The following is a 279,666-nucleotide window of genomic DNA, read 5'->3' as shown; positions in this document are numbered from 1 at the left end:
CCATCTAGGATCTCTTCTGTAGATACCTCTTTCCTGGGGCCTATTCCTTTGCTTTCCTGCTGGGTTTACCAATTTTTAGCTTGCAAATTGGTCCTGTATTTTGTCGGCAAAGAGATACTGAAGAGGCAGACCTTTCCAGATTGGTAAATGGCAAGTTTTATAAGCTAAGGAACTTACTTACAAAGCTTGTCTTAGGTGGTCTCAAGATGAGATCTATGCTCCTGCCTGCCAAATCTTAAAAGTTTATATAGAGGCCTTAACTGTGTTTAGTCACATCTATTGTGCAGATAGTCTCAACAACCCATTTCTATCTCAAGGCTGTCTCCTTGGGGCAGCTGCTGGGAATAAGGAAGGCAAGCAAAATGCATATTCCAAAGACTGCATGAGGGAGAGAGGCCCTTTAATTGTCCAGATCTACCTTGCCAGTCCAGCTGGGGGTCATGCTTTCTTGATGATCTCCTCCAACACTAAGTTGGACCCACTTCAATTCTGGCTTGTTCCTGAATCCAGTCTGGAAAAAAAAAAACTCAAATAAAGCTCCTAACACAGAAGCTGCAGAGCTAGATCAGTGAGGCACCAGACACAGGGAAAAAGCAGTGAGTTCATTGGGCTACTTGGTGTCATTGGGTTGCTCATTGATCCTGGGGATTATCAAAAGTCTCCTTTGGTTCCCTCTGCTAACACCAGGACTATTAAAAAGATAAACAGAGACATATTAACATTTAACATTAACATTAACATTTCAGAGAGTTTATTTGAACAAAAAATTTATTTGAATTGGGCAGCACCAGACTGGAAGTGGTTATGAGTGCTCTACCCATAAGAACTCTGTGAGAGGGACCCTGGGTCACTCAGTGGTTGAGCATCTGCCTTTGGCTCAGGTCGTGGTCCTGGGGTCCTGGGATCAAGTCCCACATTGGGCTCCCCTTGAGAGCCTACTTCTCCCTCTATGTTTTTGCCTCTCTCTGTGTGTCCCTCATGTCTTTCAAAATCTTGAAGAAAAAAAAAAAGAATCCCCTGATTGGTAGATAAGATACAGGATGGCCCAATAAATTTGAATTTCAGATAAATAGCAGATAAATTTTTAGCATATTTCAAATACTGCAGTATTCGCAAGAAATCTCATCTGTTTTAACTGAAATTTAGTGCACTTTTTCTCCAACCATCGATAAATACTTTCAAATTGGTTGTTTGAATCTTCCTTGTGTCAGATACATGTGATGGGTGTCTATTTTGCTTTTTTAGGAAATTTCAAAGTATATAATCACATGAGTTGATTCTCTTTATCACGGATTTTCTGTTTTTTAAGAGAGAGAGAATGAGAGAGAGAGAGAGAGCAGGGGAGGGGCAGAGGGAGAAGGAAAGGGAGAGAGAGAATCTTACCCAGGCTCTGGGCCCAGTACCAGTACGGAGGCTGATGCAGGGTTTGATCTCAAGAGGCTAAGATGATGACCTGAGCTGAAATCAAGACTCAGATGTTTAAACAAATGAGTCATTCAGGAGCCCCTCAGTGATTCTCTTTTTAACCATTTGTAATCTCTCCTACTACTAGGGTTACCTTAGTGACTTCCTGGGTAACAAAAAGCTTGAGAAACTGTTATAACTGATCTGTCATACTTTTATCTCATTTGTTTCTCTGTTTTCTTTTACACCTGCTCCATTTCTCTCTCCTCCTCCCTCTTGTCTTTCCTTCTTAAGTCTGTTTCTTTGCTTTTGTTCGAGTTGTCTTTCTTGAAATTTCTACCATGGCTTTCTCTTTCCCGCTTCCTTCTCTCTTTTCTTTCTTTTTTTCCTTCTCTTTTTCTCTCCTCCCTGCCTTCTCTGAAAGCCTTCCATGTCAAAATCAGGCTCAGTAAGAACAAGTTAGGTCAGTAGGAACTGACCTACGGTGTTGTGTTCCAGAAGGAGATTCTGTTCTGACAATCCCTTTGCCAGAGCAAGTTCTCGGCTGGGAGAACAGAGAGCTTCAAGAAATAATTCCTTTGCCTGAGGATCTGTTGGGAGGGTGATGGATGGCACTGCAGTTACTACTTCGGGAACTGCAGGAAAAGGAGGGGAGCCACTGCCAGGCAGCGGGGAGGAGGTGGCTGGGAAAAAGAGCCAGTCAGGAAGAGCTTATGAAAGGGGAGGAGAATGTACTGGCTGTGTATGCTGCATGCAAAAGACCTTTCTGCAGATATTGTGTCTTTGTGAGCTGACTGCAGAGGCCATGTGCATGCAGAATGTGTGTGAATGTATGTGTTGCTGATTTCAGATCATGGGTCTGTGCGAACTGCTGAGTACAAGAATCAGGAATGTATTGTTGAAAGGATTTTGCAGTCAGAGTGCTTGTTTGTGGTTGTATGGTATGTGTGACTGACTTTTTGCCAAATGCACTGTTCTGATTCCAGCTCTGAAAGTTTAGTGGAAGTCTGGCCGACTAAGCCAAGACACAACAAAGTCCGAAGGAAACATGGGGGCAAAGATGAGCTGGAGATAGAGAGCTGTTGTAAAAAGAGGGAGAAAAAGATTTGAAGAAAGAGGGAATGAGAAGACAGAAGATTGAACAATAGAAATTCCATTCTTAGAAATTTGAGAGGAGGAGGGAAAGAAAAGTAACATTCTTCCAGATATAGGCATTGTATTTCCCTAATTCTTCCTGCACCTTGTTGAGATTGTTCCTAATTTTCCTCTTTCTTTCTGGACAAGTCTATCTAAACATATATGCTACAGGTATATTTTGAGTATGCCAGGAGATGTTGTAAAACTTAAGTTATCCAAACAGGAGCATTGATAGTCTTAAAAGAGAAAAAAGGTTTGTTTTATTGTTGCTGTTAGATAGGAAAGCTACTGGACATAATGGAAGGACATTCATTCTTTTTAAAATTTAGTTTCTTTTTTTAAAAAAAGATTTTATGGGATCCCTGGGTGGCACAGTGGTTTGGCGCTTGCCTTTGGCCCAGGGCGCGATCCTGGAGACCCAGGATCGAATCCCACATCAGGCTCCCGGTGCATGGAGCCTGCTTCTCCCTCTGCCTATGTCTCTGCCTCTCTCTCTCTCTGTGACTATCATAAATAAATTAAAAAAAAAAAATTTTTTTTTAAAAAAAGATTTTATATATTCATTCATAAAAGACAGAGAGAGACAGAGAGAGAGAGGCAGAGACACAGGCCAAGGGAGAAGCAGGCTCCATGCAGGGAGCCGGATGTGGGACTCCTGGGTCTCCAGGTTCACGCCCTAGGCCAAAGGCAGATGTTCAACTGCTGAGCCACCCAGGCGTCCCAAGGACATTCAGTTTTGATCAGAGATTAATTGAACAGCATCAGAGAATTATCTTCGTGGTGATTAATAATGTGAGGTGCAGAAGCACGAGCATTGAAACATACTCTATCTCCACATTCCAGTGGTGGTTATTATTACTACGGTTATTAACAAAATTTAACAAGTACTACTTACACCTGGAATGAAATACTTAGTCCTAAGAACTTGTAGATCTAGACAGATAAACCTAGAGGCATCATAACCTTGCACTTGGATGTGGGCCGTGGAGGGAAGTTTCAGTTGGGAGCATCCCAGTTTTGCTTTGTTGCCAAAACACTAATTACATATTTTTTATTTCAAACCATAACCATTACAGTGTCTTTCTCATCTCTTCACTTGCATAATTTTTGAAGTATAAGAGGTTAGAAATTATTATAATTACGTTTGCAGTGCTACTTTTGCCCCATCATTAATAGGTCTTTTGTTTCATTCAGCCATCTTTTCCTCCTTTTCTTTGTTATGTCTTCCTCTTCATCATGGTTCCCTGGATTTGATTAAAATTCTCTTTAACTTCTTGCCTCACCTGTCTCTCCTTTATCAAAATAATTATTTATCAGGCTTGTCTTTCTCCTCATTCCTTTCTCTGGTGTCTTTGTCTCCAGCAGAGGGGGTCTGAGGGTGATAGGAGGTAGGGATGAGGCCTGGGAGAAGGCAGGCTGGGAGGGGGAGGAGGAAGTGGTGCTTCAGCTGTTTCTGCAATCAGCCTATGAAAGGCTGATTTAAGCTCGCCTCTGTAAATTCCTAGCCTCCCGGCCCACAGATCACCCTTCAAAGAGTCTCTCTACTTTCCCACCTTAAATTCCACCTCCCCTTCTCCCCACCACATTTCTCGGGTGACATCACTTTCTGCCAGCTGTGACTGCCAGGGACGCTGACCTACTTTTGCCCTCTCTATTAGGCACCAAACCCTGGCTTCTTGGCTAAACTCTGAATTTCTGGTAACCACTTGTTTGCCCCAGTGTGTCCGTTTGGTCCCTTTTAAACCATGAAACATTTCATGATCTCTCATAAGGCAGTAGTTTTATTTTTAGTCTTTAAATGTTGAGAAAAAGCATAATGATAAAAAGCTTTCATGACTTGAGCAAATTCATTTATTACTTAAATGGTTGTTTCATTCTTTTTAAAGATTTTATTTATTTATTCATCAAAGACACAGAGAGAGAGAGACAGAGAGAGGCAGAGAGAAGCAGTCTCTGTTCAGGGAGCCTGATGTGGGACTCAATCCCAGGACTCCAGGATCACAACCTGGACTGAAGGCAAGGGCTCAACCGCTGAGCCACCCGGCGTCCCTACTTAAATGGTAGTTAATCAAAATGGAATCTCTATAGTTGGAGAATAACAAGTACTGGTAATTTTTTAAAAGATTTTATTTATTTATTCATGAGAGACACAGAGACAAGAGAGAGGGAGAGAGAGGCAGAGACATAGGCAAAGGGAAAAGCAGGCTCCATGCAGGGAGCCCGACGTTGGACTCTATCCTGGGACTCCAGGATCACGCCCTGGGCCGAAGGCAGGCTCTAAACCACTGAGCCACCCAGGCATCCCAGGTGTTAGTAATTTTTTGTTGAGTATAGGTATGCTTGGTTAATGGACTCTTAGATCCTTTGTGACAAATTCTACCATGTATTTGCAAGTGTTTGGTATATGACATTGGAGACTTAAGCCCAAATCACAGGCATTGATACTTGAATAAAAGTTTACACACAGTTGTCCCCTCCCCCTTACTCTCCAGGGATATGTTCTTTTTTTTTTTTTTAATATTTTATTTATTTATTCATGAGAGAGAGAGAGAGGCAGAGGAAGAAGCAGGCTCCATGCAGGGAGCCTGATGTAGGACTTGATCCCGGGACTCCAGGATCACACCCTGAGCCAAAGGCAGACACTAAACTGCTGAGCCACCCAGGGATCCCCACCAGGGATATGTTCTAAGACTCCTAGTGGATGCCTGAAATCACAGGTAGTATATAGTCTGTTTTTTCCTGTACATACGCACCTATGATAAACTTTAATTTATAAATTGTGCATAGTACAAGATTAGTGATTAAGCTAATAATAGAATAATTATAACAATATACAGTAATAAAAGTTATATGAATGTGCTATTTCAAATATCTTGTGCTGTATTCCCGCTTCTTCTGGTGATAATATGGGATGACTCAATGTCTGTGTGATGAGATGAAGTGAGGTGAATGACACTGTGACATAGTGTTAAGCTATTGACAAGGATCATCTGCTTCCTGACCCTTGGTTGACTGTGAATAACTGAAATCACAGAATGCAAACCATGGACAAGTGGGGCTACAGTAATAAGAAATGGGGGATATTGGAGAGAAAACCAATTTTAAAGCCTTTGGAGGGATTAGAAGAAATAGTTAAGAACATCTAGTTTGGGGACGCCTGAGTAACTCAGTGGTTGAGCATCTGCCTTTGGCTCACAGCGTGATCCTGGAGTCCCAGTATTGAATCCCACGTTGGGCTTCTTGCATGGAGCCTGCTTCTCCCTCTGCCTGTGTCTCTGCCTCTCTCTCTCTGTGTGTGTCTCTCATGAATAAATAAATAAAATCTTAAAAAAAAAGAGAGAGAGAGAGCATCTAGTTTGATGCTTGGATTCAAGTTATGGTTGAGTCATTTGCTAGCTGTGTGAATTTGGATAAGCTACTCAGCCTCTCAGTGCCTCCATTTGCTTATTTGGAAAGAAGATACTGAGGGTTGCCTGGCTGGCTCAGTGGTTGAGCGTCTGCCTTTGGCTGTGGTCAAGGTCCTGGGATCCTGGGATCAAGTGCCGCATTGGGCTCCTCTGGGGGAGCCTGCTTCTCCTTTACCTGTGTCTCTGTCTATGTCTCAGTGTCTTTCATGAATAAATAAAATCTTTTAAAAAAATGTTTGCTATATATAATTCCATATTATAAAACATTTTAGGTGTATTATGAGCCTGGGGACAAATAACTAAATATGTTTCAAGTATTTTTTTTTAAGATTTATTTATTTATTTATTCACAAGAGACACATACACACACAGAGGCAGAGACACAGACAGAGGGAGAAGCAGGCTCCATGCAGGGAGCCCGATGTGGAACTCGATCCTGGGACTACAGGATCATGCCCTGGGTCGAAGGTAGGCTCTAAACCACTGAGCCACCCAGGGATCCTGTCAAGTATTTTTTTTTTTTTAAGATTTTATTTATTTATTCATTACAGACACACAGAGAGAGAGAGAGAGAGAGAGAGAGAGAGAGAGGCAGAGACACAGGCAGGGGGAGAAGCAGGCTCCATGCAGGGAGCCCGATGTGGGACTCTACCCCGGGTCTCCAGGATCAGACCCTGGGCTGAAGGCGGATGCTCAACCGCTGAGCCACCCAGGCATCCCTGTCAAGTATTTTTTTGATAATTCTCTCATACCTATGTTTTCATTCTTCATTTCTCTACTAGTTAAGCCAATATTACAGATCCTCTATCTAAGTCTAGGTTGCCCATGCTAGTTATCTAGAAAAGTTCTGGGAAACAAGAAGGATTGGACCTGTATATTAGAGATTTGTCTAGCAATTGCACTGTCACTCAACGTGGATTTTTCTTTCCTCTCTTTACTCTCTCTTCTGATTTTTTATCATGCCGTTGGGATAAAACTCAAGTTGCAAAACAGAGAGAAAGAAGAAAAATCAAGGAGTTGGGAATTTAGGTGGAGTTGGAAGAAATGTGATTTAACGGCAAGGAAGTTAATAAAAAACGAACTCAACAATTGATATGGGGTTTGAAAGCCAAGAAAGCAAAAGTGATGTAAAAACAAAATAAAAGGAGCCTCTGGTTAGCTCATTTGGTTAGGCTTCCATTCTACTCAGGTCCTGTTTTAGGTTTGTGGGATCTGATCAAATCCTGCATAGGGGCTCCACACCCAGCCGGGGGTGGGGCATGGGGTGGGGTGTCTAGTTGGGATGCTTTCTCTCTTTCTCTCTCTCTCTCTCTCTCTGCATGAGTACGTGCTTTCTCTCTTTAAGATCTTTATTTTTATTTTTTAAAATATTTTAATTTTTATTCATGAGAGACATAAGCAGAGGGAGAAGCAGGTTCCATGGAGGAAGCCTGATATGGGACTCTATCCCAGGACCCCGGGATCATGCCCTGAGCAAAAGGCAAATGCTCAACAGCTGAGCCACCCAGGCATCCCTAAAATAAATATTTAAAATAAATAAATAGAAAATAATGCATAGGGCAAATAAGAATTTGGACAGAATACATAAAAATTATTCTGTTTCTTTTCACTAAGGACAACTACATAAACTTAGACTCATGAACAGGGCTCCATAGTCTAATTTCTTTTTCAATGTGCAAAAGACAGCAAAGCAGACCAGGGCAATCATGGCAGTGCTAGGTCACAAGAATACTTCTAGAATTTTTATTCAATATGTAAATGTTTGTTCATAATTTGGGGCACTGATAGATGAATTCTGACTGATCCTTATAGACCTTGTGTGGTTTAAATATCAGTATTTCTGGTGCCTGGGTGGCTTAGTTAGTTAAGCCTCCAACTCTTGCTTTTGACTCAGGTCATGATCCAGGGTTGTGAGATCAAGCCCCATGCTGGGCTCTGTGCTCAGCACTGAGGTAGCTCAAGATTCTCTCTTCCTCTGCCCACCCCCTGCTTGTGCTCTCTCTCTCTCTCAAATAAATAAGATCTTTAAAAAAAAAAAAATCAACATTTCTATTGTTGAAATGTCTGCTAATTCATTTATATTTCCCTGTACTGAGGGTCTTTCTTGTTTTTTTTTCCTTTATTATTCGAGGCTTGCTCTATTCTGTAGAAGAAAACACACTGCTTTCCACATTTACTTATTCCATTCTATTTTCCTTTATTCTTCCCAGATTGATACCCTTTAAAAAAAATTGTCAAATTTTACATTTTATTTAAATTCAATGTAGTTAACATATACTATATTAGTAGTTTCAGGGGTTGAATTTAGTGATTCATCAGTTGCATATGACACCCAGTGCTTAACTACATTAAGTACCCTCCTTAATGCCCATCACCCAATTACCCCATTCCTCCACCCACCAAATTTAAACATTTTTAAATTTTATTTATCTTTTAAAGATTTTATTTATTATCCATGAGAGACACAGAGAGAGAGGCAGAGACCAGGCAGAGGGAGAAACAGGCTCCATGCAGGGAGCCCGACAGGATCACGCCCCCAGCTGAAGGCGGCGCTAAACCGCTGAGCCACCCGGACTGCCCTAAACATTTTTTAAAGTAATCTCTACCCTCAACATGGAGCTCAAAATCAATCCTGAGATCAAGAGCTGCATTCTCTACCGACTGAGCCAGCCAGGTGCCCCCAGATTGATACACTTTTAAGATACTCCAGTGAACAGGGAACAGGAGACTAGGAAATTACCACCAATGATTTAATCTCATTGCTTCAATTTTCTGTCGAAAGGGACTAGCAGTATTTGCTTAACCTTACTAAATTGCTTGAGGCTAAAATTAATTTAAATGTTGAAGGCTTTAAGGAACATTTACAAATGGTTATTTTTCTCAAACTTTAATGTGTCTAAGAATTACTTGGGGTGCAAATTAAAAATGTAGAGTCATGGCTGGTTCTGTAAGCTTTCAGTTTGGCTCAAAAAATGCAGATACACAAGCTGATTCAGAAGGTCAGAGATGAGGGCCTGCATGGAATCTGCATTTTAAACAAGCATTCTAGGTTATTTTTATGTGGTAGAGAAAAAGAAATATTCCTTGCAACCAGATACAATTACAGGAGGGGGAAACCTACATTAGTCCTCTAAGTCTTATTTTTCTTTACATTGTTTCCTCCTGATTCAGCAAATCCAGGACTTCACTGCCTCCCCTCCCATCCTCCTTTGTGTCTGGCATTGGCATTTTCTTAGCATAGTTAGAGAGACGCTCAGTTTAATGTGTAGAAATGGAGTGGCGGAAAAGGAGGAGGGATGTGGGTGGGGAAAGGCTAGATCAGTATTTAGCTATTCTAACTGTGAAGACTGTTGTTGTCGGGCTGGTTCTAGCCGGCTGGTTCAGGGAGAGGAAGCCGTGGGGAGAGTTAGATCTACTGCAGCTGCTGTTACCATTTCTTATTTGCTAGTGTAGGTTCTGATGTGACACCCACTACCTTTTCCCCACCAACATGAATTTTACAGTAATCACATTAGATATGCCATAAAGAATACTATTTTAGGTACTGATAATAATCCTGGATTCATTCCTGTTTACAATTCTCTTTACTACTTTGAGGACTTTAATTTTGATCAAATCCCAGCTTGTTTTCTTGTGTAAACCGGGAGGAAAAGATTTGCACCAGATGGTGTCTATGGGGTACTTAAATATTTTTGTTTGACATGCATCGTAGGTAATAATATGTGCATTATGTTTTTCTGCCTGATGTAGAGGATACACCACTGCAACACAAGTCAAATCAGCGGCATGGGATTGGTTGGACCCGGACAACTTTGTTAGGGGAGCTTTTATTTTCATCAACTCCTCGCATTTTATGTGCCTTCCACCTAGTATATCCATATTGTTTACCGAAGAGCTTGTATTTTTCTTAAGGATTTTATTTATTTGAGAGAGAGAGAGTAAGTGCACATAAGTGGGGGGGGGGGGAGGTAAGGGGGTGCAGAGGGAAAGGGAGAAGCAGATTCTCTGCTAAACTGGGAACCCCATGTGGGGCTCCATCCCAGGATCCTGGATCATGACCTGAGCCAAAGGTCATGACTACCCAACTTAACCAACTGAGCCACCCAGGTGCTCCTACCAAGAACTTTTAAAAGTGCTTCTTGCTGCAAATCTAGCCATCATATTCTAACCAGTTAATACAATTAACTGAAATGTGTCTAGATAATGTACACATTTCAATACAGTCATATGTAGTTAATTCTAAAATCTCTGTTGTCAAAAATAAAATAAAATAAAATCTCTGTTCTCTAAACCTGGTCCAGCTTGGATGCATAATAGAATTCCCCAGAGAGCATTAAAAAATATTGGTGCTTCCATCCAAATCACAGATATTCTGATTAAATCAGTTTTTTTTTTATTTTTTTATTTTTATTTTTTTAAAGGTTTTTCATTTTATTTTATTTTAATTTTTTATTTATTTATGATAGTCACAGAGAGAGAGAGAGAGAGAGAGAGAGAGGCAGAGACACAGGCGGAGGGAGAAGCAGGCTCCATGCACCGGGAGCCTGATGTGGGATTAGATCCCGGGTCTCCAGGATCGCGCCCTGGGCCAAAGGCAGGCACCAAACCGCTGCGCCACCCAGGGATCCCTAAATCAGTTTTTAAAAAGCTCTCCATTGATTATAATGTGTCTAGGGAGGAGAGCACAAATATGGAAGTGTTTTTGTTTAGGTAAAAGATGCATTTCAATTTAGTCTCAAATATATTACTTATACATTGGGACATGCAGTAAATGTGTATAACTATTTGTACTATTACACATATTTAAATATTGTATAACTTGGGATCCCTGGGTGGTGCAGCGGTTTAGCGCCTGCCTTTGGCCCAGGGCGCGATCCTGGAGACCTGGGATCGAATCCCACATCGGGCTCCCGGTGCATGGAGCCTGCTTCTCCCTCTGCCTGTGTCTCTGCCTCTCTCTCTCTCTCTCTGTGTGTGACTATCATAAATAAATAAAAATAAAAAAAATAAATATTGTATAACTTGTCTTAGATATTTGACTTTTTTTGGTATCTGTCTTGTATAATAATGGCCTATATCTATCTTACCTATATTTAATCAATTTTTATTTTTTTATTTTTAAAGATTTTATTTATTTATTCATGAGAGACACAGAGAGGCAGAAACATAGGCAGAAGGAGAGAAACAGTCTCCATGCAGGGAGCCTGATGTGGGACTTGATCCTGGGACTCCAGGATTAGACCCTGGGCTGAAGGCAGGTGCTAAACCTCTGAGCCACCCAGGGATCCCCTATTTAGTCAATTTTTAAAGTAGGTTCCAGGCACAGGATAGAGCCCAAAATAGGACTTGAACTCAGAGCCCTGAGATCAAGAGTTAAATGCTCAACTGACTGCCCACCCAGCTGCCGTATATACATATATATTTAAAGATTTTATTTTTAAATAATCTCTACACTCAGTGTGGGGCTCAAACAATCCCAAGATTGATCAAGAGGTACATGTTCTATGTACCGAGCCAGTCAGTTGCCCCAATAGCTAATAATTTTGGGGCACTTACTATATAGTACATTATATTTAAGTTACCTCAATCTTTATTTTGTTGATGAGGTAACTGAGGCTTACAGAGTTTAAGCAACAAATCACATGCCACTAATAAATAAAGCTGGAATTTCAAATCAAATTAATCTGATTCCAGAGATGCTAGGCTCCTTATATATTCTCAAGGGATTCACCCAGCTGAGGAATATTAATTGGCTAAAGAATATTAATTTTATGGTTAAAAATGAGTGGTGTACAAGCTACTTAAAATATTTATTTATTACAGGTTTTGTTTATTTATTTATTTATTTTTTAAAAGATTTTATTTATTTATTCACAGAGACAAAGAGAGAGGCAGAGACACAGGCAGAGGGAGAAGCAGGCACGATACAGAGAGCCAGACATGGGACTCGATCCCGGGTCTCCAGGATCACGCCCTCGGCTGCAGGCATTGCCAAACTGCTGCCCCACCGGGGCTGCCCGGTTTTATTTATTTATTCATGACGGAGAGAGAGGCAGAGACATAGGCAGAGGGAGAAGCAGGCTCCCTACAGGGAGCCCCATGTGGATGTGATCCCAGGATTCTGGGATCATGCCCCAAGTCAAAGGCAGATGCTCAACCACCCAAGTATTCCTAAAATACTTTTTTATTTTAAGGTACTCTACCCCCAATATGAAGATCAAACTCGGGACCCAAGCCTAAGTCACATGCTTTACCAATTGAGCCAGTCAGTTGCCCCAAAATACTTTTGCATATATTGCTACCCAAAGGAGATGTGAGTCCATACCTGTCTAAACATAGCAACCATAGGGCACCTGGGTGGCTCAGTTGGTTAAGCAGCTGCTTTTGGCTCAGGTCATCTCAGGGTCCTGGGATGGAATCCCACATCAGGCTCCCTGCTTAGTGGGGAGTCTGCTTCTCCCTCTCTCTCTCTCTCTCTCTCTCTCTGTCTCCCTCTGCCCCTCCCCACTGCTAATGCTCATGGTCTCTCTCTCTTTCTGGCTGTCTTAAATAAATAAAATATTTAAAAAAAAAAACCATAGCAACCATAAAGAACAAAGAATATGACTGAGTCTAAGGAACTGAACCTTTTTGGACCTTGCTTTCTATTATAGAAATGTCAAAAATACTTTCTTCTCACTTATTACTTCATACAAAAATATAAACTATGATTTTGATCATTCTTCTAAATATTATCTTATATAGTGATGCTTTAAAATGAGCCATATCCTTGGCTTTCCTTTTTTTTTTTTTTTTTTAAGATGTCATTTATTTTAGAGAGTACATGCACATGAGTGAGGAAGGGGCAGAAGGAGAGAGAGAGAGAGAGAGAGAGAGAGAGAGAGAAAATCTCAAGCTGACTCCATGCTGAGCAGGAGCCTGATGCAGCAGCCACATCCTTGACCTGGAGATCTTGATTTGAGTCAAACTAAAGAGTCAGGTGCTCTATTGACTGACCCACACAGGCACCCCTCCTTGGCTTTGTATTTGTTTGTTTGTTTATTTATGAGAGAGCAAGAATGAGCAAAAGGAGAGGAACAGAGGGAGAAGGAGAAACAGACTGCCTGCTGAGCAGGGACCCCAACGCAGGGCTTGATCCCAAAACCCCAAGATCATGACCTGAGCTAAAGGCAGATGCTCAGCCATCTGAGCCACTCAGGCACCACTTGGTTTTGCTTTTAAGAACATAGTTCTGTTTGGGGCACCTCAGTGGCTCAGTTGATTAAGTGTCAGACTCTTGGTTTTGGCTTGGGTCATGATCTCAGAGTTGTGAGGTGGACTCTGCCTTGGGCTCCGTGCTCAGAAGGGAGTCTATTTGAGGATTCTTTCTCTCTCTCTCCTGCCTCTCCCCCTCCCTGTGTGCCCATGCACATATTCTCTCTTTTCTTTAAAATAGATAAAACCAAAACAAACAAACAAAAAACATAGTTCTTTTTTTTTGTTTGTTTGTTTGTTTCTGACTACCTTAAGTGGAAAGCAACGTTGTATACATTATGAATTTCTTTGGATGTATCTGGCACATAATGACAGTACATGAATAGATAGCATTAAAATTTTTTTTTATTTTTTAATTTTTAAAAAAAGATTCTATTTATTTATTCATGAAAGACCCAGAGAGGCAGAGACAAAGGCAGGGGGAGAAGCAGGCTCCCTGCAGGGAGCCCAATGTGGGACTCAATCCCAGGTCCCTAGGGATCAGGAACCTGAGCTGAAGGCAGATGCTTAACCACTGAGCCACCCAGCTACCCCGATAGCATTTTTTTTAAAGGCAAGTGGTCAGTGAATTAATAGTCTAATACTCCCTACCCACAGTTTCATCCTTTTTCTGGGTGATACATGGTTACCCCAAATTGAGTTTCTTAAAATTAGGACTGAAAGATAGGCTACGTTTTATTGATAATCTGCGGGGCCAATCATGCAACCTTCTCTCTCTGTCAATTTTCCCATTTATCTTTGACCAGATTCTCATTGTATTAGTATCTCTGTGATCAAGGAAGCTTGATCACAAAATGCTTCTCTTTTGTCTTTAGGTTGAATATACTTTGTTTCAGGAGACTGAATATCAGGGTGGAAATAAATAGCAACATTTTAGCTCTGTAGACTTTACCCCCTTTCTTCTTAGGTAGTGTGTCATGTAGTACATTTATTTCTCTAAATGTGTCCTTTGTGAAACCTGTTCACTATCCTAGGTTACTCTTGGTGGCAAAATATAGCAGTAGTATACACTTCAAATACCGTTTGCTTTGTGCTGAGCATTAAGTCCTATACACTTACTGGGTCATTTACTCCTTATCAATTCAATGAAGTAATTAGTTCTATTTTTTTTTTTTTTAAGATCTTATTTATTTAAGAGAGGGAGCAACTACAAGCAGGGGAGAGGAACAGAGGGAGACGGAGAAGCAGACTCCTACTTGAGCAGAGAGCTGTAAGGGGGTGGGAAGTAGGGCTGGATTCTGGATCCTAGTGACCTGACTGAGCCACCCAGGGCGGTGACTACTTTTAAAGTTATCTATCAAATATTTTTATAGATAACTTGTGTAATCAAGTATATTAAGATACAGAGAAGTCAGGGTACTTTTTTTTTTTTTTTTAAAGATTTATTCATGAGAGACAGAGAGGCAGAGACATAGGCAGAGGGAGAAGCAGGCTCCCTGTGGGGAGCCTGGTGCAGCAAGACTCAATCCCAGGATCCTGGGGTCACCACCTAAGCCAAAGGCAGATGCTCAACCACGGAGCCTCCCAGGTGCCCCGAGGTCAAGGTACTTTAGAAGATCACATAAGTAAGTGAAACTACAAGTCTGGTCCAGTCCCACAAGTTACCGCTCTGGGTTATGCTCTATCTCTTAAAGGACTAAGTACTGAGTGAAATCAGAGGGGGGGGGAGAAAAAGGCAGACCAAAAAGATTGGGAAAGGAGCGCTGAAAGGAATTTGTTGGCTGAGGCTGCTCAGAATGGAATGTGACTCAAGAAGGCAAACTGGTTAGGACATTATTGTATCTCCTATCTGGGATCTGGGGCGATAATAAATGAATAAGGTTATTTGGAAATGAATTTGCCATGTAAAGTATCACGGTCATCTGTTGCTTGGTTTCATTCTTCCTGATCTAGAAAAACCAACAGTAAGTAACATAGCTGAACATACTCATTGTTAGCTTCCTTCGGACTATCAGTTTATTTTTATAGACAGCTTGGATTTTCAAAATGCTCCTAAATATATTTCGTTCTCACAGCAACCTTGGAACAGACTCTTAGCTTTTTATAACAAAGGCTCAGAGGAAGTTAAGGAACTGATTTGCCCGAGGTCAGTGCTGGACCACACTACCCTGTCTGTGCCTCTTAACCTCCTTCAAGCCCCGAACATACGATGTACTGTGGCTCCACAATCTGCCCCACATCGTACAGAGGCAAGATCTTTATTCCGCACACGGATAAACGGATCTTCCAGGTATTGATCTTTGTTCCCCGGCTTGCCTCCGGGAGCGGGGCTCGGCGCCGCAAGGGCTGCGCGGGAGGTGGGCCGGGCCGGGCCGGGCCGGGCCGGGGCCCGAGGCGGGGACCGCAGGCAGCACCCGGTCCCCGCGAGGCTTGAGGGTTCGAAGTGTGGATGGATGCGGCCCCCGGAGGGAACGTGAGGGCGAGGAGGGTGGGCAACGGAAGGGACCAATCTCGCGGTTCCAGCTGGGAACAAACCTCGCCCCCCCACCCGTTTCCTTTCGTCGGTGAGGACGGTTTGGCGGCGGGTGGGGAAAGCGCGTCCTCGAAGCGCTCTCGCGCTCCCATCGCCCTCCCGGCGCGCGCGCTCCATCGCGCCTCCACCACCCGAGAGGCCGGCGATGGCTGCGAGAGGGGACGCGGGGCCCGGGGGGCGGGTCCCGCCGCAGGTGTCGGATCCGCTAGGCCCGGCTCGGCTGGCTGGCCCGGCCCCTCGGCCCGCCGGCCGCCGCCCCCTGCCCGCCGCGCCGCCGCGCCGCCGCGCCTGGGGGGCGGGGCCGGGCGCGCGAGGGTCCTCTGCACGCGGGCGGGCGGCGCGCGGCGCCTCGGTCTGGGGAGCGCGAGGCGGTCTCCGCCGGCGTCGCGCGCGCTGTGTGAGAGCGGGGTCGCGCGCGCGCACCACAGGCGAGTGAGGGAGCGAGGAGCGAGGAGCGAGGAGCGGCCGGGTGTGAGTGTGTGTGGGGGCGGGGGCGAGTGTGTGTGGGGTGGGGGCGACGGAGAGCCAGACCGACCGCGAGGCTGTGAGAAAGTGGGCGAGTGTGCGAGGGCGCCCGGCCTGGCTGCGGGAGCCGCGGTGGCGGAGGAGAAAGGAGGCGGCTCCCGGCATCCCGGCCCCCTCCCCCTCCCCATCTCCTCGTCGGACTTCCAGCCCGCCCGGCAGCCCGCGGTTCCCTCGGAGGCCCCAGCCCGGCTCCGCCGGCCGAGAGCGAGGGAGGAGCCGCCCTCCCCAGGTGAGCGGTGCGGGTGGCTTCCCTCCCCAGGTGGAGCGGCGTGAGGCGGAGGCGCGCCCGCCCCCCGCGCCCCTCCCCCCAGCAGGCGACTGCAGCCGGAGGGACTCGGCGACGAGACGGGGCTCGGCCGGGGCCGGCGGAGGCCGGGGGTCGCCGCGCGGCGGGAGGCGGCGGGAGGCGGCGGGGAGCCCGGCCGGTGCCTGTGCGGGGCGGAGGCTGGTGAAGCCGTGGCCGTGAGACGGGAGAGCTGTGGGAGCGAGGCAGCGACCTCGGGCGTGAAGTGTGCCTCCCCGGGTCTGAGGGGGTGTGGTGGCCCTGCGAGTGCTCGGCGGAGTAGAACACGCGTGCTGCCAACCTGTCCTTGAGACTGTGGTGGTCTCTCCTACCCCTGCCTCCATCAGACATTCCTGCGGTGTGACCGAGGGAAGAGGCTGTGCTGCCGTTTGCACTGCGCTTAGTGTGGCTTAAATGCCCTGTTCTCCTCCTGACACGTAAGATTTTAGAAAGTGTGACAGTCATTCCTCTTTCTCTTTTGACAGTCCTCTGAGTGAGAATGAGCTGACAAATAATCGCCTATTTGAATCTTTTTTTTTTTTTTTTGCAAGCATTTGACCACGATGCACATCTTGCCTCTCCATCCCCTCCCTTAAACCCCAAATAGAAGATAATAACTTCAGATTTGCCTTACTAATGTATCCTTATCTCTGATTGCAGATTTGTAATCCCCAGTATTTTATCCCATTTGTGGGTTTGAAGAGAGATGGGGCCTTAATTGTATTCAGTGAGTGAGGTTATTATGCTAACCGTGTTGAATGTGACTTCGATGTAAATTCTTTCAGCTTGCTGTTATTTTCCCATTAATTACATAAATTGTTCCCACATCTTTCTTTCGGGAGTTGGGCTAAATTCTAAACCTGTATGGAAAATACATGGGGCAGCCTAATATGGGAGACACTCCTTTTTTGTGGACTTGATGTTTATTATATTTAACGAAACTCTTTTTATTTGTTAACCATTAGAATTTAAATGCTCTGTAGATCTCATTTCTTTCACATTTAAAGGTCATTTTTTTCTGTTTTTTAGAGAAAGAATTCATTGTCAAAACACTTTAAGGTATTTATTTGGAACAAAACAGTCTGAAATTCCAGTCATAAGGATTGAGCATTTATTCACTAACTTTTAGAATGACAATTTGTAATTTTAGAAAGTCATAGTTTAATTTCCTTTCTAATGCTTACCGGCTTATTTGGTTAGTGTGTTAAAGGGGAGGAGACCTATCTTGTTTAGAGGTAATTTTATTTCTATCTTTGTCAGTGCAATTAATTTCCTTCTTTTATGCAGTACATTTAGTTGTTAGTTTGGCAAGATGGCTGTTGATGTTTTCATCTTTTTCTGTCTGCTTTTTTTTCCCTCTCTTGCTTTCCTCTTACCCCCATCAGGTGTTGGAGTCTGCTTGTCGGGGAGGGGGGCATTCTGTGTTTCTGAGAACAGAGAGCCAAGAAGGGGAGCAGCAAATTCAGTCACTTAGAATCCTCCACTCAGTGAAGATCCTTTTTTCTGTTCCCGCCTTTCCCCCTGCAGGGGGTAAGGAGTTGTTTATTTCTAATCTTTACACTTTGGGCTACCAGCTAAAATTCCACTTATGTTTCTGGTGAATATCTTTAATTTTTTTTTTTCATTTTCTTTGATTGTCTGTTTCATTCTGTAGCATCTGAGGATGGAGGGGAGAGTGACAACAATAAATTTCCCTTTTTTCCTTTCCCTTCTCATTGAGTCCCCTTTTCCTCTCCAGAGGGAAATTACTAGCAATGTTTTATAAATCCTTTACCCCTTTTTAGCCATATCATGAAGAAACAAACTAAAGAGAATATATATATATTTTTAACTCAGACCAATGAATGTCAACCAGCCTTCAGTCATTAGTGTGTTGGAGCACCAGATAAAACATGGCTTAAAAAAAAAAAAAATCTCTCTCAATTCTTGATTTCCTCAGTTTGTATCCACCTGGGATTTGCTACTGGGGTAAGTCACTAGCCGGATTTCTCAACTTCTCCCTTCCCTGTGAGCTGAAAGACCGAACATCATAAACACTGGATGGGGTTGGGGGGGAGGAGAGAGATCACAGCCAGTTGTTCCACAGTTTGAGAAGTAGCTTTTATCATCTTCCTCTGGGAAGCAGGCAAAGAGTCCTAAACTGAGTGAAAATGGGTGGAGGAAGAACTTCTGTACCCAGGAACATGTGAAGAGTGAGAAAAACACACACACACACACACACACACACACACAAGAAGGGGTGAGTTTTGTGTTTGTTACTGGGGGTGTAGTTTAGTGATATGTGGATTTGTAGAGTTTATGGCATGTTAGCTTACAGAATATTCTCTGCAAGTGGGATTAAGTCATAAGCATATGGGAAAAGAGCCTTGAGAAATTAGAATCTAATGTTATTTTAAAATCTGGGAGTAGATTGTGATAAGAATAATGAAAATATTTTAATGTTAACTGTACTGGCATGTGCAGTTTCAAGAGGTTGAATAGGAGAGATTAGGTACAGATGTTGAGGAAATTGTCTTTCATTATTTGGGAATTTTCCTGCTTGTCATATTAAGAGCTGTTAAATGGTAACACACTACCTCAAAATACCTGTGCATAGTATATTTTAGATTCATGTACCATATGCATCTGTGTACATATTAGGTTTGCAGAAAAGAACTGACTTTCTGGCTTCATAACTCCTACTATGGTATTTTTACAATGTTTTCTTTTCCAATGTTTTTTTCCTTTCAAAATTGGCTTGAAGGACAAAAGCTACAGAGCTAGTCAGCTCTACTCCCTTAGAGCCTGGTCTGCATAGAACCCATCTGCTTGTATCTTTTTTATTCCTTTTACTAAAATTATAAGTTTTTTTTTTCCCTCTGACTTTGTTAGCAAAGCTAATTATTTAAGGATAAATTGTATAACAACAATGGAAAGTAGCATTAGGCTTTTTTTTTTTTTTTAAGATTTTATTTATTCATTCATGAGAGACACACCACAGAGAGAGAGAGAGAGAGAGAGAGAGAGAGAGGCAGAGACACAGGCAGAGGGAGAAGCAGGCTCCATGTAGGGAGCCTGATGTGAGACTCCATCCTGGGTCTCCAGGATCACGCCCTGGGCTGAAGGTGGCGCTAAACCACTGAGCCACCCAGGCTGCCTGGGTTTTTTTTTTTTTTATAAGAAATTGAAAAGACAAATTAGGAATTTAAAACATTTTATATATTTGAGAGAGAGAAAGTGGGGGGGAGGAGAGTAGTGGGAGAGAATTTTCAAGCAGATTCCCTCCTGAGTGCAGAGCCCAGCTCCTGTCTCTATCCTATGACCTGAGCTGAAAAGCCAAGAGTCACCAATCAAGCCACCCAGGCATCTTGATAAATTATGAATTTTTACAGCTATGTTTAGATGGTGATACACATTGGCCTGGTATTAGATATTGAAAATAGCTATGATTTTTTTGATACTGTCTTACGGTTCAGTGTAACAGACTCCTTTAAAATAATTTCTAACCCCTAACCCTAACATTTGTCTCTCAAACATGAGGTTCTATGTTACCTGCTAAGGATAATAGAGAACAAAATGGGGATTCTGTCTTCATGGAGTTCACAATCTAATTTCATTGATCGTTGTTCTTTTCATCTGGTGGTGTGTTCTCCCAGCAGTGTCTGGTGGAGTCTACTAGATTCTTCTAAAATGTGTACAATTTATCAATTGATGAAGTAAAATTTGTATAAGCATTGATACGCCTAAATAATTTTTGCAACCCTTTCAAAAGTGGTAGTAAATCATCAAGTTGTGACCAATAAAAATAAAAATTCTACAATTGTTGAATCACTCAGGTATCTTGTAACACCTGAAACTAATATAAAACTGTGTGTTAACTGGAGTTAAAATTTAAAAAAATTCCAAACATACCCCTTAAATGTTTTTACTTTATTCAGCTCCTTACTTTCCCTTTCTCTCTCCTCTTCCCTTTTTAACCTTTTTGATATTCGCTCTTGGATTCATGTTCTTAGGAATAAAGAGATAAGATCTCCAAAATGGAACATGGATTTCTTCTTCTTTTTTTTTTTTTTGAACATGGATTTCTGTGTTAGATCATAGCAGTTCTCTTTTACTGCTCTGCTGTCCCATATTTGGCAGCATTTCAGACGTTGATGTGTTTTTGTTTTAAAGATTTTATTCATGAGAGAGGGAGAGAGAGACAGGGGCAGAGAGATAGGCAGAGGGGAGACAGGAGCCCTATGCGGAACTGGATCCCAAGACCCTGAGATCAGGACCTGAGCCAAAGGCAGACAAACTCTACCACTGAGCCACCCAGGTGCTCCCAGACATTGATAGTACATCTTGGAAATTCATGCAGGTTTGTCTAAATAACAAACTTGAAATCTTCCTGAGTTCTTAGTTAGCTTATTCCTTTGACATGTGATTTAGTTAGCCATATCTATAAAGTCTTCAGCTTGAGTATATTAATCTGTTTCTCAACTCCTTCTTCTTCTTTTTTTTTTTTTTTTTTTAAGATTTCATTTATTCGGGATCCCTGGGTGGCACAGTGGTTAGCGCCTGCCTTTGGCCCAGGGCGCGATCCTGGAGACCCGGGATCGAATCCCATGGCGCGCTCCCGGTGCATGGAGCCTGCTTCTCCCTCTGCCTGTGTCTCTGCCTCTCTCTCTCTCTGTGTATCTCTGATGAATAAATAAATATCTTTAAAAAAAAAAAAAGATTTCATTTATTCATGAGAGGCACAGAGAGGCAGACATAGGCAGAGGGAGAAGCAGGCTCCCTGTTGTGCTGGGAGCCTGATGCAGGACTGGGTGCCAGGACCTTGGGATCATGACCTGAGCCAAAAGCAGATGCTAAACCACTGAGCCACCCAGGTGCCCCCCAACTCATATTTCAAAATAAGGTCCAGAAAGAAAATATGGGAAAGAAGGCCCAACATTTAGCATGTTAAGCATGATGAATTTTTTTTAAAGATTTTTTTTTTTTTTTTAAGTAATATTCCAAGTTGGAGCTCTAACCTCACAACCCTGAGCTCAAGAGTTGCATGGTCCACTGACTGAATCAGCCAGGCGTCCCTAAAACATGGTGAACTTTGAGCGAGCCACACTGCATAGTGTATCTCAGGACAGTTTTGCAAATTTTGTGCCATATTCCAGAGAGAGCTACTTTGATTTAACATTCCTGTATTAAAAAAAAATAGCATTCCTGTATTAAGTGAAATCATTAGAAGTTTTATTTGGATTCCAGAGAAAACTTTTTTTTTAAGAGAAAACATTTTTTTCCAGAGAAAACTTTTTTTTTTTTTAAGATTTTATTTGGGACACCTGGTGGCTCAGTGGTTAAGTGCCTGCCTTCAGCTCAGGGTATGATCCCGGATTCCTGGGATTGAGTCCCAGGTCAGGCTCCCTGCATGGAGCCTGCCTGTGTCTCTGCCCCCCCCCCCCCCCCCCGCCCCTCCGTCTCTCATGAATAAATAAATAAAATTTATTCATGAGAGACACAGAGAGAGGCAGAGACATAGGCAGAGTGGGGAGAAGCAGGCTCCATGCAGGAGCCCCACATGGGACTCGATCCTGGAACTCTAGGATCATGTCCTGAGCTGAAGGCAGACGCTCAACCGCTGAGCCACCCAGGCATCCTGAGACAACATTTTTTATCTTATTTTATTTTATTTTTTAATTTTTTTAAAGATTTATTTATTTATGATAAAGAGAGAGAGAGAGAGAGAGAGAGAGAGAGAGAGAGAGAGGCAGAGACACAGGAGGAGGGAGAAGCAGGCTCCATGCCGGGAACCCGACGTGGGACTCGATCCCGGGACTCCAGGATCGCGCCCTGGGCCAAAGGCAGGTGCTAAACCGCTGAGCCACCCAGGGATCCCCGAGACAACGTTTTTTAAAGATTTTTTAAGTAATCTTTACATCCAACATGGGGCTCAAACGCACAATGCAGAGATTAAGAGTGTCATGTTCCACTGACCGAACAGCCAGGTGCTCCATCCAGAGAAAACGTTTTAAAAAAGTTTAATCAGTTTTATAGAGTGCTCGCTTCGGCAGCACGTATACTAATTAGTTTTAGACCACAAACTATTTTGGGAAATTTAGTAACAGAACTACAGGTAATCCAAGGTAACAGTTTTCTGATCCTTTAGATGAATATGTGTTAAATTTGCATGTTAATTTGCTCATGACATTTGTCTTATCCAGTTTTCTTTATTTTTACTGTCGTAAAATACACATAGCATAAAATTTACCATCTTAATCATTTTTTAAGTATGCAGGTATTAACTATATACCTGTTAGTGGTATTAACTATATATTCTTATGCAACTGTCTACCATATTCATCTCTAGAACTCTTCATATTGCATAAACAAACTGTTTCCTAATAAAACTAAGTCTCGATTCCCCCAACAGCCCAACCCCTGGCAACCACCATTCTATTTTCTGTGAATTTGGCTTATATACTGATGCATAATGTCCTCCCAAGTTCATCCATGTGGTGTAGTATGTATTGGAATTTTTATTTTTTATTTTTTTAAAAGATTTTATTTATTTATGAGAGACACAGAGAGGCAGAGACACAGGTAGAGGAAGAAGCAGGCTCCATGCAGGGAGTCTGATGTGGGACTTGATCCTGGGTCCCCAGGATCAGGCCCTGGGTTGAAGGTGGCCCTAAACTGCTGAGCCACCCAGGCTGCCCTGTATTGGAATTTAATTCCTTTTTAAGGCATTATATGTATATTCTGTATTTTACTCTTTGAGTCATCTTTTGATGAACACTTGGGTTGCTTTTACCTCTAGTTATTATAATGCTGCTTTGAACATTTGTGTGCAGACCCCTCTTTGTGAAGACTCTGCCTTCATTTCTTCTGGTTATATATGTAAAACTAGAATTACCAGGTCAAATGGTAATTCTGTTTTTAAGTTTTTTTTTTTTTTTTTTAAGATTTTATTTATTCATGAGAGAGAGAGAGAGGCAGAGACAGGCAGAGGGAGAAGCAGGCTCTATGCAGAGAGCCTGATGTGGGACTCGATCCCTGGGACTCCAGGACCACACCGTGGGCTGAAGGCGGCGCTAAACCACTGAGCCACCCAGGGATCCCAAGAGAATCCCTTTTATAAACAATACCACTACTTGCTGATGTCTGCAAACTTTGATGTTAAGGGAATAATTTCCTATAACTTTTGGGCAAGGTATGGTAGACTACACTTGTTAAGGTAAAGTTCTATGGCCTACAATAAAGAATTACCAAATATTGACATAAGCAAAAGAGGTTGTAGGTGGTCCAAGGTTATGGCACCACAGAATTGTCTGGGATTCAAGTTCTAACAGGTAGCTGTGCTTTTCTTAGGGTTCACTCCTGTCCTCATAGTCCAGGTGGTAGTTAATCATGACATTTACATTCTAGGTAACAGGATGGAAGAAGGGCAAAGGGGCAGCATATCTCTCAAATATGCATTTTTTAAAAGATTTTATTTATTCATGAGAGACACATAGAAATGCAGAGACATAGGGAGAGGGAGAAGCAGGCTTCTCATTGAATAAAATTTACTTATATGACCACATCTTGTCGCAAGAAAGCTTAGGGAATTCAGTCCTTTAGTTACTTGGCCTGTGGTTAACTAGTATCAGATATCTTACTACTATTGAGTCAGTAGAAATGGTTATTGAAAAGCAACAGGCATTCTCTGCCATGGAGTGTATAGAATTTGAATTCACTCTGGCCTTTATCACTTTGTAATTTTGCAAATTTAGACAAGGTTAACATCTCTCCTGGAACAGCCTCACTTGCCAAATGAACACAATAATGCTTCAAGGGATGGTTGTGAAATGAGAAGCTACAAATTGCCTAACACAATATTTGGTATTATATGATCACTTACACTCTGGAATTCTTATATTTTTCCAGATTCCTTTCAGTGTCTTTAGGCATGGTAGAAAAAAGTAGAAAGAAATCAGAAAACCTGAAACCTATTTCTGGCTTAATTATTGTGGTAATTGTCCCCTCTCAGTCTTTGGATTCTAAGTTTATATGCTGTTTCTTTTTTTTTTAAATTAATTTTTAATTTTTTTTTTTATTGGAGTTCAATTTGCCAACATATAGCATATCTATATGCTGTGTCTTACCTGGAATAATTTTCCTAGTAGTAAGAGGTACCTTAATATCTTCAAATGGTAGATTGTAATTGTGCTTTTTTTCCCTAGCGGAATAATTACCATTGGGAAGGGTTCTCATGAGATAAATGAATGGAGTACTTTATTTATGATTCCCATTTAATTAGCCCTGCCTAGACTATTGATAGATGACACTGACTTTGTTTTTTTTTAAAGATTTTATTTAATTATTCATGAGAGACACAGAGAGAGGAGAGACATAGAGGGAGAGATGACAGTGACTGTTATTGGTGTGTGTATCCAGAAGTTTGCATGGGAAAACTATCTCAAATGTAAAAGTGAATTTTCTTTGAATGTCTCCTTGTAAAAAACAAAAAACAAAAAACGAAAGAAAAACAGTAGCAGTTTATCAGTAGCATTTATTTATTTATTTGTTTGTTTATTTATTTTTTGTAGCATTTATTTAGTATCTGATATTTGCACATTGTTTTCCTTGATACTGTGGTGGAAATGAAGAAACAGAGGATGAAAATTAGTTGATCTGAGTTTACATTACTCCTTTGTATATGTGGACATTTGCAAATGCTGTATTTTTCTGACTTACACTGTTGGAGAATGAACTCTTTTCTTAAAGATATCTTACTGGATAACCAAACCTATTCCTTTAGGTGTCATGGGGACAAAAAAGAACCATTTTACCTTTATAAGGGAGTCTTTAATGGCTTTTATTTTTTTGTTTTAATATTTATTTATTTATTTATTTATTTATTAATTTATTAATTTATTTATTTATTTATTTATGATAGTCACAGAGAGAGAGAGAGAGGCAGAGACATAGGCAGAGGGAGAAGCAGGCTCCATGCACCGGGAGCCTGATGTGGGATTCGATCCTGGGTCTCCAGGATTGCGCCCTGGGCCAAAGGCAGGCGCCTGACCGCTGCGCCACCCAGGGATCCCTTTAATGGCTTTTAAAACTGACTGTAATCTGAAGTTTTTTATTTTTAAGAATCAGGACTATCATTTTATTGGTGGATTTTTGGTCTCCTGGACTGTGTAGATTTAGCGTTATGCTTTTGACTATCATCAATGTTTTTTTTTTCTTCCCCCCCCTGGGTGTTCATGGATGGGATAAATAGAAAAAATAGATATGTTGGAGGAGGCACTGGCCTACTGGTTTCCACCTGACCCACAGGAAGGTGGCCTCCCAGGAGGCCCATAGGTTGGGGGGGGGGGAGGGGAAGGGGGAGGGAACGCAGAGCCTTTGCCTTTGTGGTTGGAAAGTCTTTGTTTGTTGTTGGTATTCTTAGATGTGAATTCCAGTAGAGCAGCCTGATAAAGGCAAGCAACCCTGGGTGCCTGAGGATGGTCAGCTGCTCCACTACCCGTTGAAATAGAAGGGGACCATTGGGTAGCGAGAGTTGTGCTTTTTTCTTTCTCTGGCAATAAACTGGTCTTTGGAGATCATTGTAAAATTATACTGGATAAAAAATTGGATAGGTGTCTCTTGAAGATACCAGCACCAATGAGATGGTAATTAACAAGCTGGAGGTTGTTAAGCTGACTTGCCCTTTTCAAGCTGGGGATGTCATCTACTTGATGTACATTGGAACACAATGTGGCATACCTCTGTGATTCTTTATATGAAAAGCAAGACAAATCTTTTGAAGCTGATAAAAATGTATTTCAGGGGCACCTGGGTAGCTCAGTGGTTGAGTGTCATCTGCATTTGGCTCAGGTTGTGATCCCAGGATCCTGGGATCGAATTCTGCATGGAGCAACCTACAGGGAGCCTGCTTCTCCCTCTACCCATGTCTTTGCTACTCTCTCTGTGTTTCTCATGAATAAATAAAATATTTTAAAAACTTGTATTCCGTATGAACGAAGGTATCTTGGTACAGGGCAACAAGGTCATGATCCCCAGATCTTGTCATATTGGCTGCCACTAGGTGGGCTTTGAGGAATCACAGTCCTTGACATTGATACTGGAACTCTTCAAACTGGTGTCTACCTCTTTCATAGAGTTTTCTGCAGGGCGACAGCATTTCTCTAGTTTCAGATCTGGTTGTGCGGGTATTTCCTATGAAAGTATGTAGTCCAGTTGTGTCAAATGATGAGATCTCTAGCCTTGCTTCCAAATCATGAAGGCGAGAAAGAACATTATTTTCTTTGTTAGAATCCCAGGGTCAAGAGGATTTGGAGCCCATTAAAAAGAAAATGAAAGGAGGGAAACCTGGGTGGCTCAGTCACTTAAGCATCTGCCTTTGGCTCATTCATGATCTCACAGTCCTGGGATCGAGCCCCCCTGTTGGACTTCCTGCTGGACAGGAAGTCTACTTCTCCTTTTTTTTTTTTTAATTTTTATTTATTTATGATAGTCAGAGAGAGAGAGAGAGAGAGAGAGAGAGAGAGAGAGGCAGAGACACAGGCAGAGGGAGAAGCAGGTTCCATGCACCGGGAGCCCGACGTGGGATTCGATCCCGGGTCTCCAGGATCGTACCCTGGGCCAAAGCAGGCGCTAAACCGCTGCGCCACCCAGGGATCCCTACCTACTTCTCCTTTTTTTGCCCCTCTCTCCTGCTCTTGCTCTCTCTGTAAATAAAATATAAAATATGTATTTTTTAAAAAAGATTTATTTATTTATTCATGAAAGACCGAGAGAGAGTCAGAGACATGGAGGAGCAGGCTCCTTGCAGAGAGCCTGATGTGGGATTTGGTCCCCGCACCGGGATCATGTCCTGAGCCAAAGGCAGACACTCAACCACTGAGCCACCTAGGGGTCCCAGAAATCTGTAAAAAAAATAAATGAAAGGAGATAGGGAGGCTAACCTGAACCTGGCTGTTGTCAGTTACATACTAGTGTGGAAACACCCAAAGATTATGCAAGGGTATTAGAGCTGCAGCCATGAAGCCAGACATGGTGATGCTCACGTGCATGATCTATCAGGAGTTGCTGCACAACTACATGAGACTGTAGCCCAGGTGTGTGTTTGTCTGATTATAAAATGATTAAAAAACATCATGTATTACTCTTGTGGCTTGGGCATTTTCTATGACTTGTCACATCAGTATTGGCAAGCATTTCTGCTTCCCAGTTGCCAGTGGTTGTAACATCCTATCCTGATTTCTGTTGGGGCCTGATTTCTGTTGTACTCATTCAGTACACATTCACGCAGTAAAATTCAGTCATACTGGTCAACAGATGATGTTTAAGACCCAGGTGTCAGGGAAGGCACCAAGATGGCTCCAGAGTATTGGAGGTCATTGACAGGGTGTTTCAAAAACAACTCAGTCTAAATGGGTCATTTTTACAGTGCCCCTTTCAAGGGAAACTGGGGATCTCTACATTAGGTACTCTGGTGCGACTTTCCTTTTGTGGAGCTTTTCCTTTGAAACTTCTCAGTGACGACATCTTCCACAGATGCAGGTCACACTCATGTGTGTATCTCCCACGTTATTTTATTCCTTCCCTGCTTTCCCGTGATTGATGCCTTTGAGACACTGGGTTGTGGGGCAGATTGGGTGAGTGTTGTAGTCATAGCAGGCCAGGGTTGTGGGGGGGTGGTGCTGTGTGTGTGTGTGTGTGTGTGTGTGTGTGTGTGTGGTGGCTCATTTGGCTTATGATGTTCTAGTCTAAATGTGCGCCTCATGTTAAGGGTGGAGCAGGCCCTTCTGACTGAAACCCTGGAGAATGCATGACTGGTGTATGAGGGACCACTTCTAAGTTCTGTAATGCTGGAAGCTGTTCATCTGAATGGCCGTTGCTTCCCTTAGTTCTTAGCCTTGTTCTTTTTTCTATGTTACATTTGCCATTAGGATTTTTTTGAGGGGCGGGGGGGGGGGTTTGTTTAGGTAGGCTCCTTGCCCAGTGGTGAGGGTTGAACTCACAACCGAGGTCAACAGTCACATTCTTTACTGACCAAGCCAGCCAGAGACCTCGGGAATTTCAATTTTGTAAAAAGTTTTTTTTCTTTCTTTTTTTTTTATTTTTGGGTTGAAATCACCTGTTAGTAAAACTTTTAACTTTTTGCTTCTTAGGAAAATAATTTTCAACTGTTGTCTTGTTCATGATACAAGCTCTTGCTCATGATGTAAACTCTGAGAAGCAGCACTATTTCTGGAAGAATGTCCTTTTTTGTATTCTAGTAAACAATCTGTGTTTGTTTAAAAAATTTAAAGTAAGCATAAAAACATTGAGTAAGAGCATGCTATCCCCTGACTGAAATAAATTTTAGTGAATGGACCCCAACGTTTATTTTTTTAAAAGTTTTTTCCCATATTCTTGAACTATTAATTTTTATTAAACTTGCTATGTAAATGACTTTAGTGTTGCTACTCCTCTAATAACACAGGTGTTGCTGTCTCATTATTTCATACATTCTTGGGGGTGCTTGGTTGGCTTAGTTGGTTAAAAGTCTGCCTTCAGCTCAGGTCCTGGGATCGAGCCCCACATTGGGCTTCCTGCTCAGTCTGCTTGTACCTTTCCCTCTGCTCTCTCAAATAAATAAAATCTTTTTTTTAAAATTTTTTATTTATTTATGATAGTCACAGACACAGAGAGAGAGAGAGAGAGAGAGAGAGAGGCAGAGACATAGGCAGAGGGAGAAGCAGGCTCCATGCACCTGGAACCCGACGTGGGATTTGATCCCGGGTCTCCAGGATTGCGCCCTGGGCCAAAGGCAGGCGCTAAACCAGTGCGCCACCCAGGGATCCCAAATAAATAAAATATTAAAAATTCCTGTAGATATGTTTGTAATAAAATATACATATAACAAAATTGAATAAACTATAGATGTATGAGTATACATAAATGGAGTTTATCATAATTGAAGGGATGGAGATGTACTGATGATTACAATCTCATCTATTTTATATTAAGGGATTTGCATTTTGGGGGAAGGAATAAATCAGTCAAAAGTAGATGATAGGATTAAAGTACATTCCTAGATAGTATATATTAACACAGGGATTGGCATTGAATATATAATATAGAAAATCAGACTTTTACTAAGAGACATGCTGTAATTATAAAACTACAATGCTAGCTTCCCTGGTGGAAGATGGAGAAATTTTGTTTCAGGGGAGGTTGTGAGTTTCTGTATTTCTAGCAGTATAAAAGTTTGATTTGAATGGAAGGGAAGTCATTAATTTTGTGTGTTTATATAGTTAATATATAATCACAGCATTTGTGTGAAAGCCAAGAATTAAGTAGATTTTTATAAACATTAATATATATGTTTTTAAAGATTTTATTTATTTATTTATTTATTCATGAGAGATACAGAGAGAGGCAGAGATACAGGCAGAGGGAGAAGCAGGCTCCCCATACGGAGCCCGATGCGGGACTATCTGGACCCCGGGATCATACCCTGAGCCAAAGGCAGACGCTCAACTTCTGAGCCACCCATGCGTCCCATTAATATATTTTTTTAAGTGATCTCTAAGCCTGATGTGGGGCTCTTAATCATGACCCCAAAAGAGTTGCACAATTTACCAACTGAGCCAGCCAGGTGCACCAAATCTCTTTTTTCTTTTCAACAGGAGAAAATCAAATTTAATTTTATATGTAAGGGGGAGTCACAGAGACATGAAACTCCTTAGGTTGAATTCTTTATTTACCCTATATGTGAATTTTGTTTTTCTGTGTAGAAAGAATCGGCGTTCAGGAAGAAATAATCCAGGAAAAAGGAAGAGCAAGCAGATCAAGATGTGTAGCTCTGTGGCTGCAAAGTTGTGGTTTTTGACAGATCGTCGAATCAGGGAAGACTATCCCCAAAAAGAAATTTTACGAGCATTAAAGGCCAAGTGTTGTGAGGAGGAATTGGACTTTAGGGCTGTGGTGATGGATGAGGTGGTACTGACAATCGAGCAAGGAAATCTGGGTAAGTCTATACTAAGTAATTTAAGATTTTTATCTTAGAATATATTGTAACTACCTTTTTAAGGAATAATTTGGAGGAAGGAATTGTTAATAGCCTTATTACTAAGTATCATCTAATCTTAAAATCTAGCATATGTTATGGAAGTAACGAAAATACCAGTATTTATTGAACCTCTTAATTTATTATTTAGGAAGTAGTTGGGAGAGAAATTAAAAATGATCTAGTAATTTTTTTCCCATTATTGCTGTCTTCTAATTTTTTTTTAAAATATTTTATTTATTCATGAGACACAGAGAGAGAGAGAAAGAGAGAGAGGGAGAGACACAGGCAGAGAGAGAAGCAGGCTCCATGCAGGGAGCTTGATGTGGGACTTGATCCTGGGTTTCCAGGATCAGGCCCTGGGCTGAAGGCAGCACTGAACCGCTGAGCCACCCGGGGTGCCCACCTGTCTTCTAATTTTAAAATACCTTATTTATAACATGCTCCTAAGAGAATTTGCACCTCATGGAGGGCCTTTTAATAAATGCATCAAATTCCTTTTTTTTAAACTATTTTTTTAAAAACACATTTTATTTATTTATTCATGAGAGACACACACAGAGAAAGAGAGAGAGAGGGAGAGACACAGGCAGAGGGAGAAGCAGGCTCCATGCAGGGAGCTTGACGTGGGACTCTATCCTGGGTCTCCAGGATCACACCCTGGGCTGAAGGCAGGTGCTAAACCGCTGAGCACCCGGGCTGCCCATAAACGCATCAAATTCCACATATGATTTCTTTTTTAAGATTTTATTTATTTTAGAGAGAGTACAAACAGGAGGAGAGGCAGAGTGAGAAAAGACACCTCCCCACGCCCAGCAGGGAGCCTGACGCAGGGCTAGATCCCAGGACCCTGATACCATCATCTGAGCCGAAGTCAGATACTCAACCGAGACACCCAGGGCCCCTTCACATGTGATTCTTAATTTTTTTCCTGTATATTTTATATAAATAGTGTAAAATAATAATACAATTTTTTTTTCTTTTACTGGATAGAAGTATCCTAATGATTTGACTCAAATAGTGACGTCTGTTAATTTTTAATATTTCATGTTTAAGGGTTCCAGTGGGAAAATATCTTAGAAATATAGAAATTCTTAGAACTGAGGAGTCTTTACATCTTTGGAAAGCTATGACTTGTAGCTAAATTGGTCATTTTTCTTAGCTTTATATGGTGGTGGCATATATGTGGCATTTTTAATTTCAGAAAATACTTTAGAGTTTACTGATGGAATTGGATAAGGGTATAAAATACCCAAAATAGATTCTACATCACTTTTCTTGCTTTGTGTCTAGATCATGAGGCCAAGTGTTTTAATTCCCTCATCAATAAAATGGAGAGAGATGGTTATTGTGAGAATTTATAGTATTAAGTCTATAAATCTGTTATTAGGGTAATTTCATACATAGACCAGTTAATAGATCCAGAATTTTACCTGATTAATAACATGATACTGAAGGGACATGTGGATGACTTAGTGGTTGAGCATTTGCTTTTGGCTCAGGTTGTGATCCTGAGATCGAGTCCCACATTGGGCTTCCTGTATGGAGCCTGCTTCTCCCTCTGCCTGTGTCTCTCCCTATCTTCTGTGTCTCTCATGAATAAATAAATAAAATCTTTAAAAAAAATACATGATACTATAGTTTAGGTAGAGTCTCTTAGCAAATAGTTACTCCTTACTGTGCCCTCTTGACATTTATTTCATTCTCATTACCTCTCAACAGTTTTTTTTTGTGACAGATTTTTCATATGTAAATTAATTTACATCAAAGAGTTAATAGGTAGAAAAGCAGAATGAGCCCCGTTTTAGCACAAATGATTCTCATTGCTAATGTAGAATCAAAAGTAATTGTTGCTTTAGAGGTAACTTATTTAGAACTGAGCTGTTTCAGGACGCCTGGGTGGCTCACCAGTTAAGCCTCTGCCTTTGGTTCTCCCAGGATCAAGTCCCGCATTGGGCTCCCTGCATGGAGCCTGCTTCTCCCTCTGCCTGTCTCTATGCCTCTCTCTCTCTCTCTGTGTCTCTCATGAATAAATAAATAAAATCTTTAAAAGAAAAAACCAGAACTGTTTCTAGATTGTTTCACTTGAGTGTGTAAGTAGTTAGTACTTTTATTTTTTTTATTTTTAAAGATTTTATTTATTCATGACACACACACACACACACACACACACACAGAGGCAGAGAGAGGGAGAAGCAGGCTCCATGCAGGGAGCCCAACATGGGCCTCAAATGGGACTCGACCCCGGGTCTCCAGGATCACACCCTGGGCTGAAGGTGGCGCTAAACCACTTAGCCACCAGGGCTGCCCTAGTAAGTACTTTTATAGAAAAGATGCACACTGTTTTCAGTCAGGTTTTCTTTTTTTAATTATAACTTCCTAGGTCCAGCAACTAGTTACTCAGATTCCAGAGATTTGGGATACAGCATACTTCATTCCTAAACATAATTTGAGTACTTACTATGTGTTAGTTAATTGGTATGTTGTGTAAAATGAGACAAAGTAAGATTAACATTAATCAAGTGATTATACAAATAAGTGTAAAATAGTTACAACTTTAAAATGGACGGATGTCACTTTGCACCCCCCTGCCCTGCACCTATGACAGATAATCCTGATCAAAGCAAGGTAAATCTTTTTAAAATCCTGAATCTAGGGGCACCTGAGTGGCTCAATCTGTTAAGCATTTGACCCTTGATTTCAGTTGAGGTCACGATCTCAGGGTCCTGGCATCTAGCCCCTTTGGACTCTGTGGTCAGCAGGGACTCTATTTAAGATTCTTGCCCTCTGCCCTTCCCCCCTCCTCATGTGCATGTATGTGCTTGGTCTCTAAGTTTGGTGCCTGCCTTTGGCCCAGGGTGCGATCCTGGATTCTGGGGATCGAGTTCTGCATCGGGCTCCCTGTGTGGAGCCTGCTTCTCCCTCTACCTATGTCTCTGCCTCTCTGTCTTTTGGTCTCTCTCATGAAAAAATAAAGTCTTAAAAAAAAAATACAAATTTTCTCTCTAAAATAATTACATCTTAAAGAAAAATAAAATCCAGAATCTATTACATGCTTTTACAGTATACAGCTTTTCAACGTAGGTGCATGTACAGTTGTTGAGATTGGAGTCAGAGAATTGGATGCTGTATTATGTTAGGAGCCATTCTCTCCAAGTATGTGTGAAAAGAGGATTAAAGGCCAATGTGCTACATAGCTCACTAACACCACTTCCACAAACTTATGGTGTATGTTTCTGTGTTTTAAAGGTTGGAAAAGGGATGCCTGGGTGGCTCAGTGTTTGAGTGTCTTGCCTTTGGCTCTCTCTGTGTCTCTCATGAATAAATAAATAAAATATTAAAAGAAAAAAGGTTGGAAAACCAAAAGCTGCAAAAACAGATATTGGCAAGGATAATAGAGAAATTGGAGCCCCCTCCTATATTACTAAATCGAATATAAAATGGTACAGTCCCTTTGGGAAACAGTTTGGCAGTTCCTTTAAAGGTTAAATGTAGAATTACCATAGGATCTATCCCATTCCTGCATACTACCTAAGAAGAATGACAACATATGTTTGGGAGAGTTTAAGATGGGTTGGTGTTAATTGTTCTTTAAATGTTTGGTAGAATTTACCAGTGAAAACATCTGATGCTATGCATTTCCTTGTTTGGAGATTTTGGATTACTGGTTAAATATATCTGTTCTGAATTTTTATTTCTTAATGATTCAGTCTTACTAGGTTGTATATTGCTAGGAATTGACCCATTTTTTCTAAGTTATCCAGTTTGTTTACATATAATAGTTCATAGTTGTCTCTTAGAATCCCTTTTATTTCTGTGATATCCATTGTAACATCTCACTTAATTTCTAATTTTTATTAAAGTCCTCTCTTTTTAAAAAAAAAGATTTTATTTATTCATGAGAGACCCAAAAAAGCAGAGACACAGGCAGAGAGAGAAATAGGCTCCGGATGGGGGACCCCGATGCGGGACTTGATCCCAGGGCCCCGGGACTGCGACCCGAGCCAAAGGCAGATGCTCAACCCCTGAACCACCCAAGTGCCCTAAGTCCTCTTTTTTTTTCTTAGTCTAACTAAAGGTTTGCCAATTTATTGATCTTTCCAAAAATCTGTCTTGATTTTTTTTCTCTTTTCTGTTTCGTTGTGTTTTAATCTTTATTTCTCTCTTCTGTTAATTGTGGGTTGAGTTTGTTCTTCTTCCTTTTATTCATGGTGTTAGGTTGTTGCTTTGAGATTTTTCTTTTTTTAACATGCATTTTTTGATGTGCATGTTTATAGCTTTTCCCTTCCCTCTTAACAGTGTTTTCACTACATCCCATGAGTGTTTCACTTTTATCTTAAGATATTTTCTTTCTTTTTTTTTTTTAAGATTTTATTTATTTATTCACGAGAGACAAAGAGAGAGAGAGGCAGAGGGAGAAGCAGGCTACGTGCGGGGAACCCAATGTGGGACTTGATTCTGGGACTCCAGGATTACGCCCTGGGCCGAAGGCAGGTGCCAAACTGCTGAGCTGCCCAGGGATTCCCCTATCTTAAGATATTTTGTAATTTCCGTTGTGACTTCTTTTGTCTTGCTTGTTTATGAGTGTGTTATTTCGGGGTGCCTTCGTGGCTCAGTCCGTTAAGCAGGCAACTATTGGTTTCAGCTCAGGTCCTGATCTTAGGGTTGTGAGATGGAGCCCTGTGTCGGGCTCAGTGCTGGGCAACGAGCCTGCTTAAGATTCTCTCTCCCCACCAAAAAAAAAAAAAAAAAAAAAAAGATTCTCTCTCCCTCTCCCTCTGCCCTTCCCCACCCTAAAAAAAAAGTGTTATTTTCTAATTTCCAGATATTTGTAAAGTCTGTTTCCTTTTGTTAATTTCTAGTTTCATTTCATTGAAACTTGAAAAGATAACTTGGTATTATAACAGTATTTTTAAATTTGTTAGATCCGTTTGGTCTGTATTATTTTCTAGTTATTTTGTTTCCTTTTTAGAATTTCCTCTCTTTATCCATTGTTAAAAGTAGGGTGTTTCATGATTTAGTATTAGTGTCTATTTCTCTTTGTGGTCTCTCACTGTTTCATATATGTGGGTGCTATATTAGGTGCATGCATATTTATAATTGTTATAGCTTCCTGGTAAATTGACTCATCATTATAATGATGATTATCTCTTGTGACAGTTTTTCCTCTGAAAGCCTGTTTTGTCTCATAAGTAGGGCCACATCTACTCTCTTGCTAATAACCATTTGCACAGAGTATCTTTTCTCAGCCTTTCACTTTCAGGCTTTGAGTGTCCTTACATCTAAAGTGAGTCTCTTTTTGATAGTGTAAAGGTGGATCTTGTTTTTTGGTTCATTTTGTTCTTCTGTATCTTTATTTTTTAAAAGATTTTATTTATTCAGGAGAGACAGAGAAAGGCAGAGACATAGGCAGAGGGAGAAACAGGTTCCCTGAGGGGAGCACTTGATCCCAGGACTCTGGGATCAGGTGCTCAACCACTGAGCCACCCAAGTGCCCCCCCTCTGTATCTTTAAAAAAATCTTTTTTTTTAGGCACAAAGGGAGGGGCAGAGAAGGAGAATCTCCAGAGGACTGTCCCTACTGAGTGCAGAGAGGGAGACAGAGCTTGACCTCATGGCCTACAAGATCATGACCTGAGCTGAAACCACAAGTTGGATGCTTATCCAACTGAGACACCCAGTCACCCCTCTTCCATTGACTTTTAATGTGATTACTGAAGGAGCAAGACTTATTGTTTCTGTTTTATTTTCTATATGTCATAAACCCATTTTGTCTCCCTTTTCCTCTTTTGCTACCTTCCTTTGTGTCTTGTTAATTTGTTGTACTGTATTACTGTGAAGATTACATAATACATTGTATAGTTTTAATCTATTTTAGATGATAAATTTATTCATATATAAACTCTACCCTTATAAATTTCTCAAGCTTTTTATATTTATATTTTATTTTATTTATTTATTTTTTAAAGATTTTATTTATTCATGACCGACACAGAGAGAGAGAGAGAGAGGCAGAGACACAGGCAGAGGGAGAAGCAGGCTCCATGCAGGGAGCCTGATATGGGACTCCATCCCAGGTTTCCAGGATCACACCCCAAGCTCTGAAGGTGGTGCTAAACCGCTGGCAGTTTTTTATATTTTTAAAATAAGCTCTAGGCCCAATATGGGGCTTGAACTCAGGACTCTAAGATCAAAATTTGCATGCTATTCTGACTGATCCAGCCAGGTGATTCTTTATGCTTTTAACATTTAAATGCTCTTCCAGCAATAACACTGATTTATGCACTACCATTGGAGTATTTTAGGCTTCTGTTCGTATTTATATATTTACCTTTATCCAAAAGCTTTAGTTTTTATGCCTTTGTGTTGCCTTCTAGCATTCCTTTTTTTCCTAATTTTATTATTCACAAGAGACACAGAGAGGGGCAGAGACAAAGGCAGAGGGAGAAGCAGGTTCCATGCAGGGGCCCAATGTGGGACTTGATCCCAGGACCCTAGGATCATGCCCTGAGCCAAAGACAGACACTCAACTGCTGAACCACCCAGGGGTCCCATAGCATTCTTTTTTTTTTAAGATTTTATTTTTAAGTAATTTTTGCTCCCAATGTGGGCCTTGAATTTACAACTCTGAGATCAAGAGTTGCATACTCCACTGATGGAGTCAGCCACAATCCCTGCCCTATAACATTCTTTTTCAACCTGGACTCTCTTTAGCATTTCTTTTATGGCCAGACTATTGGTGAGGAACTCCTTAGGTTTTCTTTATCTGGGAAAAATCTTTATTTCTCAATTTTTGAAGGCCAATTTTATTTGAAAGATTTATAAAAAAATTTATTCATGAGAGACAGAGAGAGGGGCAGAGACATAGGTAGAGGGAGAAGCTGACTCCCCATGGGGATCCTGATGCAGGACTCAATCCCAGAACTCTGGGATCACAACCTGAGCCAAAGGCAGATGCTCAACCACTGAGCCACCCTGGCGTCCATTGAAGGACAGTTTTGCTGGATATATTGTTCTTGATTGTTACTCTTTATTTCAGCTCTTTGAATATGTGATCTTACTATTCTGGCCTGTGATTTCTTTCTTTCTTTTTTTTTTTTTTTTTAAGATTTTATTTATTTATTCATGAGAGGCACAGAGAGAAAGAGAGGCAGAGACACAGGCAAAGAGAGAAACAGGCTCCATGCAGGGAGCCCAATGTGGGACTTGATCCCGGATCTCCAGGATCACGCCCCAGGCTGAAGGCAGGCACCAAACCACTGAGCCATCCAGGGATCCCCGCCTGTGTGATTTCTACTGAGAAATGTTTTAATACTGTTATGGGAGCTCCTTTGTTTAGGATAGATTGCTTTCCTTTTTTAAGATTTTATTTATTTGAAAGAGAGAGAAAGAGAGTGAGCAGAACCAGGGGAATGGCAGGAGAAGCTGACTTTCCACTGAGCAGGGAGCCTGACGTGGGGCTTGATCCCAAGACCCAAGGATAATGATCTGAGCCCAAGGCAGATCCTTAACCAACTGAGCCACCCACCCACCTCCTCTTTCTGATTTCTAGATTTTTGGTCTTTGACTTTCTTTTTTTAAAGAAAGATTTGTTTATTTCAGAGAGGGAGTGCACTGGGGGACAGGCAGAGAGAAGGAGAGTAAGAGAGTGTGTTAAGCAGACTCTGCTGAGTTTAGAACCTGATATTGGCGCAATCTTACAACCCTGAAATGAGCACCTGAGCCAGAACCAAGAGTTGGACACTTAACTGACTATGCCAGGCAAGTACCCCTGTCTTTGACTTTTTAGCTTGATTTTGATTCTCAGTGTGAGTCTCTTTAGGTTCACCCTACTTGAATATTTCTTTTCCCAGATTGGGGTACTTTTCAGTCATTATTTTGTCAAAAAATTCTCTGCCTTTTTGTCTTGCTCTTTTCCTTCTGGGAGTTCTATAATATCAATATTGATCTGCTTGAGGGGTACCTGGGTTGCCCCAGCAGTTAAGTGTCAGACTCTTGATTTCAGCTCAGGTCATGATCTCAGGGTTGTGAGATCCATGCTGAGCATGGAGCTGCCTAAGATTCTCTCTGCCGGGAAGCTTGGGTGGCTCAATGGTTGGTGTCTGCCTTTGGCTCAGGGTGTGACCCTGGAATCCCGGGATTGAGTCCCATGTCAGGCTCCTTGTGTGGAGCCTGCTTCTCCCTCTGCTTGTGTCTCTGCCTCTCTCTTGTGTCTTTCATGAATAAACAAACAAAATCTTTAGAAAGAAAAATGACTCTCTCTGCCACCCAACCCCCAAAAGAGTTTGGAAGTGCTCTATACGAAGGCAATCCATAGAGATTGAGAATGATGGTTGTTTTTTCAAATGTTGAAATACCAATAAAAAATAATAACACATAGAGAGAAACATGGTACAATCAGAGAACCAAAATAAATATCCAGAAATGACCCTAAGGAAACAAAGATCTAGTACAATTGAAACTAATGGAACATTGTATGTGAAATATACTTCACTAAAAAAAATGTTTTTAAGAGTTCTAGGTGGCTCAATTGGTTAGGCATCATACTCTTGATTATGACTGGGTTGTGAGATTGAGCCTTTTATGTCAGGCTCCATTCTCGGAGTCAGCTTCAAATTCTCTCCCTCCCTCTGCCCCTCCCCTCTTATATGCTCACTCTGTCTCTCGCAGATAAATCTTCAAACCGTCTACTCCATTATAGCTTTGTCTTTCTTTTATTTGTTAGTGTCACAAAATTATATCTTTATACATTTTGTTTCAAAAAACATCTTTTATCTTTTATTTTTAAAAGATTTTATTTATTTATTTATTTATTTATTTATTTATTTATTTATGATTTTATTTATTTATTCATGAGAGATACAGAGAGAAGCAGAGACACAGGCAGAGGGAGAAGCAGGCTCCACACAGGGAGCCCGATGTGGGACTCGATTCCAGGTCTCCAGGACCACGTCCCGGGCTGAAGGTGGTGCTAAACCGCTGGGCCACCCAGGGATCCCCAGATTTTATTTATTCATGAGAGACACAGAGAGAGAGAGAGAGAGACAGAGAGAGAGACAGAGACACAGGCAGAAGGAGAAGCAGGCTCCATGCAGGGAGCCTGACGTGGGACTCTATCCTGGGTCTCCAGGATAATGCTCTGGGCTGAAGACAGTGCTAAATCGCTGAGCCACCCAGGCTGCCCATAAATAATCTTTTAAAATGCATTAGTATCCTAAGTTTGTAGGAAACAGGAATTGGGAGTTAACAACCAGTGACTTGTTTTCACATTAATGAGTTTATTTTTTTCTTTAAATGTGTTAATTGCCATTGTCATGTAGAAACAAAAGGTATGGTTAGACTGTTATCACAATAATACTGGCTTTTTAAATTGCACATGTATTTACCTTTATTGAGATCTTTATTTGTCTGATTTTGAGTTAATGTCTAGTATCCTTTCACTTCACCTTGGCAGGACTTCTTTGAACATTTATTGCAGGACAGGTCTAGTGGTCATTTACTTTTTCAACTTCTATTTTTTTGGGAATGTCTTGATTTCTCCCTCAATTTTGAATGACAGTTTTGTTGGATATAAGATTTTTGGTTGATTTTATTTTTGCACTGTGAATATTTTGGCCCCTGATCTTTTGGCCTCCAGTATTTCTAATGAGAAATCTGCTGATAATTCCATTGAAGATCCTTAGTATGTGATGATTTGCTTCTTTTTTCATTTAAGATTCTTTGTCTTGGGTTTTAAAAGTTTGATTATTGGGTCACCTGGGTGGCTCATTTGGTTAAGCATCTAGCTTCAGCTCAGTCATGGGTCCTGGGATCAAGTCCCACATTGGGCTCCCTGCTCATCAGGGAGCCTCCTTCTCTCTCTCCCTCTGCTTCCCCCCCCCCCTTCTCACTCCTGCTCTCTCTCTTAAATGAATAAGAGTTTTTTTTTTTTTTTAAGAAAAAAAAAAAAGGTTTGATTGTAGTGCATCCTCAGCATGAGTCTGAGTTCATTTTACTTGGAGATTGTTAAGGTACTTGGATGTTTCTATTCATGTCTTTCATCAAATTCTTGATGTTTTCAGCCATTATTTCCTCAGATACTCTCTCTGCCCTTTTCTTTCCCTCCTACTCCCCATCCCATTCACTCTCTGGTTCTCTACCTTACTTCTGGGACTCCTACAATACATGTCTCTTCAAGTTTAGTGATTCTTTTTTCTGTCTGCTCAGATCTGCCTTTGAATCTGTGTAGAGAATTTTTCATATCTGTTATTGGACTTTTCATTTTCAGCTCTACAATTACTCCTTGGTGTCTGTGTTCTTTTTTTTTTTTTTTTTTGTCTATATTCCCATTTGTTTCACCCATGGTTTTCTTGATTTTCTTCTCATGTTTCTTTAGTTCTTTTACTATCGTTGAGACAGTTGTTTTAACATCCTTGTGTAATATATGTGGTATTAGCACTTTTTCAGGAACTGTTTCTATTGATTTATTATTCCTTTGAATGACTATACTTCCCTGTTTCTTTGTATGCCTTGTGAGTTTTTGTTGAATATTGCATATTTGAATCTAATAATGTAACTCTGGGAGTTAGATTCCTGTCCTTCCCCAGGGTTTGTGTTTTTTACATTTTTTTTTTTTTTAATTGTTACAGGCTCTTCCATGTCCTGAGGATTAGCCTGGGCTGTAAATTTAATGTCTTGTCAGAACTTTATAAATCTTTACTTAGTTGTGCACAGTCATTTTGTAATTTTTCCCATATGTGCATTTGTAGTCCTAGTCTTTCATGTCTGGTTCCTGAAAGGGGAAAAAGGATAAGACATAGGGAAGCAGAGAGGATATTTGAAGAAACAAATCCTTGAAAGTCACTTCACCTGGATGGGGAGGGGCTTGTAACAGTAGGTGGGGGTAGTACAACAATAATGGCTACTGGCTCTTTGTCTGCAACTCTGTGATCAGAAGCTACAACCAGCATCAGAGGAGAGATCTCTAATATTTGCAGGACAGGATCTTTTTAGTGAACTTTGGCTTCTGCAAGCTATGTCAGCTGCCTCAGGAACAGGTGCACAGTTGTGCGTTAAGGGTGGGAGATGGATAGTGCTACTATGCTTAGAGGGTGAAATTGACCAAAATTTGCTGAATTTTCCATTCTAGTCATTTCCTGAAAGTTAGAATCCTTCAACAGACTGCGGGGTTCTAAAACAATTATATCTGACAGGTTTTGCCAGTGCAATAAATGTCTAGGGGTGGGAGACAGATTCCTGGTACACCCTACTCCAGAAGAATTTATTTATTTGAGAGTGTGCATGAGTGCATGTGAAGAGGGGAAAGGCAAAGGGAGAGGAAGAAGCAGACTCGTGGCTGAGCAGGGAGCCTGATGTTGGGCTCAATTTCAGGACCCCAGGATTATGACCTGAGTTGAAGGCAGGCAGCTAACTGACTGAGCCACCAAGACACCTCTCTGTTGTCCTTTTTGATTGTGGTTCTGTTTTTTGTTGTTGTGTTTTGTATTTAATTTTGGGAATAAATCTCTTATTGGTTATACATATTGTGAATATTTTCTTTCACTGGTTGGCTTGCCTTTTCACTCTGTTAATGGAATCTTTTGGTGGGTAAAAGTTGCCAATTTTAGTTAGGTTATTGTATTTCTACTTTTTTTGGTTAGTGCTTTTTGTGTTCTAGTTAAATATTTATGTACCTAAGAATTCCTTTGAGATACATACTGAGATATCTACTTCATGAAGTATGACATTGTTAAGGAAAATTATGATGTTGGAGAAAAGGACATACGGTATGGAACCATTTTTCTAAAGAGAGAGTATATGCAATTATAACCTTTGCTGGGATCCTAATGATTTTTTTTTTTTTTTTTGGATCCTAATGATTTTATACTTTACCTGTGAAGACCTTTGTTGTCTTATTTTTCTAAAGAGAGAGTATATGTATTTATAACCTTTGCTGGGATCCTCTGATTTTATACTTTACCTGTGAAGACCTTTGTTGTCTTATTTCGGAAGAGATTGGCAAGAACTCAATTTTTGTTTTCCAAAACTCATTTCATACCTGAAATAATCTGTAATCTCCTTTTCACACCTTGTTTCTGAAGAGATGTTGAGTCTGGAAATTTGAGTCTGTTTTTATTCTTTTTAAAAATGAGTTTGTAAGAAGAAATCAGTTTGCTTTTACATATACCGTATTACTTTGGTGTTTTGGTTTTAATTTCTAGATTTACAAATTGCTTACTTTTAATATAGGCATACACTTTGTTGTTGTGTCCCTCCCCTCCCCGCTTCCCCTTTAATGTTAGAGTTCTCTTATGATAGTTGATGATTTGATTAGTTGAAGCAGTTACTGTCAATGAGACCTTAGCTGCTCCTAATTTATTGGGCCAATCCTCACTCTTTGGTATTTTTTTTCCCATTGTTACATTAGTAGATAAACCTATCCCCAAATAACACTTAAGTAATTGAAACATTTTAATTTATTTTCAACATTTTCCTTAAATATTCCCCTAGAAGTTTCCTCTTAGTTAATTGCGAAGGAAAGAGAAGGGAATAATTTGAGAACAGTACTACATACAAAGCATAGCACTAGGCATATGTATCTTGTTTTTTTTCTCTTTTTAAAAACACGAATAGCTTTATAATTTTTACTAATTACAAAGTGACACAAATAGTACTGAAATATAAAATTAAATATCATTTGAAATTTTATCATCCATAAATTGATCACTGCTAAACACACATATAAATGAATTAAAGCATATATACTGTTCTTTAAATCTTTTTGCTTATCAGTGAGTGTCACTTGTGTGCCAAGATATTTTAGGTACTGGAGATACAGAGTTTAGCAAAAAGACATGTTTTTTTTTTTTTTTTTAAAGACATGTTCTAATAACTGGTTTATGACTTTTTTAAGGTAAGTGGGAAACATGGACATTATACAAAAGCCAAAGAAATAATTACATACTAAGTGGTATAAAAGAAAAATACAGTGTGATTTGAAAATCAAATGGAATCTATGGACTCAATAGAATCAAATAAAACCCATGGAATCTACTTTTATTTCTTTTTAGGATTTTTTATTAAGTAATATCTCTATGCTTAGCATGGGGCTTAAACCCACAACTCCGAGATCAAGAGTCACATGTTCTACCAACTAAGCCAGCTAGGTACCCCAATGGAATCTAATTTAGACTGAGAGGTTAGAAAAGGCCTCTTTAAAGAAGTGACGCTAAAACCTGAAGGATAAGTAGGTGTTACCCAGGTGTACAGTGAGAGGAAAAGTATATGCATTGCTCTTACGTAGTTCTAAGTTCTAGAAGAGGAGTCACTGTTCACTGCCGGACTGTCCTCCAGAAATTGATACTACTGTGTCCTTTTCCAGTATGCTCCCCAGTGTGATTGTTTGCATTTTAATGTTAATTAGATGACAAATGGCCCTGGTTGAGTCACTTTTCTGCTTAATCTTTTAGGAACTTGGACTGTGATTCCAAACCCAGCTGGACAGTGAGATTTACAGTTGAGTATTTCCTTAAGTCAGAAAATAAGTTGAGTATTCAAAGGAAAAACCTTTAACAATTTCAGTCATCAGGAAGAAATTTCTTTTATGAACTCAGGCTCTCCCCCCCGATTATCACAATAGTTGGGAGCTTTGATTATACTTAGTCTCCATGCTAAATTGGTCTGCATTTTTATTAATTCCCCAATGAGATACTTGAATCAAATTTATGTTTTCTGCAGTACTGAGTGCCTATACCAGTTTATCAGAGCAATTGCGTATCCGTTTCCAAAGTAGTTCAGGAAAGTGAAACAATTGGATTAGTTGTACCTATAATGCTTTAAACTTTTTCTCATATAGGGATCAAATTGCTCATGGAAATGGTTGTAGTTTTTATATACAATGTTGAATATTATAAATTAAGGTATGAATATAAAATGTTCATATGAATACAAGTTACAATGATAATTTATAGACAAGAAATGAGATAAATTAGGAAATGTGATATTCTTGCAAATAAAAAGAGTAGTTTTTTTTTTTTTTTAAGATTTTATTTATTTATTCATGAGAATACACAGAGAAGAGAGAGAGAGAGAGGTGGAGACACAGGCAGAGGGAGAAGCAGGCTCCATGCAGGGAGCCTCACATGGGACTCGATCCCGGATCTCCAGGATCAGGCCCTGGGCTGTAGGCGGTGCTAAACCGCTGAGCCACCCGGGCTGCCCAAAGAGTAGGTCCTTAATTATAGATGCCATGTCAAAATAATTTCTTGGTAATGCTTTTGGATAATATAGAGATAAAGACCTTGATTATCTCTGGTCTATGCCCCCAAAATATAGTCATTAAAGTTAACCAAAACTGTCCTAACAAATATTATTAAATAGTGTGGACTGCATAAAAGGTAGATAAAGTTGATAATTCAGTTCTTGGCTTTTAGTCTTGGCCTTCGGTATCTATGCCCCCATTCCCCTGTCCCGCCTTTTAACTAACAGCACCTGGATTTCATTTTGAGAAATCTCCTCTTCCATATTTTGCAGTCTTGGTGAGACTGTTGGTCATCAGTGCCCTGCCCCCCTTGATAGTCAAGCTAGGCCATAGGTTGGAAGTCTTTGTCTCTTTCCCTGTTGTTGTTTTAAGATTTTTTTATTTTAGGGGATCCCTGGATGGCTCGGCGGTTTGGCGCCTGCCTTCGGCCCAGGGCGTGATCCTGGAGACCTGGGATCGAGTCCCACGTCGGGCTCCCTGCATGGAGCCTGCTTCTCCCTCTGCCTATGTCTCTGCATCCCTCTCTCTCTCTCTGTGTGTGTCCCATGAATAAATAAAATCTTTAAAAAAAAAAAAAGATTTTTTTATTTTAGTGAAGGAGAAAGTGCAAGTGGGGGTAGGGACAGAGAGAGAGAGAGGGAGAGAATCTCAAGCAGAGTCTGCACTGAGTGTGGAGCCTGACTCTGGGCTCCATCTCACAACTGTGAGATCATGACCTGAGCCAAAATCAAGAGTTGGGTGCTCAAGTGACAGAGCTACACAGGCGCCCTCTCTTCCCTTTGAATTCTAGCAGTTTGACTCAAGGATAGGAGAATGTTTATTTAATGATGTTGATGTGGAACCTAGAGATTCTGGGTTATTTCTTGGTCCTAGATTCCCAGAATGGCCCTAGTCTTTTTTCTACGCCTGTTTTTGTTATCGTTCTTTTTAGTGCTAAGTACAATCCTATATCCATCCATTAATTTTTTTCTTGCTCAACTTAACTAGAGATATTTTAGTTGGTTATAAATCAAATAACCTTAAACCAATTCAGAAATTAATTCCAGAGAGCTTATTGCAGATGGTAGACCTTCAGAGAACTGATTAGTTGGCATAGACAGGACAAAAAATCAAATTTGGACCTTCTAGAATGAGGAGTTCAAATCTCAGTTCTTTTTTCAAAGCAAATAATAAAAATCAGGAGCTTTCTAGTATCTGGGCCTATATGTCCAACTTAGCCATTAAGAGTACATTACTGAAGAGTCTTCCAGCTGTCATGCTGCTTAGGAAATTAGCACAGCTAGAGATTTGTAGGGAATTCATGTGACATAAAAATAGAGATTGGGCTTTAGAGCTAGCTAGATCTAATTGTCCTGGCTGTTCTAGTTATTAAACCTTTTGCAGGGATCCCTGGGTGGCGCAGCGGTTTGGCGCCTGCCTTTGGCCCAGGGCGCGATCCTGGAGACCCGGGATCGAATCCCATATCAGGCTCCCGGTGCATGGAGCCTGCTTCTCCCTCCACCTGTGTCTCTGCCTCTCTCTCTCTCTCTCTCTGTGAGTATCATAAATAAATAAAAATTAAAAAAATAAATAAATAAACCTTTTGCAGTTGGTCAGACTGGTTGTCTGGTTTTATCTACTTACTGAGAAATTAAATCTGTTGGTAAATTCTCTTTCCAACAAGGAGGAATAAAAATTAAAAGGCCTACTCCACAATGTTGTGCTCAGGACTACTTGAGATGTGTAAAAAATTCCCAGCTTGGCATCTTACATATAGTAAACATTCATTAAATGGCACTATTATTAATTAGGAACAAGAAAACATAATATGCAAATTACTTTTTAAAAATGTAATTATTTATTCTCTAAGTATGCTCTACATCCCATGTGGGACTTGAACTCATGAGCCAGGTGCCCGTTTTGCACAGTACTTTCGGTAGTTGTGAAATTAGGTGATCTGATTCTAGAAGACTATTCTGTGAGAGGTACCCGTGACAAGTCACCAGAGAACTTAGAGTAGTAGTGAATTTACTCAACTGAGTTAGGCAAAGAATGTTATTAGTCTGAGGTCTTAGAATTCAAATTATAGGGACACCTGGGTGGTTCAGTGGTTAAGTGTCTGCCTTTAGCCCAGGGCATAATCCTGGAGTCCCAGAATCAAGTGCCGCAGAATCAAGTCCTGCGTCGGGCTCCCTGCATGGATCCTGCTTCTCTCTCTGACTAAGTCTCTGCCTCTCTCTCTCTCATGAATAAATAAATAAAATCCTTTAAAAAAAAAAAGAATTCAAATTATAAAGTTATATTTCTGTTACAAACACTTAACAATATTCAAACGTTATTACAAATATCAACTCATTTAATCCTGGCAATAATCGCATGAGGTTGGTACTGTTATTGTTTGTTTTACAAATAAGAAAATAGAATCCTAGATTGGTTAAATGTATTTTAACCTACATCATAAAGCGGTAGATGGAGGAGCCAAGATTTAGAATCCGGCAGTCTGTCTTCCGATTTTGGAATATATTTGTATTTCTTCCCTTTTCCTACATATAAAGTGGTATACTATAAATAGTCTTCTGTCTCTTCATTGTTTCCTCCATTTGATTCTATATAGGATGTCTTATGCAAATAATATCTGCAAAAGATGACAGTTTTCTAGTTTCTTTGCCTCTTATTTTTCTTAGTTTACTGGATTAAGTAGAACCTCTAATACAATGTTGAATAAAAATGGTGAGCACACTTTTCTTCTGCTTGATCTTTTTTTTTTTTTTTTTAAGATTTTATTTATTTATTCATGAGAATACGCAGAGAGGAGAGAGAGAGAAAGAGAGGCAGAGACACAGGCAAAGGGAGAAGTAGGCTCCACGCAGGGAACCTGATGTGGGACTCAATTCCGGGTCTCCAGGATCATGCCCTGGGCTGAAGGTGGCGGTATACCGCTGAGCCAGCCAGGCTGCCCATCTTCTGCTTGATCTTAAAAGGAGTATTTTGAGTTTGTTCCAATAAATAAAACTCCCATTTGCTGCAGATCGTTTTGGCAAATACGTTTTACCAGAAAGAAAAGGAAATTTTCTGTGAGCAAAGAAGTGTTTCTTCTTAAACCATGTACTCCTCAAAAGTTGTTTATGGTCAGTTTGGTTTTAGCTGTTTTAGTGGGTATAAAATGGTGTCTAGTTGTGATTTTGTATCCCAGTGTAGTAATAATAATAAGGTTGAGTATCTTTTCTTTTTTTTTTTTTAAGATTTATTTATTTTAGGGAGAGAGAACATGAACAGGAGGGGCAGAGGGGGGAAGGAGAGAGAATCTCAAGCAGAACTACACACTGAGCATAGAGCCAGATGTGGGGCTCTATCTCAGGTCTCTGAAATAAAGTCCTGAGCAGAAAACCAGAGTTGGACGCTTAACCAACTGTGCCACCCAGGCACCTGTATATCTTATTGATTTTTTAAAAAGATTTTACTTATTTATGCATGAGAAACAGAGAGAGAGAGGCAGAGACCTAGCAGAGGGAGAAGCAGGCTCCCTGCAAGGAGCCTGATGTGGGACTTGATCCTGGGATTCCAGGATCACGCCCTGAGCTGAAAGCAGATACTCAACTACTGAGCCACCCCAGGTGTTCCCCCCCCGGCATCTGTATTCATAAATTTTATAATGAGCTCACAAGTTCCACACATAGAACACTTGGAATTTTTATTAGGATTTTTTTATTTTTTATTTTTATTATTTATTTATTTATTTATTTATTTATTTATTTATTTATTTATTTTTAAAGATTTTATTTATTTATCCATGAGAGACGAGGGGGTGGGGGGAGAGACACAGGCAGAGGGAGAAGCAGGCTCCATGAAGGGATACTGATGCGGGACTAGATCCTGGGTCCCCAGGATCATGCCCTGGGCTGAAGGCAAAGCTAAACCTCTGAGCCACTGGGGCTGTCCTTTATTTTTTATTTTTAAAATTCTTTTTTTTTCTCTTAAATTTTATTTATTTATGATAGTCACAGAGAGAGAGAGAGAGAGAGAGGCAGAGACACAGGCGGAGGGAGAAGCAGGCTCCATGCACCGGGAGCCCGATGTGGGATTCAATCCCGGGTCTCCAGGATCGCGCCCTGGGCCAAAGGCAGGCGCCAAACCGCTGCGCCACCCAGGGATCCCTATTTTTTATTTTTAAAAGATTTTATTTATTCATGAGAAACACAGAGGCAGAGACACAGGCAGAGGGAGAAGCAGGCTCCCCGAGGGGATCCCGATGTGGAACTTGACCCCAAGAACCTGGCCTGGGATCGTGCCCTGAGCCAAAGGCAGACGCTCAATCACTGAGCCATCCAGGTGTCCCTAGGATTTTTTTTTTTTTTAATTTATAGATCAGTTTTGGAAGAGATGACTCATACTATTGAACCTTCCAATATGAAAGAATTTGCATGTGCTCTTATACTAGTTCTCTCTATTGTCTTTAATGTTTCTATGAAATTTTGTGATTTTTATTCCCAGAGAACTTGTACATCTTTTGTTAGATGTACTTAATCCTATGAATTTTATACATCTGTTGCTATTGTAAATTATAACAATAAAAGTTTTCTTTTTTCTAATTCATTGCTGGTTGAGTTTATTAATATTGACAGGTGGGGAATTCCCGGGTGGCTCAGTGGTTTGGCACCTGCCTTTGACCCAGGACATGGTCCTGGAGTCCCGGGAATGAGTCCCGCATCTGGCTCCCTGGGTAGCTTGCTTCTCCCTCTGCCTGTGTCTCTGCCTCTCTCTCTCTCTGTATCTCTCATGAATAAATAAATCTTTAAAAAATAATATTGACGGGCAAATAACTCACTTCGATAATTTATGATATTTTTTATTGCTTTTAAAATTGTATCATATACAGGTAATAACAATTTTATACTTCATTTCCAATCCTTATATCTCACTTCCTTTTCTTGACAGCACAGGGCAGGACCTTTGGGACCATATTGGATTAAATAGTTACAGTGAACATTCTAGTCTTACTCTTGATCTCAGAGGAAAGCTTTCAACATTAAACCAGTAAGAATGATGTTGTCGTAGGATTTTTAAGATATTCTTTATCAGATTAAGGAAATTTCCTTCTATGAGTATGCCAAAAGATTTTTTAAAATCCCGAATGCTTGTTGCATTTTATCAGTGTTCATACATCTACTGAATGGTTAAACATATTTTTACCTATTGCAAATTACATGATTGGTTTTTACAAGTTAAACCAACCTAAAAATTTTAGAATAAACCTAACTTGCTTATGATGGTTATTGTTATTACAGTGGTGGGTTTAATTTTTTAATATTTGAAGATTTTTATATTAATATTTATGAAGGAGATTGGCTTGTAACTTTCCTTTTGTGAACTTGTCACTGTCTTTTTCTGCTAAGTTGTTTGGCCTCACAAAAAGGGCTGGACAGTGTTTGTTTTTAATTTATTTATTCATGAGAGACAGAGAGAGAGAGAGAGAGAGAGAAATGCCAAGACATAGGCAGAAGGAGAAGCAGGCTCCATGCAGGGAGTCCGATGTGGTACTTGATCTTGGGACTCCGGGATCAGCCCTGAGCCAAAGGCAGATGCTTAACCGCTGAGCCACCCAGGCGTCCCTGTTTTAGATTTCTATTTACAGTTTTGGTAAATTGTATTTTTCTAGGAATTTTTGTACATTTTTTCTAAGTTTTCAGATGTGTTGTTAACAAAATCATTATCTTTTTAATGACCACAGGGTATATGGTGAAGCTCCCGTTTTATTCTCAACTTTATTTGTTTCCCTTTTTTTCCTTCCTCTATATCAGTCTTGCTAGGGACTTAACACATTTTTTATTTTGGGCGGGGGGGCCCCCACAAAATTTTAATTTGGTTGTATTTTTTATTTTTGTTTGCTTTGTATTCAATTAATTTCTGTTCTCTTAATTTTTTTTCCTTCTATTTACCTTGCATTTTTTAGATGTTAACATGATTTCTTGTTGGTCTTTCTGAGTTTGCTAGTTTTTCTAACACAATTGTTTTTTAAAATACTTTATTTATTTATTCATGGGAGACGGGCGGGGTGGAGGGGCAGAGACACAGGCAGAAGGAGAAGCAGGCTCCATGCATGGAGCCTGATGTGGGACTCGATCCCGGGACTCGAGGATGAGGCTCTGGGCTAAAGGCAGGGTTAAACCGCTGAGCCACCCGGGCTGCCCCTAACACAATTTTTTTTTAAGATTTTATTTTCTTTATTTATTCATGAGAGACAAACAGAGGCAGAGACACAGGCAGAGGCAGAAGCAGGCTCCATGCAGGGAGCCCGATGTGGGACTCAATCTCAGGATCAGGATGACGCCCTGGGCCAAAGGCAGACGCTCAGTCGCTGAGCCACCTAGGCATCCCTTCTAAAACAATTTATAAGGAACAATTTTGTTTAGGCAGTATAGCTTCAGACTCATACCTGGCTTTAAATCCCTTTTGATGCTTCTTGAAAACTGGGAGATAAGTTTAAATTTCAATAGATAATAATTGAGCATTTACTGTATGCCAAATAGTGCTGGTAGACATTAGCTGTTAAGAAGTTAGTCAGATTCCTACTCTCAGGGAATTTACTTTCTGCTTTCTTCATTTCCCAGCTGCAGGAGGGGATGGTGGATGACAGTGATGATTAAGTGTGTATTATGTGCTGGGTACTTTTTCACTAGTGTAGACCAACCTAATCCTCAGCACAACTCTATAAAGGAACTACTCTTAGTGTTCCCATTTTACAGATGAGGAACTTGAGTCACAGAGAAGTTAATTTGTCTGAGCTTACACAGTGGGCAAGTGGCTGAAGTAGGTTTGAATCAGATGAAGGGTTATTGTTACAGGCATGCCAGCGAAGACCTTGCAATAGATCTGTCTCTTTTTGCCTTTGCTATTCCCTCACCATTATTCCTTGCTATTTGGGGATCTAAACAAAAATGTTTGAGGGAAAAGCCTTAATTCCCTATAGTTTTCCTGGGAACATTCAGTATTCAAGAGTTTGATATAGTTCCCCTCCTTTTGTTATTAATTATTCCATAACCTTTAACTTACTTTTAAGATTATATAAATATTTATATAAATATGTATTTATATTTGTTTTTACTTATATATAGCTGAATTTAGAAAGTTCTAGTTATCATTAGTTGTGTAAGCTGCTATTGATTTCCAAAATATGGGTAAAACAGATTAATAGAAATATTTTTCTTTATCCTGGAGCCACTGTTACAAAGAAGTTTGCCCTTTTAAAAGTGGACAGAGGGGGCTTTGCCTACATCACAAGGAAGCTTTGCTGCCTGTCTCCTTTCTTCTGCAGCTGCAGTTCATTTATGTCTGGCTTCATTAACAGTGACTTGAATTATACATTTACCCACCCATGTCCTATACAGCTTCTCTTACCATTTCAGGAAATCTTGCTATTTTTTTTGGGGGGGGGGGGGTTAAAATAATTAGGTTAGATATAGTATTTCAACTTGTAATTTTTAAATTAGGGTAATAGTAAAGGAAAAAACTTTATAAAAGGTTTTCATGCTAAATTAGCAAAATAGAAGTATATCTTGTTTCTAATAGTTCTTGTGCGTAAAATATTAAAAATATTAGATATAGTTTTGATTGGGATTGGGGAAAAAAGATAAACAAGTTTTATTGCTATTAATAGATATTAATAGATATCATTTGTGCCATCAACCTACCCTCCCCAGCATTGTAAACTGAGGGTAATTGATAGCCACTAACAATTATTAAGCACTTACTGTATGCCAGTCATTTATTAGGTACTTTACATGCATTTTTTCCCTCTTGTCTTCATCCTTAAAAACTCTCAAGTGGGGTTAGAATTTTATCCCAAAGCTCAGTGTCTTAAAGAGGGTGTTCAGCAAATGTTTTTGAATATATATAAAAGAAGGAATACATAAATGGAAGAGGCCCTTAAATGCATTTTGTTTTCTTGTTTATCAATTTCAGTAAGTATTTCTCCTAGATAATTTTTTTAAAAAACTATCCATGGAAATGCTGATGAGAATGTACTCAAGCCTTTAGAGCTTGAATGTTGGCATTTGTAAAATTTTAAGGAAATGAATAATTTTTTTTGTTAGGAGATGAATTATTTTAGTTAGTGACGTCACATTTCTGTTTAATTGATGTTTCCTTTCTACCAATTTTTGGGGTAGAGTTGGTTATATTGACCTCAGATTCTTTGGTAAAGGTACTTGGAAAAGTAGCCAATCAATCACTACCTTCAATAAAGATGCTTTTATAAAATGGACAGTGATAATCTGATTGCTTGTTTACCTGCTTTCTTTCTTTCTTTCTTTCTTTCTTTCTTTCTTTCTTTCTTTCTTTCTTTTCTTTCTTTTCTTTTCTTTCTTTTCTTTCTTTCAAGATTTTATTTATTTATTTATGAGAGACAGAAAGAGAGAGGCAGAGACACAGGCAGAGGGAGAAGTAGGTTCCATGCAGGGAGCCCAATGCAGAACTGGATCTTGGGACCCCAGGATCCCTCCCTGAGCCGAAGGCAGACGCTTAACCGATGAGCCACCCAGGCATCCCATCTTCTTTCTTTTTTAAAACTTTAATTCAATTTAAGGGAAAAAAAAAAAAAGGCCACCAATTCACCCATTTTCTCTCTCTTTTTGTTTTTAAACACATGGCTGTCAGCTGCCGTGTAGCAGTGCTCAGTGATAATGAGGTACACTGTTATAGTTGTCTTCCTTTTCTTTCTTTCTATGCCACTGATGAGGGATCTGGAAAGGAATTTTATTGGTTCCTTATCATATCCAAAGAGGCTTACCTTTGAAGAAAATAATTTTGTTTTTACCTGGGATTACTAGCTAAGACTTGGAAACAAATTGGAGGGGAAAAGGATTGTTGAGGAGGGCTAAAGAAAGATATTTTGATAGGAAACAATATATATCCTGTTAGGAAGCAACTAAGCAGATAGGAAAGGCATCATATATATTCTTATGAGAAAGGATTCTTTTAATTTTTTTTTTAAAGATTTTATTTATTAGATCACTTGCTTGCATGAGCGGGGGGGGGGGGGTGGCAGAGGGAGAGGGAGAAGCAGACTCTGCTGAGCAGGGAGAGCCCAATTTGGGGCTGAATCCCAATCCCTAGGATCTTGATCCTGAGGATCATGACCGCAGGCACACACCCACTGACTGAGCCACCCAGGCACCTATGGATTCTTCTTTTTCTTTTTTCTTTTCTTTTCTTTTCTTTTCTTTTCTTTTCTTTTCTTTTCTTTTCTTTTCTTTTCTTTTCTTTTCTTTCTTTTCTTTTCTTTTCTTTTCTTTTCTTTCTTTTCTTTTCCTTTTCTTTTTTTCTTTTCTTTTCTTTTCTTTTCTTTTTTCTTTTCTTTCTTTTTCTTCTCTTTTCTTTTCTTTTTTCTTTTCTTTCTTTTTCTTCTCTTTTCTTTTCTTTTTCTTTTTTCGATTTCATCTATTCATGAGAGATGCAGAGGGAGAGGCGGAGACATAGGCAGAGGGAGAAGCAGGCTTCCTAAGGGGAGTCTGACATGGGACCCAATCCTAGGACCCTCAGGACCCCTGCCCTGAGCCAAAGGCATACACTCAACTGCTGAGCCACCCAGGTGTACTGGCACCTGTGGATTCTTAATTTTATACTTGTTTTAGGTATTTGATAATTATTAGCTGTTTGAATTCTTACACACCCTTATTAGAAACCTTATAGTGTTTTATCTGTCCTTTAGTACATAAATACCCATTATCTGATTGTCCTATCAAAAATACTTCATTTTGATTAGTTTGGAACCTAGTAAGGGAAACAAGCCAGTAATTAAAAAAAAAAAAAAAAGTTTAGGAGGACATTTCTTATGTGTTAGATATACATGAAGACAGATTTGCCCTTTGCATTTAATGGTAGGCATTAGTTCTGTCTGAACAATTGGAAAATAGGTTTATAGTGACGGAGTATCGTAATGTTCAGAATTATTTGGTCTTTTTTTTTGGTGATAAGATTCTTGAGATTTTAGAATGTGGGGAATACCACTTTTTGGTAAATTTTTAATAGTTTTGTTGGTTAAGTAATGGATCAGTTTCCTGAACTATTGACCTAAACAACTAAATTTTGTTACTTGAATTTAGCTGGGGTGAATATGGAGCTCAAAGTTGTTAATCTCTTATACTGCCAGCTTGCTCTTTTCTTTTCTTTTCTTTTCTTTTCTTTTCTTTTCTTTTCTTTTCTTTTCTTTTCTTTTTTTCCTTTTTCTTTTTCTTTCTTTCTTTCTTTCTTTCTTTCTTTCTTTCTTTCTTTCTTTCTTTCTTTCTTTCTTTCTTTCTTTCTTTCTTTCTCCAACTTGTTTTTTCTAGCTAGAACTCTGGGAAAAAGACATTTCTGGACCTAGATTTGGTTCAGATTACCTTTAGCAAGTTATTCTGTGTTTTAGGTTTTCCTTCTCACTCCTTCCAAGATATGAACTAATAATTTTATTGTGTTAATTAACACTTACAACATAAATGGCAGGGGAAGTAGGGTAGTGGTAGAAAGTAATTGGGGTTTTAATGTTCGTGAAAGCATGAGAAACCATTAAAAAACAAAAGAGAAAAAGCTCAGCAGCAAACCCTGGAGATTTAGAAATAGGAATGACTAACATCAGATTTCTTTGGGTGAATTTGATATGATGTCTTGGTTTCTGCCCCCACCCCACCCGCACTTTGTATTTAAAATTTTGAGTAAATAAAATAAAATTTTGAGTGAATATATAAGTTAAAAGAATAGAATTATGGATAGCTATATTCTTTTTTTTTTTTTAAACCAGTTTCTCTATTGTTTTTTGTTTTGTTTTGTTTTGTTTTTATTTATGATAGTCACAGAGAGAGAGAGAGAGAGAGAGAGGCAGAGACACAGGCAGAGGGAGAAGCAGGCTCCATGCACCGGGAGCCTGACGTGGGATTCGATCCCGGGTCTCCAGGATCGCGCCCTGGGCCAAAGGCAGGCGCCACACCGCTGCGCCACCCAGGGATCCCTGGATAGCTATATTCTTGCTGTCTATATGGAGTGTTCAGTAATAAGCTTTTGTTTTATGTCTCTTTCTCCTTATATACATTACACACAGCTTTTTGAGAGTTGTTAGTCTTTCATGACAAGTAGCTGTACCTGTTTTCGTGTTACCCCTAAATTCTTCAATATCTGTAGCCAAAAAATAAAGACACTGTCCTATAGAATTTAATACCATTAGCATACCTTAAGAAATGAATAATTCTTTAATGTCATCTAATAAATACTAGAGTCAGATTTTCAGTTAATTCTAAAATATCTTTACGTTATTCTTTGTTTTATTTTGTTTTATTTTATTTTTTTTAATTTTTTTTTTTTTTAAGATTTATTTATTCATTCAGAGAGACAGAGAGGCAGAGAGAGAAGCGGGCTCCATGCAGGGAGCCCGACGTGGGACTCGATCCCGGGTCTCCAGGATCACGCCCTGGGCTGCAGGCGGCACTAAACCGCTGCGCCACCGGGGCTGCCCTCTTTACGTTATTCTTTTCAGATCAGGCTTTCTTTGTAAAAGTGTTCATGCAAGGGTATTTGGATGTAACGTCCACTTAGTCTTCCTAACTCTAGAACTCCCATCTTTATTTCTTCAGTGACATCAACTTTTTGAAGTAATCGGAACAGTTATCTTAAATGTCTCATTCTTTGTTTGTCTAAGAGTTCCCTTGTGGTGTCTGCCTTCTGAAGTTGCTAGTGAATTGGTATGATTACATACGTTTTGAGCAAAAAATTGCTGCCTAGGTGGTGGTAGTTACTTCAACCAGGAGGCACAAAATGATCATCTGTGTCCCACTGGTAGTGATGCTAACTTTGATCCCAGGGTAATATAGTCTGTCTGTTACAAAAACTTGTTTTTACTTTTGGCTTAGCAAATCAGATATTTTGGCATTATACAAATATCCCATCAACCTTTTCTTGATGCTTTTTTTTCTTCCTTAATGCTTTTAACATCTTTGATCCTTGCCTGAATCACTTACTGCATTGGGCTTTACAAAATGATTATATTTCAACTTTAGTTATTCTTCTATGTTAATTGGCATTTGTCTCTAAGGAAGAGCTTTTCCCCACCTTTTCCTGGTAAACTGTAGTTCCTGCTGAAATGGTAGGATAAATGTAATTTTTTCCTCATTATTTACTGGTTTTTAGAATAAGGAATTATGTTGTAGTCCTTTCAGTGATAGTAGATGAGGGTTTTTTTTTTAATTGCCCTGTTTCTATAATTATGAATTCATGAACTTTTTTGCATTGAGTGTGTTATTAGTTAATTGGCCTTTTTGATGGTCAAATCATCCAAAATTTGGCTAATGGGAACCCCTCCATATTGTCTCCTATTTCAGTGACACATCTCCGGTAGTCTTTGAGTGCGTCCTTGATCTATGGAACAGAGATCGTATGGGTTTTTAATTGTGTACAAATAGTACCTTCAATTGAAACTTTCAGTTAAAATTCTTTCAGTTCCCCCCCCTTTTTAAAGACAAAACATTTAAGAGCTAAAATAAATAAATAAATAAATAAATAAATAAATAAATAAATAAATAAATAAATAAATAACATTCTTACAATTCTGTAAGCTCTAAATATTCAGAAATCTTGAAGGATCCTCTGGAACAATAGCAAATGGAGGGAAAATATATCAGCAAGGGACCTGTTTCTTTCTTTCTTTCTTTCTTTTTTTTTTGTTTCTTGTTTACTGAGGACAAAAACACTAGTATTTTTAGTGCTGTGGCCAAATTCTACTCTCATAAAGCACAAGGTTACAGTAGGGCTACATAAAAGATTCTCTACCTTAATTATTGGCAAGGAGATTTTAAAAAAAAATTTATTTATGTATTCATGAGACAGAGAGAGAGAGGGAGAGGCAGAGACACAGGCAGAGGGAGAAGCAGGCTCCATGCAGGGAGCCCGACGTGGGACTCGATCCCGGGACTCCAGGATCGTGCCCTGGGCCAAAGGCAGGCGCCAAACCGCTGAGCCACCCAGGGATGCCTGTGTAGGAAATTTTATACACATTCATGTGCACTTGTGTACTGAATAACAGGGATCTAAGCAAAGAGTTATTTCTTGTGTTTCAGTTTTATAAGCTGTACATCATATATACTAGTACCATTTGCTAAGAGTGCCTAAGAGGTCAGTAACACGGCAGAGTTGTGAGAAATGTTGCTTTGCCTTTTTAGGCTCACATTGATCTGTACCTGCCCTTCTTTCTAACTGTAGTTCACCTTCTGCTTGTCTAAAATAACAAAGTGTTTCTGATACAAGAGGTATTGAATTTCTTTCCATCCTCAGTAATACCCACATATGTAGTATGCAGATCTGCACTTTGGGGTAAAGTACTCCCATGCTCCTGATTTCTGGTGACAGCAGATAGGTGGTTTCTATTGTTGGTGTGTAGACTAAGAGTGGAACATTTCTATTACTATATGATCTGTGTACATACATTTGATTATTATTCAACCATTAAAAAGAAGGAAATCCTGCCTTTTGTGACAGTACGGATGGACCTTCTGGGTACTATGTTAAGAAAAGTAAGTCAGACAAGGAAAAGCAGATACTGTATATGATCTTACTTATATGAGGAATCAAAAAAAAGCCAAACTCGTATGTATGGAGAATAGTTTGGTGGTTGCCAGAGGTGGGTGGTGGGGTGGGGAAATGGGAGATAGTGGTCAAACGTTACAGACTTCCAAGTTATAAGATAAATAATCCTAGAGATATAATATAATGTTCAACATGTTAACTGTGACTAATAGTGTATTGTATATTTATTTATTTATTTATTATATATTTTAAGAGAGAGCAGGGGTGGGAAGGAGTAGAGGAGAAGGGGAGATACGGATATCTTGTTCCTTTATTATTTAGGACCTCTTTAGATAGAATGGAAATGGATAAAATCCAAGGAACTTCTCCTTTTATTTATTTTTTTAATATTTTATTTTCAAGTAACTTTTAGACCTAGCTTGGGGCTAGAACCTACAACCTTGTTTTTGTTTTTTGTTTTTGTTTGTTTTGTTTTTTTTAGAACCTACAACCTTGTGATTAAGAGTTGTACACTCTACCAACTGAGCCACCAGGTGCCCTAAGATTTGCTTTTTAAAAAACATAGTATTATATATGTGGACATTTTTCTGTCTCTCAACAGAGAGATTATGAGATTCTTTTTAATTTTATTAAGTAAGTTCTACACCCAGTGTGAGACTTGAACTCACACCAACTGAGCCAGCCAGGTACACCTATGACATTCTTTTTAAAAGGCTATGTGGTATTTCATTGTATTGACGCACATACCATAGTTTTTTTGACCACTGCAGAAATTTTTCTCATTAAATTTTTTTTCTTGTAAAAGAATATAATTTAAGTAGGAATGTCTCTTTGTTCCGGTGAAATCTTAACAAAATGGTACATTTAGTTTTGTGACCCAAGCTTTTGTATATTTTGGTATATTCCCTTTTAATGGTTTTGGCTTAATTCCTATATATTTCAGGTCTACGGATCAATGGAGAACTAATTACTGCCTATCCCCAAGTGGTGGTAGTGAGAGTACCAACCCCTTGGGTACAAAGTGATAGCGACATCACTGTTTTGCGCCATTTAGAGAAGATGGGATGCCGGTTGATGAACCGACCTCAAGCCATCCTGAACTGTGTTAATAAGTTCTGGACATTTCAGGAGTTGGCTGGCCATGGTGTTCCTCTGCCAGATACTTTCTCTTATGGTAAGTTCACCAATAAGAATTTACAGTCTAAGTTTTACAGCACTTACAGTTTTGAAAGCCATACTAAATTGAGTTATGTGATAAAAGAAATGTGTAAATATAAAGATACTTCTTAAAAAAATAACTTACACGACGCCTTGGTGGCTCAGAGGTTGAGTGTCTGGCTTCTGCCCAGGACGTGGTCCTAGAGTCCCAGGATCAAGTCCCAATATCAGGCTTCTTGCATGGAGCCTGCTTCTCTCTCTGCTGCCTATGCTCTGCCTCTCCCTCTGTGTGTGTCTCTTGTGAATAAATAAAATCTTAAAAAAAAAAAGGAAAGAAATAATTTATAGGGGTTCCTGGGTGTCTCAGTTGGTTAGGCATCTGCCTTAGGCCCTGGTCATGATTTTGGGGTTCTGTATTGGGAGTCCTGCATTGGCTCTGCGCTCAGCAGGGAGCCTGCGCCTCTGTCTCCCTCTGAATGCTCTGCATACTTGTGCACTGTCTCTCTCTGTTCAATTAATACATAAAACTCTTAAAAAACCTTTTCAGTTTTAACAAACTGGGCACGAGAACTATGAATCCTGTGTTAAGATTTAATTCCATGATATTGGTAGAGTTGATTTAACAAACTTTTCTTGTAAAGGGCCAAAAAGTAAATATTTTGCACTTTCAGGGCCATAAATTCTCTCTTGTGACTCTGTAATGTTGTTGTATTGTGAAAGCTGCTATCGACCACACTTAACCAATAAAACTTTTTAAGATTTTATTTATTTATTCATGAGAGACAGAAAGAGACACAGAAACACAGACAGAGAAGAGGCAGGCTCCACGCAGGAAGCCCGATGTGGGACTCGATCCCGGGGCTCCAGGATCACGCCCTGGGCCGAAGGCACATACATGCTCAGCCACTGTGAGGTGCCTGGGTGGCACGGTGGTTGAGTGTTTGTCTTTGGTTCAGGTCACGATCCTTGGTTCTGGGATGGAGTCCCACACCAAGCTCCCTGCAGGGGAGCCTGCTTCTCCCTCTGCTTATGTCTCTGTGGATCAGTACTCTCATAAAGAATGATAAAAATGTCTGAGCAGTGCCAGATTTCTATAGAAGTTTCCAGTGCTTACGCTTATATTTATCTGATCACATCAGTAGCAGAGAAATCACAGATAGGCACAGGTTACTGGACAACAGTTTTGAGTAGCACTGGTATAAATAATATTATGTTAATATATTTCCTGCCTGTCCAGTTCCTTTGTTTAGAAAAGATCAAGCTTACTATAGATCATTACAATTTTCCATAAAGACAGTTATTCAAATAAATGTTAAGTGGTGTGCTTGGAGAGTTAATGAGGCATTCTTTTAAAAAAGATTGATTTATGAGAAAGGGTGCACACACGTGGGGAAGAGCAGAGAGAGAAAGGGACAAGCAAAGTCTGCACTGAGTGTGGAGCTCAACTCAGGGCTCAGGCTCATGACTCTGAGATCATGACTTGAGCCGAAATCAAGAGTCTCATGTTTAACCGACTGAGTCACCCAGGCACCCCAACTTGAATATTTTAAAGAAATGAACCAAGTCTCCAAGTCTGTAGGGCATGTGTGGATATATTGCTATTTTTAGCAATTGCACAAGAAGAGACTATATGAATAGTTTGAGAATTCTGTCAGATGCTTTTGGGGTATTTTAGCTTATATAATGGGTCTCCACTTCTGATTTCAAGAGAATGGAAAAGAGAAAATGGGGCAGCCTGGGTGGCCCAGCAGTTTAGCGCTGCCTTTGGCCCAGCGTGTGATCCTGGAGTCCTTGGGATCAAGTCCACATTGGGCTCCCTGCATGGAGCCTGCTTCTCCCTCTGCCTGTGTCTCTGCCTCTCTCTCTGTGTGTCTCTCATGAATGAATAAATAAAATATTTTTTAAAAAGAAAGAAAGAAAGAGAAAATGGTTACCAAATTAACAAATGTTACCTATGCTCTAATGTTGAAGGTTTATTTTATTTATTTATTTTAAAGATTTATTTATTAATGAGAGACAGAGACAGAGGGAAAGAGCGAGCGAGAGAGAGAGAAGCAGGTTCTATGCAGGGAGCACAACGTGGGACTTGATCCCGGGTCTCCAGGATCATGCCCTGGGCTGAAGGCGGCACTAAGCCACTGAGCCAACTGGGCTGCCCATGTTGAAGGTTTAAAATTAGGTGACTGAATCATCTTAATTTCTCTAAACTGCAAACCTATCATATTGCAGTTACTTAGAGAACTTTTTCGTGGTTTAATTTTTTTTATATCACTATGCTGATTTTTTACAACTATAGTTCATTTTTGCTGTAATCTTATTACTGTATCACTTGTTCATAGGCAATAAAAACAGTAAAGAACAAAACTCATTGATACTGGGTGGCTCAGTGTAGAAAGAACTGATGAATACTGGAGATTATTAAAGTTAATTTGTGTTTGAGAGGGAGAGAACACATGTAGGATCTTTTCAACCTTGGATGAGTCTTCTAAACAGATTCATTCTTCTAAACAGGGAGATAAATCTACACTGAAGTAGATCTTGATGCTTCTGTTTTTTATGTAGTGGAAGAATAAGGGATAAAAGTAGAAAATATTGTATAGAATTAGGAAACTTTTAGCTGAAAGATACTTAATTTCTTGAAGTTAGATGCTAGCATATTTATAGTTTAAAATGGCTTTCATCCATTTTAAAGGGCTTGTTTTTTTTTATTTATTTATTTATTTATTTATTTATTTATTTATTTATTTATTTTTTAAAGATTTATTTATTCATTCATTCAGAGAGAGCGAAGAGAGAGGCAGAGACACAGGCAGAGGGAGAAGCAGGCTCCATGCAGGGAGCCCGACGTGGGACTCGATCCTGGGTCTCCAGGATCACACCCCAGGCTGCAGGCGGCGCTAAACCGCTGTGCCACTGGGGCTGCCCTAAAGGGCTTGTTTTAAAATGGTATTTGACTGTACTTTCAGCTTTTTTTTTTTTTTAAGATTTTTATTTGTGAGAGGCACACACACACACACACACACAGAGGCAGAGACACAGACACAGAGGAGAAGAAGGCTTCATGCAGGAAGCCCGATGTGGGACTCGATCCTGGGACTACAGGATCAGGCCCTGGGCCGAAGGCAGGTGCCAAACCACGGAGCCACCCAGGGATCCCAGCTTTTTTTTTTTCTTAAAGTAGCCTCCATGCTGGGCATGGGGCTTGAGCTCAAAACGCTGAGATCATGAGATCAAGACTTTAGCTGAGATCCAGATTCAGATATTTATATTTTATTTTTAAGATTTTATTTATTTATTCATGAGAGACAGAGAGAGGCAGAGGCACAGGCAGAGGGAGAAGCAGGCTCCATGCAGGGAGCCCGATGTGGGACTTGATCCTGGGTCTCCAGGATCAGGCCCTGGGCTGAAGGCAGTGCTAAACCGCTGAGCCACCTAGGCTGCCCCAGATTCAGATGTTTAACTGCCTGAGCCACACAGGTGCCCCTCAATTTTTAATTACTTTCTTTAGGAAAATTTAGCCATCATGTTCATAACCTTCTACCTCCTCTGTTTTGCTGACTTTAGTATAGATAAAACTTAACACAAAACACCTTTGTTACTGTTCTTAATTTCTTTTTTGCTCATGTCAGGTGGTCATGAAAATTTTGCTAAAATGATTGATGAAGCAGAAGTACTGGAGTTTCCAATGGTAGTAAAGAATACACGAGGTCATAGAGGTGTGTATGAATTGCTACTATGGAATATCATTTTGACTTTACTCTTAATAATTAATAAGGGTGATTATACAAAATACATTTCTAGTAATTTGATTAATGCTATTATTATTCTCTTTGTATTTTCTCATGGTTATTGACTAGATAGTAACCTTATCAATTGAAATATATACCTTTCGAAGCAGGACTTTGGGAAAATAGAAGGAAATTGTTGGTGCATGGTACTTGATACAGAAGTCTACTGTGAGTTCAGTTTGGCTAGAAGTGATTTCTGTTAATTTAGTGGTTGTCATAGAAAATTTAAGATGCATATTTAATTTAGACCAACTTTCAAATTGTATCTTTATCTTCCTTTTTAACAATGCAAGGACCTTAGATCACTAACACCAGTCATCTCTGTCCCAATTTACATAAAGACTTAAATATATAAAGCAAAACTATGAAGCTGTAGAAGAAAGTATATAAAGATATCTTAAATGACTTCAGAGTAAGGAAGGATTTCTTAAGGCATAAAATATTCATGAATCCAAGTACTTCATAAAGCTTAATGCCTTCACGGGGATAGTTGGATCGGGGTCCAGCTGGGGCTGTTGAGTGTATTGTTTATAATTGGGTCTCCAATATGGCAGCCAGGAAGTCTTAGGGCTCCACAGAGAGGCTCCAGTGAACACAGAAGCTGCATGACCTTTTATGAATTAGCCTCAGAAGTCATACAGAAAAGCTTCTGCTATGTTGAACCCTCCTAGATTCAAAATGAAAGGACAAGATTCCCCCTTTTCTTGATGGGAAGAATGTCAAAGGATTTATACTCATGTTTTAAAAACAGCCTCTTGTTTTGGCACAAAAATTGACAAATACAGCAATGTAATTGATAGTGAACTCAAATAAGACTAGGTATGTAGTAACATACTTCTATTTTATTGTATGCATGTGTTATATATATTGTATAATAATATGTAAGACACATTTTTACTTGGAGGGAAATGTTTTCCAGTAAATGAGGCTGGCATTGTTGGCTTACCTGGAAGAATACAAATCTTAGACACTTATTTCATGACATATAACAAAATAAATTATGGATTACTGTAGGAATTCAGGGAGTGGTAAGAGATTATTAACTTTAAACACATTTTTGCATTGTTTTACTAATTACCATAACTGTTACTTTGGTTAAAATGTAATGGATTCTCAAAGAGCAGGTTGAGACCCAAGAAGAGGCAGGTAATACATACAACTGCTGTCAATATGATGACTTAATATTTTTTAAATTCTTTTTCAATATCAGGCAAAGCTGTTTTCTTGGCTCGAGATAAGCACCATTTGGCTGATCTAAGCCATCTTATTCGCCACGAAGCTCCATACCTGTTTCAGAAGTATGTTAAGGAGTCTCATGGACGGGATGTGCGTGTCATTGTTGTGGGAGGCCGTGTAGTTGGCACCATGTTACGTTGTTCAACAGATGGAAGGATGCAAAGCAACTGCTCACTAGGTAAAAACAATGCAGGTGTCTTTCTAGTATATATAGTATTACAATAGCTTGTCCAGTGAGTATTCATATATAACTACTACAGATCTTTTTACTTAATAGGCTGAAAAACTCGTAACTATATCAGTAGACTTGTAACGAATATAATAAGTACAGTTTTGAATTGTTTTTCTGGTAATAAAATTGGATTTTTCTGAATCATAAATTTGTTTCTACCTGTGCTCAATTTGTAACCCAATTCACATTTGTGTGAAATATCTGACCAGAGTTAAAGATTCCATCTTCGGTGATATACTGATTTTGTATGTAATTGGAATTCATTCAAACTGTTTCCTAACCTATTTTACCCATCAGTTCAAACAAGATTATTGATTTTACTTTAATGGTGTGTTTTTTGAGATCTCTTATTGTTAAAGTGCCTTAGAACTTAGTTGGGTTTTTTCTTTTCTGTGTATTTCATTTTCTTAGTCATGTGATCTGGATTGCGTCTTTAAATACTATCTATGTTTTTATTTTCAAGTTTATATCTCCATTTTAGGCTTTCTCCTTGAACTCCAAGTACATATAAATAACTGTCCACTCAGTATGTCCAAGTAGTTGTCTAACATATTTTAATCCTCTCCAAAACTGGACTTCCAATCTAATTCCCCCTCTTAGTGTGTTTCACCTCATATTCTCCTTATCATTTAATGGCAACTCTTGTTGAGTCTCTTGTTGAGACTCGTGTAGAGTCATCTAAATCTTTTTTTTTTTTAAGATTTTATTTATTTATTCATAGAGACACAGAGAGAGAGAGAGGTAGAGGGAGAAGTGGGCTCCATGCAGGGGTCCTGACATAGGACTCGATCCCGGGTCTTCAGGATCACGTCCCGGGCTGCAGGGCGGCGCTAAACCGCTGCGCCACTGGGGCTGCCTGAGTCATCTGAATCTTATACCACGTATCAAAACTGTCAGATTTCAATTTCTTGATATTTCTGCTCTCTAAATGTATCCAAATCTGACAGTTTCTCATTATCTCTGCCAGTAACATTGTCTTACCTTATTTGGATTACTTGTTGTATCCCCTGATTGGTCATCTTGCTTCCATCCTTACTTAGTCTCCTACAGTGTCTTCCTAACACAGCAGTGATGTGATCTTTTTAATATACAAGTGCAATCAAGTCAAGCTTTGTTTAAAATCCTACAGTGGTTCCCTGTTTCATTCAAGTACACTAGTCTATAGTCTTACAGTAGACTAACAGGCCCTGCATTATTTGCCCCTGTTACCTCTAAGAAATACAAACACAGGGGTAAATCTCAGAAACATAATGTTGAGAAAAAATTAAAGTCACTGAAGAGAGTACATGTTGTATGATTCTATTTATATAAAATATAAATATATGCAAAAATCTATAATAGTTTGCTGGGAATATAAATTTATGCAGTAAACTATAAAAAAATATACTGGGGGGTGCCTGGGTGCCTCAGTGGTTGAGCATCTGCCTTGGCTCAGGTCGTGATCCTGTGGAACTGGGAATGAGTCCCGCATCAGGCTCTCTGCAGGTAGCCCACTTCTCCCTCTGCATGTGTCTCTGCCTCTCCCTGTGTATCTCATGAATGAATAAATAAAATCTTAAAAATATATATATGTATATTTGTATATATTTGTGTGTGTGTGTATATGCACATATATATTGATAAATTTGAAATTCAGTATAGGGGCATAGAATAGGAGCACAGGGGATTTGAAAGCTAACAGTGGTAAATAGCCTCTTTTCTACTCTTAAAAAAATGATTTCTGAAAAAAGAAAGCAAAAAAAAAAAATGATTTCTGCCTCCTGGCATTAGTTCTTCATATCCCATTTTCCATTTTTCATCCCATCATAATATGCTTATTTGCTGCTACAGAGCTGCATGGCATCTTTTCATTTTTGGGACACTTTTTTTTTTCTTTTAAGATTTTATTTATTTATTCATGAGAGACAGAGAGAGAAAGAGGCAGTGACACAGGCAGAGGGAGAAGCAGGCTCCATGCGGAGAGCCTGATGTGGGACTTGATCCTGGGACTCCAGGATCATGCCCTGGGCTGAAGGCGGCGCTAAACCACTGAGCCACTCAGGGATCCCCTTCTGGGACACTTTTACTTTCTTACGTTTCTACTGTGAGATTTAATTAACAATTACTTTTTATACTTTAAGCAAAAGAAATTAAAAAGGTAAGTTAATTTTACATAAAGAAGTGATACTTTTAAAATTTTGAAGTAACTGAGGCTTTTCCTAGGAAAGTATGTACCCATTAACCAGCTTGAGAAATAAGTTATCAATTGAATTAAGTTCTCTGTTAACCCCCCCACCGTGGTTATTTCTCCTTTTCCTCCCCAAGTTCTGAACTTGTTTCTCTTTCCCTTAAAAGTGCTTTCAGTACTTCTGTCTTGATAAACAACTATACCTCCCAGGTGCCCCCATGACATTACTGGAAGTCTGTACCTCTTAATCACCCCCTTCACCTTTTATAACCATCCCTCCCACTCTGGCAGCAGGTTGTTCAGAGGCCTAAAAAAAGACCTCTGAAAATAGGAATTTTCTTATATTCAATATTTACAGTAATGGCAACTACCATCTCTTTAGCACTGGTACTGTAGTAAGTGCTTTATGACTATTGCTGGATCAAAATGTATTTACTTTTAATTTTTATAGATGTGGGCAAGTTAATTTCCCAGAAAACTATATGTGTATTTCTACTTCTGACATATTAAAATACCCTTTTTTCCTCCCAGCCCACAAGCAGTAGTGTTACTTTTTTCTTTCTCAGGTTTTTGCCAATCTAACGGGAGTTAAATGCTATCTCACTGTTTCTTTCAGTTTATTTCTCTGTTAATGATGGGAGTATCTTTTCCTGGCTTGTTGATAATTTATGTGTACTTATATATGAATTACTTTTATTATATTTGTCCTCTTTTCAGTTAGGTAGTTTGTCATTTTTGTTCAACATTTCTGACCTATAATAACCAATAAATGCTACCTATAGAGCAGCTATCCTCAGTTAAACAGCCCAGAATGCCTCTGTTCAGTTTCTAAATTCTTACCAGTTGAGAATCACTGCTTTAAAATCTCCAGTACAGTGTTATGTAATGATTGCAAGTATCTAAGTTTCTGATTTTCATTGAAATTGCTTTAATGAAAATTAAAGCTCACTTTGGTAGCATATAAACAATACAGAGAAGATTAGCATGGCCCCTGCACAAGGTTGTCATGCAAATTCGTGAAATGTTCCCTATTTTTACAGTGGAATATTACTCAGCCATCAGAAAGGATGAATACTTACCATTACTTCAATATGGATAGAACTGGAGGGATGCTGAGTGCAATAAGTCAATCAGGGAAAGACAGTTATCATGTGGTTTCACTCATATGTGGAATATAAGAAATAGTGAAAAGGATTATAAAGGAAAGGGAGGAGACTAAGTGTGGATAAATTAGAGAGGAAGACAAACCATGAGACTCCTAACTGGGAAACAAAGGATTGCAGAAGGGGAGGAGGGTGGAGATGGGGTAACTGGGTGACGGGCACTAAGGAAGGCCCGTGGGATGATGGGATGAGCACTTGGTGTTATATATGTCATACTATATGTTGCCAAATTGAATTTGAATGAAATATTTAAAAAATAAAAAAATTAGCAATTAAATGGATTTAATGATTTGCTATTTCGGATATTTAAGTACCTTTACTAGAGTTTTTTTTTTTTTAGTAGGAATGAATTCTATCTAGTGCTTTTGGCGTCCTTATATTGATAAGATCATTAGTGTGTTTTTCCACCTTTAATTTCTTTATGTATTGCATTATGTTGATAAATTTTAGATTTAAAACAGTTTTTGAACTACCCTTGCAATTGTAGAATAAACCTTCTTTAAATGGTAATAGCATATTTTTGACTGGAATTCCTTTAGTATTTCATGTAAATATTTACATCTATTTTAATAATTAAAGATTGGCCCATAGTGTTTTAAAAGCATCGTGATCATTTTTTATATCAAAGCTATATAACATTCGTTCTTTGAATGTATTGGGGGAATTTTTATTCTTTTCCTAGGGCATTTTATAGGTAAAGTAACATTGGAATAAAGGATAGCTAAACAAAACTCCTCTTTGAACCCATTTGGTCCTGATTCTTTTTGTAGAAGTAACTTCTTTTATCACCTTTCCAGTCTCTTCTGTAATAACAGTTGGCCTCTTTAAGTTTGCTGCTTCTTGGATCAATGTTGATAATCTCTCATTTGCTTAGAAATCAACCATTTGTTTCAGGTTTTGATACCAGTTTGAGATAATTGCTTACGCTTGTTTGAACCTCTGCTTTGTCTGCAGTTCTGTCTTTGACATCATTCATAATCTTGTCAAAGTAGCATTTGGATTTCTTTTGTCCTATTTTTTCTATTCTAGTCATTCAACTTTTTGTCTTTATTAAATCTTTCTTCTCAGTTCCTTTTTCTAAGAATACTTAATTTCTTATTTCAAAGTAAAAGTTTTGGTATGAAGTGTTTTTACAGGTGGGTTTCATTTTCCTTTAGGGGATTAGTGTTGCAATTTGAGTCCTTAATAATCTTTTGGTTACTTAAATCATTAATTTATAATTTCTGAAATTCTTGGGGCAGCCCGGGTGGCTCAGTGGTTTAGCGCCGCCTTCAGCTCAGGGCATGATCCTGGAGACCCTGGATCGAGTCCCACGTCGGGCTCCCTGCATGGAGCCTGTTTCTCCCTCTGCCTGTGTCTCTGCCTCTCTCTCTCTCTCTCTCTCTCTCTCTCTCTCATGAATAAATAAAACTTTTTTAAAAAAATTTCTGAAATTCTTGGGTTATTGTCAGAGAATGTTGCCTATGAAAAGTGTTTTACAGTTTGTTGGGGCACCTCAGCCTGGTTGGCTTGCGTGTCTAACTCTTGATTTCAGCTTGGGTCATGATCTCAGGGTTGTGAGGTCCCACAGTGAACTGATTGTGGAGCCTGCTTGGGATTCTTTGTCTCCTCAGTCTGTCCCAGCTCCCGCGTACAAGCTCTTTCTTTGTCAAAAAAAAAAAAAAAAATAATGTTTTGTTTGTTTTGGGCCAACACATGATTGATTACTGTCAATATTTGATAAAAGAAAAAATGTGTATATGAATATATACTAATTCAAGAGATATAAGGCTATAAAGTGAAGTTTATTTTTGACTTCGTCCCTTATCTCTTTGCCCATTCCTTTAGTTTTCAAAAGTTTTTTCCATTTAGTACAGCATATAGATAAACTTTGTCATTCATACCAATCTGATCAGTTTCCACCTTTTCCATGGGAAATTTGAGTTTGTTTTTAGTGTAATTGCCAATACAATTCATTTTATTCCTTCAGTTTTATCTTGTGTGTATTATTTAAATTGTTTCTTCCTCTTTTTTTCTTTTTTCTAATTTTTGGTGGTTTGTAAGGTACCGTTAATTCCATTTCCACCCCTGTTCCCAAACTCCTGTCAATCTGCATGCTCATTCATGTTTTAACATTCCATTAATGGCTAACCCCTTTTCCTATGCTCAAATCAGACATATTTCTTCCTATTATTTGGAAAGGTAACAGTTTTCCCTGATACTCTTTTCTACTCTCCTGCCTTTATAAAACTATGAACTCTTCAGGATAACTTCCCCTCGATCCATATTATTGCAAGTAAGATAGGTTTCTATGAAACTTTAATGCCATGTTCAGAAAAAAATAGCATTTTGAAAAAGTACTAAGTTATTTCTTTGAATTGGACAAGGATTCTCTAATGAAGAAAACTTAGACTTCAAAAGCCACAATTTTACACCAGAATGGCATCTTTGTTATCATTACTGATTTAAGAGTTAATGTTAGAGGCAAGCTTTAGTTTTACTTCAGAAATTTATCATTTTGGTAACTTATCTTGTTTCTTTTTTGCCAGGTGGTGTGGGGATGATGTGCTCGTTGAGTGAACAAGGAAAGCAGCTAGCTATCCAGGTGTCTAATATCCTAGGAATGGATGTGTGTGGCATTGACCTATTGATGAAAGATGACGGCTCCTTCTGTGTCTGCGAGGCCAATGCAAATGTAGGTTTCATCGCCTTTGATAAGGCTTGTAATCTAGATGTAGCTGGTATCATAGCGGACTATGCCGCCTCCCTCCTGCCCTCTGGCCGGCTCACCCGGCGTATGTCCCTGCTCTCCGTGGTGTCCACGGCCAGTGAGACTAGTGAGCCGGAGCTGGGTCCCCCAGCCAGCACTGCTGTCGACAACATGAGCGCAAGTTCCAGCTCTGTTGACAGCGACCCTGAAAGCACGGAGCGAGAGCTACTCACCAAGCTCCCAGGGGGCGTATTCAACATGAACCAGCTGATAGCCAATGAAATCAAACTCCTGGTGGAGTGACTCCACCGGTAAATAATTAACCAACAAAACCCTTGTAAAACTCACTTTCTTTTTCTTCTTTTTTTTTTTCTTTCTTTCTTTTTTTTTTTAACCAACTTGCAATGCTGTTCATGGAAGGTACTCAGGAAGATGAGAGAAAATTGATTAGGATTAGTTAGGAGAGAAGAAAGGGGAAATAGACTAGACCTCTACTGTTACTGACTTTCATTTACAGATACTACAGATAGAAAGGCAGAAGAGGTGAGATTCAAAAAAACGTCAGGCTCTTATAGTTAACCTTTTCCCCCCGTATAGTTACCCTTTTAAATTAATCAAAAATATGTAGCTCTCAGGCCATGAAAAACACAGTTTTTTTCATGGTCCCTTGCTTTTGCTTTTGTACAGTTCCTACAAATTTTAGCATAACTCACATTGTGTTGCAAAGATGTAACGAGTGAGGAAAACATCTACCTAAATTACAGAAATTTTTACATGCAAATCTGAAAATTCTGACTTTACCATATTAACTAGCAACTTTATGTTCATAGTTTATGAAATCTTGAGCTCTTTTACTGGGATTTATGATTTTTGGTTTTTGGTTTTCCCTTAATTTGGGTGGGAGGGCAACATTAATATGACCCAATAAAGGTCTTTTAATGACAAAACTGGCATTTTTGCATGATGGGGAAATGAACAGTATTGCAATGTCTGGTACACAAAATGACATTTACTCCAATGTAGATAAAATTACACTAGTTTAAAATATGTGCATTGACTTGTATTTGTTAGTGTTTTAATCTTTTTTGAAAGATATATGCTCTGTTAATGTTGCAAATTTTTTTTAATACATGCTAGTCTAACATTCCCTGAACTATGCCTGCATCTTTAACAATGGCCAAAGTGAAGAAAGTGCTACCTTTTTTGTTAACAAGACACTGACTTGAAACATGTGCATTTAAAGCCTTTTCCTTTTTCCTTTTTTCTTTTGGTGGTGGGGCATTTAAAGTATAAGGACACGGAAAAATATTTTTGGGGAGCAGATCAAGGGCCTATAAGTTCTTAAGCATAAAATTGAAGTGATTTATAATACCAGCGTTATATATTTGCATTTTTCACATTTTAGGAAGGAGTATATATGTGTGTGTGTGCACGCATGCATGTGTATGTGTTTTGCTTTTTGTTTACACCAACCGATCAAAAAGGATAGATTCTAGAAAATGGAGCATGATGGGGAAACAGTTTTACTTTAAATAACAAATAACTTGTTTTAATAACTACACTGGGGTAGACGTACTCACTAAAGACATAGAATAGATGCTTCTTAGGGTTTTTTATGTATATGTATGTTGTTTGGTTTTTTTCTTTGGTTCTAGACTGTTCAGTGTATGATTTATTCAAGGCTACATGCTTTTCTCTGCTTCTGGCTGTGCATTTTCTATTACACGTAGGTTTTAGGGGGGTGGACTGGATGTTTTTGTTTGGGGACTTATTTTGCAGTGTTAAGTCTCTTATAGCCCAACTCTGAAGCCTTCAATACTGTCCACTCTTTATATTCCTTTAATTTCTGAAGTTATAAAAGCCCCAGAATGGCATATAACACGAGCCTTTAGAACATGGGTAAATCTATTTGAATAATGGTTTAGAAGGTGTGTTAAGAAATGGAGATGCTCCAGAGCTCAACGTAATTTTTTTAAACAGCAAGTTCCATCTCACTACAATCCTCTGAAGCTTTTACCCGAGTCCTTTCTTGCCTCTCCAGTGCTTTTTTCCTTCAGATGGACCTTAAACATAATTTCTTGGACACTACTAGAGAGACTTCAAGGCAATAATAAAAGAGCAGTATTAACCAGCTCTAACAGAGGTTTGATCATGCTTGTACAGTTTTCCCCCGTTTTAAAAAGGAATGTAATAAAATTTGTTTTTTTCCATAGAATTAAATAATATTAAAATTGAGTGAAAGGTTGATTGCTGGCAAATAGAATAGTACCTCTAATCTGTGCAGTGTCTCATTTCACCTCAGAAAAAGATGATAAGAGGATTTTCTAATTTATTTTAAGATATTCTAATCTCATTTAAAGAATTTGACTTGCATAGGGTTATTGTGGGCCTTACTGTGTGTGTGTATATATATATACACACATATGTATGTGTATATATATATACATATATGAAAGTACCTCTGACTCATTAACAGAAAGAAACACTTGGTACTTCTTTCACTGAATGATCATAGGAGGATGCATAATATTTGGGATAGAGAAATAAATGAGGGAGAAAGAAGTGCTTAATTAAGTCATAATTCATATGTTTGTGTAGAAACCATCTGGTTGTCGCATAATGATACATTACTTGCATAATACATGCATATAGATTTACCAATTTTTAAAACAAATAGAACACATACACTACTTTGATGAAAAACTCAGGGTTTCTGTTGGGTGGGATAAGGTGTCAGGAAAAATGTAGATAGCCTTTAAAAACATTTTATCAAACTAACCAAATATAAGAATTATTGGAGACTATTTCACCTTTAGTTTTATTCACTACTGATCAATCTTTTGGGCATTCACACTATATTAAAACATAGCTTTACGAACCTATTTCTGGATTTGCACTCACATGTTAGAATGAGAAGGGTAGGAATGGTCATCTTAGGGTTTAAAACATGAATATCTTCTTGAACTCCCTCAAAAATTAAGGTAAAGAATATGAACAAATCATTCTGGAAGAACCCAAATGAAACACCCCAGATATTTAAGTGAAAGTTAAATATATTTTCATATTGTTGAATAATTTTTGTATAATCTTCATTGCTATTATGAGAGGTAAAAATGTATTTATTAAATATGTATAATTTCTATCATGCCCAAATCTGAATTATTGTAAAATTGTATATTGTTAAAATTGTAATTCTTAATTGTATTTTAAAAGTAATTCTTTCTGCTATTGTTTTTATGTTACCTATGATGAAAATTGGACTACACACACACACACACACGCACACACACACTATTCAATTTAAAATTTTTAATAGTTTTTTTCTTTTTTTGGTGCCTAATAATTGATTGGTCATTTCTGCTGGCTTTTGCTCCACTGAACTTTGAAATCTTTCTGTACATGCTATCAATAAGAAAATATGCTGGAACATTAGAAAAAAACCACCAAGAGACTTGATTTCATCAAGCACTTTATCAGACTTTTGAGAAGGTATCGAAGGCATTGAGAGAATTGACTTTCAAAATCATCTTTTTCTCAAGAAGAAAACAATGGAAAACAAATTCTCTTCATTCAGTGAATCCTCAGTTTGGGGTCTGGGGAGCTTAGAGACATTGTGAAATCAAATCTTGTGTTACATTTTTCTCCTGGCTCACTCTTTTTGAGAAGGTTTATGGGCTATATGGCTGGTGAGACACGATCCCCTCCTAAGAAAATGTAGGTGCTCAGACAGGTAACCTCTGCTGCTACTGTTTTTATTTGTTTGTTTGTTTGTTTAATTTCATTTCAAAATTTGTTTTTGTTATACTAGGATATTCTTTAATGTAATATATTGCAGGATTTATAACCAGGTTCACTGCTTTCTTTCTTTCTTTCTTTTTTTTTTTCTTAAAAAAAAAAAAAAAACAAAGTTTCATTTAAGATACATTTAGGCGCCTTTGAAGCTTGGATTTTGGAATGTTTCAGTAGTGGACAGAAATCTGCTGTTGGAATCTTCTAGTCTTCCAGGTTTAATTTGAAATGTTTTTAGTTTTGTTTTGGATTTTCGTGTGGTATTTTATTTCCTTTATATCAGTGCCCTTTTGCCATGCTGTTTTGGGGTGGCTGCCTAACTCTAGTGAAAATTCTTCTATATTAACGAAAGTTTGGTGTTTTAAATTCCTTAATGTTTTGCATTTTTTACAATTGTTTTTAAAGAAATATTCTAACTGCTTGCACTGTTACTGTTCTTTGCCAGCCTTTTCAGGAGCCAAAAAAACAAAAACAAACAAACAAAAAAATACCCAGAGAAAAAACTTTCCTTCTTCCCCCTTCCTGATGATGAGTGAGAAGTATTGAGAACTTTCGGGGTCAGTGCCCTTCTAAACTCCCCTTCCCCCAATAATGCAGCTGTATAATGAATGGTAAATGCAGCGGTTTGGATTCAGGCACAGCCCCAGCCTGCTTGCAGGTAATTTGACTCTCCTTTCTTTGCATCGCAAGGCTAACTTTTCTTTTTTAAAAATTTTCTTTCTTTATGTACTTTAAAGGCAACCATGGGTTTGTAAAAACTCTTGTTTAAAAAATAACGCATAAGTAAATCTAACAAATAATTTGATTAAAGAAGAACTTTTGGGGTTAAAGTTTGAATTGGTTGGGATGAACTCAGGACTTTCTTTGGGGATTTACTTTAGCCATTTAGATAACTCCATTCCTTGCATATATGTCTATAATTAAGTATTTCAGAGTGTGACTTTTTTTGGCTTTGTTTTCGTTTTGGGTTTGTTTGTTTCTTCCATTGTGCTACTCTGGCTTAAGCTTTTTCAGGGGTTGGTGTTCCGAATACACAGTGAGCTCACAGTATAAAGACATCAATTAGGAGTTGACAGGTATGGAAAACTAGAGTTTTGAAAAGGTAAAATTAGGTTCTAGGATATATATGGTAAAAACTCACCGTAGTGTTGAGTTGATCTTAGTGCTTCTCCTTGACATAAATTATAAGGAATGATGAGACAAAGATAATAGAAAGCATTTCAGTTATTTTAGGAACAGTATGATTTCAGAACTAATCATTTTAGCATTTCTAAGATACTAGATCTAACAGAAAAGTACGAGGTTATCATAATGGTTTAAGCATTAAAAAATTACAGGTTTGAACAGATTGGAGGGCATTTCTGAAGCACAAATCAGTAAGCACGTTAACCAAGGCTATAAAATATGAAACAAAGTCAGTGGCAGGAATGAGGAATACAACTTGTCCGTTGTAATAGCCTTTCCATTAGTTAGTTAATGTAGTATCCTCTGCTCTGTCTACCCTAGTCCACCTGCCCTTTCCTCCTCTCTTCTGTCTTTCCTAAAGTTTTAGTTCTAATATGAGTTATCAATGGGAAGATATCCTTTTTCTGCTAGGTAGAATTTTAGTGACAGTGGTCAGGACCACTTCAAGATATACTTCTGCATAATTTTATTCATTGGCTTTAGATGTCCTCTCCGAAGTGGCTTAAAGTTCACTAGTTAGCTAATAAGATATCCTTGTTTGTAATGCATTTTATAGCTGAAGGCATAACATAATTCTTTAACCTTTTTTGTGCTTCAGTTCACTTGTTTAAGATGGGGCCAGTCTTTCCCCTAAACATCTTAAGACAAAAATATTTATGTGTTGAGCTAAAATTTACTAACAGAGGAATCCCAACTGCCTCCTGCAGGAATTTATAACTTATACTAAAAAAGGCTTGAACCAGAGAAACTTGTCCTCTTGCTAAGAGTGGCCAGCATTAGCATGTGTGGACTGTGCGATTGCATGGGACATGGAGGATTTAACAGTCTCCATTCTGCTGTCCCCATGAAGATTACTGACTTGTTAAGAATGACCTTGCTTTCAGATTTCACCATATTCAAACTTACTAGCTGGGCCTTATATAGCATATATACCTGGCTGCAATTGTTGGGTTTGGGAACATGAGGGGTGGGGTGAATTGTTGTTGTTTTAGGTTTCAGTCAGACAGACATCACTGTGCCCCAGTTCCCAGAAGCACAGCAGGCCTCTAGAAGCATCCGTGGGAACGGCGCAGTCCTGACATCACCAACTCTCCTGCTCAGGCTCATCCCATATACAGAGGTCAAAGGGTGGGGTTTGAGATCGGGGGAAGGAATGAGAAAGTAGAAACAATGTCACTGCAGTGCCACTGTTGACTAGCCTTTGGTGCTTATGTCAGTGTTTGTTTTATTTTTTATGTTGGCAAAATACGTATTTTGGGGTAAAGTTAATGGGAGGGTGGAGCAAAAACAAGCCATTACTATCGTTAGTAGTTCATTATTGGATACTGTTCTTTAGTAACTACTATGGAATAAACTTGAAACTTAGACCATCAATGACAAAGAGAATGGGAATAGAAATGAATCTCAGGAATTTAACAAACAGAAAACATTTATGTTAGTTTCCAGTTCTACAACTGCTATTACATTTGTGCCTCTGTCTCCCCTTTTCACCCTAATTTTTTTGTGTATGTATATAGTTTGAGGAAATGTGCATTTGTGATCAGTCCTTTTAAAAGGACTTAATGACTTTATTACTCTTGCAAAAGATATACCCAATGCTTATATGGGCATACAAATGCTACCCTATTTTAAATGTAGGTGGCGTATGTGTTCGTGTTTTAATGTATTCAGAGCCATTGGGCAATAAGCAGTCCAGAACATTGAAAACTCATGCAGGTAAAGCACCTAACACCTTTAGTTTCTAGATTTACTTTTAAAAACTCCTTTATTGCTGCATCTTCCACAATTCTTTAATAGTCTCTGAACTTAAAATTTGCAGGAGTTGTGGACTACCTCATTAAAATTTTAAGTTGCACACTTATAAGATTGTAGGGATAGGTGAAAAAGGAAAGTGTAACAAAAGAAATGGCTCCCTGCGATGGCAACTGCTGAGTGTCTAAATCTTTCCAGTTTAAAATAGGAAATTGCCAGCTTAGCATGAATATTGATCATACATTGTTTGGTTTTCTGTGATTGGGATTTTTGTTGTTTTGACTTTGGCGGGGAGGTCTTGGAAAATCAGTGAGAAAGCTCATACACATGTGAAAGTATGAAATGTTTTAGGAATTTTTCCATTTTATCTGAATAATAAGCAAGAACTTTTTCTATATACCCTTCTGCTGCAGCAGAGAGATAAACTGGTAGGTGGCAGCAGAAGAAGGAATTCTTCAGATTGATGGCTACTGAAAGGATCTACATAGGAGAAGAGATAGAGCATAACATATCAAGTCAAGCAAAGGGGGCATAAAGTGGAAACAGGACTAAAATTTTTGGATTTTGACTAAATGGTAAGTTATTTTCAACTAAGAGTCTGTGATCAGTCTGATAGTGGTGTTATAGGCCATTGTGATATGAAATCACAAATGGTTCTGTAAGTTCTTGCATTAGGATGAATTTAGCCTAACTAGGGTACTATCGTTTTTTAATTTGGAAAAAAAAAAATCAATATGTAAAATTAGGGATCTTTCCCCAGTATGTTGATATATATGAACCTTTTTCCAGCTTTATTGAGATACAATTTACAATTATAAGACATTTAAAGTGTACAATATGATTTGATAGGTGTATACATTGTAAAAGAATCCCCCCCACACACAAGCTATTCTGTAACATCCAATATGTGAATCTCAATGATGACAAAAATTATGCTTCTCATAGTAAATCTGATTTTTAAAAATCTGCAAGATAAATGAAATATACATTGTCTAACTATTTGGAAGAAATAAAAGTCTGTGTCCGTTTCATTGGCAGTACTGGGGGGATAGCAACAAAAAAATAGGTAATTGGGAAAACTTAGGGGGTGAAAATGATTTTTTTTTCTTCAACTGTCTCTTACCTAGTCCTTTTTCTTGTCATTGTGTCTGCCCATCAGTTCCATTCTGTTCACTTCTCTTTGTTGCTTATCTGTCTCTGCTCACTTTCTTCCATTTTCTTTAGTTGTGTTTTTGTCTCCCTGTCTTTGTATCTCTTCCTCACCTTGGTCTCTTTGTATGCCTCTCAGTTCATTACCTCAGAAATTAACTTTTCCAGTGTTGCCATTTTTCACCTCTGCCTTCCATTTTTACTGTGTGTGTCTCTCCCCCACACACTTTTTGTCTCCCCCTTTTCATTTGCATTCTCTTTATCTGTATCTGCCAGGGTAAACAGTTTCATTTTCTTTGCATCAACAACTGCCTTAAGACATTTTAATCAGAGTATCAACATTGTGATTATCTATTTTAGAATTTGGTGAGAAAAATAAAAAATAAAAAAGAATTTGGTGAGGCTGAATAGAAGAAATTGGGATTTTTTTTAAGTCCCTGAAGTTAAGATTAAATTTCAGAATTGTAATTGATTGATTTATTTACTAATTTATTGAAAGATTTTATTTATTTATGAGAGAGAAAGAGGCACAGGCACAGGCAGAGGGAGAAGCAGGCTCCATGCAGGGAGCCTGATGTGGGACTTGATCCCCGGACTCCAGGATCACGCCCTAGGCCAAAGGCAGGCGCTAAACCGCTGAGCCACCTAGGCTGCCCTCATCTAGACTTTTAAATTCAAATTGATTCAGTCAGATATCACTGCCCCAGTTCCCAGAAGCACAGCAGGCCTCTAGGAGCATCCGTGATTTTTAAAGTTTTTGATTTTTAAAGTTTCTAATGAAATCAGAAAATGAGCGGAGCAGTTATTATTTTGTAGATTTTTACTAGAGAAAATAAATTTTTTATTGAGCTATTTGGCATATACTCTAAGCTTTAGATGTACAACACAATGATTTAATATTTATAGACATTGGGAAATTATCACTATAGTAAGTTTAGGTAGCATGCATCATTATACATAATTAGAGTTTTTTTTCTTATGATGAGGACTTTAAAGGATCTACTCTCACCAACTTTTAAATATGCAGTACAGCATTATGACAGGTATTTTATAACTGGAGAGAAAATAAACTTTTAGTCTTTCAGATAAAAGTAAGCTAATAATAAGTCTTTTCTAGAATACACATGTGAACATTTTAGAACTGTTAATTAGCTTCCTTAAAGTAGCACACAAGTAATTGTTTTCAAATTTTTTTTTATAGGTCAGGTTGTTTTTTTTTTTTTTTTTTTTTTTTTAAGATTTTATTTATTTATTTATTCATTTATGAGAGACACACAGAGAGAGAGAGAGAGAGAGGCAGAGACCCAGGCAGAGGGAGAAGCAGGCTTCATGCAAGGAGCCCGATGTGGGACTCAGTCCTGGATCCTGGGATCACGCCCTGAGCCAAAGGCAGACGTTCAACTGCTGAGCCACCCAGGCATCCCTGCTGTCAAATTTTATAGAAATTAAAAATAGGATATCCAGAGGACAAATTAGTATTTAAAGAAAAGGAGTGCTGATTCCTATTAATATATGTAGTAACAGATTGAGCTACCAGCATACAGGTGCCCTCCATAGAAGTTTAGAATTTTTAAGCTGGAAAACGTAGAGGCTATATATAATAATCTTGAATATGCTAGTAAGGAAACTAAGGTTCAGAGAAGTTAGTAACTTTCCCAAGATTATAGAACCAGAGCACGGACCTAAGTCTCCTACATGCTAATAGAGTGCTCATTGCATTATATATCACGTATCTTTGAAAATATATTGTAGGAACTGAAGAAATGGAATGCTCTGTAATAAGAGCTGTGATATACCAGTAAGAAGTTAGCAATGGTTATCTAATATAGGGTGGGGAGTCTATTCAAATAAAGGATATTAAGGCAAGCCGTGGGTGACTATTTTAGATGACTTATATGTAAAATTAAAGAGTACATCATTTACAGGGTTTGGTAAATGAAAAGGTGTCCTGTGTTAAGACACAGAGGCCTTCAGGCTCTTTGCAATTTCTAGTTAAGGGAGAAGAGGATTGGATTCCTTAGACCTAGTATATCATGGATGAATAGTAACATGAAGCGATCTTTTCTAACAGTTTTGTCTTTATCACAAATTCTGGTTCGTTTATAAATGTCAGTGCTTTAGAACTGAAGGAAAATGACCAACTTGAATTTTTATCTGAAGCAAAATTTATTGTTTATTGTGTAACTTACTGAAAAGGTAACCTAGGGATGCCTGGCTGGTTCTGTCTGTAGAGCATGTGACTCCTGATCTTAGGGTTGTGAGTTTAAGCCATACATTGGACATAGAGCCTACTTAAAATAAAAATTAAGAAAAAAATGTAACCTAGGGTAATAGAGTAAGAGCATAACATCTAAATATAATTTTGTTTGTTTAGGCATTTTGGTATAATTTATGTTTTATTTTATGTTTTGTGTGATATTGTGCAAGGATTATTTTTGCCTTAAGGTTTTCCTCTTAGTACAGTTATTTCTAACTAAAATCACAGTTGTCTATAGTAATATTGCAGATGCATCTTTATATGTCAAAATAACAGACTATACCTTAGTATACTTTGTATACCTTTTGCAGCTGAGATCCCAAAGGTAAAGTGTGATAATCACAAACTAGTTGTAAAATTTTTTTGATAATCTAGATAGTTGTAATATTTTATTGTCACATTTGTTTTCAATATTTTCTTTTTCTTTTTTCTCATCTTAATTATAAAGGCTGTTTAAATCTGATTTAAGTGAGCTGTATGTGTTTTTCCCCTCTAGGTTCTTTTGAAGTAACCAGTGATCGTTTTTGCTTATTACTTCATTCACAGAATGGACGAAGATAGATTTGACTGTATGTCTTTTGAAATGGAGGATAGAAATACCCAGAACAAGGAAGCAGTAGCTCTAACCTGTTTGATTCAATGTGTTTCCTAAAATAAAAATACCAGAACTGGGAATTAAATAGTATGGAGTATGATTTGTTCCTTTGGCAGTTATTCCTGCCCGCTCCATCATATATGAATTCACTTTAGACTGTATGGCTAGACTTGAACTCTAGTTCCACATGTATCATTCTCTTTATTCTTTTCTTTTCTCCACTTTGTGAACTCCTTTGGTTCTTGACATACTAATTTTTCTATAATATATATTCTGAAATGATTACTTCTCCTCTTAGAACATAGGCCCTACAATATGTATAATTTTACATGTAAATATGTATTACATGGATTTACCCCTGCCTCTCTCCATCCCATTTTATCTGTCCATGCTGAGTAACTGTTTCAGTGTTTTTTATTTTCTGAAGAAATGCAGCCTTTTTTCTGTTTCACTCTGACAGGACTCTGGCATATGCTTATCACAGCATCACTCATTATATTTTAATCTTCTTGTGACTAGAGGCTGTATCTGACCCACTATATTTGAACTATAGAAGATCTGATACATACATGTGTATACAGAGGCAATCCTAGTACTTAGGACAAAAAATACTGATATTCTTTGTAGTCAGGTATTGATACAAATCCTAATTCCATTATTTACTGGTTACATGGACTTTGGACGAATCACCCTCTTCAAACCACAAGGGAGTATTTGTAAAAATTGGAAATGAATGTACCTACATTACTAGATTCATGTGTAAGTACAGTTTTGCTATAACACATGTGTAGTGCTTAGCACATACTTGAATAATAAATGCTGATCTTTAATTCTATCAATTTTGGGTATGGATATCTTTTTCAAGAGCTACTGAATCTTTTCATTTGGAGTCCATAAGATTTTCTTTATTACTTTTTGGTTTTCCTATTTAAGTTCCTTTCATAAGATTTCATGGTTGGAACATTGTGTATGCATATGTATGTGCATGTACACATTTCTGGCATTTCTCCTAATCTAGACTGATTATTCCTTATCTCCACACCTCATTGACTGAGGAATTTTATATAAGAAACCTTTTATCTTCTCTATTTTCTCCAGTTTTTCCCTGTCAGCTCATAACAAAAATACTTTTTCTTATAAATCAGCAGAAAAAAACAAGTGAGGAATATGCATACCATGCACCATAAGGAATAATTTAGGATAATATGACTTGTTTTCCTAAAAATAATTTGAAATGACTTAAAACAGAGATGTACTAAAACAAATGGAGAAGCCAAAATAAAGGGCAAAAATATGGTGAAACAAAGGTTAACAATCATGCAAATGCATACTATCAGGTCTTATATATTTGCTTAGAGGTGGAACAAAATTGGCAAAGAGTGGAATAAGATAATTACAGGGGCACCTCAATGGCTCAGTTTGTTGGTCGGCTGACTTGATTTCTTCGGCTCAAATCAGTCTGCTTGATTTGAATCCTGACCCTGCTACTTAGGAGCTGTGACATATTGGACAAGTTACTTAACCTTTCTGTGCCTTAGTTTCCTCATTAGTTTTTTTTTTTTTAATATTCTATTTATTCATGAGAGACACAGAGAGGCAGAGACATAGGCAGAGGGAGAAGTGGGGCTCAATCCCAGGACCCTGGGATTACAACCTGAGCCAAAGGTAGATGCTCAACCATTGAACCACCCAGGTGCTCCAACAAATAGTCTTTAAAAACTAAAAGTTTATTATTTAAAGCATCTATGCTAGTGTCACTTTGGATCCTCCAACAGGCAGACACTAAGATGGAGTTAAATTTGCTAAAGGTGTTTTGAAGACGATGCAAGTGAAGGTTATTAAGAGGGAACAGTATGTGACACCTATGACAGAAGAGAAAAAGATTGAATGGAAAAAGATTGAATGGAAAAAGCTGCTCTGAGAAAGCCTATGACAGAAGAGAAAAAGATTGAATGGAAAAAGCTGCTCTGAGAAAGCCTCTGCCAAGCTGATAGAGGAATGTTAGACCAGATTACCCATTATGGCAGTTCTGTATTGGGCAGAACTGGCCTGGCTAGTATGTTAGGAGTAGCCTTAGAAGAAATCATGGCCTCCATACAAATGCTGTGACAGATCAGGAGTTGATGCTGGAGGCTGCTTGCATCAAGTTTCCTTTTTTCCCCAGCTTGACTAAGATATAATTGAAATGTAACATTGTATTAATTTAAAGTGTATAGCAATGATTTGCTATGTATATATATCGCAAAATTATCACAGTGAGTTTAGTTAACATCCATTACCACAGTTATAAATGTTTTTTCTTATTATGAGACTTTTAAAGATCTACTTTCTTAGGAACTTTAAAATACTTGATATAGCATTCTTACCTGTGGTCCACATGCTGTATATTATACCCCCCAGATCTCTTTTATCTCATAACGGGAGGTTTGTACCTTTTGGCCACCTATACTTATCCTGGTCCTTTCTGCAAATCCACCTCTGACAAATCTGATCTTTTTTTCATATGAGTTTTTGTTTTTTAGATTCCACATATGAGCTCATTACAATATTTGTCTTTTTCTGTCAGACTTTATTTCACTTAACATAATGCCTCCAAGTTCCATCCATGTTGTCACAGATGGCAAGACTTCCTTTTTTATAGCTGAATAATACCCCATTGCTTCTAGTTTGCATCTAGATACCACATTATTTTTATCCAGTCATTCATTGATGGACACTTTAAGTTTCCATACCATGGCTATTGGCTATTGTAAAGCTTAGTGAACATGGCGTTGCAGATACTGGATCACATAGTACTATTTTTACTCTTTTGAGGGGTCTCCATGTTTTTCATGGTGGCTGTCCCAATTTACATTCCTACCAGCAGTGTACAAGATTTTCCTTTACTCCACATCCTTGCCAGCATATTTCTCTTTTTTTTTTCTCTCTTGTCTTTTTGATAATAGCCATTCTAATAGGTGTGAAGTGATAGCTCATTGTGGTTTTGATTTGCATTTTTCTGATTTGTGATGTTGCTCTTTTTCATGTGCCTGTTGGCCACTTATATCTCCTATTTGGAAAAATTTCTATTCAGGTCCTCTATTTTTATTAACTATTTTCAGATATGTAATTTGCACATATTTTCTACCATTCCATGGATGGCCTCTTCATGGTTTCCTTCACTCTGTAAAAGCTTTTTAGTTTGATGTAGTCCTTTTGGTTTTGTTTGCCTTTGCTTTTGATGTCAAATCCAAAAAAACTATTGCCAAGGTCATTGACAAGGAACTTACCCTCTGTTTTCTTCTAGGAATTTTATGGTTTAAACCCTAATGTTCAAGTCTTTGATTTATTTTTTGTCTTTCATTTATTTTGAGTTAATTCTTATATATGTCTTATGGTAAGGTTCATTTTCATTCTTTTTGCATGTGGCTGTCCAGTTTTCTAACACCATTTATATTATAGTATCCTTTACTCATTGTATATTGTTGGCTACATTTTTAATTAATTGGGCATATAGGTGTGGGTTTATTTCTAGGCTCATATTCTGTTCAGTTGATTTATGTGTCTTTGTCAAAGTCATGCTGTTTTTATTATAGCTTTGTTCTATTGTTTGAAATCAAGAAGTATGAGGTCTCTAGCTGTGTTCTTTGCATCAGGTTTTTTTTTTTACACTACATTTTAATTTTTTTATAAATTTATTTTTTATTGGTGTTCAATTTGCCAACATATAGAATAACACCCAGTGCTCATCCCAAGTGCCCCCCTCAGTGCCCATCACCCAGTCACCCCCACTCCCAGCCCACCTCCCCTTCCACCACCCCTAGTTCGTTTCCCAGAGTTAGGAGTCTCTCATGTTCTGCATCGGGTTTTTTTTTAAGGGATTTGAGAGCACACCTCTGTGGCAACTCCATTTCACCCCTTACGCTGCACAGATTTGTTCCACATACTTTTGGGGAGCAGCTCCTTTATAGTTCCATGAATCTCTTACATAAAAGCTGTATCATATCTTCTCTCACCACTGACACACATCATACTATAGATCTGGTGGATCATATTATCCAAGTTGTAGGGTTGCTTGCACCCCAGCCTGAGTCTTCTACAGATCCCTTTTCTGATCCAGGTCCTACTCAAACTTATTAACCTTTTATGTCCTCCAGTCTGTGGGTTGGAATGCTGTTTCTAGGTGGAATGTGTTAGCTCCATAATCCAGAGAGAGCCACCAGGTATTGTGCTTCCTGTCATGAAACAGGTGATGCAAATGTAGCAAGGTTTAACTTTATAGGGATGTTCCAGCATGCCCTTTACCACTGGGTCTTCTAAAAACTTCATAAGAATAGTAGACCCTCAGATCTTTATAGAGTTTACCTCCCACCCTCTGAAACACGTATCTCCACAAGGCCTTCAATGTGGTAAACTTTCACGTTTCTTGTCTAATCAGCATGATGTCATTGATGTGATGTTCTGTGGAATGTCCATATGACCTGTAATGTAGATTAATTCATCAAAGGTGCAATGGTTAATATATCCCTGGAGCAAAACTATGAATATTTTCTATTCTATGTACATACAAACTATTTTTGGTCCTCTTCTGTTCAAGATAGAATTTTTTTTTTTTATTTACCAGATCAATGGCTGTATATTAGGCATCTGAGATCTAATAGCACTGCTGTGTGCAGTCATTGGCTAGGAGTAAGCCAAGAAGACAGTTGGCTTGAATGCTGAAGTGGATCCAAAAGAGGAGCAGCTGGAGACTGGCCAGTCAACTACATTTTTCACAGCACTTTAGGAGAGATCTGATTGGTAAACCTCATTGGTAAACAGATGAGTCTCAAGAAGAAAAGAAACTGGAAAGATCCACCAGTATCCCCACCCCTCCTGATCTTACTCCCTGGAGGGAATTATTGTTAACATTTTCTTGCCAAAAAAAAAAAAAAAAAAAAACATGCATTTTTTTCCCCCTTAAACTCAATGGGACCATGATATAAAGCGTCCCATAACTTCACAACAATACTTTAAGTATCTTGCAATACAAATAGGTATACTGCTACCTCAGTTTAAGCAGCTACATATTAAAGATTTTATTTATTCACGAGAGACAGAAGCAGAGACACAGGCAGAGGGAGAAGTGGGATCCCTGCAGGGACCCCCATGCAGGACTCAATATCCGGACCTGGGATCATGCCCTGAGCCTAAGGCAGACACTCAACTGCTGAGCCACCCAGGCATCCCTCCAGTTTTGTTTAAATGAAATTTCTCTTCTTAAAAAAATTTTTCTATTAAAAAATTTTTTTCTATTATATGCCACCAAACAAGTCTAATACAAGAAAAGAGAATGAGAAAAATAGAAAATAAACTTTGACAAAATTTCTTAGAATAACCAACTGAAAATTTTTTAAAGAGAAATTGAGCTTTGCATTTGTTTGCTGTAACAAAACAAAACAAAAGGTGACTTAATTCTGTAACCCAGAAGGTTTATTATACTGACCTGAGTGGCACTAGGTCTAATGGAGGATAGCTGGACCATAATAGGGATGTAGTAGGATTAAAGAATTGCCAGGTCTAATTAACATCTAGGGACTATGCAGTGCCAGCAGGAATAGTGAAGCCATTTCTACCATTTCAATAAAATCAATTGAGTATTTAAACACACACTCAGGGGATATATTCAAAATCCATATTTGGCCTAATTAGGGTAGAGGATCATAAAGCAAAAAGAAAAGAAAAGCTGCCAATCCAATATTTCCAAAACAATTTTTATAGTCCTCAATTTTATTTTCATATATACTCCATCTCTAAATCTACAGGAAAATCCATTTGAGTGAAAACATGACTAGACAGAAACAGTACATATTTGTTGGGCAAGTAATAAACATTGTACATCCATTTTATAAGCAGAGGAATTAGCATAATTCTAGACCACTTTATGTGAAGCATCTGTGCCAAAGAGCCTGAAATAGTATATAGTAGGCCTAGTCTGGGTTAAAGAGGCCTGACTTGACATCATAAATGCATTATACCTAAGTGTAGATCTATACAGGTTTCCCAGTTCATGGAGTTTGCAATGAAGTCAACTAATAAGAATAATCAAGTTCATTACATGCCCAATAGTATCTAATAACCCTAGCCTTATCATTTGACAAGTATCATGCATAGTGAGCAAAGAAGTTAGAAAAGACTCTAAATTTCACCTGCTCCAAATACTAGTTTGTGGACAAATTAAACTTTTCTATGCACCAATTTTTTTATCTGCAAGAGATGATCAGTGATAAGTTTTCCTTTATTTGGAAGTAATCCTAATAACATTTGGTACACAATTGATATTAAATAAATGGCTCTCCTAGAATTTCTCCCCTTTGCACTGAACAATCAACAAAGATACGGGATAATGTAGGTCTTCCGTGAGCCAGAATTCTGCTGGGATATGAAGAAAAGGAAATACCTGTAAACAATTAAAAACATTTACGTGGGGACACCTGGTGTGAGCATCTGCCTTCCCCTCAGGGCATGATCCTGGGTCCAGAGACCCGGTTCTGCATTGGGCTCCCTGCAAGGAGCCTGCCTGCCCCTCTGTCTATGGCTCTGCCTCTCTTTGTCTCATGAATAAAAAAAATCTTAAGAAAACACATTTGCATAATAGCAAAAAAGCAAACAACAGAATGCAAGAATGTTTGCAAATCATGTACCTGATAAGAAATTAATATCCAGAATATTTAGAGAAAACTCAGCAATAGAAAAAACAAACCAAATTTAAAAACAGGCAGACATATCTCCAAAGATGTGCAAATGGCCAATAAGCACATGAAAAAGACGCTCAACATTAGTAATGAGCGAAGTAACATAATAACATAAGTAACATTAACAAAGTGCAAATCAGACTATGTGACATCATCATTAAGTGTTAACAGGATAACTAATAACAAGTGTTGGCAAGATAGGTCAGCCCCTCCTGATACACATAGTTTCCCACAACAATAAAAGGGAGTGGTAGTTTTCTTTCACAGAAGACAGAGGAGGTGAAGAAGGAAACGAAAATGGTTGAAGAATGTTAATATAGACTTGTCTTGGGGCTCCTGGGTCACCCAATTGGTTGAGCATCCAACTCTTGTTTTCAGCTCAGGTCATGATCTCAATTGTGAGATCAATCCCTGCAGGGGCTCCCCAGTCAGTGGGGAATCTGCTTAAGAATCTTTCCTTCTGCCCTTCTACCCACACTCTCTCTAAATAAAATTTTCTTTAAAAGACAGTATCATCTTAATGGAGAAAAATAATAATTGAAAGATTAAGGCATAGATTTGGAGAAATTACGTACCTTCCAATGATCACATACTAACAAACCCAAGATACAGAAACACTAGCCTTGGGCAGCCCTAGTGGTGGGGCGGTTTGCCTCCTGCAGCCTGGGGTGTGATCCTGGAGACCCGGGATCGAGTCCCACATCGGGCTTCCTGCATGGAGCCTGCTTCTCCCTCTGCCTGTGTCTCTGCCTTTCTCTCTCTCTCTCTCTGAGTAAATAAATAAATCTTAAAAAAATAAAAATAAAACAATAGCCTTTTGTTAACTCATAGTCACTACTATCAGAGTAGGGATTTCAAGGATTTTGGTCTGTTTTATAATGATCTGGTAAAGGAAAGTTAGTTGGAATAGTTCCGGATACTCAGGAAGCAAGAATGAAATATCTTCCACTAAGTATTGCAGTAGGCAAAATTCTAAAACAGCCCTCAAGATTCCCATCTCCCAGTGTACATGCCCTATATAGTTCCCTCTCCTTGAATGGAATCTTTGAATATGATGAGATATTCCTGTGATTAGGTTATCTTATATGGCACAGGTAAAGGGATTTTGCTGTTAGAATTTAGGCCTCTAATCAATTTACTTTAAGTTAATCAAAAGGTGGGTCTTGGTAGGTCCTACCTAATTAGGTGAGCCAATTAAAAGAAGATCTAGAGGACAGGGACAGGAGAAATCAGATTTGAAGCAGCAGAGACTTGTTGGCCTTAAAGAAACAAACTGCCATATGGAGAGGTCCATATGGCAAGGAAAAGTAAGTGAGAGTCAAGCCTAAACTATCACCACCAACCAGCCAATCTTTTGGTCCTACAATCACGAGGAACTGAACTCTACCAACAGCTAGTCAACTTGGAGCCTCATGAAATTGCAGCTTAGGTAAGAACTGAGACTTGTGTCCAGATTCCTGACTCATGATAACTCTAAGATAATAAATATATGTTTCAAACCACAAAAACTTGTGGTAGTTTGTTATACAGCAATGGAAACCTAACATAACTATCTTTATAGTAAAAATATTTATAAAATAAACATTTTAATATTTTTATGTACATGTATTATACATTACATAAATATATAAATATGTTTTATACTATAAAACAGTATGTAGACTGGCAGATTTGTGCTGCGTTGTCTCTGATGGTGGGGTAACAACATAGCTTATAGGTTCACAGCCATAGGGATCTAGTATATGATTTAGGGCAATAGCATTATGTGATGGAGAGAGTGCTGGATTGAGAGACAGGAAATAGTATTGTGTACTAGTTTAGCCATGAGTAACCCTAGATAAATCATTTAATTTGGGGGAGCTTCAGTTCCCTCATCTGGAAAAGGAAGGAATTAGACTGGTTGGTGGTGATAGTTGTACAACAATGTGAATGTACTTAATGCCGTTGAACACTTGAAAATGATTAAAAGGGTAAATTTTATGTATATTTCACCACCATTTTTTTTTAAATGTTTGGAACACAATTCTGCCATTAATTTCTAAGGTGCTCATTTTACCACATCTCTATCATCAAAAATGTTGAGAAATTGAAAAAAAAGAAAAAAAATGTTGACAAATTTTAAAAAGATGGTGATACTGTATCATAAGTCTTCAATGAATCCTAATAGGAATATTAGACATTTTGCCCTTTGAAATTATGTTTATGAGGCATTTCAAGTCGAGCTTAGTATCAGATCTTCTTCTTTTTTTTTTTTTTAAGATTTTATTTATTCATGACAGACACAGAGAGAGGCAGGGACATAGGCAGAGGGAGTAGCAGGCTCCATGCAAGGAGCCCTATGTGGGACATGATCCCAGTACCCTGGGACCATGATCTGAACCAAAGGCAGATGCTCAACCACTGAGCCACCCAGGTGCCCTCAGATCCTCTTTCCAGAGTCTGAGTCCCTTTATTCTCATCTCAGCCAGATTTTGGGTTAATTACTGATCATTAGTAAAACACATTAAAAAACTAAATAAATAAATAAATAAAAATAAAAAATAAATAAAACACATTAAATGTCTCTTGTTCAACAATAACACTAGCATCAAATAACCTTTGTTATTGGCAAGACACACTCTGATATATTACATTTTTGGTAATTGGATTTCTGTTTTTGTCTCCTATAGGTGGATACCTATTTTTGTAACCTTCCTAGTATCCTAATTCTCTATGACGTTCATTCAACAAATACTTAAAGTGTGTACTGTGCACTGTTTTAGCTGCTTAGGTTAGAATAAGGAAAAACAAAAAAAGCCTTGCCATTATTTACTTTTAGTACAGTAGAGGAAACAGTAAATTATAAATGTGTTTAAGCTGAAAATACTCCTGGAATGTTTGAGGAACAGCAGTGAGTATGGATGGACAGAGCAGTAGTAGGTCAGAGAGGTAATGAAGAGACAGGATAACTGTAGAGACATTGTTTTAATTTGAGGGAAATTGAAAGGCACTGCATACTTTTTAACAGAAAAGTAATAGGATGGGGCACCTGGGTGGTTCAGTTGGTTAACCGTCTTCCTTTGGCCCAGGTCATGACCGCAGGGACCTGGGATGGAGCCCTGCTGAGCAAGGTGCCTGCTTTTCCTTCTCCCTCTGCTCCTCACCCTACTTGTGCTCTCTCTCTGTCAAATAAATAAAATCTTTAGGAAAAAAGAAAAGTAATATAATCTATATTTTAAAAGACTCAATAAGACTCCTTTTAGCTACACTGTTGATCATAGACTCTGGACAATCACAGGTAGAAACAGGGAGACTATGGAAATAATATAAGCAAGAGGATTTCTACTTCTTGCCAATATGGGGTAACAGATTAAATTTTTTTTTAAGATTTTATTTATTCATTCATGAGAGACACAGAGAGAGGCAGAGACAGAGGGAGAAGCAGGCTCCCTTCAAGGAGCCTGATGTGGAACTCATTCCTAGGACTCCAGAATCATGCCTTGAGCCAAAGGCATACACTCAACCCCTGAACTACCCAGGCATCCCAACAGAGACTAAATTTGCCCTGCCATCTGAAAAAACTAAAAAAAAAAACAGGACATAATATATAAAACAAATATTGAATGTCAGCAGAAGATAATGATTCCTATAGAGAAGGAAAACAACTCAGGTGAGCCCTGTGATTGCCTGCATACTACATGGAGATTTTCCTCATCACAGTGCGGGGAAAGGCAGACAGGGGCCTAGTGGACTTACTGAGTTGAAGATACGGAGTTGAGAAGTAGAAAACCAGCACAGTGGGAATTCTCAGAGCAGAGTCCCAGAGAGGAAAGAGCTGCACAGATGAGTACAGAGTTTGCAGAATATCTCCCTGAGTTTTTGGATGAGTACTGTTCAGCACATGTGTATGAAGACACTATGTAAGGACAGGAAAAGAACTGCCTGAAATCACTAGTGGGAACAGTCCCTGGGGCTCACAAGAGATTTGGAATAGTACTCCCACCAGCCAGAGTGGAAAAACTAAGTAGATCATGGGGGGAAAAGTCGAGAACTCCGAAGGGTATTGCTTCAGGCGTCGGGGAAAAAAATTGCCCTAGACTAAAGGCTTCTCCATCATACCTAACAAGCTTAAAAGAAAGCCTCCATCACAGTTGGGGCAGACAATAGATTAGCCAAAATTCTTTAAAAGGAAAAGGTGAGGAATGAGATGGGCAGATAGGCTTTGCAAACTCCAACATATTCCTGGGATCTAAGGGGCCACATGCATGAGTAGGGCTGTACACATGCTCAGGAAAGACCTGAGAAGGTCCTAAGCTCTTACTTTTGACTGGCCTTGTGAGTACAGAAGCAGGAAATAAAAGCTAAGATAAAGTGTAAACTGCCTGGGTCAATGTAGAAGATGTGCTCCAACATGTACAAAGACCTCTCCACAAAGACGGAGATTTACTGGCTTTAGGATATAAGGAAAAAAAAAAAAAGGATATAAGGAAATTTCTCTCCAATTATTAACTGACCATTGAGCTGAGGAGGGGCATGCGCGCGCGCACACACACACACACACACACACACACAAATAGAGAATTTACAGAATCAATCCAGAAGACTCACTGAACAAACAACTACAAGTAGCAACAACAAACCCTGGGAAGGGGAGAGAATCTGATTTCCAGAGCTGCTTAATTATATTATTTGAAATGCCCCATTTTCAACAAAAATAAGCACATATGCAAAGAAACAGGAAAGTATGGTCCATACATAAAAGGAAAGAAAGCATTCAGTAGAAATTGTACCTGAGGAAGAGCAAATGATTTACTAGACAAATATTTTAAATCAGCTATTTAAAATATGTTCAAAGAACTAAGAGAAAACTATATCTAAAGAATTAAAGTTTGAGGGATCCCTGGGTGGCGCAGCGGTTTGGCGCCTGCCTTTGGCCCAGGGCACGATCCTGGAGACCCGGGATCGAATCCCACATCGGGCTCCCGGTGCATGGAGCCTGCTTCTCCCTCTGCCTGTGTCTCTGCCTCTCTCTCTCTCACTGTATGCCTATCATAAATAAAAATAAAAATTAAAAAAAAAAAAGAATTAAAGTTTGAGAACAATGTCTCATCAAATTAAGTATTGATAAAAAGTATGAAAAGGATCCAGATAAAATTTTTGGAGTTGAAATATACTATATCTGAAATGAAATAAACACTAAAGGAGCTTTGAGCAAGAATAATTAAGAATCAGCAAACTTGAGGATAGGTCAATTAAGATTGACAACATAAAATGGGAGGAGATGTGGAGCCATAAATAAATATACAGTTTTTGTAAACTATCAAAATTAAATTTGTATTAATCGAAGTTAGAGTGCTATCAATTAAGATGTTAATCCACAGAGCAACCACTAAGAAAATAATTTAAAAATATATAGTAATATGATAAGGAAATGAAAATGATACCATAGGATCATCTATTTAGCAGAAAAAGATGCAGGAATGAAAGAACTGAGAAATGATAAGCCATATAGTAAATGGCAAAATGGCAGACATCTATCCTCCTTTATCTGTTAACATTAAATGTAAGCAGGTTAAATTCTCAAACAGCAGAAATTGGCATATGACTACATAAAAGGAAAAAAATACTCAATTTTATGTTGCCATTTTAGATTCAAAGAAAGAGAAGGTTCACAATAAAAGGATGGTAAAATATATGCAATGAAATAGTAGCCAAAATAAAACTTGAGTACTGTACTAATATCAGAAAATATGGATTTTGGGATCCCTGGGTGGCGCAGCGGTTTGGCGCCTGCCTTTGGCCCAGGGCGCGATCCTGGAGACCCGGGATCGAATCCCACGTCGGGCTCCCGGTGCATGGAGCCTGCTTCTCCCTCTGCCTGTGTCTCTGCCTCTCTCTCTCTCTCACTGTGTGCCTATCATAAATAAATAAAAATAAAAATAAAAAAAATTAAAAAAAAAAAAAAAGAAAATATGGATTTTAAGGCAAAAATTGTTACAAGAGAGGAAAAAAAGGATAAAATAATAAAGGTTAGTCTATCAAGAAGAAATAACATATATGCACCTAATAACAGAAACTCAAAAAGCAGGGTGCCTCTGTGACTCAGTGGGTTAAGCTTCTGCCTTGGGCTCAGGCCATGATCCCAGATCCCTGGGATGGAGCCCACATCAGGTTCCCTACTCTGTGGGAGAGCCTGCTTCTCCTCTTTCTCTACCTGCTGCTCTACCTACTTGTGCTCTCTACCAAATAAAAAAGAAAATCTTTTTTAAAAAAATCAAAAAGCATGAAGCAATAAATAAATAAATAAATAAATAAATGGACAAAATTGACAGGAGGAGAAAAAATACCAACTTTTGATAATAAAATCAGGCAGAAGAGTAACAAGTAAATAGGAGGCTTAAACAGCAGTAAAAACCAATTAAACCTAATACTTCAATACCCAACAGCAGCAAAAGACGTATTTCTCTCTAGCACATACAAAACATTCTCCAGTATACAACATATGCTATACCATAAAAAAACTTCAACAAATTTAAAAGGATTGGTATTATACAAGTTATATTCTCTAACCACAATGGAAGAAATTACAAACCAATAACAGAAAGAAATTAGGAGAATTCACAGCTATGTGGAAATTAGACAACATCTAAGTAATCAATGGACCAAAGAAGAAATCACAAGGAAATGGGGAAATAATTTGGGATAAAAAAAATAAAGATGCTGGGATCCCTGGGTGGTGCAGCGGTTTAGCGCCTGCCTTTGGCCCAGGGCCCGATCCTGGAGACCCGGGATCGAATCCCACGTCGGGCTCCCGGTGCATGGAGCCTGCTTCTCCCTCTGCCTGTGTCTCTGCCTCTCTCTCTCTGTGTGACTATCATAAATAAATAAAAGTTAAAAAAAATAAAAATAAATAAAAATAAAAATAAAGATGCAATACACAGAAATGTATAGGATACAATGAAAGCAATGGTTAGAGGTAAATTTATATTGTAAAAACCTATATTAAGAAAAGAAGAAAGAACTCCAATTATTTACCTGAACTTCTACCTTAGGAACTGAGAAGAGAAGAGCAAAGTAAACCCAAAGCAAGTGGAAGGAAGGAAATAATAAATATTAGAGTAGAAATTAATGAAATAAAGAATACAAAAACAATCCAGAAAATTGAAAAAAAAGATGGTTCTTTAAAGTGAACAAGAAGTGCCTGGGTGGCCTCAGGCGGTTAAGTGTCTGCCTTTGGCTCAGGTCATGATCTTGGGGTCCTGAGATTGAGTCCCACATTAGGCTCCCTGCTCAGCATGGAGTCTACTTTTCCCTCTCCCTCTCTCTGTTCAGTCTCTCAAATAAAATGTTTTAAAAAATAAGAAAATAGGGGCGCCTGGATGGCTCAGTGGTTCAGCATCTGCATTTGGCTCATGACATTATCCTGGGATCAAGTCCTGCATCAGGCTGCTACTCCCCACCTCCACAGGGAGCCTGCTTCTCCTTCTGCCTATGTCTTTGCTTCTCTCTGTGTGTCTTTCATGAATAGATAACATCTTTAAAAAAATAAAATAAAATGAACAACAAAATGGATAGACCATTAGCTAAACTGACCAAGGTGGGAGTGATGTGGAGAGAATACTCAAATTATTGAAATTATGAATGAAATAGGGGATATTACTATTGACTTTACTGAGGTAAAAAGGTTATAAGGCAATATTATGAACAACTGTATTTCAACAAATTAGATATCTGGAAAAAAGACAAATTCCTAGAAAAACACAAACTATCAAAACGGACTCAAGGTAATATAGAAAATCTGAAATAGATACATAAAAATTAAAGATATTGAGTTAGTAATAAAAATTTCTTACAAAAAAAAACCCTGCCCAGGGAGCTTTACTAATAAATCCTACTAAATGTTTAAGAATTAACACCAATTCTTCATGAACTCTTCCAAAAACTAGAAGAGTAAGAAATACTACTCAATTCACTCTGTAAAGCCAGTATTACCATGAAACCGAAACTTGACAAATCACAAACTATCAGAATCTCAAAATCAGAATTCATAAATCATGAATATAGATGAAAAAATCCTCACCAAATACTAGCAAAGTGAATGTAGCTTTTTATATAAAAAGGACTGTATGCCATAGCCAAGGAAGATTTATCTTAGGAATGCAAAGTTATCATCCAGAATCAGTGAAATAATGTAATATACCATTATCAATAGAATAAAGGTCAAAACCACATGAATATCTCATTATGAGTGGCAGAAAAAGTTTTTGACAAAATCCAATACCCTTACATGATAAATAAATTAGGAATAGAAGGAAACTCCTTTGATTGGACAAAGGACATCTGGCAAGGTTGAGTCAATTCAAACATTAGTATAATCCATCACATCCATCATATCAAAATATATCAATAGATGTAGAAAAGGCAAAATCCATCCCCCATTTTTTATTAAAAATTTTAAAAATAAAACAAAACAAAACCCCACAACTAAACAAACTAGAAAGAGAGGGAAACTCCCAACTTGACAAAGAACGTCTACCCCAAAAACTTATAGCTAACATCATAATTAACAAGGAGAAATCATATGCTTTCCTTTTAGGCCAGGAACAGGGCAAAGATGTTCTCTCTCACCTTGCATGTAGCAATAGTTCATTTCTTTTTATTGCTGAATAGAATTCCATGTACACTGTCACATATTCCTTCTATTTTCTGGAAAAGCTGGTGGAGAATTACTATCATCCTCTAAATATTTGTAGAATTCATCAGGGAATCCATATGAGCCTAGAGTTTTCTTTGTGGGAAGGTTTTCAAATATAAATTTGATTTCTTTAATGTAAATAGGACTAGTTACATTATTTTTTCTTGAAAAAGCTTTGTAGTCTGTATTTTCAAAAAATTTCTCCATTTATCTCAGTTGTCAAATGTGTTGTCATAACATTGTTTATATTTCCTCATCTTTTTGATGTCACTAGGATGTTCTTAGTATTTTGTACTTGCCTCATTAGTTAACTTGGCCCAGTCTTTTTCTTTTTCCCCTAAAGATTTTATTCATTTATTCATAAGAGACAAGAGGAGAGGCAGAAACACAGGCAGATGTGAGGAGCCTGATGTGGGACTCAGTCCCAGGAACCCGGGATCACACTGTGAACTGACGGCAGAGGCTCAACCGCAGAGCCACTCAGGGCCCAATCTTAAAACTCCCCAGCTGGCAGAGAAACAAGCATACTTAACCAAAATTTCAAAATCTCTACTAGAGTTTTCTCTGAAAACATTTAAAATTTCTTAATTGCCCTTCAATTACTTCTTAGGAGACTGGGTGCGTTTGAAACACTGGTCAATCATTGAGAAGATTAGAGATGTAGAAGATATATAAAAAGATTGAATAAAATCAGTGAAATGAGGGGCGCCTGGCGGGATCAGTCAGTGGAGCATGGGACTCTATCTCGGGATTGTGAGTTCAAGCCCCACATTGAGTGTAGAGATTAATTTTTAAACAATTAGAGAAATGAAAAGAATCTGAATAAGTCACTTCGGTCATCCTTCTGCCATGAGTTAAGTTCATGTTTGAACAATGTGGGCCAATTACATTTTAGCTTAGTTTCTTAAAACTTCTTTCACAAAGATTGTTACCTCCCTTTAGCCGTCTAGCCCAAAGGTAACAATCTGTCTGAAAGTATGTTTCCTACTGTCTGTGCTAATATGACTGTCCATTTCTGTTCATGCCTATCAAAATAATTGCTTTAGGGGCACCTAGGTGGCTTAGTGATTGAGCATCTGCCTTTGACTCAGGTCGTGATCCCAGGATCCTGGGATTAAGTAACATGTCAGGATCCCCGTGAGGAGCCTGCCTTTCCTTCTGCCTATGTCTGCCTCTCTCTGCGTCTCTCATGAATAAATAAATAAAATCGTTTTAAAAAATAAAATAATTGGTTTGTCCTAGTCTAAAGGCCTCGCTCCCTTGAATGGGTCCCTTGTACTCTAATTCCATCTACTGGTTGGAGCCAGAAATTACAATGGATTTCACCATCAGTCCACTTTATTTTACTGCTGTGAATATGGAACTTGTTATTGATAGAAACAGACATCTCTTTTAGGAACTTGGTGACATTCTTTGGATTTTTAAATATCTTAATCTTGGGGCGCCTGGGTGGCTCAGTCGGCTAAGGGTCTGCCGTTGGCTCAGATCATGATTCCAGGGGCCTGGGATCCCAGGGGCTTCTTGCTCAGCAGAGAGCCTGCTTCTCCCTTTCCCTCTGCCTGCCACTCTCCCTGCTTCTGCTCTCTCTGTATTTCTGTGTCAAATAAATAAAATCTTTTTAAAAATCGTGTTTAAAAAAATAAACATCTTGGGGCAACCCAGGTGGCTCAGTGGTTTAATGCCACCTTCCGCCCAGGGCCTGATCCTGGAGACCCGGGATGGAGTCCCATGTCAGGCTCCCTGCATGAAGCCTGCTTCTCCCTCTGCCTGTGTCTCTGCCTCTCTCTCTCTCTCTCTCTGCATCTCTCATGAATAAACAAAGAAAATCTTAAAAAAAAAAATAAACATCTTAATCTTTCATCTTACCCCTTCAAATTCCCACCAAATCTGTCCAAAGACCTTAACAAGGTCAGACAGAAGCAAAGGCATTTTTAGAAGTCATTTTTAGGATGCTTTTGGAATTCTTATAGAATCCTATTATGCCTACTTGTTAGACAAGTCTCTGAAGATAAATAAGTCTCTACTGTTAATATTTCAGTTATTGGAGAAGTAGAATAAATTCAAGATAAGTTCCATGTAAATGTCTAATTGATATTTGATAATAGGTCAATGCTAAATTTATAATTAGACTTTTTTTTCTTAGTGGTTTTCCTAGGGTTACCATTAATATCTTAATTTATAACAGTCTAGTTTGGATTAATGCCAAACTAACTTCAAGAGTACATAAAATTCTGTTCTTATGTAGCTGTGCCCCCTACCATGCTGTTATTGTTGAAAATTACATCTTTATACATATATGCCCAACATCTTAGATTTGTAATTATTGCATTATGCAGTTTCTTTTTTTAAAAAAGATTTAATTTATTTATTTGAGAGAGAGAGAATGAGAGAGCACAAGCATGGGGCACAAGAGCAGGGGGAAGGGCAGAGGCAAAGGGAGAAGCAGACTCTGCTGAGCAGGGAACCTGATACGGAGCTAGATCCCAGGACCTGGAGATCATGATCTGAGCCAAAGGCTAACAACGGACTGAGCCATCCCATCTCCAAACACGTTGTACATTTATACTCTATTTTTACATTTATCTTCATAATTGCCTTTACTCGTGCTCTTTATTTTATTCATGAGGCTTTAAGGGGCGCCTGACTGCCTCAGTTGGTAGACCATGTGACTCTTGATCTTGGGGCTATGAGTTTAAGCCGCACACTAGGTGGAGATCTTACTTAAAAAAAAAAAAAAAAAGGGGATTCAATTACTGTCTAAAGTCCTATTTCCAGATGCCTGGGTGGCTCAGTGGTTAAGTGTCTGCCTTCAGCCCAGGGCATGATCCTGGAGTCCTGGGGTCAAGTCCCAAATCAAGCTCCCTGCATGGAGCCTGCTTCTGCCTCTGCCTCTGCCTGTGTCTCTGCCTCTTTCTCTGTGTCTTTCATGAGTAAATAAGTGAAATCTTAAATAATAATAATAATAATAATAATAATAATAATAATAAAAGTCCTTTTATTTTAACCTGAAAGATTCCCTATAGGATTTCTTGTAAGCAGAAATCTGTAAGCAGGTCTGTTACTAAGGAAACCTTGAAGTTCTTGTTTATCTGGAAATGTCTTTTAATTTCACCATTTTGGAAGATATTTTTGCTGGATAGAGAATTCTTGAATGAGGGACGCCTGGGTGGCTCAGCAGTTAAGCCTCTGGTCCAGGGCGTGATCCCGGTCTGGGGATCCAGTCCCGAATCGGGCTTCCTGTGAGGAGCTGGCTTCCTCCCTCTATGTCTCTACCTCTCTTTGTGTGTCTCTCATGAATAAATAAATAAAATAAATAAATATGTAATATTAAGCTTCGGTTTAAAAAAGTAAAGCTGGTAAACTAGGTCATTTGCTTTAAAAAAAAGCACAAAGTATGTTTGGTACATTCTTTCCTGAGTGGAAAGAATGTAAAAAATAAATAAGTAAATACATAAAATAAAAATGCTATTTCCCCTAATCTTTGGAAACCTTTTGTGTTCTAGGATAGCATGACATATTTATCCTATAGTTTTGATCTGCTCCCTGATATCCTGTCATGCACTCATATTTAGGAATATCTCCAAATATGCATGTCATTTCGAGAAGCATAAGGCTAAATATACACTAAGATTCCTCCAACTCTGAGATACTATGATTCTATAATTTTTATTTTTTTAAGATTATTTATTTATTTGAAAGAGAGAGACAGAGACAGAGAGTGTGGGGAGGAGCAGAAGGAGAGGACCGGGGTGGGTGGGGGGGCACGGGATTCCATGATCACCCACAATGGACTGAGCCACCCAGGCACCCCTGATTCTGCAATTTCAGATTTGTCTTTCATTGACATTTAATTCTTTCATATTGTCATCTCATTATCTATTTTTGAAGCTTTAAACAAAAATGAATTCCTTGAAGAATTACAATGTGCATCATTGTTCCCCTTCAAAGCTCAGCCTTATGCTTTCTCATAGTAGGCCTTCAATAAATATTAATTGGGGATTGCCTGGGTGTCTCAGTGGTTGAGCATCTGCCTTTGGCTCAGGGTGTGATTCCGGAGTTCCGGTCGAGTCCCACATTAGGCTCCTAGGAGGGAGCCTGCTTCTCCCTCTGCCTATGTCTCTGCCTCTCTCTGTGTCTCTCATGAATAAATAAATAAAATCTTTTTTTTTTTTTTTTAATTTTTATTTATTTATGATAGTCACAGAGAGAGAGAGAGAGAGAGGCAGAGACATAGGCAGAGGGAGAAGCAGGCTCCATGCACCGGGAGCCTGATGTGGGATTCGATCCCGGGTCTCCAGGATCACGCCCTGGGCCAAAGGCAAGCGCCAAACCACTGCGCCACCCAGGGATCCCTAAATAAATAAAATCTTAAAGAAAAGAAAAGAATTCAAGAATTCTTGAATGACAGTTGTTTTTTTCTTTCAGTACTTTAAATATATCATCTATTTGGTCTCCATAGCTTCTTTTTTGCTTTATAAAGATTGTATTTTTTAAGTAATCTCTACACCCAACAAGGGGCTCAGACCTACAACCCTGAGATCAAGAGTTGCTCATCTAGCAACTGAACCAGCCAGGCACCTCTCATCTACATGGTTTCTGAGCAATCAGCTGTTAATCTTATGGAAGATTTCTTATTCATAATGAATTGTTCTCTCTTGCTGTTTTCAAGATTCTTTCCTCTTTTCAGAGTTTCTAATACATCTGGGTGTGGAGTTCATTGCACTTAGTTGTGTAGATTAATGTGTTTTTTAAAAATCAAATTTGGGGGATCCCTGGATGGCTCAGCGGTTTAGTGTTTGCCTTTGGCCCAGGGCACGATCCTGGAGTCCTGGGATCGAGTCCCCCGTCAGGCTCCTGGCATGGCGTCTGCTTCTCCCTCTGCCTGTGTCTCTGCCCCTCTCTCTCTATCATGAATAAATAAATAGAATCTTTTTAAAAAATGAAATTTGGGGAATTTTAGACAATTATTTTTTTAAATGTTTTTTTCTGGGATCCCTGGTTGGCTCAGTTGTTTAGCGCCTGCTTTCGGCCTAGGTGGTGATCCTGGAGTCCGGGGTTCAAGTCCCATGTCGGGCTCCCTGCATGAAGCCTGCTTCTCCCTCTGCCTGTGTCTCTGCCTCTCTCTCTTTGTGTCTCTCATGAATGAATAAATAAAAATCTTTTTAAAAAAATGTTTTTTTCTGCTCCTCTCCCTTTCACCACTTCCATAATGAGTATGTTGGCATGCTTGATGGTCTCACAGGTCTTTAGGGCTCTGTTTATTTTCCTTCATTCTTTTTCTGTTCCTCATGCTAGGTAATCTCAATGGACATATCTTTAAATTCACTGATTTCTTTTCTTTCTTCTTCTTCATCTTTTTTTTTTTTTCTGCCTGCTCAAATTTGGTGTTGAGCCCCTGTAGTGAATTTTTCATTTCAGTTCTTTTATTTTTCAACCCCAGAGTTTCTACTTGTTTCCACTTTTATTTTTTAAATATTTTATTTATTTATTCATGAGAGGCACAGAGAGAGAGAGAGGCAGAGACATAGGCAGAGAAGTAAGCTCCCTGTGAGGAGCCCGATGTGGGATTCGATCCTGGGCCTCCAGGATCAGGCCCTGAGCTAAAGGTGGTGCTAAACCGCTGAGCCACCTGGGCTGCTCTGTTTCCACTTTTATAAATTGCTATCTCTCTATTGATGGTCTTTATTTAATGAAATATTGTTCCCATACTTTTTATAATTTTTTAGACATTGTTTTCTTTAGTAATTTAAACCTAATTAAAATAATTGATTTAAAGTCTTTGTCTAGGGCAGCCCTGGTGGCTTAGTGGTTTAGGGCCACCTTCAGCCCAGGGGGTGATCCTGGAGTCCCAGGATCGAGTCCCACGTAGGGCTCCCAGCATGGATCCTGCTTCTCCCTCTGCCTGTGTCTTTGCCATTCTCTCTGTGTCTCTAATAAATAAATAAAATCTTTAAAAAAATAAAAATAAGTAAAGTCTTTGTCTAGTATGTTCCAGGACTTTAGGGACTATTTCTATTGATTTTTCCCCCCTGTGAATAGGTCAAATTTTCTTGCTTCTAGTATTTTTTTGTTGAAAACAACATTTCAAATAATATAATATAGCATCTCCAGAAATCAAATTCTTCTGCTTCTTCAAGATTTACTATTGTTGCTGCTTTTTATAGTTGTATTTTTGTTTGTCCAGGGACTTCTGAACTAATTCCATAGAATTTTTCAATGTGTCTATGGATCTCTCATTCCTCAGTGTTTTGTTTTGTTTTTTTAAGCATTTTGGTTAGTCTATTATTTATGCCATCATCTAAGGCAACTATAATGTTAAAATATTCAACAAAAGCTCTTTCTCCATTTCTCTGGGGTGTTTAGCAGTAGGCAAATTTGTGTGAGGTTGCATAAAGAAAAGACTTTCCAGTAGTCTTCCAGGGAACCATTAGCAAATGGGTCAAATAATGACATTTTTTCGGGGAATGAGATTCTTTCCACATTCCCCCCACCCCCATTATTAGAAAAGCATGCTATTATTTTTCAAGGTTACTGTGGTACTGGGGAGTGAGGAATGGACTAAGGAGAGGAAATGTCACAAAGTTCACTGCCCTTACCAGGATTCAGATGTTTTTCTTAAATGTTCTCTGGATGCTGCAAACCTTTAGTTGATTTCGAGGTTCTAAAGCTGATCCTAATGATTTTGCCAGGATTTTTGTTGTTTTTAGAGATCCTTACTGCATTTTTTTTTTTTTTTTTTTTTTTTTTTTGCTAAAATCACCCCAATTCAACCTTTTTGCTCTCATTTTAAAAATTCATTCAGCAGAGTCTGGGTGGCTAAGTCAGTTAAGCATCTGATTCTTGATTTCAGCTCAGGTCATGATCTCAGAGTCAGGAAATTCATGCCCAGCATAGAGCCTGCTTAAGATTCTCTCTTTCCCTTTCCTTTTGCTCCTTCCCCCACTAAAAAATAAGTTAACAATAATTTTAAAAATAAATAAATATTCATTCATATTTATTAAATGCCTACCATAGGTAGACACTGTTCTAAATGGACTGAGGATATAGCATGATGGTTCAGTTGCTGTCTGAGTTTGGGTGTGGTTGGGTGGTAATTTCATTTGCCACCCAACCACATGCATTCATGTTTGAACTTTGACAAATGGTGTAGTTTCCTCAAATGGATTTGAAGAAGAAAGAGTGAAGCCTATAATTAGTAGAGAAGGGTGGAGAAGACACAGAGGCAAGCAAGGTGTGTCCCTAACTTCAGCTGGTTCATCCTTTCCATTTCCCCAAATTATAACTTGATTTTCTTAGCTCCTGACTTTCTAGTAGTAGAGTCTCAAATCAGTAGTTCTGGAGTGTGATGAAAATAGGCCCTTGTATTCTGGCCTCCTCTGGAATGAGAACAGAAAGCTGGCTTGCTAAGAATACTATTCCTTAAGGGATAGTATTCAAGAAGTCTTGTAAGAGATTACTAAATAAGGTGAGCCAGTGGCTTTTGGAGAACAAAGTATTCACAGGAAATGTTAGCAAGTGGAAGACTAAAGACTGTTTATGAAAAAGTAGAAATAATCTGGACTTGAAAAAAGAACATCGCTGAGTAAAATGGTGTGGGACTAAATATGAAATATATTTTTAAAAGGATCAAGAAAGTTGGGATACTACAAATAAAGAAGCATTCCAAGCACACCAAAACAACTTTTTTTTTCCTTAGCTCTACTGAGTCCTTATCACCAGGAAGTTTTTGGTGTGTATGAATGGGAATTTTATGAGTACCCTCAAATAAATATTTTATACATTATATAACTATAATATAGTTAACTTAGTTATGCATAAAATAATAACCTATTAGGATAAGATGATAACAATAAGATAATATGTAATACATATAAATGTTATTCTAGAAATACTTTTATTATTTACAATAAAGGTCCACGTGCAAGAACCCTTTCAAGTAATATATTATGGTGTTTATTCAGGGTTAAACCCTCAAGTCAGGGGACACCTGGGTGGCTCAGTGGTTGAGCGTCTGCCTTTGATTCAGGTCATGAACCCACGATCCTGAGATCAAGTCCCACATCGGGCTCCCCTCAGGGAGACTGCTTCTCTGGGCCTATGTCTCTGTCCTCTCTCTGTGTCTGTCATGAATAAATGAATAAAATCCTAAAAAACAAAACAAAACTCTCAAGTCAGGATTCTGATACCTAGAACAAAACTAAGCAGGCTAACTCTTTACAGAATAACTATTAATGTGGCTATTTCCTCTGTATGTGCCATGTGATGTGCCAGCAATAGAATTTTATGCAGCCTAAAATTTGGAGATTGTTAAACCCTGAATATTTTTCCCCACCAAATTCCAGGCAGATTATCAGACTGATAACTGCATTAAATAGATTTTTAAGGATGCCTGGGTGGCTCAGCGGTTTAGAACCTGCCTTTGGCCCAGGGCGTGATTCTGGAGTCCTGGGATTGAGTCCCATTTTGGGCTTCCTGCATAGAGTCTGCTTCTCCCTCTGCCTGTGTCTCTGCCTCTCTCTCTGTGTGTGTCTCTCGTGAATAAATAAATAAATAAATAATCTTTAAAAAATAGATTTTTAAATGTATCAGAAGAGATAAAAATATTTGACTGAAAGGATAGTAAAGAGAAGTAAACAACTCCTAATGTAAGGTCAGCTAGCCTCCCACAGAGGAATTGGTAATACTAGAGCTAGAGCTCCTTATATAGAAAGCAGAAACAGGATGATGAGACGCCTGGGTGGCTTAGCTGTTGAGCGCTGCCTTCAGCTCAGGGCATGATCCTGGGATTCTGGGATTGAGTCCAGCTCAATCCCCTCTGCCCTGTCTCTGCCTCTCTCAGTCTCTCTCTCTCTGTGTGTCTCTCATGAATAAATACATAAAATCTTAAAAAAAAAAAAAAAAAGGAACAGGATGATGGGACAAAGGAGAGATAAGACTGGCCAAAATCAAGCTTATATCATATTCTTTTTTTTTTTTTTTTAAGTGTTACCTAGGGAAGATTTTTTTTTTTTTTTTTTTTTTTTTTTAATGACAGTCACACACAGAGAGAGAGAGAGGCAGAGACACAGGTGGAGGGAGAAGCAGGCTCCATGCACCGGGAGCCCGACATGGGATTCGATCCCGGGTTTCCAGGATCGCGCCCTGGGCCAAAGGCAGGCGCCAAACCGCTGCGCCACCCAGGGATCCCTTATATCATATTCTTATAACATGCCAATGTTATGGGCAAATCACATTCTTCGGGGCCTCAAGGAGTGTTCATGCTCTGGAGTTTATTTCAAAAGCAGTTTAAGTTGAGAGCAGATATGGAGAGATTTCTTGATTCTAAATCAAAATAGGTATTAGATAGATCAGTAAGTATAATTGGTAGGAATGTATTTGGACTAAATTAGTATAAATATAATACTTAACTAGTGAAGCATGTTTGAAATATCTTCCCCCTGCTGCAGGATTTCTTGAGATATAATCCACAAATAACACTGTGTTAGTTTAAGGCTAAAACACGGTGATTTGATATATGTGTATGTTGTGAAATGATTTCCATACTAAGGTTAGTAACTACATCTATCTCTTCATAGAGTTATAATCTTTGTGTACTAAGAACATTTAAGATCTACCATCTTTGCAAATTTCAAGTATACAATACAGTATTGTTAACTACAGTCACCTATGATGCACATTTGAATCCCTGAACTTATTATAACTGAAAGTTTTTTTAATAAAGATTTTATTTATTTATTCATGAGAGACAGAGAGAGAGGCAGAGACACAGGCAGAGGGAGAAGCAGGCTCCCTGCAGGAAGCCCAGGGTGGGACTCAATCCTGGGACTCCAAGATCATGCCCTGGGCAGAAGGCAGGAGCTAAACCGCTGAGCGACCCAGGGATCCTCATAACTGAAAGTTTATACACTTTGACCACATCTCCCCATTTCTCCCTCCATCATCCCCTGGCAACCACCATTCTACTATGTTTCTATGAGTTCAAGTTTTTTAGATTCCACATATAAGCAAGATCATATAGTATTTGTCTTTTTCTGCCCTCGAGATTCATCCATGATGTAGGATGAAAATAGTAGGATTTCCTTCTTTTTTTATGGTTGAATAGTATTCCAGTGTGAGTATGTGTGTGCGCGCACGCATGTGCGCACGTATGTGTGTGTACATACCATACTTTCTTTATTTATCCATTGACAACAAGATTGCTTCCATGTCTTGGTAATTGTGAATAATGCTAAATGAACATGAGGATGCAGCTATATCTTCAATATAGAGATTTCATTTCCTTTGGATATATACCCAAAAGTGGAATTACTGGATCATATATGGTCATTATATTTTTAATTCTTGAAGAACTTCTATACTATTTTTCATAGTGGCTGCCCCAGTTTACAACCCACTAACAGAGCACAAGAGTTCCTGCTTCTCTTCATCTGCACCAACATTTGTTATCTTTTTTTTTTTTAATAATAGCAATTCTAACAGGCGTGCGATGCTATCTAACTCACTGTGGTTTGATTTTTATTTTTTAGTACAGTTGACATACAGTGTTGTTAGTTTCAATGTACACATGGTGATTCAACATCTCTATATACTATGTGCTATGCTCACCACAAGTATAACTACCATCTGTCACCATACAAGGCTATTACAATATCACTGACTGTATTTCCCTATGCTGTGTCTCTTATCCCCATGACTTATTTATTCCATAACTGGAAGTTTGTACCTCCCACTCCTCTTCATCCATTTTGTCTATCTCCCTACCTTCTTTTCCTCTGGCAACCATCAGTTTGTTCTCTATATTTACAAGTCTGATTCTGCTTTTTGTTGTTTATTCATTTGTTTTATTTTTTAGATTTATATATGAGTGAAATCGTATGGTATTTGTCTTTCTCAGTCTGACTTATTTTACTTAGTATGTTATCATAGGTACCGTAGGTCCATCCATGTTGTTGCAAATGGCAAGATCTCATCCTTTTTTTATGGCAATGTAATATACAAGTGTGCACAATGTACACAGTTGTGTAAAATCACATTGTACACAAATGTGTGTATATGTTTATGTACACACAACATCTTTTTATCCATTCATTTGTCTATCGGTGGATTCTTCAGTTGCTTCCATATCTTAGCTACTGTAAATAATGCTGCAATAAACATAGGGATGCATATATTTTCTTGAGTTAGTGTTTTTGTTTTCTTTGGGTAAATACCCAGTAGTAGAATTATTAGATCATATGGTACTTCTATTTTTAATTTTTTGAGGAACTTCCATACTGCTTTCCATCATGGCTCTACCAATTTACATTCCTATCAACAGTATGTGAGAGTTCTTTTTTCTCTACATCCTTACCAATACTTACTATTTCTTGTGTTTTTGATTGTAGCCATTCTGAAAGGTGTGATATGATATCTCATTGTGTTTTTTTTAAAGATTTTATTTATTTATTCATGAGACACACAACGGAGAGAGGCAGAGATACAGGCAGAGATAGAAGCAGGCTCCATACAGGGAGCCAGATGTGGGACTTGATCCTCGGACTCCAGAATCATGCCCTGAGCCAAAGGCAGACGCTCAACTGCTGAGCCACCCAAGGTGTCCCAGTCTTCACATTTTGTCTAAGTCTCTGTGCCTGTTTCTGTATGCTAGGAAATTCAGCTATGTCTCCTGTTCTTAAGGGTAATGGTTTTATGAAGAAGAGGTCTTGAGTGTCCTGCAGTGTAATATCACCTTGGTCCCCAGGACCTGGTTCTTCTGGGAATGTCTCCAGTGTACGCTACATGTGCTCTGCTGTTGTGTCCTGCCTGCTTTATCCTTCAGGCCAGTTGTCTGCAGAGGCTCTCTTTACCTGTTATGGTCAGCGTTTGGCCCCTGGCCAGAATGTAATGCATTTTAACTAGGTGTGCTCTGGTCTGCTTGTGAAGTGAGACCTGTTGCTGTTGCCATCAGAACCAAGGCCTTGCAAAACTCCTGGGGCTGGAGATGTGGGGTTGGCAGGAGTTTGGGCCAGTCTTTTAGGATGGGGCCATTATACTGGGGCTGAGGCAGGTGTGACTGGGAAGGGTAGTTCTTCAGAGAGCAGGGGACAGGGCATAGTGTAAGCAAGTTAAGGTAGGTAGTGAGTGTCAGTGCTGTGCTGGTTGCCACAGGTGGCTCTGTGTTATGCTGAAGGGGAGGGAAATGGCAACTGCCAGTTCCTTTTTTTCCCCTGGAGGGATCTTTTCATGAATGCTGCCTCTCTGGAATGTGCTCTGAGATGAGCAAATAACCTTTCCAGTGTGTGCTTCAGACACTCTTAAGATCGCTGTTTCCACACTGTATGTCCACAGGCTGTCTGACTGCCTTTTCTCCAAGAGTAGCCTCAATTTCTTCTGATTTCTCCCGGATCCAAGCATGCCGACCTTTAAAACTCCAGGCTTTAAGTCTAGCTGGTTGCAAGAACGGACAAAATTTGGATTCTGTTGCTTTCTAAGCCAATTGCTATGGGTAATCATTTACTCCATAGGCTCTTCTGTGTGCTAGTTTGTCTCTCCCCTTTCTCTGTGTCTGCAGCAGCTCCCTCCCCACCGCAGCAGCCATGATCCTCTTCTTTCCCAAGTCACATTTCTGAACTTCTTACCTTCTTTTTTTTTTCACACCCTCCCCAACTTCCTTACCTTCTTTGATGTGGTCTCTTCTCTACCTTTAGTTGTGGATTTGTTCTGTCAGTCTTCAGATCAATTTCTGGGGTATATAGGATGATTTGATAGTTATCTAATTCTATTCATGGAATCAAGTAAACCTAGAGTTGTCCTACTCCACCATTGTCTTCCTCTCCAATTCTAGCACCATACTATTTGGATTACTATAGATTTCTAATATAGTTTTACATAAGAAGTGTAATGATCCAGCTTTATTATTCACAAGATTGCTTTGGCTATTTGGACTTTTGTGGTTTCATATGAATTTTAGTGTTTAGTTTTCTATTTCTGTGAAAAAAAAAAAAGCCATTGGATTTTTTTTTAAAAAAAGATTTCATTATTTATTTATTCATGAGAGACACAGAGAGAGAGGCAGAGACACAGGCAGAGGGAGAATCAGGCTTCTTGCAGGGAACCTGATGGGGGACTTGATCCCAGGACCCCAGGATCATGCTTTGAGTCAAAGGCAGATGCTCAACTGCTGAGCCACCCAGGACTCCCGTCATTGGTTTTTTGATAAGGATTGCATTGAGTTTATAGATTACCTTGGATAGTATGGACATTTTGAAAATATTATAACCCATAAACTTGAGATATCTTTCTATGTATTTGTGTTGTCTTCATTTTTTCCATTAATGTCTTATAGTTTCCACATGTACAGATCTTTTACCTCCTCAGTTAAATTTATTCCTAAGTATATTATTGGTTTTAATGTTATTGTAAATGGGATTTTTACAAGTTTCTTTTTCAGATAGTTTATTGTTTGAAGTATCTATAAGGTAAGACTATAAGGTAAGACTGGCTTACCAGTAGTTGAAAGCTACCTGACACTCTTCATGGTCACTTCAGGGAGAGACAGATAGAAAGGAGAGGGATAATATAGGATAGAACCATGTATTTAAAAACAAGTAGTAGGGATGCCTGGGTGGCTCAGCGGTTGAGCGTCTGCCTTTGGCCCAGGGAGTGATCCTGGAGTCCCAGGGTTGAGCTCCCTGAATGGAGCCTACTTCTCTCTCTGCCTATGTCTCTGCCTCTCTCTGTGTGTCTCTTAGGAATAGATAAATAAAATCTAAAAAAATAATAATAATAAAAACAAGTAGTAAAAAAAAATAATAAAGTTGAGTAGTTATTAATAATATAAAGAAAATGGAATATAATTTAGAATATTTCAAAATTCTGGATTTCATGTTATCTAAATTTGTGTTCATTTTTATATAACCTTTCTATAGACTGTGAATACACAGTATAATAAAATTGATTTTTAAAAAGTCAGGGGCAGAGATACAGTCAGAGGGAGAAGGCTCCATGAAGGGAGCCTGATGTGGGACTCGATCTTGGGACTGCAGGATCACACACTGAGCCAAAAGCAGATGATTAACCACTGAGCCACCCAGGTGCCCCTAAAATTGATTATTTACTTAAGAATTTATTTGATGTAGGGGCACCTGGGTGGGCCAGTGGTTGAATGTCTGCCTTTGGCTCAGGTCATGATCTCAGGGTTCTCAGATCAAGTCCTACATCAAGCTCCCCTCAGGGAACCTGCTTCCCCTCTGCCTATGTCTTTGCCTCTCTCTCTATGTCTCTCAAGAATAAATAAATAAAACATTTTTTTAAAAAGATTTTTTAAAAGATTTTATTTATTTATTCATGAGAATAATGAGGCAGAGACACAGGCAGAGGGAGAAGCAGGCTCCATGCAGGGAGCCCAACATGGGACTGGATCCCCGGTCTCCAGGATTACACCCTGGGCTGAAGGCGGCGCTAAACCACTGAGCCATCAGGGCTGCCCCAGAATTTTTTTTTTAAAAAAAGAATTTATTGGCAAATTGAACACCAATAAAAAAATAAATTTATAAAAAAAAAGAATTTATTTGATGCAGACTAAAATTAAAATTGGACATACTGGTTTTCCCTTGTATCCATATCAGTCGGATCCCCCAGAGTCAACCACAAAGGGTTCCATACCTAGAGAAGGGAGCTTTGCCGTGTACATGTATATGTGTACCTATTGTGTATGTTTGTCATGGGAATGACAGAAACAGGCAGGAATTATCTTAAACTGTAGAAACAAGTTTCCTAGTGTATTTCCAACAAGGCTCTATGGGATATTTATGGAAGATCTAATCATGATCTTGTTAGTACTCACCAGTGTTCACTGTTTGACTGAAAGCTTCCTAGGTGGCAGGTACTATATTAAATGCAGAGATAAAATAATTAGCAAAATGGAGTTCCTGTCCTCAGAGGTTAGAGTCTGTGCACACCAGAGAGGTTTCCAAATGAATGTAGACATGTGTTTTATATTCCGGGCCTTTGAATGCTAACTAACTATGCCATGGTGTAGATTAACATTCACTGTTTTACTTACATGTTACTGTTTTATGGGTATATATTAAAGAAAATGATAAACAATAAAACACAGAGGCAGCCCTTCATATTTTCTGAACAACTCTCCTTTCCCATCAAGGGAGAATTGATCTGGATTCATTCCACCGAGAGCTCATTAGCGTTGGCATCTTATTTCTTTGACCTCATATGGTTACCAGGTCCATTTTATTCCATGTAGCAGAGTACCAAACTATAATTGCTGATAAGTTCAGAGAAGTGCTGGGAAAAACTGACTACATGAGAAAAAGAACAAAGAGGGAAAGGCAGACAATTTCATGACCTCTTTCTATTGGACATTGGTGTGGGAAGTGCAGAAGAGAGTTGACTTTCTGCACTTCTATTATCAGAGCCTTGCTCTAACTCCAGGAAACTACTCTTAGACCTAGCATTACAGCAGCTATCCTCAAAGTATGGTCCCTGGACCAGGACCCTAGCATCCCCCTGAGAATTTGTTCAAAATGCAAATTCTCAGGCCCCGCCACAGATCAATGACTCAGAAACTCTGGGACAGGGGCCCAACAAAAGCTATTTCAACAAACATTTTTATCATGTCTCTCTTATGAATAAATCAGTTGAGACAAAAGATAGATTCTTTGAGGGCACCTGGCTGCCTCAATTGGTAGAGTGTGTAACTCTTGATCTTAATGTTGTGAGTTCAAGCCCCACCCTGAATGTGGAGCCTACTTAAAAAAAAAAAAAAGAAAGAAAAGATAGATCCTTCTTCCTAGTATGTGAAATTAGCTGCAGGAAAGAACAATTAATTAATGGTGCCACTAATTCCACTAATCAAAAAATCATACCAATCAGGAGCTACACACAGGGAAGAACATTGAAAGAGTGTGAAGAGCAGGAGCAGAGGAAATTAATTTGAAGTAATTAAGAGATGGATAAGATGTGAGATAATCTGTGCCTTTTGCTCCTTCTTTATGCATTCACACTGAGTACCTAGACTAGGGGAAGAACTAGCATAAGCTTTGACTCTCTAAAGCATCTCGCAGAATGGGTTGAGAAAGAAGAAGTAAAGAAGTAAAGAGTGAGAAGACAAGATGGCTGGTGCTATGGTCAACCTCACTAGGTACCCAGGTTTGGAGGCACAGGAAAAAGAGAAATTAGTTCTATCTGGAGCAGTGGAGACTATGAGGTAGGGTAGAAATGCCCTCATGGAAGTATTAGATAAATCTGGAAGGATGATGAGAGATTCTCCAGGTAGAGGAGGAGAAAAGGCAATCCAGGCAAAGGGAATAGCACAGATGAAAGCTACACGTATAAAGTCTTTTCCTGTCTGCCTTGCTATGTCTCTCTTTGTCTCTCTCTTCTGCTGATCATGTGGAACCCTCAGTGTAGCCATACAAAAGTAAACATCTATCTACAGATCTTTCTCTATTTATTTATTTAATTTTTGAAAAGATTTTATTTATTTATCCATGAGGAACACAGAAATAGAGGCAGAGGGAGAAGCAGGCTCACTGCAGGGATCCTGATACAGGACTCCATCCCAGGACCCACGAGCCCAATATTTCTCTTTTTAATGGAAGTTGCAAGTTTTTCAGTTTAAAAAACACTGAAACTAGGGGTACCGGGGTGGCTCAGTTGGTTAAGCATCTGCCTTGTGCTCAGATCATGATCTCCAGATCCTCTGACTGAGGCCCTCATTGGACTCCCTGCTCAGTGGGGAGCCTGCCTCTCCCTCTGGCCCTCCCCCATGCTTGTGCTCTCTTTCTCTCTCTGTCAAATAAATAAGTAAAGTCTTTTAAAAAAAATACTGAAACAAATTTACTTTTGTTGTTTTTTTCCTAATCTCCAGATCTTTTTATTATTATTATTTAAAACATTTTAAAAAGATAGTTTATTTAAGTAGGCTCTGTACACAACATGGGCTCAAACTCACAATCCCAAGATCAAGAATCACATGCTGTACTAACTGAAGCACCCAGGTGCCCCTATTTTCATTTTTAATTATGGTAAAAAAAATGATATAAAATTTACCCTCTTAATCAGTTTTAAGTATACAGTTCAGGAGTGTTAATCATATTCACATTGTTGTGTAACAATTCTCCAAATCTTGCTTATATCATTCTTTAAAATGCTGATTGCGTGAAAGTTGCTAACCCTGAGAAATCTGTTCCACCATAATCTTTAATAATATTAAAGCTAACATTTGTAGGAAGCTAAGTATGTGTCAGGCACTGTTCTATATACTTTCCATGCATCAGATCATTTGATTCTTACACCAACTTTGTAAGATTTGTGCTATTATTTTTCTCATTTTATAGATGAAGAAACCAAAGCACAGAGAGGTTAATACCTTGTCAAGAGTCACACAGCTAACAAATGGCATTCAGTATACAGATGCTTTGCACCATTGTCTTTCTTCTGCAAGACTTACTATATTACTGGATGCACAGATAGCTCCCATAACTAGAACCATTCATATTTTTCTTTTTTTTTAAGATTTTATTTATTTATTCATGAAAGACACACAGAGAGAGAGGCAGAAACACAGGCAGAAGGAGAAGCAGGCTCCATGCAGGGAGCCTGATGCGGGACTCCATCTGGGACTCCAGGATCACTCCCTGAGCCAAAGGCAGACACCCAACTGCCAAGCCACCCAGGTATCCCAACTAGAACCATTCCTATATCTGTCCTAGCTTCTATTTTAGATCCACAGGATTGGAAAATATTCAATACTATCCCAAAGTTAACCAATCTTATCTGCTAGAATCAAAGGGCCAGGATAAAAGAAGACTAATGGCTGAAGAGAATTAAGGTTTCTTTCTCTCTCTCTCTCTTTTTTTTTAATATTTTATTTATCTATTCATGAGAGACACACAGAGGCAGAGACATAGGCAGAGGGAGAAGCAGGCTCCCAGAGGGAAGCCTGATGTGGGACTTGATCCCAGGACCCTGGGGTCATGACTTGAGCCAAAGGCAGAGGCTCAACCACTGGGCCACCCAGGTATTCTGAATTAAGGTGTCTTTATGGACTTTTGGAAAAGCTGAGAGAAGTAGACATAGTAGCAGTGGGCCCTGAAAAAGTTAGAAAGGGCGGAGGAGAAAAATTTCATCAGAAAATTCAAAATAGGAGAAAAGGAAAAGGTGCCAAAGAAATTATGCAGAGTAGGTTCCTCAGTGTTTCTTTTTTTTTCATTCCCTTTGTCTTGACATGTAAAAAATGCCTCATCCCTATGATGTAGCCCAGAATGAACTATTTTTTGCTTTAGGCAGTCATTTATCTTTTAGAGTGATTAAAAATGGATTTTAAAAAATATTTTATTTATTTATTCATGAGACACAGACTGAGATAGAGAGAGAGAGAGAGAGAGAGAGAGAGAGAGAGACAAAAGCAGAGGGAGAAGCAGGCTCCCTGCAAAGACCCCGATAGGGGACTCGATCCTGGACTTCCAGGGTCACGTCCTGGGCCAAAGGCAGATGCTCAACCGCTGAGCCACCCAGAAGTCCCTAAAATTGGATTTGAATGGATTTTATGTTTATTTTTTTTGATACAAGTTCCAGAGATCTTCATTTATTTGTGCAATTTCTGTCTGGTATCTTGAGAGGAGTTAGCTAATTTTCTGTAAATGATCAGACAGTAAATAATGAGGCTTTGCATGCCAAATGGTCTCTTTAATCCCTCAAGTCCACCAGGATAACACAAAGGCAAATGAGTATTACTGTGCTCAAATAAAACTTTATTTACAAAACTTGTAGGAGGCTGGATTTAACCTGCAGGCTATAGTTTACCTCTCCCTGTCATATCTGCGGCCTTAAGAACTTCCTTTATTTTTTAATTTTAATTTTTAAAAAAGAGTTAATTAATTAATTTTTTTAAAGATACTTCTTTTAATGAGAGAGAGAGAGAGAGAGAGAGAGAGAGAGAGAGAGACAGCATGTGCACAAGCAGGGGGAGGGGCAGAGGGAGAGGGAGAGACAGGCTCTTTGCTAAGCAGGGAACCCAATGCAGGGCTTGATCCCAGGACCCTGAGATCATGACCTGAGCCAAAGGCAGATGTTTAACCAAGGAGCTACCCAGGTGCCTCAAGAACCCCCTTTAATATTCCTTGTAGCACAGATCTGGCAATACATTTTCTCAGCTTTGGTTTCTCTGAAAAAGTCTTTTTTCCCTTCATTATTGAAAGATATTTTTGTTGGCTACAGAATGCTGAATTTGGCATTTTTTCCTTCAGTATTTTGAAGATGTCAATCCATTATCTTTTGGTTAACATTGTTTCTCATGAGAAGTTTAGTATAATTCTATATATAATGCAGTTTTTCCATATATAATGTAGTTTTTTCCTCTGACCATATTCAAGACTTCTTCTTTATCTCTAATTTCCAGCAGGTTGAAAATAAGGTGATTAGATTGTGTGTTTTTGTTTTTAAGTAGGCTCCACACCTAGAGTGGAGCCCAGTGTGGGGCTTGAACTCACAACCCTAACATCAAGACCTGAGCTGAGATCAAGAGTTGGACGCTTAAGCAACTGAGCCACCCAGGTGCTCCTAGGTGTGTTTTGTTTTGTTTTGCTTTATTTTCCCTCCTCTAGGTGTGTTTTATTTTGGCATTTATCCTGCTTGGAATTTCTATGATTTTTTATTCTGTTTTTAGAGGTCTTTTATTATTTTTGGAAAATTCTCACCTGTTATCTCTTCAAACATTTCTTCTACTTGTTCTCTCTCTCTTCTCTTTCTAGGATTTTTTTTAAGGTTTTATTTATTTATTCATGAGAATACACAGAGAGGAGAGAGAGAAGCAGAGACACAGGCAGAGGGAGAAGCAGGCTCCATGCAGGGAGCCCCATGTGGGACTCGATCCTGGGTCTCCAGGATCACACCCTGGGCTGAAGGCGGCGCTAAACCACTGAGCCACTGGAGCTGCCCTCTAGGATTTTTTTTTTTTAATATTTTATTTATTTATGAGAGACAGAGAGAGAGAGAGAGAGAGAGAGAGAGAGGATCAGAGACACAGGCAGAGGGAGAAGCAGGCTCTGTGCAGGGAACCTGACATGGAACTCGATCTTGGGTCTCCAGGATCAGGCCCTGGGCTGAAGGCAGTGCTAAACCCCTGGGCCACCGGGGCTGCCCCTCTTTCTAAGATTCTAATGACATATATTTTATTTATTTATTTATTTATTTATTTATTTATTTATTTATTTATTTAGATTTTATTTTTTTATTCATGAAAGACACAGAGAGAGAATGGCAGAGACACAGGAAGAGGGAGAAGCAGGCTCCATGCAGGGAGCGTGATGTGGGACTTGATCCCGGGTCTCCAGGATCATGCCTTGGGCTGAAGGTAGCACCAAACCGCTGAGCAACCGGGGCTGCCATGACATATATTTTAAACTGTTTGATATGTTCCTGTAGCTCTTGGATATGCTATTTGATTTTTTTTCCAGTTTTACTGAGAAATAATTGACATACATCCCTGGATAAGTTTAAGGCATACAGCTGATAGTTTGATTTACAATATTGTGAAATGATTACCATAATAGGTTCAGCTAGCATTCATCTTCTTATATAGATACAATAAAAAGGAAAAAAAAAAGAAAAAAATTCTCCTATGATGAAAAAGAACTCTTTCCTAATTGGGGAGCCTGGTTGGCTCATTTAGTGAAGGATGTGATTTTTGATCTCAGGGTCATGAGTTCAAGCCCTCTCTTAGGCATGAAGCCTACTTAAAATAAAAATAAAATAAATTTAAAATATAACCTCCTATAAATCCTACAGCAGTGTTTGCTAGAGTCATCATGAAGTACATTACACCCCTAGTATGTATTTATCATATAGCTGGAAGCTTGTACCTTTTGACCACCATCCTTCAACTCCTTTTCCCCTCTATCTTTGGTAACCACAAGTCTGGTCTTTCTTTCAAAAGATTTGTTTGTTTGCTTGTTTGTTTGTTTGTTTGAGACAGAATGAGTGTGCATGTGGTGTGGAAGTAGAGTGGGGGCAAGGGACAGAGGGAGAGGGAGAGAGACAATCTGAAGCAGGCTCCATGTTCAGCATGGAACCTGATGTGGGGCTTGATTTCCCAATCCTGAGATCATGACCTGAGCAGAAATCAAGAGTTGGATGCATAATTGACTGAGCCACCCAGGCACCTGTTTTGTTTTTTAGATTCCCACATAAAAATGAGATCATATAGTATTTGACTTTTTCTGACTTATTTTGCTTAGCATAAGGCCCTTAGGGTCCATCCATGTTGTAAATTGTAGGAGTTCTTCTTTTTTCTGGCTAAAAAATATTCCAGTGTATGTGTGTGTGTTGTGTGTGTGTGTATTCATATATATCACAATTTCTTTATCCTTTCATCCATCAGTGGACACTTAGGTTATTTTCATGTATTGTCTAAATAATGTTGCTGTGAACATGGGGGTGCAGATATCTTTTCAAGTTAGTGTTTCATTTCCTTTGTATATAGTCCCAGGAGTGGAATTGTGATATCATATGATAGTTCTTTTTTTAAGTTTTGAAAATCCTCCATACTGTTTACCATGGCTGCTGCACCAATTTATAATCTTATCAACAGTTCACAAGTGTTCTCTTTTCTCCACATATCAGCTAGTATCTGTTACCTCTTCCCTTTTTGAGGAGATTAAATTTTTTTCCACTTTTTTTCTTTGTTTTTTAATTGGATGATTTCTATTGAGCTATCTATAAGATAGATATTGGTTATTTTCTGAACTGTGTCAAGTTTACTTATGAGCCTGAAGAAGGAACTGCTTATTCTTGATACTTTATTTATTTATTTATTTATTTATTTATTTATTTATTTATTTATTTTTTAGCACTTCTAATCGACTCTGTCACTTCCATCTTTCTGCTGAAGTTTCCCATCTGTTTATGGATGTCGTCCACCTTCTTCATCACATTTCTTAACGTATTACTTCTAGTCATTTTATTTATTTATTTATTTTAAAGATTTTGTTTTAAAGTAGTTTCTACATCTAATAAGAGGCTCAAACTTAGGACCCTAAGATCAAGAGTCACATGCTCTACTGACTAAGCCAGCCAGGAGCCTCTCTTCTAGCCACTTTAAAGTCTCATTTAGGTAGATCTAACACCTATATTATCCCTGAGTCTGGTTCTGTCAGTTGCTTTGTATCTTCAAAGGGTGTTGTCACCATTGTTGTCTTTGTCATCATCAACATCATCATCTTTTTGTAAGTCATAATAATTTTTTTCTTTTTAAATAGAGCTCTACACCCAACATGGGGCTTAAACTCACAATCCTGAGATCAGGAGTTGCATGCTCTACTGACTGAGCCAGCCAGGCACCTCATCATATAATTTTTTTTTCATCATATAATTTTTGATTGAATGCCAGACATCTTATGTAAAATGGGAAATTTAGGTTAAGTAGCCTTTATGCCTGAAAAGGGACACATGTCTTCTCAGGCAGTTTAGCATGATAGATGGGAGTCATTCTAGTTAAAAGATGAGGTAGATTTAGGGTTTGCTCTTTCAGTGCACCATAGGCTTCAAATTCTTATGGTGCTTTATACTTAGGATAGGGTCTGGAATGCTGGGGGGTTTTCTCAAGGCTTGTTTTCCACTTTCAGCTCTCAACCTTCTCTATATACAATATAGGCACCACAGAGATGGTATCTCTCTATATTCTTGCTCTGCCAGGGGTGAACTGCTGCTACTTGTTGTGTTTTGCTAGGGTGCTGATGAGAGGGTGTAGTAGTTCTCTCTTGTCCTTTTCACCTTCAGTCTTAGGTAGTTTATATGTCTGGGCTTGGAGGATAAGATTTTCTTAGGATTCCTGCCTCTACTCCCAATCAAACTCTGCCTTGTGTGTGTGTGGCAGGTCTTATGTGGGAAAGATTTTTCTGCCCTTCCTTCAATCTTAGAAAACCTCTGAAAGTATGGGTATAGAATTCTAGGCTGAGATCTATTTCTTTTCCCTCCCTGTGGGATAGATGTATATATATATATATAAATGTATATATATATAAATATTTTTTTCTTCTTCTTTATCCTTCCCCTGGCAACAGTGGGTCTTTACCTGTGCAACAATGGGGCAACAGTATTTACTACTGCCACTCCCCAGAACTTTAAGCCTTTGGAAGGAGCCTGGGTAGCTGAGGCCTTTCCTACAGGATAGATAATACTGCCCTCTATGTCTGCACTACTATGGGAGGCTCTTTTTAGTCTCATTCTTTTGCAGTCATTTTTTTTTAAGGTTTTATTTATTTATTCATGAGATACACAGAGAGAGAAGCAGAGACACAGGCAGAGGGAGAAGCAGAGACATAGGCAGAGGGAGAAGCAGGCTCCTCGTGGGAGCCCGATGTGGCACTTGATCCCTGGACCCGGGATCAAACCCTGAGCTGAAGGCAGACGCTCAAACGCCGAGCCACCCAGGCATCCCTTTTGCAGTCTTTCTTATGAGCACCTGATAAAGGTCTTAGAAGACATCCTGTAAATAAGTACAAGCTTCCCATGTGGCACACAGAGATTTTTTTGTGGTTACTCTAGCTCACACTAGACCTTTAGTAATTCATTAAAAATTTAGCTATGTTCTTACTTGGTTCTATGATGGCTTAAATACCTCCCATGTTCTGGCACAGATGAGATGATTCAACACTCAGTCTCTTCTTAGAAGGAACTGTGCCTTCTTGGATTTCAGGCTACTTGAGTTAACCTGCACCTTTCAACTTTTTGGTTCAAGAAAAGTTATAGTGATGCCTGGGTGGCTCAGTGATTGAGCATCTGCCTTTGGCTCATGTGATGATCCCAGGGTCCTGGGATTGAACCCCACATCAGGCTCCCCACAGGGAGCCTACTTCTCCCTCTGCCTATGTCTCTGCATGGCTCTCTGTGTCTTTCATGAATAAATAAATAAATAAAACCTTAAAAAAAAGTTACAATTTTGCAGCTTATCTATTTTTTTCTCACTATCAGGGACAGAAAAATGCTCTTTCCAGGTTTTTTTTACATCCTAAGTGGAAGTGAAACTTCCTACATATTGTTTTTTTTTTTTCCTACATATTGTTTTGTATCATATTCCCTCTTTCCCACCCTGCCATTCAATTAGTATTGCAAACAATTCCCCTTGTCATGGAAATATTATTTTTAATGGCTGTGTATTATTGCTTGATATTAATATAGCAAAATCTTCAACCAAATTTATATTATTGGGCATTGTAACAGACCTAACATTTGATTTTCTCAGAATTTTATCCCAATATACTTACTATAGCAGTGGACTCCTTTCTTTAGAGAACCCCCATGTCCAATTCATGTGTCTTTTTGGGGTTGCCAAACATAGGACTTTATTGTACTGGCCTCTGGGTGATAAGAATGACCCAGGTCCTCTCTGTTGTAGTATCTTGGCTACAATGATCAATTCAGAAGTGAACATGTGAGTAAAGGAGGAACAAAATCCTTCTCAGACATTTCTCTGAGTTGGATAAGAAATTTCTGTCTCTTGGGATCATAGAGTTGGAAGGATTCCCAGCTCCCTCTTCTCCACTACTTGATGGAAATCCTGTGTGCAAGGGGACTGAAAGATTGAGAGAAATGAGTCTTGGCAGTGTCAATGCCTAATTTCAGGCCATAACATTTCCATTTTCTCTGGTTCCTTCAATTCTTCATGTCTGATCCACCTAGTTACCAAAAATTTTTTTTTGTTTAAGTTGGTTTGATTTGGGTTGTTTATTGTTCCAGAAAGTATCCTCACAAATTCATATTGAAGGTAGCATTCAAGTCTTGCCATTATAAAGAATACAGTGAAGAAGCTTAGGGTTGATAGATCTTTTGCATATATTCAGGCTCTCTCTCCCCATTAAGAAACATTTCCAAAATAGGAGTTGCTGGGTCATAGAAATTGAAAAGGGTTTTGACGTGTGTGAAATTGCCTTCAGAAAAGTTGTCCATTTATACTTTTGTAAGGAGTATATATGTCCCTATTTTTATATAGTCACTCAAATACTGAGTATTATTAATTTTTTAAATTCCCAACTAGAGGGATCCCTGGGTAGCACAGCGGTTTGGCGCCTGCCTTTGGCCCAGGGCGCGATCCTGGAGACCCGGGATGGAATCCCACGTCGGGCTCCCGGTGCATGGAGCCTGCTTCTCCCTCTGCCTATGTCTCTGCCTCTCTCTCTCTCTCTCTGTGTGACTATCATAAATAAATAAAAATTTAAAAAATAAATAAATAAAATAAATTCCCAACTAGATATATACTGCTTTTCTATTGATACTATTCCCATATCTGTGTTCCCAAGTATGTCTTAATAGAATAATAAAAAGAGAACAAAGATCAAGTGTGGATGGAAATTTGGAATGAAACCAGAAAAAAAGGGAGGAGTCCAAAATTTGTTCTGAGAGATTTCCACTGTGAATACTCAGCCCTGAGTTTTCCTTAGAATAGGTATTAAGGACTGGCTGAGCCAGTATGAATGTATCAGGGAGAAATAAATTTGAGGAAGTGAACGGAAGTCCTACCTAGGGTTACCACCCTAGCCTGAGGCTCTAATAGGTGATTGGCTGTAGCTTTAATCAAAGCTCCTGTGGGGTTGTATATATGTTATAGCATGGATGCAGACTTCTGGTTCCTGCTCTTGAGGAAGTTCACCCACAAGGATGTGGGCTCAACTCCTTCTAGGAATATTGACCCTATCACCAGCCATTGCAGAAAAATATCTCCCGTAAGTGTTTGGTATCAGAGTTGACTGAAGGCAGAGGGCAGGTGGCTTCTTTATTTTATTTTATTTTTTCAGATTTTACTTATTTATTTATGAGAGAGAGAGAGAGAGAGAGAGAGGCAGAGACACAGGCAGAGGGGGAAGCAGGCTCCATGTAGGGAGCCCGACATGGGACTCGATCCCGGGTTTCCAGGATCACACCCTGGGCTGAAGGCGGCACCAAACCGCTGAGCCACCCAGGCTGCCCAGGGCAGGTGGTTTCTTTGTCTATTTTTCTCAAGTGTAAATATGGGAGAGAACTGATAACCTCTGATTTAATTTCCTCCTCACCTGTACCTTCTTTGGATCCATTTCTCCTTTATCCAGAGAGAAAAGCAGAGGTACCAAAAGGAAGCTTTAAGAAAGATAATGTTTAAAAAAAAAAAAAAGATAACGTTAAAATATAGTAGACTCCTCATACTCTGGTCTCTGTAACAAAATTAATTTCCTTTTTGGTCCCTAGGTGTAGGTTCTCAGTGATGGCCTCCTAAATATGGTTGGTTTAAGGCTGTATACTGAGTTATTTGTTATTTGTCTGTTTCTCCATTATAGAAAATAAGGTTCACAAAGGCAGAAGCAGTCTGTTTAATTCACTGCTATATGCTGAGGGCTTAGGAGAGGGCTTAACTTTTCATTGAATGAATGAATCATTATTGCCCTGAAATCCTTTTGCTTCCTTAATAGAAACTACCTGGTGACATTACCAGCCCGGCTTAACTTCCCCTCTACCCAGAAAGTTTGTTTGGATCTGAGCCCTGGGTCCCATGATTTAAAATTCACTATTACTCTGGAGACCAAGGACAAGACTCAGAAGTTGCTAGAAACCTCTGGATTGAAGAAGAGGCTCTTACGCTGCACTTCCTTTCCGGTAAGCACACATTCAACCCCAGCTCTGCTTCCTTCCTTCTTATCCTCCTTCCTAGGGACATAGGCAATCTAACTTTAAGTATGATTTCCATTATTTTACTTCTGCCACGGTTTTTAAACCTGTCTCCCCTAAACCTAAACTCAACTCCTGGCTATAATTTATTCACGATTTCCTTGACCTTGGATTTCTTTTTTTAGCTTTTGACTTTAACCTCTAAATACTCTTTCCCTTCTTCTTCCTGGCAATTTGTTTTATGGCCCTACCCTTGCGACTCCCATCTAACTCAGTTGATTCCATTCTCAATATCCTAATCTACAGAGCTCCTTTCTCTTGTCCAGGTACCACCTCCTGCTGGTGGCACAGAAGAAGTTGCTACAGTCTGGGTGTCCGGGACTGGAAATAATATCAGCTTTGAGGAGAAGAAAACAGTTCTAATTCAGAGAGAGGGGAATGGCATCTTTATACAAACGGACAAACCTATCTACAGCCCAGGGCAGGAAGGTAAGAGACACACATATGGGATTAGACAAGACAAGGCAAACGCTGCACATATTCAGAAAGAGGAGCTTTGTGGTTTGGTGGTAGGTCTACCGGACAGGCAGCAGGGACAAAGGTCTGCAAGGATGAAGGGTCACAGATGTTGTATACACGCTGTGCTACATAAGCAGGAGTTAGTGGGTAGAGTTGCTAGTGTGTGTGTATCCAAAACAAAAGTACACATTTTTCCTGGGCTGGAATTTGGCAAGTTTAACTGGGCTGCTGGTCTTAGAGCAAGCTGCTTGTGTATGAATATGAAAACATCAAGGGCATGTGGCTTGAACCCCTCTTATTTGTACTTTGTGCCTTCTTCCTTATTAGAAGGGCATTCCATTCTAACATTTCCAAGTCAGGAGCCTTGAAGAGAGACCCTTTGGGGGCTTGGCTTTGATCTCTCAGACTAAGTTTTTTTTTTTTTTTTTTAAGTTAAGCCTGATGGGGTTTTGCTGACTCAGAAGTGTGTGTGGGGAAGTAGAAAGGGTGGAAGAAAGATTCCAAGAGGGGGAAATCCCCTTTGTTAATGATGTCTGTTCTGTCCTAGTGCACTTCCACATTGTCACCCTGAACAGCAGCTTTGTTCCAGTGAATAACAAGGTAAGAATTAAGTTGGGAAGAGTGAAAGAGAGAGGACTAGGGCAGCCTGAGAGTACTAGAGTAGGCAAAAGAAGAGATTCTTGTAACAGTGTGATGAGGTGAAGTCCTCTGAGATGCAGAATGTTTGTGCTAACTTCAGGGTAAAGTCTAAACCCTCCTTGTCCTTGCTCCTAAAAACAGACAGAGATGTCCAGTTCTCAGGTTGATAGCTGAGAACATCAATTAGGTTAACATTCCTGAGAGATGCTCATATCCATTGTCATTTTATTTATTTTTAAAAATATTTTATTTATTTACTTGACAGAGAGAGAGAGAGAGAGCGTGCACACACAAGCAGGGGAAGAAGGAGAAGCAGAGTCCCTGCAGGGCAGGGAGTGCGATTAGGGACTCAATCCCAGGACCCTGGATCATGACCTGAGCCCAAGACAGATGCTTAACTGACAGAGCCGCCCAGGTGCCCCTCCACTATTGTTTTATTAAAAGGATTTTTACAAACTTGAAGGCTTTCTCTCCAGGAATGACACCACATGGCTTTGCAGTTCAGATACTAGAAATAATTCAGGAGTATGTTTAACAAAAAGAAGAAATAAGGGCAGCCCGGGTGGTTTAGCGGTTTAGCGCTGCCTTCAGCCCAGGGTGTGAACCTGGAGACCTGGGTTCGAGTTCCGGGTCGGGTTCCCTGCATGGAGCCTGCTTCTCCCTCTGCCTGTGTCTCTGCCCCCTCCCTCTGTGTCTCTCATGAATAAATAAATCTTAAAAAAAAAAGAAGAAGAAATAAGAATATCCATCCCTACCATCTTTTTTTCCTTCTTAAAATTTGTTTGACAGAGAGAGAGAGGGAGAGAACAAGCAGGGGGAATGGCAGCAGAGGAAGAGGGAGAAACAGGCTCGCCCAGAGCAGTAGAGCAGGGAGCAAGATGCAGAGCTTGATCCCAGGACCCTGGGATCATGACCTAAGCAGAAAGCAGATGCTTAACTGACCGAGCCACACAGGCACCTCTCCCTGACCCATCTTTTTTTACTACAAGGCAAGGTGTTTGATAAAGTAGGCAATTCTCTTAAGACTACATTATGTGCCAAAGGTAAAAGTGTGGTAACATTTGGCAATTACTTAAATGTTCCTTGAATAACTCAATCCCTAGGATCATAAACATTACAATACATTTAATCTCAGTTTAGGGTTTGTGTCATTTTTACTTTTATGAAATACCTCTTGGAGATCCCTGTTACCTTCTTTCTCTTTGGGTCACAGCCCGTGATACATGCTGTGTCATGAAGCTTTTAAAGATAATGATAGGGCAAGCATTATTTTTATTTCCATCTCCATGTTCTCAGAGCTCTTTCCTTTCCCTACAGACAGTGAAGCGATCAGCTTATTGATTAGTAGCTTCCTCCACCACTACCTTCTTCCCCAATTTAGAATTCTTTTTAGTTGCTCCTTCCTATCACCTGTGTGCTCTCTTTATCAATCTGGTTTACTATTGTCTACTTATTTCTCAACAGACTGTTAATCCCAGAGCTGAAAGGAGGAAGCACTAGGGCGGAGCATGACCACAATTTAGTGTTATTTTAGACTACTGCTCCCTGAACGTGGATCTCATTAGTTACCCTTGTTACACTATTTTTCCTCTGCTCAAATTAGACCCCATTACTGATGATTGTTCTGATTTCCATCATTATTCTCTATTTCTATTGTAAAATTACTCCTTTCTCCTCATGCCACTTCTTTAGCCAGCACCCACTCCAAGTTCCAATTTGAAACACTGAAAATTTGAAATTCCAATTTGAAACCCTGAAATAAACTAAAGGAATTTTACTAAGGAACCGAGGAGAAAAATTGTGAGGTTACAGAACACAATATTTTATCCTTAGGCAACTGAAATACATGTTAGATTAACTGAGCCAATCTAATTTGGTTGCTACAACCATTTACTCAGAAATCTCAGCCTGCTTACAGTTGAAAATGCTCTCTTCCTAGCATTGTTGAACTCTTGTTTTTTTCCAGAGCCTACTTCTGGGTAATTGGTGTCCTCCCTGCTTCTTGACTCTGTGAGAAGAGTACTTTGTCATCTGAGAAGTGTTCTTTTTCTGTAACTTTTAGCAATCCATAGTGGTCTTATGTCTGTCTCATTTATTGAATAAACTTCTCCATATCTGCAATGATAAGACAGCATTCCCCCATGATTTTCCTAAATTCATTGCCAATTATGATAGTAAAAAGCTGAATTACCATGGCCAGATTCCTTAATCTCTCTGTGGCTCAGCCTCTTTGCTTATTGTCAATATATCTCCAGTTTGTGAAAGTTTTGTCTCCCCCTTGATCCTAAAAGACAGCAGAATGTGCCAGTCCAAAATGCACAACTTTGCCATGTGGATTATTTTGAGCTGGAGGCAATCAAGAGCCAGAATACTCAAGAAATTTTTTTTTTTTTTACCTCTCCCTTAACTGAGGCACCCAGTGGGTTAAGTGTCTGACTCTTGATTTTGGCTCAGGTCAGGTCTCAGGGTTGTGATATCGAGCCCTGCTTTGGGCTCCATGTTTAGCATGGAGTCTACTTGAGATTCCCTCCCTCTTTTTCTGCCCCTTTCCCTGCTGTGCTCTCTCTCTCTCTCTCAAATAAATAAAACATATAAAAAAAATAAAACAAAAGTAAGTTGCAGACATCTTTACATGTTACTCCTGAACATTTTAGCATGAATCTTTTTAATTTTTTTTTTTTTAATTTATGATAGTCACACACAGAGAGAGAGAGAGAGGCAGAGACATAGGCAGAGGGAGAAGCAGACTCCATGCACCGGGAGCCCGACGTGGGATTCGATCCCAGGTCTCCAGGATTATACCCTGGGCCAAAGGCAGGCACTAAACTGCTGCACCACCCAGGGATCCCAGCCTGAATCTTTTTAAAAGTACATCTTAGGGGTGCCTGTGGCTCAGTGGGTGGAGGGTATGAGCTTGATCTCAGGAGTGTGAGTTTGAGCATTATGATGGGTGTAGAGATTACTTAAAATTAAAATCTTAAAAAAATACATCTTAAATAATCATGATATCATTTTCAAACCTAAGAAAATTAAAAATAATCATTTAACATCATTTAATACCTAGCCTTAAATCATTTTTTAAAATGACTTTACAGTTTTTTTTCTTTTTTTTTACAGGTTTTTTTTTTTTATTTTCAAACTAGGATCTGCCCAAATTCATGCATTACATTTGATTAGGTCTTTTAAATTTCTCTTAATTTAAAGTAATCTTATTTTCTCATTATTTACTTCTCTTTTTTTAGAGAGAGAGAGAGAGAGAGAGAGAAAGTGATCAAGCTAAATGACTTGTAGACTTTTGAGGAAGCCTAGTTGTCTTATAGAATATTCAACATTGTTGATTTGTCTGATTTATTACTTTCTTGTGTAGTTGAACTTGTTCTCCTATCTTCTGGAAGTAGTTCTGAGGTCTTAATTAGATTTAAGCTAAACATATTCAGCAAAAATATTTATTAGGTAATGCTGTGAACCTCCAATGTATTCTTCAAGAGACCCATAATGTCAGGTTGTCCCATTATTAGTGATGGTGAGTTTGATTATGTGCTCAAGGTGGTGACAGCCTAGTTTCTCCAGTGTAAAGGAATGTCTTCTTCTTCTTTTTTTTTTTTTTAAGATTTTATTTATTTATTCATGAGAGACACACAGGGAGAGAGACAGAGACACAGGCAGAGGGAGAAGCAGGCTCCTTGCAGGGAGCCTGACGTGGGACTCCATCCCGGGGCTCCAGGATCACGACCGCTGAGCCACCCAGTCTGCCCCGAATGTCTTCTTTTTAAACATTTTTTAGTTCTATGCCCAACATGGGGCTTGGACTCACAACCTCAAGATCAAGAGTCACATGCTCTACTGACTGAGCCAGCCGGCTACTCCTGTCTTCTTTTTTTCTAATTAGCGAGTAATTTTGGTGACACTTTGGCACCTAGCCCAATAACCTATTCACCACTAACTGCGTGGTTTTAGCATCCATTTTCTTGAAATCCTTTGATGGAACTCTTTTAAACAAATTTTTTTTTAGAAATTAAATTTATGATGCTACCAGTGGCATTCAGATAGCAGAGGAGGAGACAAGGAGATAGTTGGCTCCCAAGAAGAGGTTTATTTTTTTATTTTTTATTTTTTATTTTTTTTAAGAAGAGGTTTAAACGTCGGGGAGCCTCCAGATGTTAATACTTTCTTTTAAGGCATGTTGTGGTAGAGCTCGGTCCTAGAGCCCTAAAAGATGCTGAAGGGTCGGAAGCCTCATTTCTTCATATTTTCTGGAGACTGGCAATCCCTTTGAGGAAATCTCTTCCCCCTCCTCCCTTAGCTAATAAATGTTTGTTCCAATGTTACCTGTATGAGGGCACAAAAGAGTCATTTAGGAAGAAAGAAGTGAATAACAGAGAAAGAAAGAGTCCCTTGTGAACTTTTTGCTTTCAGCTTATTCTTAACACTGCCCCAGCTTTAACTCACGTTATCTGATTTTCCTTTTCAGTACTCCATGGTGGAACTGCAGGTAAGTAGAAGTTTCCTTTTTTTTTTTCCTGTCAGTTGTGGAAAAGGGGAAATGAATTTGGTGCTAAACCTTGAAGCCAGAAACAGCTCTGAGATCTTGGCCCAGAGCCCAAGACTCTGCCCCAGTACGAAGCACCCAGAGTTGTACCCAAAGCCATGCCTGTTTTCCTGCCTGTGTCCCCCCACCCTCTCAGTCCTGAACTGCTGAGATAAGAATACCAGGCTTGGTTCAGTACTCCTCTTATTCTAAGAGCTATTGTCATAGACACTCAACAGTTGAATAGGGCAGGAATACCTGTAGGAAGTGCTAAGAAGGAGAGGGACTAGAAGGGTGAATAGGCCACAGCAACCTCTCCCCTGTTCTATTAAACCATCTTTCAAGTATCTTAGATACAATAAACTCCCTCAGCATTGCCCCTAAATAGGTAGGAAGAACAAATACTCTTTGTAAAGGACATCCTAAAGCTCACTTTCTGAAATTGACAATAACACCTTTGAGGACTCCGTCTGATTATTTGAATCCACAAGGATGCTTTTTGTCCCAAATGGGATCGGAACTATAGGAAAATTTATTTCCTTTAGTAACAGATTTTTTTTTTAAGATTTTATTTATTTATTCATGAGAGGCACACACACACAGAGAGAGAGAGAGAGAGAGAGAGAGAGAGAGAGAGGCAGAGACACAGGCAGAGGGAGAAGCAGGCTCCCTGCAGGGAGCCTGACGTGGGACTTGATCCTGGATTTCCAGGATCATACCCTGGGCTGAAGGCGGCACTAAATGGCTGAGCCACCGGGGCTGCCCTCATTTAGTAATAAATTATAAATGCAACAGAGAGCCCTTCCTGGGCTCAAACCATGGGGGGCATGAACACGGAGTGGGATTCTTTACCTGTGCTTTGCATCTTTACCTGCTTTTTGCAGTGCAGAGTGAGAAACAGGCAGGTACATCATGAGTTTCTTTCTAATGACCACAGGATCCAAATAGCAACAGGATTGCACAGTGGCTGGAAGTGGTACCTCAGCAAGGCATTGCAGACCTATCCTTCCAACTGGCACCAGAGGCAATGCTGGGAACCTATATGGTAGCAGTGGCTGGGGACATGGCCTTTGGCACCTTCAGTGTGGAAGAATATGGTAGGTGGGAGAATTAGCAGGTCAAAAGGTGGGACATAATCTTGTCCCCAAATTAGCAGAGGTAAAATAAATCTACTATGGGAGGGATTTTTTAATTCATATTGAATCCATGCTAAACCAGCTAATAACTTTAGGAGCATTTTACCTTAATAATACCCCCTTAATTTAATTAATTTAATTTTGACTGTTTTTATATCCCTCTGCCCAGTCCCTATATGGTCAAATCCTCTTCCTATTTCTTTCCCATTTCGGTTTCCACCCTCTCTAGTGTTGCCTAAGTTTAAAGTGGATGTGGTGGAGCCCAAGCAGTTATCAACAGTGGAAGAATCCTTCTTAGTCAAGATTTGTTGTAGGTAAGAGTAAAGCTCTGGCTCTGAGGGAAATTAAAGCTCTATTGAGAAGAGTGACAAGGCAATGTTTTGAGGAAAGAGATTATGGGTGCAGTGGTTAAGACTTGAGATATTTTATGTGGTCCAGAATCATGACTTCTCCAAGAATACATTTTCTAATTGTGTTTCTGCCCTTACTTACTTATTTTTTTTTTTTTAAGATTTTATTTATTTGACAGAGAGCAAACACAAGCAGGGGGAGTGGCAGAGGGAGAGGGAGAAGCAGGCTCCCCATGGAGCAGGGAGCTGGACACAGGGCTCCATCCCAGGACCCTGGGATCTTGACTTGAGCCAAAGGCAGATGCCTAACTGACTGAGCCACCCAGGCACCCCCTGTCTGCTCTTACTTCCCCTGCTCGCTCAGTCAGCATTATTGACTTAGTGTCTACCTTATGCAGAACACAATATTGAATCCCATGGAGAAATAGGAGTAAGGAGAAAGAAAGACACTATCTCTGTCCTTCAGATGGTACTTATTGTGTAGTGGCAATATTGTAAGGCTTTGAGTGAGGCAGGGACGTGAGCAAGACTAGTGAAGGACTGTCATTTCTTTCAGAAGTTAGGGTATAGAAAAGAAGGGAAAGTGGTGTTTAGGAAAAGGAAGGTTGGATCTTAAGTGGAATCTCCCAACTCTGACTTCTCATGCTTTTCTGGGTTAGGTACACCTACGGAAAGCCCATGCTAGGGACAGCACAGGTATCAGTGTGTCAAAAGCCATATAGGTACCATTTTCCAGAGCCAGAACAGCAACAGCTACCTGACAGATGCACAAACCTTTCTGGACAGGTGAGTAAATGGGATGTGGAAAAGAACCTTATTCATATGTCCTAATGGGTAACTAAGCACCTGTATAAAAAAATCAAGAAAGGAATTTAAGAAATGAAACAGATGAACATGGGGGTAAAAAGAGAGGCTTTTAACTCTAGAGAACAAACTGAGGGTTGCTGGTAGAGGAGTGGGGGAATGGAGTAACTGGGTGGTGGGCATTAAGGAGGGCACTCGTGATAAGCACTGGATGTTATATATAAGTGATGAATCACAAAATTCTACTAGTGAACCTAATATGTTAACTAACTGGAATTTAAATAAAAATTTTAAAAAGAAAAAGGAATTAAAAAATGGTAAAAAAAAAAAAAAAAAGGTGGTAAAAAACCCAAAGTAGAAATCATTTCACGCAATTATTGCCCTAGTTCCTTTTTCTTTTTTTTTCTTTTTAAAGATTTTATTTATTCATTCATGAGAGACACAGAGAGGCAGAGACATAGGCAGAGGGAGAAGCAGGCTCCCTGCAGGGAGCCCGATGTGGAACTTAGTCCCAGGATCCTGAGGTCATGACCTGAGCCAAAAGCAGACGCTCAACCACTGAGTCAACCAGGTGCCCCTTATTGCCCTAGTTCCAAAGAACAGAGCAGTCTTCTTTATTCTAAACAGATGAATTTTTTTAGAATTCTATCACAGACTCAAGAAATTAACCTAAATCCTTGGAAGGTACGATTTTCCTTCCCTGCAGTTGGTTCTTTGCCCCCTTTCATATCTTGGACCTTCAAAGTTATTCATGATTGTATACATGCAGTTGTAGACTACGTTATAGTTGAGTTTTTCTGTTTTAAAGGTGGGGAGACTAGAGCATGGAGATAAGAATTTCTTTCTTAGGGATGCCTGGGTGGTCAGTGGTTGAGCGTCTGCCTTCAACCCAGGTCATGATCCCGGGGTCCTGGGATCGAATCCAACTTCGGGCTCCCTGCAGGGAGCTCACTTCTCTGTCTGCCCATGTCTTTGCCTCTCTCTCAATGTCTCTCATGAATAAATTAAAAAAATCTTTGGGGGGGGGGAGAATTTCTATGGTACATTATGAAATGGAGTAAAAGTAGGTTATTCATCCTCTTTCTCTCTCCCTGATTGCGTCTCTAGACTGACAAAGCAGGATGCTTCTCAGCTTCTGTGGACATGTCTACCTTCAACCTCACTGGGTATATGTACAGCCACAGCATCAATATTGTGGCTATTGTGGTGGAAGAAGGAACAGGTAAGTGGGATATTCCTTGGTTCATTAAGAAAAGAGAAAGGAGAAGGGCTATTCCAGACTTACTCAGAGGATTTAAGACTTACCCTCATTAGTGTTTGGAAATGACTGTTCCTAGTTCATAGTCAAAGGAAAATGCTAGATTCCAATCTGTCATCCATTACCTATTTCCCAAAAAGTTTGAGGAGGAGGAGTTTGGATCTTTGGCCAGACATATGTTCAGCTTTATATTTCCAGTAGCACCATCCTTTCAGGGATTTTTATGTTAAACATGAAGAATGAGGATATCAGGTATTTAGGTTGTCTATGTCTGGTTTCCCTCTGCAGGAGTAGAGGCCAATACTACTCAGGATATCTACATTTCTTCACAAATGGGATCAATAACCTTTGAAGACACCAAAAATTTTTATTACCCCAATTTTCCCTTCAGTGGGAAGGTATGTTAAAATTTGGTCTACACAAAAAAATGCTTTACCATCCACCGTTGTCTTCTTCCTGTAGACATATAATAATGTCTAATTTAGCATTGTTTTTAGTACTTTACACATTTACTTATCTAATCTTTATTAGAATCCAATGAGGTAGACACTACTATTAGCCTCATTTTACAGATGAAGAGACTGAGGCACAGAGAAGTTAAGTGATTTTCCAGAAGTTATACAGCTGGTAAGTGGCAACTAAGATCAAACCCAGGCAGCTTGCATATAGAGTATATACTCTAAATTCCTTAGGCTGTGCTGCCCTTAATCTCGCGAGATGTGTTTTGAATATTAATGTGACGTTATTGCCTTTCCCAATGCCAGGGGCTCATATTCTAATGTTTGAGTTTTTGAATTTGGGACTCCTGGGTGCCTCAGTGGTTGAGTGTCTGCCTTTGCATCAGGGTATGATTCCGGAGTCCCAGGTTTGAGTCTCACATCAGGCTCCTGCGAGGAGTCCACTTCTCCCTCTGCCTATGTCTCTGCCTCTCTCTGTGTGTCTCAGGAATAAATAAAATCTTAAAAATCAATCAACCAATCAATCTGAATTTTAGACCTGCAAGGAGGGTATCTAAAGAAATCATCTAGTGTGGCTCCTCATCTAAGCAAGATTAATGTTAAATTTTCCTCAACAGAGAGCCATTTATAGCTCCATTTAAAAAAAAATTATTTATTTATTTGAGACAGAGAGAGAGAGAGAGAGAAAGAAAGAAAATGAGTGGGGATGGAGGAAGGGTAGAGGGAGAGGGCAAAGCAGACTCCCTGCTTAACAGGAAACCCCACATGGGGCTTGATCCCAGGGCTCCAAGATCATGACCTGAGTCAAAAACAGACGCTTTATTGACTGAGCCACCTAGGCACCCACCATTTACAGCTCCTTAAACTGTTTTTTTCAGAGACTTAAAATTTTGTTAGTGTCTTCTTTCTTTCTTTTTAAAAAAACATTTATTTAAGTAATCTCTATGCCCAATGTAGGGCTTGAACTCATGACCCCCAGATAAAAAGGTGCATGCTCTACTGACTGAGCCAGCCAGGTGCCTCGCCTGTCTTCTTTCTGATACTTAAAAAATCTATCCCTCTCTTCAGCTTATATTTTTTAACTTCCAAATAACTGCTCCACAGAATAACCTTGTATATTTTTAGATACATTTAGATCCATCCTTAGTCATTTTTTCTCTAGACCAAGACTGATCCACATTTTCTTAGGGCCTACGGATTATACAATTTGGGAGTAAAAGGGGACTCTGTTTTAAAAAATTAAAGCAAAATAATGTACAGAGAGCCTTGGAAGGGCCCTGTGTAAATCAAGGGTCCTAGAGTTTCATTACCTACATGGCAAATATCCAGGCTGAGCTATTTCTATTTGTTCTCCCTTCTTCATAGATGTTAGTTTCCAATGCTTGAATCACATTTACCTGTTTCTGGGCTCTTTCCTGAAATGTATTTTTTGATTTTCTTTTATCACCTCACTTTACTTTATACTTGCACCTACTCGAAACCTAACTCTCTAATGCCCTGATAATCTTTATGCCCAGGTAAGAGTTAGGGGCCATGATGGCTCCCTTCTCAAGAATCATCCAGTATTTTTGGTGATTAATGGCATAAATGGAACCATCAACCAGACCCTAACAACTGACAATGATGGCCTTGCTCCCTTCAAGCTGGATACAGTAAATTGGAAAGGGGGAGATATTTCTCTGGAGGTAAGGCTTTCCTTAGGGAAAACTTCAGACGTTTCCTGTTTCTCTCCCCTCCCCCCTCTTTTGTAATTTCATCTCCATCACTTACCAGTCCTGCTTCCCAGTTGACAAAAGGATTTATTTATTTATGTGTTAATTTTATTTATTTATTTATTTATTTATTTATTTATTTATTTATGAGATGGGGAAGGGCAGAGGGAGAGGGAGAGTCTCAAGCAGATTACCCGCTGAGGATGGAGCACAGAGCCCAACACCAGGCACAATCCCAGTACCTCAAGATCCTAACCTGAGCCAAAACCAAGTCAGTGTACACAACGACTGAGCCACCGGGGTGCCCCAGGTTTTTTTTTTTTTTAATGTCAATCTAATAAATGACCCTTCAGATAAAAATTGTTATTTCTACTAACTCATCTTACAACATATCCCCATCTATTTGATCCTATATTTAAAATCAGAGTAAGGAGGGAAAAATAATTCAAAGTCATTTTCCTCCTTCTATCTTCCTCCTCCCACCTGCCCCAGTCTATTACTCATAACTATGGCAAAAAAGGTTTGCCTGGGTGGCTCAGCAGTTGAGCATCTGCCTTTGGCTGAGGGCATGATCCTGGGTCAAGTCCCACATCGGGCTCCCTGTGAGGAGCCTGCTTCTCCCACTGCCTATGCCTCTGACTCTCTTTCTGTGTGTCTCTCATCAATAAATAAATAAATCTTTAAAAAAATGACAAAGAAGAAAACTCTAGGTTTTGGACAACTTATAGGGAAGGCTACTAACATTGGTTATCGACTGTGACACAATGCTGCTCAACAAACAACTACAAAACTTTAGTATGATACAACAAGCATTTATTGCTCGTGCATCTGGGGTAGTCAGGCCACTCTGCTTATCTTGGTGGGCTTTCTTACATGTGTGCGGATCAACTGACTGAAGGCCAGTCTCCCATGCTCTGGCAAGCTGTCCTGGGTATATATATATATATATATATATATATATATATATATATATATGTATTTTAAAGATTTTATTTATATATTTATTCATGAGAACAGAGAGAGAGAGAGAGAGAGATGCAGACATTGGCAGAGGGAGAAGCAGGCTTTCTGCAGGGAACCTGATGTAGGACTCGATCCCAGGACCAGGGATCATGCCCTGAGCTGAAGGCAGATGCTCAACCACTGAGCTACCCAGGCATCCCTGTCCTGAGTATATTCTTATGGCAACAGTGAGATGCAAGAGTAAAAGTGTATACTCCCCAAGGGTTTTTCTAGGCCTCTACTTAGCTTGCTTATGCTCACATCCCATTCCCAGCAAGTCACGTGGTGGGCTTGCAGTTAGGCTAACAGGGCATTCATTGTAAGATTATATGATAAAGGACATTAATCCAAGGAGGGAGGAATTGTGCTGTTAGTGCCATCATTCAGCCATACTACTTAAGCAAACACAAACAATTTGTGTTGTGGCTAATTTAATTCTTTACACAAGGCTCTCACTCTACTTAGAAATAACTACCTCTAAGTTATAATAATCTTGTTGTCCTTTATGCCTAGTTTTATTATCCATAGGATGTATTCTTTAATTTCTATGTAATCTTAGTCATGCTTATCTATATCCTCTGCATCAGTCCATGAAGGTTTATCATCCATAATTGCCCCTTACTTCATAGCTATAATTCAGCCCTTATGTCACTCCACTATATACCAAAATTCTGCCATGAGGAGTTTCTCAACCATCCTTGGTTGGACCTGTTGTAAAATATCTACATGCCATTCTTAGGCAATGAAGATTTGATTGAGAGAGATCTGCTTAAAAACCATAACAAGTCCATGGGCTTAATATGGTTGGGGTATATGTTAAAAGCCTTTTTCTATCTCTCTTTTCTTAGGCCAGATTCCAAATGGAAGATTTGGTATATAATCCAGGAGAGAGGCCTCATTACTACCAAAATGATTATCTGCACCTGCAGGCCTTCTACAACACAACTCAGAGCTTCCTTGGCATCCACCCGCTAAGTGGACTCTTGGCATGTGGCCAGCCCCAGGAAGTGCTGGTGGACTATAACATTGATCCAGCTGATGCAAACCCTGACCAGGAAATCATCTTCTCCTACTATGTGAGACAGGGAAATGAGGGCTGGTGAAAGTGCACTGGGGAAGGAAAGGAAATGAGGAGAGTGAGCTGGAGAGGGTGAATAGACTGTCTAGAGATGTAATGCAAGTCACATAGGTAATTTCAAAATGCTTAGAAGCCATATTTAAAAAATTAAAAGAATAGGTAAAACTAATTTAATCTATTTATTTAAAAAGATTTATTGATTTATGAGAGAGAGTGAGAAGACATATGCACAAGTAGGGGGAGGGGCAGAGGAAGAGGGAGAGAGAGAATCCCAAGCAGATTCTCCACTGAGCATGGAGACTGACCTGGAGCTCCATCCCAGGACCCCAAGATCATGATCTGAGCCAAATCAAGAGTCTGCCACTTAAAAAAAAAAAAAAAAAAAAGAGTCTGCCACTTAATTGACTGAGCCAGCCAGGCACCCCTATGTAAAACTAATTTTAAAAATATATTTTAGGGGCACCTGGCTGGCTCAGTTGGGGGAATGTGTGGCTTTTGATCTTGGGGTCATGAGTTCAAGCCCTATATTGGGTATGGAGATTCCTTAAGTAAGTAAACTAAAAAAAAAGTTTAAGTATTTTATTTAACCAATGATCATATATACCTAACATATGATCATGAAATCCACATCAAAATTATTAATAGATATTTCACATTTTTTGTTTCAGCTGAGTTTCAAGTCTTTGAAACTCAAAGTATGTATTTTATAGTCTATAAAAGCCTATATCAAGCCTATATCAAAGGCTCCAGCAGTCACTTGTGGCTAGTGGCTAGCATATTGCACAGTGTAAGTGCAAAGGATGAGGGGAGATGAGAAAAAAGAAATTTTAAACAGGAAAATTGTGTGGGAAGATAAAATGAGGAATTAAGGACAAAACATTGCTGGCCAGGGTTGATTGGGAGCTGGGTAGGTGAGGGAGGGAGAGTGGGAGGAAGGTATGGGACTCAGAATAAATTTCATGGTGTTTCATTGGTCAATATTTTAAAATAGATGATAAAGGTTAAAATTAATATGAATAGCAGCTTTGTTGTGGAAAGCTATAACTTGTAGCTTGAAGGAAATGTGTAAAGATAAGCAGCTTTATTGGTCACCTTGGTGATAGTAAGGAATTAGATTTGTGTAAATACTGGGTTTGATGACACAGAATCTCTCTTCTCTTATCATCCTCTCAAAGTTTCTGAAGGATTTTTCTCCCCATTGACTCATTTCAGTGTCTTCATCAAGCTGAAACAATCAGCCTGACACAACAGAATGAGGAGTCAGGGTGATAGAACACGCACTACCTTCTAGGACAGGGATGTGGTGAGGCCCAGGAGAAGTAGCCAGGCTGATTAGTATAGAAGGGCTGAGTGTCAGCTGGGAGTCTGAGGAGCTGGCTATAAAGCTGTTGACAGCAGTCTGAGGTGACAGCCCTGCTTAGAAAGTTTCACTGAATTTGGTTTCAAGGGAGTGAGCAGGAAGGGAAAGGGAAGTCAGAGGATTTCTCTTCCAGAGAGCTCAAGGTAGTTTAAAGGATACTCATTTCCGTTGAATTTTTAATTAAGTGATCATAAGAAAAAAGGTAATGAAGATGGATTTTAGGTAACTTAATGTTATTAAAATTACAAAAGAATAAAACCTGAAGACCTTCAAGAATTGATGGATAGCTATCTGTTGTGAAGAGTGGTTTCTCTTCTATTTGGGCTCAAGGTACTAAGACCTTTGTCTCCTCCCATCTACCCCTGTGGTTCTCAGGCAGACCCCCAGGAGGAAGAGTCATCAGGACTGTTGGCACCATCTGACATTTGACAAACTGATGGACACTACCTGAAGTATTGGCCCAGGCACTGGAGCTATGAAAGGAACCTCTCCTTACAGGGCAGGGATACTCCAGAGTAGGGTCAAGTCTAAACTCCTATCGTTTCTGTACTGTTGATTTTTTCCCCCTTCTTTTTTTAGTTAATAGGGAAAGGGCACTTGGAGATGGAGGGGCAGAAACACCTGAACTCTGAGAAGGAAGGTGAGTGTTCATGTTTCTGTTGAAAGACCAAGGATATTTTGAACTTCCAGGAAATATTGTTATACTAGAAGCAAAAGAAGAAGCAACAAGAACAGGACACTAGTGATAACCACAGGAGGACAGGAAAATGGGAAGTAACTTGTACTACAAGGCCTATAGCTGGCCCAATGAGAAGAGCAGGCATGTGGTTGGAGATTATTGGTCGACAAGTGTGCATTCTCATCTCTGTGTATTCTCTTTTCTTTTTCAGGAATGAAAGGCTCCTTCTCCCTCTCACTGACCTTCAATTCCAGACTAGCCCCTGATCCTTCCCTAGTGGTCTATGCCATTTTTCCCAGTGGAGGCATTATAGCTGACAAAATTCAGTTCTCAGTAGAGATGTGTTTTGACAATCAGGTAAAATGGCAGTTGAGGAAGCTGAAGAAAAGGTCTGGGCATAGAGATCTCGTGTATGCTGGGGTTGGAAATCAGGCAGATGCAGGGAAATAAGATCATATTGAAGTTAATGTCATTATTTTTTTAAATGTCATTATTGTATTTATATTTTCAGTATGTTTTGCTGAAATCTATCTCCTGCTTCTTTTTAAGAAGTCCTGCGGCGGGCGGCGGGGGGGGGGGGGGGGGGGGGGGGGCGGGGGAGAACTCCTGCTGGGAGAGGCATCTGGGTGGCTTAGAGGTTGGGCATCTGCCTTTGGCTCAGGGCATGATCCCGGGGTCCCAGGATGGAGTCCTACCTACATCAGGCTCCCTGCATGGAGCCTGTTTCTCCCTCTGCCTGTGTCTCTGCCTCTCTCTCTGTGTCTCTTACGAATAAATAAAATATTTAAAAGAAAAAAAAAGAAGTCCCTGATGGGAAATTGTATATTCTATTTGGCTATTCTTTCTTTCTTTTTCTTTCTTTTTTTTTTTTTTTTTTAGTTATTTATGATAGTCACACACACACAGAGAGAGAGAGAGAGAGAGGCAGAGACACAGGCAGAGGGAGAAGGAGAAGCCGGCTCCATGCACCCGGAGCCCGACGTGGGATTCGATCCCGGGTCTCCAGGATCACGCCCTGGGCCAAAGGCAGGCGCCAAACCGCTGTGCCACCCAGGGATCCCTGGCTATTCTTTCTTTCTAGTTTTTGTCTCTTAAACTTTCTATATTATTCTGTGCTGTGCTTACTTTTTCCAATTATACCACAAGATGTGTGTTCTAAAAGGGCTAGACTTTACAAAAAAAAAAATCAGTATAAAAGTGAATGAATGGTCTTGAACACCGGAGTTGGGGCATATTGGCTGATGATCCAGATTACATTGTTTCTCTTCCTCTCCAGGCTAACCTCATCCACAAGTTATAATTTTCCTTTCTGCAGGTTTCCCTTGGCTTCTCACCTGCCCAGCAGCTTCCAGGAGCAGATGTGGAACTACAGCTACAGGCAGCTCCTGGATCGCTGTGTGCAGTCCGGGCTGTGGATGAGAGTGTCTCACTGCTTAGGCCGGAGAGAGAGCTAAGCAACAACTCTGTGAGCAGTCTGCTAATGGATGGGGAAGAGGGATTTGGCAGAGAAGACAGTTTGATTGAATTAGAATAGAAGATGGATTTCAGGGAGTGGGAAAGAAAATCTGAGGGAAATAGTGTACCACTATAAGGTGGTAGGAAAGCTGGTGTGGAAGTGAAGGTAAAACAATAGTGAGAAAGGCATGGTTCATGTGGACATAGAGGTAGAAAAGGTGTGTGATAGGGGATAAAGGTGAAATATTATTGAAAAAAGTAAGAGAGAGATGAAAATTTAAAAGATAGGGAAGGGGTAGGGTGCCTGGGAGGCTTAGTTGGTTAAGTGTTCAACTCTTGATGTCAGCTCAGGTCTTGGTCTTGGTCTTGGGTCTTGAGTTCAAGTTCCACCTTGGACTCCATGCTGGGTGTGGAGCCTACTTAAAAAAAAAAAGTAAGGAAAGGATTATGGTGGAACAAATACAGGAAGAATTCTGGAGTAATGAAGAGAAATAATACAAGAGCAGTGAACTATGGCACAAGACTCAGAGAAATTTTTCAACTGATTTCACTTTGTCAGTAGTTTATTTCCTTTTCCTCTCGTATTTCAGGTCTATAGGATGTTCTCATTCTGGTATGGCCACTACCCCTATCAGGTGGCTGAATATGATGAGTGTCCAGTGTCTGGCCCCTGGTATGCTCCTCAGCCCCTCTCAGCTATGTGGAGGCCTTGGTTCTCTGAAGGCATGGACCTTTTCCATCTTTTCCAGGTAGATGTTCTCACCCATTGTTCTTATAGAAACAATGGTGGTGGGGTGAGGTGAGGAAGGAAAATCCATATCTAAAAAAAATGAGGGACTCATGTGGGCACTGAAGGATAAAATCTTGGAAGAAACTCCTGATGTGTGAAGTAGCTTCCCTTGGTCCTTATGCTTGAACAAGGGTCCCATTTGTGCAATTGCATTGGAAGAGAGCCACTGTGAGAGGCTGTGTTCAGCCTCTCTCTGTCCCTAAGCAAACTGAGTTCCATGGGATCAATCAAGAAGGAAAAATGAGGAAAGGTAGACCAGGGGTCTCTTAACATTATTATAAAAAATACTACATGAGTAGAAATTGAGTCCTTTATGTGTGAGCAGAAGTTGGGGATCTATGGCCCAAAGCTGATCAGGAAGTCTCTGAAGGAACCATGTCTTGTTCAGCTTTGTAGTCTCTCTAATGACTGATCCTTCCTAACACTCAATGTATTTTTGTTGAATTGGCTGAGTTGATTTGACGCCTGCCCTCAGAAAGTTCAGTCTAAATTAAATAGTAAGGACACAGTGACTAATATTTGGAAGAAGCATTAAACATATTTGACAATAAAATAAGTGGAATACTATTCAGCCATAAAAAGGAATGAAATCTTGCCATTTGTGACAACATGGATAGATCCTGAGCGTATTCTGCTTAAGTGAAAAAAGTCAGAGAAAGACAAATACCATACAACCTCACTTATATGTGGAATATAAAAATCAATGACAACAACAGCAAAACCAAGCTCATGGATACACAGAATAATGTGGTGGTTGCCAGAGGCAGGGGGCCTGGAGTGGGCAAAATGAGTGAAGGTTGTCAAAAGGTTCAGACATCCAGTTATAAAAGAACTAAGTCCTGGGGATGTAATGTACAGCATGGTGACATCATGGTTGACATTGCACTGCATATTTGAAAGTTGCTAAAGAATAGATCTTCAAAGTGCTCATCACAAGAAAAAAATTTTTTGTAATGATGTATGGTGATGGATGTTAACTAGACTTTTTGTGGTGATCATTTTGCAAAGCATATATTTAAAAAATTGAAAGCCTTTCACATTAGCTGACAGAAGTGAACACACCTTGGTGGCTGAGTATTGGGTATTAACCACCAGTCTCACAATTAATAGGAAAAGAATATCTTGGCTCAGTCCTCGGGGAGTGGAATTCCTAGGCAGTTGCCCTGGTGGTAAGGGAAGGGACCACCTTAACACTTCACTCTGGTTTCTTTGGTGCCTATCAGGGCATGGGCCTGAAAATACTGTCCAATGCCAAAATTAAGAAGCCAGTAGATTGCATTCACCAGCCTCTGAGATACGGCTTTTCAATGGGTGAAGGTAAGCTACCAGTGTGACCTGTGGATCCTCTGAGATGTTTAAATCATGGCACTTGACAATCTGTCCCTGGGGATCCCTGGGTGGTGCAGCAGTTTGGCACCTGCCTTTGGCCCAGGGCGCAATCCTGGAGACCCGGGATCGAATCCCACACCGGGGGTGCATGGAACCTGCTTCTCTCTCTGCCTCTCTCTCTCTCTCTCTCTGTGACTATCATAAATAAATAAAAATTTTTAAAAAGAAAGTAAATCTGTATTTAAAAAAAGAAAAGAAAAGAAAAGAAACTCTGTCCCTGCACTGAGCCTCTAGCTTCAGGACAGCAATGGGCTGTGGGTCATAGAAGCAGGTAGGGAGATCTCTCTCCCAGGGGAGAGCTTTTGAAGACTGAATCCCTTACTTCTTCATCCCCTGGCCAAATCTCCTCATCGGTCACTTCCCCCTGATGGCCTTATGACTAGTCAGTTCTTCAGAGGTCCTTCCCTCTTGTCTCTGACTGGATGTTCTCTGTTTCCCTCTAAATTTCTTCCTAGTAGTTTGGACTCAAGTTATCTTACAACAGAAGTCTTCTGTTTCCCCCCAATTCCCTTATTTTTGTTTTCCTTAGCAAATTATAATATTGGTACAGTGAATTCTGAGTCATCATCTTCTTCATCACTTCGGTCAGAGGACTCTCAGGTCCGCCAGTACTTCCCGGAGACCTGGCTCTGGGATCTGTTTCCTATTGGGTAAGTGATGCATCAAAGGTACCGCAGAGAACTCACACTCAGATCATTTCTAATGAATCTAAGTCTCAAGCAAAGAAAGTTTAATGGTGATATGGGAAATTGCTTCTTTCCCTGAATTCTTAGGGAATTATAGACAATCCTTCAAAACAAACTCACATGTCTCCACATTTACACAGTGTAGACAGCACATTCTGAGTCCAGGTCCAACAAATATAAAGGCACATGCTGACATCAATTCCTGCTCACTGCTTACCTGATTTTTTTTCTCTACAATTTTATTTATTTGACAGAGAGAGAAAGAGCACAAATAGGCAGAGCAGCAGGCAGAGGGAGAGGGAGAAGCAGGCTCCCCACTGAGCAGAGAGCCTGATGTGGAGCTCTATCCCAGGACCCTGGGATCATGACTGAAGCTGAAGGCAGACTCTTTTTTTTTTTGAAGATTTTATTTACTTATTCATGGAAGACACAGAGAGAGGCAGAGACATAGTCAGAAGGAGAAGCAGACTCCCTGCAGGGGACCCGATGCAGGCCTTGATCCCAGTACTCAAGGATCACACTTTGAGCAGAAGGCAGTCACCCAACCACTGAGCCACCCAGGCACCCCTTACCTGCTCTTATCCATGAACGAATGACATAATGACAAGCCCCATTTCATCCCAAGGCACATGTGTCCAGCAGCCCCATGAAAAGATGCTCAATATCACTAATCATCAGAGATATGCAACTCAAAACCCCAATGAGATATCACCTCACAGATTCAGAGGGCACTGGCCTCTTTCAGATATGTTTGCACACATGTGCCCACCTTTACTCACTCACCCCCTCACATACTCAAGTACCCCCTTTCTCCATATTCCTAGCCACCTACTTGAAGGTTCACACTCTGAGATTTGCATGTTCCTCAGTTCAGTTGGCTTTTTATATCCCTCCACCATCAGCAACAACAAAAATGACTTTGGCAGTGAATATCTATAGCTTCATTCACAGTGTTCTCCTCCTGCTATGTACCTCACTCGGGTTCTTGTGTCCTCACAGTGACTCAGGGAAGGAGGCTGTCCATCTTACAGTTCCTGATACCATCACTGAGTGGAAGGCCATGACTTTTTGTACCTCCCAGTCCAGCGGCTTTGGTCTTTCACCTACTGTTGGACTGACTGCTTTCAAGCCATTCTTTGTTGACCTGACTCTCCCTTACTCAGTAGTTCGTGGGGAATCCTTTCGCCTTACTGCCACCATCTTCAATTATCTAAAGGACTGCATCAGGGTAAGACCTGGGGATACAGGAAGCAGATGTCCCTGGAAAAGAGATGAGATGTGTCTCCACCCCCACATTTTCCTAAGCCTCTGTGGGTTGTTTTCTGTACTCAGACCCTTTATTTCTTAAACATCTGTAGGTTCAGACTAATCTGGCTACATCAGATAAATACCAGGTGGAATCGTGGACAGATTCTCAGGGATCCAGCTGTCTCTGTGCTGATGAAGCAAAAACGTATCACTGGAATATCACAGCTATCAAATTGGGTAAGAGAAGGAAGTGGTAGAGGAATAAAGGAAAGCATACAGCAAAAGCTCAGTGATTGAGAACTTTACCTTTTCCTGTCCTGCATTTGCTTTGTTCTTTCTTCCTCATTTGGTTTACCTCTATTTTTTTCCCTCCTAAGTCTATGCTATAAATAAATAAGCAGATGTTTTTTGATAGATCATGAAAAAATTATCCAAACAAGATTATTATGAGTGTGAAAGGGGAGCTTTTAGGGTGTCTGAATGGCTCTGTCCATTAAGCATCTGCCTTCTGCTCAGGTAATAATCCCAGGATCCTGGAATTGAGTCCCACATCGGGCTCCCGGTTCAGCAGGGAGTCTTCTTCTCCCTCAACTTCTCCCTCTTGCTCGTGCTCTCTCTCACTCTTGCTCTCAAATAAATAAATAAAATCTTAAAAAAAGAAAGGAAAGGGGGAGCTTTTGATATTTATGCCAGGACAAGGGATATATAGTCATGTTACTAATTAAATAGTTACTACGAGCCCACCACTATTCTAACTGCTTGGCATGTAGTAACTCATTTAAAACCCTGGTTTTCAGAAGTATTATTTATACTTCTAAAACTATCTATAACATAAATATTCTATCTACTATGGCTTGACAAATCACCCTAAAACTTAGTGGCTTGGGGCGCCTGAGTGGCTCAGTCTGTTAAGCATCTGCCTTTGGCTCAGGTTATGATCTCAGGGTCCAGAGTCATGCTCAGTGGGGAGTCCGCTTCTCCCTCTCCCTCTGCTCCCGCCACCCCCTGCTCATGCTGTCATTGTCTCTCAAAGAAATAAAATCCTTTAAAAAACCCAATAATTTAAAGGCTTAAAAGAGCAAACATTTATGATCACCCAGTTTCCGTGGGCCAGTAATCTAGGTGCAGAATGTAGCAGGGTGCTTCTAGCTCAAGGTCTGTCATGAAATACCAGTCAAGCTGTCAGCAGGGCTGTGTTCTTATCTGGAGACTTGACTAGGAGATGATCCATTTCCACACACCTTCCAAAGTCTCTGTCCCTCACAGGCCACAATTTTTGGCCTCAGCTGTGGGCCAGTAGCCTCATCAGTATCTCATCGCATGAATCTTTCCACTGGACTGCCTCAGGACAGGACAGCTGGCTTCCTGCAGAGCAAGTGGCCCAAGAGAAAGAGTGCACCTGAGACAAAAGCTATATTCTTTTTTATAACCTAATCTCAGAAATGGCATCTCATTGCTCCTGCCCCCTATCCGCCTCATTAAAAGTGAGTCATGTAGTCCAGCCCATGCTCTGAGAGGAATTTACACAAAGTGTAAATATCGGGATGCAGGGATCACTGGGGGCCCTCAGAGGCTGCCTGCCTCACTGGACCACCATTTGGACTTCACCTGGAAGCTTGTTAGAAATGAAAAAAAAAAAAAAAAAGAAAAGAAAAAGAAAATAAATATCAGTATAGGTCTTGCCCCAGATGTATTGAGTCAGTTTGTATTCTAAAAGATCCACAGGTCTTTGCATGCCATTAAGTTTAAGAAGCATTGGTCTAAAGGGGAAGAGACCTCTTTGGTACCTCTCGTAATAGGGCTAATGCCTTCCTTTCTCCTTCTTTCTTCCAGGTCATGTGAACTTTACTATCACTACTAAGATTCTGGACAGCAGTGAACTCTGTGGGGGGGGAAAGGGGTTCATTCCAGCAAAGGGCCAGAGTGACACACTTATCAAACCAGTTCTGGTCAAGGTGAGTTTTCTGCAGACCCAGCTTCGGAGGTGGAGATAGCAGTCACCCCAGGGATGTTGTGTGTGTGTCTAGCTATACTGTGAGTCCCTCACAGGTGTCTCATTCCCACTTCAATCAGGTAGCTCACCTTCCTTCTTCTGTGGTGCCTTTCTGCCCTTAATTATTTGCTTAACCCATTCCAATGCTCTATGAAAGTGCCTAATAGGGGGGATCCCTGGGTGGCGCAGCGGTTTAGCACCTGCCTTTGGCCCAGGGTGCAATCCTGGAGACCCAGGATCGAATCCCACGTCAGGCTCCCTGCATGGAGCCTACTTCTCCCTCTGCCTGTGTCTCTGCCTCTCTCTCTCTCTCTCTCTCTCTCTCTCTCTCTGTGACTATCATGAATAAATAAAATCTTTTTTTTAAAAAGTGCCTAATACAGTACCTGGTACTTTATTATAGAGATGCACTAAATGTCAGTTTCTCTTATTAAAATCTCTAATATCATCATTAATTGCTTTTTTTATCCCATTATGAACACCATTGTCAGTCCTCCCTCTTAGAAGTTTTCTAAACTTGTCCTTAGCTCTATCCCATTCTCAGAAAGAATTTTATTGATAGGCCCATCCCGGCACTGAAATAGAGTTTCTCCTGAGTTTCAAAGAGAAACTCTGTTCTCTCCAATTCTAAGAAGCCCTGGAGGCACAGGGAGGGCTTCTCCCCATTTCCCTTCCGCTTCCTGTTCCTTCATTGCCACCTGCCCAGACATTCATCTTCATTGTTTTCACCCTATGTCTCTCTTCATGTCAGCCTGAGGGAGTCCTTGTGGAGAAGACACACAGCTCATTGCTATGCCCAAAAGGTGGGTGAATACAGAGAGGGGTTGGTGCTGAGAATTTCCCTAGGCAACAAGAGATTTTTGTAGGCTAAGGAAGGAATATACAGACTAGAAGAGATAGGAGAATCTAGAGTGCTATCCCTAGTAGGGCAGATTAGCTGAGAGACACGATGAAGAAGAAAAAATGTACAACACAATTATGTGTTTTGGGGGGATTCATTTTCAGCAGAGAGCACTATGGGTAGGTTAAAAAAATTGCCTCCATCCCATGGAAAGCACTGGGTACAGAAAAACATTAGATTATAGGCAGTTTTCCTATGGTTTGGGCTTGAACTCCCAGTACTCCTACCTACTATAGTTTCTCCTTTTCTCTGCTTCTCGCAGGACAAGTGGCTTCAGAATCTATCTCCCTGGAGCTCCCTGTGGATGTTGTTCCTGATTCAACCAAGGCTTATGTTACAGTTCTGGGTAAATAGCCAGAGATCCTTGTTCAAAAGAAAAAAAATGAGACTGAAATCTGCCAAAGCATGAAGTGGTGTGGTCTATGTAGACTTATCTGAAGGAAGGCATGTTAGATTGGAAGTGACAGAGAGCTTATTTTATAGTTGGTAAATACACTCTATAAGTAACAGTACACGTGGGATTAGATAGATGTATGTGATAGTTAAAAACAGAAAGGAGCTGGACAGAGGAAGTTAAAGGTCAAGGAAGCTTCATATGTATTTAGGTTCACCAACATGGTCTATAAATTGAGTAGAGGAGAGACATAGTGTTTGTAGCAGCCATTTAAAAAATGAAGACTTGGGGATCCCTGGGTGGCGCAGTGGTTTGGCGCCTGCCTTTGGCCCAGGGTGCGATCCTGGAGACCCGGGATTGAATCCCACATCGGGCTCCTGGTGCATGGAGCCTGCTTCTCCCTCTGCCTGTGTCTCTGCCTCTCTCTCTCTCTCTCTGTGACTATCATAAAATTAAAAAAAAAAAAAATGAAGACTTTATTTGAGTATAGTTTAGGGAAGATAAAACTATTTACACAGATGGGACACTTCACTCTGGGCAAGGAGAGGGATTGAGTAGAAAAGCATGAGCTTGAAAATAATATCTGAGTTGGGATCTTAGTTCTACCATTAATGGCCATGTGACCTTGAAAAAATTAGTGGATAGTCCTGATCCTTTTTTTCCCTCTGTAAGACAGTGATGATAACCTACCTCTAAGATTGGTATAAAAATTAAATATAATATAAAGTTTCCAGGAATTCCTGGGTGGCTCAGTGGTTTCGCACCTGCCTTTGGCCCAGGGCCGATCCTGAGGTCCTGGGATCGAGTCCCACGTCGGACTCCCAGCATGGAGCCTGCTTCTCCCTCTGCCTGTGTCTCTGCCTCTCTCTCTCTCTCTATGTCTATCATAAATAAATAAAAATAAATCTTTAAAAAATATATAAAATTTCCATATTGTATCTAGCATATAGTAGGAGCCCTGGACGTGTTAGATTATTTCTTTATATTTATCCCTACCAAAATCCTTTCCAGGTTAAAATTTCTCTATTTTTGAAGGTATTAGATTCATACTTGTCATATAGAACTCATTGTAGTATATAGCTTACTCTCTAGGCTTGTCTTTCATACTGCATTGTGGGCTCCTTGAGGACAACAGCCACGTCTTTTTAATTTCTATTTCTAGTACATATCCTGCCACATAATTGACGTTAGTACATGTTTAGATTTGAATTGAACTTAATGGCTAAAGTGCATTAATGGGTCACTTATGTCAGGCTTACTGGTTTCTAAAATAAATATATGGCTAGGTCAGTAGCTATAACTGGAAAAAGGTGCCGGGATTGTGTGTGCTTGAGGGGAACATGGCAATTTGGAGGATAATGTATTTATATGTGGTGGAGGACCTTAGCAATCGAGTCTAAGTATTGTGGGTTTTGTTATGTCACTACCAGCCCCAGTGACACGTCCTCTTAAAAACCCCGAATTCCCCTAGGTAGCCTATGTACTTCTCTGTGTATTCCAGTACCTTGTGTGAACCCGATATTATAGTGCTATATTATAATTGTTTATAATGAATCTACTTATAATGTTCTGTCAGTGTTTACCTCTCTGATTGTGATCTGTTGAGGTAAAGACTGTTTTTGACTTATTGTCTCCTAGGCACAGTGTAGGTACTCACCTAAGTGATAGCTGGTACATGTTTGTTAAGTGAATGACGTAACTCACAAGGGCTCCTTCTATCATCAACTTTCTCCTTTTGGATCTCAGGAGACATTATGGGCACGGCCCTACAGAACCTAGACAATCTGGTGCAGATGCCAAGGGGCTGTGGGGAGCAGAACATGGTCTTGTTTGCTCCCATAATCTACGTCTTGCAGTATCTGGAGAGGGCAAGGCTGCTGACTGAAGAAATCAAGTCTCAGGCAGTGGGTTTCCTGAAAATAGGTGAGTTGGTTCAATCTTTCTTCTTGGACAAATTCTCTAGGGCCCATGATAAGTTAATAAGATACAGGGGAGTTCCCCCTGAAGTGTTCTGCTCCCTTGAAAACCTTGAAAGGCATATTTTTTGAAGTTGTCCCTGTGATCTAACATCATATCTGGCTTCCCAGGGTACCAGAAGGAGCTAATGTACAAACACAGCAACGGCTCATACAGTGCCTTTGGGGAGCAGGATGGAGATGGAAACACATGGTAATATTGCCCAGTTCTCAGTGTACTCCAGAGCATAATTCCTGGGTCTAAGGAACAATTCCTCTATCTCTCCTCTTAACCCTATTTCTTCTTCTTTTTTTAAATTTTATTTAAATTCAATTAATTAACGTATAATGTATTATTGGTTTCAGAGGTAGAGGTCAGTGATTCATCAGTCTTATATAACACCCAGTATTCATTATATCACACGCCCTCCTTAATGTCCATCACCCAGTTACCCCATCCCTCCACCTCCCTCCCCTCCAGCGAACCCCGTTCCTTCTTATATCTATCTTCTCTACCTCTTTAATATTGTTTATTTCAGCCTCATGTATGGTCAAGCCCCTCACCTTTCTCCCTGACCTTGTGACTCTCCAATTCTTGTCCCCATTAATGCCCAATAATATCTCCCTTTTCTAGCCTCCTATGGCATTATGTTTTCTTAATCCTCTTCTGGAACCATATACCAAAATAAAATATCAAACTATTGTACCCTTGCTGGGGAATCCCCCTTCATGCCACACTTCTGTCTTTACCCATATAGGCTGACAGCGTTTGTCACCAAATGCTTTGGCCAAGCTCAAGAATTTATCTTCATTGATGACAAGAATATCCAGGATGCTCTCAAGTGGATGGCGGGAAACCAGCTCCCCAACGGTTGCTATGCTAATGTGGGAAACCTCATTCACACAGCTATGAAGGTACAAATCTGCCCTAGGGTCTTCAGCCCACTGTCAGGTCTGGGAGGAATTTGCACCTCTGACTAAGCAGAATCAAAAGAGCATAAGCCTGGGAGTCAGTGTTCTTTAAGGTCTGAGTCCTAGCTCTAAGTGACCTTGCTCAAAATGCTTAACCAATCTGAGCCTCAGCTTCCATATCTGTAGAATTAGAAAATGTACTGACGCATGGCTCTCACATCAGCAGCTCCTGAGAACGAGTTTGAAATGCAAATTCTAGTCCTACCCTGGACCTACTCTGAGAAACTCTGGGGATGTGGGCCAGCAATTTGTATTTTTAACAAGCCCTTGAGGTGGTTCTGACATTTGTGAAAGTATGAGAACCCCTGGACGAGACATTCACTGAGTTGTATACTATCTCCCTAAATCTGGAGCAAGACCATTTTGGTGAGGACTGATAGACAGCCTAGTGTTTTTTGTTAAGAGGTTTACTCTGCGCCGGGCACTGCTCTAAGCACTTCGTTTATTTGATATTACTTAATGTCTACAACAAATTAATGAGCTAGCTGCTGGTATGCCATTATTAATCCCATTTTACAGATGAAGAAATTTAGGTGCAGAGATTAAGTGAACTGCCCAAGGTGAATGCTAATGCAGGGTAGGACTGGAATTTGAATCATGGGGGATCCCTGGGTGGCGCAGCGGTTTTGGCGCCTGCCTTTGGCCCAGGGCACGATCCTGGAGACCCGGGATCGAATCCCACGTCGGGCTCCCGGTGCATGGAGCCTGCTTCTCCCTCTGCCTGTGTCTCTGCCTCTCTCTCTCTCTCTCTCTCTGTGACTATCATAAATAAATTAAAAAAAAAAAAAAGGAATTTGAATCATGGCCTCAGAACTCTACAGGCACTGCCTTTGCCCATTCACTGCATTGCTGGTACCCCTCCTGAACACAGGATGAGGTGTTGCGATACATCCGGAGAATTTGTTCAATTCAGAGTATGCCCAGTGAAAGAAAAGAGTTGTATGTATGTTACTAGAGAAATCATTTACATTGCTCTTCCAGGGCTTGGATTACAAATCTTGAGCATTAAAAAAAAAGTCTCTATAAAGGATTCATTAGTTTTCCTTATGCAAGATTTTATTAGTGCCCCCAAGGTGCTCTCCTCTTACATACTGTGTGAAATACATGTGGAAGTAGCACAAACCAGGCCTTGACTCCAACAAGATCCCAGAGGTCTTCCCTTTTCCTCCTTTACCAGACCCAGCCAGTCTATTAAGAAACCCATCACCAGTATAGCAAGCTTAGTGGTGTAGTGCAGGAGCTCCATAATTAAACTCCCTGAGTTCAAATCCTAGTCCCTGTTTATTAGCTGTGTAATCTCGAGCAACCTGTTTAATCTTTTTTTTTTTCTTATAGAATTCCTTATAGGATGAGGATAACAATTTAGATTAGCTGTTTTTAAAAACTTGCTAATATCTTTCCATGAAAGGGATTAAACAGGGCAGGTGTCACCTTATCTCTCCTGGAGCAGAGGCTGGGCCTTTTACTTCTGGACAGGATGTCCATTTGAAGAGGCACAGGTTCAGTAAGAACCTGAGAATAAGAGATTTTTCTCCTTATCCCCTCCACTGTGTTTGTTTGCTTATTTGTTTAAATAATCCACCCATTAAGAAGGGATGCTTTTTTGCAAATTGCACATAATTCTTGCATATGCTGTGCTGTCTGCTGCCCTGACGTGGGGTCCCTGTACCCTCTAGGGTGGTGTTGAAGATGAGATTTCCCTGACTGCATACATCACAGCTGCATTGCTGGAAATGGGAATGACCGCACATGTAAGTATCTCTAGCTTTTTCTCTTTATATCCTTCTTATTGTGCCTAGTTGTAGAGGAATTCAACTACTTTTAATCCCTGTTCACCCTTATAAACTCAAAAAGGATACAATGAAGGGCACCTGGATGGCTCAGTGGTTGAGTGTCTGCCTTCGGCTCAGGCCATGATCCCGGGATCCTGGGATCCAGTCCCACATTGGGCTTCCTGTGGCAAGCCCGCTTCTCCCTCTGCCTCTCTCTGTGTCTCTCATGAATAAAATCTTAACAAAACAAAACAAAAAGGATTTGATGATTTCCTTATCCCTTCCCATTTTCCCAGGAATGCCTTATTAAGTCAGTTCTTTATCTTACTTTTCAGGACCCAATGGTGAGTCAGGGTCTGAAGTGCCTCCAAGACTCTGTTTCCTCTACTACCAACCTCTACACACAGGCCCTCCTTGCTTATACTTTCTCTCTGGCTGGGGAGATGGACATCAGAAACATTCTTCTTGAAAAGTTAGACCAGCAAGCTATCATCTCAGGTATGTTGGCCATGTTAGGAGTTCTTTGAAATTATGAAAATATGTTGTGAGTTATCTATAGTTTTCACTAGTCCCCATGGTCCCACATATATTCTATCATATCTAGGATTCCTTTTAGGAAAAGTTGTGAAGTCATTAGATCATTGTTGAGAGTTTTGTGAGAAAGCCCATGGAAGTCTTTAAACGCATTGTTATACTTTAACATGAAGAGGAAAGAGATGGTAGAAGCTAATCAGAAGACCTATGGGCATTATAGAATCTCCCTTTTATAAAGGTCTTTAACAATTCTTTGTATGAGATCACTGAGGTTGATGGGGTAAAAGTCAAACTTAGAGATTTCTTTCTTATTTCTTCTTTTTTTGGAGGAGAGAGGGGTAGGGAATGGCAGAGGGAGAGGGAGAGAGAGAATCTTAAGCAAGCTCCATTACAGTTGGTGGGGCCCTACTCTTGGTTTCAGAACAGATAATGATCTCAGGGTGGTGAGATCCAGCCCTATGTCAGGCTCCATGGTCAGTGGGGAGTCTGCTGGGAATTCTTTCTTTTCTCTGTCCCACCCCCAACTTGTACACACACACACACACTCTCTCTCTCTCAAATAAGTAAATAAATCTTTTCAAAAAAAAATGTTAAACTTGGGCTGCCTGGGTGGCTCAGTGGTTTAGCACTGCCTTCAGCCCAGGGCGTGATCCTGGAGACCCTGGATTGAGTCCCACGTCGGGCTCCCTGCATGGAGCCTGCTTCTCCCTCTTCTTGTGTCTCTGCCTCTCTCTGTTTCTGGAATAAATAAATAAATAATCTTTTTTAAAAAGTTAAACTTTTGATTAAATAAAATAAAAGCTGAGGGACACCTGGGTTGAACGTCTGCCTTCAGCTCAGTGTGTGATCCTGGAGTGCCGAGATCGAGTCCCACATTGTGCTAGCCCACTTCTCCCTCTGCCTATGTCTCTGCCTCTCTCTCTGTGTTTCTCATGAATAAATAAATGAAATCTTTAAAAAAATAAAATAAAATAAAGGCTGAAAAATTAAAAATGGAATTCCATAAGTCAAAAAAATGCCCTAAAACACATAAGATTCTTGTAAGTTTCTACTTACCTATATCTACTAGCATTAGAATTTATAAATTAATGAGAGTGGTTTTCATATAATTACTGGAAGCATTTACTGATATTCTCAGCTTCACCATGGGTAATTTCATATGACTCTACACACACACTTATGCACACACACATCTCTGTGTAAACATAATAGCCAAAATATCAAAAGATTTGAAAAATATTTTTTTCTACCTCATGATTAACTTTTGGTTGGTACTTGCTCTGCTCTAGGGTATAGCATTTACAAATTGAATGTGAGAAACCATTTCCTAATTATGCTTCTTTTTCCATAGGAGGGTCTATTCACTGGAGCCACAAGCCTATTCTGTCATTGGAAGACAGACCTTGGTCTCAGCCTGAGGCTGTAGATGTGGAACTTACAGCATATATATTACTGGCCCAACTTAGCAAAGCCAGCCTGACTCAAAAGGAGATAGCCAAGGCCACTGCCATAGTGGCTTGGTTAACCAAGCAACGTAACGCATATGGGGGCTTCTCTTCTACTCAGGTAAATAGCCTCCTTTCCAACTGTCACACATCAGGTAGGATTAGGTCCTGTGTGGAAATAGAAAACAAAACAAAACAAAACAATAACAACAAAGCTATTGCCCTTGACTTCTAGGTCAAGGGACTTCTAATTCTATATAGAGAGAAAAAGCAAAATAATATTGGATCATATGAACACATAAATAGTACAATATGCATTTAATGCTCTTTCTTTTTAGAGTATGAAACATCATGAGATCAGTGTTTTACATGTGAATAGGACATATATAATTATGGTGAAATTATATGTTAAAAGCTTAGAAATCGGGATCCCTGGGTGGCGCAGTGGTTTAGCGCCTGCCTTTGGCCCAGGGCGCGATCCTGGAGACCCAGGATCGAATCCCACATCGGGCTCCTGGTGCATGGAGCCTGCTTCTCCCTCTGCCTATGTCTCTGTCTCTGCCTCTCTCTCTATCATAAATAAATAAAAAAAAAAATTTGAAAAAAAAAGCTTAGAAATGAGTTGGAAGCATAAAAGCAAGGTTTTATGGGTATCCTTCCTTCTACTACTGGGAGGTTAGTAAGATATATAATCTCTACTCTAAAAAAGTTAACAAACTAGAAGTAAAGTTAGGAAAAGTGCGGGACACCTGGGTGGCTCAGTGGTTTAGCACCTGCCTTTGGCTCAGGGTGTGATCCTAGAGTTCCCGGATCAAGTCCCACATCAGGCTCCCTGCAGGGAGCCTGCTTCTCCCTCTGCCTATATTTCTGCCTCTGTCTCTCATGAATAAATAAATAAAATCTTAAAAAAAAAAAAGTAGGAAAAGTTCTAATAATTACAGAGCAGGATTTGGTTATATAACATAAGATACAAAAGATACAAAATAATGCATTTCAAAAGGGAGCAAGACCTTACACCAACATGAAGGATAAGAAAAATCTTCAGGAGAATGACATTTGAGGTAGATCTAGAATAATATGTAGCAGTGCCTGGCTGACTTATTCAGTAGAGCATGTAACTTTTGTTCCTGGGGTCATGAGTTCAAGCCCCACATTGAGTGTAGAACCTACTTAAAAGATGATAGATAGATAAATAGATAGATAAATAGATAGATGATAGATAGATAGATAGATAGATGATAGATAGATGAAATAAAAGGGTGTGTAAGATTGTAAGATTTTGGGAGGCAGCTATTGAAAGGAAGGGGAAATGGCTTGAGCAGAGACAACAGTTTGCAAAAGTATAGGATGACTCTCGGGAAAACTGGGTTATCTAAAGCATAATGGGACTTCAGTTTAGAAAGTTAGGGCAGCTTTATACTATGAAGGAGGCCCTTGCATAACAGACTCAAGATTTTGAGGAGATACTGATTTTTTTTAAAACTTTGTTTCAGGAAGATTGACCTGTTATTTGTATAGCAGGTGGTTTAGAGGTGGAAGACACTGGATTTGAAGAGATAAGGACAATATTTCATTTGTCTAGGTTAGGAGTAAGGTAATTCAAGAAAATTGAATTAGGTGGCAGTGAGGGAAAAAGGGATAGAATTGCACGATAAATTCTAATAGCATCATAAAAATTGTCTTAGATGATCATAAAGAGAGTAGTCATTAATTCATTTGTTCTGCAAATGGTATTAAATACATACCATGTCCAATTCACTAAGGATACAAAATAATCAAGAAAACATTTTGCTTACCCTTGTAAAGATTATATTCTGACTTGTTGAAATTAGGGCCAGATTCACTGAAGATGTAACATGTACATTAGACCTGGAAAAGGAATAGATTTTTATTGATACAGTGTTTGGTAAAGATGTTAAGAGCACTAAGCTTAAAAAAAAAAAAAAAGAGAGCACTAAGCTTGAATATAGTAAAGACTTAATTGAGGGACACTTGGGTGGCTCAGTGGTTGAGCGTCGGCCTTTGGTTCAGGGCATGATCCTGGACCCAGGATCCCAGGATCAAGTCCCACATCAGGTTCCCTGCATGAACCTGCTTCTCCCTCTACCTGTGTCTCTGCCTCTCTCTCTGTCTCTCTGTCTGTCTCTCATGAATAAATAAATAAAATCTTAAAAAGACTTAATTGAAATCTTAAAAGATTATATAGTACTATATACTTCCTTACTTCAAGGCCAAAGATCAGGAAGGACTTCTTGCTGAGCCCTAAATAATTATGACATACAATTTTAGAAAGCAGTGAGTGAAATGTTTAGAACTCTCAGCGACACATATGTCAAAATTGTTTTTGAATAAAATCCTTAGCTATTACAAGAAGTCATATAGCACTTAACACTGGTTTTCCAGCTAATAACGAGGTCTCATTTCTTGAATTGTTTCCACATATTTGAGTAATAAGGACCTCCTTGGATCCAGTTCACAGAGAGTAGACAAAAAGTTGTTTGTAGATGGTCAACTGCACAGCTATCACTTATTCACAGATTTCCCAGGGGGGTGACCTGTCTTCTTATTTTTATATGACCATGTGATGTCTACAACTGTTCTTTTAAACTTGGGTTAGGAAGAAAGTGGGGTTCCTTTATTCTGTAGATATTACACTAAGTGTCAAGCATATAGACATACTCGTAGCAGTAAAATATAACAATTTTCTGAACATTTCACTCTCTTTTTTCTTTACTTGTAGTTTATATAAATCATGTTTTCAGAATAAACAAGTTCCAACTACATGATGCCATACTCTCTTAGTGGCAGTTTATCTGTCTTATACCCGAATGCTGAAAAGATTGTCATAAGACACAGTGGTGAAGAAGCCTTGGCTTGCAAGATAGGATCCACTGATACCCTCTCCAGCTGTGCCATAGAAGATCATTACACAGCTAAACAACTGAAGAATGTGCAATTTTTAGGGCTATCACTGCTTGTTTCCTCTCTAAATAAGGAAACTGCAAAATACATACTAAACAGTTATCCACTTGTTTATAACTATAGCCCGTTCTGAAGCTACGTTTGGTTGAATATGAGTATGAGGGATGCCTGGGTGGCTCAGCGGTTGAGCATCTGCCCTTGACTCAGGGAGTGATCCTGGGGTCCCAGGATCAAGGCCCACATCAGGCTTCCTGTGTTGAGCCTGCTTCTCCCTCTGCCTATGTCTCTGCCTTTCTCTTTGTGTGTCTCTCATGAATAAATAAAAATAAAATCTTAAAAAAAAAAAAGAATATGAATATGAGATTAGCCTAGTGACCTATAGGCCTATAGTTTAATACTAGCTTGATGGCAATTTTCTACACAGGCAAGATATGGTTTCTATGTCAGCTTCCACAGCATTAATGAATGTGGTTCTTAGATACTTAGAAGAAGTGTTGTCCAAGCTGATGAACAACAACCAGATATATAGGTTATGGGGTTGTTTGAGGCTAATGCCAGTGGCTCACAAAATGTAAGCATATGCTTGATTGTCTTCTTTAGGATACTGTAGTTGCTCTCCAAGCTCTTGCTAAATATGCCACTGTAGCCTATGTAACATCTGAAAAAGTCAACCTGGCTGTAAAATCCAATAAGAATTTCCAGCACACTTTCAGCATTCAGGCTGCCAACCGGTTGGTGCTTCAGCAGGAAACTCTGCCCAGTATCCCTGGAGTGTACACCTTGGAAGCCTCAGGCCAGGGCTGTGTCTATGTGCAGGTAAGTAGAGATCCATGAGAACAAACATGCACTGGGAAGGAGAGTCCAAGGGCATCTTTGCCACCAGGAGAATCTTTACTCTATTTCATTTATAAAGAGAATAGTTTGGACTGTGTGATAAAGTTCTTCCCAGTTCTGATTTGGTTATCTATTTCCCCCTGCTAGATGGTGCTGATATACCATATTCCCCCTCCTAAGTTTGTGGACACCTTTAGTCTTAGTGTGGAAATGGGAAAAGCTAGATGTGAGCAAGCTACTTCACCTCGATCCTTGATGCTCACCATACACACCAGGTAAGAAAAGCTGGTGGTGGGGGCACCTGGATCATAGAAGCATAGAGTTGTGTGTGTGTATTTGTGTGCATGTGTGTATATGTGTGTGCTGGGGATACAGAGTATGCTGAGAGGGAAAATAATGGGTTCACACTGATGTGCTTCTTTCTGCCCTTAGTTACGTGGGGAGTCGCAGTTCTTCCAATATGGCCATTGTAGAAGTGAAGATGCTTTCTGGGTTCAGCCCCAAGGAGGGTACCAATCAGTTAGTAAGTCTGTTCTATTTTCTTCATTTAACTAACTCCAAGGGGACCTAACATTATCCCTAAAAAACTGGTGAAGTGGGCTTTATGGTATATACATACAACTCATGATTGTATTGTTTTGGTGTGCTACAACAGTGCATCAGATACATAAAATGGAAACTGGAATAGTCGTGGTTCTTTTTTCTTACTTTCTCCACAGTATATATTGTCTCCTTGATCATGACAGAGCTTTGGAATATTACCCTAAGGGATACGAAGACTCTGGATCTTAGTCTGTTTTATTTTTCCTTTTCTTATTCAGCTTCTCCAACAACCTCTGGTGAAGAAGGTGGAATCTGGAACTGATATCCTGAACATTTACTTGGAAGAGGTAGGTATTCAGAAGTGAACCTAAGAGTTTGATTGCTTATGAAGCTTTGCAACTTCCTAATATTAATAGGTTAGTATATATACTCTATATACTAGTGTCACATACACAGGGATAAGAGAGAATGAGTCCACAGCCATGAAATGAATTCTACCTCCATGCTGGTATACTATATCAAATATTCTTATTCACTTCCAGTGCAGTACTGTCTAACAGATATGTAATATGAGCTATCTATAACATTTAAAAATGTGGAGGCCAGGGGTGCCTGGATGGCTTAGTTGTTTATGAATCTGCCTTTGGCTCAGGTCATGATCCCAGGTCCTGAGATAGAGCCCCATGTCAGGCTACCTGCTCAGTGGGGAGCCTGCCTCTCCCTCTCCATTTGCCTCTCTCCCAGCTCATGCTTTTTCTAGCTCTCTCTCAAAAATAAATAGACAAAATTTATTTATTTATTTATTTTATTTATTTATTTTTTAAAGATTTTTTTAATTTATTCATGAGAAACACAGAAAGAGAGAGAGGGGCAGAGACACAGGCAGAGGGAGAAGCAGGCTTCTTGCAGGGAGCCCGATGTGGGACTCAATCCCGAGTCTCCAGGATCACACCCTGGCCCAAGGTGGCACTAAACCGCTGAGCCACTCAGGCTGCCCCAAAATATATATTTTTTAAATGTGTAAGCTAGAATGTGACCATTTTAAGATAAGGTGGTCAGGGAAGGCCTCTCTGAGGAGATATTATCTGATAGGAGACTGGAATGAAAGAAAACCAAAAGGGAGCGTAGAACTGTTTAAATAAAATGAAAATTTGTTTCTTTGGCCACTTCAATTAACCATGGGTTAGAGTAGACCAAGAATGGAGAGAACCAATTTATAGAAGGGCCAGAAAGCTATAAGATCCTAAGAAGAAAGAGCCAGGAAGTCAGCAGAAGCCAGTATCTCTAAGACTGGTATGGGGCAGAAGGGTTGGTAGAAGGGTTTCAGAAAATTTATGTGAAGACAAAAGTCTTTTAGCCTCCACAATATACAGAGTGTTATTTTCACTTTAGTTTTATTTTTTATTTTATTTTTTTTAATTTTTATTTATTCATGATAGTCACACAGAGAGAGAGAGGCAGAGAGAGAGGCAGAGGGAGAAGCAGGCTCCATACACCGGGAGCCCGACGTGGGATTCGATCCCGGATCTCCAGGATCGTGCCCTGGGCCAAAGGCAGGCGCTAAACCGCTGCGCCACCCAGGGATCCCTCACTTTAGTTTTAATATGATGTTTTGTCTTTGTTCTCCACAGCTGAGCCAGAAGACTCAGACCTATTCCTTTACCATCAGCCAAAGTGTATTGGTCACTAACCTGAAACCAGCAACCATCACAGTCTATGACTACTACCTCCCAGGTGAGGGCTAAGAAGATATACTTGTGTCTCCCAACATATTTCTGCCTCATTCTTCATGACATCTCTCTTAATTTTACAAATACTCCTTCCTAAACCAAGTAGCACATAATTACATTATTCAAGCTCCTAAAACATCATAATTTAATTATGTCATTCTTAAGTCTTCTGTGCTAGGGATATTTTATAAGATGAGGTCTATAGACCAAAAGAACAATACAAACCACGGTTCTTTAAGGACTATTCTGAATATTTTTTCTGTGATTAATAATTTACCACAATATTAGTATTTGGAACTTTCCTATAATTCTTTTTTTTTTCCCCTATAATTCTTAATATGCTTGTAACCTAAATGGATCCTCTGAAAAAGGCTAAAGCGGTAGTTTTCATGGAGTATTTTCTCTTTGAATGTATGAGGCTTATAATGTAATGATTGATATATGTCATTTCATTTTACAGATGAACGGGCAACAATTCAGTACTCTGACCCCTGTGAATGAGGTAAAGGTGAGCTTTAGGGTAGGCTGACCATATTTAATAGTTAAGGAGATTTTCTTCTGAGTTACTATTATTGTATTTTGGAAGTTAATTTTTTATAGAAAGTGGGCTTTCTTTTTTTGTCTTAAACTTTTCTTTTCTTTTTTTTTTTTAAGTAAACTCTACACCCAATGTAGGGCTCAAACTCACAACCCTGAAATCAAGTCACATGCTCTACTGAGCCAGCCGGGCACCCCACTTTTCTGTCCCAAACTCTGAAAGAAAGAATAATAATCTCCATAGTTCACACCAGAAAAAGTTAATAGTGGCATCTGATTGAGGGCTTCTATGTGATTTTTATTTTTTTAAAGATTTATTTATTATTTTAGAGAGAGAGAGGCAGAGAGATAGAGCATGAGTGGGGAGAGGGGTAGAGAGACGGGGAGAGAAGCAGACTCCCTGCTGAGCTGGAGCCTGGATGATAGGGCTTGACCCTGATATCATAACCTGAGCTGAAATCAATAGTTGGACACTTAACCAATTGAGCCACCCAGGCACCCCTCTATGTGATTTTTAAAAAACAGTATTTTTTTCTTTAAAAAAAAAAACAAATTTTTTTCTGATTGAAATTGATGAATTTTAAAAATTATTTTTTAAAATTCTACATCTTTATTTTATAAAAATACTAAGGGAAAAGTAAAGATTACCTGATTCTACTCCCCTGAGATAACACTATTAATAATCTCATCATGCATCTGTGAGATTTTTTTCCAGATAGGAAAAAACTGAGGACATGTCTAGCTGGCTCAGTTGGGAGAGCATATGAATCTTGATGTCAGGATTGTGAGTTTAAACCTCACCATTGGTACAGAGATAAATTTTTAAAAATATATTTTTTTAAATTGATAGGAAAAAGATCCTCTATACTTGTGAAGATTTCCTGAGTGTAATGATGTCTTCTTTTTTTTTTCCCTCTCCCAGGATAGAAGTTGTAACGAGACCAATTTAATCCTTTGTGACATTACTGGACAGCCTTCTTCTGCCTCTTAAAGGAAAACTCATTTAATCAAATAATATGATTTCTCTGATTGATAATAACAGCTGAGCAGGTTTGAAGCTCAGCTACTTTCTACTACTTCACAGATGCATAGGTGCTAGAATAAAGGGCTGGAGGAGATGAGAGGAATTATATGGAAAAGACCACGGGGAGAGATGTGGTTTAGCCATGTAGGGAACTCTCCAGAGATGATATGGAGGTAGAGGGTGATCCAAGGAAGATAAAAATGTCTTCTTGGAGGTTAAATCTAAAAGAGGATATAATTTAGGGCTTTGGGAATAGATTAAAAAAGTTTTTTTCTTTGAAAATAAAATCTGTGTCCTTGACTTTGTGCGTATTTCTATGGATACCAAAGATTCTACTTCAAGATGATGATCATCCCTTAACCAAAACTCACATTTTGGCTTCTTCTTTAAACCTTTTGACCCAGGAATGCCTGGATGGCTCAGCAGTTGAGCCTCTGCCTTTGGCTCAGGATGTAATCCCAGCGTTCCAGGGTTGAGTCCCACATCGGGCTCCTTCATGGAGCCTGCTTCTCCTGTCTCTGTCCCTCTGTGTCTCTTATGAATACATAAGTAAAATATTTTTCCTTTTGACCCAGACATGTCAGAGAATCATATTACGGATTCAGAGAGGGGTCAGAGTAGAGAACCCTAATAAAGGGGCTGACTGAGTTCAGCCAGCCAGCATTGCAGGGCAACACAGTGATTGATAGCAAGAAGAGTGGCTGGCCAGGATTCCCTATCTCTGCTTTTCTCCTTCAGGATTCCTCTAGGCTTTTTCTATAGGGGATACCTATCTTTGTGTACTCTTTCTTGGGCAATGTTTTTGTTTTAGAAACAGGATTGGAGGGGTGCCTGAGTGGCTCAGTTGGTTAAGCTTCTGCCTTTGCCTCAGGTCATGATCCCAGGGTGCTAGGATCAAGCCCTGTATCAGGCTCCCTCTCAGTGGAGAGCCTGCTTCTCCCTTTCCCTCTACCTGCTGCTCCACCTACTTGTGCTCTCCCTTTCCCTGTCAAATATATGAAATCTAAAAGAAAGAAAGAAAGAAAGAAAGAAAGAAAGAAAGAAAGAAAGAAAGAAAGAAAGAAAAAGAAACAGAATTGGAGGCAAAGGTATGGGAGAAAAAAAGAGATGAATGCTATTTTTTTTTTTTTTTTTTTTTAGATGAATGCTATTTAAACAGAGAAGATCATCTAGGTAATCACGCCTTTTAACCCTGGATAGTCACTCTCTGATCTTGTTCCTCTAGATTTTATTTTATTTTATTTTTTTCCTCTAGATTTTAAATTTTGACCAAAAGAGTCAAGGGAAAGTCAGTCCATGATGTAGAGAGATTTTCCTAAGCCCCGGGCCATACTTGAAAAACTATTTGTTCCTTGTCTCCCCCACCCTAGATTCTGCCCTGGACCTCTTAGGAGTTCCCAAAATAAGAGAAAATGGAGAACAAGTTCAAAGGAGGTCATCCCCAAGCCAGCCTTACTCTTTGGGCATAACTGGAAGAGAATAGAGAGAACTCTAAAGAAAAGAGGGCACTTATGAATGCTCCTCCCACTCCCGAACACTCTACACTCTGTAGCATTGGCTCTGTAGCTCCTACCAGAGCATCCCCTTTTTTGTAATGGAGGAGAATGGTGATCCTCAAGACTTAAGTTGTATCTGGATAGGACATTTTAAATAAATACAGAAACTATTCTTTTATCTTTTGGGCTTCAGATTGAAAAAGAATATTCTTACAATTTAAATTATCAACTACACTAATAGAAGGATATAAATGAAAAAATGTACATTGTTTGGGACACGTGGGTGGCTCAGTCAGTTAAGCATCTGCTTTTGGCTCAGGTCATGATCCTGGGGTCTTGGGATGGAGCCCCAACAAGGGAGCAGGGAGCCTGCTCCCTCTCCCTCTGCCTGTGGTTCCACCTGCTTGTGCCCGTGCTCTCTCTCTCTGTCAAATAAATAAAAAAATCTTTAAAAAATTTACATTATTCAGCTTACTGAAATATAAACATTTCTGCATATCTGAGAAGCATGGTGATTGTAAGGATTAAGTGACACTTGGCATTATTATAGTACTTAATAGTACTCAAGACATGCATTTATTAATTTATTGATGTTAAAGATTTTAAAGATTCTGCCTCCCACTTAGGCTTTTTTTTTTTTTTTTTTTTAAGATTCCATTTATTGGGACGCCTGGGTGGTTCAGCAGTTGGGCGGCTGCCTTCGGCTCAGGTCGTTATCACAGGATCTGGGATTGAGTCCCACATTGGGCTCCCTGGGTGGAGCCTGCTTCTTCTTCTGCTTGTGTCTCTGCCTCTCTCTCAGTGTTTCTTGTGAATGAATAAATAAAATCTTAAAAAAAAAAAAAAAAGATAGCCTTGGCTATTCCATATTCTATATGAATAGCCTGTTAATTTCTTCAGAACACCTGCTGGGAACCTAGAAGAATTATCTTCAAGCTATAGATTTGCAGATTACTGACGTCTTTATAGTATAATCTTTCAATTTACAAATATGCTTTACCCCTCAATTTAAGGGTGTTTTTAATTTCTCTCATCAGTATTTTATAGTTTTCAATGTAGTGGTGTTGTGCATCTTATGTCAGGTTTATTCCAAGGTATTTGATGGTTTTTTTTTTTTTTTTTTTTTTTGTTACTATAGGTTTTTTTTTTTTTTCTTGGATCTTTACCTTTTTTTTTTTTTTTTTTTTTTTAAGATTTTATTTATTGGGACGCCTGGGTGGCTCAGTGATTGGACATCTGCCTTCGGCTCAGGGAGTGAGCAGAGACATAGGTAGAGGGGGAAGCAGGCTCTCCATGGGGATCCCGATGCAGGACTCAATTCTGGGAACCCAGGATCACGCCCTGAGCCAAGGGCAGATGCTCAACTACTGAGCCACCCAGCCATCCCATGGTATCAGTCTTTAAATTTAATTTCCTATTTGTTTTATCTTTGGACTTGAATCCAGCGACCTTTCTAAATCCACTTATTGTCTTGACTTTTCCTTAGACTTTTAGATTATTTAGATACAAGACCTTGTTATCTATATAACAGTGCAGTGGACTCTGTGGCATACCACCTACATCTATTCCTGTTCAGGTTAGAAGTACTTATTTCCTCCAGCTACTGAAAGCGTTAACAGCTGACAATTTACCATGGTGTTCCTTCTGGATTACTGCCCTCAGCTATGATCTCCCATTTCCCAGCGACAAGCTCGTAATCAATAACTGGCCAGTATGGGGAATAAAAATTCTACCTTTTTGCCTCAATTCAGGAACACTCTTCACAACCATCTCAGCTCTAGGGTTCCTCATGAGATTCGTAGTGACAGAATTAATTGCAGCCCAGCTTCTCCCTTCACCAACAACAGGCATTGGTCTTGAGATCATTCCTAATAAATTTCCTACATGCAAACCTACATCTCAAAGTCTGCTTTCTAGAGAATCTGATTTGAAACTGTGTTATCAGAATTGGTCCAGGAAAAAAGACTAAATTGTGCTTTTGTTGCTGAATCATCAATGGACCATCTGCTGAAGAGGACCTCATCACTGCAGGCAGGTGGAGCATTCAAGGCCCCTGGCATCTCTGGCAGCACAATTGTTAAAATTTTCATCTGCATTGGAGTGAAATGGCATATCTATAGAAGGAAATTCAGGAGACTGGGCATTGTGTTAGGTGTTTGAGAAGTACAAGGAAAATAGTATTTATAATAGTATAGTTTAATATAGTGGTATAATATAACAACATATTAACATAGAATTGTATATTATATAATATCACATCATATCATGTATTAATATATAATCATACATCAATATATCAATCATTAATAGTAATTAATATATTAATTGATATATTCTATATGTGCCACATATAACACTATAATAGTGTTCTGGTATTAAAATAATAGTATTTATTAGGACAATGGAATTGGATGACTTTTGACAAGGATCATAGACACTTTGGAGAGAGAGAATTACATCTTGAGGGTTTATTTTTTTTAAATTTTTATTTATTTATGATAGTCACACAGAGAGAGAGAGAGAGAGGCAGAGACACAGGCAGAGGGAGAAGCAGGCTCCATGCACCGGGAGCCCGATGTGGGATTCAATCCCGGGTCTCCAGGATCGCGCCCTGGGCCAAAGGCAGGCGCCAAACCGTTGCGCCACCCAGGGACCCCACATCTTGAGGGTTTAATTAATAAGCAATTAAATGTGGGCCACCTAGGTGGCTCAGTGGGGGGAGCATCTGACTCTCGATTTCAGCTCAGGTCATGATCTTAGGGTTATGAGATCAGGCCCTGGAGTTGGGCTTCTTGCTGACTGTGGACTGTGCTTAAGATTCTCTGTCTTCCTCTGCCCCTCCCCCCAATTCATGCACTCTCTCTAAAAAAAAAGTAAATAAAATAAGCAATTAAATGCTAAATATGAAAGCAGAGGGCCTCTTGGCAAAATATAAAAATTGTCAACTTCTGCAGCCACAGTGCAGGAAAATCTGAAGACAAGGCAAAACATTTTGCTATAAGAAGAACAGCTCCAGAGAAAGTTGAATTCTCAGCCATTGCCAGACTGCTATGCCAAGGTCAAAGCACTCTTTGGGAAGGACTTGGACCCTAGATATTGGGATGGGGATGTCACAATTGATGCACTTGTGTTTTTTGTTTTTTGTTTGTTTGTTTGTTTGTTTTAAGATTTTATTTAGGGATGCCTGGGTGGCTCAGCGGTTAAGCATCTGCCTTTGGCCCAGCGCATTATCCTGGAGTCCCCGGATCAAGTCCCATATGGGGCTCTTGCAGGGAGCCTGCTCCTCCCTCTGCCTGTGTCTCTGCCTCTCTATCTCTCATGAAAAATAAAATCTTGGGCAGCCCCAGTGGTGCAGTGGTTTAACACCACCTGCAGCCCGGGGCATGATCCTGGGGACCCTGGATGGAGTCCCATGTCAGGCTCCCTGCATGGAGCCTGCTTCTCCCTCTGCCTGTGTCTCTGCCTCTCTCTGTCTCTATGAATAAATAAATAAGTAAATAAATAAATAAATAAATCTTAAAAAAAAAGAAAAATAAAATCTTTATTATTTTTTAAAATATTTTATTTATTTATTCATGAGACACACAGAGAGAGAGGCAGAGACACAGACAGGGACAAGCAGGCAGGCTCCCTGCAGGAGCCCCATGTGGAACTCGACCTGGGATCTCACCCTAAGACACTCAACCGCTGAGCCACCCAGGTGTCCCAGATGTACTCATGTTTCTGAATTTTCAAAATTCAAAATGAATTCAAAATGGAAAATGGCCCACTCCTCCCTATTAAATGCTAGAATTTCTTGCTTAAAGATGAGGCAGAGGCTTCCACCTTGCAAGATGGCACATGATCCCCTCAGGATATGTCCCTTATTCCTCTCCTGTTCATTACTTCAAAAAGTGGTGATGAGGGTAAAATAATATATTCATATGAAATACTTACATACGTATCCAGAGGGACGGAGAGATGAATTACAAATTAGCATGAAAAAACTTTTGGGAGTGATGGATATGTTCATTATCTCGATTGTGCTGATAATTTCAGGGTTGGATACATATGTCAAAATTCATCAGATTGTACACTTTAAGGGCACTTGGCTGGCTGAGTCGATGAAGCGCGTGACTCTTGATTTCAGGGTTGTGAGTTCAAGCCCCACATTTAGTGTATAGATTACTTAAATAAATATAATTCTAAAAATTTGTACACTTTAAGTATGTGGGTTAGTTATACTAATTTTACCTTAAAGCCATTTACAAAATATTATTTGGCAGTTAGTAAGTATTCAATAAACATTAGCTATAATTGTGTGGAGAGATCCTGAACCCTTTTTTCCAGGAATTAGTTTCCATGCCTATTTAAATCCTCTGCCATGTAACTGAGACTGTCCTGTTAATCCAGCACCTTCTTTCTACAGCCTCAGGAAAGGGTGGAGGCAGCTTGTATCTAGGCAAGAAAGTGACACCTTCTGGCCGGAGAGGAGAGTACACAATGGTATCTTTTGCTTTTAAGTGTTCAGATTTTACTTCGTTTTTGTTTTTGTTTTTATCATTTATTTTGGAATAGATAAAACATCCTGATGTAAAATTCAGGGGTACCAAAAAAAGAAACCCACCCTACGTTCCCCGTCTCTTTCCTCAGTTTGATCCTCATGAGTAACTCCTGTTAATTTTGTCAAATGCTAGCTCCTTGAAAATACTACTCAGGGGCCCCTGAGTGGCTCAGTGGTTGGGCATCTGCCCTCAGCTCAGGGCATAATCCTGGAGTCCCCGAGGATCCAGTACCTGGATCGAGTCCCGTTATCGGGTCTCCAGACCACTCCTCCGGCTGAAGGCGGCGCCCAAACCGCTGAGCCACCCGGGCTGCCCAGCTAAGCAGTTTCAAATGGTTTTCCTGGATGTTCCTGAATTGAACACTACAATTATTTGTAACTTTTATTTTCCGGGCAAGAATTTCCTGGGATACTAAATTCCTGTTGATAAAGACGGTGGAATAGTAAAGTCAAATTCATGTAAACAGCACACTGTGTGGGTGTAGAGCGTTCTCAGTTTCTTGTATATGTTTTCAGAAATATTCTGTGCATGTTCAATACACATGTATGCATTTAAGAAATGTCATTTTAAAAATATTTATTTATTTATTCATGAGATACAGAGAGAGAGGCAGAGAGACATAGGCAGAGGGAGAAGCAGGCTCCCTGCAGGGATCCCGATGGAGACTCAATCCCAGATCCCAGTATCAAGCCCTGAGCCAAAGGCAAAGATGCTCAACTGCTGAGCCACCCAGGTGTCCCAAGAAATGTCATCTTTAAAAAAAGTTAAGGGCAGCCCGGGTGGCTCAGCGATTTAGCGCCGCCTTCAGCCCAGGGCCTGCCTGATCCTGGAGACTGGGGATAGAGTCCCCTGCAGAGAGCCTGCTTCTCCCTCTGCCTGTGTCTCTGCCTCTCTTTCTCTTTCTCTGTGTCTCTCATGAATAAATAAATAAAATCTTAAAAAAAAAAAAAAAAAAAAGCATCTGCCTTCTGCTCAGGTCCTGATCCCAGGAGCCTGGGATGGAGCCCTGCATTTGGCTCTCTGCTCAGCAGGGAGCCCGCTTCTCCCTCTCTGCCATTCCTCCTTGCTTGTGCTCTCTTTTTCTCTCTGTCAAATAAATAAAATCTGTAAAAAAAAAAAAAAATTGGGTATAAGATATTCCTTAAATAATAACTATCCAATAGCATTTGCTCTGTAGTGATACATGATGTACTTTTTTCAGAATATGCATGTTTTTATCTCTTTATGTTGAGTGGAATTACTGTTGGAAGAATTCTACTAGCATTTTTCCCCTTCAACAATTTGTCTAACAGATGATGGTTTTGGCAAAACCAGAGGGACACATTTTCTTTTATTCCTGTTTTTTTGTTTTCCATCTTAAAGTGCAGTTATAAGACTATACGACAGTGGAAGCAAGAATTATTCCAAAGCACTGAAATATGAAGGCAACTGGAGAGGGCTTTATTAAATACATGTTCATTGGGCATCTACTCAGTTCCAGGTGCTGTGCTGGCACAGGATGAATATGATAACTACACTCTCTGCCTTTATAGGGTGTACTTACGGCTTAACGAGGAAGATAAACCCTGAACAAAAATTATGAGTTGAATGAATATAACAAAGAGCAAGAGGTATGGGAACCTAATCTAATCTTGGGACCAAAGTAAGGCTTCCCAGCTGATGCTGGTGCTGCATGCAGAGGGATAAGCAAGAATAATATAGGTATAGAGGTGAGGTGTGGGGAAAGTTCCATACAGAGGAAATAGCTTATGCCTTCTCTGAAAACTGAGGCTATTTTTTTCAATTTCCCTGTTTTCCGTGTCTAGCCATTTGTTCTACCATCTTGTGATCTCCTTTCCAAATAATTTGAATAGCCGTGAGTATGTAGATTTTCTCAGTTAAAAATCATCATCCTGGAGGTGCCTGGCTGGCTCAGTCAGAAGAGTACGTGACTCTTGATTTTAGGGCCTTGAGTTTGACCCCCACATCGAGTGTAAAGATTACTTAAATGAAACTTAAAAAGAAAGTCATCATTCTGAACACATAAGAATCTATTCTGTGACTAACATCCCTCATCAGTGCAAGCCTCTCATGTTAGTGATCCTAGGGAAATACAACACTGTACTACTTTTTAGTTTTTAGATGCAATGAAAAGCATTTTCTAAATCCTGCATAAAGTTCAAGAATTGACCACCACTTGCAGAAGAGAGAATTATAATTTTTTTTAGTATGAAAAGGGTCTCTAGAAATCACCTAAAATGATCTCTTTATTTTTTAATTTTTTTTAAAGATTTTATTTATTTATTTATTCATGAGAGAGAGAGAGAGACAGAGGACAGGCAGAGGAATAAGCAGGCTCCATGCAGGGAGCCCAATATGGGACTAAATCCCGGGACTCCAGGATCACGCTCTCGGCCGAAGGCAGGCGCTAACCCACTGAGCCACCCAGGCTGCCCTAAAATGATCTCTTTAAATGAAAAAGTGGAAACTGAGACCCAAAGTACAGAATTCTTTATGACATTCAAGACAAGCAGTACAGGAGACCCGAGGGCTACAGAAATTGAACAGGTTATATAATCTCACAGAAAATCTGATGTGCTGATATGTTTCCCCAACAATTAGTCTTCTGTGATGTGTGGAAGGTGGAGATGATTTAAAATAAAAGATAAGGAATCCTGGGCTTCTTTTAAAAATATTTTAAATTAAATATTAATAATTAAATATTGGTAATATTATTTTAATAATTAAATATTAAGCATTTTATTTATTTGAGAAAGTGAGAGCAGAGTGAGAATAGAGAGAGAGAGAGAGAGAGCATGAGCAGGGGTGAAGGGGAGAGGGAGAGGGAGAGGGAGAGGGAAAAGCAGACTCCCTGCTGAGTGAAGAGCCTTATGCCTAGCAGATACCAGGACCCCAAAATCACGACCAGAGCTGAAGACAGATGCTTAACCATTTGAGCCACCCAACTGCCCCTTCCTTTTTTTTAAACTAGAAAATTGTTGCTCTGGAGAAATTCTAGACAAATGTTCAGAGGGTATCTTACCAAGGGGATGAGGAATTTTCTTAATTAGACTTCAATTTTGTTTTCCAGGTAGGACTCACCAGTGTATGTTCTCTGTGGTTATGGCTCCACCTCTGGGAGATCTCTTTGCCATTATTGTCCTTGGCCACTTCTGAAGAAGACATTAGATCCCTGAGGAGGGTTTACAGCTTGCTCATTGCCTACAAAAGATTAAGCATCTAGGAGTCATTTTTTTTTTAATCTAGGAGTCATTTTTAATTTCCCATAGTTATAGTTTTCCTAATTCAGGTTCATGGTTTCAAAGTTAGTCAGCTTGTTATCTCTCTTATTCTTGTCAGCTCTGTGTGTCATTAGCCACATCAGTAATTCTTTCAAGACTTATATCTTTCTTAATCTGTGGCTACTGTAGGTCTATGTAGCTTTGGTTAGGAGAGCTATACTCTAATCCATTGTTTCTAGCTGAAAGAATTTACTGGGCAATATATTAATCCTTTCTGGTTTTACTAACTAAGGGGGTTATCATACTTTGATTTGATCTTTGCCACAAAACTAAGGTCTGATTGGCCTCTATTATTCAAAAGCTTTTTTTTTTTTTAGACTTTATTTATTTATTCACAGGAGACAGAGAGAGAGAGAGAGAGAGGCAGAGGCAGAGACACAGGCAGAGGGAGAAGCAGGCTCCATGCAGGGAGCCCGATGTGGGACTCCATCCCAGGACTGGATCACAGGACTCCAGGATCACACCCTGGGCTGAAGGCAGGTGCTAAACCGCTGAGCCACCCAGGTATACCCCTATTATTCAAAAGTTTTATCACAAAGTTGCCTCTTCCAATCCCATTATATGCCCAGAGTTTTGGATTCTCTTTTCCCTTATACTCCAGATTGAAGACTGGCCAGTTCTTTGCCATGGTCATCTCTTGTAGTATCTTTTCAATTTCAGTTGAATGCAGTATCCAAACCATGCTACCAGCAATATTCTATTTTCCAACTTCTTCAAGAGCTATAAAATGGTCAAACATATTTTTGACGTTCAAGTTATTATAGACAGAATAACAATATATTGTTCCAGACTCTCGGTTCTCCAGTTGGTTTCCTCATCATCTGCTGACTAGTTCTTAAGTTAAAGTTACATATTTTAGGAATTTAATGAGAACAGCACCACATTTCCAGTTCCAATGAGTCAGGATTTGTTATAAGTTGCCAAAGTAAACAAACTTAAAACTTAGTGTTTAAAGACATTTATTTCTCATTTTTCATGTCTATGGAGGGTTGGATCTGTGTTCCATGTTATCTTTATTCCAGGGCCCAAAGTGACTAAACAGCTGCCATATTGAGTATTGCTATATTTTGTGGCAGAGGAAAAGGGAACAAGGTTAATTGGGTGCACCAGTCTTTGAGGCTTCTGCTCAGAAGTTATACATATCACATCCACTCACATTTCACTGGCCAGAGCAGTTCACATAGCCATACCTAACTTCTAGTGGGCAGGGAAGTACAGTCCTACCATATGCCCAGAAAGAGAAAGATCTGGAACATTTGTGACACTAGTGATACTAGTGACATTGTGATACTAGTTTTCTTCTTTTCTTCTATTCACTGTCCAGAGATAATGTATCATTTGGTTTTTATTATTAAAAAAAAATTTTTTTAAGGTTAAAAAAATTTATTTGAGAGAGAGAAAAAACACAAGCAGGGGAGAGAGAGAAGCAAACTCCCTGCAGAGCAGGGAGCCCAACCATGTGGGGCTCGATCCCACATGGGATCGACCCTGAGATCATCACCTGAGCTGAAGGCAGACACTTAACTATCTGAGCCACACAGGCACCACTATCATATGGTTTTGGTATTTTCAGTAAAGAAGAATTTGTACATGTTGGTTGTCTGCTGCAATTTACATTAAAAATTTTCTTCTATCCTACCATATTACAAACTTTTTAAGAACAGGCATGTTTTATAGTTCTTCTGTATCTCTTACATTGCATAGCAGTGTTGAAAACATAATACAAGCTAAAATGTATACATATTATTTTCTCCTATAAAGTGTCTTATTTCTATGGGACTGAGTTAACTCTCAAATGCAGCTTTCGACAAATTTCAATTTTCTTTCCTAGAACTTGTAACTTGTTTTACAGCCTTTTCTAATTGATTATTTTATTTTATACTTAACAAATATTATGATGACTCAAAGGAGATGTTACACTCGTTTATAATTAAGTAATAGAAATCAGGGATATTCATTATTTCACTCCACAGCTCACCTTTTGGCACAACAGCCTTAGTGGCTTTACAACCCAAGAAACCATTGACATAATTTGGACTGTATTTGCCAAGGGAAAGCAGGGCCAGTAGATTGGGAACATGCTACTTATTTGCAGTCGTTTCTGTCTAGGTCTGGCTGCTCTCTAAAGCCTTCCAGGAAACCAGACTAAAGACAGAGTTTAAAGGCAGCCCAGGTGGCTCAGTGGTTTGGTGCTGCCTTCAGCCCAGGGCCTGATCCTGAAGACCAGGGATTGAGTCCTTCATCAGGCTTCCTGCAGGGAGCCTGCTTCTCCCTCTGCCTGTGTCTTGCCTCTCTCTGTCTCTATGTCTCTCATGAATAAATAAATAAGATCTTTAAAAAAAAATTGTCTTTTGGTCAATTTGATCCAGAAAGGATTCTTTAAGAGTATCCCTCTGACCAAACTCCATATGGAGTTTCCTCCATATTCTGACCAAACCCTACTACAGATATTATTTGTCTCTTTATCGTAGGAAGAGCAACTCTTTTGGAGACCAGATTAGGGGGACATTAATATCTTGAGTCTGTACAATCTTAGAGAGTCCTTATCACAACCTGCTTTACACTCTGGTTGTTAATAACAACCACAATTCCAATATTTTTTTCAATGCTTACCAAGGATAATCAACGGGCTATCTGAATTGTACTCATTATTCACTTAATTTTCATAACAACCTTGAAAGTAGGTAGAGGCTTCATTTAACAGATAAGGAAAATGAGATTTACACAGGTTATGTTACATGCATAGGACCAAGTAAGTGGCAGAGCTAGCAAGTAGCAGAACCAGAATCTGAACCTAGATTTCAAAGTTCATGCCTTTTAATTTTTCTTATTAAAGTCTTTTATTTGATTCTTTTTTTCACACTTAAATTTTGTTAGTTAACATATAGGGCAATATTGGTTTCTGGAGTAAAATTCAGTGATTCATCACTTGCATACAACACCCAGTGCTCATCACAAGTGCCCTCTTTTAATACCCATCCCTCATCTAGCCCATCACCCACCCTCCTTCCTCTATCAGCCCTCAGTTCATCAAGGGTCCCTTATGGTTTATTTCCCTCTCTCCTTTTTTTCTGTTCCCCTTTCCCATATGTTCATCTGTTTTCTTTCTTAAGTTCCAAATATGAGTGAGATCATATAGTCTTTGTCTTTCTCTGACTGACTTATTCCACTTACCATAATACCCTTTAGCTCCATCCATGTTGTTTGCAAATGACAAGGTTTCATTCTTTTGATGGCTAATATTCCATTATATATATATAATATTCCATTATATTCAATTATATTCCATATAATTTATATATATTATATATATAATATTCCATTTATATATATATCCATGTTTTAATCTTTTTTATCTATTCATCAGTCAGTGGACATTTGTGCTCTCTCCATAGTTTGCTATTGTTGATAATACTGTTATAAACATCAGGATGTATGTATCCCTTCGAATCTGTGTTTTTGTATCCTTAAGGTTTATGCTCTTAACTGCAATAACAGACTTAAATAATGTATATCCCTGACTTTGTTACCCAGTTATATTAATTCCTTGAAAGGAATGAATATTTTTGTTCATCTCAGTGCGTCCATAATGTTTATAGCACAATACGTTGAACAAAGTAAATAATTAAATAATGGGAAATATCTATTAATTTTCTGCAGGTCCTTATGTTTGTGCAAATAATTACAGGTTTAAAAAAAAAGAATTACAGGTTTAGGTATATGAACCCAGGTTTTATGAATGATGCACCTGAAGTGAATTAGAATATACCTATACCACTCCAAAATATGCCACTTTGGCATAAGAATTATTTTGAGCTAAAGGCAATTTAGAAAGAGCAGATGCAAGAAAAACTTTCTACCCTTCCCCTCTCCCTGTCTAAAATCAAGGCATAAATTTCCCTTTGTGAAGGTGTCTTCCTCCCCTCTCCCACACCAAGAAAAGGAGAACAGATGTTTAACCACCAGACACAATAAGAGAGATGCAGCACTGAGATACGTTTGCACAAACAAGCCTCGCTAAGGTCACCTTTATTTTCCATTAGTTCCCTCATATATTTATCTTCTCACAGTTTACCAGTCCTAGAAATCTTAACCCTTTTTTTCTTTGTCTTATCACTTCTCCACAAATTTTTTGCCCTTTGTTAAAATGGTAGACAGAGTCACATTTCTAACTGCTTTTGGGGATTTTCAATTCTTTCCTATGATGCCCGTTCCCTCTGTGTGTATGAAAAAAATTTTTTTTTCTTCTGTTAATCTGTCTTTTGTCAATCTATCCACAGGCCCCAACTACAGAACTTAATAGAGTAGAAGAAAGTTTTTTTTCCTCCCCTACACATTTAAAAGTTAAAAAATCAGACTACCTTTGTGATAGTAAAATATCCCCATTTAACAAGACTTAACAAGTTGTTAGGCTACAGAAGCCACATCTCACATAGGATCGACAATGTTGCTTTCTCTACTTGAGTTACTTTAAATTGTTCTCAATACAAAATGAAGGACAAATGACTAATCACATGATATCATAGTTTATGGCTTCAAAAATCTAAACTTAAAAAAAATCTAAACTTCTCTTTACTTATATGTCCAGTTTAAACTTTTGGAGAAAATGGTTGAATCTATCAATAAAGTGTAGAATTATTAAAGCTGAACACACCTAGATACATCCTGGAGGCAATACTTTCAAATTTCCCATTAATATTCTTGATGCTAGAATCCATTCAGGCTTGCTTTTTCATTCAATAATTTCACATTGGGGTGCCTGGCTGGCTCAGTCAGAAAAGTATGTGACTCTTGATCTTAGGGTTGTGAGTTTGAGCCCCATGTGGGATGTACAGATTACTCAAATAAATAAAAATTGAAATTTTTGGTTTATGTGCAGAAAATTAATTTATGTTCAAATAATATACTTCTAACCCTAGCCATCATCTTATAAATATATGATATTGACATAAGTTCAGCATAAATTTATTGCTACAAACAAAAACATCAAAACTGTGTATTGTATTGATAATAGGTCATCTTTCTATGGGAACTACAGCTTATCTTTAGTTAACAAGAGTCCATAGGAGACATGTTCTGTGTTGTGTGTGTGTGTGTCTGATAGGTGAGTGGATAGGTACATGTGTGTATGGAGGATCGGAAAGGCAGAAAGAAAAAATTTAAAAGATAGAAAAAGACAACTATAAAACCACAAGGCAGGCCTAGATAAGAAGTCATCTAAGTAGAAGTTTTTAACCATTTTACTGCCACAGCATGAATGACATTTTCACATGCCATCCCTACCCTGACTCATCTCTATAAAAGGGGTCCAGGATTATGTCTAATTCTGGCTGCCAGCATTAGTTCACCCACTTAAGAACATACTGGGATGCCTGGCTGGCTCAGTTAGTAGAGTGTGTAACCCTTGATCTCAGGATTATGAGTTCAAGTCCCCCCTTAGGTATAAGGATTACTTAAAAAAAATAAAATCTTTAAAAAAGGAAAGAAAATACAGACATAACTGTTATGGATTATAGTTTTACAATAGTCATTGAAATATAAAACATACACATATTTTGACTGAATAGCAACACATTAAGGAACTTATTTTATAGTTATGCTTGCATCTATACATACTATACATGTTTTTTTTTTAATATTATTTATTTATTTATTCATGATAGACATAGAGAGGGAGAGAGGCAGAGACACAGGCAGAGGGAGAAGCAGGTCCTATGCTGGGAGCCCGACACGGGACTCGATCCCGGGACCCCAGGATTGCACCCTGGGCCAAAGGCAGGTGCTAAACCGCTGAGCCACCCGGGGATCCCTTGTACTATACATGTTTAAGGCTATTGTGATTATAAAATATTACAAATAACTAAAATGTTCATCAATATATCTATATTGTATAATAACAAAAATGTCCATTCAATATATATACACAAGGGAATACTATGCAGTTCTACATATTTTCTTTAGGATAATCACTAGGGTCTATCTCTACACAAAAAAGCTTGGAGGTGGACATGGATGACTCAGTTGGTTGAAAGAGGGACTCTTAATTTTGGCTTAGGTCATGATCTCCAGGCTCTGCACCAGCATGGAGGCTGCTTACCTCTCTTAGGGTCTCTGGCTGGGTCTAAAAGCCAAAATGACAAAGACAGAATAACAGAAGAAAGGCAGATAAATTTATTTAATTTCATTTTGATGTGACAAAGGAGCCTTCATAAGGAAATGAAGACCCAAAGAAATGGTTAAGCTTGAGTATTTTTATGCCAGGTGTGATGACGAGCAGATAGTTGAGGAGAAATATGGTATGATCAAGAGTATGAAGTAATTGGGGGAAACTCAGCAAGTGCTGTTCAGATTCTTTGTGCCATTCTTTTATCTTTGGAGCTAAGGATGTTCCTTGCCTCCACGTATAGGGAAGGCACCTTTCACATTAGGCTTTTATGACTTATTTCAGGGAAGAAGGTTCAGGAGAGGGTCAGATGACATTTCTATTTCTGCTGTTCCCTCTAACTCCTTCAGCTGAAAATAATCAGTATGCCAAGGTGCTACATTTTGGGGTTGAGGACACACATTTTCAGTGTGTCCTGAACTCCATCATTCCTCTAATGCACTGGCGTATGATCCCTCTGCCTAGAGGAAATAGACACAGGACTGCCTCTCACTCCCTTCAGATCTTAACTACTATCTTGTCTGTGAGGTCTTCCTTGACAATGCTACTTAAATTCTAAGGTACATCCCCCCAATTCTCCCAACTGCTCTCTATTTAATATTTTTTCTCCTTTGTACTTGTCATCATAACATTCTACAGATTATGGATTTTACTTATGTTTATTATTCCCCTTGCGCCCCCTCCCCCCGCACTAGAGTGCAAGTTCCATGAGGGTAAGAATTTTTGTCTGTTTTGTCTACTAATGGATGTTCATGGCAGAAAGAAATGGCTGTCTCATTGTAGGCCCTCAAACTATTTTTGGTGAATACTGAATACACAGATGAATTAGATATAGGGTATGAACTAAAGAGAACAGTCACGGATGATTCTAAAGTTTTTTGCCTTTTACCTAGATAACTGGGATTGCCATTATCTTAGCTGGGGAAGTCTGAGGAGCAGATTTCCTGTGATTATTGGTGGTCTCTCATACATATCTCTAGAATGCAATCAGGAAGGAAACCCAGGCAGAGTGTTTTGTTTTTTTTTAATAAAGATTTTATTTATTTATTTGAGAGAGCATGAGTAGGGGGTGGGGGTGGGGGGAGGAGAAGCACAGGGAGAAGTAGAAGGACAAGCAGACTCCCCACTCAGTGCAGAGCCTGATGTGGGACTTGATCTCAGGACCCTGAGAACATGATAAGAGTGCTTAACTGACTGAGCCACCCAGGTGCCCCAAGCAGAGTGCTTTGACAGGGAGATCCATTCTCCCTGATTCTGACAACTCTAACAATTTCTTACTCAGATTTATAGATGTCAAAAAGATTACCCAAAAGTTAGAAATGAAGGAAGAAGTTACTCTGTGTCCTTTCAGCTTAGGACTGGGTTTGTGTCTCTGATTTCCTATTGACTGGGTTACTTTACAACTGTAAAGAGGCAGAGATTAACTCATAAATGCAAATACTTCCGATCTAGTGAAGGAAAAAATAATCCTTAAGGCTATGGTTCATGGTTCAATAGGAACCATTAACCAGTTTTGTGGATACAAACCAACCCAGCAATCTTCTCTAACATTCCTTTATTAAATTGACTGTAAACACCCAGCTTCTCAAGTGAACTTTGAGCTGATTTTAATGTCTTATTGGTTCTTTCATCACTTAACAAGTTATACAAAACCTTTGACACATGTTCACTTTACATTTATAGTAGACTTATGATTCTACCTTTTTGAAAATTATACTTTAATATCATTTTCACAGAATTGAAAAGCTGCCACTGAAAATGATTCCTGGGCACTTATTCATTGATTAGTCCAAGCATGTGATAAAATACATTCTCCTGTTGTTAGCATACAAAGGAGTAATGAAGTTGGCAATTGGCTGGACTTCAGGCAGCAGAAAAGGCCTAAAATTAGCTCCTGCGTTTTGAAATATTGGTTACCTTATGTGTTAGTTTTCTACTGCTGCTGTAACAATTTACCACAACTTAGTGGTTTAAAGCAACACAAATTTATTACCTCACAGTTCTAAAGATCAGAAGTCTGACATGAACCTCACTGGGTGAAAATCCAGGTGTCATAGGGCTGTGCTCTTTTCTCGAAACTGTAGGGAAAAATCCATTTTCTTGTTTTGTTTTTTTTCTCCAACTTCTAGAGGCTTCCTGCATTGCTTAGCTCATGGTCCCCTTCCATCTTCAAAGCCAGCAATGACAGGATAAGTCCTCATGTGGCAACATTCAACCTGTTTATTCTGCCTCCCACTTAGGCTTTTTTTTTTTTCTTAAGATTTTATTTATTTATTCTTGAGAGACACACACAGAGAGATAGAGACATAGGCAGGGGGAGAACCAGGCTCCCTGTGGGAAGCCTGATGAAGGACTCGACCCCAGGACCCTGAGATCACAACCTGAGCCAAAGGCAGATGCTCACCCACTGAGTCACCCAGGTGTCCCTGTGCTATGCATTTTGAATAGATCTTTTACACTATTTTCATGGAACATAAGATGTGATGCAGTTATGAAGTCAGACAGAACTGAATTTAAATTCTATGACTTGTTATCTTCATGAACTTTGAGCAATTTCCCTAACCTTCCTAAGCTTTAATTTTCTCATCTATAAATTAAGGATTAATAATAGCTAGTGAAAAAAGCTATTGAGAGGGTTGAACATAATAGTGTATGTGAAGCCAAGAATAGAGGCTTTAAGTATATTTTAAATAATTTTTTCCTTCTTTTTAGATTTCTTCCTGGGAGATTAGCTCTCTTGACCTGTGGTACGTAGCCCCAAAGGGTATAAATCTAGCTCTTAATCTCAATATTGATTTGTACCCAAATCCTAGGAAAGTAGACCAGAAAACATAATGGAAGCCTCAAGGAGGTAATTTTTGAAATTATTTTATTTATTTATTTATTTATTTATTTATTCATTTATTTACAAGATTTTATTTACTTATTCATGATAGACATAGAGAGAGAGAGAGGCAGAGACACAGGCAGAGGGAGAAGCAGGCTCCATGCCGGGAGCCCTATGTGGGACTCATCCCAGGTCTCCAGGATCAGGCCCTGGACAGAAGGCAGGCTCTAAACCGCTGAGTCACCTGGGGATTCTGGTAATTTTTTTTAAAGCAATCTCTACACCCAACCTAGAGCTTTAACTCACAACCCCAAGATCAAGAGGTGCATGTTCTTCTGACAGAGCCAGGTAGCCCTCCAAGGAGGTAAATCTTTTATACAGGGAAGGGAATATATTCTTTTCTTATGATAGTAATAAAGGGGAATATGCCACCCCAAAATATACACATTGGCATAAAGATTATTTTGAGCTGAAGGTGAGTGAGAATTAACAGATGCCAGACAAGTTCTTCCCCTAATAAATTTCCCTTTGAGGAAGATCCCACCTGCACAGTTTGGTTTTGGGCACAGGAGACAAGTGAGCAACTCCCTGCAATTTAGCATCCCTGAAAGCCCAAATCCTTTTTCATTTATTAAGAAGGGTGTATAAGCTTCTGAGTTGAGGTGGTTTTTTGACTTTTACTTCTTTTCTGTGAACTCGCATACAAATAAATATTAATAAAATTGTGTGCCTTTTCTCCTGTTAATCTACCTTTTGTGAAATTCATGGGCCCCCATTAGGAGACTAAACATTTTTCCTCCTCAACAGTAAATTCATTAACTGAACTCATTAATGTATGAACCCATTAACTCAATTAGTTAATAAATCTGTGATGTATGTTGAATAAAAAATAGTGATTTAGGGGGCACCTGAGTGGCTCAGTAGTTAAGCATCTGCATTCTGCTCAGATCATGATCCGGGGGTCCTGGGATCCAAGCCTCAAGCCTCGAGCTTGGAGCTTTCGTGTGGGGTTCCCAGTCCAGCGGGGAGTTTGCTTCTCTCTCTCCCTCTGTCCCTCCCCTCTCGCTTCAATTTACTGCTCTTGCTGGCTCTCTCCAATGAACATATTTAAAAAATCTTTAGGGCAGCCCGGGTAGCTCAGTGGTTTAGTGCCTGCCTTTGGCCCATGGCATGCTCCTGGAGTTCCGAGATCGAGTCCCACATTGGGCTCCCTGCATGGAGCCTGCTTCTCCCTCTGCCTGTGACTCTGCCTCTTTCTCTCTATGTCTATCATGAATAAATAAATAAAATCTTAAAAAAAAATCTTTAAAAAATAGCGATTTAGATACATCTGATTATGACAAAAATATATTGAGTTACTAAAGGAAACTAATAATAGATGTGTCTGACATCATATAAAATAATTTATGTTACACTTATCTCCCATTTTACGAAATGCTATTCCCATTTCACAAAAAGAAAGTCAAGGCTGAGAGAAGGTATATTATCTGCCCTTAATTGCACGCTAACAGTCTAAACTGGTGAATCCTATGTTATTGTCAACTTTGTTACTTGAGGAGGTGGGCGTGTATTCTTTTGATGGAAATGCTGGATGCAATACTGAGCAGAACCAATCAATATGGTGATTTTAAACTTCTACTCTAAAGGAAGTATGGCCAGTTGATTAAGTTTTGGAATATAGGTGAGGTCTGGAGCCGATGACCAAAAGAGAATTCTTGAGACGTCTTTGGTGCAAAATGGTGGTTTTATTAAAGCACAGGGGACAGGACCCATGGGCAGGAAGGGCTGCTGCCCCTGGCCTGTGAGGGGTGGCTGATTATATACCTGGGAGTTGGGAGGGGTTTGAGGATAGCATACTCTCTAGGGAATTTTGGAAGCCAGGTTTGCAGGACCTTGAGGGTGCTAGCTATTGATGGGAAAAGGTCACTTATTACCGTCTAATAAAACCTGAGTCGTGAAACCCTTCAGATGTGTATCAGTGGGCCATGTGCTTGGGGGATGATTGCCAGCACGTATATTGGGGGCGGGGGGGGGGGGCAGTGGAGGGTTATAGATAAGGAAATTTCTAAAGGAATTTTTATACATTAGACTTACAGGATCCTGGGAGTCTAAGATTGCCTTTTGCCCTTAGCAAAGTATTAATATCGAGGCAGTTAGGTCCACAGAGAATGTTACCCTGCCTGTTTCAAGGACTTGTCAGTATGGTGCCCGGGGTTGTGCTTTGTCCTCATCTAGTCCTCTGTTCTCTCATCAAGTGTAGTAGAGGAAAAAGTTTTCCTTGACCCTCTTAGGGTCCCTGGCTGAGCCTGAGAATTAAGTTGACAAAGACAAATTACCAGGAGAAAAGCATACGAAATGTTTCAAAATGGTTAAAGAAGACAATTTAGGTGACATAAACAAATTTTATTTAACACCTTAAGTAGTGGACAGTTTTCATTCAGAGAACTGCAAACTGTAGCAGGAGGCAGGAAGCATTTATGGGATAAACAATAAAGAATGAGGAAATATGTAAAGAGCTCAGGTTTGGCTTGGTGTTTGGGGATTGGCTGATTGGATATATTGAGTTTGTGGCCTGGTGAAGCATTTGCAGGGACATGAAATTTATCTAAATTTCAATTTACTGGCCCAGCTTCCTGGGCAGAAGAGACTCCATCTTGGCCCTACGAATTTATTTCATCAAAATTTATTTAATATAATTTTGATGTAACTTGGGAGCCTTCATAAGAAAATGAAGACTCAAAGAAATAGACCAGTGTGCTGTTGTGCTAGGTTTGATAAAGGGTGAACAGTTGTAGAGGAACATCCTAAGTTAAGGAGTATGAGGTAATTGTTCTAAATTGGGAGAAATTTAGCAAGGCCTGTTAGGATTCTTCTTGGTTGCCCTTTGTAAACTTCACAGATAAGGATGCTCCTTTCCACCCAGGGCACTTCTCACAGGAGGGTTTTATGACCTGTTTTAGAGAAGAAGGAAGAGAAAAAGAATAGTTTAGAATGACTTTCCTGCTTCTGCCATTTTCTCAAACTCCTTCAGCTTAAAATAGTCACTATTTTAGGTGCTATATTTTGGGGTAGTGTGCCCTGAGAATTCCATCCTAGGTATTTGTAGTGAGGAATAAGAGGTATTTTTTAATCTTTTAATCCCATTTTTCCTTTTTTTTTTTTTTTTTCAGTTGAGAGAAGGGCAACCATCTAGGAAATTAATTCAGTTAATCTTTATTGGACATGTCCTATTTGGTAGAGATTATGAAATTTCCCTCTTTTACATTCATCTTTTAGCCTACAATTTTCTCCAATTAAAATTGAGGGGCTTAGATAATTTTAAAATTCTTTTTTGCTTTAAAAACTTAAAAGAGTCTATAAATCCTTTTAATCTCCATCTCATTTTTCTCCCAACTAGACCTTAAAATGGCATACAGAATGGTAGGATGGGGGTGTGACGTGTATGGTGGTTCACATTTGCAACTGGTTGTGGTTAGAGTAAAGGTTAGGATTTTCTATTTTCCCTACTTCATCCGGTCCACATTTGCATAGAATGATTAAAGAAGACGATTTAGAAGTGGTGATCATATTTGTTTACCTACTTTGTTACCTGTAAACAGACACATTCCAATGATACCAACACCTCTAGGGTTGAGGGCAATCTCTTCCTCTACAATTCATTGTGGAATTCTGGGCTTGGAAGGTTTGAAGAAAGCTTATTCAATGTTCGGTTGATATGCAAAATTGTATTGGCCAGCCTACTATCCTATTTACTTTAGTTGCAGCCAGTTGAGTTCCTTTCAAATCCTGATCTTTCGGTATTTAGGTATGTTTGCAGGAGGAGGGCTTCTACTTCTCAACAGCTAGAATGCATTTCCTTTTCACCTGTTTAGGCTAATGACTTTCAGTGTTATGCAGAGTAAAGAAATTATTTAGCTTCCATTCAGGAGAACTATTTCGTTTGAAAAAGAAAAGACTAATTCCAGCAGAATCATTAAATGAAAATGAGAAAGCTTAGCAAAATTCTAAAAAAAAAAAAAGTCAGTTAAGGATTTCCTATGGATTACAAATTGTTTTGCTCTGTTTAGATCTAGCGAGACAAATTCTTTAGTACCTCTTTCCAAGCTGATTTAGTCCTCAAGAATGATTTTTCTATGGATGGAGTTTTCCCAAACACTTCACTTTATTATTGCTCCATTTCCTTTTTATCCTGAAATTTTCTTTGGAAAATTGCTTAGACCCAGGTCTGTCTTAGAGGGAAATGAAGCTGAAAAGAATTACTGTGAAATACAGGTACAAGCCTTTAGGTCAGAAAATTAAACTGCTGGTTCATATCAATAAGACATGACCTGTGACTAGATTTGTATCATTCAACAAAATTACACATCACCACTCTCTTCTTCCCTAAGATCATCTAAACGTGTAACTTTTAGTAGATGTAGTGGCCGGTGACCAGAGAATACAAAAAGTCTTTGGAGGCGGGATATGCATCTATATGTACATAGATACCGCAGCTGTGATTGGGCTTCACTTTTGACGGGGCTGGGATGGCCATGTTCAAGCAGGTATGCAACTTCCACAGGCTTTTGGAAAGTTCTGTCTGGCACCTGGATTTCTATCCAGGAATATATTCCTGCGATGTATTACAGGCCTTCTCCAGGCACTTCTGAGCAACAATTCTCCCGTGGAACCGCAGGAGTAATGTGAACGTTGTTATCTGAAAATTAGGGACACCAGTTTTCCATTGGGGCTAGGAGATTGAGCTTAGGCTGTGAGCCTCCGCAAGAAAGCTTTAAACTTCTTTGACATGCCAAAAACCCAAGTTTGAATTAAATGACTAATGCTTTACCTAGTTTTTACCAGCAGCTCTCTGCCAGAATCTTTTCAATTCATCCTCTGCCAAAGCCTGTCAACCATCCTGGCAACATAGCCTTTCACCTCCCCACACCTCCTGCCTCTCTGCTTTTGCAGGCCTTTGGCTGCCCTCCGGGTTCCTTCCCTCACAGACCCGTCTGGCTGGTTCCTAGAAGCCTGGCAGGGATTTCTCTGGGACATAAATCTGGCTATCCCACCAACTAAGGGCCGGGAGTGCAAACACACCTCTCTCTCCGTGCAAATCGAAACGGATCTCATTTACGAACAAAGAGGACACTTGGAGGTTTTTCCTCTGAAAGCAAATCACGCGTTGGCTTTTAAAGGAGAGCATCGTGGGGGGGGGGGGGATGGACAGAGAAAATAACGGACGAGAACAGAGCTGAAGGGGGAAAAAAGGAGGAAAAAAAAAAAGTGACTGGCCGAGGAGGACGGCAGAGAAAGCGGCAGCGTCAGTAAGGGGCTCACAGGGGGTCCCCAGCCGCGCGCGGGGAAACGAGGGCGCTCAGCTCCCGACACAGGGGCGGCACCCATGGGTGCTCGGCTGGTTCCCACGCTAGGACTGCACGCTGGCGAGCCGCTATCGGAGCTAAAACGAGGAAGGCCACCGCCGCCGCATCCCGTGCAGCATCCCCAGGTCCGGCCCCATTGTTCTACCGCCTCGTCGTCCTCCCTCGCACCCGGGGACGCACACGCACACGCGACCCCCGGAGGGCACGCGAGCGTGCAACCCCCGGCACGTCGAACCGGGCTGCAGCTCGGAGGCGCGCGTCGGCGCCCTGCGGGGCAGCCCCGGCGCAGCTGCTTTCCCGCCTTCTCCGAGGCGAGGGGTCAGGACCAGCGGCCTCCTCGGCCTTCCCTGCCCGCGCTCGCCGGCCTCGGCCGTGGCCGCTTCCCAGCCTGTCGTTCCTCTAGGGTCGCTGCTTCGCCTTCTCCCCCTTGGCGCGACCGTCCCTTTGATCCTTTCTTTCTCTACCTTATTCCCAGAAGCTCCTGAAAAATACCTCCTTTTTTTCTCCCCCCTTTTCACGTCACTTCCCTCCCTTCGCCCCGGTGAGCGCGCCTTCCCCACTAGAGGCCAGCACTTCTCAGCTTCGTCCTCCAACCGGCGAGCAGAACTCGGAGAGAAAGAAGGAGGGAGGGAAAAAAAAAAAAAAAAAAAAGAGGAGAAAGAGCGAGCGAGCGAGCGAGGAGGGGGGGAAACAAACAAAAAACCCACCAACCCCGAGGCCCGAGAGCGCCGAGGCCCGGGAGCGGCGTCGTCATGGCAACGGGCGCCGGCAGGAAGCGAGGGACGCGCGGGAGGGGGCGGGGGAGGGCGCCGAGGGGAGGGGAGGGGAGGGGAGGGGCGGGGAGGGGTCCGGCTGCCCCGGAAGCACCTCCCCGCCAGCCCCCTCCTCCAGCCCGGCCCGCAGCCCCCGGCCTGCAGCCCCCACCCTCTCGGCCCGGCAGGAAGTGACAGGCCCCGAGCGAGCCCCGGAGGCCTGGCAGAGCCGCGGCCGGGCCGGCACCCGGAGCGGCGGGAGGGGCGGGGAGCGGCGGCCGCGCCGGGCCCCTCCCACCCCGCCCTCGGCGCCCCCGCCCCTCCAGGAAGGGGAGGAGGCGAGGGGAGCCCGCCGCGGAGGCCGAGCGAGCCCCCCGCCCAGCCCGGCGACTGGGGACCCCGGCACATGAGGTGGACGCCCCCCGGGAGCCCTCGGGTGCGGAGCCGGGCGCGAAGGTAACCGTGCGGCCGCGGGCCGGGGAGGGCAGGACCTCTGGGGGCTTGGCTGCGCGGGGATGTGCCTGCAGCCGCCGGCGTCCGTGCAACGCCCCAGGTACCTCCCCCAGCGCCTTCCCTGCCTACCTCTGGCGCTCCGCTCTGCGGTCCTGGCTCCGTCCGTCTGTCCCAGTCTCTCGCTGTTGGTCTCGCCGCGCTGAGTGCCGTCTGTCCGTCAGCCCAGTTGCTTCTGACTGCTCGTCTTCTCATTCATTCTTCCTTCTCCGACTTTGGTCCTGCCATCCGAGCATGCCGTCTGGTCGGTAACCCCCCTGCTTTTTTTCTGGTCCGCTTGGTGCCTCAGTCTCCAATTCCGTGGCTCCTGTCTGTGTGTCTCCTGCTTGTCTCCCTGCTCTCGGTAAGCACATCTCCCCGCGCTTGGGTCGCTTCCCTCCAGGCACCGCTGTCTGCCCCTTCCCCCGGTGCCTTTGATTCCTCCGTGGAACCCCGTTCTCCAGGTTGCGTGTGCAGCGAGAGCCTTGCTGGCGCTTACTGCGCCCGTTACCGGATCACTTGCATTCCTTGGGCACGGTCTTCCCCCGACTCCCGTCTGTGTCCCACACTTTCTACGAGACAGAGTTTTCTGTTTAGGGAGATTTGTTCCCTCCGGCTCTTGGCTGTATGGACCCAGTACCAGGTACACCTCACTGTCTTTTCTAGGAGCTCCCTTCCGAGATCTGTGCTCCTTACCCAAGCCAGCCCAAGCCGTACACCCTCCAATACCACCTTTGGAGATGACTGTACTTTAGCTATTGTGGGGACCTCCGCGGATCGGCGTCTTGCACTTTCTCTTGTGGCGTAATTTTGAAAATGGAAACGCACTGTGCCTCCCAAACTTTTTATTGTTTTCATTTTTCTGTATTTCATTTTGCGGTCCCAACATTGAATGCGAGTGAATAGATTATGTGCCCGGGAACCAGGAATTCTGGTTTTGAGGTCACTTTCTCCTGATTTTATTACATCTCTATCTTCATTTCACGGTCTGGAAAAAAAAAAAAAGTTACTAAGATTTCCATTTTAGAGGACGTGAGGGGTCATATGGTTAATTAGCATTTTCACCTGTGAAGGTAGGAATTAATGTCTCCTCTAGCTAGTAAAGGGGCCTCATGTCTCTTGAGTCCAGTGAACTAAGTCCATTGATCTATACAACTGTGCCATGCTGCCTCTAATCCTTACCCACTTTTTTTCTTCACATGCTGATAATGAGGATTCATGGGTCTGTATCTGTTTAGTGCTTTCATATTGTGGCAAAAGATGTGGGAGAAGATAATAACTAGAGTTGAAGCTGATGTGATTTCTCCTGTGTACTTCTTGGGGTATATCCGTGTTTGCACTGACATTTGCTATACCTGAATAAAACTGAAGAGATGGGTTGAGTTGAGTACTTGGGGGGGTAATGATGCAGTCAGGTAATTCCAGGAAGGGAATAGTAAGAAATCTCCCCAGCTCTGTTTCCAGTGCCAAGTGGTTTGATTTTACTTACTTTTGTCTTGGATGTAATCATGATAAATCCATTTTAATAAAACTGTTGACAAGCCTTAGCAGAAATTCTGGTTTGATGTTTACATTCCTAAACCAACTATTGCTTTGCTGACCTAATATTTCTAGTGGCCCCATGCCTCCAAACTAGAGAATATAGTGTCTAGGCCTAACAAAAGAGAGGAGAAAAAAAGAATGAACAAAAAGATTTTATTGTCATTTAGTGGTTTTTGGAGCATATTTCTTCTCCCTCATCTCCTCTCTCTGCTTAGTTCTTAGCAACGTCTTCATGACTTTTTGCAGATTTTAGTGTAGACCCCAGAGGGTAAATTCTGACTGCTAAAATGAACTAAAAAGTTGAGTTTTACTTTCTTGAAGATTTTCATTGCTGTGTATTTAATACGTTTAATACCTGGCAGTCATTCGTTAAAATGGTACATTACCTTCAGTTGTGAAGGCTTTTCTGCAAATGGGGAAATGAGGTGCCAGCAGGGAAAGTGACATGCCCAGGGTGTTTTTATTAGTAGCCTGAGCTGGAACCAGGCACCTATTTGGACTGTAGACTGTTTTACCTCCTAGTTTTTGTTTTGTTTTGTTTTAAAATTTTATTTATTTGAGTAATCTCTACACCCAATGTGGGGCTCGAACTCACGACCCGAAGATCAAGAGTCCAACGCTTTTTCACTGAGCCAACCAGGCGGCCCTCTACCTCTAGTTTTATGACTTTCTATGATGCATTTAACATATCTGCATCATAAACCGCTCCTCCATAAAATGAGGACGGCGATACTCAAACCAAATGATACTGCCTTTATCATAGATTTGTATTTATTTATTTTTTGGTTTGAGGAAGTAGCCTGTGTTAATATATAAAGACTCGATACTAGGATAACTTCTTTACCCTCAGAAAACCTCATTTCTACAATTATAAGATGGGGATAATTGTATTTACCTTAAAGCACTGTAGGGTAATGGAGATGAAGAGACTGGTCCAGTAAGAGGAGGCACCTGGTGGCTTCTCGGTAAATGGTGACCATTGTTAAAGTGATGCTGGTAATGAGGTCACAGGTGCAGATGAAACTGAGAAAATAGCAACTTTTAAGTGGGAATATTTTAAACTGTTAAAAAATGCTATGGGAATGAAAGGTAGCCTTAGTATTATGAATCTGAAATTCTGGCCATTTGATATTTAATAGATAGTCATGAGGAAATATGTAAAGGTTTCTTTTGAGACATTGCATAGCTTCAGAAGATGGTATAGGAAACATATGGTTGTAAGTGTGTATTGCAGATTTGATAGTTGAAGAAGCCCAAGGAATCATGGCTGATGGAACGAAGAGGAAGAGCTTTAGATAACTTGAATAATAACGTGAAATAATAGCTTGAGGTCAGGTGTGAATTTTAATCCTTTGTTACTTCCATCTAGGTCTTGAGTCAGAGCACCAGCTTTGGGGACCCTGGACCACCATCATGGAGACTGAGAGCGAGCAGAACTCCAACTCCACCAATGGGGGCTCCAGCTCTGGGGGCAGCTCTCGGCCCCAGATAGCTCAGATGTCACTGTATGAACGGCAAGCGGTGCAGGTGAGCCTCAGTCCTGAGGGGCTGTGCTCTGTGGGTATTGACTTTGGGTGGGCACGGGTGTTGGAAGATAATGCCTCTTAGTTCCTTTCCAGCAAACTGGGGGATTTGGATTAGGTGACAACTAATGTTCCTTCCAGCTCTGAGAATCTTAGGAGTTTACAACAGTTCGAGCAAGCAAACAGAGAATGAGAGTCAGTCTTTAAATCAGGGTTTCAGTTCATGTAGCTAGATTCTTTTTTTTTTCCAAAGATTTTATTTATTCCTGAGAGACACACACAGAGAGAGGCAGAGACACAGGCAGAGGGAGAAGCAGGCTCCATTCCATGCAGGGAGCCTGATGTGGGACTCCATCCCGGGTCTCCGGGGTCACACCCCAGGCTGAAGGCGGCGCTAGACCTCTGAGCCACCGGGGCTGCCCAGTGAGTGTAGCTAGAGTCTAACTAAGCATTTCTCTTCATGGATTGTCAGGTTTCTAATCTTTGGCTTTTCTTGTAAATCACCCTGAGTAATGGAAGTCTGAAACTCATTGGAGTTTTATTTTTAGAAAATAGTAATTCCACGCTTTAAAAAATGTTGGGAATGGGCCATTTTACTCTAAATTTCTTGGTTGCTAAAATCATTCTGCACATCGGAAGGATAGTTCTAATTATTAAAGAATAAGAATACAGTAATATCCCAGAGGTAACCCTAAAACTGCATTACCAATATCATCTTTATAAATACCTACTGTAAATATTTGAAAATGCCAGTTAATTTGGAAATTTACCTGATGATAGGATCTTTCACAAGCCACTGTTTACTCTTTTTCATCATTTTCAACCATTTGGGGCTCTGTCACCTTAACTGTGTCCCTAGAATATGGTCTCTTGTCTTCTCTTCCATTCATTCATTTTTAAGTAGGCTCTGTGCTCAGCTTATAGCCCAACATGGAGCCCAGTGTGGGCCTTGAACTCAAACCCTGAGATCAAAGACCTGAGCTGAGATCAAGAGTTTGATGCTTAACTGACTGAGCCACTTAGACACCCTGTTTTTTTTTTTTTTTTAAAGTAAAGCTCTATGCCCAGTCTTGGGCTTGAACTCCCAAGCCCAGACCAAGAGTCGCATGCTCTACTGACTGAGCTAGCATGGTGCCCCTTTTTCTCTTTATATTAATTGACATCCAATTTATTTTCAAGTTGTTTAGTCCTAGTTTCTTTCCTTGCTATATCATGTGTCTCCACATTCCATTTTGGGAATTAAGAGTTCATGTGAGTTAGATTGCTTTACTTTTCTTTATATACAAGAATAGAGTGTAACAGAATTAATTGTTTCTCCACTTTTTGAAGACTATGTGAACTTACAAGTTCTAATATAAAAATGGACAAATCACATGTTGTTGATTTAGCCACACTCCCCATCTTCCTTTGTTTCTCTCCTTCCCAGTGGTCCCTTTCACCAGATCATAGTCATTTGCATAGAATAGGAATTAGGAGTGATTCATTCTAAGTGGGTTGATCCTCTCTTTTTCCTCTTAGGCTCTACAGGCTCTGCAGCGTCAGCCCAATGCAGCTCAGTATTTCCACCAGTTCATGCTCCAGCAGCAGCTCAGCAATGCCCAACTGCATAGCCTGGCTGCGGTCCAGCAGGTGAGAGGTCAGCAGCCAGCTGGCCCAAGAGGGAAGGGGATAGGCACTGCAGGTGGGTCAGGGGGTACTGCCTCCTCCACTAAGTCAGGCTAGAAATGGTCTTCTGCCTCCTGTCCTCCCGTAGGAGGAAGAAAGGATCTTAGTTTTGAGAGTTGCAGTAGGAACTGGAAGGTAGAATGGCTATGTTCTAGAACTGCATTGTCCAATGTGGTGGTCACTAGCCACATTGTAGCTACTGAGCACTTAAAACGTGGCCAGTCCAAATGGAGATGTATAATCAAATTTTGGATTTCAGAGACTTAGTATAAAGAAATGTAAAATATCTCAGTAGTTTGTTGTTATTGGTTACATGTTAGGCTTATTAGCTTAAATAAAATAAAGTTTATATCTCCAGTTTCTCTTCACTTTTTTTATTTTTTATTTTTATTATTTTTTTAAAGATTTTATTTATTTATTCATGAGAGACAGAGAGAGAGAGAGAGAGAGAGAGAGAGAGAGAGAGAGGCAGAGATGCAGGCAGAGGGAGAAGCAGGCTCCATGCAGGGAGCCCGATGTGGGACTCAATCCGGGGTCTCCAGGATCACGCCCTGGGCTGAAGGCGGCGCTAAACCGCTGGAGCCACCCGGGCTACCCTCTTTTCACTTTAAAAAAAATTTTTTTTTTTTAATTTTTATTTATTTATGATAGTCACACAGAGAGAGAGAGAGAGAGGCAGAGATACAGGCAGAGGGAGAAGCAGGCTCCATGCACCGGGAGCCTGACGTGGGATTCGATCCCGGGTCTCCAGGATCGTGCCCTGGGCCAAAGGCAGGCGCCAAACCGCTGCGCCACCCAGGGATCCCCTCTTTTCACTTTTTAAAAAAATGTGCATACTAGAAGGTTATTTGTGTGGTTCACGTTGTATTTGTTCTGGACAGCCCTAGGTTAGACTTAGGAGTGACTCATGATAAGACCCGATCAAAGGTTCTTCTACCTAAAAGAAAGTGGGAGGAGGAGGAGGAGGACAGGTTACCCAATTGCCCCAGGAGGGTCGTGTGGGAGTTATTAGGTTGGTGTACGTGGTAATATAAGGGTTTCTGGGGATAGTGATTATACTTTTCCTTGCTCCAGTGTAGAGTCTCTGGGTTCTTATCTGAAATCTCTATTGCATTTTGTGCCTGTGATAAGATTGAGTCTTTTCCTTCGTTGTCTCTGCTCTGCTCCTGTTTCCTTACCCCTTTTATAGGCCACGATTGCTGCCAGTCGCCAGGCCAGCTCTCCAAACACCAGCACTGCACAGCAGCAGACTACCACCAGCCAGGCCTCGGTGAGGACCGACTCCATCTCCCCACTGAGAGGCTTCCCTCCCTGGGTCTCTGTCTCCAGGTGGAAACAGCTTTGTGTATTAAGCCATCAATGGCGATTATTGCTCTTATGTTAGAGAGTGTTAGTAGAAGGGAAACAACTGACCTGAATCTATATAGGAGTCTTAGGAGGTTTAAGAAAGGAGGAAGGAAATCCTGGGGAAGAAGAGGAAGTAACAAAGGAAAGGGACTGGTCTCTGGACCCTTTAAAGAGGAGTGAAGTCTGTTCTGTTTTGTTCCTTTTCCCTCTCAGCTGTTAATGCTAGTGGTTAGGGACTAGTTTCTTTACTTTGGTATGACCCTGCAGTAGCCAGGATGACAGTTATGGACAGGAAAAGTATTATTCATTTCCCTCTGACTCTGAAAATGAGATACTCTTCTAAAAAAAAAAAAGAAAGAAAGAAAAAGAAAATGAGATATTCTGTTCTTGACTGTGTCCCCTCTGAATTTGTCAGTGATGTGCATTTATTTTTACCTCTCCTAAATCCTTAGTTCTGGTTGCTTTCTGTACCACACAGATCAATCTGGCCACCACGTCGGCCGCCCAGCTCATCAGCCGATCCCAGAGTGTGAGCTCTCCCAGTGCTACCACTTTGACCCAATCTGTGCTACTGGGAAACACCACCTCCCCACCTCTCAACCAGTCCCAGGCCCAGATGTATCTACGGGTAAGCCACAAACACAATCACCATCGTTCCAGGGGCATAATTGTTATGCCCCTGGCAAAGACTTGCGTGAAAGCTATTTGGTTTAACCATGGTTGCCCAGATTACGTTAAGATATGCTGATCTACTTCCTAGGCCTTACTTACCTCTAGAAGTGATGCTTAGTATTCACAGGTAGCCTGCAGATTACATTGAGATCCTAAGAGAGAAGATGTTCGCCTTAACATTTGACTGAAGTAGTGTCACATATAGTCTAATCTTTAAACCTGTGGCTCGAGTACACAAATTCTGAGTGTTATCTCTTAGCCTATCTACTTACTGTACATGAGTACTTGTTCTAAAATCCTCATTGTCTCAACTTCTTTGATGTTTGACTCTTTGGTGTCAATCTGTAGTTTTATATACATTTTAGGTTTCCTTCTGGATGATTCATCGCATATGGAGAATAAGGGTCTCCTGGGTTGGTGTGGAAAGGGGCAGGGCTTAGCAGTTTCGTATCTTCTGTTTATTTTGTCTTGTGGTCCTTCCCTTCCATTTCTCCTGTCTTTCTTCTTCTCCTCTTGTTCTCTTTCCTTTGCTCTTCCTCTTCCTCCTCTCCTTGCCAGCCACAGCTGGGAAACCTATTGCAGGTAAACCGGACCCTGGGCCGGAATGTGCCTCTAGCCTCCCAACTCATCCTGATGCCTAACGGGGCAGTGGCTGCAGTCCAGCAGGAGGTGCCATCTGCTCAGTCTCCGGGAGTTCATACAGATGCAGACCAGGTCAGTGGCAACCACTTGACCTGTGGATGGGCACTGGGGAGGATGAAGGGAACCACCACAGACCAGGGCCTACCCTGCTACTCCGTGACTACTTCTCAGGATTCTTATTTTTTCTCCCCTTTTCTTAATTTCTGTAGAACTTGAATCCCTTGTAACTGTTGAGTTATTTGAGTTAGGAACGGAAGTGGTTGTGACTCAGAACAGCCCTGCAGGTCTGGGAAGCTGTATTCTCCATGCAGGGCAGATTTCCTTACATTCTTTTAGCCCTCCACGACTCAGCTTTATTCAGGAGGTCTTATTCTCTTTCTTGGCGATGCACTCCAAAAGATAAGGGACGATCGAGGGACTTCTGTAGTTAGGTAAATGTGAAGCTAACCTGGCTGACTTGCTGAAAGAATATTTGATTCCCTCTCTTTATGAGTTACTGTGGTTATAGACTTTCAGCAGTTACTGTGGCTATAGACTTTCAGCATTCTGTTTCTACTCCCGGGGTGCCCAGGAAAGTCTTCCTCATCCCCCAAATATGTTTGTTTCAAGACTGAAGTTTTTGCTTCTTATGGATGGAATACAGATTGAGGTTTCATAGTAACTTTTTCCACTCTCTTAGTTTAGCAGTTGGCAAGTAAATATTGAGGTTGAGCTTTTTCTCCTGATGTGCTCAGGTTATCCTAGAAAATTTGGAAGATTGAAAAGGAAGACAAGTCAAATCTTCAAATATCTTAGAGCACAAAGAAGTACAAAGGAAATGGTACTAATTTGGGGTGACACTTGAGTTTAGAGAAGAGTTGGCTGCATTCCTGCTCAGTGACTTTTGGGATATTTGAGCAGATTCTTGAAGGATTGGTTGGATTTGATTTGCAGTAGGAAGAAAACTGGAGAGAGAACAGTATGTGTAAAGGCATGACTTATATGTGACTGAGTTAGGGATGAGTGGATAAAGTGGAGACAGCACGCTTGATGGTAGAAAAGGTCATTGTCAGGGAGAAGTCTGAAAGCCAAGCAAAGGTAGCAGGGGTCATGGCTGACTATTGAATAGCACATTAATAGGATAAGGAAAACACTTTGGAAAGAATCACCTAGGAACATATGCCTGGAGAGGAAAGAGAAGTTAACCTAATAAGAGACTCTTGGGGGTCATTTAGTTTACTAGGATAAGACCTTTGTTTTAGACTACGGTAACAGCAGTGGGAAGAGAGGATGAGGTTGAGACTGGTTTCGTATTCAGTTCTTTCATTTATCTGTCTCTTTATTCATCAAATATCTCAGTGCCAATATGTGGAGGGGCCATGGTAGTGGTTGAAAATATGGATCTTCTTAGATTTTATTTATTTATTCAGACACAGAGGAGGCAGAGACACAGGCAGGGGAAGAAGCAGGCTCCTCGCAGAGAGCCTGATGTGGGACTCGATCCCGGGACTCCAGGATTATGCCCTGAGCCAAAGGCAGATGCTCAACCGCTGAGCCACCCAGGCGTCCCGAAAATATGGATCTTTTATTAGGGTCAGATTCCAAGTCCATGATTTACTCTGTGACTGAGGCAGATGGCCTAACATCTTTTTTGCCAGTATCTTCGTATATAAAATAGCTATTGTTAAATACCTACCTTGAGGTGTGTTGAGGATTAAATGAATTATAGGTGTAAGTGTGCGAACACCGGACTGGTAGACATTATAAACCATTGAAACACCAGACATTAAGGAAAGAATCACCTGGATGGTTTAATAATTGCTTCATTAGAAAGTACAGAGTGCCTTGAAAACACAGAAGGAGACCTAATTCAGCCTTGGGACTCTGGGAAAGTCAAGGCTGCCCCGAGGAGGTGACATTTATCATTTTTTAAAAAAGATTTTATTTGTTCATTCATGAGAAACAGAAAGAGAGCGCAAGAGAGAGGCAGAGAGAGAGAGAGAAGCAGGCTCCATGCAGGGAGCCCAATGTGGGACTCAATCCCGGGTCTCCAGGATCAAGCCCTGGGCCGGAAGGCAGGCACTAAACCGCTGAGCCACCCAGGCTGCCTGGAGGTGACATTTAAATTGAGTATCCCAGGAAGATGTGGATGGGGAGTGGTGAAAGCAGGGAAAATCTAGATTTGAGAAAAACTTAGAAGATCTTTGAAAAAGGAAAACTGATTTTGAGGGAGGTGCTGGATACAACAGTGAGGTGGCTGCTTAGTGCTACTTTTGAGATGAATGTTGGAGAAGCGGATTTAGGGTGAAGTTTAGTTTTGGATATACACCAGATCATGTGGTCAGCAGTTTTATATATCTAGTACTTGAGCTTAGAGGGAAGGTCTGCGTGGGGGATAACATTAAGAGTAGTGGACACAGAGATGATAATTGAAATCAAGAGAACATTTGGCATTGCTGAGGGAAAGGTATGGATTGACAAGAGAAAAGCCTTTAAGATGGAGCCCTGAGGGTTAGATCTGTTCCTTAGAAAATGGAATAGTTCAAGGTCGAGTAGAGGCTGATGGACTGGCAGAGGGGAGTATGAAAGAGTGACAGGGACACAGGACAATCTGGATTGTGTGGTGTCATAAAGAGAAGGGAGCAAAATGTTGGAAGTGGCAGGGAGTCTTTTGTCTAATACAGTAGGGATGACAAGAAAGGTAGAGTTTACTCTGTTACGGATGGAGAACCGTATCAGTGGAGTTCAGGGTTGTTGAAACCAAAGTAGTATGACTTGAGGAATGGCTGGATGGTGAGACTAGATGCAGTGAATCTAAATAATCAGTACCAGTTTAGTGATAGCAGGAAAGGAGGATGAAGCTGGGGTTGGGGAGGTAGCGTTCAGGTGTGATGGGAGGGCACCATTAGCAAAGGGGTTGAAGAGACAGGAAGGAAATGAGAAGGAAGCTCCTTGAGAAGGAAGAGGAGTGGGGCCTTGAGTGGGGAAGGATTTGATCAGGAGGGAGGAAAGAAGGGAGAGCAGGGAAAAGGAAGTGGTGGGTGTTTATGAGGGGAATGTGTAGATTTAGTGATGGAACTGCTGAAATGTGCTCATGTAGTGGTTCTATTGTCTCTGCAGGGGTGATGGGGAAGAGCAAGGGGTTCTGAGGTATATCGGGAGATGAGGAAAGTTTTATTTTATTTTATTTATTTATTTTTAAAGATTTTATTTATTTACTCATGAGAGACACAGAGAGGCAGAGACACAGGCAGAAGGAGAAACAGGCTCCACACAGGAAGCCTGACATGGGACTCGATCCCGGGTCTCCAGGATCGCGCCCTGGGCTGAAGGTGGCGCTAAACCACTGAGCCACCTGGGCTGCCCCATGAGGAAAGTTTTAAATCGCTATTATGGAAAGCTGATTAGAAAAACCCTATTATGTAATTGCCGGATCACATTAAGTGCCCCGGCACCCAATCCTGATAATTCTTGTAAATCTCTCTCAAAAGCTGTCACCTCTTCTTTACTGCTTGTCTGAACTCAGGTTCTTTTTATTTTTTTACCTGAATTACTGTACTGGTTTTCTAAATGGTGTCTTTGACTTCCTCCTTGTCTACCTCTAAACATCTTCCATATTACTATTCAAAATAAGTTTTTTAAAAGAAAATATATGTTGTTACTAACATTTTAAATGGTACTACTGGTATGCCGAATTTGATAAATCATAATCCTTGGTTCATGACATCCTCTCCACAGTGGTCCATTTATGGACCACTTTTATTTACTTACTATATTTTAATGATGTAATAAGCAAACCTCAGTTCTACCCATTGCCTGCTGCTACCCATGGTAATAACCATTCTGATTCCTAGGTTCTTCCTTCCCTGTGTTCCGTTTTCTACAGTTTTATTGTGTTTACATATATTTTTAAACAGTATTTTATATTATGGAAAATTTCAAACTTAATGCAAAAATAGAAAAAAATACGACTCCCTTTGTACCTACCAACCAGCTGCAACATTTATCAACACATGGCCATTTTAACCAGGCCACTTTCCTCCACCTGTGGACTATTTAGAAGTAAATTCCAGATACCATATTTTATACACACACACATATATACACACATACACACGTATGTATATATACACACACACATATATATGTATGTATTTGTATTTAAATTTATAAGGTTTTTGTGCTGTATATAATTTGGGGAGAACTTTCTTAATAGCTTATTGTCAAAATCCATCCATATTGTTGCATGTTACTGTATTTTATTAGTTTTGATTTCTATGTAGTATTCAACTGTGTGAATATACTGTAGTTCCTTCCTCTCTTCTGACAATGGCCATTTAGGTTGCTTCCAGACTTTTGTTAACTATGAATAGAGCTGCTGTGGCATTCTTACACATGCCTCCTGTTGTATACAGCAAGAGTTTCTCTTGTAGGATTCCTGGATTTCAGAGGAATGTGTGAATGTTCAACTTTAGGACGGGATGCCAAACTATTTTCCAAAGTGGTTGTGCCTCCATCAGCAATGTTTACAAGAATGGTTTCAGCTGTAGAGTTGATTATGTTTATTCTGATTAATATTCTTCAGTGGCTTCCTGTCATCAGTTAAGTGCTCATCAGTCCTCTCTTCATATTTTTGAGTACTTACTATGTCAGGCACTGTGCTAGGTGCTGGAAATATTAACAACGGGGGAGATAGATAAACTTCTGTTTCTGAACTGAAGTTCAGACTCTCCTCATTTTAATACACCAAGCCCTTCCTGGTCTGGTACCTTTCTACACCCCCAGCTTCAATCTGTCTTCCTAGCTTAATTTCTTTCCATTCCCTCTAACTCACCTCAAACATAATGAAATATTTATCATTTCCAGAAATGCTATGTTCTTTCTTGGCTCTATGGTCTTTCAGATATTGTTACTTTTTCTTCACATTTCCACCTTTGCTCTCACCCATGGAGTCACAGATCAAACAAAAGACTGTTTTGGGAAGTCTTCCCTAATCTCCCTGGTCTGAGTCCATCTTCCTTCTCTGTGCTCCAGTAGCATTTGGTGCATGTCTCTGCATAGTAGAATACGGTTATTAGTGATTTTCTCGTCTGTCTTTTCTGGTAGAAAGTACCCATTAAGAGCAGAGACCGTGACTTTCGTTCCTGCATTTCCAGTATCCAGTGTAGTGCCTGAAGCATAGTAGGTATTTGGCCGATGTTGAAGGAATGGAGGGAGAAGAAGGAAAATCTGAGCCATCTCGAAGGAATAAATGAGCAAACTTGCAGATAGATTTGATAGTGAATAAAGGAGACTGAAAATCAAATAGGATTCAAGAGTCTCTCCCTGGGTGACTGGAAGGACTTTAATGTATATGATTGTAAAGGTTGGGGGGGATACCCTGTGGAGAGGCTGGGGAATATCTGTAACTGTCTTCACTGCTTCTGAACTAGTCACAGAAAGCTCTGACCTCAGTGCCTCCTGTTCCCCTTTTCTCAATGTATCTTTTTCTTTTATCTTGCAGGTGCAGAATTTGGCAGTGAGGAACCAACAGGCCTCGGCCCAAGGACCCCAAATGCAAGGCTCTGCTCCGAAGGCCATTCCTCCTGGAGCCTCCCCTGTCTCCAGCCTCTCCCAGGCCTCCAGCCAGGCCCTTGCTGTGGCTCAGGCTTCCTCTGGGGCCTCAGGCCAGTCCCTCAACCTCAGTCAAGCTGGTGGAGGCAGTGGGAGTAGCATCCCAGGGTCTCTGGGTCCCGGTGGAGGTGGCCAGGCCCCTGGGGGCTTGGGCCAGTTGCCTTCCTCAGGAATGGGTGGGGGTGGGAGCTGTCCCAGGAAGGGCACAGGAGTGGTGCAGCCCTTACCTGCAGCCCAAGCAGTGACTGTGAGTCAGGGAAGCCAGACAGAAGCAGAAAGTGCAGCAGCCAAGAAGGCAGAAGCAGATGGGGCTGGTCAGCAGAACGTGGGCATGAACCTGACACGGACAGCTACCCCTGCTCCCAGCCAGACCCTTATTAGCTCAGGTAAGCTGTCACCTCTCAGAGTATCCTTATTCTCTTAGAACTTGTTTGAAATCTTCAGAGTACATCTCTTTGCCATTGTTCTTGCTTTTTTTAGTCCTGGAGTAGTGGGAAGGAAAGGAAAATCATATCAGCCTTGATCATATTAGTCCAGGGAGAGAGGAGGACCAGTAACAGATACATCTGTATTTCCACCAGGCAGCAGTCAGTTTACAAACTACTTTGTCCCCATCTTCTTAGGCCCTGAGTTTGTCAGTTTTCTCATCCTACCCATTCATTTACCCAGTTCTTACTGAATTGCCTACTGTGTTACAGGAGGTGTTAGGGATGCATCTTTGAAAAAAAGATTCCCGTCCTCATGGAGCTCATGATTTATCTTGAAAGGAGATGGCTTTTCCCCTCACTCATCATCTTGATGATGATGGTTTGCATCAGGGTAGAGTGGAGTTGTTTTAAGTGCCTTGGAGCACTTAGGACTAGCAAATAGAGCCACGGTTTAATATAGTCAACTTGTGCTCATCTGTATCAATGATAAGGATAAAAAAAGGGATGCCTGGGTGGCTCAGTAGGTGAGCATCTCTTTGGCTTAGGTTGGGATCCCGGGGTCCTGGGACTGAGTCCCATGTCAGGCTCCCCACAGGGAACCTGATTCTCCCTCTGCCTGTGTCTCTGCCTCTCTCTGTGTGTCTCTCTTGAGTAAATAAATAAAATCTTTTTAAAAAGTATAAAAAAGAATAAATAATAATAACCCCAAATGGTTTATAGTTGTTTTTGGACTGTGGTTCCGTATAGTTAGGTGGGTGCACCTTCTTTGGTAATGTTTATTTTTGCCTGCCTTGTTTCTAGCACTTTAGTTGTTGCTTTATTTGGATGATTTACTTCTAAAAAATTAAGAGTTCGGGTGCCTGGGTGGCTCAGTTGATAAAGCGTCTGCCTCCGGCTTAGGTCATGATCCCAGGGTTCTGGGATTGAGCTCTGCTTTGGGCTCCCTGCTCGGTGGGGAGCTTGCTTCTGCCTCTCCTGGCTCGTGCTCTCTCACTGTCTCTGGCTCTCTCAAACAAACAAAAAAAAATCTTTAAAAATATTAAAAAATTAAGAGTTAATCATCAGGCTGTATTACTACTACCTGTGTTTACATACCATAGCACTTCTGTTTCCAAAGTGCTTTCATCTCACATGTGCTCTCTGGACAATCTGAGGCATAGGGGGTGGGGGAGATTGTAGGTTCCACCTACAGTGGAGAAAATTGGGTCAAGTCTGAGCCTAAATAGCAGCTGACTCTTAAGACTTCTCATAGGTAGTGACCTAAACTGATGTTTCTGAAAAATCGAGCCTTTCACAGGAAGATGTTGGAATCTTTACCTCTGTGGGCACTTACTCTCTGGGTGACCATTAAGTCTTTTTCTTGTGCTGGGCACTGGGCTGGGTTCTAGGGACGTAAAAATAAATAAAGCAGGGACTGAGCCCTTGAACTTAGTCTAATCATACAGAAGATGGGCCAGCCATTCTCTGCTGGGTCAGACTAACAGGATTTAGTATAACAAAGGAAATAAAAGTTAGATGGCTGCCAGAAATGATTGAGGACTGTGAAATGATTGGGCAAGGGAGTTTCTTCCCTTAAGGTCTTGAACTGTGGAGAGAGAGAGTTGGTAATGTCTGGCTCAGAAGAAAAAGTACAAATGAAGTGATCTCTAGGCCCTTCCAGGCTAGATCTTCATTCACTATGTGATACCAAAGCTAAGAACACTTTGAAAAGAGCGGCCTGGGTGACTCAGTGGTTTAGCGCCACCTTCAGCCCAGGGCATGATCTTGGAGACCTGGGTTCGAGTCCCATGTTGGGCTTCCTGCATGGAGCCTACTTCTCCCTCTGCTTTTGTCTCTGCCTCCCTCTCTCTGTGTGTCTCATGAATAAGAAAATAAAATCTTAAAAAAAAAAAAAAAAAAAAAAAGGAACACCTTGGAAAGGTCATTTTAATTTCAATTTTAAAGGCTGATTATTTTCTGCTCTTGTCTGTTCTGTGCCGGGCTTATTCCTCTAGCCACCTACACGCAGATCCAGCCCCATTCCTTGATTCAGCAACAGCAGCAGATCCACCTCCAGCAGAAGCAGGTGGTAATCCAGCAGCAGATCGCCATCCACCACCAGCAGCAGTTCCAGCACCGGCAGTCCCAGCTCCTCCACACAGCCACACACCTCCAGTTGGCCCAGCAGCAGCAGCAACAGCAGCAGCAGCCACCACCGCCGCCGCCGCCACCACCACCACCGCCACCACCGGCCACAACCCTCACTGCCCCTCAGCCACCGCAGGTCCCACCTACTCAGCAGGTCCCACCTTCCCAGTCTCAGCAGCAAGCCCAGACCCTGGTTGTGCAACCCATGCTGCAGTCTTCGCCCTTGTCCCTCCCACCTGACCCAACCCCTAAGCCACCCCTCCCCATCCAGTCCAAGCCACCTGTAGCACCTATCAAGCCGCCTCAGTTAGGGGCTGCTAAGATGTCAGCCACCCAGCAGCCACCACCGCATATCCCTGTGCAAGTCGTGGGCACCCGGCAGCCAGGAACAGCCCAGGCACAGGCTTTGGGCTTGGCGCAGCTGGCGGCTGCCGTACCTACGTCCCGGGGGATGCCCAATACGGTACAGCCCGGGCAGGCCCATTTGGCCTCCTCACCGCCTTCGTCCCAGGCTCCTGGTGCGCTGCAGGAGTGCCCCCCAACGCTAGCCTCTGGGATGAGCCTGGCTCCGGTGCAGGGGACCGCACATGTGGTAAAGGGGGCTACAACATCCTCCCCTGTTGTAGCCCAGGTACCTGCTGCCTTCTACATGCAGTCTGTGCACCTGCCGGTGAGTGATGTTAGATGGCTTTGAAGGCACAGTCCCCTTTGAGTGGACCTGGGGCTCAGTGGACATATAGCTTAACTTAGGGGGCAGTGAAGAGTTGAGAAGCTTGATCTACTGATATTTATCATGTTACCTTAATTACTTTCTTAGAAGCCCCATCTCCAAATACAACCACCCTGGGACTTATGAATCAAGAGGGGAGGGTACCACAAACATTCAGTCTGCAACAGATACAAAGTTACTATGTGTGAGTGCCTGTGTGTGAGAATATGGTATCATATCAGCTGCTCTCTTAATCATTGCATTGCTTCATCTGTGACAACTATTTGTTATAAACTGTACAACTTAAAAGATACTGGTATGTACTTCTTTAGTAAGACATTGATGGAAGGTTAAGATACTGGTACTTACTTGTTTCTTTTGTAAGAGAGAGAGACATTAATGTATATAATCTGTACTTTATACTCCTAAATTTGCTACTGAAATCATTCTGGGTTTCTGGATCTGTACTAAGTTAGATCAAGATGTTCTTAATCATCCAAATCAGTCTTTGGAAAAACAGCAATTCTTGGTTGGGCCATAACGAACCCAAGGTCACAAGGTCTAGGTCAGGACTAAATGTGACATTTTCTTTTGTACTGATGTAGGAGATAATGCTTCTTGGCAATGACTTGAGAATTTTAGTGTGCCCTGGGAAGTAGACAAATTGGAGAATGTGGAACTAAGAAAATTTTCACCGACAGAATGGGAGTAATGGAGGTTCCTTATTATTCTTCATTCATAAATCTTGGTTTCTCTTCTATTCTAAACTTTATAGAGCAAACCGCAGACGTTGGCTGTCAAACGCAAGGCAGAGTCTGAAGAGGAGAGAGACGATGTTTCCACATTGGGTTCAGTGCTTCCTGCCAAGGTGTCTCCAGTAGCCGAGAGCCCAAAGGCCATGGAGGAGAAGAACAGTCTTGGAGGTGAGGAACTGACTTCTGCAGTGCTATTGGAGTGCAGAGATTAGAGACCTGTTCTGAGAGAGCTCAAAGCTAAGTCTCGTTCTGTAGAATATGGGCCTAAACTTGGTAGATGAATGGGTGGATCCAAAAACCAGGACTCCAGTGTTAATGGTCAAAGGTGAACGTGTATTATTGTGGAAGATCAGACTGGCTGGGCTAATAATAAATGAGTCCATTGCATCATCCCCTATCTGTTCCTTAATCTGTTCCAGAGAAAGCTGAACCAGTGACTGGTGTGAATGCTAATACTCCAAGCAGTGAACTAGTAGCCTTGGCTCCTGCCCCATCCGCACCGCCTCCTACACTAGCCATGGTGTCCAGACAAATGGGTGACTCAAAACCCCCACAGGCCATCGTGAAGCCTCAGATTCTCACCCACATCATTGAAGGCTTCGTTATCCAGGAAGGAGCAGAGCCTTTCCCGGTGAGGGCAGGGCCATAAGGTGGGACTTTCAAGTGGGGACTTGGTCTGATTATTGTCTTTCCAAGTCCACTAAAATCAAGTCTCAGAACTATTTAATTATTAGAGGAGGGTTCAGTGCTACTGTTTGTATGGTTAATTGTAAAGAAGGAAGGGAAGGGGGAAAGGAAAGAATATGTGTAGACCACCAAATGAAAATGTTGAGAAGAGGAGAAGAAGCTGTAGTGTTTAGTTACACAAATTAGGCTGTATTAGAGTGAAGAAATTTGTGGTAGAGAAACTAAGGGACTTTACTAAAGCCCAGAAGTTGCAGAACCAGGACTAGAACACAGGTATCTGCAACATTGGAAGGAAAAAGACAAGATAGGGAGCCAAGGCAGGACGCTGTTTTCCAGTGGCTTATCTGAAAACAGCTAGTGAGGGCCTCTTGATTGCCATGTTGAAAAATGTTTCTTCTCTAAACCAAACTTGGTCATTAACTCAGAGAACCAGGTAAAGATATGACAGTAAGAATTGCCGGGGAAGGCTATAGAGAAGCAGAAAGGAATTAGGTTAACTTAACTGTAAACTTTTTCTGGCACAGGTGGGTTGTTCTCAGTTACTGAAAGAGTCTGAGAAGCCATTACAGACTGGCCTCCCGACAGGGCTGAATGAGAATCAGTCGGGGGGCCCCTTGGGAGGGAACAGCCCATCTGCTGGTAAGTATTTATTTAGAGACCCATCTGGGGAAGGAGGCTCCGGGAGAGGTGTTTGAGGGCTAAGTGTAAAATAGTAATTATTTAAAGTGGGAGTTATACAGAATCCATCTACATATAGGAACTCTATTAAATATCAGAATGTGTAGAATCACACAAAAGGAGTTCCCATAGGATTAGGGTAGTTTTATCAAGCTAACCTCTTGAATTATTTACTGTAAGGATATATTTTTCAAAAGATGATCTAAAATAGGATATTTCTTATATTTTCAGTTCTCCTTATTCTAGAATTTATAATCTTTATTAAGAACTTTTTTTTTTAAGATTTTATTTATTTATTCATGAGAGACACAGAGAGAGAGGCAGAGATGTAGGCACATGGAGAAGCAGGCTCCATGCAGGAAGCCCGATGTAGGACTCGATTCCGGGACCCTGGGGATCATAACCTGAGCCAAAGGCAGATGTTCAACCACTTAGCCACCCATATGCCCCTATATTAAGGACTCTTGTTTACATTTCTCCCGCTGCTTTTGTAAACTCTTATTGGAAGAGGGATCCTATATTTTCTAATTAGTAATTAGTTTCTCTCTTCTATTTGAAAATGCAGTCTTGTCTGCAGTCTGAGAGTATAAATTGGGATAAAGTTAGTCATCGAGAATGGAAACTAGTCTGGCTTAAGTCAGGAAGACCATGATGTTCTTGAGGCACGTGTCTTTGTGTTTTTGGATTTTGAACTTTATGTTTTAGGGATTCTGAATTAGATTGTTTAGGTCTTTGGGGGGCAAACCCTGAGAGTAATTAGAGTCAGCTGTGGGCTAATGATGGCCTGAGCAGCAGCAGAACCAGTGACAATTCTCCAGGGATGCCTTGTTTTCCAGAGCTCGATAAGAAGGCGAACCTCCTGAAGTGTGAGTACTGCGGAAAGTATGCTCCTGCTGAGCAGTTTCGAGGCTCCAAGAGATTCTGCTCCATGTCCTGCGCTAAGAGGTACCATGGGCACCCCTTCCTCACCTTCAGCACCAGTTCCTCCATCTAATAGTGTGCCCCTTCTCTAGGACCACCTCACAGCTGATGTGTAAGGTCTTCTTCTTTGCTTTCATGTTCTCCCCCAAGTCAGTTCCTACAACACTAGTTCCCAGGAGGGGTAGCAAGGTAGTCTTCTAGAGCACCTCTGACATCTCATATATGCCCTACCTATAGGTATAATGTGAGCTGTAGTCACCAGTTCCGGGTAAAGAGGAAAAAAATTAAAGATTTCCAAGAAGCCAACTATGCTCGTGTTCGTCGGCGTGGGCCTCGCCGCAGCTCCTCCGACATCGCCCGTGCCAAGATCCAGGGCAAGCGCCACCGGGTGAGCTTCAGTCACAGAGCCAGCTACCTTTAAAATGGTCTCCTTTCCTTTTTCTTTCCCTACTGGGCAATTCCTTTGCCCAGGTGAAAGAGTCTGAGACCAGAACTCTGAGTCGTGTACTTATGGTATCACTCCCCAATTCCAAGAGATCCTGACTCCTTGTCTTCTTTCACCTGATTACTGGCTCATGTATCCATGAATCATTGCATTACATTATATTTCAGAAAATCTAGATTGATTGTTGGAAGAAGGGAAGAATCAGGAAAGTGAGTTTACTTGAAAGTTACTTGAGAAGTGGACTGGTGACTCTGGGCATTTGCAAACAAAGTATAGTTTTTTCACTTGCAATACTAGTTTTTCCTCAGTATTAACCCAAACCCAGTTGGCTCAGAAGGGGCGGGGGAAGCCTCACGACACTTATTCACAACTCACTGCTTTGTAATGTTCTCCATAGGGTCAAGAGGACTCTAGCCGGGGTTCAGATAATTCCAGTTACGATGAAGCACTCTCTCCAACATCTCCTGGGCCTTTATCTGTGAGAACTGGGCATGGAGAACGTGACCTGGGGAACCCCAATACAGCGCCCCCGACACCAGAATTACATGGCATCAACCCTGTGTTCCTGTCCAGCAATCCCAGCCGTTGGAGTGTAGAAGAGGTGTATGAGTTTATTGCTTCTCTACAAGGTATTGAGGGCCTATCTGGTAGGACCCAGATCACATAGATGTTTACTTTTCTTTAGGTCATCCCATATGGGCCATAGGCCTTTGTGACAGGGAACAGAACTGACTTTTAAGCAGTAGGCACTTTTAAGTATGGTATGATGAAGGCTCTATTCTTGATATTTACTTAAGGCACTTGCCCACAGCCTGGTTTCTTAATTTCTTTCTGGGCTGTCCTCTACTATGTCAGCAATCTTGCAGTGTTTGATTTTTACTATTATATTTCTTACCAATAATTTTTGGATAAAGTATATTTTATTTATATGTGATTGTGATACCTGTCATGGATAAGACTTTTTCCACGAAAGGGATTAGAAAGTTAGGAGCATTGTTACCCCACATTCTTCCAGGTAGTATTGTTTATAAGCTGTTCTTAACAGAGGATGGTTTTCTCCAGAAAAGAAAATCACCCTACCTTTTATTGCCATTTGTCTGGAGTCTGGGCCCTTTTTTGTCTTTTTAAAAGATTTTATTTATTTATTCATGAGCAACACAGAGAGAGGCTGAGGGAGAAGCAGGCTTCCTGCGGGGAGCCCAATGTGGGACTCAATCCCAGGATCCTAGAATTACAACCTGAGCCAAAGGTAGATGCTCAAGCACTGAGCCACCCAGGAGCCCTTGAACTCTGGGCCCTTAAACAAAAATGTCATAAGGGCTCTGAATGTTTTTTTTCTAGTGTAACTAAGAAGAGGTACAGATCTTGCTCATTCCCTTTCCTCCCTCTTCAGGCTTTTTGAATGAAGTTATTTCTGTGGTCAACTTTTTCTTCCTCTTGGCTTTTTTCTAAAGATTTATTCATGAGAGACAGAGAGAGAGAGAGAGAGGCAGAGACCCAGGCAAAGGGAGAAGCAGCCTCCCTGTGGGGACCCGGGTATGGGACTAGATCCCCAGACCCTGGATCATGCCTTGAGCCGAAGGCAGATGCTCACCTGCTGAGCCACCCAGGCGTCCCCCTCTTGGCTTTTTGAAATAGCCAGTTTCTCTCTGGTTTCATTTGACTTTCCAAGCTCACCACCTCAGACTTTTATGTTCCTGACTGTAGGATGAGAACCTTGGGAGGAACCACTGCTGGGTCTCCATGTTTTCATCTTGAGTTTCCCCCTCCTATCTTCTGGTGCTACCATGTAATGTTTCTCATATGTATCCCCACCATTTCCTTATAGGCTGCCAAGAGATTGCAGAGGAGTTTCGTTCCCAGGAGATTGATGGACAGGCCCTTTTATTACTTAAAGAGGAACATCTTATGAGTGCCATGAACATCAAGTTGGGCCCCGCCCTCAAGATCTGCGCCAAGATAAATGTCCTCAAGGAGACCTAAGGTGGCCCTCTTGCACAAACGAGCCTAAGGCAGACACTCTCCACTGTCCAGGTTGTAACCTGGTATCAGCAGACTTTACAGGGAAGAAAGAGCTGTTCCAATTACATAAATCTTCTGTAGAGGGGATTACTGAGACAGGGAAGAAAAGTGCAAGAATTGGTTGCTGGTGCTACATGGCGGCAGCTGTGACATTTTCTCTGGTTCTACCTTATTTTTTAAAATCATTACACTTCTCACCTACCCTAATCTAATCTTTATAAAAGAGGCAGTCTCAAGAACTAAGACTGCTCAGCCTTATCCTGGAGTGGAGTATCTAGCCAGGGTCTCAGTTTTCCCAGAGGGGTAGACCGTATGGTAAGGTAAGGAAATGGGTGGGACGTAGGTGTGCCTCCACAATGGGAGGTAGGGTTCTTCTAGCTCGTGTGACACAAGGAGTAAAATCCGGTACTCCCCCTCTTCCCTCTGGATCGCCCAACTGTGGCCATGGCCCAGTCTTTGTTGTCACTCTGTTAGTATCCATCGTTCCTCCTGTGTCCATGGCAGGGTCACCAGCCGGTGCAGATTCGGTTGGCATCATTCTGATTCGCTGCAGGGGCTAGAATGTGTGTGGCACATGTGTGGCTGTCATTCTGCATCCCCCTGCTCCCTTTCGTTTATCTGTTGTGTCTTCTACCCTGCCTTTCTTTTCAGTTCCAACTCTGCTCTGTCCTATAGCTTTATTAAAACGGGAGTGTGTGGGACTGAGGTCAGGAGTATAAGTACCTGCCTTAGGCGCTATTCCTTATACAACAAAAATATTAAATATTTTTTTCCTCCTCAGTAAAAGGATAAAAATTGGTCTCAGTTGTCTCTTACTCCATTTCAGTGTCTCTACTCTCTTTCACACAAAAGACAAGGGCAACTGTTTTTTTTTTTAATTTTTTAAGTGTTTTTGTACAAAAAAATGTAATTTTTCCTTTTTTGTTTTTGCATTTTTAAAACACCAGTGTGGGGAGGGAATGCAAACAAATAACAAAAAAGATGCTTTTATATAACATTTTCCCTGTTTAGAAAGAAGAAAAAAAATCATTCCAATAGTATTTAAAAGTCCAAAGATGAAATAATTTCATTTTCTTCCCTAAAGGCTATAAAAAGCCCCTGCCTATTGATTCCACCATCCTCTTGTGTCCAGTGGAGCCATGTTACTCTTCAATGGCCCAGGTTCACTATTACAGAAAGACTGGGCCAGGCTTCTTGGGCACGTGGCCTATCAAAAAAGTGGAAGCATCAGAGGATTCAGAACCTCTCCCCACAGAAATGTTGTGGGCAAGAAGATACTTTCCTGAGCCAGAAGGGACAGGTACAGCAGCATTCCACACCCAGAGCACAGGATGGCAAAGCCCTAGATGTCCCACCTCTGCTTTCATTCCCTTTCCAGAAGATTTGGGGGGGGGGGGGGGGGGGGCAAAGGGGAAGTCGACATGCCTGTGAAGAAAGTGCAACATATTTAGAAATACTAGTAGAGGGAAACATCTTAGAAGAAAAGCTTGGGCCAGTTTTTACTGCAAGTGGGAGAAGAAAGCCATTGAGGAGATTCCACTACAGGTAAAGACTTCCTTTTCTGGAACCCCTGTAGCACAGGAGGTCCAATTCACCTTCCCTTTCTGAAGGACTAGACTTCTGGATAAGGCATTTTGGCCACATAATGGACTAATGACCATGAGCCCCAATCCAGGGCCCAGTTCCACAATAAGGTCACTCCAAGGCCAACAAATGATGCGATGGTATTTCATAATCCTCTGAGTGGGAAATTATTTTCCCCATCCTAATCCCAGAGGTGGGATAGCAAGTCTGCAACATCTCCAGGCTCTGACCAAATGGCAACACTTGGAATGCAACCAAGTATTACACTGTAGAGTAGTTCAAGCAGCAAGAAATTACATCCAGGTTCTCATGGAGACTACTGTAGAGTACAGAGTAACAGCATGAAAGCAATCAAACCTTGTATATAAATAATGTTTCTTTGCTTTTTTTTTTTTTTTTTAATTAAAGAAATCCAGTGTCTCAAAAACTTGTGAAAATGTGTTTAAAAAAGAGTCAGGGAGCCTGCCACACTTTTTTTTTGTTCACTGTAACTATCCTACTTGTACCTTCTGATAGCAAGAGATAGTGTGATGGCCTCTTTTGCACAGGCCCTATTTATCTCTGTCCTACAACTGTACCTCTCTAGAGGAACAATAAAATAGGGAATCAAGGGAAGGCATTTCTACTAGTAGGAGAGAATGCAAATCAACAGCAAACTGAAAAGCAAGAGCAATGTCAAGGGTGGGATGAGAGACTGGAGTGGAGACTGCTTAAGAAATCTGGCTGAGTATGCTTTGGTTTAGGGGACTGAAGAAGCAGCTGGGCATTTAAAGTGCAATCACATTGGTAATAAATGATCATCCCTTTCTTCTGACTCCTCCCCCAGCTGATCATCCCCCACACCACGATACGCAGCAGGCACATTTCGGGGTTTAGAGCGGCACACAAAGTCACAACCATCCTGTAGAGAGAAGCAAAGGAAGGAAATGATAATTTGGAATAACCAACTTCTAGGGTGAGGCAAAATGTACCTGTGGCCTAAGTTCAAAGATAATGGAGAGAAAACCCAGGACCAGCCAAAATTGAATTCAGGGCTAACAGGAGAAAAATTCTCCTTAGGTCTTTCTTTCTCCCCATCAAGGGCCCTTAATAGCTTTATCAGATTCCTCAATTTAAGCAACAGCATGTCTCTTCCAACAAGTCTTTAGCAAGGCCAGACACTAAGATGCTATACTACTTGTTACTTTGTATTAGGGCCAATGAGTACTTTGTACTTGGTTTGCTGGGATGTCTGTTTTAGCACCCAAAGTCCTATGTCCCCAGAAATCCCTCAGTCTGGGTCCAAACCAGGATGGTTGGTCACTCAACCCTACCCGCAGGCTCCAGACTCAGCAGGTTGTCCTGTTACTTACTGCTACCAGGTTGCCAAGATCTTGCCAGAAGGCTAAGTGGGGAAACTGCTCCATTCCTTTGGCTCCCACCACCAGTCGCTGGTATAGGAACCCCCCGATGATGTAGACTGTGACCAGTGATGCAAACCTATGGAAGAGAGACCTCTCTACTTAAATAATTGAGGGATGGTAAAACTTCAATAATAAAGATAATCTTTCTATTCATTAGCTGTTTCCTACAGTCCATAAAAACAGAAGAAAAAAAACCCTGGGGAGGGTACCTTCTTAAACCAGTTGGAACACTGTCTAAAAGCAAAAGTTCTGGAAAAAATAAGACCTAGTGTGTGACTCTGACTTCTAGCCAAGGATAGGTCCTGTTAGCTATATAGTTTCATTTCTTTAAAAGTTCTTATAATCTAATAGAATGGTATTAAAAACTGTCCGGTCCTCCAGTAATGAGATATAAAGCACCTCTAAATGCAAATATTTATCAGGGGTGAAACATACCTAATTTTTAAAAACTTGCATAGAATTCAGAGGATTCTCACACAAAGCTTTGCCCCCTCCAGTTATAGCATAGCACACACAATTTGAGTCTAAACATCACCAAGTAATTGAGTTTAAAGAAAAAAAAAAAAAAAAAGGAAGGTTTGGATTGATAAAGGGAAAAGCACTCACGTGACTAGTAAGATAGAACCCACACTGAGGTGGGAGGTCTCGGGGGAACAGGCCAGGCTGCTATCCATTTCAAAGAGGTAGAAACAATCTTGGACTTTGCCTCGCTCCTCAGACACAGGGTTAAAATTGTCCTGATGATGAAAGGACATAACACTACATTTAGTGTACCATTTCCTTCTGACTCCTATTTAGAAAAAAGAGAAAACCCACAAGCTAAAAAAACATTTGCTTTCTCCTGGTTCAACAACTTATTTTCCATGTATGATGGCAGATAGGTGGTCTATGGCAGAGGGAAAAACTGAACTAGTTTTCCCTTATCCATCCCAATGTATCTTGTTCCCTCTGGAAATTCTCTCCCACCTCAGGTCAGTCCTTTCATCTCCTCTCTAGGCTAGTGTGGCCCAGGATGCCTCACCGCTAGGGTGTGTCGATTGCAGGAGATCATCACCACCGCGCGACGCTGCTCCATGCCACAGTGATTGTCATATTCATCACCCCCTTTATAGATCAGCATGATCCAATTACCTGAGGAGGGACAATGAGAATGTTGCTTTGGGGTGGGGGAAAAGCAGAGGCAGGCCTGGGTACTATGGTAGAAAGGAATTGAGGAGTTCAATGAAATTGGCTTTAATTCAAATAACCCTTGTCAATATGAGCTCTGGAACCAAGAAATACCAAGCTAAAACTTGCTTTTTTTTTCTAATAGCTTTGAGTTCCCTTAAGATAACTAAAAATCAGATATTCATGTAATAATCTTAATTTTCCACAATAAAGTTAGGCAACCGATAGTGCAAAAACAATTATGACCCATACTTTGACACTGATTCACATTTTCTGAACACCCGCTAACATCAAAAGAAGAGGTTCCATAAAATTCTTAGATCAGGGATAGCCTAAGATTTAAAATTAGCCACAGATAAATTCAAGGTGGAGGATTTTTAAGATTGGGAGCCATTTCTTCTCTCATATTTATTGCATTCAAGTTTCTTTTGCAAAATATCCTTTGATTCATCAATCACAGGAAGTAAACAAAGATGCTGCTTCTAATCTTGCATATGAAGAAACACAATGACATGGGTGCCGCCATGTTGCTTGCGGTTAAAAGAGTCAGTGGCGGGGGAACCAGGTGGCCCCAGTTATGCGCAGGCATAGCAGGGGCTCAAAGGCAGCTCGCTGAAATGATTTTTCAAAGTCACAGGACAACTAAACATGAGCTCAGTCAAAAATCCAGTCTTCCAACCCCTATTCCCAAACTCTTGATGTTATTTTTTATTATATTATTGATATGAGCAAAAATCTGCACTGGAAAATACAGTTATCTGCTTAAGGAATTGAATTAGGCCACAGGTGCTCATAGTCCTTTCCAGCAAAATGATTATATGGCTTTTGAGAAACATAATAGCACAAGTCAGTAGGAAAATTTTTATAGACTGGCTTGCAAAAAAGCTTAATCTCTAAAGATGTAACTGGCAAAGTTGGACTAATTCCATGAGAAATGGTCGTGGTTGATATTTTTAAGTCTAGCTTGAAAAACACATTAAGCAACAGAATCCTAGCTAGATTCTTCTTTTTGCATAAGTTTTTCATTAACTTTAAAACAAACATACCAAGGTCCTAAGTCATGGCTCCAGAGGAGCTGTGGAACTATGTATCTTGTGATTTATTGTCTCAGGTGAGCTGAAGCACGTGCACCTTATGATACTCTGAAGAGAATAAGAAAGGCTGACACATACAGGACTGTCAGAGGGATTGACTCGGGGTCAGTTAACAGGGAGAGTCTTACTTCCATTGAAGATGTGAGTCTCGTTGAGTCTCCCTACCACTGTCTCCTTCCCGTTACTTTTGTTGATCTGCACCAGGCCTGCCCCAGAGGTGCGGTTGCCAGCTTCCCGGCACACCCTGAACATGTAGATATATGTGTCTGGGCCCTGGCCCACAGTGCTCTGAAAGCTGTAAGGAGAAGTGAGGAGAAAGAAGGAAGAGAAGAGTTACTGGCTATCAGCCTTAGGAGAAGCAGCCTCTCTTCCTTTACACTCCTTCCCCATTTCCCATCCCAAGAGTGATCAATTTACCTGATGTCACAGCTAAATGTAATAGTAAATTTGTTGATCATGAGATATCCATCTACTAGTGAATAATTTTTATTTGTTGAATCATGAGACAATCCTAATTGTTGATTGATGACAGATTAAAACACAACATCCCAGACAGCTAGATATTCTAGAATACCTGTTCCAGACTGTGCGGAGTGTCAGCTGCTATTTCCCTGTGAATAAGGATTTACATTCACGGGAAGTATCCCATGGTCCCTTGTTCCTTGAAGATCATCTTCAGATTTATGTACCTAAAGAGTCCTGACATGATGTTTACAGGCCTCAATGTTTATCTGATATTTCTAAAGTCCTATTATATGGAGGTACCAAATAAGGCTTTTAGATTCCTACAAGCTGCTCCTGAATCCAGTCTTGGAAATAGCTATTCTTCTGCATAAGAGAACTCACATTGCTATTAAAAACTGGGCTGAGAATTTGCTCTATAGCATTAAAAAAAACAAAAACAAAAACGGTAAGTAGGGATGCGATGCCTGGGTGGCTCAGTAAGTTAGGTGTCCGACTCTTGACCTCTAGCTCAGGTCTTGATCTCAGGGTTGTGGATTCAAGCCCTGTGTTGGGTATGCGGCCTACTTAAAAAAAAAAAAGGGCAAGATATCATGGACAATGAGATCAGTATTACGAACATTCAGATTACAGCCATCTCCCAGAGGTTATTATACACATAGTCCCTCCACATAGAGTAGAAATACTAAAATAAATTCAGTAAGTAGAAGAAACTTTTTTTTTTTTTTTAATTTTATTTTTTTAAAGTAATCTCTGTGCCCAGTGTTGGACTCAAACTTATAACCCCACGATCAAGAGTCAGATGCTCCACCGACTGAGCCAGCCAGGCGCCCCGGAGGAAAAGATTCTTTAACAAAGTTATTTTCTGAAGCCCTTCAAAGCTCTTTTCATTTACCTTTTGTTATACAGTGGTTGTAGCCTCTTCAGAAGAGCCAACTCTTTCTCTGACTCTCTACCCTTTTCTCCTACCAGGTCACAGGTTTTTTCTTCTGTCTGCCAGGATTCTCTTACTGCCACAGCTAGGAGCAGTGGCAGGAGCAGTCCAGTCCTCCAGCGGCTGAAGAAGGGGAACATCCTTTTGGGAGAGGGTGTGTGTGTGTTGAGGAAGCAGGGAAAGATCAGGAGAGAAGGGAAAGAGAGAAAGCACATGAATGTGTAAGTTTTACAGTTTTATCTTCCATCCATCACTTATTTTATCAGTTTTCCTCATTATCATGTTGGGTTTTATTTTCTTGCATCTATTTTAGCTTTCATCCATTATTTTTTCCTGTCCTTTAATATTCAGAATAGGATTTTTTTTTTCCAGAATAGGATTCTTAATCTCTAGGTTTCTCTTTTTCTTTTATTTTTAAAGTTTTATTTCTTTTGAGAGAATGTGCATCTTTACTGTTTTGTAGAAAGTTAGACTGTGGTATCTCATATTTAAAATTATTACTAGTACATAAAAGCTGCTCCAACCTGTGGCCCTCCCTAAGATAACACCTAAATTATAGCTTAACACTTGATATTGTCTAGTTGAAAGTTATGGAGAAATATGTAAAATAGGGAAAGGGACTTCAGTACTTTGGGTCATAACTTCTGTCAACAGTCAGGAGCATCCATCAGTCTTTGTTCACATTTACCATAAGAAAGATGACTAGAGATACACATAGCCACAGCATTACAAACTTGACATTTATCTACTTTAATGGCTCATCTCAAAAGACATTCAATCATTTAAATTATCGGAAGAAGAAAATTCACTAGGTCCAAGTGAGCGGTTTAAAGAAGTCTTCCAAAACCCACCTAGGGCTCTACATGTCACAAATCACAAGAGTTTCTAAATTTCCAGTAAGCAGAACTGTCTTTGTACACTTCTAACTGCTGACAATTCTTGGGAGTCAGTAAGTTACTTTCCAATTCATCTGCCTCTTGTATTGCTCTAGGAATGGAAACACATGGTTCCATTTCCCAGGCTCATTTTCTTTTCTCTAATCCATCTTCACACCAAGGATATACCGATTTACCCTTGCAAAAGACTTCACTCTGGTATCCAATAATGGTCCTCCAGTCCATTGCTACTTGTTAATTTCATAACAGTGTTACTGCTACAATACAGAGATCTAATTCTTCCAAACTTTTCCCACTTATAATAACATGCTTCCATCCTACAAGCCTGGGCTTTGGTTAATACTCTTTAAAATCCTCTAATTCTTTTCCAGGCTGGTTTATCAACTCCAGTGCATTTCTAGAATATAAAACTAGGCAGAGTTTAATGGGTACTAGTAAGTTTAAAGATAGGAAAATGGAAGCTCTGAGCCCTGACTGAAATCTCTCCTAACTAAACTTACATTTGACCTTCTGTTTTCCACACTCCACTAGAGCAAAAAATGCTTGGGAAGTTGTCTCCCTGACTTTGTGTGTTTCCAAAATCAACTCACTATAGTAGTATTAATAAAATGTTTCCAGAGAATAATCATCACCAACCATAAAGGGTAAGGCCCCCATAAACACATTTAAAGCAGTAATAGGAAACTTAATAGAGTGCTTGCTTTTTACTGTTAAAAGTACTTAACATGCATTAACTAATTAATTCTTACAAAAACTCTATGCAGTAAATACAATCATTGTCCTTAATTTACAGATGAGAAAACTGAGGCACAGCCAGTGGAGTGACCCAGAACGTCTGGTTCCAGAGTTCATGGTCTACACTTAACCACTACATGTATATTACTTTCACATTACTTTTTTGGGGATCAGAGTAGGCAGCCAAAGCCTTGCTTTCTTTTTGACAAAGCAGGGGGAAGTGACTCCTCACACAGATCACTGAATAGGAGGTGGAATAAAGAACTCAAACCTCAAACTCCTATCTTCCCTAAATTAACTCATTGCTCAACACACTACGTGACCAGCTGCGTTCCTTAAAAAATATTAAGAGATTCCTTTTATTAGATTGATTTTACACATGCCATATTCCTTATATTTTCTCAGGATCTAATTTAAAATTTCAACATCCTGGACTTTACTACATGTGCTGCCAAAGTGAGCACTTAACATCCTGGACTTTCAAGCTTTTTTTTTTTTTTTTTTTTTCTTTTTTTCCCAGGACCAGTTTTCTGGAGGAATGCTCATACAGAAAGCTGTGTTCTTTGGCTTCAAAGTTAGTTTCTTATCTGTTAACAGTTGATTTCTTTTCCCAAATTAAAACAAAGAATCTTACAAAATTGGGATAGGATAAAGGGTTAAACACCCTGCAGTCTGCATCAGTTGAGTTTAACGATCTTTCATTTGCTTATTGGTTCAAGTTAGGATGAGAATCAACTTATATTCTTTTCTCTTTTCTGCTTAATGTTTGTCTATATGTTTGACTCAGTGCAAATGCTCTAAGTGCTTCATCTAGATTACATTAATTTTCACAGCCCAGAAAAGTAGGTATCATTTCTCTCATTTTACAGATGAGGAAGCTGATGCGTACAGAGAGTAAATTATTTGCCCTAGGTTATACAAGTATTAAACATGTATGAAGTTGGTGGGACAACTCGGATGATTCATGGCATACAGCTATTTTCTGGAAAATCTGTAATACAAGGATGCAAACATCTCTTAGGGAGAGTATGAAACCGAAGGGCTGCCGTAGTTCCCTCTTAAGGTGCTATAATTAGGTGCAATAGTTTGTCTACGTACTTTGGAAGTAAAGGGCAGGACTTTAAGATTTTGAAATATCCTCTTCAGTTTTCTTGCTCTGGAACAGACCGATTTTGGTAAAGCTAAACGTTTCTCTTTAATGGGACGACCAATGACCAAGCCAGGGATTGGGAAGCAGTTCACACTACTGGGCGTCTGCACCACTCTTTCCCACCCCTCAAGACGAGCCATGAACGTTTTCCGCTTTTCAGTGTAATTTCTACTTTCTGCTGTCTGGCTCCTTTCTGCGGTAGCGGCCCTTATCTCCGGTCTCCAGCAGCCTCCACTTTTAGAAGAGCAGCCTTAATTAGCTAGACCGCCCCAATGCTGGAAAGCCTGAGAGAAGTAGCTCTAGGTCGAGGGGCGGAAGCTCCCTACAAAGAGAAAACACTAGAGAAACCCTCTGTTAGCTCCTCCAGACCATCCACGTATCCCCTCCAGACTTCTTCCAGGATTCTGGAAATTCTCCTTCCGTCCAGTCTCCAGATTTCCCAATCACCTAGGGCCGTATCCTCCCCAAATGATGCCACTTTACCTTCCTTCACGCTGCAGATCAGAAAGTCCCCCTACAGGTATCCGGTAAGCCCTCAAACGACTCCATACCCAGGGTCCCTCCTTTCTCTGCTTTCCGAGCGCACGTCGATTCCCTCTCCGGGCTGGGGCGGTCCGTCCTCCCTCGCTCCCTTCGGGGCTCTAACCACGCCCCTCGCGCCCTAGGGCTCCGGGGCCGATCTCGGGCTGCACCCCCGGCCAAGGAGCCTGAGCGGCCGCAGCCCCCGTTCCCGGCGCCGAGGCGTGAGCGCGCTCAGCTCCCCTCCTCCTCCACGCCCCTCATACTCACGTGGCACGGGCAAAGGGAGCAGCCAAGGCGCAGAATCCCCGGCTGAACACCCGTCTGGGGCTGGGCGACGGGGCCAGCGAGGGGCCAGCCGCAGACCCCGGACCCGGGACTCGTGTTAAAGGCCAGCGTTCCCCAAGGCGCCTCGCGGTGCTCCACTCGGGGAACCGGAAACAGGAAGCGCCGGGCGTCCTCCGGGCAACTGCTCCTCCCACCAGACCCCGCGGCATGTGACCACAGAGCCATTTCGCCCCTTTCCCCTTCCCGGTCTCCCGGCCGATCCCAGACGCTGATTGGCCAGGAGCCTGGGCATGTAGCCCCGCCCCCGTCCCATCAACTCCAATCACTACCGACATTTTCAAGTCGAAGTCCACCTTTTCGGGGCGCCTTTCTACCAATGGGGTCTCGGAGTCCCGCCTCCGGACTCCGGGCTCTCGGAGTCACGCGCGGTCACGCGCGGGGTCACGCGCCGGGTCGGCTCCCCGGGAGGTCCCCCTGAAGGGGGTACGCGGAGGCGGAGGCGGGCGGCGGAAGCGGAAATAGGGAAAGGGGCCGTGGGCCGCGCCGCGCCTCGGTGGGAGCTGTAGTTCTTACCCCAGCTCTCTTCCTCCTCCCGGCGCTGCCCCAGGCCGTTTGCCGCCTGCGGGGGGCGCTGTTTCGCCGTCTGCGGGCCCCGAGGCGCGTTGTCCCAGGTTCGGCACCTGGAGGATAGTGGACAGCGATTGGGCCCCGGGCGGGAGTCGTGCCCTTCTGAACGACACCTCTGTTCTTGATTTCCTTTCTACATTTTAGGACTTGGAGCCCGTTGTTACCGATACCGTTTTCCGTCACCTCGCCGTCCCAGTCATTTTGCGTGAAACACGGCAGCCAGTTCCGTTCACCGGAGGTCTCCAGGCGTTTTGCGTGATGAATGCTCCGTAGCCAATTCCGTTCGCTCCCTCGGGGCGGCGTTTCTGGTGTCCTGGGGGAAAGAGCAGTTCCGTTCTAGCCTTTGTGCCTTGGCCAAGATCCTCTGCTTTTCCAGCTGAGGTCTGGCTCGCTCGTCGCTTGTTGGAGTCTGCGCCTTCCTAGAACTCGGTTCAAATGCTTTTGCTCCTGTGAGCGTCTGGATTAACTCTTCGGAATGAAGATCTCTTTCCTCTAAACGCCCGACAGTTGCCTCTACCTGGTTCTAGCCCGATTTTCTAATGCTTTTTACTCATACGTGGCTTTTGCATGCCCCCCCCCCCCCTTTGCGGGTGGGGACTGGATTTTGATTCATGGTTCTCATCAGAGCTAGGACAATATTTTGAATCCAGTAATAATAGAAGCTAATACGCACGTAGTTTTGTGGTGCCGGCATGCTTTAAGCGCTGTATTTATTTATTTTTAAAGATTTTATTTATTCATGAGAGAGAGGTGGAGACAGACTGAGAGAAGCAGGCCCGCTGCCGGGGGAGCCCAATGGGGGCTCAATCCCAGGACTGGGAAATCACGACCCGACGCGCTCTACGACTGAGCCCCCCCCCCCCCCCAAGGTGACCTGTTTTAAGTGCTTTATTTATTTAATTGATTTTTTAAAAAAGATTTTATTTATTTATTCCTGAGAGACACAGAAGGAGAGGCAGAGACAGAAGCAGGCTCCATGCAGGGAGCCCGATGTGGGACTCGATCCCAGGTCTCCAGGATCACGCCGTCCGTGGGCCGCTAAACCACTGGGCCAGTGGGGCTGCCCTTCCCGCTTGAATTTTAAAGCCCATGGAGGCTAAGTAACTTACTCAGGGTCCCACAGCTATTAAGGTGTCAGTATTCAAGTTTCTTATTTTAGGTGTTATATATGCATATAGTTAGTCTTCAGAGTCCAAGCTCTCAAGCGATACCTATGTTCACTTTAGAGTCTCCTGCATTTGTTTATTAATAGGTACATTGAATGCAGCCAAAGTGGTTATCATGTCTGGGTTGGGTTTGGATGTGTTCTCAAGAAAAAAATAAGAAAATTACAAGGTGAGTTTCTTTCTGATAATAAAAGTAATTTGTAATCAGAAAATACAGAGGACAAAAAAAAATCCATAAACCCACCAACAGGTTGTGTATTTCTCTTAGGAATATGTTACCTGTTTCTTTTCTTTTTTTAAAAGAGATTTATTTATTTATTCATGATAGACACACAGAGAGAGAGAGAGGCAGAGACACAGGAGGAGGGAGAAGCAGGCTCCATGCAGGGAGCCCAACGCGGGACTCGATCCCAGGACTCCAGGATTACGTGTGGGCCAAAGGCAGGCGCTAAACTTCTGAGCCACCCAGGGATCCCTTACTGTTTCTTTTTTGTCTTTTTTTTTTATTATTATTTTTTTAAATTTTCATTTATGATAGTCACAGAGAGAGAGAGAGAGAGAGAGAGAGAGAGGCAGACACACAGGCAGAGGGAGAAGCAGGCTCCATGCACCGGGAGCCTGATGTGGGATTCGATCCTGGGTGTCCAGGATCGCGCCCTGGGCCAAAGGCAGGCGCCAAACCGCTGCGCCACCCAGGGATCCCTCCCTTACTGTTTCTTTTTAAAAAACATTTAGTATCAAGTATTTCTCCATGTCACTAACTTTACAAATAAACTTTTTAAAAAAGATTTTATTTATTTATTCATGAGAGGCGGAGACATAGGCAGAAGGACACACAGGCTTGTTTTCAGGAGCCCCGTGCGGAAATTGATCCCAGGACCCCAGGATCAGACCTGAGCGGAAGGCAGCCACCCATGTGCCCCTAGAGTTAGGTTTTTTAAGTTATTTCTACAGAATTGCTTTTATTAATTCATTCAACAAATATTTACTGAGCAATTTACACTCTTACAGATTTTTGGAGATCCATGAGAAAAAAAGACAAAAAAAAAAAAAAAAAAAAAAAAACCCAACCCTTTTACATTGAACTTTCATTCTACAATTGATACATATTTGTTGGTGAATTCAAATTTTAACTTCAGAAACCTTGCCCTTTGGTCATTGCCTAGAGTAGCATTGGGCTGGAGGGAAGGTGGGTGCATGTTGGAAGTGGTGAAAGGTCCAGCAAAGCAGTGGAGTAGGATGAATAACGTCATATAGGAGTGAGAAGGAGGGAGACAGTTCCCTTTCCATCCACTTACAGATAACCTGGGTTACTTACCTGCTTCTCAGACTTCAGTGCCCATTGTGGAAACCTTCTGTGTCAGGGGCAAAAACTGAAATTTAGTGGGTTTTTTGTTTGTTTGTTTGTTTTTACCTTTCTGCTCTCTATCCAGCCACATCATTAACAGGGACATCATACCCATAACCCACACCCCCTTCATATACAAGGTTAAATCGCTCACTTTGTTTAGAAAGCAGTTCTGTGAGTTTTGTCCTAAAATCAAATGCTGAGGATGCCTTTTGTTTAGTATAAGCAGAGGAGAGAAAGGGGCTTGAAATAGTCCCCCCACCTTGTCCAACAGGGATATATTCCAAGACCCCTAGAAACCACAAACAGTACTGAAGCCTAATATATACTGTATTTTTTTCTTATACATACATACCTATGATAAAGTTTGTGAGGCACAGCAAGAGATCAATAATAATAACTACTAATAAAATAGAATAATTATAACAACATATGAGTGTGGTCTCTTTCAAAATAGCTGACTATACTGTACTCACCCTTCTTGTGATGGTGGGAGATGTTAACATGCCCACATGATGAGATGAAGTGAGGTGAATGACATAGGTATTGTTTAACATTAGGCTGCTATTGACAGGTAAGTCAGAAGGAGGATCATCTGCTTCCAGGATGTGGTTGACCTTGAGTAATTGACACCATAGAAAGCGAAACTGTGAGTTAGATGAGACTACTGTATCCTGAATTCTTCCTTCAATTTGTTGCTTTGATGACCTTCTCAGATCTGCTTTTTTGTTAACTCTGAGCTGGGAGTTTGGTTGGGAATGGCTTTGTAAACCTCTCAACAGCTTCCTTCTGTATGTGGTACAGGTTTTGCTTTTCACCATCAATCCTCCCTGATCACAATTTCTGATCTGCTGAGGGATCTTTCAAAATTTGTTTGGTAGTTTCTTTTCTTTCTTTCTTTCTTTTTTTAATTTTATTTATTTATTTATGATAGAGAGAGAGAGAGAGAGAGAGAGAGAGAGGCAGAGACACAGGCAGAGGGAGAAGCAGGCTCCATGCAGGGAGCCCGATGTGGACTGATCCCGGATCTCCAGGATCATGCCCTGGGCTGCGGGCAGTGCTAAACCGCTGAGCCACCCAGGCTGCCCTGTTTGGTAGTTTCTTAATCTTGTTATACATGTATTTAATTTGCTGTCTTGAACCAGATTTCAGTTTTGAATTTTGATTGATGCTTTCCTTTTAAAATATTTAACATATTTCAAGGACTATATATATATATATATATATATATATATATATATATATATACATATATATATATTTGTTTTTGGTAATTTTCAATTTTAATATGAGTTATCATTTCTAGAATAGATGCAAGAATAGTATCGTATTCACCTTGTATTCACCTCGATTTGCCAGTTGTTTATAAATTGTCCCATTTGCTTTATTAGTCTCCCCCCCTACACACACACACACACACACACACACACATGCACACACGCACACATACACACACTAGTTTATTTTGAACAATTTGGAAGTTGCCCATCACTGTTAAGTACATTAGTGTGTATTTCCTAAGAATAAAGACATTCTCACCTTATCACAGTGTAATTATCCAAAATTAGAAACTATAACATTGATAGAATATTATTGTCTAATCTATGGTCCATATTCAGATTTCATCAATTGTCCCAGTAAATATGCTTTATAATTTTTTCCCATTCCCCAACCACTGAAGCCAAGCAGGAGTCACACATTGTAGTTAGTTGTCATTTTTCTTCATCTTATCTGTCCTTCAGATTTTGAAAAGTACAGGTCACTTAATTTGTAGAATGTCTCTCATTTTAGGTGTGTCTGATATTTCCTCATGATTATATTAAGTATGCATTTTTTGATAACACTAAGAAGTGGTGTGTTCTTGTATCAGCCAGGACCCAGTTGGAAGAGAGATACTGTATCAGTAATTTTTAAGGAAAAATTTAATACAGACTTTTTTTATTATTATTTTTAAAAATATTTTATTCATGAGAGAGAGAGAAAGAGAGAGGAGGAGACACAGGCAGAGGGAGAAGCAGGCCTCCATGTAGCCAAGCAGGCTCCATGGGACTTGATCCTGGGTCTCCAGGATCAAACCCTGGGCTGAAGGCAGCGCTAAACCACTGAGCCACCTGGGCTGCTCTACAGACGTATTTTCTAGTAAAAAATAATTAGAGGGGATAAACAAGAACTCTAGGTTATTCAGAAGTTACACAGAAATAACAACTACAAAATGTAGCTACTGCTTCTGGGCTGAAGCAGAGTTAGCTAGGAAGTACCTTAGAAACTTGAAGGAAGAGCTAGCTTCCCCAACCACATGGTAGAGTCAGACCTCAGAAGAGAGGTTATAGTTCCTGCCACAGGAACAAGCCACCTACTGATGAGGTAAAGATAAATCGCTGGAGGGTGTGGGTTGATGTTAAACTGCCAGTGGGAGCCTTCCTTTGTCATTTTGACACGTTCCCATCATTTTTTGAGCAAATTCTTTACTCTTGGGTACACAGATGTTCCATGTTTATCTTGCATTTTAATTACCCTAGAATCAGTTATTTCTCCAAGGGAGCCTGGTGCCTTAGTGGAGAGTAGTGTTGAGAGACCAGGATGTGATTACAAGGTGTGTTTGTTGCTACTTGTGGGCCACTGCTTTAGAGCCCCTCAGCAGGCAGAGTTAGGAAATCTATATATCTTTCTAAGAATGAGAAACCAGGCTCTCATTATACTCAATATATTTATGTTTGTTCACACATGAGAAAACGCAGGAAGTAGTTTTATAACTGACAAACCATGCTATCGTGTAAAGTAAGCCTACTAATTAGAGTTCAGTATTTGCTTAAAGTTTCATTTTTTTTGTTGGTGAGATGAAATTTATAAATAATGAAATACACAACTCTTAAGGATATAATTCAGTGAATCTTAAAAAGTGCATTAACTGTAACCACCCTGTAATCAAGATTTGGTAGATTTTCATCGCCCAAGAAATTTCCTCATGTCCCTTTGCAGTCCTGTCTAGGATTTTCATTACAGTGTTGGATAGAAGTGGTAAAATTAGACATCCTTGGTCTGCTCCTGGGATAAAGCACACTTTGGCATGATGAATTGTCTCATATTTTTTCTGAATTTGATTTGCTGATTTTCTTTCAAAGCTCTTGTTGTCTATTTTCATGGTTGGAGTCTAATATTTTTTTCTTGTAATTGTCACTTTTGATATCAGAGTCATGATGGTTGCCTAAAATAAGTTGAAGAGTATACTTTTGTTTTCTATTTACTGAAGGAATTGTGTTGTTTATTCCTTGAAATTTGATAGAATATGCTATTGAAGTCATCTGAACATGAAGCTTACTTAACAAGATTTGTATTAACAAATTCAATTTCTTTTTTTTTAAGATTTTATTTATTTATTCATGAGAGACACAGAGACATAGGCAGAGGGAGAAGCGGGCTCCCTGCAGGGACCCTGATGCAGAACTCGATCCCAGAACTTTGGGATCATGCCCTGAGCTGAAGGCCGATGCTCAACCATTGAGCCACTCAGGTGTCCCAACAAATTCAATTTCCTTAGTAGGAAGAGCTGTTCAAAAATTTCTGTTTTTTCTCGTGTCAGTTGGTAAACTGTGTTTTTCAAGGAATTTTTCCATTTTATGTAAATTGTTAAATTTATTGGCACACAAATATAATATCCCCATATTATCCTTTAAATATCTTTATAGTAATATACTCTCTTCATTCTTAATATTCATAACTTGTCTTCTCTTTTTGTTTCTTGGTAAGTTTTTTTAAAAATGTTATTTATTTATTTATTCATGAGAGACACAAAGAGAGAGAAAGGCAGAGACACAGGCAGAGGGAGAAGCAAGCTTTATGCAGGGAGCCTGACATGAGACTGGATCCCAGGTCTCCAGAATCAGGTCCTGGGCTGAAGACGGTGCTAAACTGCTGAGCCACTTGGGCTGCCCAGTAAGTTTTGTTAGAAGTTTGTCAGCCAGTAATCTTATCAAATAACCAAATTTTTACTTTGTTAATTTTTCTGTTGCTTGTGGTTATGTTTTTAAAATTTTACTGATTTAGATTTAAAAATTTCTGACCTTTCTTCTGCTTGCTTTGGTTTTAATTTGCTACTCCTTTTGTATCTTCTTAAATTAGAAACATTATTTTAAATTTTTTTCTTTTGTATTCACTTAAAGCTCTAACATTCTCTCTAAGCCACTGTTTTAGCTGTGATCTATACCTTTTCATGTTGCATTTTCTTGATTATTTAGTTTTTAAATAATTTCTAATTTTGATTATTATTTTTTCTTTGACCCATGGATTATTTAGTGTGTGTGTGTGTGTGTGTGTGTATTTTAGGCATACAAAGAGTCATGTTAATTATTTTAACAGAACTTAATTTTTTTCTCCCTCTTTCTAATTATCTTTATTATTACATCAATGAAAAAAATCTCAAGTTAGTTCCAGTGGGTTTTTAACACCTCTCACCTCTCTAATGCTTTTAAAACTTTTTTTTTGCTTTTAAAATTTTTAAGAAATTAATTGATTAATTTATGGTTTTTTGGGGGAAAGATTTCTTTTGGAAAGATTTTTATTTTATTATTTATTTGAGAGAGAGCAGGCACAGAAGGTGTGAGCAGGAGAAGCACACTCCCTGCTGAGCAGAAAGCCCAATGCAGGGCTTGATCCCAGGACCCTGAGATCATAACCTGAGCTGAAGGGACACCTAAGTGACTGAGCCACCCTGGTGCCCCTGTAACACTGTTTTTAAATTGAGATATAATTAACATATATGTTTTACTTTTGAGTGTACAGTGTAATGATTTGATATATGTATACATTTCAGAATGATTAGCACAATAAGTTTAGTTAGCAGCCATCACCACAGTTACCAATTTTTTTCTTGTAGTGAGAGCTTTTAAGATCTACTCTCTTAGGAGCTTTCAAATATGTAATACAGTATTGCTAACTATAGTCACCATTCTGTACATTACACCCCCATGATTTATGCATCTTATAATTGGAAGTTTGTACCTTTTAACTAACTTTACCTATCTCCTCTACTCTTACTCCCTATGTCTGGCAACCACCAATCTTTTCTCTGTATCTATGAGTTCAGGGTTTTATTTTGTTTTGTTTTTGTTTTTTAGATCCCATATATAAATGAGATCATACAGTATTTGTTTTTCTCTGTCTGATTTATTTCACTTAATAGTACCTTCACGGTCCATGTATGTTGTCACAAATGACAGGATTTTCTTCTTTTTTTTATGACCAAATAATATTCCATTATGTATATATACCACAATTTCTTTATTCAGTCACTTATCAGCAGACAGTTTGTTTCAATGTGTTGGCTATTGTGAATAATGCCACAGTGAACCTGAAAATGCAGCTATATTTTGATATAAAAGATATGATAGTGATTTTGTTTTCTTCAGCTGTATACCCAGAAGTGGAATTATTGGATTATATGGTAATTATATTTTTTAAGATGCCTTCATACTGTTTTCCATAAGGGCTGCACCAATTTCATTCCCACTAATAGTGTACAGGGTTCCCTTTTCCTCCTATCCTCTCTGTTACTCTAATAACATTTGGTATTTCTTATTTTTCTTTGCCAATTTTTTTAGAAAAGATTTTATTTGTATATTTGAGAGAGAAAGAGTGTGAGGGAGTGAGGGGCAGGGGGTGAGGGACAAGCAGATTCCCCACTGAGCAGAAAGTCTAATGTGGGTCTTGATTCCAGGACCCTGAGATCATGAGCTGAGCCAAAGTACCTAGGCTTCTCTGGCTATTTTTAGAAGTACCCATTCTAACAGGTGTAAGGTAATACCTCATTGTGTTTTTATTTGTATTTCTCTGATGATTATAAGTGTGTTTTAAAATTTTTAAATAGGGGATCCCTGGGTGGCACAGTGGTTTGGCGCCTGCCTTTGGCCCAGGGCACGATCCTGGAGACCCGGGATTGAGTCCCACGTCAGGCTCCCTGCATGGAATGGAGCCTGCTTCTCCCTCTGCCTGTGTCTCTGCCTCTCTCTCTCTCTCTGTGTGTCTCTCATGAATAAATAAATAAAATTTAAAAAACTAAAATTTTTAAATATTTAGGAACTTTCTAGGTTTTTGATTCCACTCTACTGGTCAAATCTTCAAGATTATAACATATTGAAATTTATTAAAGCTTGTATTATTATTCAGTATGTAATTTACTTGGTAAATATTTCATTTACATTTAAAGGCATGTGTATTCTGTAGTTGTTTGGTGTCATTTTGTTGGATAAATTTCAATTCGTTCAAGACGGTTGATAGTATTGTTTAAATCTTATATTCTTACGATTTTTTTGTCTGTTTTATCAGTTATTGAGAAAGGGGTGTTTAAATTTTCATCTATGATTATGGATTTGTTTTTTTTTCAATTCAGTGAGATTTTGTTTCATGTATTTTGAAGTTGTATTATTAAGTGCATACTCATTTACAGTTGTTACATATATTTGATGCAGTGATTTATATAACTATGAAATGTACATCTTTACTTGTCAGTTTTGTCATATATTAATTTAACCACTGTGGTAGGCTAAAAAAATGTTCCCCACTCCCACCTCCAAAGATGTCTGTGTCCTAATCCCTGGAAGCTTTGAATGTATTTCCTTACATGGCAAAAGAAACTGTAGATATGCTTAAATTAAGAACCTTGTAATAGAGATTATATTGGATTATCCAGGTAGATCCAGTATAATCACACTAAGGTAGTAGAGTAAAAGTTAGAAAAAGGGGATGTAATGGTAGAAACAGAGATTGGGGTGATGCACTTTGAAATGGTGGAAGTGGCTTCAAGCCAAGGAATTCAGCCTATAACAGCAGGAAAATTGGGGTGCCTTTGTGGCTTTGGGGTTAAACCTCCAACTCCTGGTTTTGGCTGAGGTCATGATCTCAGTTGCGAAATCAAGCCCCATGTCGGGCTCTGTGCTCAGTGCAGAGTCTGCTGGAGATTCTCTCCCTCCTTCTCCCTTTGCCCCTCCCCCTCCTCATGCTGTTTCCATCTCCCTCTCCCCCTCTCTAAAACAAACAGACAAACAAATAGAATCATTAAAAAAAAAAAGTAGCAGGACAAATCAAGGACATGAATTCTTCCCTGAAGCTTCCAGAAGGAAAGCAGTCTTCTAACACCTTCATTTAAATTTTTTGACACCCAGAACTGTGAAAGGATAAATGTACATTGTTTTAAGTCACTGTTTGTGGTATTTGCTACAGCAACAATAACTAATATTACCACTTTAGGTTTTTTTGTTTACTGTTTGTATGTATCTTTTTCTGTACTTTCTTTCAACCTATTTCTTTCAACCTGCAGTGCATGTGTTATAACACAGCATATAGTTCATTTTCCCTTTTTCTCTAGTGTTACAATCTCTGCCATTTATTTGATGTGTTTAGTCTATTTATGATGAATTCAGTTATTGATATGGTTGGCTCTAGGTCTGTCATTTTGCTATTTGTTTATAGTTGTCTTGTATGTTATATTTTCCTTTGTTTCTTCTTTTAGAGAAATTAAGAAAAACACCATCTTGTATATGTCCCTATGTATTTACTCTTTCTGTTTCTTCTTCAGTCTTGTAGGTCTAAGTTTTCATATTGTGACATTTCTTTTCAGTATGAAGTGCTGCTTTTAGCATTTCTTATCGTGCTGGACTGCTAATGACAATTCTATGTTTTTTTTTTTTTTCTAAATAAAAGTCTTTTTTTTCCCTCTTTATTTTTGGTGGGTGTGTTTGCTAGATACAGAATTTTGGATTGGTAGTATCATTTACCCCAAACGGCAGATTTATTGAAATATAATTGACATATAGCATTTTGTAAATTTAAGGTATAAAGTGTGATGATTTGATATATGTGTATTTTGTAAAATGATTACCACATAAGTTTAGTTGCTACATTCAGCACCACATATAATTACCTGTGTGTGTGTGTGTGTGTGTGTGTGTGTGGTAAGAATGTTTAACATTTATTCTTAGCAAATTTCAGGTATACAATATAGCATTGTTAACTGCAATCACCATCTGGTATATTGCGTCCCCAGAACTTATTCATTTTTTTTCAATATTTTATTTATTTATTCATGAGAGACACACACACACAGAGAGGCAGAGACATAGGCAGAGAGAGAAGCAGGCTCCATGCAGGGAGCCCCATGTGGGACTCGATCCCGGGACCCAGGATCATGCCCTGGGCCCAAGGCTCAACCACTGAGCCACCCAGGCGTCCTGAACTTATTCATCTTATAACTGGAAGTTTATACCTTTTGACCAATATCTCCTCATTTGTCCCACCCTTCAGCCCCTGGCAACTACCATTTTTTCTATTAATATGAGTTTTTTTTTAAGATTTTACATGTAAATGAGATCATGTAGTATTTCTTTTTCTCTGACTTATTTCCCTTGGCATAATGCCCTTGAGTTCCATCCATGGTGTCACAAATGGCAGGATTTCCTTCATTTTTGTGGGTTAATAATATTCCATTATATCTGTATACCACATTTTCTTTATCCATTAATCCACTGATGAGCACACAGGTTATTCCCATGTCTTGACTATTGTGAATAATGCTGTAGTGAACAAGGGGGTGCAGATACCTCTTTGACATTGTGATTTAATTTCCTTTAGCTATAGACCCAGAAGTGGAATTGCTGGATCATATAGTAGTTCTATTTTTAGTTTTTTGAGGAACTTCCATGTTGTTTTCCATAGTGGCTGAACCAATAGTATTATTATTTTGCCTTTTAAAAAACAGTATTCTGTTGTCTTTCTTCTTCTTGGTTTCTGATGAGACTTCAGCTATCATTCATGTCATTGTCCCCCTCTGTTAATATGTTGTTTTTTCTGGCTGCTTGCAATATTTTCTATCTGGTTTTCAGCAGTTTTGTTATGATGTTTTTAGGTATGATTTTCCTTATATTTATCCTGAATGGGGTTCACTGAATTTCTCATATCTGTACATTTTGCACTAAATTTGGGAAATATTTGATCATTAATTCTTCAAATTCTTTTCTTTCTCCATTATTTTGCTCTTATGTTTCTGGGGCTTCACTTATAAGCACTTGATAATTGTCCTGTAGGACAATTCCTACAGATCACAGAGGCTCTGTTTGTAAATTTTTTCTCTTCTTTGTATTAGATAATTTCTAGCAATCTATCTTCACATTCCATTGGCCTTTTCTTCTATCCTCTCCAGTTTGTTGTTAATCCCATTCAGTTGGGTTTTTATTTTTAAATTTTTAAAAGTTTTTATTTTTGGGGTTTTTTAATTTTAGTTTTTAAAAATTCTGGATATTACTCTTTTCTGATTAAAATTTTTACTTGATTTTTTAAAATAATTTGTTTCTCTCCTAAGATTCTTCATCTTCTTACTCATTATGACTATATTTTCCTCTTGTCTATAAGCATATTTATAGCTGTTAATGTCCTTGTTTGCTGATTCCAACATCTATGTCATCTTAAGTTTCTTTTCTAGTTGCTTACTTACCTCTGGGCTGTGGCCCACATTATTTTATTTCTATGCATTGTAATTCTTTTTTATTGTAGGCTGGAGATTAAATACATTACAGGGAGTCTGCATTATGTTGTCTTTCTTTAAATAAAGTTTTTATATGAGAATAATGTAAGCTTTATAGAAGAGTTTCGAAGGTAGTACATAGAATTTTTTTCATACCCATCACCTCATTTCTTCTAATTTTTTCTTTCTGCTTGCTATGGCGTTTATTACAGCAAGCAAACCTCACCGCCTCAACCTCACAGCTATAAACTAGGATGTGAACCCCCGAAAGCCTATATAAATAGCCAAAATAATGGTTATCAACCCTGGAGACTGAAGCTCTCCAGCCAGTCTTTTAAATGTTTAGAACAGGGACGCTGGGTGGCTCAGTGGGTGAGCCTCTGCCTTTGGCCCAGGGCGTAATCCCGGGGTCCTGGGGTCGAGCCCTACGTGGGGCTCCCTGCGGGGAGCCTGCTTCTCCCTTCTCCCTCTGCCTGTGTCTCTGCCTCTCTCTGTGTCTCTCATGAATAGATAAATACAATCTTTGAAAACTAAAATAAAAGGATAAATTAGAACACTTCTAAAAAGCCCTGTTAGCTGGTGGCCCAGCCTATTCACAGGCAACCACTGGGAGACACCAAGAAAGTCTCTCAGAAGGCGGCGTAAGCATCTCACGAACAGCGTGCAGCGGGGAGGCGGCAAGTTGCAAACGCTCAAAAGCCCCCGAGGCACACGGTAGAGGCTCGAGGCTGGTTGTTGCGCGAACCACGAACCACGAACCACAGAACGTGACTGCGGGCGAGTCACAGAACGTGACACGCTCCAACGCGCTCAGGCCCGCCTGCCCCCTGCCGCAGGAGCCTGGGGCCGCCGGCCGGGCCTGCAGACCTCGGCGTCCGCGGCCGGGAAGCCTGGTTTCGTTTCACGTCGGCTGCCTCAGGTTGCGAGGGCTCGCTTGGAAAGAGACGGGAGAGGGACTTAGAAAACCTCCCTACGCCGAACATCTAAACGTCCCGGTGCTTCCGTAACCGGGAAAATCCCGTCTGACGAGGCCTGGCGAAGGCGGCGCGGAATTCCCGGAGCAGACTCTGGAGACGAATTTCCTCAAGCGCAGCGCGTCCGGGGCGGGCGCAGGCGGTGAGCCCGGTGCCCTGGGTGGCGGGGCCGTTTCCACCGACGTTAGCGTGTTAGGTGACCCTGGCACCGGCCTCAGAGCTAAGAATCCGTGACTGCCCCGCTAGTACTGATTGGCTGCAGGGTTTCTTTGAACTTCACCAGTTTTTCACTCGTGTTCTTTTCTGTTCCGGGACCTAGGATATGCCGTCGAGCGTTTAGTGCTCCTATTTTCTTGATCCCCTGTGGTCTGTGGTAGTGCCTCAGCGTGTTCTACTGTTCATGACCTTGACACGGTTAAAGAGTACGAGTCAGGTATTTAGCAGAATACTTTTCAATTTACAGTTACTTGATTGTTTTTTTTTCGATCTTAGACTGAGATTATGGGTTTTGGTAAAATACACCACAGTAATTAGTTATCTTATTGCACCGCATTGAGGGTACATGATATCAGTAAGACTTACTACTGGTGGTTTACATGATTGACTGTGTATATGTAAAAGGTTGTGCTTGATGTATATATAGGGTATATATATAGGGTATATATATAGGGTATATATATAGGTGCGTGTATGTATACATATGTATGTTGTGCCCAAGATTGCGAATCCGAGAAACCACCAAGGAGCCGCGACACCCATGCAAGCTCGAGCTTGGGTCCAGGTATACCCGACACAGCCGAGCAGGGACTTGGACCCCCAAGTGGGTTACAGCTGGGTTTTTTATGGGCTGGTCTAGAGGATTTTCAGGAGTGGAGGAATTTCTCAAGTTCTGTTTACATTCTGATATGGGGCTTAAGGGCATTGAGCTCTGTTCTCATTCTAATATGGGATCTAATATGGGCTAGGCTCTGTTGTCTTTGGGGTATGGGATTTCCCTGCCAAGGACATTCTGCAGTTTTTCCTGTAAAGTTCAGCTCTTATTCCTCTTATTCACAGGGGCCTAAGATGGCTGTACTTGTGCTAATGCTAACCTTGAGGTGGAATGGCCTTAATTTTTCTCGGCCTCCACAATATATGATGGAAAATTATTCAGCCTTAAAAAAAGAAAGAAATCCTTCTATTTGCAACAACGTAGATGAAACAAGAGGACATTGTCTATGTGAAATAAGCCAGACCAGAAAGACAAATTTTACATGATCTCACTATGGAGTCTAAGAAAAAAGTGTTGAGTTCACAGTAACAGAGTAGAGAGGTCATTGTCAGAGGCTAGTGGTGGGGGGAAAAGGGGAGATACTGATCAAAGGATATAAACTTTCAGTGAAAAGGTGAATAAGCTCCGGAATCCTAGTAGACATACAGCACGGTGACTATAGTTAACAAGAGAATGGATAAACCAACCAGTCTCTCCATAGAGTGGAATATATTCAGCAATAGAAAGGAATGAATTATTGATATACCCTACACTACAACATGCATGAGTCTCCTTTTATGACAAACTTGGGAAAGATAGAAACTAATCTACAGTGTAAAAGGCAAATCAGTGGATGCCTAGAGAGAGGTGAATGGTAGGCCCAGAAAGGCAGTAGTACAGAGTATAAAGTAACTTTCGTTGGTGACAAATACATTTATTTTCTTGATTGTGGTGATGGCTTCACTGGTACATGCATGTATGCTAATTATATCTCAATAAAGCTATGAGAAAATGATATATACTTGAGGGGCACCTGGCTGGCTCAGTCTGTAGAGCATGTGACTCTTGATCTTGGGGTTGTGAGTTCAAGCCCACTGTTGGGTGTAGGAGCCTACTTAAAAGAAAAATGTATATTTAAAATTTGCTGAGAGTAGATTTCAAGTATTTTCACCCCCCCAACACAAATGGTAACTGTTGAATATATTAATTACTTTGTGGTAATCATTTCACCATGTGTACTTATATCAAAAATTCCACATTATATGCCTTAAATATATACAATTTTTTTCAATTTAATTAACATGTAGTGTATTATTAGATTCAGAGGTAGAATTTAGTGATTCCTCAGATTCATATAACACTCAGTGCTCATCACATCACATGTCCTCCTCAATGCCCATCACTCAGTTACCCCACCCCCACCATTCTCCCTACTGGCAACCCCTCAGCTTGTTCCCTGTTGTTCAGAATCTCTTATGGTTTGCGTCCCACTCTGTTTTACTTTTATTTTATTTTTCTTTCCCAATGATCATGTGTTTTGTTTCTTAAATTCCACATATGAGTGAAATCATATGGTATTTGTCTTTGACTGACTTAATTCACTTAGCATAATATCCTCTAGTCCCTCCATGTCTTTGTAAATGGTAAGATATTATTCTTTTTGATGGCTGAGTAATAAATATACACAATTTTTTAAAGCTTTTTTTTAAAAAAAGATTTTACTTATTTATTCATGAGAAACACAGAGAGAGAGGCAGAGACACAGGCAGAGGGAGAAGCAGGCTCCATTCAGGGAGCCCGATGTGGGACTTGATCTGGGACTGTGGGATCACACCCTGAGCCAAAGGCAGACACTCAACAGCTGAGCCACCCAGGCGTCCTAGTATACACAATTTTTTTTTAAATTTTTTATTTTTTTATTTTTTATTTTTTTAATTAATTAATTTATTTATGATAGTCAGAGAGAGAGAGAGAGAGAGAGAGGCAGAGACACAGGCAGAGGGAGAAGCAGGCTCCATGCACCGGGAGCCCAATGTGATTCGATCCTGGGTCTCCAGGATCGCGCCCTGGGCCAAAGGCAGGCGCCAAACCGCTGCGCCACCCAGGGATCCCAACACAATTTTTTTTAAAACAAACTTTGCTTTTTAAAATTTTATTTTATTTTTATTTATTTTTTAATTAAAAACATTTTTTTAGTATACACAATTTTAATTAAAAATGCTGCAGGTAAAAGTCAGTATGAATTCATAGCTTTTTAAAAATTCCTGAGTTGTAATCCAATACTATTATTTATTTTGTTGCTCTAATTGTTTCATTTTTAGACAATGGGAACTTTGTCAGACTGGTTCCTGTGTCTTTCTGACATGTCCTCATCTTTTGTTTTGTTTTAGTTTTTGAGTACTTCCTCATTTTCTAGCAGTAAAAGGTGCCCAGGCTCTTCTTGGATTTTCTGTGCCCTGACCCTAGATTTAGTCATTTCCTCAAAGAGTTCTGGTTCTTATGCTGCCACCACTGCCTCCGTCTCGTCCTCTTCCTTCTTCTTCAGGTCATCTTTTTTTTTTTTTTTTTAAGATTTAATTTATTTATCCATGAGAGAAACAGAGAGAGAGAGAGAGAGAGGCAGAGACACAGGCAGTGGGAGAAGCAGGCTCAATGGAGGGAGCCCGACTTGGGACTCGACCCCGGGTCTCCAGGATCACGCCCTGGGCTGAGGTGGTGCTAAACCACTGAGCCACTGGGGCTGCCCTTCTTCAGCCCATCTTAACTGTCCCCCACCCCCGTCTTAACTGTTTTTAAGTATACTGCTAAGTAGTGTTAAATAGTGTTATGGACTTAATATTTGTGTCCCCTTCCCTCCCCAAAGTCATATGTTGAAAGCTTAACCTCCAGTGTGGCTTTATTTATTTTATGACAGGGCATTTATTTATTTATTTATTTATTTATAAAATATTATATTTATTTATTCATGAGAGACACAGAGAGAGAGGCAGAGACACAGGCAGAGGGAGAAGAAGGCTGCCTGAGGAGAGCCCGATGTGGGACTCGATCCCAGGATCCCGGGATCAGACCTGATCCAAAAGCAGACCCTCAACCACTGAGCCACCCAGGTACCCCTGTGATGGGGTCTTAAAGTGGTACAAGAATTTCGTCCCCTGAGTGCCCAGGTTCTTGGTCATGCCGTTTTGAAGAATGAAGAGTGATGGGCAGCAGAGTAAAGTTTATGAGCAAGAGTATAAAGCTCCCAGAGAGGGAGGGGGGCCAAGTGGGTTGCCCCCAGAGTTTCTAAGTTTAGAGGTTTTTATGAGCTCTTTTAAGCAAAACTTTCTTAAGCGATCAGGGTGTGCTGAGTCATGCCAATCAGAGCTTTGGTCACGTATCTGTCTCCCTGTTAGGTTAGGTTACTGTCTCTGCGCTGATGGTCTTTTTTTTGCGGGTATCTGGGGACTTAGGTCTTAACTGCTTCTTGCCTGTGATATTGACAAATGCTTTTGTGATTGTCTTATTTTAGGACATTTTGGAGAACTCATTTCTGCAAAGGCTGCAAAGCAGAATGCTAGTGTGTTTCTAAGATGCAGAACAAGACATCAGTGCTATTTTATTTCAGCTGTCCTGTCCATATTTTCTTATTGGGGACCCTAGCCCTGACTACCTGTCCAACTAACTAACTCCTAACAGAAGAAAGTAACTAAAGTTAATGAGGTCATTATGGTGGGGTCCTGATCTGATAGAATTAGTGCCCTTATAAGAAGAGCTACCAGAGAGTGTGCAGGCTCCCTTTCTTCCTGCAAAAGTGCGCTGAGGAAAGGCTACGGAGCACCATGGTGAGAAGGCCTCTGCAGCCCAACGGAGGAGTTCTCACCAGATACCAACCCTGCCAGCAGCTTCATCGTGAACTTCCAGTGTCCAGAAATGTGAGCAAATAAATTTCTGTTGTTTAAGCTACTAGTCTAGGGTGTTTTGTTACGGCTGCCTAAGTAGACTGGTACAAGTATATTCACCTTGTTATAAAACATAGCTCCAGGAGTTTCTCATCTTGTAGCACTGAAGCTATAACCATTAAATAATTCCCCATTTCTCCCTCTCCCCAGTTCCAGCAATCACCATTTTATTTTTTGTTTCTATGAATTGACTGCTTTGGATACCTCATATATGCGGAATCACAGAGTATATGTCTTTTTGTGTATGGGTGTGTGTGCCTGCATGTGATGGGCTTATTTCTTTTGTCATAATATCTTTTTTAAAAAGGATTATTTATTTGTTTATTTATTTATTCATGAGAGACATAGAGAGAGAGGCAGAGACACAGGCAGAGGAAGAAGTAGGCTCCCTGCAGGAAGCCCCATGCAGGACTTGATCCCAGGGCCCCCTGGATCACGACCTGAGCTGGAGGCAGACACTTAGCCACTGAGCCACCCAGGTATCCCTCATTTATCATAATATCTTCAAGGTCCCTCCATGTTGTAGAGTGTGACACAATTTTCTTCCTTTTTAAGATTGAATAATATCCCATTTTTGGGGGGATCCCTGGGTGGCGCAGCGGTTTAGCGCCTGCCTTTGGCCCAGGGCGCGATCCTGGAGACCCGGGATCGAATCCCATGTCGGGCTCCCGGTGCATGGAGCCTGCTTCTCCCTCTACCTGTGTGTCTGCCTCTCTCTCTCTCTCTGTGTGTGACTATCATGAATAAATAAAAAAAAAAATTAAAAAAATATCCCATTTTTTGTATAGACCACATTTTATGTTGTCTTTTTTTTTTAATTTAAAAAGATTCTATTTATTTATTTGATGGAGAGCATGCATAAGCAGGGGGAGCAGGAGAAGGAGGAGCAGGCTCACCACTAAGCAGGGATCCTGATGTGGGGCTCAGATCCCAGGACCCTGGGATCATGACCCCCAGCCAAAGGCAGATGCCCACTGACTGAGCTACCCAAGAACCCCTGTTGTCTTCTTTGTAAGGGCATCAAAGTTTGTTCTTAGAGGCAGCTAAGTTATTGGTAGATCTTTTTGGTTCTGTTGGGTTTTACTTATTTTTTTTCCTCTGGGCATACTGGTCAGCATTGTATCACCTCTGGTCTGTATTCAGCTGTCTGCCCTTCAGGGGGCCATCCCAACAGGGGCTTTCAGGGGCCTGTCCTTGGCCTGTGCAGCCTAGCTCTTAGCAAAGGACCACGGCGAATTCCCATCTAGTTTTTGGACACCTCTTGTCAGTTACCCTGCCTGTAAGCTCCAGGCACACAAACAGCTCAAAACTTGCATCTCTGCCTCTTAGTGAGCAGCTTAGTGAGACTTAGTGAGACTGCTGTTCTATTTAGGATTCATTTTCCTACTTGTGCTGGAGAATGGCCCTAGGTAGAACACCAGGTGACCCTAGTGCTCACCTTTGCATATTCTGTTTTCTTAGGGATCACAGTGCTGCATGTATTTCTGTGCCTGAAAACAGTTGCCTCATGTATTTCATGCATTTTATCATATATATAGTTTTTTTCTGGCTGAAAGGTTAAGTCCAGTCTTACTCTGTTATGGTGGGAAGCAGAATTCTATTAGGTTTTTTAAAAAATATATATATATTTTAATGATTATCATTATTTTTTAAAGTAATCTCTGTGCCCAACGTGGAGCTCAAGCTCATGACTCTGAGATCAAGAGTCATGTGCCCTACCACCTGAGCTAGCCAGGCCCCCCAGAGCTATCCTTTTATTACTATACTCTCCCCGTTTTTCAGCTCTTTCTTATCTTGAACTTATGGAGAGTTTTAATTTTGTTTCTCTTTTCCTTACTTTAACTTTTTATTAACGGTTCACCTATTTAGAAATACATTATTCACACTTTAGAATGTATTTATTTAATTCGTTTCCCTTATAGGTGTCTTTGCACATAAAAATGAGAGACCAAGGAGAGAAAATTTAGTGGAATGTCTTACACTGTGAAGTGTAAAGATTAGAACACAATTGGGAAGATGTTTGGGGGAACATGGGAGTACAGCATATTCACAAGCCATATATATGAAATAGTTCATTTTCTCCATGTTGCCAGGCACAGGCAGCCAACAGTCCATTTCTTTCTTTCTTTCTCTCTCTCTTTTTTTTTTTTTGATTTTATTTATTTATTCCTGAGAGACAGAGAGAGAGAGAGAGAGAGAGGCAGAGACACAGGCTCCACTCAGGGTGCCCGACGTGGGACTTGACCCAGGTCTCCAGGATCAGGCCCTGGGCTGAAAGGTGGCGCTAAACTGCTGAGCCACCTGGGCTGCCCCAACAGTCCATTTCTCTTGTTTTACATATCATCAACTAACAGCTCCAAGAAACAATGAAATTGGTCCCATTGGACGTGCACCTATTTTCTGAAAAGGAAACAAAGCAAATATAAAATCTGAGATAAATTCATAGCTAAGAACCACTGTCATTTTTATTCCAGTTTCCTTAATTGAAATTGCTGGACTTTAGAGCACCTTTTCCTTGCTCAATAGAATTAGGTGAGATTGGAATCAATTTAACATGTATTTAATGAGTATCTATGAGAGAGTGTAGTGAGGAAAAAAAAATCACATTTTAGAGTATTAATTTCTTAATCAACTCCACATTTTGAGTCATTTCCTGAAAAATTACTTCTGTTTTTATCATGCTGGACCATTAAAAAAAAAAAAGAACTTGACAACCTTTAAATTTCCTGCCAGCAGTTTAGACATTGTGTCAGTGTTTCCTCACAGACGTGTCTCTTCATACTTCTGTAATTTTACTCTCTCAGCTGAATGTGAATGACATTAGATAAAGATGATTGACAATGATATTTATTCTGTATGGCAGTGGTCTACTGAACCCCAAGCCCAGAATGACTACAGACCACAGCCAAAAGGTGAGTTAATCAAGTTCATGTGCGAAACTGTGCATAGTGGGGGATGAATGGGAGGTAGAATAAGTTTGGAGTACAGGATGTAGAAAAATTGAGGGTACTTTGTTTTGTTTTGTTTTTTAAAGAATTTTTTAAAAAAGATTTATCTATTCATTCATTCAGAGAGAGCGAAGAGAGAGGCAGAGACACAGGCGGAGGGAGAAGCAGGCTCCATGCAGGAAGCCTGATGTGAGACTCGATCCCGGGTCCCCAGGATCACACCCCAGGCTGCAGGCGGCGCTAAACCACTGCGCCACCGGGGCTGCCCAAATTGAGGGTACTTTGAAGGAATACATTTAGTTTAGTTTGGAGTCCAGATTTGGAATATGAAAATCTGGTATATGTTCAAGGATCTGATCTTAGGTCTCAGGTAAAATCTTTTGTAACCATTCACTTCTATGAAACTCAAGCTAAGGCTGTTTTAATTCTAAGTATCTCTCTTTTTCAGACTATGAAATGGGGAAAAAAGATACCAATACCTTTGTTAATGGATAATAGTAAGAGTTTGTTAGAAAAGAAACGGATTCACATTATCTAGGTTTCCCTCTCACAGTATTGCACTGGAGTGTTTTAGAAATGGGAAGAAGGTATGAAGAATACTACAAATAAGTGTTCCTGGTGATTTTTTTGAGATTTGAGGATGAAAAAGACATTTTTATGTGGACTTCTGAGAGAACACTTCCTGAGACAGGCAGATCATAATTTAAGAGCTAAAATTAATATTTAATTTTATATCTTAAGCAATAAACTCCCATAAAGTATATTCTTCAGTGTGGCTTTATCAGCTTTCTCTGTTTTTGCTACATACTCTTATTATTATGATTTTTAGTGTTGTTCTTTGAAAGCATTGCTATAATTTACTATATCATTCCAGTATACTCGGACATTTGGCTTTATTTCTATGACTATAAATTGTATGGCACTGGCTATTTTCATTTATATATAGATTTCTTTCTTTTGGATAATATCTGTGCCAATTTCTAAGCAATAGAAATGTTAAGTCAGAGGAATCTACATTCTAGAGTATAAGTGCAAGGTCAGACAGCTGGCACTAAGCTGGAACTTGAATATAATTATTTTGATTTTTAGGCAAAAGGCTTTTTGTATTTATATACAGTACACTTTGCACATTCTTGTTTACTGCCAGGATGCTCATTTCCACTCCAGCTTTCCAGGGTGCTCTACTTGGGAATAGGAAAATAGACTAGGAGCTTTAAAATTACATTAAAAATCTCTTCACAAAATTATTACATGTTTATTATAGGGAATAGGTTAACTATGAAAGCTGATATAAGAAAATAAAAATCACTAATAATTTTACAATGTGATGATTATTACTCTTACTATTTTGATCTATTTTTGCCTGTCTATGCCAACTGTACTTTATGTACTCTACTAAGAGGCTTTTAATATGTATATTTATTTTTTTAAAAAAAGATTTTATTTATTTATTTGAGAGAGAGAGAGGGAGCATGAGCCAAGGCAGGGAGAGGCAGGGGGAGAGTGTGGGAGAGAAGCAGACTCCCCTGCTGAGCAGGGAGCCAGATTCAGGACTCCATCGCAGGACCCTGAGATCACCACATCAGCTGAAGGCAGATGCTTAACCAACTGAGCCACGCAGGCGCCCCATGATATGTATATTTCTAAAGTAATTTTTAAAAAAGATTTATTTATTTATTCATTCAGAGAGAGAGAGTGAAGAGAGAGAGGCAGAGACACAGGCAGAGGGAGAAGTAGGCTCCATGCAGGAAGCCCGATGTGGGACTCGACCCGGGTCTCCAGGATCATACCCCAGGCTGCAGGCGGCGCTAAACCGCTGTGCCACCGGGGCTGCCCTCTAAAGTAAAATTTTAAAAATTTAAAATTTCACTTAATTTCTTGAATTGGATTGTGGTTACAGAAATACAGTTAAGCTTTGATACCTTTTTTCATTTTGTATGACATCTAAAATCAATTATTTCATTAAATAGTTTACTATAGTGAAAATGTAGTTTTTTATTTAGGTCACTAGAAATCTAGTGTTTTTGGATGTGCTAGTCCAAATATTTATCAAGCAGAACTCTCTCATTTTAAAAATAGCTCTCATTACACCTAACTCTGGGAAATGAACAAGGGGTAGTAGAAGGGGAAGTGGGCGGGGGGTTGGGGTGACTGGGTGATGGGCACTGAGGGGGGCACTTGGGGGGATGAGGACTGGGTGTTATGCTATATGTTGGTAAATTGAACTCCAATAAAAAAAATAGCTCTTCTTATAAATTTCTTTCCTTTTTTTATTTTTTTAAAGGTTTTATTTATTTATTCACGAGAGACAGAGAGGCAGAGACACAGGCAGAGGGAGAAGCAGGCTTTTTGTGGGGAGCCTGATGTGGACTCAATCCCAGGACCCTGGGGTCACGACCTCAGCCAAAGGCAGATGCTTAACCACTGAGCTACCCAGGCGTCCCTCTTTTTTTTTTTTTTAATTTAATTTAATTTATTTATTTTAGAGAGGGAGAAAGAGAACATGAGCTGGGGAGGAGCAGAGGGAGAAGGACAAGCAGACACCATATGGAGTGCAGAGCCCAATGTGGGGCTTGATCCTGAGGCCCTGAGATCATGAGTCAGAAATCAGGAGTCAGACACTTAACCAACTAAGTCACCCAGGTGCCCCTCACTATGAATTTCTTTTAAGAAGTTCAGAATGAGGCAGCTTGGGTGGCTCAGTGGTTTAGTGCCTGCCTTCAGCCCAGGGTGTGATCCGGGAGACCAGGGATCGAGTCCCACATCGGGTTCCCTGCATGGAGCCTGCTTCTCCCTCTGCCTGTGTCACTGCCTCTGCCTCTCTCTCTCTGTGTCTCTCATGAATAAATAAATAAAATCCTAAAAAAAAAGTTCAGAATGCTAAAATAAATTTAAAAATATAAGGAAGTGGCCCTGCACGGTTCAGTTGATTAGGCGTTTGACCCTGATTTGGACCTAGGATCATAGGATTGAAGCCCTTGTTGAGCTCCATGGTGGGCACGGAGCCAGTTTAAGATTCTATCTCCACCTCTCCCTCACTTGTAGAAGAAGAAGTTTAGAATACACACATGTCTACAGTATAATTTATCTAAAATTTAAGTAGTCAAGTGAGACTCCAGATAGTCAGAATTTCCAAATTAAAGATTACCAAATAAAGGGGTCAAAACCAGCACTTAAATTATTACTTTATACACTTTTGTTCTTTACACATAACTCCTACATTGTCAGACTGTGAGACCACTGTGATTTTGAAATAAAAGTTTGGATTAAGAAAAATTTCCATTTTCCAAATGAAAGAAAATAGTATTCTTATATGTAACATAGTTAATATGAAGTAGTGTTCCATCCTTAAACATATCAACTAAAACTCATTATTCTTTCAGCAATGACAGTTTATAAAGTATTTCTGAGGTATAGGTTATTTTATTTTCAATTAAGTTGTAGTTATTTAAATTTTGAATAGGTAATACCCCACGTGGTTCAAAATTCAGAAGTGCGAAAGAAAACAAGTATCCCTCCTGTTTTTGTCTTCAGTGACCTATTTCCTCTCTGCAGAGGCAAACAACACTATCAGATTTATGTCTACTTTCAGAGATACTAGCGTACATAATTTTGCAGGATGTTTCTTTCCCTGAACTGCCTATCATGAAAATCAATCCGAATCTGTTAAAAAAAAAAAAAAAAAAAAAAAAAGCATGTCTTTATTCCTTTGTTAGAAGTTACACATTCACTTTATGGCTATATCAAAATGTATTTGACTGGTCTATAACATTTTCTCCTACAAATACTGTTGCCATGAATTGCCTTATAAATATGATATTTTGCATATGGGTATCTGTAGGAAAAAATCCTCAAAGAGAAATTGCTGGATCAAACGATAAATGCCTTTGCAATTTTTGCAGGCATTGCCAAATTGTCCTTCAAAGAGATTGTACCAATTAATATTTTTACCACTAAAGCATGAAACTGTGTAAGTCAGAACTTCAAAAGAAAAAAAGTATATATATATATATTTTTTTTTTTTTAGAAATTTGGCCATTTGATGCAAGTGACTTTTCAAATCAGTAGTATTTGACAAGATACTGTTATTCTTTTTTTTAAAATTATTTTTTATTATTTATTTATGTAGTCATACAGAGAGAGAGAGGCAGAGACATAGGCAGAGGGAGAAACAGGCTCCATGCACCGGGAGCCTGACATGGGATTCGATCCCGGGTCTCCAGGATCGCGCCCTGGGCCAAAGGCAGGCGCCAAACCGCTGCGCCACCCAAGGATCCCAAAAAGTATATTTTTAAAAGATTTATTTATTTGATGAGAGAGAGAGTGAGGGAGGGGCAGAGAGAGAGAAAGAATCCTGAGTCAGACTCCCTGCTGAGTGGGGAGCCTGACATGGGGCTTGATCCCAAGATCCTGATTTCGTGACCTGAACCAAAATCCAGTCGGCTGCTTAACAGACTGAGCCACCCAGGTGCCCCAAGAAAAAGTATTCTTAACTTGATAAACATAGGATGTTCCTTAATAAAGATGTGGGTTGTTATTCTAGACTTGAGAGCAAGTCCCTCATATCCAGCAAAGAAAATTTTAGGGCCTGGGTCTCAGTTCTCATTAGACCGTATTTGTGCAAGGCTCCAGCTATCCTTCCTTTGCCTTTTCTTTTCCTTCAACTTTTTTTTTTTTTTTTTAAGATTTATTTATTTATTCATTTAGAGAGAGCGAGAGAGAGGCAGAGACACAGGCAGAAGGAGAAGCAGGCCCCATGCAGGAAGCCCGATGCGGGACTCCATCCCGCGTCTCCAGGATCACACCTGCAGGCAGCACTAAACCGCTGTGCCACCAGGGCTGCCTTCCTTCAACTTTTATTGTAACTTTTACTGTAACTCAGAATTTTATTTTGGATTCTGTTCTTGCAGTTTCTTCTGGCAGATCCCCTCTCTCACGCCATGTGGCAATAGCTTTGGGATTTCTGAGCACTATTCTTGTGTGTTTCCTGCTTGTTCAGTGGATTCTCTGCCAGGGTAAGTACTAACTTAAATCAAAATCTTTTATTTCGCCTATTTTTTAAAAAAGCTTATTCATTTAAGTAATCTCTACACTCAATGTGGGGCTTGCAGGCTTGCACTCATGACCCTGACATCAAGAGTCACATGCTCTTCTGACGGAACCAACCAAATATCCCTATTTTACTTATATTGTGTTATAAGAGCAATAAAACATAACAGAAAATTTGAAAATTGAAAAATAATGCCAACCGGGACGCCTGGGTGGCTCTGCAGTTGAGCATCTGCTTTTGGCTGGAGTCATGATCCCGTGGTCTCAGGATCGAGCCCCACATCAGACTCCCTGCATGGAGCCTTGCTTCTCCCTCTGCCTCTGTCTCTGCCTCTCTCTCTCTCTGTCTCTCATGAATAAGAAAATAAAACCTTTTAAAAAAAGAAAAATAACGCCAACAAAATAACTGACCACTTGTATACATTTCCTGGGTATAGTCTCTTGGGCTTTGACTACATGCATTTGTGTAAGTATTATTTTAAAAAAGAATATCAAGTCCTCTAAAATCTTCCCCACTTTTTTTTTAAAGTAAGGCTGGGTATAGTTCTGATCATTATATGCTTATAATTTTGTATATGGCTTTTTAATTATATTATGTCCTAAACACTTTTCTATTTACTATCATATTTATCATGATAATCAAATTATAATTGCATTATTTGTGTGTTAATTATGTTTAGCTTTTCATATATAGATATATAAAAATATATTCTGATTTTTTCCAATTAGAGTACTTTCATATTGTCTAAAGTGAAATTTTCTAAAAAAAAAAAAAAAAAAAAAAAAAACCAAAGTGAAATTTTCTAAATTTAATTCTTCTAGGTCATTAAATATCCAAAAAGCACTCAGTTTATTATTTCACAACCCAGAGTCCTGACTTAAGTTTATGTTATCTGGAAATAATTGTTAGTAACAGATGATTGTTATACAGACTTTATTCATTTGGACTCTAAGAGCTCAGCCCTAGGACCTCTACCTCGACCCAAGTCCTTTGACAGAAAGAAACTCCAAGGAAGTTGGGAATTTTTCATTCAGCCTGGGTAATGTCACAGTTGTATGGAAAAAGCACAAATCTATAAGGTGTCAACATTGTAACTTGATCTCCAGAACCCTATGTTGGTCCCATGCCAAGCCACAGAAAAGTTGTCTAATTTTGACATTTTCAAAAAGGACTGCCTTCACTACCTTTTAACTCCCAAATCTACATTAGGTATATACTCTATTATGCAGTCATTTATCCACACCTATGCTTATTTGATATAATGGCTCATACTTGCCTGTTGTGGAATTGTGCCTATGAGGAGTTTATACAAATGTATTTCATGGCTGAGCAGGGAGCCCGAAGAAGCAGGGTTCATCCCAGGACCCTGGGATCATGACCTGAGCCGAAGGCAGACACTTAACAAACTGAACCCCTCAGGTGCCCCCTCCCTTTTAAAAGATACAATCCAGCCATTTTAAAGGAATGAGAATGTTCTGTATTTAAAGGAGCCCCGTGAAGAAATTGCATCACTTTCACTTTAGCATCTAATATCCTTCTCTGTTGGAAAGTTTTTGTTTGATAAATTCTTTCTGCTGAAATATAAGTCTTTTATCTAATATCTAGTGATGGCAGATAATCACATTTGCGATAAAAGATAAAACACCTATCTTTCACTCTAGTTAAGTTTGCTTTTTCTAGTTTCTGTCTTTTTCTTTTGCACTATCACAGGGTGTCAGGTTAAGGTTGGACATTCTGGAAAATTCTTCCTGATTTCAGTAATGTATCTATGCAGTTATGTAGTATGTGCATGTGCACTGAGCCTACATAGACAGCGGGCTGACACATACAATGCAGATGCTTGGTTATCTTATCTGGTAGGTATATAGCATATGTGTGTAAAGACCTAGCACTAGTGATGCGCTCGCTTGGTTATCTTATCTGGTAGGTATATAGCATATGTGTGTAAAGACCTAGCACTAGTGATGCGCTCTGTCCACAGTCCTCAGCCTCATTGTGTCCGTTTCCTTACTGCTGTAGTCATAGTCACATGCTTGTGTAGTGGAATGTACAGTAGTGATAAAGTTGGACATTATGAAGTTTTTATTTTTACTATTTATTTATTTTTAAAGATTTTATTTATTTATTCACGAGGGACACACAAAGAGAGGCAGACACACAGGCAGAGGGAGAAAAGCAGGCCCACCACAGGGAGCCCGACGTGGGACTCGATCCCAGGACTCCAGGATCACACCCTGAGCCAAAGGCAGACGCCCAACTGCTGAGCCACTAGGCGTCCCCATTATGAAGTTTTTTTTTTTTTCATTATGAAGTTTTTAATTTGAGGCCATGAATTGTTGTGCCTTTCTCTAAACTTTAGTCTGAAAGGTGCTGGGACAGGGAAGACTATGGGGCTGCCATAAGCTGTTTACCTCCCATTTCATTTCCAAGACTAAGTGGTGCATAAAGATGTGACCAGTCCTCTTCCTTTCTAGGTTCCAAGTGCAACACGTTTACCAGTTGTTATAGTTGCCCTGACCTCTGGATGAGGTATGGTAACCATTGTTATTACTTCTCAGTGGAGAAGAAAGACTGGAATTCTAGTCTGGAATTCTGCTTAGCTGAAGACTCACATCTCCTTATGTTCACAGACAACCAAGAAATGGTAAATGCAAACATTTAGCAAATGTAGGTTGTTATGTTGGTGAATGGTGTTCCAAAGTATCGTGTGTTCTCTTTTGAGGAACAAAAGGAACATTCTTCTCTTTCTCTCTCTTTCTCTCTCCTTGTTCTTTCCTTTCCTTTCTCCTCCTCTACCCCTGCTTCCTTCCTTCTTCCTAGTCCTTACCCTTTCTCTGCCTGACCCAGCAATCTTCATGTGTAGAAACCTAGATGGTTGCATACTCTGGAATGTGTGTACATGTGTGTGCTGGAAATGGAAGGGTGGTGAGTATTACACATAGGAATTAGGCCTGAAATACAGGTCTAATTAAAAGAAAGCATTAGATCTAGAAACATAGGAGTCCAACAACAAGGAGACAGCAGATTCTTGCGCAACAGCTGGTGGAATTTGGGAAGGAGGGGAAGAGAGATATCTTGGGGACAAAGAGACTGTGGTAAGGGCTTAAATGTCTTTCAATAATTTCCCTTCATTCTTTGGAATCCAGCAAGTTCTAGACTAGGAAGCAATTGGGATGGGGGATGAGAGAGAGGCATGAGAAGGAAGAAATTCCAGAAAGTTGGGAAAGAAGAAAAGAAAGTGTGCATGTATGATCGTCTGTGTGTATGTGTGTGTGTGTGTGTGTGTGTGTGTGTGTGTGTGTGTGTGTGTGTATGTGTGAGAGAGAGAGAGATCTTAACCCCCTTGCAGGGCTAAGTTGGTGGGCTCCACTTCCTGTAAGCTTCACAGATCCTTTCTGTCCACCCAGCAGTCTCCTGGAGGAGAGCTCTTTATCAATCCTAGAGCATCTCAAGGTAATATAAGGAATTGACATCCTGAATACAAAAATCAATCAAATTCTAACTTGTCAATGTAAATAACATATACAAAGAAAATAAATTCTAATTAGGTTTTTAGTGCTAATTGCATGCTGATTTTTGTGTGTTGATACTGTTTTATGTACTCTTTTTTGGTAGAATCAAGTCATAGAGAACAGTTTGTTAAGAATTTTTTTAAATATTTTTTTTATTTATTTATGAGAGAGAGAGAGAGAGAGAGAGAGAGAGAGAAAGAGAGGCAGAGACACAGGCAGAGGGAGAAGCAGGCTCCATGCACCGGGAGCCCGACGTGGGATTCGATCCCAGGTCTCCAGGATCGCGCCCTGGGTCAAAGGCAGGCGCTAAACCACTGCGCCACCCAGGGATCCCAGTTTGTTAAGAATTAAACTATTATAACATTGTATAGTGACAGATGCTACCTACTTTTGTAGCACAGCATGCCCAGATTTGTCCAATCACTATGTTGTACATCTGAAACTAATGTGACATTGTGTGTAAACTGTTCTTCAGTTTAAAAAAAAAAGGAATTCAACTATATTAACATTCTTTGGAGAAATTCAGAGAGATAACTACTCTGAAGCTGTTGAGAATATAAAGTCCCTAAGTTTTACAACTTCCTATTTTAAGAAAAGATTACAGCATCTAGATTTCTTATTTTCTATCAAATGAGAAATTCCTTTGAAATTCTCCATAGAATCTAATTCCAAATCAGCCTGTCCCTGTGACTTCCTTTTCTTTTATGCCTTCCCCAAACTAGGCGGTAGAATGCATTGGGGTTTATTCATTAGATATATGAAATCTTGGTTTCATGGAATCTGATCATAATAGCCTCACTTTCTGGGTCTTTTGCAGCAACTCCTATTCTTACTCTGCTGCAGTTGCCTCTGAAGACTTGAGCTGACTAAAGTCAATAGCAGAAGTGAGCAAAGAGCTTGAAACATTGCAGGACAAATACTGATAAATAGAGTTGTGAGTCATAATGTAAGACTGTACCACAGAGAAGTGTGGTATAGTGTCTATTATAAATGAGGCCAGGTGACAATGAAAGCTAAGGAGGAAAAGAGCTAAGGCACAGAATATGTGGGGCTTGGCGGTATTTCTGTTTCTCTGTGCTCCCCCAAAGGAATGGAGGGGTATTAGAGGAATGTCTTTCTATCTTTCTTTACTTTCCCTGAATCCTGCCTCTGCTGTTGAATAAGCTGAACAGAGTTAGATTGGCTATATTGCCAAAACCAGTTTATTTTCTCATCACGGGGTCTTATGAACCCTTCTGACATTCCTGTGGAGTCTTTCTGGATTCTCTGGTCTAATTCTTTTTCTTGCCTCCAGCTTTTGTCAGATTCTATTAGAACCAGCTTGACTTATATCTGATCTCCTGAGCCTCTTGTTACTAGCATTGTTATTCTTTGGTTCTCAAGGCAAGATTTACATACTATTTTAAGGTATGCTTGATATTCTTAGTATCATACTTAGGACTAAACAGCTACTGCCCACCTCCCTTTCCACCACCCCTTGTTCGTTTCCCAGAGTTAGGAGTCTCTTATGTTCCATCACCCTCTCTGATATTTCCCACTCATTTTCCCTCCTTTCCCCTTTATTCCCTTTCACTATAAAATAGAAAGTTTTCAAATTGGCATTCCACTGGTAGAGAATACTGCTAGAGAATTAGTTTGTTATATGCCAGAGGCTATAAAGGTATGGGAAAGTATCTCTCTCATGCTGTTAAATAGTTATCTGTCAGTAGGATACATAAATGTAGCCCACTTCTTAGTTCAGTTACATCAAAATATAATAATAATAATAAATAATAATAATAATAAATAGGAAACTAATATATATGGAGCACCGACCATGTGCCAGGTATTTTATGTATATTATTCTCAATTTTCACAGCATATCCTATGAAACAGGATTCAACATCTCCATTTACTGATGAATGAGTGGTTAATGAACAAGAGTTAGTGAACAAATGTAAGTCTACAAATCTGGCAGAGCTAGACTTTTTTTTTTTTTTTAAATTCAGAGCCAGATTTTAAACTATATCAGCCACGTATAGAAATACTGTACTTGTTGGCTTCCTGATACATCTTGTGCATGCTGAAAAACAAGACAACACTTACTATTAATTGCCTTCTGTGGATTTTCTATTCTTTTTGTTTTGTTTTTGTTTTTGATGCCTTTTCTGTTCATGTTTAAAAAATTATTTGAAGTTGAAATCTGGAATGTACATTATAGGATTCTTGGGGTTTAAATATATTTAAAAAGTAGTGAGATGCTCACTTATTATCTCTTTTTTCTTTCCTGGACTTAAATATTTATTTTATTTTTGAGAGAATAATAAGAAAATTGATAGGGTGCCTGGTGGCTCAGTTGGTTAAGTGTCTGCTTTTGGCTTAGTTCATGATCCCACTGTTCTGGGATCCAGCCTTGTATCGGCTCTCTGCTCAGAGGGGAGTTTGCTTCTTTCTCCCTCTCCCTCCCACCACATGTGCTCTCTCTCTTACTTTCTCTCAAATAAATAAAATCTTTAAAAATAATTAATAACAAAATTAAAATTGAATCACTCCATTACTTTTTTAGTTTTTTTATGACATCTACTCTATTGTTTCTCTTGTCCTTTGAATTTATCTTTAGATCTTTAGATATATTTAAGTTCTTGATTTTTGTTGTCAGATTTTTCTATTAGGCTCACTTCATTTAGTATATTAGCATTTGTTTTTTGTTTAGTTTATTTTTTAGGCCCACTCCACTGTCCCAGAAACCAGTGCACTTCTGCTCCCTCTCTTCTCTTAGCATTTGTTTGTTATAGTTGTTGGTTTGTTATTTTAAAATGTATGTTGACCAGAGAGTTCTCTGGAAAATACTTTGGTTTCTTTAAATCTATCACGATGCTCCTCACCCTGTAACATCTTTCTTCATTATCATGATGTGAAATTATATAATCTGACTCTTGTTTTAACAACCTCTCATTCAGCCTTAAACCATACTTAACTCTCTATCAGAGTTTATGACTTTGGGACTGTCCTAGTCTTCCTCCTGAACTTTTGATATTGGCTTTTCTTGTTTTTAGGATTTATATCTAAATATACTCAGGGCTTCCTTCTTTGGTTACTGCAATACAGACATTGCAGTAACATGGTTACTTTCCCCCATATTTTGAAGTAACAGAAAGGACTTTTTTTGATTTCTTTCAGATAGTCACGAGTTCATTTTACTACCTTGTGCACTAGCTATGTGAACTCGAGAAATTTTCTTAACCTCTTTGATTCTCAAGTTTCTCACGTGTAAAGTAGAGAAAATTCTTTCCAGTGTTCTTATGATATTAAATGAGGAAATCTGTGTGGGAGTTCCTTTAACGTAGTATGAATCACTTAATTTTAGTTTTTCTTCTTTTCCACTTTAATTCTCCTTGTTGCTCAAAGTAAAGCCTAGAGCCAAAATAACTTGCTTTATTCTTCTGTCTCCCAAGACATGAAATTCATGAAGTATATGTCATAAAATAAGTTATGACTTGTTGAATTGGGTATTTTCCTTATGAGGAAATCTGAAATATGTTAGAAGTTTCAAAGAAATGCCTGGAAACAGAGGGGGATGGTAGCAGAATTGTTTCACTCTGGAGGTACTTATTGTCTGATAATGTCTGTGTTTTTTTGTCACCCTTTCTTCATAAGTAGATCAAAGCAGTGTCTGTGACCTTCACACCAAGAGTGCAGGTGTGTAAATAGGTTAAGATATCTCTCACTTTTTTTTTTTAACATTTTGCAAAATTGTGGTAGAACATATGCATAACAAACTTCACCATTTCAACCATTTTCAAGTGTACAATTAAGTGGTGTTAAGTACATTCATGCTGTTGTTCAACTGTCACCACTGTTCACCTCTAGAACTTTTACATCACCCCAAACCAAAACTCTGTACCCACTAAACACTAACTCCTCATTTCCTCTTCCCTCCAACTCTTGGTAACTACTGTTCTACTTTTGGTGTCTCTGAATTTGCCTATTATGTCCTTTTGTACCTGGCTTATTTCGCATAACATGTTTTTTTTTTTTTTTAAGATTTCATTTATTTATTCATGAGAGACACAGAGAGGCAGATACATAGGCAGAGGGGGAAGCAGGCTCTTTGAGGGGAGCCTGATGTGGGACTTGATCCTGGGACTCTGGGATCACGTCTTGAACCAAAGGCAGATGCTCAACTGCTGAGCCACCCAGGGGTCCCTCACTTAGCATGTTTTTAAGGTCAATTCATGCTGTAGCATGTATCAGAATTTCATTCCTTTTTATGGCTAAATAATATTCAATTATGTGGATATACCAATTTTGTTTATTCATTTATCAATGGACAGTCTCACTGTTTTCTTTTTTTTTTTTTTAAGATTTTATTTATTCATGAGAGACACAGAGAGAGACAGAGACACAGGCAGAGGGAGAAGCAGGCTCCATTCAGGGAGCCTGATGTGAGACTCGATCCAGAACTCCAGAATCATGCCCTAAGCCGAAGGCAGACACTCAACTGCTAAGCCACCCAGGCGTCCCTCTCATTGTCTTTTAAAGAGAGTGTTCTGGTTTACACAGTAAGTCTTAATTGACTTTTAGTATTGTGCACATACACAAAATTATAAGGGACATTCATATCAATGTTAAACTCTAGAAATTTGTAGCCTGTCAAATTTTCCTTTGAAATCTCTTAATGTAGCTGCATGTTTTTATATGATAGTAATTACAGTTTGCATGCTATAAAGTATCTGAAAGTCTGAAAACATAGGATAAACCTATTTTTACATAGAATGTTTGTTACATTTTCAAGTAATATGCTCAATATGTTTTTATTCAACCTAAAGATATATTTTCAGGCAAAATTCCTCTAAATTTAAAGATCTAGTTGATTTTCGATGTTATGGGTGCTCTGTATTATTATTATTACTATGTAATAATACAGAGTAACTATTATTACTCTGTATTATTATTACTATTATTACTCTGTATTATTATTATTACTATTGCTCTGTATTACTTTTTTTTTTCAAGTTAGTAAGTACATCCATTGCTTTAAACACTTCACCTGAAAAGGTATCCGGAGGTTGAAGAAAAAAATATTGATGATGTTATTAAAAAATATAACAGATACATTTATTTATTTATTATTATTATTTTTAAACATTTTATTTATTCATGAAAGACACAGAGAGAGAGAGACAGAGATATAGGCAGAGAGAGAAGCAGGCTCCATGCAGGGAGCCTGATGTGGGACTTGATCCCGGGAATCCAGGATCACGCCCTGGGCTGAAGGCAGATGCTCAACCGCTGAGCCACCCAGATGTCCCCAGATATATTTATTTAAAACAGATATATTTATTAAAAAATACAAGGGCATCAGGGTTAAGTGTCTGCCTTCAACTCAGGTGATGATCACAGGGTCCAGGGATTGAGCCCCACATCCTGCTCCCTGCTGCACAGAGCATCTGCTTCTTCCTTTCTCTCTCCCTCTGCCTCTCCCCCTGCTTGTGCTCATGGTCTCCTTCTTTCTCTCAAAGAATTAAATACAATCTTTAAAAAAATACATTTATCCTATGTTTCTAGTTTTTTGGACACACTGTGTTTATATATTCTGCTTTTATTACCTAACATTATTTCATTCCTGTTTTTTCCAAACATTACATTATTTTAGGTTTTATTTTTAAAGTTCTGTATTATTCTATTATTGCTTATCTATTTTTTATATTTCAAGATGAAGTTTTACTTATTTCTAATTTCTGTGCAGTTATATGCATATTTTTATGACTTATTTTTCTTGAGGTTATTTTTTAGGATATAATTCCTAAGAATAGATGAGCCCAAGTAACTTTGAGATATTATTAATTTATTTCCATAGGAGTTGAAATAACTTAGATATATCCCACAAACCATCTTAGTTTAGAATTTTAAGGAGTATGTTCTATGCCTTAATAATATCTAAATTACAATTTAAAAATATTACTTGTAGAACCATGTCTATGTGTGTATAATGCATAAATATTGACCTATAGTATGGCACCGAGTCATGCTGTATCTGATTTTATCTGAGTTCTGTCTCCATTTTGACTTTAGGTTTTGCATTTTTCTCTAAAATATGACAGAACATTACAAACTCTAAAGTAAATAATTTCATATATTTTCCTAGGTGGCGGGGTTACAGTAATAATCAAGAATTCTTGCTGTTAGGGTGCTTACATTTTAGTCAGAGGAAAGACAGACATCCACGAAGTAATTAACATGGTGATATATGCTTTGAAGAAAGTGAAACAGTAAATGTAGGTACTACTTTAGATTGGCCAAGGATGTTGGCCATCTAAGGAGGTAACATGGGAGCTGGAACCTAGGCCTGAATGACACCCATAGGAAAATCTAGGGAAAGGGTATTTCAGGCAGAGGAAAAAGCTATGTAAAGATCATAAAGTAAAAATGACCTTGGCATGTTAAAAGAACTGAAAAAAGGGTCATATGACTGGAAGCTAGTAAGTGAATAAAATGGTTGGCAAGGTCTAGATCATGTAAAATCTTATAATATACATAGTGGAAACTTTATATTTTGTTCTGTGTGAAAGAGGAAACCATCAGAAAGTATTAATCAGGGGCACAATATGATCTTATTTATCACTAGAAGGGGAGAGCCTCATATATGAAAGCTTAGCACTGGGAGAGAAAATTTAGATGCTTATTCAATGCAGAGCCTTGGGTAAGCCTTTTGACCAAGGTGAACTTTTTTACTCCTCTGTAAAGAGGATGATAGAACTTGTGTATCTTTCAGAGTTTTTTTTTTTTAAAGCTTCAAGTTTGTATTTAAGTTCTAATTAGTTAACACATATGGTAAAATTGGTTTCAGGTATAGAATTTAGTGATTCATCACTTACACATAACACCCAGTGTCATCACAAGTGCCCTCCTTAATACCCATCACCTACTAGCCTATTCCTCACTCATCTATCTCCAACAACCCTCTGTTTTCTATTGTTGAGACTTTTATGCTTTGTTTCTCTCTCTCTCTCTTTGCTTCCCCTATGTCCATCTGTTTTGTTTCTTAAATTCCATATATGAGTGAAATCATATGGTATTTGTCTTTCTCTGACTGACTTATTTTGCTTAGCATGATACCCTCTAGTTCCATCCATGTTATTGCAAATGGCAAGATTTCATTCTTTTTGATGGCTGAGTAATATTCCTATTATATATATGTGAATATGTATATTCATATAAACATATGAGAATCATTTATATATATATGTATATATATATATATATATATATATATGCACACACACACCCCACCTCTTCTTTATCCATTCATCAGCTGATGGACATTTGGGTTCTTTCCATAATTTTTTTTTTAATTTTTAAAAAATATTTTTAAATTATTTTTTTATTTTTTAATTTATGATAGTCACACACACACACACAGAGAGGCCGAGACACAGGCAGAGGGAGAAGCAGGCTCCATGCACTGGGAGCCCGACGTGGGATTCGATCCCGGGTCTCCAGGATCGCGCCCTGGACCAAAGGCAGGCGCTAAACCGCTGCGCCACCCAGGGATCCCGGTTCTTTCCATAATTTGGCTATTGTTGATAATGCTGGTATAAACATCAGTGTGCATGTGCACCTTTGAATCAGTATTTTTGTAACCTTGGGTAAATACCTAGTAGTGCAATTGCTGGGTCATAGGGTAGTACTATTTTTAACTTTTTGGAGACAATCCATATTGCTTTCAAAGTGGCTACAGTAGTTGTTGGTGGGTTTGCATTCCCACCAACAGTGCAAGAGGGTTCCCTGTTTTCCACATTCTCATCATCATTTGTTGTTTACCATGTTGTTAATTTTAGCCATTCTGACTGGTGTGCAGTGGTATCTCATCATGGTTTTGATTTGTATATCCCTGATGATGAGTGATATTGAACATCTGTTCATGTGTCTGTTAGACATCTGGATGTTTTCTTTGGAAAAATGTCTATTCAAGTCTTCTGGCATTTTCTTAACTGGATTATTTGTTTTTTGGGTGTTAAATTTGATAAGTTCTTTATAGATTTTGGATACTAACCCTTTATCAGATATGTCATTTGTGGGGTGCCTGGGTGGCTCAATCAGTTAGGCAAATACCTTTAGCTCAGATCATGATCCCAGGTTCTGGGATGGAGCCCTACATGGGGCCTGCTCAGTGGGGAGCCTGCTTCCTTTCCCTCTCCTACTGCCTGTTGCTCCCCTCTCGTTGTGCTTTTTCTCTGTTAAAGAAAGAAGAAAGAAAGAAAGAAAGAAAGAAAGAAAGAAAGAAAGAAAGAAAGAAAGAAGACAGACTAAAATAAAAAAGATACATCATTTTCAAATCTTCTCCCATTGCATAGGTCATCATTCAGTTTTATTGATTGTTTCTTTAACTATGCAGAAGCTTTTTATCCTGATGAAGTCCCAATAGTTCATTTTTGCCTTTGTTTCCCTTGCTTCTGGAGATGTCTCTAGTAAGAAGTTGTGTGGCTGAGATCAAAGAGGTGGCTGCCTGTATTCTTTTCTAGGATTTTGATGGTTTCCTGTCTCACATTTAGGTCTTCCATCCATTTTGAATTTATTTTTGTGTATGAAGTAGGAATGTGGTCCAATTTCATTCTTCTGCATATTGCTGTCCAGTTTTCCCAACACCGTTTGTTGAAGAGACTGTCTTGATTTCTCTTTCTGCTGCTTCATTATTGGTGTATAGAAATGCAACAGATTTCTACACATTGATTTTATATCTTTGCTGAATTTGTGTATCAGTTCTAGTAATTTTTTGGTGGAATCTTTTGAGGTTTCTACAAAGTATCATGTCATCTGTGGGTAGTGAGAGTTTGACTCTTCTTTGCCAATTTGGATGCCTTTTATTTCTTTTTTTGTCTGATTGCTGAGGCTAGGACTTCTAGTACTATGTTAAATAATGATAGTGGGAGTGGACATCCCTGTCTTATTCCTGACTACAGAAGAAAAGCTCTCAGTTTTTCCTCATTCAGGATGATATTAGCTGCAGGTCTTTCATATATGGTCTTTATGATGTTGAGGTATGTTCCATCTATCCCTACTTTGTTGAGGGTTTTTTTTTTTAATCAACAATAGATGTTGTATTTTGTCAAATGCTTTTTCTGCATCCATTGAGAGGATCATATGGTTCTTATCCTTTCTTTTATTAATGTGGCATGTCATGTTGATTGATTTGCGAGTATTGAACCACCCCTAAAGCCCAGGAATAAGTCCTACTTGATTGTGGTGAATAATATTTTAATGTACTATTGGATTCCACTTGGTAGTATCTTGTTGAGAATTTTTGCATCAATATTCATCAGGGATATTGGCCTATAACTCTCCTTTTTAGTTTCAGAATCAAGCTAATGCTGGCCTCATAGAATGAATGTGGAAGTTTTCCTTCCATTTCTATTTTTTGGGGCAGTTTGAGAAGAATAGGTGTTAACTCTTCTTTAGATGTCTGGTAAAATACCCCTGGGAAGCCACCTGGCCCTGACTTTTGTTTGTCAGGAGATTTTTGATTACTGATTCAATTTCTTTGTTGGTTTTGGGTTTATTCAAATTTGCTAGTTCTTCCTGTTTCAGTTTTGGTAGTTTTATGTTTCTAGGAATTTATCCATTTCTTCCAGATTGCTCAGTTTGTTGACATATAATTTTTTTTGATATGCTTTTATAATTGTTTGTATTTCTGTGGTGTTGATTGTGATCTCTCCTTTTTGACTTGTGATTTTATTTATTTGGGTTCTTTCTCTCTTCTTTTCGATAAGTCTGAATAGGGGTTTATCAATTTGATTAATTCTTTCAAAGAACCAGCTCTTAGTACTTTTGATCTATGGTACTGTTTTTGCACCAAAGGCAGGTGCCAAACCATTGAACCATCCAGGCGTCCCTCAATGAGTTTCTTTATGTTTGTTATTAATTGATTTATATATTTGGGTGCTCCCAAGTTGGGGCATAAATATTTACAATTGTTAGATCTTCTTGTTGGATAAACCTCTTACTTATGATATAATGCTCTTTTTTATCTCTTGTTACAGACTTTGGTTTAAAATCTAGTTTGTCTGATATAAGTATGGCTACTTTGGCTTTCTTTTGATGTCCATTGGCATGATATATGGTTCTCTATACCCTCACTTTCAATCTGGAGGTGTCATTACACTTGTTTAAAATGAGTCTCTTGTAAGCAATATATAGATAGGTCTTGATTTTTTAATCCATTCTGATACCCTATATCTTTTGATTGGAGCATTTAGTCTACCTCCATTCAGAGTAATTATTGATAGATAAGAATTTATTGCCATATTATTACCTGTAAAGTTGCTATTTCTGGAGATTTTCTCTGTTCCTTTCTAGTCTTTGTTGCTTTTGGTCTTTCTTTCCCACTTAAAGGGCCCCCTTTAATATTTCTTGCAGGGCTGGTTTAGTAGTCATGAACTCTTTGACTTTTTGTCTGGGAAGATCTTTATCTCTTCTTCTAATGACAGCTTCCTCAGGTAAAGTATTCTTGGCTGCATATTTTTCCCATTCAGCATGTTGAATACATCATACCACTCTCTTGTGGCCTGCCAGGTTTTTGTGGAGAGAGCTACTGCTACCTGATTTATCTTCCCTTATAGGTTAGGGATTTCTTTACCCTTACTACTTTCAGGATTCTTTCCTTATCTCTATATACTGCAAATTGTACTATGACATATCTTGGTGTTGGTCAGCTTTTGTTGAATTTGGTGAGAGTTTCAGTTTCCTGTGCTTCCTGGACTTGAATGACTGTCTCCTTCCCCAGATTAGGGAAGTTTTCAACTATAATTTGTTTAGATAAACTTTCTGCCCCCCTTCCCTCTCTTTTTATTCTGGGACTCCTATGATATGAATTTTATTATCCTTTATGGAGTTGCTGAGTTTTGTGAGTCTACATTTGTGATCCAATACTTTCTTCCCCTCTTATTTTCCGTTTCATTATTTTCCATAATTATGTCTCTGTATCACTGATTCATTCCTCTGCTTTGTCCATACTTGTCATTGCATATAGTCAATTTTGCATCTCAGCTATAGCATTTTTTTATTTTGGCCTGACAAGTTTTTAGTTCTTTTATCTCTGCAGAAAGGGATTCTCTGGTGTCGTCTATGCTTTTCTCAAGCCCAGCTAGTATCATCATGATTGTTGTTTTAAATTCTAGTTCAGGCATGTTTATATTTGTTTTGATTAGTTCCCTGGTTATCACTTCTTGTTCTTTCTTTCAGAGTGAATTCCTCTGTCTTGTCATTTTGTGTAGGTCGCTGTTTTTGTGTGTGTTAGGAAAGCCTGTTATGTTTCATGCTCCTGAAAGTAATGGCTGTATTAAGAAGAGGTCCTATACTGTCCGGGGCCTGGTGCTTTTTTTTTTTTTTTTAAGATTTATTTATTTATTCATGAAAGACACAGAGAGAGAGAGGCAGAGACATAGGCAGAGGGAGAAGCAGGCTCCTTGCAGGGAGCCTGATGTGGGACTTGATCCAGGATCCCGGGATCATGCCCTGAGCCAAAGGCAGATGCTCAACCGCTGAGCCACCCAGGCATCCCGGGCCTGGTGCTTTAGGAAATGTTTCAGTGTGTGCACTGTGCTGTTGTGTTTTGGCTGCTCCTTCCTTCAGGTCAGTCCTCTGCTGAGTTTCTCCTTGCCTGCAGTAGGGAGTGTTTGGACCTTGTCCACAGTGCGGCAAGTTTTAAAGTTTTAACTAGGTGTGTTTTGGTCTGCTTTTAAAGAGGCTAGATCTTATTTCTCCTAGAGCTGAAGCTTTGCAGCACTTCTATGGTCAATAGACTTGGTGTGTGAGGGGTCTGTGCTGGTCTTCTGGGGGAAGAGCCTGCTGTGCTGGTTGTCAGGCTGACTTACCCTAGTAAAGATGCACCTATAGGGTGCAGGGGGGCAGAGCCTGCCACTGTTCAGGAAGCCCTCACAGAAGAGCAAACAGTCTCTCCTCTTGTATTACTGGTTTCCGTCAGATATCTGCCCTCACCCTGTCTGTGGCCAAGCCGTCTGCCCACCCCATGGCATGGTACTTCTGTGTTTTATCCCAGGCTTATGGCTGGGTTTCAAAACTCCAAATTTTAGGAGCCCCCAGCAGCACAGAATGATGCTGATCCTCTGGGGGAAGGTCTTGCCACACTGCAGTTGGTGCCCTTTAGTCCCAGAAAAGTAGTCACATGATTGCACAGTGGCTTGGAGTTTATGGTAAAGCTCAGCAAAAGCCAGAATCAAGATTTGCTGCCCTCAGCAGGTGTCTCTGTTCCTGTGCTAATGAACAGGGCAGCACATTGGTGCCCACCGGCTCTTTTGTCCCCTGAGAGGCTGAGCCTCCTCTCCCAAATGCACTCCAAGAAGAGGAACTGTCTCTTCCGGTGCAACCAAGGGGATCCTCAAACGATGCTGTCTGGTCCCAGGTCTTTGCTTTCCTTCCCCATAGAAGCACTGTTATGGCCGACAGGCTCCACTGGTGGCTAATGGACTTCTGAAGCTTCAAACTTTGGGCTTCCCTGATTGTAAAAACTTAAGATAGTCAGCTGCTTTAGTTTTCCCAGTCAGTGGTTTGGGGGAAGTGTTTCTCTTGTGCAATTCCCTGTGTACTACTTTCTCTTTCTCACTTTCTGTCTCTTTCTCTCTCTCCTCTCTCCAAGATCAAGGCTCCATCTCCTTTGAAGCACCTGCATTTATTTCTTTTCTCCCCAGAATCATGTCTCTGTGCTTCCTACATCCCCTGGTGTGGTTTCTTTTCTCCCTCTAGTTCTGCAGTTTGTTCTCTTAGCATTCAGATCAATTTCTTGGGTATTTAGAATGATTTGATATTTATCTAGCTGTGTTTGTGGCACGAGGCAAATCTAGGGTCCCCTTCTGCTCCACCATGTTAATTAGGGTTTTATTTTATAACTGGAAAAAAATCCTTGAGAATATCTGTACTAAGTCCTCTTAAGAAAATTAAGGCTAAGCCAGATTAAGCAATTTTTTAATCCTCAGATAGTGGTGAAGAGTTAGTGATAGATGGCAGTATATTGTTTTTGTTTTGTTTTCCTAAATGCCATACTTTTCAGATGAAGTTAGGAATGGATACAAAGGTATTTTGTAAACCTTAATGTAAAACAAATATAAGACATAATTGTTTTCAGGATACCCTATCTTGAGAGAACAAAGCTATAACAGGAAGGAAGTATTGATACGCAAGTTTTACAGATTTTTCAAATGTTTCATTTAGAAGCCACTGCAACCATGTTTCTTCTGTGGAAACTAAGATTGAAATTCAATGAAGAGAAAATAGAAGTAATTCTAAAATGGGAAGTAGCACGAAAGACTTGTTCTTTCTGTTATGGACTACATGTTCGTGCTTTCCAAAATTCATATATTGAAATCCTGATCCTCAATGTGGTGGCATATGAAGATGTGGTCCTTGGGAAATTAGATCATGAGGGTGGGTCCCTCATGATGGGATTAATACCCTTATAAGAGGAGACATGAAAGTGCTTGTCTCTCTTCTCTCTGCCATGTGAGGATACAATGAGAAGATGGTCATCTGCAAATCAGGAAGTAAGCTCTCACCAGATACCAGATCTGTCAGAAACTTGATCTTGAATGTCCCAGCCTTCAGAATTCTGGGAATTAAGTGCCCATAGTTTAAGTCACCCAGTCTATGGTAATTTGTTATAGCAGCCAGAACTAAGACATCCTCTTTTAATGTCTTTCCTGGGAATGCAAAGAAGCTTTATGCTTCTCTTTACTTTAGGAGAAATTCTTTATTCATACCAATGATAGTCTCCAAGTAAGTAAAGGGAACTAGTCCAGACATAGTTAAGAGAAAAGTCCTTGAATTCTTATTCTTTGGTAACCATCTTCCAATAAAAACAATGTAAAAACTAATATCTTAGTGGTTGCTGGATTAAAAAAAGAGTATGTTCTTCAAAAAGTATTCAACTAAAAAAAATAATAATTAGAAAAATAAATAAATAAAAGCACAATAGGATGTTATGAACAACAGCAAAAAAGTATTCAACTAATTAAGCCATTATTAGAAATTATTGATATGTTTAAATGAACAAAAATGTATAATGTTAGAGGAAAATTAGGAAGTTTAAAAACATTTTTTCCTGAAACTTGAAGAAGGCAGTAATTTTCTTTGATTTTTCAAAAACCTCTAGAGGAGGTTTTTCAGATGGCCTGAGGAGTCCCAAGAGTACTCTGCCATGTTGGGTCTTCCTCGCCCAGCCTCGGTTTTAGAATATCTAACCTTGGATATAATGAGAGACAAATGTGATGTTTTAGCTTTAGTAGATATCCTTATTCATATGTCAGCCTGATCTGTGGCAACACTGGGACCCCAAGAAAGTAAATAATATTGGAATCTAATGTTCTAATATAAGCGTAAGCTGTCTTCTTGGTGTGTTTCATCAAAGAGAATGTAGTCTCTTAGCTGAATGTGCATGTTTGACATATTCTAGGAGTCTCATGATTTTTTCAGAGCTAGAGAAGCGCAGTTTATTTTATTTTATTTAAAAAAATTTTTATTTTTTAAGTAATTTGTACACCCAATGAGGGACTCAAATTTATAATCCTGAGATGAAGAGTTGCATGCTTTACAGACTGAGCCAGCCAGATGCTCTGAGAAAGCATAGTTTAAAGAGAAGTAGGTTGCAGAGGGATGGACTATGTAGAGACAAGGCCTTGGGTACTAGGGGAAGACGTTGGGTTCTACTCCAAGTCTTACCACTAAATTACTGTGGATTAACATATATCACTGCTATTTTTTGAGTTTCCATTCCTCCAAACAATAATTTTACAGAGTGAGAAGAGAGATCAAAACAAGTTTACCGAATTTGAGAATACAATGCTCTCATGATGGCCACTGCCAAATGAAATGCCTGGTTGTCTCAAAGCATTAATGTAGGGAGGAGGCTTGAGACAAATGGTCAGGAAGTATATGATCACAGAAACAAATTATGGCCTTTTTCAAATTATGGCCTTGATCTATCATGTCAAACTCTAACTCAGAGAAAACCAAACCAACCAGGCAACCAAACAAAACAATTAACATACGGGATTCCTGGGAACAACATAGGAGGAACGGGGATATAATTTAGATGCTTTCTTATTTTCCTTTTTTCTTTCCATAAGGGATTTACAGTGACATCCAGGGTTAAGAATAAGAAGTATTGAGAAGATGCCAGGCATTAATTATCTCATTAATTATACATACAGTATTTGCTGGACACACAGAGACATCAGTTATTAAATGTTCACAAATGCTACTGTACATGTGCATACTTACCTACCACTTGTAACCCAAGGGTTTTGGTATCTGTTAAGACACATATGGATACCTCTAAACATTCATTTGTACTCTGAAACATATACAAATAGTGAGCTTCTTAGTTTATGTAAGTATTTTCCGTCAATATGTTGATCTTCAGACTTACAATTTTATCCTTCTTACTCATGAACAAACACATTACTTGTTAACATTAACATCACATTGAAAATTCAGCATCACAAGAAACGTCTCTGCTATGAAAGCAATTTTCAAAGCTGAGGTGATGTTTATTGTAAACACCAAATCCTACCACAGAATTAATCTTCTGGGATTTATCCTTTATTTTATTCCAGTTACTAAGGCAATTGCCTTAGAGTATAAACTCCTTCATTTGAATGTCAGACTCTACAGAGCAAAGAATCTGTTATCTCTCTTCTAGTGGTAGCATGGAACATAGAGGTGCAGACAGCTTAACTTTATCTTATGCTTGCTTCCCTAAGAACTGTTTTTATTTTTCTTGTCATATTCAAGATTGATGAGAACGTGGAAAATGAGAGTGTAGTACTGGGAAAAAAACAAGAATTTTGCTACAGACTTAATAATAACTAATGTATTAAATGATAATGAGAAAGATGACTGCTTCTATAGTGGTATTTAGCTTTTTTTCTGTAAAAGTTATTTGAATATTTACTAAGTACTTCATCTAATCAAGGAGGAACTTACAACGGAAGGCAGAGATGTAATATTTATCTATCTTTCACATTATAAAAATGCAATTATAGATAGAAAGTTCAATTCTAGGAAATGTTCCACTCTGCAATGCATCTCTAGAATTAGAGTTTAAAAGAGAGATTAAGTTATTTGGACTAGGAGGTGGTTTTTTTTTTTTTAATTTTTATTTATTTATGATAGTCACACAGAGAGAGAGAGAGAGAGGCAGAGATACAGGCAGAGGGAGAAGCAGGCTCCATGCACCAGGAGCCTGACGTGGGATTCGATCCCGGGTCTCCAGGATCGCGCCCTGGGCCAAAGGCAGGCGCCAAACCGCTGCGCCACCCAGGGATCCCTAGGAGGTGGTTTTAATCAGCTTAAAGTGCTAACCGAAGTATCACTAGGTGGCTTATACCACAGACATTTATGTCTGACAGTTCTGGAAGCTGGGAAGTCCAAGATCAAGGTGTTGATGGGTTCAGTTGCTGGTGAGAACCTTCTTTGTGGCTTGCAGACAGCTGCCCTCTGGTTGTATTCCCTCCTGAAGAGGGAGGTTGAACTGGGGTCTCTTCTCACAAGGGCAGTAATCCCATCATTAATGAGGGGTTCATGACCTCGTCTAAACCTAGTTACCTTCCAAAGGTCCCCCCCCCCCCCCCCAGTTACCATCATGTTAGAGGTTAGAGCTTCAACATATGAATTGTGGGGAGAAATGAACATTCAGTCCATAATAATGGTAATGAGAGGGAGTGTAAGGAATAATTATTTGATCATGACACTGAATCTCTTCTTTGGTTTTCTACATTCTCTTAACCTTTTTTTTTTATCATCTTCAATCTCTCCGTTAGAGCCTGCTTAAAAATTTCCTCAGAAAGGACTTCTACTGGATTGGTCTCAGGAACAGTTCTGGTTGGAGGTGGGAAGATGGATCAGCCTTAAACCACTCAAGGTAAGGGGATTCAAAACAAGGGAGGAAAAAAGAGAGAAGGGGAAGAGAAATGATATGACTGGGGAAATAGATCAAGGATAAGAGATGGAGAGGAGAGGAAAAGATAAGAAAATGAACTAGGGAACATGGGAGGAAATGAATGATGGATGAGAGCCCCCCCCCCCCCCCCCCAAAAAGATGACATTTTAAAGAGAGGCTCATGAACAGTTTTTATTCTGCTGGTTTGGAGCTGAGAGAAGTGGGGCCTGAAGAGAGAGAAAGAACCGCTCAGTTTTTATGCCTTCATGCCTTGCAGGTCCTTTATTCTCATGTTCCCTTAAGTGATTGACTTTTCTGATTTCTTACAGTATTCTCTCAAACAGCTTGATACAGAAGTGTGGTACCTTCAGCGAAGCTGGTCTCCGAGCCTCTAGCTGTGAAGTTCTTTTGCCGTGGGTCTGCAAGAGGGTCAGACGTTGATAGGTTGGATCTGTCATAAGGCTCCCTAGAAAGAGGGAGCAGGCCTCTGAGTGATGGCAGAGCCATGAGTGTGTATTTTGTGAATGCTGAACCTTCTAGGACATGGCATTTGATGTAAGATTAGTGCAATGTCCCTGGGATTGATGGTGTATTGCTGGACTCCCTTTGAGTGTTTGGATATTATGTTAACAGTTTAAAGATCAGATCTAGGGACATTTGTGAAATAAAACTTTTTTTTAGTACTTTTCACTCTAGTGACTGATGCTGCCTCCTTCACCCCATTCCCACCATCTCTGTCAAAAATGTACCTTTCCTCTATGTTATGATCTGATCTGATATAATCCATACAGATATATACTATTGCTAATGTGTTACAGGGCTTTGATGTGTGCTAGTGGGTTCGCATGTTACTTATTCTTGATAATATATTTTTATCCTAATGGCGGCACTTCACAGATAAAGCTGTATCCTGAAGGATAATGCTGATTGTGAGAATATAAGTTGTAGAAAGTGGATGAGAACAGGGTGGTGCTTTCTGCTTCTTAACCCTTCACCACCTAAAGACCTGGCCTTGGCTGAATTTAATTTTTCTGGGTGTGCATAGACATGATGGAATAAATTCATATGTGACCGTATCGTTTCTATGTTATGAACGTGTGATTTGCTTGTTAATTTCACAATGGTGGTCAATCTGAGGAAAGTTTACTGAAGCCATTTATGTGCTTGATTCTGCAATTATTTTAGGCACAAATGCCTCAAAAATGAGAAGAACTTTATTATTTCTGTTAAGTGGAGTTTGGACATAGATAAGTAGGGAGTACTGTTTAAAAGATATAGGAGGGAGCACTGAGGGGAACCATCATTCTGTACTGTTGATGACACTGGATTATAACGTCTTATCTTTTTCTAACAGCTGTTTTTTTTTTTTTTTTAGGAACATTGACTATATCTTATCCACCACTGTATCCCACATACCTAAAGTAGTGCTTGTATTAGTGAAGACTAAATGAATGTATGAATAAAAAATTTAAACCATTCTTATTCTTTTTTTTTTTTTTCTGTTAGCCTGTGAATTAACTAGAGGAATTAAGGGCAAGAAATACAATATTTTCTGATCCTTCCTAACCCCACCCATGTGTGCATTCAATAGCTACCTCTAAAAAGGCAAAGAACCAGTTTCATCTAGATGTGATGTTCTCAGAAGGAAGTGGTGGAAACAAACTCAACAAACTCCAATCTCGTCATGATTTCTTACCTTTGGCTCTGGAACTTCAGGGTGTATCTTGATCATAAATGTGATGGTAGTGATTCCCACGTGGTTAAGGATGTAATGATAATGATTCCACTTGGGCCATGGCTTGGCTGCTACAGCATGCATAATCTCATTTACCTATTCAAAGAGAAACAGAGGAGAATGCTACACTCCTGAACTCTCCCCTGAGCAAGTAGCTTGTGGGCAGCTCTTTTCTGTGGCCCAATGCAGGACTCCATCCCCAGACCAGGATCACGTCCTGAGCCAAAGGCAGATGTTCAATCGCTGAGCTACCCAGGCATCCCCAGTTCAGTCTTTTTGCAAGGACTTCTCACCACCTATCATCAGAATTGGATCTAGTTCTTCACTCTTCTTTCTCCCTTTAGGATGTTACAGTAGAAATAACTTATCTCCTACTTATTTATGTATTCCCTGGACTAACTCATTAGGGGCCAGGATCAGTTATTTATTTATTTATTTATTTATTAAAAAGATTTATTTATTTATTTATGAGAGACACACACAGAGAGAGAGGCAGAGACACAGGCAGAGGGAGAAACAAGCCCCATTCAGGAAGCCCCACATGGGGCTTGATCCCGGGTCTCCAGAATCACTCCCTGGGCCAAAGGTGGCACTAAACCGCTGAGCCACCCAGGCTGCCCCAGGATCAGTTATTAACTCAGCTTTTCTACCTTGCCTAGTGAAATAATGTTTATTTATTTTTGTGTATGGTGCAAGAAAGCGGCCCACTTTAATTCTTTTGCATTCAGCTGACCAGTTTTCCTATGCCATTAAAAAAAAAATTCAGATGTTTTTTATTCAAAGGTTTTCAAAAGAGAGAAAACTGAAAAAACTAACAATCTGATCAAATACACAACTCATAAATGTCTGTTGGCATTGAGGAACAAGTCTTAGGAAAGAAAACTACAGTTTTCTTTAATCAGGCAAATAAGTTACCACTACCAAGTTTGTGGCACTAGTAAAACAAATAAAAAACGAACTCTCTTGATCATATAGATATCTCTATGAAAATCTTTTTTTTTCAGTCTGTAAAAAAGGTCCTTCTTCATGAATGAACTTATAAAATAATTTAATGGCTGTCTACTATGTGATGTATAACTAATTTGTTTTTTAAATGTACAGAGGTTGTGTTTCACAAATCTTACCAGACAAATATGGCATTTAATCAGACCTATCTAGCAGCAGGTTGCCCCTCCCCTCTAACTGAGCTACTAGATTTCTATCCTAATGCAGAAATCTCAAATAAAAAGAGACCCAGGTTTATAAATGTACGAGGTACAAGGAGGGTGCTGCGTTCAGTCTGTACTTTCACAAAGCAGTAATATTCCAAGGCGCTTAGAACCAATAATAGCACAACTTTTAAAAAAGGAAACAAAAACAAAAACAAAAACAAAACACATTTCTCTTATGACAATGTAATTTTCACTAGACTCAACATTTCTAAGAGCAGCAAGGAATTTTCAAATTATGAAATGTCACTGACATCTATACTCAAATACAATCAGAAAATTTTTTTTTTGAATTAATTAATTTATTTATGATAGTCACAGAGAGAGAGAGAGGCAGAGACACAGGCAGAGGGAGAAGCAGGCTCCATGCACCGGGAGCCCGACGTGGGATTCGATCCCGGGTCTCCAGGATCGCGCCCTGGGCCAAAGGCAGGCGCTAAACCGCTGCGCCACCCAGGGATCCCCAATCAGAAAATTTAAGAACCAAGAAGTACTGGAAAGAAGTAACTGCTTAGTCCTAGCTCCTGTGCCATTTGTTGAAGGGACTTTTCCCCTGGAAAAGGCATATTCTTGCCTCCCTGTTAAAGATCCACTGACCATATAACTGTGGGTTTATTTCTGGGTTTTCTCTTCCGTTTCCATTGATTTATGTGTCTGTTTTGTGCCAGTACTATCTTGTTTGGATTACTACAGCTCTGTAGTGTATCTTGCAGTCTTGAATTGTGATACCTCCGGTTTTGTTTTTCTCTTTCGAGATTGCTTTGGCTATTTGGGGTCTTTTGTGGTTCCATACAAATTTTAGGGTTGTCTGTTCTGGTTCTTTGAATAATATCATTGGTGTTTTGACTGGGATTGCATTAAATTTATATATTGCTTTGGGTCATGTAAACATTTTAACAATATTTTTTTAAAAGATATTTTATTATTTTTAAGTAATCTCTAAACCCAATGTGGGGCTTAAATTTAGAACTCCTGAGATCAGGAGTCATATGCTTTACTGACTGAGCCAGCCAGACACCCCTAATATTTTTTTTTCTAATCTGTGAGCATGGAATATCTTTCTATTTGTTTGTGTTGCCTTCAATTTCTTTTATATGTGTTTTATGGTTTAGAATACAGTGATTAATCAAACTTCTCAGTTCATGGGTCATCATCTTCATTAGTCATATATGCCTCTCTCACAGTCCATTCACCTTTCCCTTGGCCCTACATCCCCGCTTTCATTTATCTTTTTTCCACAGGAACATACTTTGATGTTTGATATTTTTTTTCAAAAGATTTTATTTTATTCATGAGAGACACGCAGAGAGCGGCAGAGACCTAGGCAGAGAGAGAAGCATGCTCCGTGCAGGGAGCCTGATGTGGGACTCGATCTCTGGATCCCAGGATCATGAACCTGAGCCAAAGGCAGACGCTCAACACTGAGCCACCCAGGCATCTCTTGTTTGTGTCCTTATAAAATATGTAGTGTTCTTTGTTTCATATTTAATAAAATTTTTCTATATTTTTCATTGTTTTACTTTTTCCATGAACATGTTTTTTTAGTTCTATTCATGTTGCATTATGTACATGTAATTCATCCTTTTAGCTGCTGCATAATCTCCATTTTATGTGTCCATTCCCTTAATGTGAACACCTAGTTTGGCTTTGTTTCCCCACTATCACAAACAGTGAGGGGATGGATATTCTCTTCCGTATCCCTACTCCAAAGTCTTCCTCATCTTAGGGAATGACCCTATCTCCACTTAGTTGTTCAGATTCCAAACTGAAGTGCTTCTTGATTTATTTTTTTTTCCACATCAGCAAATTTTATTATTGCCACCAGAAAAGTATATTCTAAATCTCCTCTTCTTTCCATTTCCACTTTTTTAAAAAAAAAGATTTATTTATTTGAGAGAGAGAGCATGCACACTAGTGTGAGTGGGAGAAGGGGCAGAGGGGGAGAAACTCAAGTAGACTTCCCACTGAGCATGGAGCCCAGATTGGGCTCTACCTCATGACCCACAAGATCATGACCTGAGCCAAAATCATGAGTGGGATGCTTAATAGACAGAGTCACCCAGGTGCCCTCCTTTTCTACTTTTAGTTCCAATCCAAGCCATATACACCCATGAAAATGTCACCATAATCAAGATGGTGAAACAGCAATTATCCTGAAAAGCTTCCTCACGTCTTTTTGTAATTCCTTCTTCTCTCTCCTCCCTGTCACCCAACACTCTCCCATCCTTAGGAAGCCCTGATCTACTTTATGTCCCTGTAGATTAGATTATATCTTCTAGAGTTTTAGAGTACATAGAGTTTTATCATTAAGTATGTACTGTTTTTTTGTGTTCTTTCACTCAGAATCATTGTTTTGAGATTCATTCATGGTGTTGTGTGTATCAATGGTTTATCCTTTTTTATTGCTAATATTCCAGTATATGAGTGTGTCATGATTTGTTTCTTCATTCACTTGATTGGCATTTTGATTGTTTCAGTTTGGGGCTATTAAAAATAAAGGTGTTATGAACATTCGGGTACAAATCTTAGTATGGATGTAGGCTTTCTTTTCTCTTGAGTGGAATACTTAGGAGGTGGAATGTCTGGATCATTTATGGTAGGTATATGTTTAACTTTTTAAGAAACTGTCACCCTTTTTTTCCAAAGCATTTGTACCATCTTATATTCCAGCCAGTAGTATATGAGAGTTCTATTTCCTTCACATCTTCGGTAATATTGGGTATAGTCAGTCTTTTCCTTTTTAGCCATTCTAGGAGGTACTCAGTGGTATCTTGTTGTGGTTTTAATTATCATTTCCTTAAAGATCAGTGGTGTTGAACATCTTTTCATGTATCCATATATCTTTCTTTGATGAACTATCTCTTCAGATATTTTGCCTACTTATTCATTTTCTTGTTATTGAGTTTTCAGAATTCTTTATATTCTGGATACAAATTCTTACCAGATATACACTTTGTAAATATTTTCTCCCAATCTGTGGTTTTTCTTTTCATTCTCTTAACAGTGTATTTTAAAGAACATAAGTTTTTAGTTTTTCTGAAGTCTATTTTATTAATCTTTGTATTATAGTTTGTGTTATTTGTATGTTCTCTAAGACATCTTTGTTTAGGCCAAGTTCATAAAGATTGCCTTTATGTTTCCTTCCAGAAATTTTATAGTTTTAGCTTTTGCATTTAGGTCTCTGATCTGTTTTGATCCAACTTTTATATATGGTGTGAAGTATGGGTTGGAGTATCTTTTTTCTCTATTTTCTTTTTAATTAAAACATTTTTTGAAAAAGATTTTATTTATTTATTCATGAGAGACACACAGAGTGAGACAGAGACATAGGCAGAGGAAGAAGCAGGCTCCCTGAGGGGAGCCCGATGCAGGGCTCAATCCCAGGACTTGGGCATCATGACTTAAGCAGAAGGCAGATGCTTAACCACTGAGCCACTCAAGTGCTCCCTTCTTTCTTTCTTTCTTTCTTTCTTTCTTTCTTTCTTTCTTTCTTTCTTTCTTTCTCTCTTTCTTCTTTCTTTCTTTCTTTTTTCTTTCTTTCTTTCTTTTCTTTCTCTTTCTTTCTTTCTTTCTTTCTTTCTTTCTTTCTTTCTTTCTTCTTCTTCTTCTTTCTTTCTTTTTTTTTTTTATAGAAGCCTAATTGTTCCTGCACCATTTATTGAAATAACTACCCTTTTGTCATGAAGTTCCTTTGGTACCTTTGTGGAATATCAGTGATTATATTGGCCTATTTCTGTGTTTTGTCTTTTGTGCCATTTATTTATATGTCTATGCTTTCATTTCTATACCACTGTAATTTTATCATAGGTCTTGAAATCAAGTAGCATAATCTTCCAACTTTGTTTTTCTTTTTCAAAATTGTTTTTGTTGTTCTAGGTCCTATAATATTTTACTGTAGATCTTAGATAAATATTCTATTCCTGTGTTATTTTGCAAATGTATGAATTTATCAGGGTGAATTGCTGGATCAATGGATACTTTGTTCAAATGAGCCTACTAATTTAAACTCTCCAGCAATGTATGAGGTAAAGTGCCTGTGGCTCTGTACCCTCCTCCTTATGATCATGAGTTTTCACTCCTGGTTCTATCCTCCTATGCATTTTTACTTAGAGGATCTTTCAGGTTCTTCACACTGGAACCTAGTAATGACAAAGTTAGTAATAACCTTTGCTAGTAATCATCTCTCAAAGCAAAATCTTGATGATAAATAGTCTTTGTTTCCATATTAGTAATGAGGTGGGGAAAGAAATAAAGTGGAGGGGAAAAAACTCTTAGCATACAGGAGAAAGTATGAAAAGAATGTGCTAAAAGCTAAGGAAGGAGTGATTTTGAAGGTGGAGGGAGCATTCATCAATATAAAATGCTAAAGAGACATAAGGTAGCATAATGACAGAAGAGTATTCAATGAAATGGACAATATGGAGTTCATTGTCCATCATTCTTTATTAGTGTTAGTGACAGATGTGAAATTTCAGTGACCTGACCCGTAGAGAGTAAGGAAATGGAAACAATGAGTGTAGATATTTCTTTTTAGAAGTTTTGTTACAGCAGGAAGGAAATAGATAATATCTAAATAAAGGGTTATATGTTGCACCAATGTATTTTTACATACAGATAAGACAGAGCAGCTAAGTTACACTCTCAACTTCGTTGAAAGAGACAGATTAAAAATTCATGCATGGGGGATCCCTGGGTGGCTCAGTGGTTTGGCGCCTGCCTTTGGCCTGGGGCGCGATCCTGGAGTCTCGGCATCGAGTCCCGCGTCCTCCGGCTCCCGGCATGGAGCCTGCTTCTCCCTCTGCCTGTGTCTCTGCCTCTCTCTCTCTCTCTCTATGTCTATCATGAATAAATAAATAAATCTTAAAAAAAAAAATTCATGCATGACCAGGATCCTTGAGGCAGTGGGTGACTATATGACCCATTGCACTGATGGAAGAAATAATTTTGAGTGGAAAGAATGTCCCCTTTTCCATGGAGGGGGGTACGATGGGAGAAGATTCTGATATGTTTGTCTAAGTGATAGCAAAGAAAATGTACACTGCTCTTGCCTGGTAAACTCTATTTTCTCAGTGAAATAAAGGACAAGGTTATATGCTAAGAATGAAGGAGAAAGTAATGTTTGGGATCTATGGAAAACAGCATTTTGGGATTTCTACATGGGGAAAAGAGACATCTGCCTAGAGACACATTGCTGATCAGCAGTGAGAGTCCAGGGGAGGCAGGAGGCCAGATATTTTTAGTGATTTCAGCCTGCACTATTGCCTAATTATTGGCAGCAACCCATGTCAGACTAATTGTTAAGAACTGACAAGTCAAAGGATGGGAATGATTAAGGGTGAGTGGTTTACAGCGTGGTTTCAGGGGAAGAAAATGGTGTCAGGAAATAGCCAGAAGTAGGTAAGAAATCCAAAGAGTAGGAGACTCTGGAGGGAGGGACATGCTGGATGGGAAAAGATTTGGGAGTAATAGGGATATAGTTTTCGAACATAGGTGAGGTCCTGAGCCTATAGCCAGGAAAGAATTCTAGAGAGGTCTTTGGTGCAAAAAGGTGATTTTATTAAAGCCCAGGGGACCCATGGGCTGAAAGAGCTGCTGCTGCCCTGGAGAGATGGATAGGTGGCTTGGGAGTTGGGGGACATAAGGTAAAGGGTGGTTTTCAAAAGGATTTTCATCTGCAAAAGAGGAGCTACAAGATACTGGAGGCCTTGCCACTGTCAGGGTAAGGTTCTTTCCCTCTAGTAGCATTAACATTAAGACAGATGGGAGTTTCCTTCTGGAAGTTAGATTATTGATAAGAATTTTTTTTTTTCTCGTAAATCACTAAAACTTTTGTAAACTAAGGGAGACTTCTGTCTTGCTGGACTGTGATATCTATTTGTTAACCATTTGTTTTCCCTTCCCTTAGTTTTAGGGCAGCCAGGAGTGCCTGAGGAATGTCACACAGATCCCACCTGGGAGTGGGGGTGGGGGGTTTGCCCTCGGCTTCCCTTCTGCTCCCTCATTGATAGCACAGGAGATGAGATAAATACTACTGTGAACATTGTTATGCATATATCCTATTTCTCTATAATAATTTCTTTTTTTTTCTATAATAATTTCTTAAAAGTGAGTCATGGGTCAAGATGTACGCCAAATTAAAAATTTTAATAGGTACTATCAGACTATAAGACTGAAACAATTTTACTCGCACTAGATGTGAATAAGAATACTGGTCCTTCTCAGGTGTTCTCAAATTTTAACTAATTATCATCATCATCATTATTACTATTCTTATTCTTGTGGCGGCGGGGGTGGGGGGGAGGAGGAGGAATGGTATATCTCAGTTCTAGTTTGTTTTCCTAATTGCTAGTGTCTGAGCTTCTTCTCAAATTAATTTGTAATTTGCATTTCCTTTGAATTAACTGTTCATATCCTTTGGCTATTTATTCTCTCATGGTTTTGGGTTTTTGTTTGTTTGTTTTTTTCTTTCTTACCAATCTGTAGGCACTGTATATACTTGGAATAACTTTTTGTTAGTTATACATGTCACAAGTGTTTCTATTATTTGAGTGTGTTTTTTATTTTTTATTTTTATTTATTTTTGTAAAGATAGATTTATTTATTTATTTATTTATTTATTTATTTATTTATTTATTTATTTATGATAGACATAGAGAGAGAGAGAGGCAGAGACACAGGCAGAGGGAGAAGCAGGCTCCATGCCGGGAGCCCGATGTGGGACTCGATCCTGGGTCTCCAGGATCGCGCCCTGGGCCAAAGGCAGGCGCCAAACCGCTGAGCCACCCAGGGATTCCCTGTGTGTGTTTTTTAAATGCCACGGAGATTTTTTTTCTCTTTTCTTTTTTAAAAAAGAATTTATTTATTCATGAGAGACAAGTGAGAGACAGAGATATAGGCAGAGGGAGAAGCAGGCTTGAGGGCAGATGCTCAACCACTGAGCCACCCAGGTGCCCCAGAGACGTTTTTTTATTCAAGCATTTTATATTCTAGTAAGGTCAAATCTCTCATCTTTTCCCCCCAATTGCAGATTCTGGTTTTTTACTTTGAAGCCCTTGCCTGGGATTTTGCATACATTTTCCAATTTTTTTTTGAATGAATTTATATTATTATTATTTTGTTTTACATCTTATTTTTTAAAGTTTTTATTGAAGTATTGTATTTATTCATTTAAATAAGCTCTATATTTAAGGTGGGGCTCTACCTCACAACCCCGAGATCGAGTTACAGTTCTTCTGACTGAGCCAATCAGGCGCCCCTTGCTTTACATTTTAATAATTAATTCATTTTTGCCGTTTTGAATATAGACAGGTGTCACAGGTCTGGGCCAAAATCCTGGGTCACTGTGAGGGAGGCAACAGGTCTGGGGATGACAGTGGCAAGAAGGAATAGACTATGGGCAGGGGCGGGGGAGGGGGAGGGGTGTCAGCTGGCATGCATCTCAAAGGGCCATTGTTTTTTATTGTTGTAGAATATAGATAACATAAAAGTTACCATTTTAGCCATTTTTTTAGGCACACAATTCAGTAGCATTAATTACATTCACAGTGTGAATCTATTCAAGGATCCAGTTTTGGGATGTCTTGGTGGCTCAGCGGTTCAGCGTCTGCCTTCCGCTCAGGGTGTGATCCTGGGGTCCTGGGATCGAGTCCCACATGGGGCTCCCTGTGTGGAGCCTGCTTCTCCCTCTGCCTATGTCTCTCTCTCTCTCTGTGTCTCTCATGAATAAATAAATAAAATCTTTAAAAATAAATAAAATCTTAAAAAAAAACATTTGTCTGACTGCACCGAGATGTACAAAGACCTTTCTTACACTTCTACAATGGGAAAAGTGAGAAATGATTCAGCTCTCCAGCAGTATTGAAATGATTAAATACATCACCTCACCTTTTGCTTTCCTTCTGTAGAACAGACCTTGGAAAACGAAAATGTTTTCATCTTTTGCCTGCATGACTAGAGAACAACAATAATAGACAAAACGAAACCAGTCTTCACCCCCCAACAAAAATCATCAAGGGAGAATGTTGGTGAAGAGTTCTCCCAGGTTCCATGGTGCTGTTCCCTCGGACTGCGGGCTTCTGCGGAGGATTGGTTTTGTTTGGCTCCTGTGGGAATGAGAGTGTAGACTGCAGTCCTGTTGTTTCATGGTGCTTTGAGTGTTTAATGTACTCCTTTTGCTCCCCCCACCCCCTTTTTAAAAATCTACCCACAAAAGTTGCACTTTCTTCTTTTGCCCCTAAGAACAGGTCCTCCCTGTCTTCAGAAGGCCTATATTTTTTGGCACGTGGCTACAGAGTTAGTGACCTCACTCCACATTTTGTAAGGGATGCCAGGACTAAGGTGGTGGCCTATCTTGGCCAACAGGGCTGTTGTGGCCTGGGCTGCTCTTATCAATTTGGCCTCCAACCAGCTGTTTTATACATGATGTCTCTCCGCAGACTGGCTGGAATGTGGAATGTGCTCTGTAAATCCCTGGTAAGAACTAGAAGGTTTTTTGTTTGTTTTTGTCTTGTTTTTTCCCCCCCTTAGTCCTGGTTTTTTTTGTTTTTTGTTTTTTTTTGTTTTTTTTGTTTTTTTTGCTAACATTTTCCTTACTGCAAGACCTTGCATGACTGGTAACGTCTAGTTGCCAATGCTCACTTTCCTGAAACCTATTCAGGAAACCTAATAGGTTTCCTGAAACCTATTAGTTACACTGGCTCTTTATATGGCTGTTATATGTGTGTGTGTGTGTTTGTATGTATGTTTTATATATGTATATATGTCACACATATATATTTGGACAATACCCTGTCCCTACTTGAGGGTGTGGAAGCATACTAGGAAGACAGGATGCTGAAGTTAATAGGACAAACCTGTATTCAAGTCCTTTTTTAAAATAATTACTGTGTGATTCTAGGCAAAGTGCTTGAGTTCTCTGAGCCTAGGTTTACCCACCCTATAAAGACCATTCCATCTAAAATAGCCAACCTCCTTGCTCTCTATGACATCCACTTGTTTAGTTCCTTCAGAATTCTTGTCAAGTCTGATTCTTTTTATGTGTTACTACTTTGAAATGATTATTTACTTTGTTTTGAAGGTGTGCATGTTCACAGTACAAAAATGCAAAAGCCACAAAGGGATGTATCTGTGAAAACGGTCTGTTCCCACCTCTGACTGCTGACTCACTCACTCAGTTTTATTCCTTTTCCTGTTTCTTTCCAGATACAATCTTTTCATACACAGCATTTACTTATATGAGCACGCATGTGTGCACAGACACACAGGCTCAAGTTGTAGCATATATACATGGTGTTCTGAACTTTACTTCCCCCTACCTCCACAAATTAATAATATATCGTTATCTTTTTATGTTTATACTCATATGTTTATACTCATAACTGTTTCTTTCTTTTTAATGGTTGGATAGAATTCTATTTTATGGATATGACAATTTGTGTAGCTACTCTTCTATTAATGGAAGTTTAGATCATTTCCTCTTTTTTGCCTTTGCAAACGATGCTGCAATGACTATATTTCATAGCAGGCATAATTTTGTGCTTTTTGAGTGTTTGTAGACATGTCAAATTGCTCTGTGTAAATCTCCAGATTTATCTTCCCACCAGCAATGTATGATAGTTTCATTTTCTCTACATCTTCGCCAATGCAGTTTTTCATCAGTTTGATCTTTGCTAATTAGAGAGGTAAAAAGAAAAAAAAAATTCCCATGGTAGTTTTAATTTGTATTTCTTTCTCCTTTTTTTTTAAAAAAAAAGATTTTATTTCTTTACTCATGAGAGACACAGGCAGAGGGAGAAGCAGGCTCCATGCAGGGAGCCTGCTGTGGGACTCAATGCTGGGTCTCCAAGATCATACCCTGAGCCAAAGGCAGCGCTAAACTGCTGGGCCACTGGGGCTGCCCTTGTATTTCTCTTATTAAGAACTACAGAGAGCATCTTTTCATGTGCTTAAGGGCCATTTGTATTTCCTTTTCTGTGAACTTACTGTTTTTCATAGCTTTTATCCTCTAAAAAAAATTGGATGAAAGGCACCTGGTTGGCTCAGTTGGTTAATTGTCTGCCTTAGGCTCAAGTCATGATCCCAGGATCCTGGGATCAAGGCACTTGAAACTCTCTGCTCAGTGGGGAGTCCGCTTCTCCTCCTCCCCTGTCCCCCACTCACACACGCTCTCAAATAAATAAACAAAATCTTTTTTTTAAATAAACAAAATCTTTAAGAAAAATTGAATGAGTGATCTTTTCCTCAATAATTTGTAAGAAAAAAGTTTTGTTTTTTTTTTAAAGATTTTATTTATTTATTCATAGACACACACACACACACACACACACACACACACACAGAGGCAGAGACACAGGCAGAGGGAGAAGCAGGCTCCATGCAGGGAGCCCAACGTGGGACTCAATCCAGGTCTCCAGGGTCTCCAGGATCACTCCAGGCGGCGCTAAGCCGCTGAGCCACCAGGGCTGCCCGAAAAAAGTTCTTTATATACTAAATAAATTAACCTTTTGAGTGTGATAAAAGCTGAAAATATTTTGTCTTAGTTTGTCATTTTTCTCTTGTATATGATGGGATTTTTTTTCCTAGTTAGAAATTTGAGATTTTATATATAAAATTTATCATTTTTAAAATAAGTTCTGGGTTTCGTATCATTTGAAATTTTTCATTCTCTATTCTAAGATCAAATTAGTTAAGGAAGAGTACAAGACAATTGACTTCTAGTGGAATGCATAATTATGGAAGCATTGGGAACTAACTGGAATCGGCACTGTTGTGGCAAGAAGGGTAGAAAACTGGTGTATCTGCCAGTGAAACATTGAAGGGTGCAATGATTGCATTATTGAAGGCTCATCTAGGAGGCTTTAAGAACCAACATAAGGCTGGACAGATACTCACTGACTCATGAACTCATCAAATATCCGTAGACTCAGAAACAGAACTGCAAGTGAAAAACATTGTTCAGACTCTAGAACAGCCCGGGGATGCTC

General features: G+C 39.9%; 5 protein-coding genes and 1 non-coding gene across 34 annotated transcripts; 5 read left to right on the top strand and 1 right to left on the bottom strand.

The window, feature by feature from the left end:
- The first annotated feature begins 14,860 nt into the window (after nt 1–14,860).
- RIMKLB (ribosomal modification protein rimK like family member B) lies at nt 14,861–82,251 on the top strand. Of its 11 annotated transcripts, none has more exons than XM_072766069.1 (10): nt 14,861–15,432; nt 30,223–30,455; nt 59,200–59,430; nt 63,044–63,130; nt 64,413–64,616; nt 70,529–74,419; nt 74,924–75,136; nt 77,302–77,379; nt 77,829–77,990; nt 81,318–82,251. In XM_072766069.1, exons 2-6 carry the CDS (start codon nt 30,281–30,283, stop codon nt 70,990–70,992), a joined length of 1,161 nt encoding a protein of 386 aa, XP_072622170.1. In that variant the 5' UTR covers nt 14,861–15,432; nt 30,223–30,280; the 3' UTR covers nt 70,993–74,419; nt 74,924–75,136; nt 77,302–77,379; nt 77,829–77,990; nt 81,318–82,251. The 11 variants fall into 11 exon arrangements, with proteins under 11 accessions (XP_072622170.1, XP_072622167.1, XP_072622168.1 ...); XM_072766070.1 differs by lacking the exon at nt 14,861–15,432 and adding an exon at nt 16,842–16,920 and having other exon boundaries at nt 70,529–70,674; XM_072766068.1 differs by lacking the exons at nt 14,861–15,432; nt 77,302–77,379 and adding an exon at nt 15,987–16,429.
- Nucleotides 67,770–67,873, top strand: LOC112917621 (U6 spliceosomal RNA). Its single transcript, XR_003234487.1, has one exon. It is a non-coding gene; the product is annotated as a U6 spliceosomal RNA (small nuclear RNA).
- A 30,661-nt stretch (nt 82,252–112,912) lies between the features above and the next one.
- A2ML1 (alpha-2-macroglobulin like 1) lies at nt 112,913–162,045 on the top strand. Its single transcript, XM_072718802.1, has 36 exons — nt 112,913–113,007; nt 123,242–123,425; nt 123,764–123,926; nt 124,504–124,556; nt 129,067–129,087; nt 130,061–130,220; nt 130,489–130,573; nt 131,269–131,395; nt 132,521–132,635; nt 132,960–133,069; nt 134,647–134,814; nt 136,692–136,919; nt 138,861–138,921; nt 139,172–139,317; nt 140,276–140,425; nt 141,006–141,164; nt 142,429–142,533; nt 143,156–143,244; nt 144,280–144,508; nt 144,639–144,765; nt 146,362–146,483; nt 147,273–147,324; nt 147,685–147,768; nt 149,563–149,739; nt 149,904–149,985; nt 150,530–150,686; nt 152,420–152,494; nt 152,851–153,013; nt 154,401–154,615; nt 158,017–158,232; nt 158,398–158,525; nt 158,683–158,773; nt 159,072–159,140; nt 160,425–160,527; nt 160,984–161,031; nt 161,983–162,045. Exons 1-35 carry the CDS (start codon nt 112,913–112,915, stop codon nt 161,022–161,024), a joined length of 4,350 nt encoding a protein of 1,449 aa, XP_072574903.1. The 3' UTR covers nt 161,025–161,031; nt 161,983–162,045.
- Nucleotides 162,046–186,828: 24,783 nt separating this feature from the next.
- PHC1 (polyhomeotic homolog 1) lies at nt 186,829–209,553 on the top strand. Of its 10 annotated transcripts, none has more exons than XM_072766054.1 (15): nt 186,829–186,966; nt 189,911–190,068; nt 191,583–191,693; nt 192,919–192,999; nt 193,555–193,704; nt 194,331–194,462; nt 199,873–200,368; nt 202,405–203,207; nt 204,022–204,169; nt 204,421–204,632; nt 205,213–205,327; nt 206,203–206,311; nt 206,525–206,675; nt 207,130–207,361; nt 208,561–209,553. In XM_072766054.1, exons 2-15 carry the CDS (start codon nt 189,955–189,957, stop codon nt 208,713–208,715), a joined length of 3,009 nt encoding a protein of 1,002 aa, XP_072622155.1. In that variant the 5' UTR covers nt 186,829–186,966; nt 189,911–189,954; the 3' UTR covers nt 208,716–209,553. The 10 variants fall into 10 exon arrangements, 9 of the variants coding, with proteins under 9 accessions (XP_072622155.1, XP_072622154.1, XP_025851030.1 ...); XM_072766053.1 differs by having other exon boundaries at nt 194,307–194,462; XM_025995245.2 differs by having other exon boundaries at nt 194,307–194,462; nt 206,185–206,311.
- A 111-nt stretch (nt 209,554–209,664) lies between these two features.
- M6PR (mannose-6-phosphate receptor, cation dependent) lies at nt 209,665–219,666 on the bottom strand. 7 transcript variants are annotated; one of them, XM_072766059.1, is made up of 8 exons: nt 219,560–219,666; nt 218,128–218,185; nt 215,360–215,539; nt 214,131–214,297; nt 212,763–212,872; nt 212,348–212,478; nt 211,691–211,817; nt 209,665–211,239 (listed from the first exon to the last, which is right to left on the bottom strand). In XM_072766059.1, exons 3-8 carry the CDS (start codon nt 215,536–215,538, stop codon nt 211,117–211,119), a joined length of 837 nt encoding a protein of 278 aa, XP_072622160.1. In that variant the 5' UTR covers nt 215,539; nt 218,128–218,185; nt 219,560–219,666; the 3' UTR covers nt 209,665–211,116. The 7 variants fall into 7 exon arrangements, with proteins under 7 accessions (XP_072622160.1, XP_072622159.1, XP_025851034.2 ...); XM_072766058.1 differs by lacking the exon at nt 219,560–219,666 and adding an exon at nt 218,969–219,197; XM_025995249.2 differs by lacking the exon at nt 218,128–218,185 and having other exon boundaries at nt 219,560–219,659.
- A 6,247-nt stretch (nt 219,667–225,913) lies between these two features.
- On the top strand, nt 225,914–267,219 carry KLRG1 (killer cell lectin like receptor G1). 4 transcript variants are annotated; one of them, XM_025995237.2, is made up of 8 exons: nt 232,270–232,754; nt 232,932–233,045; nt 236,872–237,274; nt 240,165–240,213; nt 245,160–245,264; nt 247,774–247,943; nt 265,623–265,723; nt 266,071–267,219. In XM_025995237.2, exons 3-8 carry the CDS (start codon nt 237,182–237,184, stop codon nt 266,180–266,182), a joined length of 630 nt encoding a protein of 209 aa, XP_025851022.1. In that variant the 5' UTR covers nt 232,270–232,754; nt 232,932–233,045; nt 236,872–237,181; the 3' UTR covers nt 266,183–267,219. The 4 variants fall into 4 exon arrangements, with proteins under 4 accessions (XP_072622164.1, XP_025851022.1, XP_025851023.1 ...); XM_072766063.1 differs by lacking the exons at nt 232,270–232,754; nt 232,932–233,045 and adding an exon at nt 225,914–226,060; XM_025995238.2 differs by lacking the exon at nt 232,932–233,045.
- The last annotated feature ends 12,447 nt before the right edge of the window (nt 267,220–279,666 follow it).

This window comes from Vulpes vulpes, chromosome 8, assembly GCF_048418805.1.
Source record: "Vulpes vulpes isolate BD-2025 chromosome 8, VulVul3, whole genome shotgun sequence".
NCBI classification, from domain to species: domain Eukaryota; kingdom Metazoa; phylum Chordata; class Mammalia; order Carnivora; family Canidae; genus Vulpes; species Vulpes vulpes.
The sequence above is the reverse complement of the archived record's forward strand: the minus strand, read 5'-3'. Positions and strand labels throughout refer to the sequence as shown.

Coding starts and splice junctions, on each gene's coding strand:
- KLRG1 (XM_072766063.1), top strand. CDS start 237,182: ATGGTGAGAAGGCCTCTGCAGCCCAACGGAGGAGTTCTCACCAGATAC. Junction 245,265..247,773: donor TCAGTGGATTCTCTGCCAGG/GTAAGTACTAAC, acceptor CTTCCTTTCTAG/GTTCCAAGTGCAACACGTTT. Junction 265,724..266,070: donor TCAGCCTTAAACCACTCAAG/GTAAGGGGATTC, acceptor GATTTCTTACAG/TATTCTCTCAAACAGCTTGA.
- M6PR (XM_025995248.2), bottom strand. CDS start 219,321: ATGTCGGTAGTGATTGGAGTTGATGGGACGGGGGCGGGGCTACATGCC. Junction 215,540..218,968: donor GCTCCCTTTGCCCGTGCCAC/GTGAGTATGAGG, acceptor CTCTCCCAAAAG/GATGTTCCCCTTCTTCAGCC. Junction 212,479..212,762: donor GCAATCGACACACCCTAGCG/GTGAGGCATCCT, acceptor TTTCATCATCAG/GACAATTTTAACCCTGTGTC.
- PHC1 (XM_025995243.2), top strand. Junction 203,208..204,021: donor TGCAGTCTGTGCACCTGCCG/GTGAGTGATGTT, acceptor TAAACTTTATAG/AGCAAACCGCAGACGTTGGC. Junction 206,676..207,129: donor TCCAGGGCAAGCGCCACCGG/GTGAGCTTCAGT, acceptor TGTTCTCCATAG/GGTCAAGAGGACTCTAGCCG.
- A2ML1 (XM_072718802.1), top strand. CDS start 112,913: ATGGCTGGTGCTATGGTCAACCTCACTAGGTACCCAGGTTTGGAGGCA. Junction 133,070..134,646: donor ATTTTCCCTTCAGTGGGAAG/GTATGTTAAAAT, acceptor CTTTATGCCCAG/GTAAGAGTTAGGGGCCATGA. Junction 141,165..142,428: donor ACCTTTTCCATCTTTTCCAG/GTAGATGTTCTC, acceptor GGTGCCTATCAG/GGCATGGGCCTGAAAATACT.
- RIMKLB (XM_025995255.2), top strand. CDS start 16,898: ATGCCCTGTTCTCCTCCTGACAC. Junction 59,431..63,043: donor GCCAGATACTTTCTCTTATG/GTAAGTTCACCA, acceptor TGCTCATGTCAG/GTGGTCATGAAAATTTTGCT. Junction 63,131..64,412: donor GAATACACGAGGTCATAGAG/GTGTGTATGAAT, acceptor TTTCAATATCAG/GCAAAGCTGTTTTCTTGGCT.